At 46.3% G+C, this 282,096-nt stretch overlaps 9 protein-coding genes across 20 annotated transcripts in view; 5 read left to right on the top strand and 4 right to left on the bottom strand.

The window, feature by feature from the left end:
* The first annotated feature begins 3,288 nt into the window (after positions 1-3,288).
* Positions 3,289-31,709, top strand: LOC135452303 (galactosylgalactosylxylosylprotein 3-beta-glucuronosyltransferase 1-like). 3 transcript variants are annotated; one of them, XM_064722289.1, is made up of 6 exons: positions 3,289-3,915; positions 22,280-22,428; positions 22,771-23,306; positions 24,524-24,820; positions 25,318-25,425; positions 28,465-31,709. In XM_064722289.1, the coding sequence occupies exons 2-5, from the start codon at positions 22,317-22,319 to the stop codon at positions 25,402-25,404; spliced, it is 1,032 nt and encodes a 343-aa protein (XP_064578359.1). In that variant the 5' UTR covers positions 3,289-3,915; positions 22,280-22,316; the 3' UTR covers positions 25,405-25,425; positions 28,465-31,709. The 3 variants fall into 3 exon arrangements, with proteins under 3 accessions (XP_064578359.1, XP_064578352.1, XP_064578343.1); XM_064722282.1 differs by having other exon boundaries at positions 3,295-3,915; positions 22,284-22,428; positions 22,768-23,306; XM_064722273.1 differs by having other exon boundaries at positions 3,296-3,915; positions 22,768-23,306.
* Positions 31,710-35,455: 3,746 nt separating this feature from the next.
* Positions 35,456-49,827, top strand: LOC135452320 (beta-1,4-galactosyltransferase 3-like). The gene is made up of 6 exons (XM_064722299.1): positions 35,456-36,042; positions 42,733-42,968; positions 44,539-44,729; positions 45,335-45,457; positions 48,145-48,249; positions 49,172-49,827. Exons 1-6 carry the CDS (start codon positions 35,799-35,801, stop codon positions 49,311-49,313), a joined length of 1,041 nt encoding a protein of 346 aa, XP_064578369.1. The 5' UTR covers positions 35,456-35,798; the 3' UTR covers positions 49,314-49,827.
* An 867-nt stretch (positions 49,828-50,694) lies between these two features.
* B4GALT4 (beta-1,4-galactosyltransferase 4) lies at positions 50,695-78,955 on the bottom strand. 3 transcript variants are annotated; one of them, XM_064722319.1, is made up of 8 exons: positions 78,434-78,955; positions 78,121-78,202; positions 64,959-65,439; positions 63,136-63,368; positions 59,508-59,695; positions 54,252-54,374; positions 51,823-51,927; positions 50,695-51,380 (listed from the first exon to the last, which is right to left on the bottom strand). In XM_064722319.1, exons 3-8 carry the CDS (start codon positions 65,224-65,226, stop codon positions 51,215-51,217), a joined length of 1,083 nt encoding a protein of 360 aa, XP_064578389.1. In that variant the 5' UTR covers positions 65,227-65,439; positions 78,121-78,202; positions 78,434-78,955; the 3' UTR covers positions 50,695-51,214. The 3 variants fall into 3 exon arrangements, with proteins under 3 accessions (XP_064578389.1, XP_064578380.1, XP_064578398.1); XM_064722310.1 differs by lacking the exons at positions 78,121-78,202; positions 78,434-78,955 and adding an exon at positions 70,861-70,889 and having other exon boundaries at positions 64,959-65,302; positions 65,371-65,439; XM_064722328.1 differs by lacking the exon at positions 78,121-78,202.
* Positions 78,956-88,523: 9,568 nt separating this feature from the next.
* Positions 88,524-107,442, top strand: TMEM39A (transmembrane protein 39A). Of its 4 annotated transcripts, none has more exons than XM_064722368.1 (9): positions 88,524-88,858; positions 99,058-99,251; positions 100,781-101,003; positions 102,314-102,397; positions 103,778-103,920; positions 104,373-104,715; positions 105,526-105,713; positions 106,204-106,324; positions 106,854-107,442. In XM_064722368.1, exons 2-9 carry the CDS (start codon positions 99,139-99,141, stop codon positions 107,085-107,087), a joined length of 1,449 nt encoding a protein of 482 aa, XP_064578438.1. In that variant the 5' UTR covers positions 88,524-88,858; positions 99,058-99,138; the 3' UTR covers positions 107,088-107,442. The 4 variants fall into 4 exon arrangements, with proteins under 4 accessions (XP_064578438.1, XP_064578455.1, XP_064578448.1 ...); XM_064722385.1 differs by lacking the exon at positions 88,524-88,858 and adding an exon at positions 89,132-89,276; XM_064722378.1 differs by lacking the exon at positions 88,524-88,858 and adding an exon at positions 90,014-90,325.
* Positions 107,443-107,493: 51 nt separating this feature from the next.
* On the bottom strand, positions 107,494-124,160 carry LOC135452361 (uncharacterized). Its single transcript, XM_064722357.1, has 20 exons — positions 123,969-124,160; positions 123,835-123,891; positions 122,253-122,290; positions 120,870-121,010; positions 119,417-119,479; positions 118,141-118,261; positions 117,652-117,744; positions 116,488-116,648; positions 115,352-115,437; positions 115,069-115,152; positions 114,176-114,238; positions 113,951-114,028; positions 113,769-113,857; positions 113,082-113,118; positions 111,719-111,867; positions 111,438-111,500; positions 111,048-111,123; positions 110,586-110,670; positions 110,336-110,423; positions 107,494-109,813 (listed from the first exon to the last, which is right to left on the bottom strand). The coding sequence occupies exons 1-20, from the start codon at positions 124,119-124,121 to the stop codon at positions 109,703-109,705; spliced, it is 1,836 nt and encodes a 611-aa protein (XP_064578427.1). The 5' UTR covers positions 124,122-124,160; the 3' UTR covers positions 107,494-109,702.
* Positions 124,161-124,182: 22 nt separating this feature from the next.
* CHD1L (chromodomain helicase DNA binding protein 1 like) lies at positions 124,183-147,015 on the top strand. Of its 2 annotated transcripts, XM_064722338.1 has the most exons (23): positions 124,183-124,336; positions 125,944-126,056; positions 126,785-126,891; positions 128,164-128,278; positions 128,630-128,661; positions 130,703-130,784; positions 132,031-132,193; positions 132,608-132,763; positions 133,859-133,951; positions 134,393-134,489; positions 135,806-135,879; positions 136,974-137,084; positions 138,664-138,778; positions 139,196-139,349; positions 140,447-140,612; positions 141,924-142,069; positions 142,438-142,601; positions 143,204-143,412; positions 144,444-144,542; positions 145,249-145,319; positions 145,571-145,685; positions 145,859-145,967; positions 146,674-147,015. In XM_064722338.1, exons 1-23 carry the CDS (start codon positions 124,240-124,242, stop codon positions 146,750-146,752), a joined length of 2,667 nt encoding a protein of 888 aa, XP_064578408.1. In that variant the 5' UTR covers positions 124,183-124,239; the 3' UTR covers positions 146,753-147,015. The 2 variants fall into 2 exon arrangements, with proteins under 2 accessions (XP_064578408.1, XP_064578417.1); XM_064722347.1 differs by lacking the exons at positions 124,183-124,336; positions 125,944-126,056 and adding an exon at positions 127,024-127,261 and having other exon boundaries at positions 126,790-126,891.
* Positions 147,016-153,897: 6,882 nt separating this feature from the next.
* Positions 153,898-200,194, top strand: VANGL1 (VANGL planar cell polarity protein 1). 2 transcript variants are annotated; one of them, XM_064722411.1, is made up of 9 exons: positions 153,898-153,994; positions 161,811-162,102; positions 163,841-163,967; positions 167,176-167,783; positions 187,585-187,718; positions 190,636-190,674; positions 190,973-191,105; positions 192,965-193,199; positions 194,420-200,194. In XM_064722411.1, the coding sequence occupies exons 2-9, from the start codon at positions 162,020-162,022 to the stop codon at positions 194,678-194,680; spliced, it is 1,620 nt and encodes a 539-aa protein (XP_064578481.1). In that variant the 5' UTR covers positions 153,898-153,994; positions 161,811-162,019; the 3' UTR covers positions 194,681-200,194. The 2 variants fall into 2 exon arrangements, with proteins under 2 accessions (XP_064578481.1, XP_064578475.1); XM_064722405.1 differs by lacking the exon at positions 190,636-190,674.
* Positions 200,195-208,548: 8,354 nt separating this feature from the next.
* CASQ2 (calsequestrin 2) lies at positions 208,549-243,259 on the bottom strand. The gene is made up of 11 exons (XM_064702658.1): positions 242,837-243,259; positions 228,820-228,904; positions 227,269-227,369; positions 224,994-225,105; positions 223,245-223,318; positions 222,349-222,479; positions 218,132-218,177; positions 215,399-215,453; positions 214,664-214,764; positions 214,251-214,325; positions 208,549-210,184 (listed from the first exon to the last, which is right to left on the bottom strand). The coding sequence occupies exons 1-11, from the start codon at positions 243,068-243,070 to the stop codon at positions 209,975-209,977; spliced, it is 1,224 nt and encodes a 407-aa protein (XP_064558728.1). The 5' UTR covers positions 243,071-243,259; the 3' UTR covers positions 208,549-209,974.
* A 34,091-nt stretch (positions 243,260-277,350) lies between these two features.
* NHLH2 (nescient helix-loop-helix 2) overlaps positions 277,351-282,096 on the bottom strand; it is an 11,476-nt gene continuing 6,730 nt past the window's right edge. The window contains exons 1-3 of one of the 3 annotated variants that reach the window (XM_064722433.1): positions 281,138-282,096; positions 280,869-280,946; positions 277,351-278,944 (exon numbers count right to left, since the gene is read on the bottom strand). The exon at positions 281,138-282,096 is cut by the window's right edge and continues 214 nt beyond it. In XM_064722433.1, coding sequence (XP_064578503.1) covers positions 278,493-278,924 — 432 coding nt within the window. In that variant the 5' untranslated portion in view covers positions 278,925-278,944; positions 280,869-280,946; positions 281,138-282,096 and the 3' untranslated portion in view covers positions 277,351-278,492. Of the gene's footprint in view, positions 278,945-280,868 lie in introns of all 3 variants that reach the window. The other 2 variants (XM_064722442.1, XM_064722423.1) reach the window with 2 other exon arrangements.

Consider the following 282,096-nt stretch of genomic DNA (forward strand, 5'->3'; position numbering starts at 1 on the left):
GGGGCTTGGCAGGCAAGACCTCTGGTGTCTCATTGCATCCCTCAGATATGGATTTCAGGGGTGACTTTGAGGGAACAAGTTGTCTTCTCTCCAGGGCTTATCCTCCCTCTCAGCAGAAAGGGTGCCACCTTCCCAATTCAGAGGGAAGGTTTTACTCACTTTAGTCTGCAATGTTTTGAGATTTGTATTCACAGAGACAGTGTGATGCCACTACCTAGCAATGCTTCACAGGCCATGTCAGGTGTGGGCATGACTCTTGACTGACCTTTTCAGAAGGTTTCCCTCCCAAATCCACATCCCCTGTGTGCTGTCCTCCGGGGCTGCTGCCAGCTCCTCCTCACCTTTTGTTTGTGAAATACAGCATGCCAGCAGGGAATCAGCGATGGCTCCCCTGCCTTGAGGGCACTGAAGAGGCAAGTTCTCACTCAGCACAGCTGTGAACAGATGGTCCCAACAGCACAGCACCACACACATTCCCTCAGCAGAGGACACCAGCAAGGTCCCTGCTGCCCTGTAGCCAAATCCCCTGTCAAAAGGAGGGGTGGGAAGTGTGAACAACTGGCTCCCCCAATCCTGCAAGGTGCCTCAGACACACACGCTGCACCATGTATTGCTTTTGAGAGCTGCAACAGGAGAGGTGAGCTGGGAGAGTGGGGAGCAGCTGCAGCCACTCAGCCCAGATGGAGTAAGACCTCAGGAGGCTACAGTGCTGCAGCACGGCTTCCTCCTTTGCAGCACGAGTCAGTGAGCATTTTCCACAGTGTTTCCTCTGTGACTTACTGCTGCAAGATTCAGGGATGTGGTCTGTGGGTCTGCCTCAAGGCTGACACAGCATCAGGCCCCTTAGAGCATGGCAGTGAAAAAGCAAGAAAAGCACATTGCAGGAATAAATTGCACACAGATTGCACCTGTAAGCTACCCTCTCCAACAGCATCTCTCCCAGGATCTCGAAGCACTTATCACTTGAGAAGGAGCTTAGCTTAGTGGCAGCCTCAGGATGGAGGTTTCATGTTGTACTTTCAGTGGAGGAAGTGTGGGCAGAGACAGGGGCAGATGGCCTAGGGAAGTACAGCATGCCAGGGAAGAGCTGCCACCCAGAGCACTGCAGTGTGGATTGCTGCACATGTCTGTGCTGGACAGAGCTGGGGTGGCAGTGAAAGAGGAAGGTCTTACCAGGGCAGCAGCTCCACTGCCACGTGGCTAGGAACACAGACTGCCCCAGCCACTGCCTTCAGGAGGGGTAAAGAGGACTGTAGCACACTGGATACTCTACTGTCCCCTCCCATAAATCTACTGTGGATGCTTTATCTGAGAAAAATATCTCTGCACAGACCCACTTGCCCCAGAACACCAGCATTGCAGAATTGTGCAGCTTTTGCCAAAAGCCAGCTCTGACTGTGGTATGAGGGGAGGCATCTTCCTGCACTGCCAACTCTCAGCTCCCCCAGTCCAACCATAGGACAGAGTGTTTAAATTGTGGCTCTGTATGTGGCAGTGAAACAGCCATGTCAAAGCTTGTGGACATAAGAAGGGAGAGCCTGGAGCATGAGTAAGCAGAGCCTGAGTGGTTTGGTCTTCCAGAGTTTCCAGCAGCCTTGGACCTGCTCTCTTCCTCATGCTTTTCCACTCGAGAGAGAACCCCAGAAGTCAAAGTCCTTAACCACCCTCTCCTAGAGAGGTCCCAGAGTCAGGGTGTTCACCCAAGGAGTGCCTGCAGCTCACTAAACACCCAAGATGCCTGTGGTTAATTATCAGTTAATTAACTCCTCCTCAAGTTCTTCCCCCAGCCACAGGAGGATAAAGTCTCTGCCTTATCCCAGGGAATTCTGATTCAATGCCTTGCAGGCGTAGGCAATCAATTTCTTTGGTGCGGATTTTCCTAAAATCAAGGTGCTGCAGAGCTGGAACAACCCAGCTAACTCATCCTTGGAGCAGGGTAATGCTTCTGCCAGCAGTGCAAGAGGAATTCAGGCTTCTGTTGAGCCATCTGTGGGGAAGCATCTCTCCATTTCCTGACACCCACACGCTGGCTTTCATCCACAAGCACACAGAACCCTTCTGGGCTGACCGTGCAACCTGGGGACTTCATGCCTCCAACACGGATGGATGGATGGATGGATGGATGGATGGATGGCTTCCTACCATTAAGGGCAGTCTAGGATGCCAGGGCAGAATAAGAGCAGCCCTCAATACACTTGGTGAAGAGCAGCAGTCCATGCCCTGCTCTGGCTGGGGGAGAGGTGCAGAAGGATGCAGCCAGTGGCTCTGCACAGTCATAAGCATAGTAGAGGTGAGCATGGCCATAGTCCTTCTGAGCACCGAACACAACTGCTTGGAATGTGCCCTTGGCAAAGGAAGAAGCAGGTGAGCAAAGCCACTGGCCCTGGCCTTGCCTGTGTTGGGTTTGCATCTGTGTTCCACTTTGCAAATGTCATTTGGGCTGTAAAATGTCACTTGATGTCTTTCTTTTCAAGATGTTTTCAGAAATGCCTGCTCTAAAGAAACATGGCTAAGACCTGCCAGCTATTCTGAGAAGGCAGCCTTCTCTTGTTCTCCAAGAGCACTTGCCAGCCAAGGATCTCAAAATATTTTGCCCTGTTTACTGCATCCCATGGCAGGAGTTTTGTTACCTGAAGCCAAACGTGATCAACAAGTCCCCACCTGAGCCTGGGACTGTGCTACTTTGTGCGCCTCATGGTTTGCTGAGAGCTGAAACCTCTCCAGGAGAAACTCCTGGAATATGGCAGTCATAACCCTCGGTAGGGTAAGGGAGGGATCGATGTGTGCTGTGCAGCCCAGTGCAAGGAGAAGTCCCCTACAGCAGGGCTGAGGTGTGACAGCCCTCACCTCTGCCCTCTGTGCCTCCAGCCCCAGCTGAGGTGTGACAGCCCTCACCTCTGCCCTCTGCGCATCCAGCCCCAGCTGGGAGCCTGAGGGAAGAGCTGCTTGTCACACCCCCCTTCGAGCAGCATGGTGACTTTATCACGGCCGAGGGACAGCACCTAAGGGAGGTAGGTAGGGGAAAACAGAAACGGGCTGGTCTTCTGCTCCCATCTAACCTGCTCCGAGGCAGAGGCCGCCAGACAAGGCATTGGCTGTGGCTGTTCATGTGGCCAGAGCAAGGAATGGCCCAGCGGCTGCCGCAGTGGGAAGCGGTCGCACCGACATCACCATCATCCCACATCAGGGAAACTGAGGCACGCAGTGGGGATGCGCGCATCAAGCAGCAAGTGAGGGACCAAATTCCAGAAGCATTGTGGCCGCTGGGTTCGGGCTGTGACTGCCCTATAGATAGCCAACCCGCACGGGTTGTAGCTATCGCAGGTGGCTCTTTCTTGAAGCAGCCGGAGCGGGAAATCACCCCAGCACCAGTCAGCGGCAAAGAGAGATCCTCGGCACGGCAAAACCATCCCGCCCCTCGCCTTCGGCGGGAAGAGCAGCGGCCGGCCGGGGCAGGGAACCCTCCCCCTTCGAGGGCGGCGGGGGCAGCGCTGCGGCCGTGCCCGGCCCCGCTCGCCTTTCCCGCTGTTCCCGGTCCGGGTCGCCGCCTCGCCGCTCCTTCCCCCCTCGCTGACTCCGCGCTCGCCCCTTCCCCGCTTAAGGTGGCCCCGCGGGATGCGCGGCGCGCAGGAGCCGCTGCGGGCGGCCCTCGGCGCTCCCCCCACCCCCGGCACGGGGTGGCCTTAAATCGGCTCCGCGCCGCGCGTAGCCGCATCGCCGGCGCCGTCTGAAGGCGGGCGCCGCCATCCGCCGGCAGCGCCGACGGGCCGGTCCCGGTGCCGGTACCGCTCGCAGGGCGCAGGGAGGACGCGCCTCCGCCCGGCGGCGGGCGATGCTTCCCCGGCAGCCCCCGGTGCGCTGCCGCCCCGCGCCCGGCGCCCCGGCGTCTCCGCCGTGACCGGCCCATCTCGCCAGGTAAGCGGGAGACCCCGCGCTCGGGCACCGGGGCTTTGGGGGTGGGAGCAGCGGCGGGGATACAGCGGTGACCTTGCGGTCCGGCGGCGCTTGGGGCTGGAGGGGTGCTCTGCCCCGCGACCGGCAGCTGAATCCCCGAACTTCATCCCTGCTCAGTGCCAGGACCGATTCCGCTCCTGATGGGGAGCCCCTGTCCCTGCATCCCCCCACACCTTGGTCCGGACACCTTCCAGGGCAGCGACATCCCAATCCCAGGCTGGAATTTTCCAGCTGTGGGGAGATGCCTTCATTCCTGGTGTGTGTCCAGCCGGGAATCTCGCCGCCGGGATCTCCGAACAAGGGTACCCGGGCACGCCGCTGCTCCCGGAGAGGTTTCATTGCGCCTCTTGGTGACAAATAGCGGAGAAGCCAAACTACAGAAGGGCGACAAGGGGGATTGTGTGCAGGCACAGGTAGCCTCGCTGGAACCGAACCCAGGTGGGCGTCCCAGTGAGGGGCTCTGAAGATGTGGATTGGGAGAGGGCAAGAGTAGGAGGTTTGGGGAAGAGTTCTGCCCGGTTCTACCCCTGCCTCGCACACGGGTGTCTGCCGAGGGATGCAGCTGCTGGTTTTCTGGAGCAGCTTGGGGTGGATCTTGCTAGGCGAGTTGGAAAGTACTTTATTTCGGCCTCCCGCTCCAGCCACTGACCCATCCAGCCTCGGGCCAGGGGAGGAGAGGGAGAGGCTCAGCAGCTAATGCGTGACAGAGAGAAACCCCTCAAGGTGCTGCAAATCGGGAGAGAAGCAGCCAGTTCCTCAGTAACTCCTTAGGGAAGGCTGCCAAGGGGTAGTTTCTGTGCAGCTGGACAGAAGGGGTGTTGGAATCAGCAGGGCAGCTCCAAGCAGCACCACAGCAGAGCAATAATGACAAGCTATAAATACCCGTCCGATAACTTGAAGTCCACACAGCTCAGCAAGTGAGTGGGGGAGAGGGAGCGATGCAGGTGCTTTCAGCTCATTTTTTGGACTCAGAGGAGGCTTCCTTGTGCAAAGCACATATGTAGAGAGTGTAGCAAGGTACAGCAGCTTCACACATGAGTCTGATCACCCACTTCTGCTTGGGCTTAAATCTCATCAGGTGCAAAAAGGGGAAAATGGATGGGGAGGTTCACACCTTGTACCTCTGGACAGCCAGCAGAAGTGCAAGGCATTGACCTCAATAGCCTCAGACAGACTAGGAAAAGGGGCCATATAGCACTTCCACAAGCTGGGAGATAGGTGCACAGAGACAGCAGGATAGGATCCTCACAAAAGGGAGGCCATCAATATTCTAAAATGTGATTCCTCAGCAGGAGATTATGGGAACCTCTGTCTCAGGAAATAGAGAGGGTTACAGGGCAGGAGGAAGCCACTGGCAGAGCTGTATGTGACAGCCTGTGTCACATCTGTTTGCAGCCGTGCACGCTGCCAATCCCCTTTTCTCCATGCCCTGGAGCAGGATGTGGGGGCTCCATCACCTTTGCTTGGTGCCTGCTCCATGGTTTCCTGGAATCTCTCTGTGGGCAGGCACACCAGGGATACAGCACCAGTAGCTGAGCGCACGCTGTGCCTGCCCAGTGTGAGGCCAGGAGCTCCATGACTGTGATTCCTGCCCTGCCTCCCCCTGTCCCTCCCAGGAGGGACTTTGGTGTTGCTTTCAGGGCACTTCAGTCTGCATTGAATTAAGGCTCTGCAGAGCAGTTAAGGTACAGAGGTAGATGGGCAGCTAACTCATTGTATCTGGTGTTTCAGGAATCTGGTGAGATCAAATTAAAGCTCTTCTTTGACATTTTGATTGCAGTAAAAATAATAATAGTAATAATAATAATAATAATGATAATAATAGCAAAATCATCTAGGCAACCTTGCAATCCCAAAGCAATTCAACGAGCTGACACAGAGCACAGCTGAGATGCAGCCACCTTTACAACAAAGGGCCTCAGCCTGGCTTGCAAGACACTGGAACAGCCACGGGATGGAAAACAAAGCACTTGGGCTGAGGACACTTGCTCCCTCCACAAGGGTTTTAATGAGGCAAGCTCCCGCACCTTTGGGCTTTGTTACAGTGTCATCTGGGAAGACTGTTGCCTAGGGAGCTGTACAGAGCTATACAGCAGCTAAATGTACGCAAGAGAGAAAACACTTCCACAATGTACAGCCCTTAAATTCATATTCTTTCCATGGTTTGGGAATATTTTGGTGCCTAGTGCCTGTGTTCTCCAATGACATCTTCCCTGCAGTGTGTCCAAGGTTGTACTGGACAGCTCAAGGCTGTGTTACCTGTGTACCCAGCATCCTTTCTTCTTGCCTATGAAGCACTGGTAAAGGTGCTTTTTGGCAGGAAACTTTCCCCTGCTTCAGCAGCAGGCCAGGAGATGTCCTTAGTGTCTGAGACCAAAGTTGTCCTTAGCAGGCAGCTTGCTGGCAGGAGCCTGCATTGGATTGTCTCCAGCTGTACCCCTGGATGGCTTTCCTACCCTCTTCACCACGGCAGTCACCTGCCAGTGACAGTGCTCTACACATCCCTGTTTCTCAGTGCCTTCATAACTCCAGCCTCGGCTGCCCCTCTCTCCCAGGGTGCTGGTGCACAGTCACCTCCTGCTTTCCTCCAATGCCTCAGGAGGCAAAGTTCCTGTTCCAAACATAAGAAGCCACCCCACAGCTCCATCCACCTCCTGGAACCACTTCCAAGGCCTCTTATTCCTCGCCTTAAGCACTTTTGATGGTCTTTGCTGTTCACAATACTTGGGAGCAATAAAGATGTGTGTTGCAAGCCTTCATATGTATGCCTGCAAGGGATGAGATATTTGATAGGCTTCAAAGATGCCCTTTACTGAGCATGCAAAATTGCTCTGAGAAAGCTCTGCAATTATTCTCTGCAGGATGTACACAGGAAAGATGATATCTGTCCCCTTCCTCCTTGTATCTAATTGTTCCTAATAAAAGAAGAAGCCTAAAAAGGAGGTAATAAGCCAGACTGGAATCTGGGTCCCACACACCTCCAGGGCCCTGGAGGAGTCTAAAATCACTCTGCCCTTTTTGCTCCTGGTCTCTCTACCTAATAATAAGCATTAGGCTTTTCTGCACCGCTTCCCATCCCAAGATCTCCAAGCACTCTGCATGTGTGATTAAGAGCACTGCCTGCCCACATACAGAGCTGTTTGTCAGGATGACTACCCCCTCTTTCCAAGGGAGACACGGCAGCTCAGCGCGTCAGAGCTGAGACAGCCCCAGATCATCTGTCTCACAGGCGAGAGGCCCCTGCCTCTCTGGGAAGCACTTGCTGGGAAGCAGCTCAGCCTAACAGGACTGTGATTTCAAGCCGACCAGTACCAGAAAAGACTAATAAATATAGGGCATGGATAAGACCTGGGGCTGTCAGCACCCTCATCTCAGGTGCACACATGACTGCCTAAGAGCAGTTCTTCGAAAGGGACACTGGTCAGACCTCACTGATTCCTCCAGGCTGGGGTACCTCTCCAAACTGCATCTCAGCCCGTGGTCAGGACACTTAAGAAAACTTGGTCCTTTAATCTTTCATGCTGTTTTAGGCTGTGCAAGCTCATAATTAAGAGTTTGAAGTCTCTTCTAGCTTGCTATCATGTGACATTAGTGGTCCCAAAGGCCTTTCCTTAAAACCCAAATTTGTCTACTTTGCCAATGCTCCCAAGTGTTTGATCAGCTACCTTGCTGGCCTCCTCCACCACACAGTGTGGGGGGCTGTCTGACATCTTTCTGCCTGAGATGAAAACATTGCACTCTGCAAATTCCTGGGATTTATAAAACGTGATCTCAGTTTCCTCATGAGACACAGCTTCCCAGGGCTGAGACACAGCAATGGGATCCACAGCTCCAGCAAAGGGACCTTCAGATTTTGTTTGCTGTTCATCCCTACTCTGATCACGTAATCCCACTAATGCCTGGCACACATAGAGAGATTCCTTAAGATGGGGTTAGTTAGCTCAGGAAGACACATGAGGAGGGATATTGGGGTGAAAAACAAAGCAATCAACAACACAGAAGAGGGAGAATGAATGCTTCTCTAACTCTTCAGAGTTTTTCTCAGTAGAGGAACTGGACTGCATTCAGGAAAATAGGAAAGGTAGCAATTTGATGATAAAAGTAAGTATTTTCCCATGCTGTGCATTGTGACATAAGGAACTCTGCTACAAGATGCTGCTGGTGCTGAGTGTAGGATTCAGGAAGAGTAGGAATTGTGATGGATAGTGGGTAGTTCATGACTGGACAGGGCAGTCGACTTGAAAGATATTTAGATCTTCAGGGTTGAACCTCTCACATCCTCTGGCATAGGATTTTTTATACCTTCCAAAACCCCCAACAGTGATCAATGTAAGATGAAGGACAAAAGGACACAGACGTGTTTAAGTGAAAATCACTGGGGCATGTTTTAATTTCCAGGCAGAAGCAAAAAAAAAAGTATTTTCCAGCCTGTGTGCTGACACTTAGCTCTTGTAGGCTTGGGTTTTGTCAGCTGGAGCAGGTTCAGGTTAACTTCTGCTGAGATTTGAGCTGGTCCAGTGGTGCTTACGCTGCCACTTCCCCTGCCCATGTTGTGGATTTTAGCAGACTGCCAGCGTCCTGGCAACTTTATGTGGTGCTGGTCTATGAATAATGCTGCATTGCAAAAGAAAATGGTTTTCTTTGGATGTTACCTCTTGTCAATGAGAGCAAGGGCATTTATTCCCAGTACAGCCAGCCTCTAGCCAAGCAAAGTGCTGGGATTACTTGGAACTGAACAGGGTTAGCAGTCGGGCAATCTCAGCTCTGGATAAAAGATTTTAGAGCAGCAGTGTTGTCTTGTTCTGTAAGTTCACGGTGGGTCTGTGTGTGGGAGTACAGGGCACATGGGAACTGTGATTTGCTAAGCAAAGCAGGATTGCTCCTCGGCAATCCTTGTGTGGGAGAACTTGAAGGAAAAGCCAAAGGCCAGGCAGGCAGCAGTAACTTGCAGACCCTGAGGTGATGCTCCCCTGGGGCATTGCAGGGCAGCCTGGCTTCTAAAGACACTGTCCTTAAGGGCAGGGTTTTAGCAAGGTCCTCTGCTCCCAACAATAATCTCCCAGTGCCTCTTGATAGAAACAGCACAGTTGATCCTTGCCTGGCAGGAGTAGAGGTTGCTGGCTCCTCTCCCTCTTCATGCCCCAGTTATTAAAGTAGGATAGTTAACATTCATCTTGCCCTGATCCTCCCTCATTCCGAAAGCTAAAAACAGCTGTAAAGGGGTATTTCATCTATGACTGGCAGGTTCAATTTATTTTTATGGTTTGTCCATAGCTATGGGTTAGGCAACAGTGCTTGGCTTCATGAAAGCCCTGTGACGGCAGCAATGGGACTGGCGTTCATTGGGGTGACACTGCACAAAGTGCCACTTCAGAGACCAGTGCTGGGTGAGCCTGGCTGGCAGCAAGGGACCTTGTCCTCTCTGCTATGCTGGGCTGCCTTCCTCACGGTCCAGCCATTGTGTTCCTTGTGTCTCCCCTCCACTTTCTCCAGCACAAATGCCAGGGTGATCTTAACTTTCTCCCTGCTGATCCTTCATCCCCTGGATCCTTCTCTCCCGAGGCCCTTCCCCCAGCCCAGATCCACACAAAGGTGAAAAGGAAGGAGGAGATGATGACTTTCCTCTATCTGCCAGCTTCTCTCTCCACCTCTGACGTGAATGAGGCCCTTCATGGTTTTCTCTTGAGCAAACACAGATGCTTTTGTTTTATGGGCTTGTGGGATGGGATGGAATTAATAAATCAGAGCGCCAGTGCTGTGCCGCCACATTCCTGCAATTTTAAGGCAAGATCACACACAAAAAAAGGGCAGAAACAAAATAGGCAATCTCTTCAGAGAGCGCTCAGATGATTTGACTGTGCCTCCTGCTTGCTGTCCCACTTGGTCTCCTGCTCTCTCACCCTTGTTCATTCCTCCTCCTCCTCCTTTTGCATTCCCATTAACCTCATTTCTTCTGTTCCCCTTCCCTTCCTCAGGAATCACTTTCAGTCACACCTTAGTTTCTCACCTACACCTATTTTTCTTCCCTTGTTTTCCTGTCATTTATGTTTCCTTTACCCTTACCCCACACTAAGGTGTGACCACAGCTTGTGCATCCAGATATGAAGCTCAGTGCCCTGCATGTAAGCCAAAGAATCAGGAATGCCTCACCTTTTTCACTGTGGACTGAAATGTCTGCTCTTACACCTGCTTCGTCCACCCCACTTCTGTTTTTCCTCCTAAGAATGTTGCTGCCTGAGAGATTCAGTGAATGACTCTGGGAATAAAACACAAAGTATTACTTTGTTCTCCTCTCAGACATGGTATTTAACAGTGTTCCTTCGAGCAAAATTAGATCCTGCCCCAGCACTGGCAGACCCTTTCCTTCCATGAAGGATAACCAGAAATGCTTTGCCTAAAATGAATTCTTTTGAGCCAAATGACAAGTTTTAACATCTGTGCTTGGCTACCACCAGGTGGTAAGGAGCTAGGAGAAGATCTTTTTTCTCCCCTGTAATTAGCTAACTGTATGTGGGGCTTTAGGACAAAGTGAACCGTGTGGTTAGTACAAACTACCAGCAAGGGGCTGAGGCAGTTTTATTCACTGTGCTGGTTGTTTTTTCTCTAATGAGCTTAGGCACTTGAAAGTCATTTCCCCAGAGTGCTTATACATTGTTGTGCTTATCTCACCTGTGGGGGAACTGAGGCACTGAAGCAGGTGAAATGATTTGCCCAGATCCACATACTGACGCATAGTTGAAGCCAGAAAAAGAACCAAGAAATCTTGTTTCACACTTGACTGCTTTATCCTCTGGCCTCGCAGGAGGCCAGCAAAGGCCTTTATCTTGTTTAGATGAGTGGATAGTCATTCCAAGAGGGCGCTGGGGCAAGGATATCTTTCTGTACTAATACGTGTCTTAATGAGTCCTGTTGCTAAGCGGCTTCTATGATAGATCATGCATCTTCTTCACTAAGCATTGAAATAATTTTTTAATCATTAAAGCTAATACAGAATCCTCAGAAACATCCAAATCTCACAGCAGGGGCTGAAATTAGCAAGCAAACAGAAACCAAATCCTGATTATCCCTGTGCACCTCTACAAAGCCCACAGGCAGCGTGTGCTGAAGTCAAACACGAGCCCGGCTGAGCTGTAGCTCAGGGCTGGGTTGGGCAGTCAGAGGCAAGCTGGCAAATCCTGCTGCTCCACAGTCCACAGCAACCTTTTTCCTCCCTCAGACATGTGTGCCAGCTCCTCATCTCCATGGAGCAATAGAAAAGGAGGTAGGAGTGTTAATCATTGACCCCAGATAGCTGAGGCATCCCCTGGCAGATCTTTAGGAAGGAGAAATTATTTGCATTTTGTCAAGTGTTATTAAGTGGCAGATATCAGCCTGGCCAACATTATTCCCCCAGCCTATTTTTGTTTTCTTTTTGCCCTTGGAACCACCTCCTCCATCCTACTCCCACTAACCTCTTACATTTTCTGTTTTGTGAACAATTAGTTATTTCAGGTGTTCTCTCCAGTCAAGTCCCCTGCTCTGCCTTAACTCGTTATGTCTGCTCTCCAGCATGGGATGCCAGCACCTCTTGAACTCTAGCTGCCCACAGGCTTCTCCATAACTCCTCCAGTAATCCCAGTGTGTCTCCCGTTCTGGTTAGCAACTCTCATACTGTTTCCTATTTTCCTCAAACCTACAGTGCTCAGCAGCATGTCATCCAATTATAACAGGAGGGTTTTCTACAGCCAAAGTGAGGTTTCTAACTTCTGTGTTAGAATAGGGCTCTTGGAGCATTAAGGAAAACACAATAAATCTCTTATTACTCGATATGCATCAGCAGCTGCATTACAAGGGAACAGGACCATCACAAAGTCACAGGACACCAATAAGCATTTTGCTAAGATCATCACTGCTGACCTCTGTGCAGACTTTTAGGGGTGAATACAATTTACCCCAAAGGATTCTTTGGGAAAGGATAATTTAAATTTGCTCTTACCACCTCTAAGAGCCTCTCTTGTCACCCTCTTGAGAATAAATCCAAGTCTGTTCTTGTACCATGACCAGTCTCCCCACTTGTGCTCCTGGTCATGTCAGTCTCCTAAACAAACTCTGTAGACTTCTTCCCACCAAGCAGCCTCTTCTGGAGGTGCTGCAGAGGATGCTTGTGGCTCTTTTGTCAACACCAGCTCCTGCTCAGTGGTAGATAAGCTGCCATCTCAGCAAGTTTTAGTCACAGTCCATCAAGCCATGCCAAGCCATGCCAAGCCAAGCCACATTTGGATTGTAACTCTATTGAAGTCAAACCAAGTCCTGGAACTGTTAAACACTGGTGCAAAATAGTCACTAGGCAAGATTTCTGCTCTTGTGTACTCCCTTCTGCACTGCACTTACCAGACTGCTAAAATCTGATACCAAGTAATTCTTTCCTAACCCAAACATGGGTCCTAACCTGAGCACCAGAACAAACACAAATGGCCTAGAAATTAGTTACAGCAGCAGAAGCAAAAATCCAGTCTCTTCCTTCTTTCTTCCCAAGCAGTTTTTGGATGTTTCCTCTACCTAGAAGCTGTTGCTGGCCCTTCAGGGGTATTTTCTGTGGAGCTGGTAATAGATGGAGGTAGTTCACGTGTGCATGTGTGAAGCTAGAAATACCTAACCCGGCCTGTTGATCTCCACAAACATCCTCATAACTAGAGAGAATTTTCCTTCCCTGAGCACAAGGAGGGAGCCAGATTCATCATCAGAATCAGGAGAGATTCATATCCACCTCTCAGATTTACAGCAGCAGCAGCAGCGCGTTTCTACTTTTAACAAGAAACCACTCTTTTTCTGCCCTGATCTTCCAGGCCAACTTGGTCTGTCTTGGAAGCTCCAAGGGCTCTCAAACTGCAGAGAAGGGTTCAAAAAAAGTCTAGTTCATCTTCCCTCTCCAACCAGAAGTATCTATTCATCAGTTATTCTGTCCAAGGCCACCTGGCAGCCCATGAATGTGGAAGTGAGGTGGGCAGGACAGCACTGCCCAGCACACCCTGCAGAGGGCAGAGGTGTAAGAGCTGGGAGGACACATCTCCCAGGTTATCGTGGTTCTATTTGTGCAAAGATGATACTCCAATCTCAGGAAACAGATCCAGCCTGGGGGAATATCAAACCCCTTTTGCATCCAGGCCTAAGGCAGCCTGAAGCACACGATTTCACAGAGAGGCCCATGAGTACAATAGTGCGCAGGCTGACCTCCCTCCCAAGGGAAGCTTTATAAACACTACATGCAAAGACACTTTCAGACCAGGCTGCTTTCATGTGCAATTAAGGAGCATGGCAGAGAGCAATCCCTATACAAGCAGGCCCTATGGCAAGCTCCATGCACTCTAAGAGAGAGAGCAATTTGTTTCTCATGCTGTGAGCTCGTCTGCCCTCAATTTCCTCACTGCCTTCCCTGCCTTCCCAACAGACTCTTCCATTTTAACTGTGCAAGACACGGAAAAACAGAAACCAAAACCCACATCCTTTTTTTCTGGTAGGCTTGGATTGTTGTTAGAAAGGGGCATGTGAGTTTTGCTACTCCTCAGCTCCATCTGTTCACCCAAATGCACCCACTGCTAACTTTTTCTACAAAATAAAACTTACTCTGATCATGATGCAGGGATATATGCTGGCAGCTGCTGCCAGTGCCCAAGTTAGATATTGGTCCCCTGGCATTCCCAGATGGTGGGAATTGCATATGGGTTTGATCTCAACCACCTTGGTGCATTATTTGAATGTGGCCTGCCTGTAGTCCAGAGTCAACAGCTTCCCTGTTAGGACAGGGAGGGACAGCAGGACAGTCCTAGCAGGACACTGACCATCAGCTTCCTGTCCCTTCTTTCTTTTGCTCTCTTCTCTTTTTATTTCACAAGCAGAAGGCAGAAAAATAAACACTGTGTGCTGACTCTAATTTTCATTCTAGTGCTTCTCTTAATGAAGCCCAAGCTATACAGATCAGCTGTGGCATTTAAGGTACAAATCAAGCAGCGGACCATAACGTATATCAATTGCAAAAGACAATTCTCTAGGTGCCAATTTATCCATTCTGAGTTTGTTTCTAAAAGTGTCCACATGACACTTGGATGCTGCACAGCAAGTGGCAAATATAATGAGTGCTGATGATTTATTTGGAGGAAGAAATCAGAATTAGCATTTTGGACCATCTCAGCCAGTTACAAAGTGAGCGTATTTCACACAGCTCAGAGAGCTGCAACAGCAAAAATGTCCATCAAAGACACCAGAGAGGTGTTTCTCCTCTCTGTGATCCCACACAACTAACACCTGCATGATGTGGCATCAGTGCTGTCCAGTGCCCTCTCTGTCTTAATCTATATGGAGCAGCCACCCACAAGAACATTCCACACAAAGTTGCTGCTTGCACGATGCTTTTATTGATCACATCATTCAGCCAGCATTCCCAAATAAAAACTCAGGGGGATTCCTGCCTTTACTCTGCATTCATTCTCTGCCCACAGTTCTCTCCATACAATAACAGATGAGGGCTCTGATTCTTCAGAGGGCCGGCACGCACATGTAACCATTAAAATGCCAGTATTTTCACAGATTTTGGGAAGAGAGCAGACATATTTAGCTACACTGGTGTTATAAATGACGTAACTGCTGCCCCACTCATTTGCACTGTGATTTCAGCCAGAGAAGTTTCTCCTTTGCTTTCTTTTGCCCTCCCTAGGAGTAATGGGGAAGTCCAGCAGGGAAGAGCATTTCAACATTGCCTTTGAAAGCAGGAGGAAAACAAGCTGTCTAAATCAATCAAGAGTGTGCATTAGTGATAGCTTGTTCCTCTGGAGGTCTGCATTTGATGTCATATTGACACACAGCTGAGATCAAAGCTTGTCTCTGTATCCTGGCTGCTATCAGAGGAACAGCATTGGCCTTTGGGCCCCATATCTTTACAAGGAGCTCGTGATCAATGAGATTTCCCCTCCCCCCCCCCATAACAAGCACCTGCGAAATGTAGTTATCATCAAATAATGCCTAATGCCTTTTTCTCTGAAAAAGTAATTCCTCTCCATCTTTGAAAATGTTCTGGAAGGCAGTACTATGGGTTTTTCCTTTCTGCTTTTGTAAAAAAGCTGTAAAATGACAGCTCCCACTCCTGCTGAACAGGCATCAGCTGTTAACTCAGTAGGGAAAGCTCTGAATGAGATATACAGAAACTTTGGAACAATCCAGTATTGTTTTTGCTTCCTTAGAATTATTTTGCCTCCTTGGGAAAAAAAAAAGCTTCTTTTTCTTTTTTTGGCTAATGCAGATATTGGGCTGATTCATGCTGATACATTTGGAATTATTATTCTGTAATAGTCATCAGCATCTATAAAGGACCTCAGTTCTGCCAGAGCTCAGCAGCAGGGAAGAGGAGCTGACATCTGAATAGGCCCCTGAGTTCCCTTTCAAGACAGGATAACTCCAAGCTTAGAGGTCTTTCAGGAGAGAGCAAGCTTTCTCGGGAGATACCTGGTACCCCCTGCTTCTCTTTGGGCTTGAGCTGCTAATCTTTCTCCAGGTATTTCTGGCACCCCTGGATTATGTCTCTGCAGTGCAGGGAAGTTGTGCTGGGGCAGAGAGCTGTGTCCCTCTGAGTCACAGCCCACCCTGGCCTATGCTCAGGGGGCAGAATGTGGTGACAGGTTGTATGGATCAATTGTGAAGGACATTTGGGTCTGGGCTGATTAAAAATAGCCTGGCTTAGACCTCCTTTTTCAGGCTCCGGAAGGCTCCCTGCAAGGACGGGCTTTGCAGCCAAGTTCAAGGTCTAGTCTGTATTCAAACTGGGTTATCTCCATTCCTGCTGATAGCCCAGATAGGGCCTGGATACCCTTGATCTATCTGGGGATAGCAGGCTGAGCCACGTGCTGTCTCTAAAGTATTGGCTCCTGTGGGACCTAGCCAGCAGATTTAATTAGCTCTGTCAAATTTCTTTTTTTGTTTTCTGTTGTTTGTGGGTTTGGTTTTACTTTTTGCCTTGGAAGAAATCCCTGTATAAAGCACCACCCTCTTTCAGTCCATGCTCCCACACACAAGCCACATGTCTAGGACAAGGATGCTCTTCAGAAAGGTGCAGTGTCAAGCTATTTACAGACCAAGCTTTGAGGAATGCTCAGCTTGGCTTCATGTGGGCAGTGGAGGGATGGGCGTTGTGCATGGTGTATTCCTGAGGGACAAGCCTGGTTTCTGGGCTGAAGTAACTGTGCTCCCATATGGTGAAGGGATCAGAGCTGGCAGAGAGGATGAAGCCTTTCTTTGTTTCTGAGGAAGAGGTGCAGGAGTTGGGAAGGGGCAGCTGTTTCATTGGGAGTGACTCACTTCCTGGGGAAGTTGTCCCCACAGGAGCCTGCGCACCAAGGGACAGAGTGTTGATGGGGCTGAGCCTTGAAACTACACAGCTGCTGGTAGTTCTGCTCTTCCTGCTGTGGGGAAGAACCTGGCCATCCTTCCCTGTATTGTTTTATTATTTGTAGTTCCCTGGGTTTTGTCTCTCATTGGGACTCAGTTAATTTTCCTTTGCCCTCTCTCCCCATGAGCAGTAGGGGCGTGCTCATCTCATTCAGATTGCAGGTGTCACTTACCTGCAGCCCTTTGCCAGGTCTGCAGCAGAGGGATGATTAAAACACCCAGCAGAAGAGCCCTCTTACACTTTGGGACAGAACTGCAGTCTCCCACTATTGCCTGGGCTACTGGGAGGTCAAGATCCCAGTTTGGGATCAGAGCCTTTCTTTTCCCTGTTTTATCCACCTCCCCTATGGACAGGCTGAAAGAGTTGGGGCTGCTCAGCCTGGAGAAGAGAAGGCTCTGGAGAGACCTCAGAGCACCTTCAAATACCTAAAAGGGGCTACAATAGAGCTGGAGAGGGACTCTTTACAAAGGCATGTAGGGAAAGGATTAGGGAGAATGGGTTCAAACTGAAAGAGGGTAGGCTCAGGTTAAATATTAGGAAGGTGTTCTTCATTTTGAGGGTGGAGAGGTGCTGGCCCAGGTCGCCCAGAGCTGTGGATAGCCCATCCCTGGAAGCGTTCAAGGCCAGGTTGAATGGGGCTTTGAGAAACCTGGTCTAGTGGAAGGTGTCACTGCCCAGCAGAGGGGTTGGAATTAGATGATCTTTAAGGTCCCTTCCAATCCAAAACATTCCATGATTGTATGATTAACATTTTGCTTCCAAGAAAAAACACTTCTTTTTTTTTGCCCCCCTTTGTTTTTTAGCCACCCAGGTCCAGCAGAGTTTAGGGGAGAAATTGCTACTTTCTGAGCAGAAAACCAAACTGCCTTTTCCCTTCTCTTTCCCACCCCCTCAAGAAATACAGCTGGATGTGAACCCTCAGGCACTGTCTTTTAGATCTAGCCTATTCTTTCTGTCCTACAAGGATGCCATTCCTGAAGACCTGTCCAAGGGCTGGAGGAGTCTCACTACTGAGAAATGCCCTGTTTTGGCTGTGTTTGCACAGTAATTACCCGGGCTTATCCCAGAGCAACAACCCATTCCACCCACTTTTGTGGTTCCTTGAATCCATCCTCCCACTTTACCATGCACATCTCAAGCAGGGAGGCAGCTGCCTGGTGAGGGGAAGCCTGCAGCATCTCAGCCTGTCTCAATTTTTAGCACTATTGTAGTTTCGACTGAAGGCTCTGATGGGCCCAAGGGAATGGAGGGAGAGGGGACAGCGGCTTCCTGTGCATTTCAGCAAGGCAGGGACTGAGCCGGTGCTGCTCACCACAAATACCAGCGCTGCCATGAATTATGCATTCCTTGTTTAAAGAGAGGTCGCTCTCATCAATAATTGAAAGCTCCCTGCTCTGCCTTCAGCATCACATCTCCCACACCGGGAGTTAGGGAACTCATGAAATCTGCATGGACTTTCTCAAGGTGGCTAGGGGCTGGTGGAGAGAGGCAGCAAAACGCAGGAAAACAAACCAAAAACCCTGCTGGTGTGTGAAATTAAGAGTCATCTGCAGCTACCTGCAGGTCTGCTCCAGCCCTGCTCCTCACAGCCCTGTCTCCTCCCCCCTCCACCTGTCTCCTCCCAGGGTGCACACAGAACAGTAGGCTTGCAAACATGGCTCAAACCAAGATTAGGGAGCAGTTCTTGAAACTTTTGGCTCCGTTACCTGAGAGTAGTTTGCTTTGGGCGCTCGCCTAGAAAATCGTTACACTGGCTGGCAGGATGTTCCCAAAGGACAGTTTAAGCTGTGAAATTTGTCCCTCTGGGAAGATAAGGATCTTTAGAGTTCGTGTCTCTGACTAGAGCCATACAGTCCTGGGGCTGGGGTTGGTCCAGCATTCAGAGTCTTGTAAGCCTGGCTCAGACAGGCCAGCTGCCCTGGACCAGAGGCTCCTGCAGAGCAAACTTTTGGAAAAGTGTGGTTCTCATTCTGGATCAGGCAGGCAAAGGGCAGAACCAGAACCTCAGAGAGCTACCAAAGCCAATGTGATCCTAATCATTTCTGAGTTATCAAAAAGGATGTAAATTGAGCAGCTTCTCAACAGGACTGTAGGAAAATCAGAGGCACTGGAATGTGTCAGCCTTATAATCCCCAGTCAGCTGTATCTCTCCCTAACTTTCACCTTTCTCCCATTCACCCAGCATGTCCTTTCAAATACTCTGCAGCTCAGGGAGAATGTCACTCCCCGGGTCATTTTGCAGCCTGGAATCCTTATCCCTCTCTCAATATCTGGGTTGTCCTGCCTGTAACAAATTGTACCCTGCTGGTAATTAGTCAATAACAGATGAAAGATTGGTCACATGTGATGGTCTGCGCCTCAGCCAGATCTTGTTCCTCCTCAGCATCATTCTGGGGAATCCAGCTCTTCCCTCTGTGTGCTTCTCTCATTGTCTTCTCCTGAATCCTTTCAGAATTCTCAGAACAGGAGCTTAAATGGAGACTGAATGGTGTTGCATCCCAGGAGCTGAGAAGTCTGACAAAGCAGCGTGAAGCCAAAGTAGTATGAGAAACATTTTGTCCCTATCATACTCAGCTTTGTGCTCTGTGTGTTTGTTTATTTTTTAATGGAGAACAGAAGATTGATGGATGAAATTAAGAAGAGGGATGTGTAATTGGAAAACAGCTCAAGAAGGCTACAGGCAGCATATTGAAGGCATCCATCAAACATTCAGCTAATGTTGTTAAGGGTGTGTAACACAAACAAGGGCTTCAGGAGACACTAGGGAAAAAAAGAAAAGGAAAGAGAGCAGGGAATAGGCAGGACGGAAGAAATAGCAAGGGAGGAGAAGAGCCAGCAAGAGAGTACAATCAATAATATTTGTATTACAATCACATCCAAAGGCTCCCGTTGGGATCAGTGCTGGACTGTACAAGCACATTAAGAGATGGTCCCTGCCCTCTACAGCTTAAATCCAGGAATTACGAGATGAACGCAGGAGATGGGTTTAGTTGATCACAAAATTTTCTTCTGATCTTGAATCTCATTTAACAGGATCTACTCTGAGAGGGGTTAAAGGCAGAAGGAAGGTAGCTGGTTGTGCCAAGAATACACACTGCAATGTTTGCCAGCAGGCATGCAATTAATCCGAGCCACTTAGGAGACTTTGGTTTTAATTATAAAAAGTAGGTAAAAATATGTGCAGTAAGCCCCACTGGGGCCATCAGCAGGCTACCCAGAGGCATCGATATGTGACTGGATTTTGATGCTGTGTTTTCAAAAGGATGGACTGATGCTTTAATGGACCACTTTGTGGGAAATATTCCATGAGGGGTGGACATTAAGAGAATGCAAAGGGCCTTTGTGTGGGTAAGGACAGAAGACAAAGGCTAAAATTATTAGTAAGCCAGGGGATTTCTGTAGTCCTGGAAACAGGGAAGAAAAGAGACTCTGAAGGACTGAGAAAAGGCAGGTGAAAGATATAAAGCAACAGAGAAGAGTACACATGATGGATTCAGGGGGAGACAGTGGGGGAGACAAGGTAACATTTTAAAGAGAAAATAAAGTATTCCAATAGAGATTTTTTTTTAAATGGGGTTGAAGTCAGCTCCTCTGTGAGGTTCACAATTTACCTGGGGCTTTATGCGGGGTTTAACTTGTTCAGCCTTGCTTGCTTTGGAAAAGCAATAGAAAGAAGGTGCATGCAGAAATAAATGAGCACGGAGCACCAGGGGAGTTGCACACACAGGCAGCATCTCCACTTGTTTGCTGTGTTTGGGAAGCATGAACAGGGCTGGCTGGAAGAGGGAGGAGGAGAAAACTAGAAAAGGAATTCGTTAGAAATTCTTCCAACTCTGATCCACTCTCTTCTGTGCTCTATTGGTAACATGGCTGCCACGGCTGCCTCCTCCTCTCTTTCCCTCCAGAAGCAACCTGAGTTTGCAGCAGTAGCAGGTCTGCTGCATAGAAACTGTGTCTGTATAATTAAGGCCTTTAATAGAAGGGAAGAAGCGGTGGCTGCCTGACTCTGGTGCAGGGACATTTGTAATTGCAAGCATACCAAAGGAAGCAAGGAACTGTGATGACCCTGAGCAAGGGCTTGGGTGGGCCTAGGTATCTGCAGTTGTTAATAGCAATCCTTGGATTTCTTTTGTGGCTCTGCCTGTTCTCACAGCCACGAGTGATGGGAGGCTTTACTCTGCGCTGCTACACTGGTAAGGGAAAAGATTTCCTGTGGGGAAAGCAGTACCTGGTGTGGGTAACCTCATCCTGCCCTGTGTCTGGCCTGGATCTGTAGCTTACCAAATACCTCTGCCTTTGGCACTAAAGCTTGAGGGACACTCCTGTACCTGCCCCAGAGCCAGTGATCAATGCAGTTAAGCAGAACCAGCATGTTTTCTGCACAAGGCTCCTGCTCACACCACCAAAACACTCCAGTGTGCCCTGGCCATGCAGCTTCCTTGGTCCACTACTTCATCAGCTTTTTGTAGCTTGAAAGTAGTGAAATGGGGCACCACGGTGTTTCCTGAGTGAGGAGGTAAGAAACATTAGACATTAATACCATTAATGGTTGGCTTGGGGAGCAGTCAGTGGGAATATGTTTCCCAAAGGGACTGCTCCATCACTGGTACCATTGGTGCTAGCAAGGAATGAGCTTGTGTTGCAGTAACTTCCTTAATAGGGCCTATGAACATCCACTTGCCCACCAGAGGAGTTGCTGAGGCATGCTATCTTCTGTCAGATGTGGCTGAAACAGGATTGACAGTTATTGGTGGTAGGGCACTGATGAGCCCTGCAATTGCATATTCCTTGGTTTTTTCAGGACACCAAGGCAAAATGTCAGAGAAACAATTAAAGACAGATTCTAAGAGGTCCCAGAGGATGAATTTAGATTAGCATCTCCTAATATCTTTCAGTACCCTGTGGCTGCTGTCACTTTTAGACCAGTTGTCATATTTCTTCTGCCACAACTCTCTAAGGCTGAAGCAAGACAATCCTTCCACTCTGGACAGATGAGGAGCTGCTGGACCCAAATCCTAGGCAAAGAGTTGCTTTAGAGCAAAATGTGCCTGTGTCCCTTTGAGGACCTTGGTTTTAGCTGACTGGCCTTTGGTACACTTAAAAATCCCTGGCAGAGCTGGAATTGAAAGCCAATCAATTTGAATCTCCTTTCAATCTTTTGTATCAGCATGATGCCATCACTCTCTTCCCTCAAAATGCCATCAGCCTAGGAGTGCAAGAGAACCTGGTAGGGCCTGGTGGGTACTCCAAACTCGGTGATTTCAACAAAATGCTGCAATGGCCAAACACTGCAAACCAGAAGTAGAAAGGCATGTGGGATAATTAAACATTCAGCAGGCATCACCAGCACTGTGGAATGACCATGGCAGAGATTTCATGGAATGCTTGGTACATGATAGCATGCCCAATTGCCTCAATGCATCTGCCTAAGGAAGATGAATTAACATTGCAAAAGTGTTAAGAGGTGCTGGCTATCTGGAGTATGCCTGACATCTGTTTTGTCCAGTTGCATATTCAGGCATACAAATATGCACACAGCTCTAAAAAGTTGTACGAAAGAAGCAAATTAAATGGCCACAACAAAGCTCAGGAATGAGTACAAGTCTCAAAGAGGAGGCAAGTGGAAGTCCTCTCTGACTTCAGAATCAGCAACATGAACAGCCCTAACTCAAGGACAATGGTTTCATCATGGAAAATTGGGAGGTTCTTTAGAGCAACAGAAATAGCTAAAACCTTCTATTGGTACCAGAGTTGGCCAAGTTGGATAATGGTTTGGACCTCAAGTGTTAATAGAGCTCCTTGTAAACTTAAACAGCACTTTGCTGGATCAGGGCCAAACATTTGTCATACCTCCCTGCATTTTTTGTAACTTATATTTTGGAGGCCTTACTCTTTTTTCTTTTCTGAAAGGTAGAGAGATGCCTGGGTATTGGAAGCTCCCTGCAGCATGCTGAGGAGACGTAACCTTCTTACCACGCTCCTGATTGCCTTGCCATGGGCTCTTCTCCTAACCTTGTGGCACCAGTACCCCACCACCCACTACCTCAGCCTGCTGAGAAGTAAGTGCAAAAGTTCTGCTCTCAGTGTGTTGATGGCTGTGATGACTTCTGTTGCAAACCCTCAGCAGGGATGCCCTCTCATGGGAAGGGTTAAACAAAGACAGACTTGCCTGAAGGCCCCCTCTGGGTTTGCTGACAGCAGAAACATAAACTGTTCTTAAGAGCATGTTAAACATGCACCTTAGGCTGGCTTTGTAGAGAGGCTGGCTTTGTAGAGAGGATGCAGCACTAACTCCAGATAGATGTGTGCCTCCCTGAACATGAGGCAGCCTGTTGGTTATTAGTCCTCTGACATGTTTTTGGGTTTTTTCCCCTCTTTCTTCCTTTGTTTTGTCCCAGAAGAGACAGATGAGAACGTAACCTCTAAAGCTCTCCTTAATGGTACATCTGCACTGAGAGAAGAAGTCTTCCCATCATGCACTCGGCAGCAGCAAAGCATAGGAGCAACGCCTAAAATCATCCAGAATTATGTGTACTCCAGGCCTCCCCCATGGTCAGACACCCTGCCAACCATCTTTGTTATCACCCCGACCTACACCCGGCCCGTGCAGAAAGCTGAGCTGACCCGACTGGCCAACACCTTCCTCCACGTACAGAACCTGCACTGGGTGGTGGTGGAGGACTCTCCACGGAGGACCAACCTTGTGTCCAACCTGCTGGAGAAGGCTGGGCTCAACTTCACCCACCTCAACGTGGAGACACCCAAGAGCCTGAAGCTGGGTCTGTCCTGGATCCCATCCCACACCCCGAGGGGGACACTGCAGAGGAACCTGGGGCTGCACTGGCTGAGGGACAGCTTCAGCAACACCGCACCACCAGAAGGCGTAGTCTATTTTGCTGATGATGATAACACCTATAGCCTGGAGCTCTTTGAGGAGGTAAGAGACATCAAATTACATGGGACAGAAAAGCAGGATAGATCTGCAGAGCCTCTTAAGCCCAGTTGCACTTGCAAAGACCTTGCCACTCTGCCATGCAGTGGCAGCTGGGGGTATAGGGCAGATGCAAGCTGAAAGGGTAAGGAACATATTTGCCATGCTATAGGCTGTGGATGTGAACAGCCACTCACTCATCATTGCACCAGCTAGAGTTCCTCTTGCCAGGGACCACAGGATGTGTACCTCAGAATTTATACCTCTCCTCAGGGAGAGCTGACCCAATTTAAATAAGCACCAAAGACAACTTCTGGCAAGGTGTAAATCTGCACCGTTGTAGGGGTGTGATGGTTAGGGGATGATAGAAGAGTTGTCTGACTTTCTATCCACCTTTACTCCTTGGCTGCCCTTCAGTTCTCCAAGTTCCAGCCACAACAAGAGAGCTGTGCCTCTGGGATCACTGGAGCTTGCCCAGACTTCTGCTGGAGACCTGGCTTTTGTGAGATGCCAAGCCTATTGTGAACTTGCAAAAATCCAGTAAACTCTCTTGTCACCGATTTAAGCCAAATTGTACTAGGCCACTTGAAGAGCAGAATTATGCATCACAACACATTTCCAGTTTTCAGAGTTGTTAGGTCTCTGTTGAGCTCTTCCTTTTTACTTACTTCCAGGTCCTTTCTGACAATTTCAATAAACCCCCACACTTCTAGGCAGTAGCCGTGGATGGAAAAACAAGGCAGGAGGTGCGGGGAGAAATTGGAATAGATGAGGACAAAAATGAATCAGTCAGGGAGATTACTTGCATGAGTGTGAAGCTGGAGTGAGTGGAGTTGGTAAGACAGAGCTAGAGGCCTGGTAACAGTAGTATTTGGCATTTACAAAAACGATAAAATTCTGCCATAACAAAAAGGTAAAAGTTCAAATGGGATGAGAAAAGCAGAGGTTTTCATTCTTCTGCGGGACAGAATGTGGGCACAGAACAGCAGTGAGTTGTTGTTCAGAGAATAACGTGCTAAGAATTTGCCTTTTGGCTGTGGAAGCTGTAGCTCCTCAAGCAGCAGCAAGGTGAACTAGAGCCTGGCTGCCGAGAGCGATGTGATTGCGTGGGAAGTCCGTGGGGGAGGACAGGTGCCAATGAAAGCAGAGGATGGTGCACTGACGGGTTGGGACAGACATGGCAGGGTTGCATTCTCACAGCACTGTCTCTTTCTGGCACACAGATGCGCTACACAAGGCGGGTCTCAGTCTGGCCAGTGGCTTTCGTTGGGGGGCTGCGATATGAATCCCCAAAAGTGAGCCCAGCGGGGAAGGTGGTGGGCTGGAAAACCGTCTTCGACCCTAATCGTCCCTTTGCTATTGACATGGCCGGATTTGCTATCAGCATCAAGTTGATTTTGGAGAAGCCTCATGCCAGTTTCAAGCTGGAGGGAGTTAAAGGAGGGTACCAGGAAACAAGTCTGCTGAAGGATTTAGTGACTATGGACGGGCTGGAGCCCAAAGCAGCCAACTGCACAAAGGTGAGTACAAGAAATCTCAAAGATACAGTCTCCTCACTGGGTCCTGGCTGCTTTTACAGCCTCCTGCCACACTCTTTCACCTTCCATTGTGCCTTCCCTGTGCTGGCACATGTCAGTGCCAAATGATGCTGGGACAGACAGATGGACAAAGCCTGCTAAACTCTTCACAGACGTGAAGCTCAGAGAGAGCTAAGGAGCAGTGCTAAGTATGCTTCATTAATAAAGAAGCTCAGATGTACAATTTGTGCCCAGATTGCTTCTCCAAAGTACAGGAGGATTGGCAGAGGGTTGAGTCTGTAATTTTGCTCTAGAATGATCCCTCCTCCTTGTCATTTTTTCATGTGCCCATAAAGTATCTCCCAGGATCAACCGCTTTCAATCACATTCTTCAAACAGCTCTGAGCCTCACTTTTCTGAGGATCCCACCCAATGGGTGAAGTACTTTCATAGTTTCCATGCTATTCAGAATGCCCTGAACTCTTTGTTCTTCCCTCTAGGTGTTGGTGTGGCACACAAGAACTGAAAGGCCCACTCTGGTTAATGAAGGCAAGCGTGGGTTTACAGATCCCAGAGTAGAGGTGTAAGCAGAGAGCCAGCTCCAGGGTGTGAGTATCTTTGTCTTTATTGTTTTTAGCAAGGCAAATAATCTATACCTGATTCCTTATTTCTGCTACTATTTCCTCAAAAACTGCATATGTGACTGCTCTGGTAATTCACCATGCCACCCTTTGGACAAGAAGTAGATTCTCATCTTTACCCATGTATGCTCTGTATTTCTTGCTCATTCAAGCCTCCTTGCAGACCATATGGGAGTTTTGTCTGACAGAGAGAAAAGAAGCAGCAGAATCCCCCAGTTTAATTCAGTATTGATGACATGCCAAATTCTTGCCCCTGGACTCTTTCATCCAGCTGTAAACTCTCTTTGGTGTGGGAGTTGTTCTACAGCATAGAACAAGATCACACTGCTGCAGGCAACCTTTTGTCCTGGCAGCCCTGCCACCTGTGCAGTGCTTCATGCATCCCCCTTCAGCTTTTATCCTGCATTTCATGCATCCCCCTTCAGCTTTTATCCTGCATGAACAGCTGGGGTGTGGGTGCAGCAGGGAAAGACTGATGGAATGCTCAGAGCACCTCAGAACAAGAACCAGCAAAGCACAACCTACACAGAGTCTCTCAGTTTGAGGTGCTGGGTACCAATGCTCCCAGAGCTAGGAGTACATCTGCTGCTGAGGAGCAGTATTTCTGAATGCACTAGGAAGTGCCTTTGCAGTTCACAGAGCGGGGTTCAGCAGCAGGATGGGGAATTATGGCAACCACCACAGGTGAGGCAGGAACATATCAGATATCATTGACATGTTCTTAGAAAGAGAGTGACGATGAAGAAGTGTCCAGATGCCATGCCCTGTGATCTCAATGGGAGATTCCTGCTCCAAAAGTCCAAAAAGAATAAAAATATCCCAATTTCGGAGTACCCAGCTTTTTCTGAAATCAGTCATAACTGTGTCAGGACACAGGATGCTGAATGATTTAGTCCTACTTTGGAAGATATTCCAGGAGTGCTTTTAGTTTTGACCCCAATATACACCTCAGCTCAGCTCTACCAGTGGAAATAAAACTGACAGCTTTTATATAGGCAGTCATGAGTATTTCAACTCCTGCACTGATCTCTGTGTGCATCACTAGAAGCTGCACTCAGCATTGTCACAGCACCTCATCATCTCTGAGTGACACCACACAAATAGTGCAAAGCAATCCCAGTGCCTGCACACCCAGCAGCAGATGGAAGGGACTGGAGTCAGTTATCTAAACACACACCTGGTGCCACCACAGGGACCCTGGGGTAGCCTGCCTGTCCCTCCTACAGGGCACAAACCCTGTACCATTTCTGACAGCTTTTTATTGATATTACACATATCCTAGAAACCCATAAATTATGCCTGTGCTTAGGCAGCAGCTCCTCTTTTCACCAGTGCTTTTGTGAGATCCACTACAACAGGCACATTTTGCACACTCACCTGTGCTGAGTCTGCAGTTGCCTAAAGCTATGATTGCCCAAGCTCATCTCAAAAGGACTCACAGTCCAGTTAACTGCTCTGCAGGAGTCACTTACTTTATACAGGGTGAGCAGGCCTATAAAAACTCAGATGGATTAGACCCTACTTGCCAGAGGAGAGGCTGCTCCATTGGAAATGCACAGTGCAGATGTAATGTTCCACAAATGTGCCATTTTTGGATGGGCTCTTTTGTCCTCACCTCTCTCCCTGGCCAAACACTCCACCATCCTCCATAAGAAATGTAATGCACCAGCTATGGAGTCTCATGAGAGTGGCTTCCCATGAGTGATTTGTTGTGGGAAAGGAAAGCAACCACTACAAGATCAAGACACAGCCACTGATTCACCACCAGGACTTGCACCTTAATCCAAGCCATCCTCTCCAATGGTTTCAATCAGATTGTTGGCTGGATCAACTCTGCAGATTTTTAAGGATCTTTGTACTTGCATTAGCAGTTATTTTGACCACAATCCCTTCTGCACCACTGTCTGTCATGTGGGGCAGCTGCTCTGACACATCAGGCTGGCAGGTGGCATCTACTCCAGGAGACACATGCAAGGTAAATTGCTTGACTATCAATAGCAATCAAGCAAAATCTTCAGATTGCATGTCTTAAAATTTTAAATTGAGATCTCTGCTGAAGGCTTCAGTGTATTGGAAGTTCATACTATCAAGGCTGCTGAGCTTCAGAACATTGATAGGCATGATCTAGATAAGCCAGTGCTGAGAACAAAAAGAGGCAAAATTGCTCCCCTGAGGATCTTCTGTTCTTAGACACAATAGGAAGAATGTTTCCATCTTTCCCTCCTGGCAATTAGTCCTCCTTGAGGATCAGATCAAGCCAGTTAAGTCCAAGACCTCCCAGAGCCCTCCTTTCCTTTAAATCCTGCAGATGTGAGTCAGGCAGACATTGCTTGGTGTGGGATTTGGTACTCCCCTAATCTCTAATTGGACCACTTGCATGGCTGCTTGCCACAGAGCAGCCCAAAGCTATCACAGCACACATCCCTGCTGACTGTATTGAAACACCTTTGAAACACAGGCTTTGCCTTCTGAGAACAGGAGATGAAGATTAATTTCACCTGATATTTTTCTTTCTTAAAGTCCTGAAAACTATCACAGAAGACTGGTGTTATAAAAACTACCTATTATTATTGCTAATTTTTATTTACAAGCATCCAAAACAGAAGAGTGTGCTTAGGTTAGCACAGGACACCTGCTATTGCAAAATTTGGAAAGAGAGAAGGTTCATCTGCATTTCACAGCTTCCAGACAGACTGAATAGATCCTCAGATCTCATCCTCCTACTCTTTCTTTAAAAAAAAATTTATCAGAGAAGTTAAAATAATGACTTTAAGTGCAGACAAAAAAATCTGTCAGAAACTTTCTCTAATTAGTAAATAAAATCTCCCAGCTAAGACACTAGTGCAGAGAGAGTCCCTGCAGCTCTTCAGCCATATCCCAGCCCAAAGCCATGCACAATTCAGGAGGAACCTGTTCACTGATGCCTGCAAGGTGTTTGCCTGAGCCAGCGGGGATAACCATGTTGTATTTACACCTTCTTACCTCACCTTGTGTTTGTTTTGACAGAGGCAGAGCTGTGATTGTTCCTGAAGTTCATCAGCAACCATAGCAACTGTGCACCCTGCCTGTCCTGCCCAGCGCTCTGAAGAATGACAAACACCCCAAATGTCACCACCCCAAACAGCTCCCATTGCCCAGAGGTGTAATAAGGAGGGACAGAGCTGAGGTGATGCCCTGAGATCCTCCCCACCTTGGAGAGGAGTACTGCCCTTCCCCACTGGGCACTGTACTTTTAACCATTTCTTAAAACTTACTAGATATGATCTTCAGTCTCCACTGTGCCAGCACAGAGGCTGAAATCCAGGATGGGTGCAGGTGCCTCCAAAGGTCTCTCCTGGCATCTTGCAAAACCTTAGCTTCAGTACAGCAACTGTGAACTGCAGTAGTTCAAGGACAGGAGTCGTCACTAAAGCACAACATGGACTTGTTGGCCTGAGGCTGGTGTGCTCTCAAAACAGCTTTAAAGCAAAGCTGGCATGAGAGTTTTCCCTCTGAGGGATGCACTCTGAAATGTACACAGATCAGCCTTCAGTGTTGGAGAGGAACCTGTGCTGATGAACCTCATTTGGGGTTTGGGAGTTCAGAAGGGATGTAGTGCCTATCCCTCAGCTCAGATCTTGAACTGTCCCTGCTTAAGGTTGTTTTAGAAAACTCCATCTGAGATCCCCAGGCACAGACACCTCTGGAAGAAGTTTCTCTCCTGCACTGGGAGACATGGCAGGTACTGTACATCAGAGGCCATGTCTCCATGTGCTGCTGCAGAGAGCAGAAAGCAGGGGCAAAGATGGGTGGACCTGAACGTGCTCAAGGCCTGGAAGCCTGCTGCAGCACCATCAGGTGCTTCAGGAGCCTCACATCATGTGCATGGACTTGCTTCCTAGACCTCCAGAGAGGAAGACAACTCTCTGAGAGGGAGGTGGGTGAGAAGTGCTCAGAGAAGAGTAACCCTCAGCTTGCACTCATCTGCTGTGAGAACATCAAGGAATGTGGAGACATCGGAAAACCTATCTTGAGCACATACATGACAACTGAAATAACAAATGTGGCAAGGTTTTCCGGCTGAACTTTGAAAGGAGTGTGTGGTGCTGTGAAGAGAGAGGAATCAGTGTCATGTGGAAGGGTTTCCCTTTCCCTCAATAAAACAGGAAGACAGCCAGGTGGGAGGCAGCCTACAAAACAGGAGGTGCAAATGAGGACCGAAGGAAGGATGCACTGGATTAAAAGCACAAGTGTTGGTACCATATGTGTGCGTGGGGAGTGGTGTCGCTGTGACTTTTCCAGGAAGATTCCCTGAATGACCCAGAAACCCCTCTGAGCAGATCTCAAAAACCTTCACTCAGGCCGTGAGAAACAAGGCTTAAGGCATTCAAAACACATCAAGGATTTCACAGCTGGGAGAAAGTTATAAGCAACTGAGTCATCCCTTGCCCAAGGAATTCAGGGCTAGCAGGAAACTTATTTATTTGTTGATTTATTTATACTAGAATTCTTCTCTGCCTATTCCTTGTTTAGCTTTGGTTTTTAGCTTAGGTCACATGACATATTCATGAAGAAAGAATATTTTCCCCCTTGCCTCAGAACAGTGGAGCTTGGTGTTCACCGATGAATGTCATATGTTCTGTGCTCCCTGGGGTTTCTTTACAATGGTATCTTAAACTGGCAAAATAATCAGAAACACAGCAAGGGGGGCAGTACAGCGAAGGAAATTACAGTCCTTTTATGCAACAAACGTGGGTGGCACTAAGTTTCTGGCTCCCAAGCAATCACACTGAGGTAAAAACATGAGCAAAGGACTGCCTCACTCAGCAGACAGTCCCCACAGGCTCTCAGGAAGCCTCAATGAAGGGGGCTCTTTGAAGGGTATCTAAGAGGGGGAGTTGGTCCATATTCCCTGAGTGGAGAAAGAGCAGCCATGCATCCTGCTGTAGGAGGGGACCAAAGTATGGGAGAAGCACAGGGGATGAGATGCCTCCTTTGAGAGAGAGATGGGAGAAATCAAATAATAGGCAACAACTACAGAAATGGAGACTGCATTTAGTGAGGCTCAGGCCAGGGCCTGTCTGGATAAACACACCAGAATACAAGGCCACCCTGCCAGCTGTCTCAGCATGAAGGAAATACTGAATGGGGTGAGAAAGCAATGTACTCTTTGGACTGTAGAAAGGTCCTTACAGAGCTTACTGGCACCTGATAGCATGAAGGAAGTCCAGCATCCACAGAATGCTTTTCACTCTGCATTTGTCAGAGCTTTTTGTCCTGCCCTCTGCAGAAGGTAGCAGGGCTTGCACTCCAGTGGGCTTCACCAGCCCACCCTGCCAGAGGCAGGTGGGCTCAGTGCTTCTAGCCAGCATTAACCCAAGATTAAGTCCCCTTCTTTGTGGTTTCAATGAATGAGCAAGGGTGAGGGAATAAAGGAGTTGATTTATGATCCTCCATTTTCTCCTCTGAGATGGGCAAAGGTTCTGCCCGTATGAACAGGAGGAGATGTGGTGATTAATTCTCTGGCCTTTAACCTCACACAGCTCCTACATAGGGTTTAGGCACTGACAGTGAGTGTCTGTAGCAAGGATTTATTCCCATTGCAACAGATCCCACTACACACATATTTTTAGAGAGCTGTTCTCTCTACATCCTTACAAGAAAGTAAAATTACTCTTTCTGTATGTACTACACTGTCAGTTCAGTCTTGGTCCGAGTTGGCTCTCAAGACCAGCCAGTGACCAGTCAGTCACTACATTGTGCAGAACCAAAACCTCATCTGGACAGCTGGCATTCCAGGCCAGCAGACAGATGGACCTGTTCAGCACAAAGACTCTGTTCTCTGTAGAGCAGCCTGAGGATAGCAAGGGCTGCTGCTGGCCATGGTGTATCAGCCAAGGGTGGTGAGTAACAGGCACCACAAGTTAAGATGGTTGTTTGCCAGCAGAGCAGGGTGGGACAGCCCAGGACAGAAGCAGCTGCCAGGGTTACAGACTTCAGGGGAAGTGAGTGCAGTAAGGAGGGAAGCCACAGATCAAGCCTGAGGTGTTTAAACAAGAGAAGGCAGCACCTGGTTTTTACTAGCATCTTAGTACCTGATATTCATGTTCTCTGAGATTCATCCAACTCACCAACCAATGAATATTACTAACCTTTCCTGTTGCAGAAAATACTATTGATGAACAAAAGAGAATGTCGAGAAAGTACTTTTTAATGGTTATTTATTTATATTGAATGGTACTAGAGCATTATTAAATATGATGTGAATAGTATGATATTGCATTGTCTTGTCTGCAGCCTAAGTCCTTACTCCTTTTCCAGGAAAACACAACGGAATATATAATGGGAAAAGTATCTATTTTAAGTGTTCTCATTTCAAGGCCACTCATTTCACTCCCCCTCTGACCTAAATGTTACAAGTGAAAGTCAAGCAAAACATTTCAGGTCCCTGAGACTGCTGCCTGCATTATGGAGATAAAGGAAATAGGAGACAGGAGAAAATAGGCTAAACTCCAGAGTCTCATGGCATCTCTAGCAGTCATTTTGGGCATGGTGTCCATCCCAAATGAGATTGCTCTGTAAAGGTGCTGACCATGACTCAGAAGTGAGTGGTGGTCAAAAGACAGGGCAGGCAGTCAGTTCTCCATCCCAAGGGGAAGGGTGCCTATTAGTGAAATGTCTGTTTGACAGGAGGCCACTGTTGGCTCTTCCACAAGCCTAGGAGAAGCTTGGATATCCAGGTTCTTTTTCTAAAGCTCTCACTAATTTACTCTATCACTGGTTCAAGGCACATGACATCAGCTATCTGGGTTTTTTAACAGCAGGGCATCCACCTCTCAGAAACATGGAAGCAGTTTTAAAACTCCTCTGAGGAAGTCTTGCTGAAAATTTAGCATACTAGAGAACAAGCCAAATTCATACCTATGTAATAAAAAAAAATCACATTCACAAAAATGTTGCTAGAAGAACAATGTGAAGTTTACAAGCCAAGGTACTTGAAACATGCACCTCAATAGGAGGCACAGTGTCATGGTCACTCCCCAAAAATGAGGGACAGCTCTGCTTGGCTGAAAGCATCCAGCTGTAGAAGGATTAATGCTACCTTCCTCTTGCCTTAATGGAAACCCTGGGGACTGAGAGGGCACTGGATAATGCACATTGACCAGCACTGCATGAGCACCCAGCCTGGTATCAACCACTCTGCTACACCAGCTGCTCCTTCCCTCCTCGGGCCCTGCATCTTCAAGGCAAAGCTTCCCAAAGCCACTTTGCTGCACTTTCAGTAGGGATCTAGTGCAGCCCCCAGAGGACAGGGCACAGAGGAAAAATGGAGAGAAAAGGGAGAGAAAAAGAGCAAGCAAGAATGAATCTCATTAAACAGAGAGAGGCACCCCTCTCAGTCTCTCATCATGTTCAGGCCTGATTGGAAGTAAAACTGCACTTGGAGGGAGGGAAAGCCCCCCTCCCTTGGGACAATCCAGAGGCTCTTGCACAAGCTTAATTTCAAGCTCTGTTGAAGATAGTGTTTGGTTTGGTTTGGGTGTTTTTTGGTTTAGGTTTGGTTTTTTGTTGTTTTTTTTTTTTTTATGCATTCAACTTAATTTCCCAGGGAGCTGTGTGAAAATGAGAAAGGCAGACCTTTGACTGTGAATCCAGCCCAGTGCCTGGTTCTTACAGATCCAGTCTCACATTGTTTTCCTCCATCATTGCCCTCAATAAATCTCTGCACAAAGGTTGCTAAAATTCCTCCCACCTCCCTTCCACACTTCAATGGAGACAGTTACATTATTTTTTTTTTTGCATTTAAGCAATCCAATTCATTTTTAATTCAAAACACACCCTAGTTTCCACAGCTCTGTTTAAAACAGGAGCACTGTGACCTTGAAAAGGCTCAGACCTGCTGGCACCATGAAGTTCTGACCTGTACTTTGCTCTTCCTGGTCTGCTTGCTTTCTGGTGAGGAAAAGACTCGTGATTGGGTTTATGATCCACTCATTCCAGTGCTGATAGTTGAAGGGGAAAGAGAAGAACTGTATTTGGTTTGGAAGGCTCCTGAGGGAGACATACCTGGAGATTCAGTTCCCAGAGCTCACACAGAAACACGTGCTGGCTGGTTCCTCTGCAGACAGCTGATCTGCCTGTATTTAGTTTTCCAGTCTGGAGACCAAATATACACACAGGTGAAAATACAGATTAGGGTAGGCTGTTTCCATCTGACCTCATTCCTCTGCCCAAGAACTGGCACAGGGTGGCAATTTTTACAACTACGCCCTGACTGCAAGGAAGTTGCAGAGCCACTGAAGTGGGGCAGCTCTAATGGTCCAGCTGCTCCCTTCTCCAAGACAGAGGGATGCAGACATGTTTGTTTGCCAAATTCTTCCTACATTGAGATTTCCTATTGTGACCCAAGGAGGGATTGCAAGAGAAACATAAAGCACTACTGGCCCTGAAACAATTGCCAGCTGCAGCCCCAGGTCATACCATGAAAATCTGATTCCTTTCTTTGTTTCTCAGCTGATGCAGAGATTAATACTTTCCTGTCCTTGGCATTGTACTTGCTGGAGCTATCAGCAGAACAGCGAGCGTTGCTTTGTTTTATGGAGGAGAAGGCAAGCAGGGTGGGTTTGTCATTGTAGAGGGAATGGCACAAGGAGAATGTAAACAATAGATGTAGGTGTACAAAAAAAGCAACCTTGTGGCAGCAGCATTGCATGGATTTCAGTAAAGCAAGACTTTGCCCGAGGAAAAGAAAAGTTCTCTACATTTTTTGTTTAAAAACCCAATTAAGTTAAAATTAAATGTGAAATGATGACAATTTGCATCCAGGCCTTAAGCAATCCACTTTAATTGAATAATGGGTTGTTCTGCACAGGAGAATGACTGAGATCAAGTTTCCCATAAATGTGTCTCATGCATCTCAGTCCAACTCTGAAGCAAGAGTACTCCCAGCTCCTCATAAAAGTGATATCGCTCTCTCCCAACATCTTCTTACCATGCCATCCCATTTGGAAGGCAAACAGCAGCACATGAATCACAGAACAGGTAAGACTGGAAGGGACCACTGGCGACCATCTGGTCCAACCCTCTCGCTCAAGCATGGTCCCCTAGAGCACGCTCTTCAGGACTGTGTCCAGACAGCTTTAGAATCTCTCCAGGGAAAGAGGCTGGCAGTCTGTCTGCTTAGTGCTCAGTGCTGTGCCTGGTCTGGGCCAGCACTCATGGGCTGGCTGCTGGGCCAGTGGCTATGCCTTGGAGTGGGATGCTGAGCTCAGGGAGCCTGCTCCCCCTCACAGATTTCCTTCTAACCCTCTCCCCACCACAAACACGGCCAATGCCAACTCTTCTTTGAAGCCGTGGAGGAATTTAATGTCTGTAAAATGTCTTTTCCTCTCCTGCATTTAAGCAAAAGCAAACACGTGAGAGCACAAAAATGACTGACAGCACAATCTAAGCCCCATCTGTTTTCAAAATCAGCCAGAGAAGAGAGGGGCATAAAAGCTGAATTTTTTCAGGGCAGCATGCCCATGGCAGGCCTCTCACAGCAGCCAGGCTGCTGTGGTCCCTTTAGGCACTGGCTGAGGTGTATCCATTCCACAGAATCACCCAATCAATCAGTTTGGAAAAGACTTCTGAGATTATTGTGTCCAGCCTATGACCGAACATGACCATGGCAACCAGCCCATGGCACTGAGGGCCACGCCCAGTCTTTCCTTACACACCTCCAGGGACGGAGACTCCACCACCTCCCTGGGCAGTCCATTGCAACGTCTAAATTTCCATTCATCTCTCCCTGACCAGTTTAATAGCCAATTTAAAGTGGAGACAGCAGTAGGGTTTTCACCGACGAGACGACACGGGGTGCAGTTTAGCAACCACCCCCATCCTTCTCTCTCCTCGCCCACAGCGGCGGCAGCTGACGGAGGGGGGAAGATGACTACATCTCCCAGCATGCTGAGCGGCAGCACCGCCCGGCCAGGGGCCCGCCCTGCCCCGCCGTGCATTCTGGGAGCTGTAGTCTCGCCGGAAGGCGGGCGGGGGAGGGCGGGCGCTGCGCCTGTGCCACAGCGAGCCCGTGCCGTTGCCCCGGGGCTCCGAGCGGGCTGACTCTGGCTCGGCCGGCTCGTCCCTTCCTCCAGCCCGCCTGGCTCAGCTCGCACCGGGAAGGGGAGGTCTGGCTCTCGGCGTCCTGATGAAGCCCAGCTAGGCGAGCACGCTGCCGCCTCAGAAAGTTGGAGGAGAAGGAGGGGGAGGAGGAGGAGGAGACGGTCTGCACAGCGATGTAGCCCAGAGCGTGGAACGGCAGCCCCTGGAAGGCACTTCAGCTCCTCGCCGCCCTGATCCTGGAGCATGGGCTAAAAACTATGTTCCTCTCCCGTATGGAAAATCATTGTTTCCTTCTGTTTGTGTTTGTCTTCCAAGCAATATTTATCCTGATCCTCTACCGAAGCGGACCTTCGCGTGTGTTCCGCGGGTTTGTAGAGGCGCCTCAGGTGGTGGTGGTGGATTACTCGAAGCCCCACGATGTGTACACAAACCTCAGCTTGTTCACCCGGGCTCCCAGTGAGGACACCATGCCCTACTGCTCAGCGCAGTCCCCAGTCCTGGGTAGGTATGAACCTCCAAAAGCCCTGGAAAGGTGGTTTGAAAGAACCTCCTTCGTAACCCTGAAGGTGTCATAAATGTAAGTTGTATCTTCTACAAACTTTGAAACAGGTGTGCTGGTGTACTTACGCTGCCAAAATTCTCTCCTGTTAACAACCCGTGTTGTTTTATTGCTTGTGCGGGGAAAAGTGTTTTACTGGCCTACAAATTTCCAATATTGAGAGTTTGGTTACACAGATGTCAAGATTGTAGAGCAAGAGTGAAAACAGTGCATGGTGATAATATCAAGTTAGTAATGCTTTTTTGGTTTTTTTTTCTGGGCAGTCTAGTGTAAAATGACCCAACAATTTAGAAACTGCATAATATTGACCTCTGACTTTAATTGCTTGGTTCTTTGTCTTAAGCCTTATATCAAATCTGTAGTTCAATATAAATTGATTAAGTTGACTTGAAATCAGCTTAATTGGAGGATGTGTGAGGATGGCACCTTGTTCTTCATGGTGATCTTCTAGTCTATGATTGTCACACACCTTTAGGCTTGGAAACTTCTGTGTTAGACTTAAAAGTCTGGTCACAGGTTAATTTGTATTCACAGTAGGACCAAACCAGAGCTGATCTAGGAAGCAGCATTCATCCAGCTGTTGCAGTACTAAAACAGTTGAGAAATTTTAAGTCATTACAAAGTCAAACCAGGTGTATAAAGCAGGTGTGTTTCCAGTAAAGTGGTGGTGCTGCTCAGGCAATAGTGAATCCCTTTGACTCAGCCAGCCATGAATGGATTCAATTCCGTCAGCATGCACTTACAGCTGGTTTGGGGCCATGTTGTCTACACCTAGCCCTTAGCCTTGGACTGCTGTTCTAGGAAAGCTGATCACTGCACTTGGAGCCCGTTAGGAGCAAATGGTTGACCTTGGATCACGTGGAAGCTCTGTGGGGAGCCAGTGCCCTTGTGTCAGGTTGCTTACTTAGGTTGGAGAGCTCTGCTGGGACCCTTTGGATGAGCCTGCTCGGGCTGCAACCTTTGCAATGATGCTTGTTCTTTTGAGATGTTTTCTTCCTTCCCCTGTTGCTTGCAGTTAAATTAAGTACACACAGTGTGTATGATGAAAGTCTAAGATAGCTTTGGGTGTGTGTTTCAGCATTTCCCATAGAAATGGCTCTACCAACTCCTGAAATCCTGGTAGCACAGAGCCTTTTTGCACAGGTGCTGGTGTCATGGTCTCAGTGCACTGCAGCCCATTCAGTTCTGGGGAGCTACAATTCCTTTTTTTCAGGCTGAATTGTTTTATTTGAAAAAACACAGCAGAAATGTGACTGCACCTAGTTTTTGTCCGCTACTGATGAAAATCCTCTCTCCTAAAGAGTCAAATGAGACAGCTTTAGTGTCAAAAAGAAAGAACCAAACAATTCTGCAGCTTGCCTGCAAACCATCAGATAAGTAAAAGTAGTGACGTATATGGAGGAGGCGGACACAGAGTATAATTACACTAACCTGTGCTCTTAGAGCTGGGAAGTCTTTTTAAGAACTCCTCCTCTGCCCATCACTGAGAGTGCTGAGAGCAGGGGATGGTCCTGCAGGCGGTACTTCAGAGCTAAAATGGAAACATGATGTTAGTCACAGACAGAAACAAACAGCAAGCTGTCTGGGAGGAAAAAAAGCCAGCCATGAGGCAAAGTAACTGTGTAAGCTTTGCTGTGTGAAAATACTGAGCTGAGCATATGAACCATATCGAAGTGAAACAAGTAATTTGGAGCACTGATACAAATTCAGCTTCAGAAAAATGAGGTCTCTGCTACTGCTTAACTTTTACTCAGTGGCATTTCCCTGTAAATATAGGATGTAAATTATTGCTTCTATCACTGCATGCCAGCCTCTTCTGGGTGTTTTGCTTTTTTCTTAGCTGAGAAGCATGCTGTTTTGTGAGGGAGTTGTCCCTTGTTTTATATGTGATGGGCACATTGAGATAAATACTTTATAAATGTCTTGAATAGTTTTTGCCATCATCTCTCATGAGACTGATGTTTCTTGGAAGCATTATATTGCAGAGAGCAATGCCTTTTAATATTAATTTCATAAACTCTATTAAATGAGATTTCAAATCAATTCTTGAGGACTCAGCCTCCTGCTCAGAGCTAGTAATAAGTCACAGTGCCCACTCTAAAGTGTGTTAAAGTACCTGGAAGGATGCCAAATGGCTTAAATGGTTTCTGCATCAGGGCTTTTATGAAGTGCAGCAATTTTTCCATTTATATATGTAGTAGATCATTTTGATAACTGTTTGAATGTTAATCAGCTTGCAGCTCATCTGTCTGTTTCCTGTCTCCTGAATCTGCAGCAACTTGGTTCTTCCAGGGCTGTGAAGTAAGAATTGAAGTGTAATTGCTAATCATCTCTGCCTTGGAGAAACTAGACTCCTGACTAAGCTGACTAGTGGTGCTTTTAAACACCTAGTGGTGTCCACTGAACATTTTGTGACCAAGAACTTGAAAAGCATTGCAGGTATTCAGTGTCTTCACTAATATAGTGAACAAATTACTTGAGTTCCCTCAGAAGTTAAAAGTTTCTACACAAATAACCCATTGCCTGTTTCTTCCTCCTCTGTTTTTAGAAAAAGTGAAGTGCTTATATGCCAGGGTTATACTTCGTTAAACATAACTAAATAGCTTTTAAGTTCAAAATCTGACTTTCTCACATTGCATGCAAGGTACCTTGCTTCAGTTCATCTTTTCCTCTCACGAAGAAAAAGTTTAGTGCTAGAAGATTTGGTTTACTGTACTATTTCTGGTTTGGTTTAAAGGGGTACCTTCCTTCGTGCATGGTACATGCTGAACGAGTTGGTGTGGCCCTCGAGGACTTCAATAGTTGAAAGTTCTGTCTGTGAGTTTGCTGTTTATAATTTGCTCATGCTATGGAAGGATTTTTTCCAAGCCCTTCTTATAGTAGTTTTCACTCCCATCTGTCATAACCTTTTCATGAGCAGGACCATCTGTTGTATTAAGTAGCTCCTGCTATGTTTTCTAATGCTGCCAGAGTTTCTTCTCTTGGATTGAAAGAGCAATAAAGAAGTGGCAGTGCTAATGCTGAGATTTATTTTCAGGTGCCATTGAGACAGCCTTGTATTCTATCATTAGAAACTGATGCTTAAATGAAAGCTGTTGGTCTGAGTTTTTATTTTTTTTTCCCCAAGCACTGGTAGAATTACAGAAATATGACTCTGTTAATGTAGTGTGTGGTGCTGCAGTATCTGAGTGCAGCATGCACCCATGCTACTGTTCCTGTCTGTTCCTCTTGGGTAAGTTCTGGTTGTTCTCATTGGGCTTGGTAGTTACAGCTGCAAACTCTGAGCTCAGAAGTCCTGGAGTTCCTTTGGTAAGGTGGGAGAGATGTGGCCAAGGTCCATAGGTCCCCTCACAGGTAAATGTGTTGCCTGGGGAGTGAAGCAAGCAGGGAGTGTGCTGTCACTGGCACCAGCTAACACAGACAGGGAATTGTGAGACCTAACTGTACACTGAAGTTTCATATTCATTAAACACCGTCTGTGTGATGGTACAGGCACAGAAACATCTTTGGAACCATGACAAAATTGGCCATGGAAAAATTGCTTGGACACTTCAGGGTGTTGATTCTGTACCCTGCCTCAACAGGGATCCTGTGCTTCCTAGTGTGTGTAAGATGTTTTTTTCCTCCTTTTCCAAGGCTATGCTTTGGCAGTTTTATTTATCCCTCTTTGGTCCAGCCTGCAAGTGCTCTGTTCACATTTGGGAATTAATTGGATTAGATTGCATTAGCCTTTTGTTAGTTGGACGGCAGGGAGACATGAGAGCCAGAATGTAGCTTGTAGCCAAGGAGTGTAGGGCAGCCAGAGGTTTTGGGGATGTAAGTCACACTCTTTTTTTTTTCTTCCTTCCCTTGGCATATTCCAGATTGAGTTTCTGAGCTGATTTGTTTGAGGTTTGGAGCCAGGCAGCATAGGAGAACACAGTATCTTGAAAAACCTGGAAAATACAAATGTTATACTCCTGGAATGCTTGGGTATGGAAGGAGAGAACAGGAGTGAAACTATTCACATTGTTCTACTCATACCTTTACATTCAAATTAGAATCTTATTTTTTCTGGAATTTAAAGATTGCTGCTGCAGAATCTTACTCTGCAATACAGAGTACCAATTGTTTTACAGAAAACAAAACCTTGCCTTTGTGGGAGAATAAAAGGGATTAATTCCCTTTCTTATTTTTTATTTAGAGCAATAATCTATAGTTTAAATCCTTGAATATAATACTTTTTTAGCAAGCTCCAGTTGTCATCAAATCAGTGGTTAATGGTGCTTTAGGATGAAAGATCTGATAATCAGGGAGTCCATTAATCTAAACAGCAACATAAACTACAGGTTGACAACATTGTTGGACTGAAACATGGGAGTGTTAAGGGTGGAAAGGGAAACTGCCTGCACAGAGGTAGGAAATACCCTCATGAAATGTTCACTGTAAATGTGACCTAGGTCCATAGCCCTCACAATGATTCTCTGAAGAACCACTCTTCTGGTTTGGGTACAAATATATGGCAGTGTACTCTGCTTTCCTGCTGCGGGTAATGCAGTGAAAATCAAACTCTCATGTATTTTAAGTAGTTGGAGAAGGACTGAAAAGTGATGTTTAAGAGTCAGCTATTGCAAAATCTTGCTGACAAGCAGAAGTCAGGCTTTCTTTTTAAAAACAAACCAACAAACAGAGACCAATGAACAAAACCCACAGAGCAGGATTCAGACCAGACATTTTTGACAGCATGAGAAATGGGATCAGTGGCTCTTCAGACTGACCTTCAGGAAATGCCATTTGTGTGTTCCCTGAGGAAGGAAAGGAGACACTTATCAAATACAGGTTTGCCCATCAGAAATGTGAGGTGTACCAGCTCCCTCATAGTAGCAAAATGTTCCCTGGTTCAGAATGGACACTGAATTTTATGGCAAATTTACTCATTAAGCCTTGTTACTGCTCTAAAAATCCTGCAACCAACCCAAAACCAATGAACCAAGCAAACCCCAAAAACCCAAACCCCCAAAAGCAGTGGAGGGATGTTGCTTCTTTTTGTGTCAGTTAAACAGGATGTGGGTGTGGGCAGGCTCAATTTTTTGTGTTTTTGTTAGAATTGTACCAGAGATTTGAATATAGGATGGGCTGAAAGAAACATATTCTGGACTCACTTGCTTATTTAGTCGTAAAACACACCTGTACCTTCTCCTGCTCAAATGAAAGCTCCTAAACACCAGACCTAAATATTTGCTTTCTCTCTCTCATGCTTCATTATCAGAAGATTTTTGAGAGAATTATTTATTGCAGTGTTTTAAGAGGGAGTCTCACTTAGAAGATACTAAAAACTTGATTTAGGACAGCCATCGTGTTAATTATCAGCTTGGAAAGAAAAGAAAATCTTGTTTATAGATATTAAAGAAAAAAAAAAAACACCACCAGCTTCAAACTTGCCTTGCAAACTTTTGGTGAAAAAAACATTTTGCCTTTGTAACATTGCCTGCAAAGAATTTTTGAATAGAACTGTCATTTGAAATTGCCAGCTTCTAATTATGATTTGGGTGAAAGTTTTTTCCTAGTTCATTTAAGCATTGGATGGTAATCTTGTTCTGCATCTGTGTATTATTTTCTTAAAAGTTCACAGTTACAGAAAACCATTAAGACACACTGATTTGTGTATAAATACAAGTTTTCTGCTACTTCTGGAAGCTTTTCTCACAACCCAGGAGTACAGGCATTTAAATAATTGTAGAATTTGTTTATTTATATTGTAACAATTAGGTTTGTGTTAAAATGGGTATTGACACTTTATATGGATTCTTTTTCACTTATGACTTGTCAGTATTTTTCCATCTGAAGAATGGAAGAATTCATGTAAAAATGTAGATTTTTTTATAATTAGGCAATAACTCTTGAAGATATCCAGTATATTTTGTATTTTAAAAAGAGGTGCCGAGTAGAACAACAACCATGTATAGTTTCTTTTGCTATCCTGTGCCTGTTCCTGAAAATATAATATCTTTCTTCTTTCTCAGGTCTGTCTTCTGCTTCTCCAAGATTTTGAAGTACTGCCTGCTTATCAAAGTGTATAAAATGAAATAATAGAGCAAATTCAGCTATTGTGGCATGTGATTGTAACATCAAATTGAACTTGAAATGCTTTTAAAGGTAGAACTGACATTTTCTAAGCATTTATATTTATCCAGGCTTCAAACTGTTTCTCCCCTGACCTGCTGAATATCCACTTGCGCATCTTTGTCCTTGAATCTCTTCTGAACGAGGCTTAGAGAAATTTTCCAAATGGATAGCAAAAGCAGATGTGTCTGTTCATCTTGAATAATTTCCAGCGCTGTTTCTTTCAGCGAATCCATTTGCTCAAGGATCTCATCTCAGCAGCAGCGGGCTGTGGCAGGCAGGCAGTCCCGGGGAGCAGCAGCTGTGCCGCAGCCCGGCGGGCCGTGCTGGCCGTGCTAGGGCTCGGCGTGCCTGGCAGGTGGTGTGTGTGAAATTCATCACAGAGCCACGTCTGCATGGGTGCTGTTAACTCTCCTCTGGTGGGGCTGCTGTCTGAAGGAGCAGACATGGGGAGCTGATCTCATAGCTCTGGAAAAAGATAGATCACTGATGTTTCTCGTGCTGATTCTTTTTTCTGTCTCTCTTTACAGTTGGTCCATTAACCATCACCTTCAAGGCGCTCCCTAGTGAAAGGATGATCATTAAAAGAAATCCTTTTGTTCAGTCTGGTGGCCACTACAAGCCACCTCACTGCTTTGCCCGCTACAAATCCGCCATCCTCGTGGCCTACAGGAACCAGGAGAAGAAACTCCGCCACCTCCTCTACTACATCCATCCCTTCCTGCAGCGCCAGCAGCTCAGCTACACCATCTACCTGATCCAGCAGGTAAACCCAAGTCCAATGTGCCTGCTGGGAGCTCAGCTACTCCGCTTACGGGCTGGGTTCTGAAGAAGAAATGTGACTCTTCTGGTGTGGAAATAGTGTTTTATGCATGGGCTGAGAGGAGGTCAGATAGCTGTCCTGCCTCCATGACTGCTAATGATTGAAATAATGTACCACTTGTCAAGATCATCCTTCTGCTATTATTTGGTTCTGTTGTGATTTTGTTGGTTTTTTTGGTTTTTTTTTTCCTGGGGGTATAAGTTTGTCACTAAGTGGTTGTGCTGGTTTGAAAGTAAACCAGCAGGAGTAATGAACTCCCATACAATCACCTTGAGAAAGATTTCATATCGGAATTACAACTTAATAGAAAGAATTATAATAAATGCATTAATACAAAAACACTGGCTTTAAGTGACAGCCTGTGTCCCTGTTGATCAGGATGGTGGTCACAGCCTGATTAAGTGATGGCTGCAGTGTTGAAAACAATGGTCCTGTGGAAGGTCTGTTCCTTCTCTGGGTACCTGATGTCCCAAGTCCCCAAATCAAGATGATATGTGGTCAGGTTCAGGTGGTACCTCCCAGGGCAGGGAGTTTCACAATGGAGTGATGTAGTCCTATGAGGGACAGAATATTTTTGGAGTCCTTGGTGGTTGTTGCCAGGTGTTCTGCTGGTGCCAGTCAGTTCATGATGGCCCCTTATCAGAGACCCTTCAGGATGGGCGGGACTGCTGCTTTACCTGAGGGAGGTACCACAGCTGAGTGTGAAGAGAAAGAAACACTACTCTGCCTCACAGGGCTGCCTCTTTTTTCCTTATGTAACACCCAGCTGTATCCTGAGGGGTGGCTGTGCACTGGGCAGCTGCTGCAAACGACCCTTCTTTAAGAGCTTGTCCAAAAATGATGTAGAGGAAAGTAGAATACAGAGTTTGGTTACACCCCACGGTAGCGCTTCCCTTTTGTAACCCAGGGCAGTTGTAACTTTTGTTTTCCTCTTTCTGAGATTTGCATGTGGTTTGTCTGTAGCTTCAGTGTGACTACTGAGCAAAACGTGGAGACTGAATGCTGGAGTGAAGCTGGATATTTTTAGTCTATGTCAAATGCAAACATGTGGCTTGGCAGGGCAGGCTGTGCAGGTCAAGCAGCCTTTTGTACCTGACATGGACTGGTGTTGCAAAAGATCAGTGGCAAGGGAGCAAGTTTTGGATTCATCAGTTAAAACCAATAGTTTATTGGGAGGGCAAAGAAGCTTTTTGTTTGACCAAGATCTTATTCTGATTTGTAAGTTTTAGTAAACAGTAGTCAGGGCAAAAGTGTTGCTGTGCAACTGTTTACCTGAGGATTGGCTTATGGATGGATCTCTTGAAAGTACATAGGCCCTGACACAGCAAAGCTGACAATTGTTAAGAGTGTTGTGAAAAGGGTAGGTGACATTTTCAAAGCTGGGAGCGTGGAATTTGCAGCCAGTATGGATTCATTCATTTGAATAAGGCTTTTTGACTAAAGCAAATTTTAACTGAGCTATCTAACAACATCTGTGTTGTTTTGGTGAAGAAATGTAGGTTTTCTTTTCCAGGTAGGGACTGGTTCATTTAACCGAGCAAAGCTGCTCAATGTTGGTGTCCGGGAGGCCATGAAGGATGAAGAGTGGGACTGCCTTGTCCTGCATGACATTGACCTGGTGCCTGAGAATGATTATAACCTGTACATTTGTGATGAATATTATCCCAAGCACATGGCCAGTGCCATAGATAAGTTTCAGTACACGTAAGTGCCTCCATTTGCTTTCTGTGGATATATTCCAGTTGCTTCACTTCCTGTTAGAAAGTATGGGTGGGAACAGTGAAAGACAACCTTAATGAGGTTTTCTGTGTGTTAGTTTTGCAGCAGTTACTTCCCAGAAAAGGATATTTTTGACCCAGGCATGCAATCTTGAATGTTTCCTTGCCTGTAGTTCCCTGTTCCACAGTTAGCTCAGCTTGGCAAATGACTGGCAGGTTTCTGTTTGACTTTCCTTTAAGAAAAAAAGTATAAAGTGGGAATATTGGATCAGGTGGAATATGATGTGGTAGGATACAAGTACTTGAAACTGATCCAATATATGAATTTTGAAACCAGCTTTACTTTGGTCAGTTTTGGGGGGAGGTGTTGGGAAACGATGAGGGGAATGGAACATGATGGGAATTACACTGGGTTTACTGTTTTGGGGTTTGGCATTGTCATGAGAGTGCCTGCAATTAATGTATGTGTGACTTGGATCACACTGTTAGTTGTGGAGGACAGGCATTAGCCTTCAATAGTGAACTCTGGTTTTTGGTGGTTGGGTTTCTTTGGAGGGTGCTGTTTGTTTGCCTGTTTGTTTTCTCTTTTAGTCTGCCATACAAGTCCTTTTTTGGGGGCGTGTCTGCTCTGACTCCAGACCATTACATGAAGATGAATGGGTTTCCCAACACCTACTGGGGCGATGGTGGTGAAAATGATGACATTGCTACAAGGTACCAATGCACAGGACAGGCTTGAAGTGGATCTAAGCTGGCAAGTGAAGCATAACAGCACCCTAGGAAAGGAACCAATGACATTGTTACTTAGTGTGCTTGCAGTACCATTATAGTCCCAAATGCTGTTGCTATTGGGAATCCTTTATGTCAGGAAATGGTCAGAACCTATGAATCCAATCACTATGTGCTGGGAAAATGAAGCTTTCTCATTTCTGGGGAGCAGAATGTTATTTCACATCCTTGTGCCTTCAGTGCAAGGGTTATAACCACTTGTAGTTGACAAGTGCCTCCACTGATGTTGACAGCCCCAAGGGAGGGAAGGAATCTGCAAGCTTGAGGAATAAGAAGGTGCTTAACTAATTCTCAGACAGTTGGGAATTTAAGTTGAGTGCATTTAGGCTGCTCCAAGTGTTACCTAATCACTGACACTAGGGATTAAGGAGCACAAGGAATTCTATCTTTTGTCTGCAGTGCTGGGTGATGGAGCAGCCTGTGTACCAGTGTGAGTCAGTGACAGCAAGAGTTGATGGTTTTTCTTGTACTTTGGTTGCCATGGCAGCAGCATTCTATAGATGAGTTTAGTTCCAGGTGCTCTGCCTAATGTGAATTCTTCAAGTACAGAATCATGGCTGCAGCTTCTTTATTCAGCTTTGGAATTGCACTGTGCACCTTTATGATCCAGCACTGAGGCAGGCTCATGGGGAGTTTATAAAACTAAACTGGCCATGGAAGCCATTGTTATTTTTGTCTTGCATAACATGACAAGTTACAGGGTTTTTTTCAAAGCAGTATTCATCTGGGAATTGAAAGCCAGATTTTCTAATATAGAATTCCTCCTTTGCCTTTCAGAGAAAGCCAACTAAAAGGTTGTATGGTTGTTTAGAGAGTCAGCATTTATGAAAGGAATAGAATGCCAGGAAAATAGATCTTGATATCAAGTACTACAATGCTGGGTCTATTCAGCTGCTCTTAGTATAGCTCAGGCATCTAATTTGGTTTTTGGTACCCAGGGTAGAGTCATGCCAGTTATGCATAGGAGTGCACTTCTTTGAAGAGAATCCTGGAAGGCAAGTGAATTCTATAGCTCCCAAAATAGCCCTTTCTGGAAGGGAATTAGAGCCTATGTTTTCAGAGAAAACTTACGCTAATGATTAGCAATGTTTTGGCCCAGAGATACATGGGGGCTGTGGACAATGCCTGTTAATGATTTATTCACGTTCTGAAGTCTCAGCCTGCAGAAGTTAGGAATGAGCTGGCTGTTCTTCAGTGACCAGCTGGGATCTGGATTTTGGGAGGTGCTCAAGCACTTCTTACCATGTAGCAAAAAAATTAATGAATTTTTTTTTGACATTTCAGTGTCTGGCTTTCAAAAATTCTGTGCAAAGATGAATTTTTTTGGGGGGATATTGCTTATTAAAAAGCAGAGTTAATGAAAGAAACTGCCAGCTGCCCTTATAGTTGCCAGACTGCAGTACTCTCTAGTACAAGTTGTAGCAAATACCAGAACAAAACACTATTCTAATTGGAGCCACTCATGTGTTAACATTTTCAACTACAGGAAGGTCTCTTGGACTCTTCTTACCAGTAAATGAATGTATTAACAATTCAGTTTCAGTCTTATTTGCAATGCAAAAAACTGTGACAGCAAAGCTAGTTTAGTGTTCTTGCTTTTTTGTCTCTTTATGGTTGAATGTGCCATAAGCTTATGTTCAGAAAAAAAGAAACTGTCTAAAACTCCATGTGAAATAATGGAACTATAACACTGTCAGTGAAGTGTTATAATCGTCTGATGACTCTAGCCTGACAAATATTTTCAATTCTGTAGCCTTTCAGCTTCATAACATTCCTGCTGTATCAGATCCCAATGGAACGCAGTCAAATGCTGCAAACATGCCAGTTAGATAACCTCAACTGAGCAAACATTCATTCTTCCATTCACAGGAATTTTCTCTGCCTAAGGGCTGTCCTGTGATAACAGAGGTGTGGTAGCACTAGTAGAGGTTTAGCTAGCACTGTTGAAGCCACTTTTTATTGGCTAAGTAACATAGGTGCTATCAGCAGTGGGCTGTGAGTTGCTTGAAAGTCACCCAGAATGCTGGGCTTAGAAGCTCTGTTCTGGAATTCTGAGCCTTCTGTTCCTCTTCTCTTATCTAACTGTACTGCAGCTGAGTTTACATATGTTTGTCTGGTGCCTGTATTTATCCCTAATCTTTTATGAACCAGTCTAATCAGGCCATCTGAATGAATGGCACTTCTCAAAGAACACAGAGGCTTAATCTGGTTTTGAAACTCAGGACTGGCTTCCTTTCAGAAACTGCAAGTTTGGGGTCTTTTTCTTTTCCCTTAAAGTTTAGGTGATGGACCTCTAGGCAGCAAAAGCTGCGCTCTTAGGAGGAAGTGGAATAATGCTCATTTTTCAGAGGCAGGGGAACTGCTCTTGAATGCTCTGTATGTTGTAGTTCATTCCCTGCTTGCTCTAATCCCCTTGTGCCCTGTCAAAGTGCACTGCAGCTGGGAGCTTTCTAGCCCAAGCCTGGCCTAGAGCCCGCTAGAGAAGATCATGTGGCCCTGTGCTGCTTCTGCACTTTGTTTTTATTGCATTAGCACTGAAAATCATCTCTGACCATAAGCCTGGAAGTGGCATGTCTATGCCTAGACAAACACTTTTGTATGTTGTTTTACAGGATTCACTTGGCAGGAATGAAAATAGTCCGGACATCCCCTCACCTTGGCCGCTACCGAGTGATGGACTACAAGGAAGAGACAGAGATCCCAGATCCTTGGAGGAGGTACCTGGTGGGGCTGGGGGCTGCTCTGGGCCTTGGGGCAGCTTGGCTCTTGCTGTCACCTTCCCCAGCATGGGCTACATATGCCCCATGTCACTGCTGCTTTTTCTGCTTTAGGAAGGCTATTTAAAAGCAGCCCCCAGTCAGTTTCAACTGAATCATTCAGCTCCTGTCTTCACACTTGAAGGGTTTCTCCTAGTTTCCTGCCTTTTCTTCCTATTGTGAAGGACAGATGCCAGCTAGGAAGCTAACACATAGACTTAAACATGAAATTATATAGGGAGTAAAACTTAAAGAAAAAAATACTGCCTGTCTTATAAATAGGGAGATTTCAGTTTGAAGGGGCACTGTGTTACAAGTTCCCAATATTAAAAGCTTGCTGTTCAGTCTGTGTGGAGTTACAACGTGCCATTAAAATAGTGGAAAGCAATATTCTAGTTTGAAGACATGAGAAAGGTGCTATGAGAGACTTTATCAAAGACTGTTTTATATAGAAGAGCTGGAGGAGGGTGTTGGGTCAAGTGTGGTGGAGGCTTCTCATACCAGCAGTGCAGATCTCTCTGTATCATCTCAAAACTCAGGTTTCCATAACAACCCTGTCAAAAACCTACCTACAGCAGCCTATGTACACCATGGCTGCAAACTTCTGCCTTGCACTCCCAGGTCTCTCTAAGCTGCTGACAGCTCCTTGGTTTTTGGAGACTCTAGCTGCCACCTCACTGGTCTCCCTCTATGATCAGGGTCCAGTCTGAATTGTCCTCCTTGTTTGGAATACTCAGTGTGAACTCACTCTAATCTGTTCAGTCTGTATCATGGGAAGAATTGTCTCAGGGCTTTTCTGCCCTGTGGAAGACTCTTTCTTCTGCAGCTTCAACTGCCAGTGTTACCTTCTTTCTTCTAACTGCGGGTCTTCTTTCTCCCTCAGGCCTCCTTCCCAACACAACACCAGAAAAACATGGAAAGCTGATGGAATGAATACATTACAGTTCAGGCTCCTTTCCAGGACTAAGCATCCTCTTTATACCAAGATCACTGTGGACATTGGATATGTTCCCCCATTTTCTTAAGAGACTGGAAACAAAAGCAGAGGTTGGGTGCCACATGGGCGTTCAGCCAATCTCTCCCATTTTCCTGTGGCATCTGCCCCACCTGAGATCAACCCTCTTGCCTTTCCCTTTTCTTCTAACTGTTTCAGATTTAGAAGAGGCTCCAGGAACAGGATATGACAGCTACTAAACAGTCTGTGGCTTACTGTAAAAATAGTCCAAGTCACTGTAAAACTGATCCCTGAGCCATGTCTGTGACAGTAAGCCAATCCAAGCTTTCTGGAACCTTTGTTCAGTAGCTGGAGAGCTCTGTCCTGCTTTGTACTTGAGTGTTAATTGGGATGCAAGCCATTCTGTCAGATTGGCCTCTGACAGGTTGTATTTTGAGAAGGTGTTGAAGCCATTTACAGTTCTATAAATATCTTTTGTGAATTTGAGTAAAATAAATGAAGTTATGTGTTTGGCTTAAGAGTTTTATAGAATACTGAATGAGAGTGTAATAAAAGAAAGTTGCCCTGAAACCAGGCAAAGCAGAGTTTAAATCTCTGATTTTTTTTCTCTGACCTGAACCACAACTGTTGAAATTGTTTTATTGTAGCTGCAAGTAATGCAGACTGAGTGGGACCTGAGGCTGTCACCTAGTCTAACCTCCTGCTCAGAGCAGGGAAATTAATCTACTGCTACAGCTGTTGCTCAGACATTAAGTATCATTGAAGGCTGAGCTGTCTTCAATATAAAATACTTGTGAGAAATTAAATATTAGTCTTTTCTTGAGGTCAAACATGTCAACAGTGGAGCTGTGACGCTGCAGGAAAGCATTTGTACTTACCTGACTGTGAGACTGACAGTCAACCCAAACCCTTGCCCTTGCTGTAAACTTACTTTCTCTGCCAACTCAGTCTGTAGCACTGCCTGCCAGGTCCAGTTATTTTGAGAGTGTGACACAGGGGAATTTTGGCTTGTTCCTTGAAGATACAAAAACTCCTTCATCACTGAAAAGCTGCATCCATGCCACTATACTTACAAACATTTAGTTTCACTCTTCTCCACAACTGGAATCATGTCCTAAAAGAAACTCTCCAGAGCCTGCCTTCACATCAGCATGTAAAGACAGTTAAATACAGTGCAGAAGGTCCAGTGCTCTAATCAAGACTTCTGCTCAAATCCAGCAGCACAGTGGAACAGCTGGTTACCCAGAGCCTTTCACCTGTTTCTTAAGCAAGACTCACAGGTGACAATGGCCCGGGTCACACTCTGCTGACAGCCTGGCCCAAAGCATTAAAATCTGTGGAGTGGAATTTCTCCCCCTCCAGCAGAGCTGGCCACTGCCTTTCCTTCCCCATCCCTGCAGAGTAACAGGGATCCTGCTGCAGAATGAGACTGATCACTGCCACAGGACATGGCAGCAGCCCCTCAGCAGGGGACACTGTGGTGTGAAGGATGAGACACTCTCAAGTTCAATGGACTGCATTTATTGAGAAATTTGTAACATCTCTTTACCCATTACCATTACTGCTCTTCTCTCACACATAAGCAGTTTTTCCTTAGGCCAAAAAAAATTAACTTTTCTCATCAAGTTTGTAGTTCTTGAAGAATTACTGTGCTTTTAATGAGACCAAAAATAACTTTAGAAAGAGTTGCAAAACCAAATATTTTTTCAGGGACTTGGTTCAAGTCCTTGGACCAGCCCAAACAAGGACACGTTTTGTAATGTCCCAGCAAAAAGTGCATAGAAGAACACGAGGACCTGTCCCTTGGGTCAGTGTGTAACTCCAGTCCTCACAAAAGGAAACTCTCAACCACCCAATGAGATGCTGTGAAGGAGCACTTTACTTGCTCCTGTGCTACTGAAGGACTCTCCCAGGCAGGTGCTGGAAGTCATCTGCTCTAACAGCAGCCACAAAGGAGATCTGTTGCCATTCCTATAACCTGGGAGGTGCTGGCCCCTGTGAGACCTTGGGCTGCACACTGAAGTCCACCGTGATGTTGATGTACAGTGGGTTGTGTTCCACAGAGAGCAGTTGATAGGAACAGGAATTCAGCCCGTCTGTGTTCCATGTTCTAGAGACCTGACGGAGGAGCTTCATCCTGAGGACAAAGAGGAGAAAAAACTTCACTGACATGCACAGGAGAGGAGTTTTGATCTCTTTCCCAATGGCAGTAAATTTGGAAGCAAAGCTACTGCTATTTTTTATCTACTGGAAATACAAAGTCCTGTTGTTCCTGTTTTCAGCACAATCACATATGGGGAGAAAAATCCTTTGGCTCAGTCTCTGAAATCTTGCTATAATCATACCTATGGAAGTGTTTTTTTGGAAGTTTCTATGGAACACCACCCAGTCAGTTCTAGGAAGATCCCATGTAGAGAAAACAGCTGCCAGCTGTGAACGGTGTTGTCACAGGGGTGTCCCCCAGAGCCTCTGGGTACCACAAGAAGCCTGTTTGGCCTGGAGCAGAGACCTTGTCCCCCAGGTGCCTGGCTCAGCCACAGACCATGAGAATGCAAGGCAGAAACCTGTTCCTGACCCACCTCTCTCGATTCTCCTCGTTACCATGGTCACGGTTGTGGAAGATCATGGTGTACCTGGCCACATCAGCGGGCGGCCTCACCACTTTCATCTTCTGCATCTCAACCCTGCAAGAAGCAATAAGAAGTGTTGTGAGGGAGACAACACCTCTAACCCAGTTGTTAATGAAAAAAACCCAACAGTTGGAGACTTCATCTCTTGTAGATGCTGTGGAAGCAAATACAGAGTTGTAAGAGCTAATCTGCATCTCTTCCACAACCCATTTTGCCAGAGAAATGAGACTCAGAGTTGCATTCCTGGAGAAGAGGTCTGGGGGTTGACAGATACACCTTTCTTTTGAACAGAAGCAGGTAACTACTTACAATAGAGATGTAGAGCTTTAAGAAGACATTATAAACCAGAGTACATTTATATCAATATTGACTGGACTACTCTGCACTGCCCTGTAGCAAGTTTCCACATATTCTGCAACAAGTTCATCTTAACCCCTGCAATAAAACCCTTATACTTGATAGTTCTCCAAAAAGAAATTAAAAGCTTGTTTTCTTTTTTAGTAGCTGTCAGACAGCTGCAAAACTTTTATTTGTTCACATTAAGCAAATTTCTCTGAGAACAATGCCAGAAGCAATGAGCCCTATGCACAGATTTAAATATCTGACATTAAGTTGGAGCTTCTGACCTTACATGTATCTGTGGAGCACAGCTTTGCCCTGACAGCAGAAAGAGAAAAAAACTTTATGACAAGGGAATTAAGGAATAGTCCATCTTTTTGCTACTCACTCATCAGCTGAAAGAAAAGTAGGTAACCAAGATTTGAAAAAACTGAGCCCCTTACAGATTTCCATGACTTTGTAGAACTAAATTATCAAACAACTACAACAAATGATCTGAAGAATCTCTCTGAGATACATGCCTTAGGAGGGGGCCCACAAGAGACCATCACCTTTGTTCCAGAGGCAGATCAGCAGAATGTGAGAGTCCCGAGCACCGAAGGGATGCTGCCATCTGCTGACTTCCCTCGGGAAGGCTCCAAGGATCTCTGCACAGCAGCCCACCAGACATCAAGCTTGCCATTACCTACCCCTGCAAACTCGGTCACCAGGCCAGCCCAAGGCACAAGCAAAGTCCAGCTGCAGAGCACACACTGGGTCGGGACTTGGTTTCCCCACCAAGACCTCAATAGTGCAGAGTTACAATGTGCCACACAAAAACATCACTTGTTTCCAACCCCTTGCAAACATCAGAGACCCTCAGCAAATCCTGCTGCTTCTCTGCTGCCCAAGGGAATATCTGAAAGAACTATTACCCATGGGAAGCCAGGAAATAAAATAGCACCAAGCCACCCCCTGAACTATAAAAGTCAGCTCCCAGGAGGTCACAGAGAAGTTGGTGCATCTAGCCAGGAGTAAGAAAGAAAAAACAGTTGTGGTTAAGGGACAGAAGCCCATACCCGCAGCAGACCTTTCCAATTTCTTCAGGTAGAGCTGACCAATCTGCTGAACTGACACCGAGAAACACTTTTCATTTGCAAGTTCCTAACTTCTAACATACTTATATATTTACATAACATCACCAGGGATATAAATTTTATGTCCCTAAAATGTTTGCAAATTTAAGCAACTGAAAAGGATAAGAACTTAAAAATGACAGAGTATAAACCGAGTTACAAACTGATAGGCTCTGCCAGCAGAGCTTGTAGAGTTGTGGGTTCTTATCTTCTGTTTGCTTGTGGTTTTTTCTCCATTTACTAATAGCAGTGCAGGATTAGAGGTTTATTCCTAGGCAAAGAGCAAAAGTTCAACATAAAAGTTTGGTAGACTTCTTTGTCCCACTAAACCTCTCCAGCCAACAGGTTTCTCCTACTTTGACAGGCACATCTGCAAAATGAGTTTTCACAAGAGCAAAGGGCATATGCATGTATATGTAGCCTTTCTAAAATTCAAGTTATTTGCTGTCTTCACTATAACCAACACTACACAAATACAAACTAAGCCCTACTTGGATTAAATCCAGTAGTCAATGAATGCAAAACACCCAGTCCCACCAAAACACTCCCACATTCTAGCAAAGCACTGGAACTCCATACATTTGTGCATCTCTGGCAAACCACACTCCAGACTTCAATTATAACCAATTTCCAAGCAAGAATACAAATACTGCGTTTCTGAGACAAAACCAAACCAGACCAACCAAAGAACTTAACCCACGCGCAGCCAAAAGTGCCGTGAGGAAGATGATTAGGCATCAGACACACCTAACCCTTGCAAAGAGGAAATGCTCACAGAGCTGCATCTTGGACTTCACATCTCCACTGCAATACTGTTCAGTGCTGTTCGGAATTAACGCCCCTGGGGTGTTTTGCTCTTGGAGGCTTAGTGCAAAGTTGGGCCAATTTCTAAAATTTCTTAAAAACTAGTTCCTCATTGTTTACCTGATTCGAAGGTCATCATCTTCTCCACCCCAACCCCAGTAGTTGTTAGAGAATCCATTCACTTTGGAAAACTGATCTCTTGTAAGAGCAGTTACGCCTCCAAAATATCCCCGGTACCGTAACCTAGACGTACAAGAAGAGAGGATGAAAAATTAAAAGTCAAATTCTATCAACAATGAAAACATCACCCTGATAACTCCAGATCTAGACTTGTCTTTCACAGAGTTAAGGGTGCACAGATCCTTAAAAGCTGGTCCTGTTCTCTTTCTCTTTTCACAAAAAGATGATGATTTGCTTTAGGCCAGAAAAAATTATCTCTCCAACTGAGAGAACAGAGTCTTATTCAGAAGCTTCTCTCTCTTTACTATTCCCCTGCCAGCCAAGCAGGTACTTCATTTCAGGGACTCTCAGGTATAGAACAGCAACACAGCTATGCACTAATGTAGTGGGAGCTCTACAATGACAACAGTGAGCCACTGATTATCTTAGAGCTGAATCTGAAAAACTTTATTTTGGAAAGAAATCAGCTCACAGGCAAGGGCATATGTACTACTGTGCCTTAAAAATTCCAAGATAAGGTACAGTGCAAGTTACTTAGTAACCCAATGAAATGGAGCTCAGCTCTAAAGGAGATTAATTTCTAACTTTTACATTCCTCATCCTGAAAAATGCATCTACTTTTACAAGATGTTTACATATCATGTTTATTTGCCTTCTTAGGCCATTCTGCTAATTGCTTTCTATGATGCTCTCTGTCTTGGCCCTTAAGGGAACATTACAACACAGTCTCTGTTATCCTGCCCCAGCCCATTCAGAGGTGATGGGCACATGGCTACAGATCGCATTTGTACATGTATGTGAATCTAAACATATGAACAAATTGCCAGGGCTGGAAAGTACACATTATGGCATTGGACATGCTAGACAATGCTTATGTAATTTAAAAAACACCAAAGGAGAAAATAAATCAACACAAGACCCTAGCAACACAACCTCCCTCAAGACTACTTTTCCTGGCTGATTTATGCTCACAGCATCACAGAGGAACTGTGTACATCACAGAGAAATTGTAAATTTGTGTACAAAGGGACCCCCTGGAGATCCCATAATCCAACCCCTCTGCTCAGAGCAGGGTTTACTAGAGCAACTTGCTGAGGAACATGTTCAGTCAGATTCTGAGCATCTCCAAGGATGGAGACTCCACAGTTTGTCTGGGAAACCTGTTCCAAGTATTTGACAATCCTCACAGTAAAAAAAAACTTTTTCATATGTTTAAGTGGAATTTCCTGTTTATGCCCATTACCACTTGCCTTTCACTGAGAAGGATCTGGCTCCAGAGTCTGCCTTTACTCCCTTCCATCAGGTATGTATACACATTTCCAAGATCTGCCTTCTCTCTCAGCCCCAGCACTCTCAGCTTCCCTCATATGTCAGATGCTGCATTCCCTTAATCGCATTCTCAGGCTCTCCTCTGGACTTGCTCCAGTGTGTCCCAGAACTGGGCACAGTACTCCAGGTATCATCTCCATGGTGCTGAGGTAGAAAGGAACAATCACCTCCCCAAAACCTGCTGATAACTCCCCCCCAAGATGCCACTGACCTTTGTCACAAGGGCACCCTGCTGGCCCAAGGTCCTTTATGGTAAAGCTGCTTTCCAGACAGTTGGCCCCCAGCAGCTGCTGGTGCACAGAGTTACTTCTCTCCATGTGCAGCACACTGCATTTCCCTTTGTTGAACTTCTCTGTTCAGATTCCTGCTGGCCACATTCTCCAGCCTGACAAAGGCCCTGCCACACAAACCAGCCCTGTGAGATTTCTGTCCTCTGAAAACCTGCTGAGGGTGCAATCTGCTGCATCTTCCAGGTTATGATGAAGACTCTAACTAATACCAGCCCCACTATAAAGGTCTGCTGTAAAACCCTAGTGACTGGCCTCCAGCTGGACTTTGCTCTATTGATGAGAACCCTTTGAGCCCAGCAGTTCTGGCAGTTTTAGCCCCTCTCACTGTCCACTTACCAGTCCATAGTTCATCACTTGGTTACTGGGGCCATTATGGGAGACAGTACTGAAAGCCTGCCTAAGATAAACATTATCCAGTACTGCACCCTCATCCAAGCTAGTCAAATCAGAGAAGGCTATCAGGTTGGTCAGGCCTGACTTGTGAACAGATTTGTTCTCTTTCCTTTATCACCTCCCCAGAAGAGAGAAGCCACAGCAGAGGAAGTTCCATCAAGTTTTAATTACACATTACTACTTTGAGACTTCTGCTATGGATACTCCAGAGGAATGCAGTAAACAAATGGAATGTACAGCAAGGAGGACCCAAAAAACAGGAACAGCAGGCAGAGCCCTCCCCAGCCTTGCTTTCAGGACAGTCACCAACAAGGCCATATCCCATTCCAGCAGCCTGACCGTTTGGGAACTGCTTTTCAGGCACACATCCATATACACACCCCAGGGCTCGCTTATTCACCCCGTAATTCCCCTGCACCACTGCAGAGGTGTCACAGACACATTTTATGAAAATCCTTTCCTTAGGATTTTTTCTCCTGAGAAGCTGAGAGGGCTCAGGAACAAAATGTAAACAATAATTATCTGCTGCTGTGGAATGCAACCGGTGCATCTGTGATTGGTCTCATGTGATTGTTTCTAATTAATGGCCAATCACAGTCCAGCTGTCTCAGACTGTCTGACAGTAACAAGATTTTATTATCATTCCAGTCTTATTCTAATCCTTGCTAGCCTTCTGATGAAATCCTTTCTTCTATTCTTTTAGTATAGTTTTAATATCATACATATCATAAAATAATAAATCAAGCCTTCTGAACCATGGAGTCAGATCCTTGTCTCTTCCCTCTTCCTGGGACCCCTATGAACAGCACCACACAGAGGCAGACACCAAAGGAGCCAGAGCTGGGGTGCACTGGCAGAAGCGGGGCCAGCAGGACGAGGGGAGGATTCTCCTCCCCTGCTCAGCCCTAGAGAGGCCACATCTGGAGTGCTGTGTTCAGTTCTGGGCTCCACAGCTCAAGAAAGACAAGGAACTGCTGGAGAGGGTGCAGCAGAGCCTCTTATAAGAAGAGGCTACAGGAGCTGGGCCTGTTTAATCTGGAGAAGAGAAGACTGAGAGGGGATTTCATCAATGCAAATAAATATCTGCAAAGTGAGTGCCAAGGGGACGGTGCCAGACCCTTGAATGGTTTCCACTGACAGGATGAAAAGCAAGGCCATAAACTAAAACACAGAAAGTTTCACCTCAACATGAGGAAGAACTTCTTTCCATGGAGGGTGGCAGAGCACTAGAACAGGCTGCTTAGGGAGGTTGTGGACTCTCCCTCTCTGGAGACATTCCAAACCCACCTGGGTGAGTTCTTGTGTCACCTGCTCTAGCTGACCCTGCCTTGGCAGAGGGTCAGACTGGATGATTCCCAGAGGTCTCTCCCAACCCCGTCCATTCTGTGATTTGTAACCAGGACAATGCTGCCCACCCAACCCTCCTCAGGCAGCACACATCCGGCAGAGCCCAGGCATAGCTTGCTCCCAGCTGAGGTCACCTGCAAAAATGCATCTCTGTAACAGCCCCCATAACTACCCTTCCCTGAGGACAAGAGAACATCAGCTCCTTTGGAATTCTTAAAATTGGACTGAAGAACACAAATAATAGGAATGGTCAGGAGGAAAAGATGTTCTAATCTCAAGGAAAAACTTTAATTAAAATAGAAGAGTTTTCCCAACCTTATCTTCAAAACTTTTATATATATAAGTCTTCTGTCTAAAAGAATCCAAAACTGAGCTGTAGTTTATGTAGCTAAAGATAAAGCACTGGATCTCCAAAGGCACATGGCTGCTGAGATTACTGCACACTGCATCACAATAGAATATAGCCCCCTGGAAGAAAAATAATTCCCCCCACCCCAGACCAGGAAATGAATAAAACGCCAAAACCAAAAAACAGACAAACACACACAAAAAAAAGAACCCACTACCTCCCCTAAAAAACACCCCAAAACCAACATAAAGAAGTCCCACAAAACACAAACCAACCCACATTTTTGCCCAGGCCATTTTGTGTTAATATAGAACATGGATGGGTTCAGTTTTCTCTACCTTATCTGGGCAATGTCTCAGTATGCCCACTCCAGCTGCAGCAAAACACTGAGGTCACCCAACTAGGATTGGTATCAACCTGTGGTATCAGCTCAGTTCAAGTACCATTCTTGAGCTCAGAATCTGAATTCCTTCAGACATGCCTTGGAAGCAGAGCATTATTAACCCTACTTCATGGATGCATAAACACAGGCAGTGACACAGAAGAAGCATTACTTATCAATTCAAGTTGAATTATCAAATTCAAGCCACCAGCATTCCAGTGGAGTACTCTGCAAGGCTCTGCAAGTGCTCCAAAAGCCTGTCACAAGCCTAATACGTATGTACTTGTTCCAGTTTTCACTATATGACTGGAACATGAATATTATTCTGTGTCAGTATTGGCACATCCCACCTCTTTCTCATATATTTAACAAAGGAAATGCAGAAGCAAAGCAGAGCTTTACTTCAAAGTACTTTGAGATCAGCTTTTGAAAATCCACTTCTAATCAATATTTAGAGTGACGTGACATGAACTGAATCTTGAAAGAAACAAGTTCAATGAAAACATGTTTAGTCATTAAATTCACCAAGCTCAGGAACCTTTTCTCTCTGAGGTGGACTGAACTTGACTTTTCACCTTGAACTATTTTTATCACATGAGCACCTAGGGGACTCAGATCAGAATGATCTGAATCAGAATGATCCTGTGTTATACACTGTTCAGTCAAATTATTAAAGGACAGCCCTATGCCTTGGCAAATTCCCCCGCTTGAGCTCTCAGTATCAGACATTACCTCTTCAACAGCAGAAGTGAGTGGCGAGTTCTGTTACAGTACGATCACACCTTCAAATCACAGGATCAGGAAACTTGCAAGTGTGTATCTAGTTTTGCAAGAAGGTCTCTGCACAACCTCTGGCACATTGCTTTCCTCTCAAAATGCCCCTTAATTCAACTCCAGAAACCAAACAATGACAATCATGATTTGTGCAGGGCTGACTGCAGAGGTGTCTGTCCAGTTCTGTACCCCAGAGAGGTGAAGTGTTGCCACCAGAAACCTCATGTCATGAGGAAGGGTAGATACCAGCACACAGCTCCATCAGAAGAGGAACATTATCAGTAACATGGCATTTCCCTGTTGGTATTCTTTCCATATTCCTGGTTTCCTACCTGTATCCAGTATTGTTCCTGCCAACTACAAGGTGCTTTGGTTGTGTGTCACACATGTAAATGTTAAAGTCATTTTCTGGCACCAGATCCACATCATGGAAAATGAAACAGTCCCAGTTTGCTTCCTTTAGGGCCTCTAGGTATCCTACATTCAGCAGTTTGGCTCGATTAAATTTGGTGTTGCCAGCCTGTGGAAAAGAATGGGAAAAAACAACTCTGAAGAAGGTGCCACAGCTTTTGAACCAGAGCTGCTCCTGGGCACTTGTTCTGATTGCACGGTTGCAACCACACCCGTGTGGCTTTCCCAGCACCTCGGGAGCAGTAACTGCACAGGTGCCCCTTCACACTGGGCACAGCACTGGAGTGGCCAACAGTGCAAAGTTTCTCCAGCCTCCAGCCATCACAAGCACACCCAGCCAGGGCCAGGAAAGCCTGTGCTTAGCTGGGTGCCACAAGTGTGATTGCTCCATGGCTCAACCACCCTTCAGTCCTGGAGTTACCCTCAGGCTCCAGAACAGAAGAGGTACCAGTACAGTCTAGGAACTGGTGTGCCATACTGTGTCAGTAAGGCTCATGGAAGTTCTTTTTAAGAAAAGCAAAACCAAACCAAACCAAACCCCCATGTTAATCCCATGCTAATTAGTCTCTAGATGTCAGAGCCCTTGCCATGAACTATTAATGCCTGTCCCCTCAGCTTGGAGGACAGCAATGCTGAAAGAGCTCCCTGTATTTCCTCAGCTCACACGTAAGTGGCAGAGTGGGAGTGAAAAGCAGGTCTCTTCATTTTTACCTCCCACCTATAACCTGATGATGCTGTAGCAGGGGGTGTGCTCCTAGCACAGAGCTTCACCTTTTAACTTCTCTTCATCGTTTGCTTTTGCTGTAAGTTATTTAGTATTCACTTTTCAAAAATCTAATTCTTCACTTCTGAGGTGCAAGTATATCCACACACACCTGGCAGCTTTGTAAGCTTATCATGTCAACATTCAGTTTGGAGCAAGACATGTGCTTATCTTGCTATTTTTGGTTGTGTGTCACAATTTTTTACCTGGCTGCACACTGTACCAGTCTGCAGAAGGCTTTCTGCTCTTGAGGACAAAGTGGGGATTTACCTCAAGTTCCCACTTGGGAGCCAGAGGGCCAACCCCAGCCCTCCCAGACACAGACAGGACAGTCATTTTCCTGAGCAAGGAACCTGTGTACTTGAAAGAATAATAAAAAAACGTTTTCAAGAGAAACTGCTTGGAATTCTAGCAAATTTTCTCCAAGGTGCCTGGACAGAAAGAGGGCCAATGGAAAATGAGAAAGAAGCTGGCCTCCCCAGGCTGAGAAAAGGTGAGCTGTAGAGAAAAGCTGTTGCATACAAAGCATGTTTTATTGTTCTAAAAAGTAACACTTTGCTCTAAAGTAGAATTTGTTCACTATAACAACCATCTGCCCCAGAATGAAGATGATTTATGACTCCATACCTGCAGTCTGAAAAATACAATACAGTGCCCATTCTGAGAAATTACAAGATGGATAATCAATTGCATCCATCCTCTGGAGGGAAATTTTCCAGTAAAAAGTTTAGATACAATTCACCCAAAATCAAGATGTCAAATTTCTGAATGGGGGCTTTTTGGGTGTGTGGGTTTTTTTCTTAAAAAGTCTCATATATAAAAATACCCATGAGACAGCCTCCTCCTGAGGATGAAAACATAGGTTATTGAGTGAACAGAACAAACAAGATGTCTGGTAAGGTACATTTGGAGAACATCACTTGGGTCCAGCTTAGCTCAGGACAGCCTCTTCCATCTGCTTAAGTGCTGTTCTTATCAATGCAAGCCACCACAACAGCCAAATGCCAGCTGACATGGCTTTCCAGGAAGGGCAGTTTGCCATGTCAGACCATATACTGAACAAAGAGCAAAACTGACTCATCTTTTGTCGAGGACAGAATTGTTTCCCTTTGTTTCTATGGAAGAATAACACTGACCACAGGACAAACTTATGTTGGGAAAGAAATTATTCACCCTCAAGGGATTACAAACTCACATTGTTTGGAGTGCAGCACTCATGTATACACACATTTAGAGAAGCACAACTTTAGAGATGTTAAAAGCAGCCCATAAAGAAGAAATCTGGAGTAAGCCCTTCAGTGGCTCACAGAAAAAAACTACAAAAGGCCCATTTAATCTACCTCCAAAGTAGAGTGTGAATTGTCTTTCCTCAAAAGAGACCTAGAACAACTTCTGACATCACAAATTGAGAGAGAAAATGGATTTGCCCCAGAAAAGTTTTGTTAGACCCACTTTCCAGTGTTTGGGCATGCCTATCTACAATGGAAGAACTATGTGAAAGCTTCCAACCTTCCAAGCACAATCTCTGATAGAACAAGTTCAGACTTGACACTGCTGTGCTCATCAGACAAAACTTCCATACTGTTGTATTACTTACTGGTAACAGGACAACAGCAGATCTCCACTTCACATATTTCAATAAATTAAAAAGATATGCCCATTCTCCCAGTAATTTATTGCTAACCACTGCTTCCTGCTAGAATGAGCCAGTAAATGTATGATTATAGTACATACTAATGCAGAAAAAAAGCCCTCATTTTTCTACTCTAGAGGGCACATGATGACTCTAAACAATGAAAGAACAATTCATTCCAAGTAAAAATATTATGCCACGACTTTTATTGCTCTTCTGCTAAGACATTCAGCTGAGCAGAAGTGTAAGAGTGGAAGCTTTCACCTAGAAAGCACCGTCTCATACTGATTAATTGACTCTAGGCTCTTTAATCAGGAGGGAAGAGAAACTATTAATTTATGATCCCCTTTTTCTTCAACTGTCTCAAATGACTTTTTGGAGCCAAAGCCAAAGAACATGCAAGTAAACAACAGTAAAAGAAAGCAAACATAACAGATGATCAAGAAAAAGACAACATATTACAAAAGAGAAATATATAATGCTTTTAGCACATGCAATTAGAACATAAGCACCTTGATGAAAGACAATGTGGCACAGGTCTGCTTAACTTTAGCCACTGGGACAGCCTTGCTAGAAAAAATGTAAATCAAGAAATTAGTAAATCTTTCAGGAACCAAGTGCTCTTCCATGACAACTACTTCCCACTGCACTTGCTGGGCCAACAAAGCAGCTACAAGCAGGAGCTGTCATGTTTAGTTTGAGAAAGCAAAAATAAAACCACAATACACACAACTTACTAAGCACAAGAGCCTGACGGGAGAGAAGGGCTACAGACAAACTGGGGCCTTCTATCCAAATGACTCCAAATGTGAAGACAGACAGGCCAGCCTAGTTACATGAGTGGATACTGCAAGAGAAGTCACTTGCATTAGCAGTGCAAAAGATGCTTACCCTGCATGCTAACTCAGAAACACCAAGTTACTCAGACTGAGAAATTAACACCAGTTAGAGACACTGCCAATACTCCCCAGCCCTGAGATCCAGGAATGCCACCATCAGTGGCTGCAGGCAGTGTTGCATCCCTCAGCAAGCAGAATTGTTGGAAGCAGGCTTGGAGGACTGATGTCAGACAGCAGAGGCAGCAGAAGCCCCTCCTCAGGCTGCAGGGCACAGCCATGACCCTCACCCAACGAGCTCTGCACAGCTGCCTCACCTGGTGGATGACATAGATGCCATAATCCAGCTGCTGCCTTTGCAGGAAGGGGTGCAGGTGCTGCAGGAGGTACAGCAGATGCTTCTCCCGGTTGCGGTGAGGGATAAGGATGGCCACGTGCTGCAGGGCTGAGCACTCCACAGGGTGGTACCTGCCCTTGGCTACCTGAGGGTTCTCCTTTTGCACCTCCTCCAGTGTAACAGATGGTTTGAAGGAGAGTTTGCTGGCACCTCCTGTAAGAGAAGCACAAGAACCTTTCCTGAGTCGTTTCAGGCTGTGGCTGGCCCAATCACGTTATGAGGCACTGTGTAACCAGTGTAAGAAATCCAGGTTCAAGCCCCAACTGGCTTCCCCACCCTTCCAAGAGAAAAGTAGCACTACAAGGATTCTAGGCAGGCAGTGGAAGGAGAGGATGTCAAGCATGTTAGTTGCTTAAAGTGACTGTGAAGTAGTGGCAATAAAATAAAAATATTTTTTAAAAACCCAAGAGAAGATCTAAGCTACTGCAGAAGAATTGGGCAGGAATGACTGCCAGGGCAAAGCAAAGGAGAAGAAAGTGGAAAGAGACACAGGACTGTGGCTGTAACAAGTCATCGGTACCTAAAGCACAAAAAAAGCACAACAGGCTTAAGGCTATAAATTAATAAGATAAAACATACCAAGGCTTTCTGCAGCCAAATGAAATTTTTATCCCTTCTCTTGCACTGAGCTATAATCCCAGCTCCTCTGAACTCAGCAAGCCCATGAAAAAGTATGATACAGGCAACTGTGATGGCTGCAGTCATTGCTGCGTTTGCTGAATCAAATGTGTCTTGGGGTTAGGGTGTGCAGGGAGACAAAGGTTTATGTACTACACCAGGGAAGAAGGAAGAATCTAGCTTCCCAAACAAATCCCTAATCAGGTTCACAATAAGGAAGAGAAAGAGGATAATGACATAATACTGATAATGAAGCTAATGACACGATAATGATGCAAAGCAGGAGCCTGGTGTTGCTGGCAGTACCAAGCCAAGAAAAAAGTAGAATAATAAAAATGCCCAAACCAGGAAAGCAGTCACCCATTTGAACCTTCATCATAATTAGCACCAACTCTAACAGAGCTGGAAAGTCCTTCAATTGTTAATACAGAGACACAAAAGTATATTTAAAAAATAAGGCAAAAAAATGAGGAAAGATGAAAACACTTGTGGTTAAGACAAAAATAATTTAATTTTTTAAAAAATAATAATTTAATTTTTAAAAAAATTAAAAGATGCATGTGTAAGCAAGGGAAAAAGAAAAATTTCTTTGTTAATCCCCATTGGCAGGCAGCATTGGCCACATCCAGGGAAGGGCTTCAGCACATACAGCAGCTGTTGGGAAGACAAATGCTGCCACCATGAACACCCCTCCTTCCTCCTTTCCCCAAGCTTTTACTGCTGAGCATGATGAATGGCACAGTCACAGGCTATGGAATACCCCTGCAGTCAGCTGGGGCCAGCAGTCTGAGCTGTGTTCACTCCCAGCCTCCTGCCCATCCCACTGGATTTTAGGGGGCCAGGACTGACAGAGACAAAGCCTCACCAGAGTGCAAACACTGTTCACAGTCAGCAAGTTACTGGTGGGTCACCAAAGCTGTTTTACCAACAAATGCAGAGCCCAGCACCAGCTGCTCTCCCAGGCAGACCCAGCAAGGGCACTGGGTGCCACAAGACAGCCCCTCACCCAGCAGTGCTTCCTGCAGCTGGTTGTATTGGTTTCACAGGAAAGGAACCCAGCTGGAATATGGCTGGGAAGTCAGCAGCACTACCTGTCAGAGAGGAGAGGAAAACAGCATCACTTACGCAGGTATGGAGACAGAGCTGGGCAGGAATCCTGAAATGACTCCACCATGGGAGCATCTGCAGTGGATTCAATCTTCTCTTCCTTTTGACTGTGCTCCAGGTGAGTTACCTTCCAGAAAAACTCCACCATGCTCTTAGCTTTAGGAATTTCCTGTCTGGTGTCCACTAAGTAACCAAATGTGGTCCATAGCACCATCACAAATAAAGTGACAAGCACCAATACTTTGAACTTATAGAAGAAGTTAAAAACATTCCAGCCCAAGGCCATGGCTTTCCCCGATCCACAAACAGCTTCCTCTCCTCTGATGATGAAGCAGGTCACTGCATATCCAGCAGGGATGAAACTGCAGCTCCCAGTAAGAACCTCACAGTAGGGAAGTAAAGCTGGAGGTAGGGAGGGCTGCCACACTTCCTGCAGTTTTGAAATTCATGGAGCCGTAGTATTGTTTGCTCTTCAAATGTCACAAAATATGACTTTAACCTGGACCACAAAAAAAGAAAAAAGGAAGAAGAAAATTAGTTTCTACCACCTCCACTGCTACACCCTCACAGATTCCATGAACATAGGTTATGACAATACACAAAAGGAACAGCAAGTACGATCAACTGGTCAGAAACCAAGACCATGATCTCATTTCAGCCATAAACCAGCTGCATCATTTTATGCAAATCACTTTCCTGTTTTGTTCTTCTCTCTCAATCTTTCTTTTTTTTCAGATCAGAAAGTGCAACCACTATCCCATGTTATGTGTGTGTACAGTGCCTGGCAATACACAGGTTTTATTACTTCTGTTCCTACCAAAATTAACAACAGCTGCAAAGCAAGAGATTCTGCTGGCTGTGAGTAAAGCCCATCCAAAATGAAAAGCACATGAATCTCTGCAGAAATGAACTGTTTTCTTCTGAAAGACAGTATTATTGATGTTACATTGCTCTGCACAATGCAGTGCGAAACAACACTGAGTGGTATCAGAAATCATTGGTCTTTATCTGCTGCCTGTCAGTACCACCTTTTGGATCTTTGTTCAGTATTCCTCCTCTCACACAGATGAAGGATGAAAGTCTTCCTGCTTTTTAAGGGAAAGGTTCAGTTTTTCAAAGGTGTTATGTCTGTGAGGAGCCAATCCTTTATTCCCCCTCCTGCCCTCTTTCAAGAGCTCCATTTTCATACAGCCTTTCACTGCCATCATACTATAGCTACCACTCTACTTCTTTTGGCTGCTATTATCATTTCATAGCAAAGAAAGAATGAAATTTTAGTGAAAGAGAGCTCTGATATAGAAAACACACAAGAAAACTGCGGCCTCTGAGAAGAACAAGGATTGAGGCTAAGTGAAGCAAAGGCAATGATTAAAGACAATGCACATGAAACAGGTTGGATCAAAGAGAAGAAACATAAAAACATGGAAAAGGTTATTTTATACCAGCCTCTAAAGTACATGAGACCCTGGAGAGATATCCACAGGCAAAAGGAGTGCAGTAACTCCACATTTCCACTAGTTTAGGCCTGGTGTCTTCTGGAGAATTTTGCTGATCAGTGGGACCCTGACCCAGGATGACCAAGATGAACTCCCAAGCTTTTTGGGTTCACTGGGAATTACCAGCTGCTGTCCTTCCTGGCAGGCACTTCATGGAACAGCCAACCTGCTCTCCCCATTCACATGCAACACATAGCAATGCTGTAAGTAAAGGGACTCCCATAAAAGACAAAATGTCCACTCTTCCTCACCAGTTTACACCCTGCAATAGTTGCTCACAGGAAATCAGTGATAAGCTCAATGAATCATCTGAGAGCAGTGTGGACCACATGGGTGATAATAGCCTGTAATTATTAAATCAAAGACCTTAGAATTTCCTTATCTAAACTCTACAAGTTTCTATGGAATAATCTAAATTGCTGCCTTTCAGCTACTATGCAGTATTTGTCAGGTGAAGCACTTCCTCCAAAGGGTGTAGTTTCCTCCAAAATAAACCACAGGTTTCACAAGGAGAGAATTTCCTTCTCCATCACCCAATCCAAGTGCACCCCAGATTAATCATTAATTAATTAAAGATGAGCATGGAAGTTAAAAAACTGAACTTTACATGCAGTGAACAACTATCCAAAGGTGTTCATTATATTCAAAGCTTCCCACTTTCCCAGAAATGGACTACAATCTTTAAAAAGAGTTAAAACAGTTGCTCACCACTGGTACTCAGATTAGTGCAAACGGGCTGTCCGCCACAAGAAATTATTTTGTCCATAAATAAAGTTAAAAATTAACTATCTGTGGGAAAACACATAAGGAAAAACAGGAGGCAGTCAGTATAAATCAGAAGAAGTAGATTCTGAAATATTTCGTTGGTTTTGCTAAAATATCAGGAAGAACATGCAGGTGTAAAATTGTCAGGGTACTAGGCTGTTAAAATTATGGACATAAACTATGAACTTACTGCACTAACCTTATTTCTACTCACCTCCACTCCTATTCCAAATCTCTCACATATGAATTTCCTTTGTCAGCTCTGCAAGATTCTATAAGTAGTTGCTACTAAAAGTTCATGTTACTTGTCTCTGACAAATCTTCACACTATTCTACTGTCAGTGTGAATAATTTCCCATAGTAACTAAACTCACATCTCCACTGGCTTCTATGGCAGCAACAGAATGCTGCTCCTGCTCAAAATACACTTGAGCAGGGCAGCATAAATATGCACACACGATCACAACCATTAGTCACCTTCAGCTCATCACACCTCTCATGCAGAGGGGCAATAATTCACGTTTCAGAAACCTACCGTTTGATTTTTTTGTGTTATCTACAGAGAATACAGAGCTTATTTCAAAATGCAGACACACAAAGGATTTTGGTATTTTAAATGGAAAAACACAGTTGAATCAATTGACACACCAATTTACCTTCCATCATTACTTCAGAGGTTAAAAGGTTGTTTGCCTGGCTTTTTTCCCCTGAAACATGAGAATGGCATGTGCGCAGAAAGGCAAACCTGATTCTATCAACAGAGAAGGAAGAACTGTGGAAGAACTGTACTCTTATGAATGAAGAAGTGAAGAGCTGTCACTTGTATGACTCCTGCCAAAGACTGAGAACTTGGGAACTTAAGCAGACAATGAGAATAAAAGGACAAGCAAGAAGTTAAGCCTTAATAAGAACATGCCTGTCAGAGAAACAAAAAAAAAGACCTTGGCCATTGCACCTCTGGAGGGTGTTGTGTTACCATTTCACACTAAGGACTTTTCAGTTAAAAAGGTCATTTTTCACCAGCAAGGCTAAAGTACCTTGGTTGTCAAGTCACGCAGCTAACCCAGAGTCAAAAAGACCAGAGCTTGGACCTTGTTAAAGTTAGGCTCAGGGCCTGCTGCTAAAAAGCCATACTTGGAGAAGTAGTAAAAAGGCAGAGTTATAATACATAACATGAAATCATTATTAATGGAATAGTCTTAATCAAATACTGATTAGAATAGTCATGCAAAACCTACTCCAGCCTTAGTAGTCTCGACAGTAACAACTCAGTAACAACTAAGGCAGAAGGAATATCCAGTAGCTAAGTCCTTCCCACATCCTGAACAACCAAGTCCCCCATCCCACTGATCAACTTCCCATCTTTCTTTTGTTCCCTATGTAGTTAATGAAGCACATCTTTTCATCTTTGATATCCCTGGATTATGGCTGATACATTGGTTAGGGGTGGTGGTGAGAAAAGGCCACCTAGTCATACATTATACCATGTGCAAACAAAAATTCAATACTAAACAAATCTTGCTAGAAACAATAGTATCTCAGAAACTGGAAACATGGTTCTTTTTTCTCCTGCACTTCATAATTCAGGGTGACCAGCCCTTAAACATGGGTGGGAGTACACTTGTGGTGCAGCTAAACTTCTCATAGCTCTGAAACCTGACTCTAGTTGTGTGTGACCTTCATAAAACAGACCAAAGAAACTTTCATAGGAAACAAAGTGCAACTTTCTTGAAAAAAAAATCTCAGTGAAGCATAACCAAACCTAGCTTAGAAAGTTACAGCTGGCTAGAAGGGAATGGCCCTTCAGACCACAAGGTCAAAACCACCACAGTACCCATTTCAAAATGCATAAAAAGCCACAGTTATGCAAATGTGGCATAAGTCAGAATTCTAAAATTGATGGAAAAGGTGAAGGGTCTCCATCTACATGCAGCTATACTTGTATCTAGACAGATGCTGTAACACAATTCCAAATAGCTCCCTAATCATGTTGAGGCACAAAATTAGTGAGTGTTCTGCCTTCCCCAAACCACATCTGTACCAACAACTGTCCCTGTGCTCTGCAGCTTGTCTGACAAGCCAAGTTCTATAGGCTGCAATGTTTTGAATCACACTCCAAGCCCTGCTTCCTTGTTGGAAGGTTGCTGGCACTGCTCATAAGATATTTATCTGCAGGAACCCACCCAGGACACGGAGCTGTGTGACTCCTCCAGGAACAGGGGTGTTCAGTTCTCATCTTTGAGTGTGATGGCACAAACACAAAGCCCTAACTTGCCCTTTTCCATCAGGTAGTACAAAACAGCAAGCAAGGTTCCAGCATGGACAAGACTTCTGAAGCAAACTAGGATGATCAGAACCCATCCATGCTCACCCAGGGTTTTCCCAGCAGAAACACACATGCATTGGAGTATGACACACTGTGTAAGCACAGAATGAGCAAGCAACACATGTACAAGCTGGTTCCCCATGTAAGGGCTGCAGGGTCAGCCTGTGCATTTGCCTCCTGATTGGAGGCAGTAGCACTACCAAGCTCAGAAGTGCCCAGGAATACTGGACTAAAGGCTGTTCTTTTTCACCAATGCAGAATTCCTAGACAAAGTCAGTATCAGCCAGAAGACTGAGAACTGATAGCCCTGATCTAGATACATGTGAAGGAAAATAACCTTATGAACAAAATTTGGTAAGTAACTGGAGTTGATAAAAACTCATTATGTTCCAAACCGTGATTTTTCCCTGATACATTTTTAGATTAAAACTGTCATTATGGTGATTATGCTAAAGCCTAGATTACTTATCCAAAAAAGTTATGCTTAACAGTATAAACAATCAGTGAGAACATGATGCCTAAATTTTACTTTTCATATGTTCACATTTAAAACTATTCACCCTGTAGGAGTGAAAGATATTTTCATCTGACAAAAGGAAAATTAATTTTTAATTTACACAAACCAACTTTGACTACCTGTTTCACATGGTCGAGTAAGGACAGATTTCCCACAGAGGATTTTCTAGAAGCCCCTGCAAGCTCCTCAAGCTCACGCACAAATTCCAAAGGCAGCAGAACAGGTTCAGCAGCAACGAGCATTCACTTCAACCTAACTCTAAAAACTGTAATAAGTTCAAGCAGGAAATGAAGCATGAAAGAGTTCCCTGGGACTGCATTTAATCAGCCCTGCACTAAACAGACAATTATTTGTTATTTTATCTAGGCCAGAATCAAAAGCAGCAATGGGTTAGCTCCGGGTACATCAGGAAGTGTAGCAGTCTTCACGATATCCACCAAGAAGGAATTAAAATTCCTGACAACTGTCAAAGTAGAAAGATCACTGTACAGCATCAGCTCTTTTCTATGCAGGATAGTTCAAGTCTTCAAGTTTTACAAGAGTCTATACCTGCTCCTTTCACAGGCATATCCTTCTTTTCAACAGATTAGTTTCTTATTAGGGCAGTTAAACCAATAGCTTTTAACACCTCTTTTACGCAACACTTTCATAATCCTATTACCTCTTCCTATTTAAAACCCACCAACTGCACAGAGAAATGATGCTACTTCAAAAGAAAAACAAACAACAAAAAATATAAATCAAATCCTCAAACAAATTCTCTTTCCACGTCTCAGAATTTCAAGCCAAATAAAAAAAACACATTAAACCACTCACTGCTGCTGCCACATCGCTCCTTTCTGTCGAACACTCACTCCAAAAACTACGGAGAGCACTTCACAAGCATCAGATACTTTTTATCCAGGAAATCCCACACCATAAAGAGACTTCTGTTACCTCTCACAGGCTGCAGGAAAGAATCAGCTCAATATCACAGGATGGGAAAAAAAATTCGAAGGAAAAAGAAAAAAAAAAAGGAGCCAACACATCCCACTTTTCCTCAGGCCAAAGAGGCTCCGCGGTGCTGTCCCTCATGCTCCTCCCTCAGCTCACGAACGAGCCCGGGACAGCAGCCAGCCTCCCTCCTTTCCTCCTGGCACAGCAGAACCAGCACGCTGGCACTCAGGCATACCGGGACAGAAGCAATATTGCTCAGAAATAATTCCCACAACAAACCCTCCCATTAGAAACAAAGGCTCAAGCCTTTGCTCCTAAAAGCAAACCACAATCTACCAGTGCCCTTTTGGCATCTTTTCCATTTGGAGATTTCAGACATTAGAGATGTCATTCTTCTTACACACATCAAGCTGCCCATTCTCTTGTCCATATCTGAGGAGAAGTCCCAGTGCTCCCACTACACTCCTCTCTGTTATCACCTAAACAGACCCATTGATGGCAGTCCCTACTCTACTCTATGCAAGCATCTACTTTATGCAAACAGCCTGGCTCACTGACCCTTTTCATGGAAAGCAACTTCCTATTAGGTTGTCCTTCCCTGGTGCTTTTTCCACCACTCTGACCCGTAAAACTCCTCCAGCAACCCCACAGAATCAGCTGGATCAAAACAGAGGTGTCACTTTGCCATCTCACCCATCTGGGGCTCCCTCAGACTTCCAGGGATGCAACGACCTGAGTAGACACAGGGTACATGGGTAAGGTGGATTGCAGAAAAGGATGGGAGAGAAAGTGTAGGTACAGCCTCATGACAAGTGTTAGATTTCTTGTAACTCAAACCCGTTTGAACTCTTTGGGCAATACATGCATTCCAAGCAGGAAGGTATTTCAAGGCTTCCTCAGTCAGTGGCACCTCCTCTGTGCCACAAAGGTCTTCTCTATTTTCAGGACTGCACAAGAATTTCAGGGGAAAGCTTCCTCATTACAGACACTCAGTAGTGCAGAAAGAACCTTTAGCACTAGTGCATGTTTAAACTGATCAATCACAAAGCCAGACCAGTCTGGATCTCAAATCTCATCTTTCTCTCTGGTCCAGTCCCCAAACTAGAATTTCTCTGCACCAGCACAAGCTCCCATGAAAACACAGAGCTAGCTGGATTAGGAAGCAAGCAGAATTTCTAGCAACCTTCTGAAATCCTTTGTCTACACTTCCCACTGAAAAATGTCAGAAAACCTGATATGACAACCAGCAGAAAAACAGTAGTTCAGCTTTCAGTTGACTGGGAATGGTTATTTTAGGAGAATGATAACAGATATTTCCAGGCAACCACAGATAACATTCTACAAACTGCCTGGAACCAGGCAATTTTAAAGAGGAAACGTATGAGTTAAAAAGAAACAGACCAAGTTGCACTTGTGGGGCCTGATTACAGTAACAGCCACTGCCAGCTAAATACTCCAGTCATGTCAAGAAAACAAAGAGATACACAGATGTGCTGACTCCACACCCTTTATTCCTTGGTAACTGCTTGATACTCAATATAAAGAACAAAGGTACTGGCAGCTCCAGCTCCCTGAATTACAAACCAAAAAAAAAGATAAAAGAATACCTAACACACCAGGAAATAGCTGCTGTGGTTTAACCCCAGCTGGCAACTCAACACCACACAGCCACTCCCTCAACTCTGCACCAACAGTGGGAGGGGGGAGAGAATCAGAACAGTAGAAGTGAGAAAACTCACAGGCTGAGATAAAAACTGTTTAATAGGACATAAAATGAAGAAAATAATAATTAGAATAACTGTGGCAATAATGAGAATTAGAACATACAAGAGACATGATGCAGTTGCTCACCAATGCCCAGCCAGCCCCTGAGCAGCTGTCCCTGGCCTGCCCACCTCTCAGGTGATACACTGAGCATGATGTCCTTTGGTATGGAATATTCCTTTGGCCATTTTGGGTCAGCTGTGCCCTCACAAATTCTTGTGCCACTCCAGCATTTTCACTGGCAGAACATGGGAAACTAAGAAATCCATGACTTTGGAAAAACACTTCTCAGCAACAGCCAAAACATTCCTGTGTTATCAACTTAATTGTCATACTAAATAAAAACACACCCCTGTACCAGCTTCTAGGAAGAAAATTAACCCTATCCCTGCTGAAACCAGGGGAATAGCCTGGATATTTTAGCTTACACAACTTACTGTCTCCAGGGGTGTGGGCATCACCAAAGAAGCAATTGCAATGATGTAAATGAGGAAAGGTTTGGCAGATAAATACAACAAATCCAGTACATAAAAAGAGAACCTCACAGCAAAAGAGCACTGAGAAAGAACTTTCCATACATTTTTAACTCTGACATGCAGGACAGATAAGAAAATAGAAGTGTCTCATTATTTTCCATATCCCTAACAGGGACACCCTTGTGCTTCACTCAACATTACCTGAACAAGGAGTGCTATTCCCATGTTCCAGCCTGCTCTGGTTTATGATCAATAAGCTGAGCAACTGTCTCCACTGGGAATGCATCAGACAAATGCAGCAGTCCCTAAGCACTGGTATATGTGAAGTTCACTGTCCTTTGAACATGTGTTCCTGATTTTCTGCCTGCTAGACTCTCATTTTACCACTCTGGAACAGAAGAGGGGGAGGTAAAGACTCAGAGGTCATTACCAACTGACAAGGCAGACTCAACCTGGGGAAAATTAATTTGTTGTCAATTGAAAATTGAATAGGATGGTGAGAGGCAAAAAGTACACTTCCCCTCCACTTCCTTCTTCCCAGGTTCAACTTCAATCATTTATTCCTACCTTATCCACTTCTCCCAACCCACAACAGTGCAGGGGGACAAGGAATGCAGGTCACAGAATTATAGAATCATCTAGGTTGGAAAAAACCTCCATGATCATTGAGTTCACCTGCTAACCCAGCATTGCCAAGCCCACCACTAAACCATGTCCCTAAGCACCACATCTACAAGACTTGGGAATACTTCCAGAAACAGTGACTCAACCACTTCAAAAGGCAGCCTGCTCCAGGGCTTGACAATCCTTTCCATAAAGAAATGTTTCCCAATATCCAATCTGAGCCTCCCCTGCTGCAGCTTGAGGCTATTTCCTCTTGTCCTGTTGATTGCTCCTTGGGAGAAGAGACCGACCAAAGTCTCCTGAGTCTTCTTTTCTCCTGGCTAAACAACCCCAGCTCCCTCAGCTGCTCCTCACACTTTTGCTCCAGGCTCTTCACCACTTCGGCTGCCCTTGTCCAGACTTGTTTCAGCACCTCAATGTCCTTCTTGCAGTGAGGGGCTGAGAAATGGACACAGGACTCAAGGTGTGGCCTCACCAGTGCTGAGTACAGGGAGACAAGCACTACCCTAATCCTGCTGGACACACTGCTGCTGATCCAAGCCAGGATGCCCCAGGTTACAGCTGCTTTCAAGGCATCTCCTCCTACAACAACATGAGACTGACACCTGCACCCTCAGGTGAGAATTCTCCCCAGCCACAGCAAACGAGCGGGTGCTACTCCAATCCTGCAGCACAGTTTCACTTTCCTGAGGCACAGTGAATCTTGGTGCCAGGCTAGGAAATGCAATCTAGTGTCTCCAGGCCAAGAATCACATTTATGAATGGCCCCTCTTGTTGCACAAGTGCAGCTGAGGCACTGAGCTCACTGTAAGACACGGCACCGACAGAGTGAGGGATGCAGCAAAGAGCTCCGGCACAGCCCATCGCTCCCTAATGCTTCCCACAGAAACATTTAAGGAATACTGCGCTTTTTAAAAACACCTTCCCGTCCAAGATGAGTGGACTCTCCTGAAAAAAACACATGATCACACAGATCTCTGTGAACACAGGAACCTGATGTGTAATGGAATGCTCAGGTCACCACTCAAGTCAGCAATACTCTATCTTTTTCTGGCAGCTGTGGCCTTGCTGGAGTGGCATCAGTCAATATAGATGACAGATGTCAGAGGCCTTTACAAAAACACTTCAACACATTCCTGGTTAAATTTCTCACTCAATTCCCTCCTGCAGAGTAAAACAACATCTGAGAAAACCATTACATTACAATATCAAATATTCTTATTTCAGCTTCACAATACACTTTTTTAAATGATGGTGTCAACCACAGATAGCTAAAGCAATACAGAAGTAGTGTAGGCCTGTGGCTACTTAATACATTTATAATTTTTAGTCTGTGTGTATCTATGAACAAAGTTGTAAAGAAAAAAAACCAGACAATTAATAGAATTGAACATGTATTATGAAAGCATAACTAAGAAATTATTTTTTTCTCATGAAGAACATTTTTTGTTTCTCATGAAAGTGCTTCAGCATGAGAACTGTATCAAAGACATTCCAGGTAAAGCTTCCTTAGGCATGAACGGATTTACTTTTTTGTTATTTTCGCAGTCTTATCTGAATAAGGATTAGAAATTCTCAGGGCCTACTGCAAAAATATCCATCAAAAAGCTGTACAGACAGCATGACATTGTTGAGCTATTAAGTGTACAGGACTTCTTCCATGTTAAAACACAATTTACACCTATGCCAGTTTTCAACCAATCTGCTGATGGACTTCTACGCAGGAGAAAAGTTTCAAACATACAATTTAAGAGCTCTAACTCAAACCCCTTGGAAGTGATATGGCCTAGAACAACATTTTGCAGCTCAAAACTAGCACAACATTGCAACAAGAAATTTTACCCAAATGCTTGCTTGCAGAAGTAATTTGAAAAATATACTCCTGAGAGTCAGGATATTGTTAATCCTTTTGGACCTACTGTACCCTTCCCCTCTCACTGATGAACAAAATCAGATGCAAGAGTTCAGAAATCAACTACAGGACTGAAGACTGAGGGGAAGCACAAGATTAGTGCTGATGATGCCTCACCAACATCAGAGCCAAATACATTGCTATTACTTGTAAGTGCACACATTTATAATCACCACTGTATCTGTTTAAAGGGATTATCTGAATTATAATGCATGATAGCTTTATCCCACAATTCCCTGCCTGATAAATAAATATTTACACAGCTGTTGCTCTCAGGACACCAAGATGACACAGTTGTAGCTGTAAGGTATTTTACTTGTAGGCAGGCCAAAGTACTTCAAACAGAAGACAAAATCTTATAAAACAGTCTAAATACATTGAACCCATAAAGAAAAAAGGAAAGGAAGCACTCTCCCATCATTTTACAATATTTGCAAAGTCCCATTTGTATGCAGGGCAAAGCCTCCAGTCTCTGATGCAAAAAAACCCAGCTATCCCAGCAACAGACCTGCCAGGTGACTTCTGAACTACGTATTTGCAAAAAAGAAAAGAGTTTTTAACCAAATTCCTGTGTCATTCACCTGGGCTACAGAATCTCAAGGCACACCTCCTTCAAACTAACAAAAACCAAGTTCACCAAACTCATAAAGCTAACTTAGACTTAAGATCATATCACAGAAAGCCAGCAATCAAGCACCCTCCAATTTCTATTTTTCTCCTACATACTATTTAAAAGAGAAGGACATGCCAGCTCAAACGAAAGAGAAAAACAAAAACCCAAGCTTTCCAAAGTTGAAGTAGCAAATGTCTTATTTCTAACTGAAACATATTCGTGAAAATGAAACACAGCTTTTACAAAAATGACAAGGAAATACCCACATAAATCAAAGCAAGATCAATCATACCTAAAGGAAGTGTTTATCAAGAAAATTCAGTCACAGATACATTATCTTGGATGAAAGGTGATACTTCACACTGTTAAAGAAAGGTTCATGAAACATTATCCAAGTTGAGCAGTGAGAGAGAATAATACAAAACCCCGAAGTTGCGCTTCTACATAGTCTAAATTTAATCAGTGTTTGTAATTAACAACAGAAGACCTACAGAATCTCCACTGAGTTGGCAAAGAAAAAAAAAACTTAGAGAAAGAGCATCTCACATAGCTACCAACTTTACTGAAAAAACTGTAAATATTTGAGGACAGCAAACTGACCACAAAGTTTATTTGTCCGGGTTCTTTTAATATTAGCTATCTGAAAGATATCAAACTTTCACCTTCCTTTTCTCTAAACCTCTCTGTTGAAAACTGTCTTTTAGACTGCCTCAGCTGTCTCTTGGGAACTTCCACAGCTGTTAAATGAAGGGGTAGAAAAAATGTTAAATCCACGAGAGATATTCATTGTTAATTCTTTGAGACAAGCAAGCGTTAGTAACAACTGAATACACACTTTCTCCTTTTTGACTGTTACTACCAAAATGCTGTGAAAGTCTAAAGCCTGCAAAGTTTCAGATCTTATCAGAGCTCTACTTTAAAAGCATTTATATTATGATTCAGAGCTAAAACCTGATTAAACACTCATGCTAGTAGCCCCACTTCTGCTCCCCCTCAACACCTGCAAACACATTTCACAGAATCACAGAATTAGCTAGGTTGGAAAAGACGTTTGAGATCATCAAGTCCAATCTATGACCTAACACCACCTTATCAACTAAACCATGGCACTAAGTGCCACATCCAGTCTGTTTTTAAACATCTCCAGGGACAGTGACTCCATCACCTCCCCGGCAGCTCATTCCAATGCCCAATCACTCTTTCTATAAAGGATTTCTTCATAATGTCTAACCTAAACTTCCCCTGGCACAGCTTAAGACTGTGTCTTCTTGTCCTGTCACTGGTTTCCTGGGAGAAGAAACCGACCCCCACCTGGCTACAACCTCCTTTCAGGTAATTGCTTCCATCATCACCTGGAGTGTTTTTGTCAAATGACAGTTTCTGTGAACTTGTCCAAGTCTCCTTTCAAGCCCACTGATCACTATTCTGGCTCTTCCAAATTAACATCAGGAGAAGCAAGTGAAATCATTTATGTCCTGGCAGTGAGAAAATGTTTAGTGAAGAGCATCACTTGCCTGTTCTCCGGTCTCCACGTGTGAAATGGAGAAAATAACATTTATTTAAACACAAAACCATCCAAAGCTGTACTTAAATGCAAAAAACAGTGCACTGCAGACGTCCTCCTAACTTACAATCCCCGAGCCCGAGTACAGTAACTACTTCCACCGAGTACGTAATTTTAAATATATAACTACTGCCAATTATTTCAGTAAAGCTATGTTATGATGAACATTATGTCCCGGCAGACTTACTTGCACGATCAGCGCCTCAAGTCCCGCCTGTGATGCTCCATGAGGGGCTCCCCACACACACGGACTCCCTGGAAGTCCCGAGCTGCACAAGACGACCCAGTTTCGGCCATGGACCAGATGCTCCAAGTCCGAGGAGGTGCAATGAAACCAACACCCTTCGCCTTTCGCTAACGATCCCAACCCGAAGCGCCGGCCGGGCACTCGTTATCCCCAGCACTATTTCCACACCCGCCCCCGCCGTTCCGCCGCTCGCCCTCAGGGCGGGCAGCCCCTCAGCGCGCTCCCCTGCTCCCCAGGCGGAGCTCGTACTTACGGGGCCCGCGCCTCCCACTGCCCTCAGGGCCACAGGGGCACGGACACGCTCCCGGCGTGGTTCCCGGTGCCGCAGGGACAGGGACAGGGACAGGACACGCTCCCGGCACCACGGCCCCGCTCCCGCCGCGGCCCCCGGCCCGCCGCCCACCCGCCTGCTCGCGCAGGCGCCCTGGCTCCGCGCCGCCCCTCCCGCGCTCCCCTCAGCGCCCCTCCCGCTCCCGGGCCCGGGCCATCCCGGGAATAGCGGGCCGCCGGGCCGCAGCCGCCTGTTTGCTTTGGGCTTCCCGAGCAAACGCGCCAGGCGCGGCTCTGTCAGCGCCGCTCGGACGGTGCCAGCGTCTTGGCACGCCCGGGGCGTTGGTGGCGGTGACAGAACTCTGCCAGCTCGTGCTATTTACGGGAACGCTGAACCGCCTGGAGTTTGGTTTTTTTGGAGCTGCGGGGGAGCTCCGAGAGTTTGGGCATCACAGCATTTGCATGGCTGGTGCTTTTCAGCAGCCGAGTCTCACTTCCTCTCCAGACGTATCTATGGAAGATGTCCCTGCCCGTGGCGGGAGGTGGAGCCAGCGAATCCTTAAGGTCCTTTCGACCCGAACCCTTCTGTGCTTCTGCGGCTCTGTGGTATTCAGCACTTCTTTACAGTGAAAATTAACTGGGGCTCCGCAGGAGTTCGTAGTGAAAAGAACTTAAAATGCCTGCTTCGAAAACCCAGTTGCTCAGGAGCGGGAATGCTGTTCCCCTTCCTTAAGTGAAATCACAGCAGAGCTTTTGGTGTCGAGCTCTAAGAGTGCAGAAAACCCTTCAAGTTTGGTGCCCACATGCAGATGGCTGAAGGTGCTGTTGCTAGGAAGTTAATATTTGGAAAAAGCCTCAAAATCAAAGGTGTTTTTACCTGCACTATACATTAGATCACCGTATGGATTAACCAAAGTTCACATTGCTGTAACTTAGCATTGCTTGTTTAATCATGCAAACCTTTTCAACCTAACCATCCCTTCCTGCCAAAAAGGCCGATTATTTTAAACTATGTGATCAAATAACAAAGCAGCTTCACTGACCATAGCAAGGAAAGCAAAATGGGAGCAGTGTGGATGACCATGGTGCTGCCCTGCTCTAGAGGCTTGCTGCTCTATGGCCCTGCATATATGCCTGCCAGGAGCTGGAATATGCCACCCACATACAGCTGCACCCATGGGGCATCTGCTCTGAAGCACCACAAAAGTCCTTCAAGAATAGGGGAAAATTCATTCTCTTTTGTGGAGAAAGATTACTTCTGTTGAAAGAACCAGAGAGTAGAAAGTTTCTGTTTAAAAGTGTAAGAAATCAAAAAAAGGCAAAACAATAAAATTATCAAAAATTAGATCTGAGGGAGAATGAAGGATAGTATTACATTCCTTCTGTTTGTAAATAGTAAAGAATGCTGATAATCCAAAATTAAAAGGGATGTGAGTAGTTGTCCAGTATTGGCTGTATGAGTGGCCCCTTTCCTAGTGGCATCAGTCTCACCTGTTGGTAGTTTTAGTCAAGTTTAATGGTGTTCTGTATTTATCAGATCCAGATGCTACTTCCTGATTGTAAAGAAATCTGCCAGAATACATCAGTCTTAAATGTAGTATGTTTCTGTTAGTGCTGTGTCAGTCAGAACTGTAGATACAGAAGACACACTTCCAAGAGAGTGACCCACAGTGTTAGTCATTGTTTGACCCATCGAGAGTGCACTGGTATTATCACTTTGTCACTCCACCCTCATACCATAGATTTAACCTGCATGTATCTTAAATCCCCGTGCACACAGCAAATCACTCATCCTACAGACCAACAAAGAGAAGGAAGCCAATAATGAGACATGAAATTACCGTGGTGGTAGTCTCATAGGAGAGGGAAGGGAGAGATAAAATACAAAGGTATGTGTGAAGATGCTAGAAACAAGCTCAGTTATGCAGAGGATCTGAAAGCATTGTGTGGACTTGCAGCCATCAGGAATACTGTGCTGCAGGGGTCTAAAGGGTGTATGTAAAGGGAAACTTGGCCTATGGCAGTGATCACAGACAATGTGGGAAACATTCTGAGAACAGCAATTAACTCTGTTTATGGCCCATGGGACACTGCATTTCTATAAAATTCTCTCTTTGTGTTTTCCTCCACAAACATTCTTATCTTGTAAATTTAACATTTGTTTAGCTTTGTTTAACCAGGTTTCTTTTCTCTGGACTAAATGTTATGGTTGTTCCAAAAAATAAAACCTTGTGGATCTCATGGGAACAGCCTTGAGAAAGACCCTGAATCTGGGGTCTCCTTCAGTGATCTATCTTTATTCTTTCATTAAGCAAACATTTTCCCCTACCTCAAATATTCAGGTTGTCTTAGGTGTGCTCTTTATCTGCTGATTTTATTCTCACTTGTAGAATATGATAGGGACTGAACCCAGCCAGAATATTAACCATTGCTGAGCACCACATCACATGCAAATGTAGTACAAGATGGGTTTTCCCCAAATTTCCCCATGCCTCAAGGTTTTCAAGGTGTAAAATGAAATTCTTTAAATGTTTGAAAAGGAGCAAAGATCATTAGTTGTGGAAATAATGCCATCCAATACATAATTATCTGTAAACTTAGCAGTATGTATTTCAGTGGAATGCTACATCTCCAACTGGGAGAAGGTCACACAGTACATGACATGCTGAGCAACATTATTACATTGAAGTGATGAAAAGAATTTTTTTTCCAGTCCAGAAGCAGCAATGATATTAACAGCAAACCTGATACCTCATCAACTTGCCTAGCACAACATAAAAGGTTTCCCTAAGAAATCAAATCCCTCTCAGCAGGTTGTTAATGCTACTAGTTTATCTCAATACTGTGCCATAGAAATGGCAGAATTTCTGAGCAAACAGAATCAGATCATGGGTCATTTGGGTCTGATTATGTTAATGCTGCTATTTGTTGAGCTGCAGTAGATTTTGAAGCCCTGCAGGTTGGTTTCCTACTCCCATAGACATCAGTGACTTGAAATAAACTTGTTTATAACACATACTTTTAGAAGATGCTTAGAAGACCTGTCTTCTTGGACACAAAGTCCACATTGGGTGCTCCCAGGGTAAATTTAAAGGATTGTTCCTGTTCAGAATCACCTGTTTATGTCCCAGAGTTTGTGGAACAATAGCCCTGGAGTGAAAGGATAGAGGAGGTGTTTGATGAAATGAAAAATTGATGAGCCAGTCAGACAGGAAAAGGATTTGAAACAGGAAGGAGAGTGAGCAGTAAAAAGGATCTATGTTTTCTCAGGTACAGCAGAAAACAGACACAAAACATAGCAGGAGTGAAAAGTACATGAAAAGGGCATTAACCTAAATAACAGAAAGGAAATGAGAGTTGGAAGGAACAGATAGGAAAATCAAATATGCTTACAGCATAAAAGGTTTTATACTGTTAGTGTTTGCTGGGGGCAAACTGGTGTTGCATGACTCAGTAGGAGTGTTTCATCTAAGATCCTGCAGCAGTTACACATTTAATCAAAGAAGGGTCTTTTGGAGCCTGGGCCTGTGTACTTTGATGGTCTTCCCACACATGTAACCCAATGATTTATGGTAAAGTCCCAAGAAGGGTAAGTTAGAAGACTGATAACTAAGTGGGGTTTCACAAAACCTAGCAAGGAGGGTCTCACCTTTCCCATTCTGCCTGACCTGATCCTTGTTCCTCAGTACTAGTTTCCTTGGCTCAATCTGGATTACAGTTTCCTTGCGAGTATGAGGAAAGCAAGGTCTCAAACATCCATGCAGCTCTTTGATAAATTCAGTGATCAAAATACAACATGCCGTGGATTGCATACAAGGACCCTGACAGACAAATCCAAGTTATTTCTGAAATATTATATCAAGGCTAAAAGGGTATAAATTGTCACACCATGATAGCTCTGGCCACATTAACATTGCCATGTGAAAATGAGAAAGGGAAAGATGAGACACCTAAGTCTCCATACCATTTTATTGAATTCTGTAGGCATAACAATTAATACATAATATGCTAGGGAGGAGGGTGTGTAAACCCTTAAAGCATCCAACCAAAGCTGTACTCAAGTTGTAAACCTAACTTTTATAAATAGCACAAAGTTACTCCTTCTAGTCAAAATGCACAGCAGCTGTAAAGTCCATCTGCATGTATCTGGACTTGAACTGCTGTTCAGATTTGTGATTGAGAAGGAATTTCACCCCTGTTGAATTAGCACAGATCTGTCTCCTACTGTACTGTGGTTTGTTGCACAGTTCCATCAGTTAAGATCTCCTGGGCATATTTCACACAAAGATCAGGTTTCTCTTGGAGCAGGCCTCTCAGGCCTCAGAGACACCTGGACTGAGGATAAGAACAATTTGTCTTCTTAAATATTTCATTGTTTTGTTTGGATATTTCTGCAGCTGATCTGGAGCAATGGAATGCTTTGGCAGATTTCCTAGTACAAGGTGTGCATTACAGAGGTTCAGACACAGAACTACAGACAGAGTCTGTTGGTACAGCTGGGCTGTCACTGGTCATTTCTGTGGCTAAAGGGGAAGGATCAGCAAGGCTGAGGTGTGAGGGCAGTGAGGCAGACACAATCAGTCTGTTCACTGAGCAGCATCTGTGATCCAGTTTGTAGACATGGAAATTATGTGAGGATGCTGCTGAGGCAGAAGCAAGGAAAGTGAATGATGCATGAGGCACAGACCCTGATCTACTGGCAGGGAATGAAGAGGGAGAATTCTCTGTCAGAAACAAGCCCAATCACATTGATAAGCCAAAAAGACTTTACCAGAGCCCCTTCCAGACATTTGTTTTAAAAGTAAACAGAACAGCTGTCCTGGTTTTGGCTGGAATAGAGTCAATTTTCTTCCTAGTAGCTGGTACGGCGCCGTGTTTTGAATTCAGTATGAGAATAATGTTGATTATACAATGATATTGTCGTTGTTGCTAAGTACTGCTTACCGTAAGTGAAGAATTTTTCAACTTCCCATGCTCTGCCAGGGAGCAGGTGCACAAGAAACTGGGAGGGAGCATGGCCAGGACAGCTGTCCCAGGCGGGCCAACGGGGTATTCCATACCATAGAATGTCATGCTCAGTGTACAAACTGGAAGAAGCTGGCCAGGAGTCACTGCTGGCTTCTAGGGGATAGGCTGGACATCAGTCAGTGGGTGGTGAGCAACTGTATTGTGCATGACTGTTGGCTTGTTGACTTTTCTTACATTGACTTTTATTTCTCTCTCTCTCTTTCCATTATCTCTGTTTTCATTACAATTATTACTTGTTGCATTAATGTTTTACTTTATGTCAATTATTAAGTTGCTCTTATCCCAGCCCACAGATTTGATCTTTTTCCAGTTCTCCTCCCCATCCCTCTGTGGGGTGGGTGGGGCAGCGAGTCCAGGTGTTACTTAGTTGCCAGCTGGTGTTACACTGTGTCAATATCCTTTTTGGCATCCAACATGAAACACTGAGGGTTGAGATAAGTACAGATCTGACCAGAGCACGTTAAAACAAATTTGTTATAAGCATTCACTGCATTGGTTTAACGATCACTGGTCACAACATTGATTTACTTGCTCTCAGAGTCATTGCACTTGTTCTCAGGGCTGTATTATGCAGCACTTTGCTTGCAGCACACGTTCCCTCTCTTGGCTTTATCGCCTTTGAGGTCTGGGCTGAGGTTATCATTTTATTGTACTTTGTAATGCTGGCTTGTGATATGATAGAATTACTGGTTGCAAGACTAATCTGGTGTGTGTACTCAGCATTGCTCACCTCTGTTCTTCGAGAGCCATCTGTTGGGAACTACCAATAATCACACCTTTTGTCTTTCCTCCTCCAGGAGACAAACTATGGAGGAGATATCTTTCCACACTTTCCCCTTTCCTGCCAGGCTAATTACAGTAGTGTTTGAGGATTTTGAAAATTATGAATGTCCTTGTGATGTTGAAACCAGCACAGTCCTACTTCCAGGAATGTTGAATGTGTTCCAGGTCTTGTTTACAGTTAAAGAACTATTTAAGAATAAGAGAATTCCCTGAGTTTGGATAGTCAAAAGTAGCAGGATGTGTGGGATAGCATGTGGCAAGTACCTAGGACAGTGGGCACCTCCAGTGTCTTGGAGCCTCCTCCCTGAACAAGTGCAGAATAAATATTCGGGAAAAGAATGCTGTTACCCTGTCAATTCCAGACAGACACAAGTCACTGACATGTGCTGTGGCCTGGCCCACACCTACTGATCCCTGTTCAACACTCTTCAGTACTTCAAGGGGACAAGATGGTCTGGATCTGATGGCAAAGCGTTAGGCACTGCAACTACTCCAACCCCAGTGACAGAGACTGCAGCTGAACCAGAGACCCAACCCACGTCAGTGTCAGTCACTCCTATAAACAAAAAGAAATGGACACAAAAGTCTGCTAATTTAGAAAAGGGGGACAAAGCAGGGCCACCCCAAGAAAAGGAGGAAGAAGCAGAACAAAAGGTAATCACCACTCAGTGCCTATCACTGAGTGAGTTATGCATTGTAGGAAAAGATTTCATCTATTGTCCAGGTGAACACATTATCACTTGGCTGCTAAAATGCTGGGATAGTGGGACTAGCAGCCTGGAATTGGAAAGTAGGGAAGCCAATCATTTGGGGTTATTCGCTAGGGAAAGGGGCACTGACAAGCTTATTAGGAAAGGGATACAAGTCCTCAGCCTTTGAAGCAGGCTTCTGTCAAAGCATCCCTTCAAGGAAGATGTTATATGTCACCCAGACAAGATGGACATCATTAGATCCCAGTAGGTGTGATCAGCGAAACAACAGCCACATGTCCAGCATCTAGCAAGAAAGACAAGATTTCTTAGGTGTTCTGGGTTTTTGGAGAATGCACATTCCAAATTACAGTCCTCTCTATCAAGTGACCCAGCAGAAGGGTGGTACCAAATGGGACCTGGAGCAACAAGAAGTCTTTGAACAAATTAAACAGGAGATAGTTCATGCAATAGCCCTTGGGCCAGTCTGGGCAGGGCAAGATGTTAGAAATGCTCTGCTGCAGCCAGGGCAGGGTAAGATGTTAGAAATGCTCTGCTGCAGCCAGGGCAGGGCAAGATGTTAGAAATGTGCTCTCTGCTGCAGCCAGGGAGATTGACCTGACATGGAACCTTTGGCAGAAAGCACCATGGGCAGCTTGAAGTCAACCCATGGCTTTTGGAGACAGGGATACAGAGGATCTAAGGCTTGCTACATTCCAGCTGAAAAAGAGATAATTGCACCTTACGAAGGGGTTTGAGTTGCTTTGGAAGTGACTGGTACTGAAGCAGAGCTGCTCCTGGCACCCTGGCTACCTCTGCTGGACTGGATGCTCAAAGGGCAGGTGTCCTCTGCACTTCAGACAACTGAGGTTACATGGAATAAATGGGATACCACTGACCACTCAACGAGCTCAAATAGGAAAACCCAGGCACGCAGGAATCTTGAAAGTGATCATGAACTGGCCAGAAGGTAAAGATTTCAGAATATGGTCATAGGAGAAGGTGACATGTGCCAAAGAGGCTGCACTGTATGACAAATTATCAGAAATTGAGAAGCAATACGCCCTGTTTATTGATGGGTCCTGATGTGTTGTAGGAAAGCATTGGAGGTGGAAGGCAACTGTAAGGGGTGCCCTGTGACAAGCTGCAGAAACTGCTGAAGGAGAAAGTAAGTCCAGTCAGTTTGCAGAGGTGAAAGCCATGCAGCTGGCTTTAGACATTGTTGAATGGGGAAAATGGCCAATACTTTACCACTCTACTGACTCAGGGATGATGGCAAATGCCCTGTGGAGGGGGTTGCAGTGATGGAAGCAGAGGAACTGGCAGTGCAGAGGTAAACTCACCTGGGCTGCTGCACTGTGGCAGGATATTGCTGCCTGGGTGGAGAACCTCCTTGGGAAGGAGCATCACATAAATGCTCATGTGCTCGAGTCAGGCCACTGCAGAACACTAAAACAACCAATAGGTGGCTCAGGCGGATCTGGATTGGCAACATAAAGGTGAATTATTTATAGCTCAGTGGGCCCATGACACCTCAGGCCATCAAGAAAGCGATGCAATTATAGACAGATTAGAGAGTGATTGAGGGGTAGATTTGACCATGGACACTGTCACCCAGGCTATCCATGAATGTGCAGCATGCTGCAATTAAGCAAGTCAAGTGGTTAAAGATTCTCCAGTATGAAGGACAGGGGCTGAAATATAAATACAAGGAGACCTGGCAGAGTGGATTAATCACACTCCCACAGATCATCCATGGGCTTACTGGAGGGCTGGAAACATATTCTGGGCCCCATACCACCACCCAGAAAACTATCCTGGGCCTTGAAAAGCAAGTTTTGTGGGGACCTGGTAGGCCATAAACAACTGTCTTACACAATGAGACTCTTCCAAAACAGCCTTGTAGACAATTGGGCTAAAAACATAGTATTGAGTGGATATTACACACCCTATTGCACACCAGCCTCCAGGAAAAATTCAGCAGTGCAATGAACTATTAAAGACTGCACTGAGAGCAATGGGTGGTGGAATCTTCAAACATTTAGCAAAAGCCACCTGGTTAGTCAGCACTAGGGAATCTGTCAGTCAGGCTGGCACTGTTCAGTCAAAACTTTTACATACTGGACAATGGGGTAAATATCCAGTGGTGCACATGAAAAATATGTCAAGGGAAAACGTCTGGGTTATTCCTGCCTCAGGCAAAGACCAAGCAATCCATGGGATTGCTTTTGTTCAAGGACTTGGGTACTTGATGGGTAATTCCGGAGGATGGGAAAGTCCGGTGTGTGCCTCAGGAGTATTTGATTATGGGTGGGAACTACAATTTATTAATCTGTTTGATGTAATTGCTATGTAAGACTGTATGCTATCACATATACACTCATCAGTGCATTGGGCACTTTACAGCACCTGACTCCACAAACTCTGGATTTGGGGATCTGAACCCAACTCCCTTTTGATTACCACATAATTAGAGAATGAACTTTGATAAATATGGGTAAGTGCAATGGTGATGTAATCAGAACTGGCTTCACCATGCAACAGTCCAACAACACACACCATCTTCTCTGCCCTGGAAGTCGGTAATGGCAAATGGAGCTCAAGGTCATGGACAAAATGAACTCAATTCACATTTTATAGAGACAGGGAATGGTATCTGTGTGCATACACCAAAGGACGGGAAGGGTGATGGGATATTTGAAAGCATGGGAGCTGGCATGATGTAAATGATGTAGAATAAGGTGTGGATACTGTGCTGGTTTCAAATGGGAGCACGAGCCTTCTCCACCTTGGCTGAGGGTGGCAATGGCAGAAGGGCTTTTCAGCTGCTGATGTTCAGCCATGGGATAAATAGATGTGCTGGCTGTAATGAAGCAGTTAAGTATGATGTTATGATTGTTTTAAATGGCATCTCATGATGCAAAACATGGCAACACCTTGAGTCCTGTGTCCAGTTCTGGGCCCCCCACTACAAGGAAGGCATTGAGATGCTGGAGCGAGTCCAGAGAAGGGCAACGGAGCTGGTGAAGGGTCTGGAGCACAAGTCCTCTGAGGAGCAGCTGAGGGAGCTGGGGTTTAGCCCGGAGAAGAGAAAGCTTGGGGGGACCTTATATCACTCTCTTGGTCTCCTCCCAGGCAACAAGCAACAGGATAAAAGGACACAGTCTTAAACTGTGCCAGAGGAGGTTTGTATTGGCCTTTAGGAGGAATTTCTTCGACTAAAAGGATGATTAGACATTGGAATGGGCTGTCGAGGGAGCTGGTGGAGTCACGGATCCTGGAGGTGTTTAAGGAAAAGATTGGACGTGGCTCTCAGTGCCATGGCCTGGTTGTCAAGGTAGTGGTTAGCCATAGGTTGGTCTCCACGATCTCAGAGGTCTTTTCCGACCTGATCGATTACGTGGTTCGGTGTGGATCTGAGGAGCCCCAGCAGCGAGGCCTAACCGGCGGCAGCACCTGCCTGCCACCCCCAAGATGGCGGCGCGGCGCGGCCGCGGCCCCGCCCTCCCCGCGGCTCCTGCCCTCCCTGGGCCGGCCGCTGCCGCCGCGGGCCGCCGCCGCTGTCGCCGCGTGATGAGAGCATCAGCCCTCACTGCCACGTCTCCCGGGTAGCCGGCGCTGTGCAGGGCCGCGCCGGGGCGCCGAGGCCGGACCCGCCCGCCTGCCTCCTCTTCTCCTCCTATCCCTTCCCCTGCTCCTGCCCCGCCGCGGGGCAGCGGCGAGGTGGGCCTGCCCGGCGGGAGGAGGGACGCTCCGCGGGGCTCCCACCGCCGCCGCCGCCGCAGCCTCGTTCTCCCCGGGCGGGCCGGGGGTTGCCGGGGCCGGGTCTCGCCGCCGGGCCGCTGCCGCCGGAGGGGACCCCGCTGCCGGCTGATGTCCGAGCCGCGCCGCCGCCCGCGCTTGGATGTGTGAGTACGGCCCCGCCGCTCCCGTGGGCAGAGCCACGGCGACCCAGGCGGGCGGCGGGCTGCGGCCGCCGGAGCCCCCTCGGAAACCTGGGTGTGTGCGTCTGGCTGTGGGGGAGTGAGTGGTAGGGAGGGTTCCGCCGGGTCTGTTCCGTCCGGCTGGTAAGTTACGGCATTTGGTCCCGGGCTTCTCCTTCGAGACTTTTCCTGCTGTGTTTGGGTTAAAGCAGGAGGTCCGCGCACGCTGCTGGCAGCCGGGTGCTCTTGGGGAGGAGGGTTGAGGATTAAACACGAGGAAGTCGGCCTGGGGTCACGGCAGAGTGCGCTTTGGGCTTCTAAAGCGCTGTCCCTACGTAACCAGTCCTGCAAGGACACTGTCCTGTGGAAGATGAAGAGCTGAGGCAATCTTCTGTAAGTCCAGGTAAATCCAACCCGCCGTAAGGTACCGTTTCCAGAATGGATGTGGGTGCACATTTCTCTCGCTGTTCTTTTTTGTACCGCAGTGAAAACATTGTATCACTCATTCTCTCTTATATAGGGTAGCAGTTGGGTGCATGATTTTCCCTATTACGTGAGGCAGCTCCTTCCCTACTCCAGCATCATTTTAACATGTGAATGTACAGCAGAAACAGAGGCAGCTTTGTTTGCAATCTCTGATTGCTCTCATGCATGCTTTTCATTGTGAGTAAGGGGCCCCTCGTGTCCCTGTCATCTGTTACGACTGTAAGTGGAGAAATGAGATGTCTGTGTTACAAAGGGGTGAGTTACAAAATTTTTGGAGACAAGGCATCCCTTCTGTAACCATCCCTTCTATCTGTTAACTCACTGTAACCAGAAGAGATTTCTGGCAGAGGGATACACTAGTACAGGGGTGGGACTGGAATGGCTCAGCTCCAATTTTACAGGATGCTGAAGGCAGAGAACATCAGCCCTTTTTAACCCACAGTCTGCTCCATGGCTCACCTCCTGGCACTCCTGCTGTTGGACTGTTTCTGACGCTCATTCCTCCTTCCAGCTGCAGCTCTTGGAGTGCAGACTCCTTCAGCCAAGGTGCTTGGATGATACTCTGCTGGTAAAGTCTGGGCTCACTGGTGTGCAGCCAGGCAATGCTGACCCCTCTGGGGTTTGGGCTGAAACTTCATGTGCTCCTTGTTGTCCCTTATGTGACTGGAAGTTCTTCAGGTGTAGATGCAGCTACTCCTTGTTCCTGTTCTTGAGCTTCTTTGCCTGAGGTTTTGCTGTACAAACCAGCACAGCAGGTGGTAATGTCTTCCAGGTTTGATTTATTTGGAGCAACAAGAAGCTCAGGTGATATCAGTGACACACTGACCCGTGCTCAGTGTGTACTCCTGATCTCAAGACCAAAGAACACCTGCGTGCCTCCTGTACAGCTCATTCCTGGCTGTCTCTTTGCAGCATTTGAGACCTGACTTTCAGAAGCTCTGGGTGTCCATGTTCCTACTAATAGAGGTGTCTATACTGCCTTAACCAGAGCATTCAAAATCATTAATAATTATGAAAATGCAAGACTTTTATTTCTTACTCTTATATTTAGTCTTTCTGATTGTAAAATGGGAATGAAACATTTTGCTTCCTACTTTGCAGTGCATGTTTCTATTCTGCTTGTAAGATGATGAATTCTTATAAAAATTTTTGCATTATACAGATAAGCAAGAGAAAAACAAGTAGCCTTGCTGAAGTTACTTGTTTTTCAGAGACACTAATGGCATTTACCACAGTAGATTCAGTGGAAGCTAAGGAAATAGAGCAATTCTCATCTTACTGGCCTGCCTGTATTAGCAACATTTGTGCTGATGTAACATTGCCAATGTAGGTGTACTGTTATTAGTACTCAAAAGCAGACAGGCATAATTGCTTTTTTGTCTATTCTTCTAAGACATTCCTCTTAGTTCTGAAATTTTGGATTAAAAAAATTACTTCTGTATGCAGTGTTTTAAGTTGAAGTCCCAGACCTTTCTGCTGGTTTTGAAACTGAGTAACACTGAACACAAATCTTTCTCTGAAAGGATATGTAATGCAGATTGACTCCAACCTGGTTTTCATAAAACTCAACACTTTCTTTCTTTCTATAGGCACACAATCTGGATGTTTGAGAATACAGCCAAGAGCAAATGTGCTAGAAATGTTTGTTAAGGTGGCTTCCAGTTTCCATCAGCATTCAGGTCAGAAACCAGTTGGGCCACTCAGTACTCCTCAGTAGAGTTACAGTTGCTGAAGATGGATGTGGAGGAAAGCAACAAGATAGTAGCAATTCAGAGATCATCCTGCTCCTTAGTCTCAGTGTTTTCCCTGTGCCACAGAGTCATGAAATCCTGGAAGAAGTTTTCTTCTGGCAGTTAAAATTGGAACTTTAGTCCATTTGTTTCTAACCCTATCACAGTTAGGTAAGTTGCAGTTAGGTAGGAATAGCTGTTAGCAGGTGGATTTTTAATGTCAGAGGTAAATCTATAGTAGCTGTCTGATTTGGGAAAATAGCTCGTAAGCTTTCACAAACTGTCCTGGAAGATTTCATGCTGTTCTTTGGGGGCTGTTGTCATTGGTGAGTTATTTCCAACCTTTTCTTGATTTTTTTGGGTATTGCAAGCAAAAATGAGACTTCTGGTGAGAGATGGGTATAATGCAGCCTGGTCAGGAGAGCTGTCCTGAGAGACAGGGTGCAGTGGCATCCTTTGGAGGTTTGGAAATGTTGGTTTAAAGCAAAATTATCAGTAGACATCTGCAGCCCAGAAATACATATAAGGGAGCATGGATGCAGATTCAGACAGCTGGATTAGTCTCAGTATAATTAATTATACAAGGGATTAATGTATCCTATTGCATTTTCTCAATCTGCTGGATTAGTTGCTCTGTAAACAGTCATACAAAGTTCTGAGTCCTGCCTACCAAAGTCATGGAGGTTGAATTGAAGACTTACTGTTTTGTGGGGAATATTTATGTCACCTGAACCTGTTGCTTAAGAGGCAAATAGAGGAGAATCGGTGCATTCTCATATGTGGTTTATATTTTAATGCAAATTTATGATTTATACAAATTACAATGTGTTTAAAATCCCCTGCAATATTGTTGCTTTTCTGCAGCATCAGGGATGTGCAAAGCATTGTCTCACTGATACTTTCTGCTGTGACTCCCAGTGTGATGACTTGGTGAAAGGCTCAAGGAAGTGGTTTTTAACTTGTGTGCTTCTTCATGCGCTCAAGCTCATTGCTACAGATGGCAGATGCCTGCCTTATTTTTAGCTATTTGAGGGCAAAATAGAAAAATCCTAGTGACTCCCCATGATTTGTCATCATGGCTGATCTCCATTAAATTAAACATAGGGATTGGCAGAGGAACAAAACCAGCAGGAAAGCTGCTTCTGTTTGTTTTAAAAAAAGCTTGTCTAAAGCGCTAAAATAATACTGTAAAAAATATCCACTACTACATACAGAGACCCTTGGGAGGAGAAGTACTTTTGAACAGTTTATCATGTTTTGGATAAGGAAACTGAGGTCTGTATTGGTAAAACAAGTTCCCTGGAAGTCAGTTGAAGAGGAAAGATTAAAAAGCAGAAGATATCCTGGCCTGTGCTCAGGCCATTAGACTGTGGGTTTGTGTTCAAGGTTGGGAGGAGAATGCCTATTTTGGTGGCTTGCTTGATGGAAAATTTTAAGATGGGCTCTTAAAGCGTGAGCATCTTCCATTTTTTCCCTGTCAGGAGTGATCTGTTTTGTTGTGCATTTGCCTTGATATCTTGGAAAAAAACCAATTTCAGTGGCCATACCTAAAATTCACTGACTTTGCCAGTTACTGCACATGGCATGGTATAATGGAGAGTGATCTGTAGATGTGTTTTAGCAGGGCTGTGGCTGTGCGTAATGTTTACTGAAGAGCTCTGGTGCAAGATGTTCTTAGGAGTGAGTGCGTGTTGATAAATTGTATTAGCAGCCAGCTTTGATAGCTTTGCCTGTGTTGTGGCTGCTGAAACGCTGCCCTTGTGTTTCACTTCCCAACCAGTGTCCCCTTCTAAACAGAACTTCAGTTTCTATCAGTAATGTGGAGTTGGAGTTAAAACTTCTGTGTTGTTACACACTCAGAGACCTGTCTGGCTCAGTAATTCCCTGCAGCTCTTTAGTTTGGGCCTCTCACTCTGGATGAGGCTGGGCTGGATCTCCCTTTCCCCAGACAATTCAGAAGCATGGGAACTCGAGGACCAAAATAGACTGTGAGCCAACTAGTCAGGCCTGCATTTCCCTCTGCTGCTGGAAAAGCTTGGCTTTGCAGTTCTGTCTTGTTCTCACACAAGAATAAGCCAATGCTTTCTTTATTCCTGGATCCACTATTTGGCTGGGAGTGTTGCTGTATACATCAGAAGAAGCCAAAGAAAATGTTAATGTCTTGCTGCTAGCTGTGTAATACTTGTTGGCTTGGTGAGGAGTGTTATTGGCCACTTGGAGCTGCTGAGCCTTGAGGGTCTTGCATTGTGGCTTTGGTTTTTTTTTTTTATGTTTTTTTTTTTTAACTTCCTTTTGGAATAAAAATTCTCTTCTTCATTCATAAAATTACTACAGTCATTCATTGAAGTGTTCCTAAGCTGTTTGTTTTGACCTGCTGCAGCAGTTAGTTGCACAAGGTAATTATATGGCAATATAAGGTAATACTGTTTTATTACACCAGGAATTGTGGCTTTGTTCTTGTACTCTCCAGAGGTTTGTTTGGAGTGCTTAGTGTGTGTCTCAACTTTCCTCCGATTCACAAAACCTGAACTCGCCTATCTTCTGAAGGGGACACAATTGCCTGCATACCTCTGGAGACTTCTTCTTGCACCCCTAAAGTAAGGTCTTTGAGGGGATTTTTAGGGAATTTATAGGATTTCTCTGTGTTTAAAGATGGCTTTTTTAGATAATTTTGTTTATCTGGAGTATTAAGAACTTAAATCTATGTCTTATACTTTAACATGTCTGCAAAATGAGCTGACTGAGCTCACTGCACTTTAACTTTGAGAGGCTTTTCCTGAAAAACTTTTCTTTCCCATTCCCATTTTTGTACGTGGGTATTTGAAATACTGTGGCAGCTGCAAATGGCAGGCTCTGCCTTCCCCTTGTCTTAAGCTAAAACTTCTATTTTTCCCACTTACCCTTCTGCTTAGCTCTACACTTCCTTGCTGAAAACACTAGAAATAAGTCATACAGTACATATCCTGTTTGTTAATGCTTGCCATAATCTTGCTACTTCGACCCTTTGGTTTTGGCATCTGTGTAGAGGACTGATAGATGGAACCTCTTCAGCCAGAGTTGTGCTGTATCAGAAAAGCCTACACTGACGCGGTCTTGATGGGTTGGTTTTGTTTTTACAGAGGAGGTTATTAGTCACTGAGCAAAAATTAGTCTTGCTGGTGCACCACCTGACAGTGGTGATTCCCCACCCAGCTCTCCTGTTTGGGCTGCACTTCAGGGGGTTTCTATCTCTCTCTGTGCCAAATCCCCATATTAATCCATCTCTCTGTATGGCATGAGGGCTTGGAAAATGTGCTGACTTGGAGACCTCCCTCCTAACCGGTTTAGCCTCCCAGCTCTGGGCCAGGTGGCGGGTGTGTGCCTTTGGATCCAGCCGGAGTTGAAAGGTTGTGTTGACTTAGCACCGGGGCAGCTCTGTGCAAGCCAAATATTTAGCTTTCCATCTGATAACCTGTCGGTTGTTTCCTCCCTTGCAACAACTAAATGCTTATTTTATTCCCAGACCACTTGGGGCTTTCACAGAAATTTTGTGTCTTTGTGGCTTCCGTTGTGGCAGATGTGAGGGTACTGACAAGGTGGCCTTGTGACCAAGGCTTGGGTGCAGCCATCTCTGTTCCTTGGCTCTCTGGTGATTTTTTTTTTTCTTTTTGGTGTTATATTGGGTGAGTCAATTATTAGCTTTGTGTCTGTTTTTCCAGCTGTCAGAATGGGGGTTTGGATTTGTTTTGGTTGTTTTTTATTTTAATTTAAATAAATAAATAAGAAGTTCACACTAAAAGGAAGTTAAAATATAGTATAGTAACTAGAACTCTCAAAAGTTCAAAGTTCAAAGGAAAACTTGTGTGATAATTTGCAAAGATACTAGGAGTGCTGGAAAACTGCAAGTTTAGGATTAGGCTGACCAGCTGCAGTGAGTTGAGTTGAGGACATTAGCAACCAAGAGAGCATTTTCGGTTTCAGAAACTAATTGTGCTTTGTGGCAGTGGCATAGGTCTGCAGCCGTGTCGTGGGGGTGGCTGCGCCTCCCTGCCAGGGAGCTCTGCACACGTGGCAGGTGTGTTTCCATAGAGCATGGGCACCCTGAATGGAAAGTCTTGCCAGGAGTGTCTGTGTTGCTGTGGAGGCTGAGAGAGTCCCTCACCACAGAGGCCATGTGTTGCTTCACCCCCAGCTGTCACATGCTTCCTCAGCAGGAAGAAGGATGCTGTAATTGAGATGGTGAGTTGCAGTGAGAGACCTGTGGTCTTCTTGAGCCGCATTGCACCAAGTGAGGATGGCCATGTTTCACTTTCTGCTCTTGTGAGTAACTGGTGCTAGGACTTGTGGAGCCAAGGAAAGCCACCTGAATGTCTCCCACACTCTGGGAGTTCTCATGTCTCGGTGCAGCAAGCTTCCCAACAAGACTGGAGAGGCTTGGAGTTTTCTCCAATTAAAAAATGTTAACACCATCAAAATAACTGACTGAGCTTTGTAGCGTTTCCAGCAAAGAGATGGGAAACAGGCACACTTGCCATTCTGATGAGTCACTGACTCTCTCCTGATTGCCTCTTGAAAGAGCTGTTTGGGCAGCTGCTGATGCAGAAACATGATTCTGAGTGATGGGCCTTGGTGAGCAGGACAGGGCTGCACACTGTTTCACCTCTGAATTGGTGAGTAATCCATCTGCCTAGCTTTTTATCAGTAAAGTCGTGCGCACAGCTGTGGTTCTTGCCTGCCTTGATCCTGCCACGATCCTGCCTCGTCAGGATACCTGGGGAGCTGATGGGCAGGAAGGGTATTGTGGCACAGAAATAAAAAATTACCAAGTGCTTTCTGTGGTCCTAAAAGCAGGAACTGGAAATCAGAGCATCTGATACCTTCTGTTTCTGGATTTTCTTGTAACTGTGTCACAAATGAAAGTTTTGTTTCTGTCCTGAAGCATGGTCTGCCCTTGAACCCAAGAGCTGTCCGTACCCACATCCATTCGCTGTGCCTGGGCAGCACCACTGTCTGCTCTTCGTAGCTGCTCTCCAGATTCTGCCTGTGTGTTTTTATGATGCCCACATCTGCCTCAGAGAGGATATCTTGGAGGCTAGGTAATACTGGTTCTGAGGATTTGAGGATGAAGGGACTACAAGCATGTTGCTTATTTTTTGAGGGAAATTGTAAGTGAACTGGAAAGAACAGCATGGAATCACGTTAATGGACTGAAGAGTCTTGTCAGGAAAAGCTTTTATCTTTCATTACTCACTTTTTCTGCATGACTCTATAAAATATGATCACTGATGGGGTGGGGAATGCAAACAAGGAAGGGAGCAGGGTGGACTCTTCATTAATACTTAATATGATTTGGAATATTATCTGTTGGAGTAAGGGTTTATGGACACCTTTTTTTCTTGTTTTCAAAGTAGAATCATGCCTTTGTTTATTAATTGAAAGCTATAAAAATGCTTTTCCCCATGTCTTTCTCCTCAAAAAGGAGGGCTGTTGATTGGTTCAAGGCCAAAACAAAGCAGACTTAGAGACAATCTGATGTGTAATCTCACTGCTTTGTTTAGCTTTATCTCTGGAGCCTCAGTTTTGTGTGGCTAGTTTTACAAAATAAAAGCCAACAAAAAAAGGGATGGTTCTTAGGCAGATTTTGCTCCAACAAATGCCTACCTAATTTGATCTGACTCCAGTATTTAAAGTTATTTAAAGCTTGGCTTGAGGAACTGCCCAGTCTATATGTTCATGAATCACTGTGAAAGGGCTTATTCAAGTGCATGTAAAATATGTGCACTGACGTTAAGGATGGCTTCTTTCCACAGGCAGTTGTTTTTACTGGTAGAAACCTGCATTTTACTGGTTTGTAAAACCAGGGGCTGCAATTGCAATTGCTCTGTGTCCAAGTGTCTGTATTGGCGAGCGTGTGAGGCATACTAATGGGGTGATACTAATGAGACCTGTTAAATTATTTACATGAATTATTGAATGTGCTATAAAATACCGTCCACTGTTAATAGCACTAATTAGACCACCAACATATTGCATCCATTATCATAAATATCCTGTAGGTCGAATCAGACCAATTGTTTCAGCTACCACAGGCCCTGTGGTAGCTAAATTTGGCTTAAAATGGCTTTCAAGTTTGTTCTTTTCGGGGGTTTTTCCTCATTTTTTTTCCTTCACTTTAGCTGTTTATCAAAAGTGTGTGAATGCCCTAAGTGAATTCTGCATTGTTTGTTGCTGCCCCTGCTCATCTTGCACATGCAGGAGAATTTTCTTGTTTGTATTTAATTCCTGAAATAGAAATAATTCCAAATAAAACTCTAGAACATCCTAGGGAAAATGTCTGAAAATTCTTGCTTGACAAGAAAGGTAAGGAAGGCTTCAATCTCTGTTGTGTTGCTATTGGAGATATAAGAGTATTAAGATCTGCCAAAACACACTATTTACCTCAAAACAAAAATTCTCCAATGTTTGCTTGCCTTTCATGCATTTTCCTATCTCCTTTTTATTGTTTTTTCTCTCTCCCTCCTGGATCTCTGGTTTTTGGTGTGTTTATTTTGGGTTTGGTTTGGTTTGATTTTTCCAACTGACTTTTGTGTGAGTATGCAGAAAGCATTCATCCTTTGAAACATCTTGATTTTTGTTGAAAGTTTGAAAATTGCTATCCTGGTTTCATTAATGACAATTGTTTATCGGAGTAGAGATGAAGGATGGGAAATTTTAATACAAAGGGCAATTCTTTGAGGGAATTTTTTAGAGAAGTACTCCTGCACACTGTATTCATGGTGACAGTCCTGTGACTCACTGACAAAACTTCTGGCATTTCTGCCAGCTGTGATTTCTCTGGATTTTAAAGGAGGTGATGACTGAATTATAAATAGACCATAGGTTCCATCTGTACATTTCAGAGCTGCATCTAGAGTTTCCCAGAAGGTGGATGTGCTTTTTTGGCCCCTGGGTTGGTTCTGGCTGTGATATTTTTCCAAAAGGGCAGCTGATTCAGACTCCAGGCACACAGACACACCAAAGTCCTTGTAGTGGGATGCTCACTTGGTGTCTTGTTCCTGTACAGCATAGGTGCACTCCAGTTCAATCCTTCACTCCCTTATGTCTGCTGTGTTTGCATTGGAAACTTTCCTGACTGCCAAAATCCTTGCAGTGTCTTGTCGGAGACCAGTGAAATAGAAGAAAAATTGTATGGGAAGTGATAAACTCTATGCTAGAAATGACACTATTGTTTCTGATATTCTGAGATGCCCAGCCTCTCTCATAGTAGTTTATTTTAAGGAATTGATAGATTTAAGTGTGTCATTAAAAATAAATAGGTAAATAAATATGTACAAGTTTACTTCTGAATTATTTTTCTTTTCAGGTCTGGGTTATGGCATTGCCCATATGTGCCTTTGAAGTACATGCATACATGTGTGTTTTGCTGCACTTTTCTGCTAGCTAAACCCATTTTTAAATGGATGTATTACCTTGGTGTCATTTGGGCATTAGCACAGAAGGGAGCCAGACCATGCAATTTCCTTCAAGGACACCAGTGTGTCTGTTCAGAGCTCTGCCAGAGGGTGTCTGAATTGCCTACCAGCATCAGAGCCTGGCCAGTAACATGCTGAGTGCCTAGAAAGAGCTGTGAAGCTCTAGTAGCTCAACCACAACATGGAGAAGGCTCTTCCCAGGTTTGCTTTTGAAATAAAGCACACATTTGTCATCTCCAGCTCTGGAGATGCTCAGTGGTGCTTTCTAGCCAGCAATAGGTGCTGTCAGTCGTTGATGGCTAATGCAAGCAGCCCCTTTTTAGAGACACAGTGGTGTTCCTTCTGGATGTGCAAGCAGACACTGACCTGCTGCCATTGAAGTGGCACAGTGCTGATGGCTGTCCCACAGGGCTCTGAGTGTGTGAGAGTGACTTCCTTCTGCATGAATTTGCCTGGCTGGAACTGGGTGAGTGTGACCAGAGTTAAAGCTTAAGTGATGTTTCTGCCTCCTTTGCAGATTTGGGAAGGCTTTTGGATCGTTGTGTGGGTGTGAGGGCACAGCCTGCTGGAGGCACTGGAAGTGGACTGGTTCCTGGTCATGCCCGGTGGAAGGAGGGGACCCAGCCGGCAGCAGCTAAGCCGTTCCGCTTTGCCTTCTCTCCAGACTCTGGTTGGCGGCAGCTGTGGGAACGGGACTGGTCTGAGGAACAGGTGAGGACAGAGGCAGGGCTGTTGGGACAGCACTGAAAGCAAGGAGCCTTGATCCTCCCTGAACCCTCTGTGGGAGCGTGGCTTTGTGGTGAAAGTGAGGGGCTGGGAGAGGGGAACCTTGAGCCCTCCACTCATTATGAGACGGCTCATCCAAGAGGGAACAAGGCCTGCGTGACAAACCTCTTCCAGCTTCTCTTCTCAGCTCTGCTGTGGTACATGCTTCCCTCTGCAGCCCCTCTTTTGACTTCATGCATTAAAACCAGCCCCGTGGAGGGGATTGTGGCAGTGGTCTCTGCTCCCCTTCACCACTCTCTTGTGGTCATAACAGCCACAGCAGAGATCACACAGGGCTGGAAATGCTTCATTTGTCTTTCCTGCAGCAGTTTCCAGAGCAGTGAGTCCTAGCAAATGATGAGTCCTTGTCTTGCTCACCTACCTTCACTGCCCTGGGGAATTAATGTGACACGTCAGAGTACAGCTGTGACTCCTCCTCCTACATAATAGAAATACAAGGCAGGAGGATGCCCGTATTCTGTTTTAGACCTGCAGGTTGATGAAACTAATTCTCATAGTTGGTAAAGATGACCTGCATTTTCTGGGGAAGTTGAGGGCTGAAACAGGAACAGACATGCAGTGACATTGAGATTACCACATTTGGTATAAAAACTGAAAGGGCCCAGCATTACTTCTTTCCATAAAAAGTTGGCAGACCAGAGAAACTATTTGCTGCATGCTGGGGCCCTGGTATAGGTTCATTCTTACAGAGTAGAGCAATCCAAGCCATTTAGCTTTGGCCTTTACAGACTTCTCTGTCAGGGACAGAGGGACAGATAGCACAGTTTGAGGTTCTTTGGAAGCAAGTGACGTCAAGACTGTGGAGTCAGGGCCCCAGGGTCTTGGGAGAGCATTGCTTATCTGGTTTCAGTCAGACATAGCATAGTTCCTCTACCAGTTCAGGATGCCAGAGCTTTTAGTTGTCCTATCCTCCTCTGAAAGCTTGAAAAGAAGGAAGTGTGAGAACACTTGAGAGGTTAGCCTTTAGGAAGTGGCTGAACTACTCCATTCCATTTTTAGTTACTCATCTTTTTAAAAGAGGAACTATGAACAGAAAGACAATGGGCACTTTGCTGTGCTGGAGAAGGAGGCTGGGTGCTACTGTAGTGTCCTGGTGATGGGTGGAAAGCCAATATTGACTGTTGGGTGTAATACAGAATCCTTAATGATTTTAGCTCTGTATGTCTGCTCCTCAGTCTGCAAGTTTACTGAAATGTTGCTGGGCATGTCACAGCACTTCTGACAGATCAAGCTGTCATCCAGGGAAAATTCTGGATAAGGGTTTTGTCTGAGCTAAGATGATGGAGGTCACCACCAGCCTCATGTCTCATGTCAGAAATAGGAATGCAAAAACTGCTGTCACCTCTCCCCTGGTAATACCCAGTCTCATATTTACAACCTCAAGCACTCTATCCTGGAAAGTGTCAGAGATGATGGAGAATGTTTACCAAGTAAGTGATGTCCATCTGCTTCAGGAATGGTAGTGCCATCAGCCTGTCGGCGCCTCCGATCACAGCGCTGATTACTCCAGAGCCTGTGCGTCACTGCCGGATCCCTGACCTGCCGTTGGATGGGAGCCTTCTCTTTGAATTCCTCTTCTTCATCTACCTTCTGGTAGCCCTCTTCATTCAGTACATCAACATCTACAAGACTGTCTGGTGGTACCCATACAATCACCCTGCTTCCTGCACCTCACTGGTGAGTTCCCCAGCAAGTGCCATCACTCAGGCTTTTTCATTACACAGCTCCTTTCATGCTTCTTCAATCCAGGAATCACCAAGCATTTGACATTAAGGGAGTGAATAAGAGTTCACATGCACCCCCATCAGTCAGGGCCATGTCATCCCCCATTTTACAGGGGAGAAAATCATGGCAGGAGAGAGAGAGAAGTCAGCAGGACTCCTTCAGGAGATACTTCTTGCACATGTTTGCATGATCTAGCTAGTCCCTAGGGTTTGACACAGAGTTGAGACTCCAGGAGCTGTCTCCTGCTGTGAGTGCCCCAACCGAACCCAGGCTCGGTTGAAACAACAGTCTGTGAGAAGGAAGATGTGCAGATTTTTGTTAGGATCTCAGAGCAGGTGAGCAGCACAGCTGGGGAGGGAGTCAGATCCTCAGCTTATGTAAAGCTCTCGACCTCCTCGGTTTCAGTGTTCTTGCTGTCCCAATGGAACGGTGTCCTAAAGGCTGCTTGGAAGCACGAGGTGGTCCCTCAGTTGCCTGTACCGACAGGTGGTGCTGGTGTTCCAGTCACCAGCCTCCTGCTCAGCTCTGCCGTGCTGGACACAACGGGCTTAGAAGTAAAAGCATTCTCTCTGGGGCTCCCTACCCACCAGGACTTAAAGGTCGTTTGTTTATTCCCATCACAATTCAAGCATTCTTTTTTCCCAAAATGTCCCTGAAGTACCAAAAGCAGCAGTATTCAGAGTCTACTGACTCTTCTGGCCAGAATATATTGGATGGCTTCACTGAAAAGCTGTAAGAGCTGTGTCTAACTTGATGCAGCTAGGGAACTTCTTCATGGCCAAAGAAGAAGAGGTTTCTCAGGTCAGCTTGGCTTCATCAGGAAGCACTGGTTGCTACAGACCATTTTTGAGACCAAGAGGGAAAGTGAGCTGGTGTGCTCACTCTGGACTCCAGTTTGGCTGCCCTTTGTCTGATTGTTCAGGGCCTTTTCTGTGGAGAACCTGCAACCTGTTCTCCATGGTAGGATTCTGGTTCTAGATGTCCCTTTGACCCCAAGAATACCTGCCTGAAGGGTGGGTTTGTTTTGTTTTCTGTGGAAACCTCTCCATGGGAAGGAATCTCCCTGTGGAGATCTTGCTTCTGGAGATGTTCCTGTGTTACTAATGTTAATTGATTTCCCTTCATCCCTAATAGAGAGATTTGGGGAATGCTTATGTGAGGTGCTAAGGTGCTCTCTACCAGCCAGCTTTCTAGTCCCACCCCATCTGGGTGGTTTCAGAGTCCCTTTTCCTGGTGAAGATCTTTTTTCTTTCCTCCTTCAGAATTTTCACCTCATTGACTACCACCTGGCGGCGTTCATCACAGTGATGCTGGCACGGAGGCTGGTGTGGGCCATTATCTCTGAGGTAACATTCCCACTGTTCCCTCTCCTGCCTGTAGAACTTGCTGCAGAACATGGTCATCTGTGGCCTAGGAAAATTCTGCAGGTTGGAAGGTTTCTTCTCTCAGAAGAGTCTGAGTGTGAAGGACTAAGATTTTGAGGATGCTCTTCTGCCTTGGAGTTTTCTTCTTGAGACCAGTCATGTCCTGTAGCTTTGTTGGCTCTTCATCTAGGAGGAGATTAAGTGGTCCCACTTGCTTATTTTTCTCTGCAGGTACAATACTGTACCCCACTGTCTCGTGCTAGAGAAGTGGCTGAGAGAATTGCAAGTCAAGTAGCAATAAGGCAAATAAGGAGGCTGGCCAAGACAAGAAGAATGAACAGGAGCTCAGAGGGGGAAGAGTCAGGTGGAGAATGTCTGACTACACTGAAGTGACATAGGAATACTGGTAGAACTGCTTTTCCAGTCCTGGTTACTCAGTAACTCAGACTCTGGTCATGTCGCCACACACTTCTCTGTGTTTGTGGGAGCAGAACCAGGCCAAATTAAGTCTCTGATAAAGGTCATTTTCAGAAGTTTTGTCCACTGAAATAGCTAATACAGCTCTAGGCTAAGCAACTAAGCAGTGTTTAAAAATAAGTAAATTAAATAAAGGAATAGTTATGTCCTGTTTAATAGATAAGTGGAGAAGGTGGGAACTCTGAAGGGCTCTTTTCAACTGATTTCTTCCATTTTCATTTAAGTTCACATCCTCCGTAAGAATTGCCATAGACTGAAATTTCTGCATTGAAATCTTCCATGCAGGTTCTTGTGCATCCCATGTATTGGCTCTAACCCTTAAGAATCTTTTCATAGCTCAGTTTCCTTCTCTCCTCTGGAGATTGGATCAGGCTTTCTTGCTGTGGTGCCTCCTCACTACACTGCAGCCTGCACATCCAATAGAGCTAAATTATGGAAATCTGGGTTTGGAATCGAGAAGGTGCACATCTTCTTTTCCCTCAGCTGCAAATTTTCACAGTGCTGAGACCTGATCCTTCTAAAGAACAGAGAAAGAGGAAATGGGTTTCAGGCTATCCTGGGCTATCATCGGAGCAGTAAGGGACTTGAGCAAAAAATATTTTTCTGCTTTGCAGCTCTGAATTTTTCTTCAAAGGCCCTATTTTAGTGATGCCCCACAACTCGTGATTATTTGAATCTTTTGGATCCTGTCAATCATTAGTAAAATTAAAGGCATTTATGTTTGTAAGAGAATCAGTTTCCTGCTTCTGAGAGGAAGAGGGCACCTATCCCTCTTCTAGTACCTCCTGGCACCCTCTCCCTGCTCCTCCTCTGCAAGCACCCCTTGTGCTCATCTTCTAGCACTGGTTGTTATAGGGCTGCTGAGTGTTTCCTCTCCATTTGCAGGCCTCTCAGGTGGGTGCAACATCACTGATGTGCTACATGGTGCGCCTGGTGCTGCTCACCCTCTGTGGATGGGTGCTCTGCTGGACTCTGGTCAACCTCTTCCGCAGCCATTCTGTTCTCAACCTTCTCTTCCTGGGCTACCCGTGAGTGACACCACTTTGAACCTTCTGGGCAAGGGGCACAGCTGCTTGGGGGTGCCATGAGCCACCGTGGGAAGCAGAGTGATGGCTGTAATGTCTCCTTGATTTAGGATTAAAAAGGAAGCAGGAGTGGCTGGGGGAAGGTGTGAGGAGGTGGCACAGAGTTGATGAAGTGAATTGCCTCAGCTGCTGTTGATGTGAGGGGCCTTTACTGCCACTTGAAAACTGAGCCTTTGGGACTGCTGGTTTTGCAAATGGGATTTAAAAAAACATCTCTGCACAGGTGTTGAAGCTGCAGCCTCTGGCCTTTTAGTGGGGAGAAGAGTTGGCAGCTAGCTTCTGGAGTGGGGGGTTTCTATGTGCTGTCACTCTTGTCAGGGCCAGTACCTGTTGGGGAGGTGCCCCCCATTAGGATCACTGTTATTTCAGCCATTTTTTTCTTTCCTTCACGGCAGGTTTGGTGTCTACGTCCCTCTGTGCTGCTTCCACCAGGACAGCAGAGCACAGCCTCTACCTGCAGACTGTGGTTACTTGGTACAGGACCAGGTGGCGGATGATGGGGCTTCAGCTGTCAGCAGCCTGGTCAAAGACTTCTTCTCGCTCCTGTGGGAATCCCTGAGAGAACAGTTCAATAATCCTACATCTATCCCCACCCACAGCTGCCCCCTTTCCCCAGATCTCATCCGCAATGAGGTGGAGTGTCTAAAAGCAGACTTCAACCGCAGGATCAAGGAAGTTCTCTTCAACTCTCTCTTCAGTGCCTACTACGTGGCATTCCTGCCACTGTGCTTTGTGAAGGTAGCTGTTGTCTGGCTCTCTCTGTGCCCCTGCCCACTGTCTCCTTCTGAATGTTGTGTGAACTGCTGCCAGGCCAGATTCCTGGTTAATTCCCCTTTTCTCTGTCTCCCCTTTGGCAGCCCGGATAGCGGAGCATGGCTGCATCCGGAGTGCACTAGTACTGCTCCTGGTTGGCAGATAGGTATTGCCATAAATGTGATGCACCTCTAGTCCCATCACCCCACTTACTAACTCCCCTTCTCCCACCCCCTGTCCTAGGCAGATGGATAGCTGTGTTCTTCCTAGAAAAGAGAACCTGTTGTTACCTGTCTCAGATCCAACATCGTGGCTTTTGAGTGCTTGGATCAGAGGCTTTGGTGGCCAGCCTGTTAGAGCCAACTAGGATGCTTGGCAAACTAAATCCAAGAACCTCTTGTCAGTGTGGGGGTTATATTTTTTCATCTGTCATTTCTCTAACTTGAATAAGCTCCAGTTCGTGCAGAGAAATGGGCAGGGCTCCACAATCCATGTAGCAGTCTTGGTGCAATTGGTGCTCCTGGGGCAGTTCTGTGGCAAGCAAGCTGCCTTGTTACCTGCTGCTGGAGGAGGAGATGCACCAGCTGCAGCATCATCCCCTGCCCTTTCTCCTGCAGCTCAAGGAGAAGGGAGCCTTGAGCGCCTCCTAAGCCGTAACCCTCCGAAATCACCAGTCCAAAAGCGCATGCCTGTAACGTGTGGTGTGGGTCTGCTGGATGCACATGCAGTATGTCCCTGTCATCCTCCTTCTGCTTTGTGACAGCGGTGCCAAGTTCTTGTCTGGTCTCTTTGCAGAGCACCCAGTACTATGACATGCGCTGGTCCTGCGAGCACCTCATCATGGTGTGGATCAATGCCTTTGTCATGCTCACCACGCAGCTGCTGCCCCCCAAGTACTGTGACCTGCTCCACAGGTCTGCCGCCCACCTCGGCAAGTGGCAGAAACTAGAACATGGCTCCTACAGCAATGCTCCACAGCACATGTGAGTGTGGGGATGGAAGGGCTTGGCATGCCTAGCAAGGGGCTGAGATGTTATGGTGGATGAGCAAATACCAGCAGTGTTTACCTACTGAGGATGTGTCTGCACTCCCCATGCAACTCCACTGGCCTTGTTCACTGAAAACAGATATGGCTGCTCTAGAGAGCTGAGGTCCTCCAGTCACTGCTGGTTCCCTCACAGAAAGGAATGTTGAGATTCTTCTTGGCCACTTGAGAGCATCTTGAGCAGAGGCAGGGGGTGGCTCCTTCCACTGCAGTGGACAAGGTTCCAGCACTGGGAGCCATTTGTTCATACTACTTAAGAGTCCATTGAATGGGCTTGTGATCAACCCTCTGTGCTTTTCCAGTGGGAGCTAAGACATGTCCTTGTGGCAGAGGCTTTGGTATTTTTCAAGATGCAGTCCATTCCTGTGAACCCTTGTTCAGGGGTTTGGGAGCACAGATGTTGACACTCTGGCATTGTTTCCCCACAGCTGGTCAGAAAACACAATATGGCCACAGGGAGTTCTGGTGCGACGGAGCCGGTGCCTGTATAAAGCAGTTGGGCCTTACAACGTAGCAGTGCCTTCAGACGTGTCCCATGCCCGCTTTTATGCAAGTATCTCTTTTCTTGCTTGGTGCCTTACCACTGTGGGAGGGAGGAGAGGCTCAAACCCAGCTGCAGCACAAGAGAGTTCAGTGTTCCGTGACAGCCTGGGGCTGTTGATCAAAATACATTTTGGCAGCAGTGGGGCTTACCCATTCTGTCAAACAGCGACCTCTGGGCAAGGTGGGAGCCACGGCTGCCTTGTCAGTGCTTTCTCATTGAGGTGACACAGCTCTCCACAGCTCTATCAGCCAGTGGCATTCCCCTGAGAGGGTTCTAGTTAACACCTTTCAGGGAAATGGGAAAGTGTGTCAGCAGGCCAATAGGTTTATTTCACCCACTTCCCCTTCTCGAGCAAAATGCCACTTCTACATGCCTTGTTCCTTACTGTTTTCCCTAAGTGGCAGCTAGTGGTGGCTGGAGCACAAGCACTGCTTCTGCCCTGCAGTGGTCCCTGACAGCATTATGTCCATAGTCCTCCTCACTTCAACCCAGCAACAAATGACAAATCTCTCCTTCTTTACTCTTCCCCTGCAGTTCCTCTTTCACCGTCCCTTACGGCTGCTCAACCTGCTGATTCTCATCGAAGGCAGCGTGGTGTGCTACCAGCTCTACTCCCTGCTGCGCTCAGAGAAGTGGAACCACACGCTCTCCATGGCCCTCATCCTTTTCTGCAATTATTATGTCTTATTTAAGCTCCTCCGGGACCGCATAGTATTAGGCAGGGCATACTCGTACCCACTTAACAACTATGGACTCAAGGCACACTAGGCCGGCCAGACGTGTCCCCCTTCTCTTCCTCATCCCACAGGGCAGGAGGGAACCTCAGAAAAAAAATATTTTCGTACAGTTCTATTTTTTTCTTGCAACGTTTATAAATATTTAAAATATTTTATATTTTGTATACTATTGTTTTTGTGGGGCGGGAAGGGAACCAGTGGCAATTAAATGTCGCTTTATAAACAAGGTGTTATTTTATATATATATATATATATTAAAAAAAAAAATCCATGTGTATATACAGTATATCTATACCCATACATATATCTATGTGAAGCAACAGGATTGTGTGTGTGGTCACTGTGTCTGCTTTGCTCACACAACTGCTGGTAACTAGGAACTGGTCTGCTGTAGAATTTGGATAAACAGGCAGGGGAAAAAAGGAAACACAGGGGCCTTTCACCAGGATGAGTAAAGTTTATTTTAGTGACCTCAGACCTAGGAAATTCTTGCACTGGAAATGTGCATTGATGAAACATGTTTAGGCAAAGGGAGGAAACAGTGTTACTGTCAGCCAGTAAAAACTCAGTTCTTTCTTCTTCCCACTGTTAGGAGGATGCAGGTATTTTTAAAAACTAACTGTTTACTTTAGCCTCTCTCCTCCTAGCAACCTGAGCTCCCTCACCATGTCTCAGAATGAACTAAATATTGAAATTAGAATTTTATGGTAGTGTGGCATTTAGGAAGGGATTTAAAATAAATAGGTTTATCTAGCAGGATCATAACTGAATATTTTAGACACTTATCTCTTAATTCCTTGAGTAATACCATTGTATTAGGAAATATTCAGTTATTTCCTTCAAGCAGAAATGTTCCTAGCTGAAATTTATTCTTGTGAAACTTACCAACTCCCTTATTGCTAAGCAGTACATATCATCAGTTTCAATTTAATTTATGTTGGTAGTGTTAATAACTTATCATTAATAATATAGGAAATACCTTGCTTTGAGACTGTTCTTCCTAAAGCTGAGCTATACTAAACTCCAGTGAAAAAACAGTTGTGGCAGTATCCCATTCAAGATAAAAAGCATTATCAGCCATACAATTAACTGTGCATGCTGGTGATAGCTGATGGTGGGAGCTGATGTTTTAACTCAGGTAATTAAGCAGGGGACAGCAATGCAATGTTCTTGGATTCAGATGCCATCTGACAACTTCAGCCATTAGTAAAGTGCTAGCTCTGGTTAAGAAGTATGTAGGTATGGGAAAAAGAAATTCCAAAACAGTACTGAGTTTAAGAGAAACTGCAACTACTTTGTGTTTCTTCTTTCCTTCCAAGCTACATAACAATACAGTGATCTCTGCTGTTTGTAGGACAGCTGCTCCAGCAGCCTGATCACAATCTCAGGATGCCTGATAAGGTAGACAACAGAAGATGCCTCTGAGCATTCACCCCAAAATGAACACAAATGCTTAGGTTTAGTTACTCCTAAGTCTCTTCTTTCATATGGCCCTAATGTTGCTGGCAGGACAAAGGTACTAGGGAATTTACACTTTGAAGCCTTTCAATAAAACAACATGGTGGCTTACAGTCATGTCACACTGTATGTAGTTATCCATGTCTACCTTGATTACTTTAGGAAGTAATTTAAAGATAAGAGAAGGTTGGCTTCTTATCTAGAGCAGGCTCGTTGCTGCATACGCTCTTTTGCTCTTTGTGCAACACCCTTCTTGCATCCAGCTTCAATTCTGCAGTTGCTCAGTAGCATTTCCTAGAAATTCCACCTGTTTCTCATACCTGGCTCAGCACCTCTTGAACAGTATTTCATAGCATTATCCAGTGGTTTCTTCCATTTGATATTAGGCTTATATATAAGCAACCAGCAGGAGAAAAGGCTTAGCTTGGGAAATGGAGATGTGAAAAGAAAGCCAAAACACTGCACCAGGGCTTTGGGGTGGAGTCAGGGAGGGTTCATGGTGTGGCTTTTCCTTCCCTTGCATGCCAGGCTTTAAGAGAGGCAGGACTCTGGGGCAGTGAGCACTCCCAGACACCGTGCAGCCGTTGGGCTGACCTTGCACTGTTGGCAGCACCTCCTTAGCTACAGGCTTTATGGTTTGCTGGGTTTTTGTACCCAGTGCCTGAGTACAGGGCCAAAACAAACACTGCCTAAGTGCAGGTGAGTTAAGATTCTCCTCATTCCAAGGTGCTAGGCAGTGTTTGCTGCCTTTCCCCTTCAGAAACAGTACCTTTGCTCTGTCCTGGAAGAGGAGGAGTACCATGAGAAGGTTAAGGTTCTACCTTGCCATCTACAGTAGTATGAGCTGCCTGCATGCAGTCCTGCAGATGCAACTGCCTTCCACCCATACACAGCACTCCTACATGGGAAGAAATTGTAGAAGATAGTTGCAGCTTCCCCTGTTGGCAAAACCCCAACTAGCTAGCACAGTTAGTCTCCCTAGTATAATCTGGACCATCCACCAAGCAGGGAGCAGAAATTATGTCTGCTCAGCCTCAGTGCCTGATTAGATCAGTGGTTTGTCCCCATTCCTCAGATGGGCCTGCTGCTATGCCTTATTCTGATGATCACTGAAAACAAGTTCACTCTAATACTTGGTCAGGTCAGACTAGGAAAAAACCAGACTTGCTCCCCATCTTGGTTGCTCCATCACGCCAGGATGTCATAATAAATGGATGGTTTTTTGGTCTGGTCACGGAACTGCTCTAGCTTTAGGCCAATCCTCAGAAGAACAGCTTCATCCCACCATTTTGCCATGACCTGGAAGAAGATGAGAGGCAGAACGAGAAGGATGAATGAAAAAAAGTAGCATCATACAGATGCTCTTGAAAGTTTTGGAAACAATTTCCCCCCACCTCAACATCCTCAAAAGATGTTTTCTCCTTTTACCCCAGTAAGTATGGCATCACTGTATTTGGGATAAAGGCAGCTGTGTGACTTTCAATTGCAAGACATAGATCCTTCCTTTACATGAGACTTGTTTCAAGGGGAAAGGATTTAAAAGAAGTTACAGAAATGAGACATAAGAGAGGAAAGGGTAGCGATGAATACTGGGTATTGATGCAAGTCGACAGGGAGACAGAGAAATCTTTCTCAAAGATATCCAGAGACCTCTGCCATTTAGGAGTGAGGCAAATCACCCTCAAATTAAAGCTTTTACTTCCAGTAACTGCTGGCTCCTCAAGTGAGCTGTGTGGAACAGCAGAGACCTGGCTGTGATGCTTCAGGACAAAGCCAGCTGGGGATTTTGTGCCTCAGCATTCACAAAGAGCAAATACTCACCTGGAGGCTAATTGGGAGCCCAGCAGTAGAATATCCAATGGGGACCACAAGGCCTGGAATCCCAGTGAAGTTACCAAGCTGCATGAACCTAGAGGGAAAAAGCTGTCATCAATATTCCTGGGGACAGCAGCAAATTCATCCTTTTTTGGTAGAGGCAGCTATGATTAATCTCTCCCACCTTCCAGTCTGAGTTTTTTTGACAGCTGTTCCCAAACGTTTGTTTCTGTAGTGCAAGTAGCATTTTCCTTACCTCATGCACCGGACTGTGCAGGTCATATCGCTGCTCCCAGTCAAGAGGTCAGATTCATAAATTCTTGGAGCAGTGCAAGGAACACCTGTGGAGGAATCACAAAATGACTGAACTTGAAAGGGACTTCAGGAAGTCATCTTGTCTAACCTTCTGGCTCAGGAATGGTTGGCAAGTGCAGGGTGCCCATGACCATGTCCAAATAGCTTTTGAATATTCCCAGGGATGAAGATCCTGCATGCTCTCTGGGCAACCTGATGCAGTGCCATGGATATAACCACTAAGTCTAGAAATTCACAGTGGTCTCTCTAATCAGGCTGCATTATCCTCTAAGGATGCAAGTCACAGCAAAGTGCACAAAAGTCATACTCTCAGAATTGAGGAGGGGAAGTTAATGAAGTGACTGCTCCTAAAAGGCACCACACAGCTGTTGAGGACTGTCTCTGTAGCCAAGAGTGCCAATACCTGGTGTAAGGATACAGTTCACAGTGCTGAAGATCTCTTGCAAAAATCTCATGCTCCGAGTTCTCTGTCGATTTGCCTGCAAGCAGAGAGAATACTGTCTGATGGGCCCTCCTGGCTCACAAAATTCATGTTTGATGCTGGCAGACTCTGCCCATCAGCGTCTCTGCCTTTGCAGAAGAACACACCATTCCCACAATTTGGAATCAGGGCACAGGACAGGTGGCATGTCCTCTGTGGTGCCCTACCATGCAGCATGCTCTCACAGCAGAGGACAGATAAAGCTGGGTGACATCTTCCCATGCATGTGGGGAGGCTAAGAGAAGTCCCTACCCCACCTTTACAGTTTCACTAAGTGTCTCCCTTCAGCCTTCATCTCAGTATGTTCCTTACCTTAATATAATCCAGAGCTGTGAACTGGCAAGCCAAGGCCAGGCTAGCCCGAGTTTCCAAATTCTGAAATAGAAAAAAACTGATCAAGGCTCTGCTTGCAGAAAACTGAACTGTGACAGCCCAAGAGTTCTCTTCCAGGTCTGCTCTTCTATACCAGTAGCTCTCCAGCAGATAGTTTGTCATAGAAGAAGCAGGAGCACCTCAGGTTTCTTACTGACATGACATTTGATCTGTATCAGTCAGAACAACTACTGACACTGCTCCAAGCTGCTGCTACTTACCATTTCATGGAAATGTTTATTGAAGTCAGGTTGCAGGAAGTCCCTCATCTCACTGAGAATGCAGATCACATGTGCCACTCGGGCTTCTTCCATCTCTGGAAGAGAGACTTCAACCACACTGGCTCCCAAACTCTGCAGGTGCTTCACCGCTGTGTACAGGACAGGTAAAGCACAGACAGCATCCCTAAGTTCTCCAGACTTCACAGAAAGGCTGCAAATCCCCAACCCCTGCAGAGTGAGAGACCCCATATGCCACTGCAGGGCAAGCATTTTCAGTGCACTGTGTGGCAGGCACAGCTGCAGCTGCTTCCCCTAGGGAAATACTTTCAACCTACCTACATCTCAGTATTCCAACAGGGCAGGGGCTGCAGACAGGTTCCTAACTTACCTGCTCTATTTCAGGCAAATTCTCCTCACCCCTCCAGCCTCCCAGTCAAGCCAAAGAGTAGAAGGACTGACAATGTTTCCCTGAGCACTTCACATGACCAGTGTTCTATCAGCATGAAGTGATTATTTAGCATCAAGAGATCCTATTCAAAGCCTCTTCTGAACCATAATGGAAAGGAATCAGGGAATACTCAGGAGACCAGGTAAACAATACAGAGCCACTAAATCACGATGCATTTTAACAAGGCTGAACACCAAGACTTTGGAGAAAAGTGAATCTTTTGCAGTCTGAAAAGAATCCTCTCCTTTCTGTGACCCTAGCTTCTTCATAAATACCCAAGCTTGCTTACGGATCCATCTCTCCTAAGAAAACTCTATAAATGTAGGACTGTGTTGTGGAAATAAGGAGGGTGAAGAAAATCCAGGCAAAGCCTGAATACTCAGCTCCAATGCAACTACTATACCAGGCATTGTAGAGGCTTTCTCCTCCACCCCCAAGTACTCACCAGGGTCAATTTTGCTTAGTCTAAACTCTGACAAAGGCACCCTAGAGGCACCATTTGGCAGATTTCAAGGAAATACCAGAGGACTGGATATAGCACAAAGACCCAGTACTCTATTACTACTGAGCATTATGTTGTGAAACAAGGCCTTCTCTTAAAAGTCTTTTACCATTAAAGCTTGCAGAGTAAGTATTACCAAGCACAGATCTGTCTTTATACACACAGAGGCTGAGCACACTGGACTGCATTATTCTATTGTAATCTGACAGGCCTACAACTGCTGAGCTTTTTAACCCTCAGCAGTCAAGGGGGCTTCCCCAATACAAAGTTACTGCTGTTCATCCAGCAGATTCCTTTAAGCAACTGCCTTTAAGGACTTCAGGCAAGAGCTGTTTAATGCATACACAAGAGGAGCACGAAGTGACACCATAGTATCTGGCACAATAAGAGACTTACAGACTTTCCCTCTTTACCTTTCTCACAGGCAGACAGGACTTCAGCATCACATGCCTAAAGAATAAGAGGAAAGAACTTTAGTAACTGCTCATCTTGGTGAGCACACTCACCAGGACTTCAGTCCTCGTGGTGCTCTCCTTGTTCCTATCCCTAACAGCAGTGAAACACAGTCCTACAGGTCTTAGGTCACATGTTGCAAGAGAACAGCTTGCAGGTCACACCCCTAATAAAAAGGAAAGGTCACTTTTTCCAGAGCAGAGAATATTCCTCATCTGCACTGTGCCAGAGCCAGTAAGAGTATTTTTTTACCTTCAGGAAGAAATCCTGAGTACATTTGTGGGGCTGTATTACAATTTTCAAGCAGCACTAGCTTGCAAGCCCCATTTCTACATTGGAATAATGAAATAACATACAGCAGCTACAGCACTGTCACCGAGTGGATACACTGCTTTTCCTCATTTGTTTTTAAACTAACTGCCTTTTGTTATCAGTTCAGAAACATTGCTTCTAGTAGAATAAGCAGCAGTCATGACCTTTCCTCATGCCTCCAACAGACTCTTACTCAAAAACTCTGCCTTAGAAAAAAATATGTCCATGTTGATGTTTTCACACAGGCTGTATTATCTTCCAGTTAATGAATGCACTGGGCTCCTTTAAAATCTTATTTTGCAAAGCAGCAGAAAGATAAGAGATAAACCAGGCACCTTAAAAAATGTCCAGTCCACTCCCAGTTTTAAGCCTTTCAGGTCAGGAGCACACATGTCAGATAGGGTTGCTTTGGGCTGTTTTAGTCCTGCAGGGAACAAAGAAGAGTTCCTCCTTTTATTCTAAGATGCCTCTAGGAAGGGAGAGCATCTGGGCTCAGGGAGGGAGAGGGCTCACCTACCATATGGATAGAGCAGATCTGGCTCAGCAAGGATACTGTAAACAATGGCTGCATCTGCCACTGATGTACAGATAGGGCCTGTAAAAGAGACCAGTTATAAATAAAAAAGTGACAAGAGATAAATAGTACCTTCCTCCCCACGTCTTTTCTAGGCAGAGATTGCCTCCCCTGTGACAGAGAGCAGCACACAGCAAGGTCCCTGAAGTGGAGCACAAGTCCTCTTACCTACGCTGACTGTGGAGTAGGAGAGTGGCAAGCTGCCATGACCACTGATGCGCCCAAATGTACCTGGAGAACAAGAAATGGGACTTAGCTGGGTATCAGCAGCCACTGGGAAGAGCCACCTACATGGCTCTGGTGCACCCAGGGTAAACAGCAAACCCCCTGCCAGTCACTTTTATGTCTGCCGTTTCAGAGCCCAGTCTCTCATCCTTCAGTACCCTGTTCTGCTGACCCCTGTCTGTCTCATCAGTGAAACATGTGAGTAGTGAAACTGGTTTCCCCCCATAGAAATTATTTAGTTGAGGGGAAATATGTGCAGGGACATTTTGGAATAGTTATATTTAAATATGCAGAAGCAGAATTTGTGGTGTGGAGGATGGGGAGACAGGAACAGGATTATCAATAGCAGGAGAGAGCACCCCATGGGAGGTCTCACCCACTTCACTGGTGAAACTTCATGCCTAACACCAGCTGTATTCTGCAAGTACTCATATCACCTTTCTGACCACTAGCATTTTGTTATCATCATCATCATCTTCCTCAGATGAATCAAGATTCGTCAAGTTGACCACATGTGAAAGATGGAAAGAGAGTAATGGCTGAGTATCTGGTCTCAGATTAAAGGCAGAAAGGGTAGAAAGGAAGAGCAGCATGCATATTTTGTTTAGTATTTGATGTAAGTAAGTTAGGTTTTTTGAGCACGTGTTCAACAGAGAGTAGAGAACACTTCCATGCTGCCATGCTAACCCTCATGACTCTCAGGGTGCTATATTTCAGAGTTTCTCTGGTCAAATTTTACTCCACAGGAATTAATAAGTGTCTGACTTGTTTGTGGCATTCTATCTGGAACAGAAAACAAGACAAACACACACCCCTCCATGATTAAAGGGCCCTACCTTTCAGCCCCACCACACCACAGAAGGAAGCAGGAATCCTCACAGAGCCTCCTCCATCTGTGCCAATAGCCACGGGGCAGAGACCTACAAAAAACCCACACATTGGCCTGTGATCAGAGACACAAGATGTTGCCCTGTCCATTCTACCAGCAGCTGTATCCAAGACAGCACACAGAGCTCTCTGTTCAGCTACAAGTTCCCTCCAGCTGCTAAACCCAAACCCCCCATAAAAACTAAATGCCTGAGGTACTCTGGTACACCAACTCCACTTAGGACCACCTACCTGCTGCTACAGCTGCTGCTGACCCACTGGAGCTCCCACCTGTGAAGTGGTTAGGATTGTAGGGATTCCTAGGGATCTTGTGGTACCTGAAGCAGACAAAGATTGTTTAACCTTTTCTTAGGAGGACTGTGTGCACTATAGGGCAGGAAAAGATCCAGAAACACAGCTCAGGGATTCTGATCTCTTGGTAAAGAGAAGCCATTTAATCTCAGAAAGTGCCTGTCCCTAGAAAACAGGATGCATAAAAGACTTCTGCCTCAGAGTCCAATCTCCTGTGAGCATAAGCAGCCCACTCAAAAGAGGCCCAAAGCAAGAGAAAAGATGCTACTTCAGCTCTTCTCTTGGCAATGGCACCATGCCATTACTGCCTGCCACAGTGCATGATGCAATTCCAAAAGGTGGAGCAGTTGGTGGCCAGCAACCCTCACAGACAAGTAAGTCAGCTCTGCCCTTTATCCCTGAGCAGCAGCTCCCCACGTCTCCAGCCTGACCACAGCCCCAGCCAGCAGAGCCCAGCCAAGCACTGGGTATCCAGCCGCCCTCCCACGGTGAGGAAATGCTGGAAATGCTGGCACGCTGCTGCAGCTGAGGGGGAGCCCTTGCTCCCCCCAGCTGCACATGCACCAAGTGTGCCTCTACACAAGGCTCATCGAGGCTGTGAGCACTACTGCTCTGGAGCTGAGCTCTCAGCTTGGTTATAGCTGGAGAATTCACCACAGTAATGCAAATTCAGTGAACCTGTTTTAGCTAAGAAGTAAAGCCACTGTTCTCCTGAGATGACTGTACCTTTCTCTCAATGTTCTAAGCCTTCAGCCATCACTGAGGCTGAGTATTATATGACTATTTATTTATTTTCTGTCACAGCTTTTGTGTACCACTCATACTATAAACATTCACACCTCCAGGCCTATAAGGCCTGACAAGTTCCTTACTCAGCAGACAACACTTAGAGCCTCTCCTTCCTTTGGTTTTAGGAGCCTTCAGGCTTCCACACCTACTCTAACCCTCAAATGTACAGTACTGGGTTTTCATACCCTCAGGGTTCGGTCATGCTTATTTTTGCAGCCTTCCCTGTGAGTTCTGGACAGTAATAGGTATTTCTACAATGGGAGAAGAGAGAAGACAGGGATTTTTACCTATTAGGGTTGCATCCAGTTGTTCCAGTCCCTAGTTCATGCATGTTTGAGACCCCAATAATGATAGCCCCAGCCTCTCGCAGCTTCCTGGCCACTGTAGCATCTTCTGTTTCTGGCTGTGTCCCAAGATACACTGTTCCCACTCGGTGATGGTAAGGTACCTTAGCAACAAGACACTCAATTATTCATTCTAAAGCCCTGGCAAAGGAGCACATGCACGCTTCAACATCACAACAGATCCCAGACATTAGGACAAGGAGGTAAGCAAGGGCTAGGGAGGACCACTCTTCAACTTGTCCTGCGCTGGTGTATGTCAGGACTTGACCCTTCAATATTTGGTCCTTCTCCCTCAGAGAGATGTCCTTTTCACACCGTGATACAGAAGAGCAGAAACATGCAGATGATCAAAGGCTGCCTCCTTGCAGCAATGCAGCTGCCATGCCCAGAGGCTGAAGATCACCTTGGCCCCATGGCACACAGCTCTGTGTTCCATCTGTCAATGGACAGAGCTACAACATTTCAGATCTGCATGCTCTGAAGCCTGGCATCAAGATTAGCTGAATGCCAAAATAACAGATGGGCTATTTTCAGGATATGCTAAGTACTCTACTTTGAGGCAGCAACAGAAGAATCTGTACATAAACAGGACTCCCACCACAGGGGTAGGTCTCTGCAGAGCCTACAACAGCCTGATGGCACTGCCACAAGTATTTACTGTTAGCTCTTGTTAGGCCACAGGTAAAAATCTTCGTCAGTAGGAATTTTTAAAGGAACTAATGTATTTCTGGCACATGTATTTTAAGGTGAAAGAGATGTTTTGCCAGTAGAGCAGAATCAGTGCCTGAGAAATACAGACAGTTACACCCACTGTACAGATGCTTTTATACATTCTCATTTCATCATAAGACTGTTTCCCACACCCACCTTCTACTCCCTGTGGATTAAAAAGATCAGCACAAGATATGGAGCACGTCTGCTGTATGCAAGATCTCTTTTCCCCTTGCAAAACTTGTTAATCCTACTCACTACAAACCCACATACAACCCCTCATTACTAACATACTCTCAGGCTTCTGCTGAGAAGCTGGTCTCAAAACCTTGTCACAGGGAGTTGTCCAGGTTAACCGCCTGCAGCAGGAACTGGCAGCTAGACAAGGAAACTCACCACTTTGAACTCTTCTTTCAGGCACACTGGGATGCCATCCAGACAAGACAGGGTACACTTATTCCTGTAACGAGTAGTGGAGGCCTCAGCCATCTGCACAGAGAAAAAGAAAAAGCATAAAGCATATGCTATATATATATTTAGCTGAGCTGAAGGTCATCATCAGTATTGGAATGGATATAAAAAATGGCTTTCTTGGCCAGTCTATTGAAGTTTCCTTCTTCCACCATATGCTGGTGGGAAACTACAACTTGGAACCATCTACACTAATGGATGCCACATAAGCACAGAAGTCCTATTAGAAACAGTCATCCAGCAGGAAACAGATTGCTTTAATGCTACCTCTCTTGACAGGAAGGAAAGCAAACCTGTTTGTAGTCCTCTACACAGAGAGTAAGGAAAAATGTACCTATTTTTCTGTGCATATTGGCCCTTCTAATGGATGTTTGGGGTGGCAGAGGCCTCTTTCCTACCAGAAGGAGACATTACCAGCATTATTTGCTCCTGGTCCCATTGCACTATGGCTCTGAGCGGTGGCGTGGATTTGTCACAGTCCTCCAACATGGCAATGATGTTCTTGGCCACCTGGGTTGGTGTCAGCTTCCCACTCCTACAGGACAGGAGAAGTTGGAACTTTGTTACAAGACTTTCCCTCACAGGATTCGTCTCCCATGCAGCAAGATGGCAGCAGTCACAGCTTTAAGCAAGAATCAGGTAAGAAACTCTGTGTGGTGATGATTTGAACACTGTTGATACCATCAAGACAGGAAATTCTTTTCCATAAGGGGAGAATTTGCCTACACTGAATGCTCTTTAGAAGAGAGGCAAAAGCTAGGAGAGTTACCCAAATGCTTCTGAACCACCAGACAGATAAACAGAGAGAAACAGCTGACAGGTATACTTAAGAGTCCTCAAGCTCCTGAAAGCTTGGAAGCTATGAAACTCCCAGTATGTTGAGTTAAGACCAAGAGGTCACACCCCTTTATGCAGGCCTCTCATTACAGAGAAGGGGCTGCCAGCAGTACTGTCATAACCCACCTTTAATAAACCTTCCCTCCCTCCTGGCAAAGGCTGTGTGAAACACAAACACACCATCTCTGGCTGACACAAAAGCTTTGTGGCCAAGATGCACCTGTAACACCAGACTGCAGTGTCAGCCCTCTGCTCCAATGCCACAGCCTGCAGGCAGAGGTGGCCCTTGAGAAACAAGTTCTAGGGTGCAAGAATATTTTTTCAAGGGCTCCACTTCTGGCACATGACCCAGAGGCAACGAGGATTACCAGGCAGCCAACAGCTCATGGAGCCCCAGAGTCAGGAGGGTGTTTTCAGCTCTTTCCAAGCTGGACATGTCTACTGGGTGAAAGCAGGTGTCATGCTCAGAGAAGCACAAGGAGCTGGGGAACCAAGGGATTCATCAGAGACCCACAGTATGCACAACTTGCATAATCCAGATCAACCTTCATCTACTTCTCACTCATGTTTGAGAAAACAAGATATGTAGAAATCTCTCTCAGACAAGACTGACAATAAGCCAAAGAAAATGGCATTTAAATATCCTTGTGGGGCTTGTAAAGTTGTGCCAGCTCTCCCAGCTGACTTTCCTTTGTTATTCTACTACAGGGAAAGAACATCAGGAAGTGGTGATAGACAATGGCACCTCAAGGACAATGCTAACAAAGAGATGCCTGAGAGCCTGTGGAACAGTGGCAGCCCACAGCAGAGGAACATGTGGGACAGGTTGTTTCCAGACCATAACTTCACCTACCGGTAGCACTCCAGGTAGTCTTTGATCCCTTTGAAGCTAAACCCGCTCCTAGCAGAATCAGACCTGCAAAAGAAAGGATTAAAAGGTGCAACTGTGAGCTACCACAGCCAGGTTTGTTCAGACCTGTACATTTCATCATCACTGCCCAATGCAGATTTGGGCATCGCTCACAGCAAACCATGTGGATTGCCAGCCCCTGCATTGCAGCTCACACTCTGTCACACTCCTTGCACACAAGCCAGGCAACAGGCACACTAGGGATGCCACAGGGATCAGTTCTGCCTGGTGCAGGTGTAGCTGCAGCTCTCTTATAGAGAACAAGCAGACACAACTCCCCAAGGATATTTCCTGGGAATTGCGGCGAGGAGCCTCAGAGAAAGAAAAAACAATTCTTATCTCTATTTGCTGCTTCTGGTATTTTGCACATGTGGAATGTGTTGGGAAGGTTGTTTACCTGAAGGAATTTGGTAATTGGATTCTGGTGGAATTGTTTATGTTAATTAGCCTATCAGGTCCAAGCTGTGTGGACTGTCGGTCTGGAGACAGTTACAAGTGTTTCAGTAGCAGTTAGAAGTATGATATAGTATAGTATGTATATCTTTAATATAGATGTCATGTAATATAATATAGCTTTAATAAAGCAAGTTTTCAGCATTCTGAAGCCTTGGAGTCAGATGCCAATCATTTCCCAGATGTTGGGGTCGCTTGCAAATACTATTAAGTATGTTCTGGTTTCTTTATACTCCTACTGAATACAGCAGTTATTAAACTGTTCAAAATGTATTCCAGATTTACATTTGCTACTCACCACTACAACATTATAGCCTAGATAGAATATACTTGTGAATCTACTCCCAGGACCGCTGTCAAAAGTTCAACCCAGAGACAGCCAGCAGCACATCTGGGTGTGTTGTGAAAGAGTACTCCACGATGCAGCTCACACAAGGGTACACACAAGCAAACTGCTTCAACACCAAATCAATGGCTCTAGCACATAAGCAGCAGACCATTTCTCATCACTAACAAAGCCAATTTCTTGTGCACCATTTTCTTTAGAACCTGTGTTCCTCCCCTCCTCCAAGCAAACCTGGTGCTCTCTTTGAGATTCTCTGCAGGCTAGAAACAGCACTCCTGTAAAGTCATTAGAGGAATCTATATACTGACTAGCCAAACACTAAGTGTACCTGCTCTAATACTGCAACCAGAGCCTTGGTAAGGGCAGAATTTGGTCTCTCCCCAATAAGCAGACTTTTCCCTTTCACATTGCTCGTAATTAGTGGTGATTTGTAAATTACAAAAGGCAAGATGACTGACAGCACTATTTGTTTTGTCAAGTGGCTGGGCATGGAAACAAGAATTCAATCTAAATTGCTGACAATGGACAGCTTCCCACTAACATAACAGTGCCAGCACGTGTATTCTTCCACTTCTCTCTTACACATCACATACTGACCTTGCATCTGTCAGCTGCTTGATAACATCTGAAGGGCTTTCAGCCTCAGACTTGTCTTCTGTAACCCCCGCAGCAACCTCCGGGATAAACGTGGGATCTTCGTGAATGTCAAGGGAACGCATAAGCGAGAAGTTGTTCATTCTGAACAAGAGAAAGTCACTGCTGGAGTTTTCAACCTCAACTATGACTAATTTTTCAGACTGTTAGAAGGAACCTTTACCCAAGAACATTTTGTCTTAGCAGTCTGCTTTCACAGCAGGGAGTTGCAACAGTTACAAGCTAATCTCTCTTACATATTCACATATTTCCTAAAGGCAGCATCAAATCTATTCTGCCTAACAAAGCATCCTACCCCTTAAAATAAGGCCAGCCTCTGTAAACTCGAGCTGGGAAAGAAATGGTGGAAGTTCTTGATTCGCTTTAATTAGACCTCTCATTCATAGACCAAACAAGACAGGAGTGGAGAGGAAAATAAAAGGAGAATGTAGTGTAAGCCATACATTCAACCACTAATCCTGTTAAAACAAGCACCTCTTCAGACTTTTCCATGACCTGCTTGAACACAGTTTGTTTGCAATCAAATACAATGGAGATTGCAGCATAAATCCATAGCTTGGACCACACAAAGCAAGGAGATCAAAACCCTGTCACAGATATCCAGGAATGATCTGCAGTTTAACAGCAATAACACTTGCCTGGATTTGATTTGCTCAAAAAGCCCACATCCCAAGTCAAATTCAGGGGCAACTGAGTTCCTAGTGTCCTGGAATCTGCACAGATGACCCTTCAAATCATGAGCAAACTATATGAAAAAAGCACGAAGAGGTTCCTGAACCTCTTGCCCAAGTGTCCTCTTACTCCTTGTGCCAAGTATTCTTGAAATCAGTTTCTGAACAAAAACACATATGAGAGAAAGAAGAAAGGCTGACCTAAAATAGAGAACATCATTAAAAAGAACTTACCAAAACCTCTGAACTTTATGTCTGGCCTCACTTCCCCACTACTACTATTCTTTTAACCCTATCAGTGATAAGAACAGCATATTTGCACAGCCACCAGCTTTGAAAAAAAGACTGTCCTTTAACAAAAGAGCAAAGACAAAGAGACATAAAGGCAAACAAAAAGCAGAAAGAAAAGCTGGCGAATACAGTTTCTATGCACCTGCACGAGTGTGAAAAAGGTTAATTTCTTCTTGTAGAGAGCCACTTCAATGACAGTAGCTAAAAAAAACAATCTAGCAAACAACTATGAAGTAATCTTATTCTCCAATCAAATTATGCAGCTTTCTTTTTAATAAATACAAGCAGTGTGCAATGCAAGTACCTTAAACCTAAAAGAAGAAATAAAAGAAACCCAGAGCAGGAGAAAAGTCCCCATGCTTACCTCATTAAGAACGGCAGTAAGCAGATCTGCCCAAAAGCCTAAGAAAAAAGCAAGAAAAAAATGTTGGTTTGCAGCAACTTTGACCTGAACACCTTTCACTAGACAAGGAATGCTTAATATGCTCACGATTGCTGCAGGCTCAGAGCACCCTAGAGAGCATACAATACTATGCAGTAAAGAAACAGCACAAACACTTGTATTTTATACTACAAAAATGGCCTGAAATGCTTTCCCCCCACGTTTCATATTTATATAATTATAAAAAGAGTATTCTGATTCTTCTGCCTTTGTCTTTCCCCGACTCACACAGAAAGCCTGCATCTGCAGCTGCAACACTGTTAAGAAGCATCTATATAACTCCCATCTGTTATTTCCTTCGTGTTCCACAGATTATGCAAACACTGGATAAGGCAGGAGCTTATTATTTTATATACTACTAGGACCTTGCCCATCTCTCAACCAGCTCCCACAGTAACATGAGTCAACTTGGAAACGTGTGAGAAATTTAGAGACTGTGGTAGCAGACAGCAGAAAATAGTCTTTCAATACCCTGGCTCCAAGAGTAGCAGCATCAACGGTCCCAATGAGACCAGCCTTGTTCTGGCCTGTCTTAATACCTTAACAATGGACTTCAGAAACACGTTGTGAGATGTACAAATACAGTACAAGTCTGAGGCAAGGCTCACACTGCCAGCCCCACAAAGCAGCATGTTACCTCACACATTGCATAAGAATTACAGCACCGTTTTCAAAACACACGGCTCCTAATCTACATCAAATCTAACACAGCACAATCCCGTAGGAGATTGAGAAATCTCACATCGCCCTTCCAAGGGAGGTATCAGAAAGGAAAGAAGCCCTTCGCCATGCACCAGAAGCGGCCACAAAGCAAAAGATAACAAAGTACTCTGGTTGTTACATCTTGACAGAAAGCCACTCCTAAGGAATTCTCACAAATAAACACAGCCCATCAAGCTGTCTCACTCCAGGCCCAGCCGGACACCAAGCTTTGTAACAGGCGACACGGCTGAAAGGAAACTTTTGTGCCTACTTCGCTCAAAAGGAAAGGCCAGGCAACAGCAGCAGCAGCAGCAATCAGACCCAGCTGCTCCAGCAGAAGCAGGTGCGAGGTGGGCAGTGCAGGGGATAGAGGCTTTTGTCCCTCTGCACCCCGACACCGAGCGGTCCCAGTGCCACAGCGGGATCGGCCCGCAGGCTCCAAACACGCCCGAGCCCAGCCGAGGGGAGCCCCGGCGGCACAGCTGCCTCAGCACCCCGCTGGAACCCCCCTCACAGGGCTGCTGAGGGACCCGAGCCCTTTAACGCCCAGGGAAAGCTGCTGGCAGTTTATTTCGAGTTTGGCGTCAGCTTTGGGCTCCCACACCCGAAGACAGACAGAACCCCCTCAGCCAGAGGCCGGCGCTCTCAGTGCCCGCGGCATCACACCTGTGGGGCCGGGAGAACCCGAGAGCTCGCAGAGAGCCACAACCTCCCCGCCGAGCCCCGCTCCCTCCGGACCCCCCGCCCGGTTTTCCCCGCGCAGCCCCGGGTTTCACTGCCCCGTCTGCCGGCCCGCACTCACCGTGTTAGCCACATGGACGAAGAGGCGCAGCCCGGCGCCGCATAGCCTCGGAGCCCACTGCGGAGAGAAGGCGAGAAGTGAGGTGAGCGCCGGCCCCGCCACCCCGCGCCCGTCGCCCCCGGCCCGGCGCTCACCAAGTCCCTGGGCGGGCCCGTTGGCCCGGCCGGGCGCTGCCCCCGGCGGTGCATCACGGCGGCCGCGCTGCCCGTGTACCGCCGCCCGCAGCACAGGTAGGCGGCGGCGGCCACGGACAGCAGCGGCAGGAGCAGCAGTAGCAGCGGCGCCATCGCGGTGCTCCCTCCCGGCTAGCCCTCCCGCTGCCGGGGCGGTGCTGGGGCTGGCCCCGCCCGCAGCGGCCTCAGGCAGCGGGAACGGAGCGGCGGCGGGGGTGACTGACGACCCGCCATGTCCCGCTTCTTCCAAGCGCTCCGCCGCACTGGCGGCGCCCGGGGCGGGGGTCCGGGCGTGCAGGAGGCGGACGTGCAGCAGTGGGGGCTGACAGGTCAGCGGGGAGCCCGGGGAAATGGTCGGCAGGGAGCCTCAGGGCTGTGGGTGCTGTCCGAGATGGCGGGAGGCGGCGGAGGGGCCCAGCGCTGCCTGGCGCTGCCCAGCTCATAGAATGGCTTGCGTTGGAAGGGGACTTTGAAAATTATCCAGTTCCAACCCCCCCGCCATGGGCAGGCACGTCTCCCTCTAGACCAGCTTGCCCAAAGCCCCATCCGACTTGGCCTTGAGCACCTTGTGGGATGGGACATCCACAACTTCCCTGGGCCACCTGTTCCAGTGGCTCACCATCCTCACAGTAAAGATTTTTTCCCTAATATCTAATCTAAATATACTCTCTTTTAATTTGAACACATTCTCTCTTGTCCTGTCTCTGCAGGCTCCTTTAAATAGTCTTGCCCCATGTTTCCTGTAAGTTCCCTTCGGGTACTGAAAGGCCTCAATTAGGTCAGCCGGATGCCTTCACTTTTCCCGCCTGGACAACCCCAGTTCTCTCAGCTGTAGTTGTCTGAGATCTGTACCAACAGCCCTCAGGCCGGAAATAAATAAATAAAAGTGCAAATAAAGTGAAAGTCAAAGTGAGCTGCAGCTGCTGCAGAGATGGCATTGCTGCCATGCTCTCCGCTCTGTGTGAGCCTTCCCCGGATGCCGCAGTCCCTGGCCTGGGCTCTGTGGGTAGGTGGGTGTTTGGGCCAGGGCTGAGCTCGGCTTTAACCCCCGCAGTGCCTCCGCACAGCCTCAGGCAGCTCTGTGCTTCGGGACAACACGAACAGGGGTTGGCCTGTTCAGTGGCCTCGAAATGGGCCTGAGTTAAAGTGCTTTCCACTGCCTGGAGGGTGATGTTAAAGGGGAGTGCCAGGGCAATCCATCCTGCCCACACATTTTCCTTAGCGTGCTGGAAATCCTCACTTCAGTCCGTGGGCTGGTTTGGGTTTGTGTATTCTGTGGGCTGGTGAGTTACTTTATGCACTCAGTGTGTACATTTTCCCTGAGAGGAGAGGGCAGCAATGCCACAATACACAGCACTTGAGTCCAAGCACAAGGAAAGGTCTTGCCAACTCCTATGTGACTTGTTTTGTATTCATTTTGACATATTGTGCCCCATAATAAGGAGTATGATGGTGGTAGTAGTCACAGGTGGCCTGTAGTGGAGGTCTGCCTTAGCTTTAAGTACAGAAAATCTAGAAAACATCTCGTTGAGAAATTATTATTATACAATAATAGATTGTGACAAACATTTCTGGTAGCCTAAAGCATGTCCCTGGCTCTAGTACTTATATATTTTAAAAAGTGATTCAGGCTGAAAATCAAGCTATCTTTTAGGAATTCAAAGTACCAGCCTAATTATTAGATCAGGTTCCTTGTACAGTCTGTTGCAATGGCTCAGGGCATTTTTGTTTAAGTTTCTGAATGTGCTTTAATTTAATTGCTATAACACTGGGGTCTTTGCTGTCTGGGAGGGTAAACCAGCTTCTGCTGAAGGCTGCTGTGCTTTTCCTGTAAGGCAGATGTTTGGGAAGGCCTGTTGTGAGCAGGACCTGTTTCTAATGTGTGTATGGAGTGCATTGGGTGACTGTAAGTGTAACACATCACTTTTATTGCCAGGCATTAAACTTCGTCCCTATCAACTGGAAGGTGTGAACTGGCTCGTGCAATGCTATGAAGTCCAGCATGGCTGTATCCTGGGTGATGAGATGGGCCTTGGAAAGACTTGTCAGGTGTGTCTTCTTCTTCTGGAAAATGATCTTTGCTTAAATTTTTGGGTTTTCAGCCTAGTGTTTCTGCAGAACGAAAACGTACCCTAATTATTCTCCCCCACCCCTTCAGAATTCCTTAGTCAAGTGAGAGCTCATTGTCTTTTTTGTCACTCAAGTTCTGAGTTAAGTCCTCTGTAACTCTAAATAGGTTTCAGGGTTTTGTAAAAAGATGAGTGGCCATTTTATCCAAATACCTTAATGCATAATTCATAGTGTGCAGAGTTGAAGGCACAATACACAGCCAGTGCAGGGAAAATAATGTCCTTTTGATGCCCTTGCACCCAGGGGATTTTTGTGTTTATCCACACATGGATTAAAATTTATACATCTCATTTTTTCAGAGGTTTGTTGGATTTTTTTTCAAGTATTTCAGTGGGTTTAAGTTTTGTTGGAAAATGACTGTTTGTGCTTTGGATCAGCTGATTTTATTCAGTAGGTCTTAAATTACAAATAGTTTTAGAAAGTGATGCATGGTAGACCTAGTTTGTGACCATGCAAGAAAGGGGCTTCATATATTGAGGTCATGTTTTAGGATCTAAGCCTTTTTGTCTGTATCCCACTTGATCTTCTGTTAACTCTGATTTGTGGTAACCTATGGAAGCTAGCTGCAAAGCTCAACAAGGAGACAGCAGCTTATGTAGGATCAGGCTATTGGGTTGATATAAACAAATATTTTTCTTGCCTTTTAGACCATTTCTCTACTTCTTTATTTGACAAAAAAGTTATCCAACAAAGAGAGATTTCTGATACTTTGTCCTCTGTCAGTTCTGAGCAACTGGAAGGAAGAGCTGGAGAGGTAAGTTTCAACAGTTGTCTGGCTTACTACATTATTGCTCAGACTTGCAATTGCAAAGTTTGCAAGTTGCAAGATTGCAAAGATTGGTTTCAAATGTGCTCACTCCAACACTTTCTTTTTATCCTTTCAAAGGGATAGAAAGTAAAAAGGGAAGCTGCTACTAAACCAACAAATCAATGCAGACTATGCAGTTAAGGCATAGTCTTTACATGCTGTGGTATACATGAATCCATCCATCCTGTATTATTGGCTGACTTTCAGTCGAAATGCCTCCACTAGCTCCTTGCTTTTTATTGATTTGTAACCCTCCCTGCTCAGCCTCTCTTAGGCAAAATCTGCTGAAGACAGCCAGGAATCTTCATAGTAAAAGGTAAGACCCAAGCTGGAGGGCATGCTCACATGTGCACATAAAATACATCCCACCTGTGCATGCAGCCCATCCTCACTGGGGTGACAGTGCTGATGTGTATCAGGGTGACAGGCTGCTGTGCTGAAATATGTACATCTGTGCTCTCTAGCCCACAGACTCCTTTGAAGAGGAAAGGCTAGAAGTTAAAGGTTAGAACAGAAGTCTGTCTGTGTGGCCGTTGGCTGATGCTGTCTCTCAGCATCTGAAGTCATCCAGGTTACATTCTGAAGTGAGCTGGCCTGATTTGGATAGATTTTGGGTTGGAATAGTTGGGAGAAAGTGCATTGCTTCATAGATCAACAGTGCAGCTTTCCAGAAGGAATATTAGGTAAATAACTGTGGTGGGAATAAATGAGGAGGAATTTTATGGTTCCAACAATTGGAACTGGCTTTATCTGCTTTTTGACTGAGAGAATATATTTTTGAGACCCTGACTTTGACCTCTTTGCTGCAGACATTTTTGTCTTTATTTCAGTATGATTCAGGCCAATTCTTTGGCCTCATCTGGGCCAAGTGTATTCATTCACCTGCTTCTTATGAACTTTTTTCAGTTCAGAATAGCAGTTAGGTCATGAGACTGGTTTTCAGTCATCTGCCTTGGACTCTTACATCCAAAGGAATGCTGGTTTATTTAGGACTTGTCCAAACCAGAGCCAACAGCTGAGGTGCCAGCCTGATGTGAAAATTATGAAGGAGTGGGATTCAAAAGCTGAGAGCCAGACACATCTCACAGGAGTGTAGGATGTTTGGATAGGAATTCTCATCATTGTGCAGTGGCTGTGTTTGGTAATGAGGTCCAGGGTCATAAACACATGAAAAGACTTAGCTTGGCTCACTGTTTCTGCTCTTTCTCTTACCAACAGGTTTGCTCCAGGTCTTTCTTTCATAACATATGTAGGCAGCAAGGAAGAGCGACCCAAACTGCAGGAGAATCTGAAAGGAGGCTCTCACTTCCATGCACTCCTGACAACATACGAGGTACGTGATGTCTTTGTCACTTGAAAGGGGGGCACAAGTTTTCCTTGCCTTTTTGATTCCTCTGTACCTCCCGGTTCATGCCTTGTCAGCCCACTAGTGCTCTCACTTTTATCCTTCTAGTTCTCTTCCCCCCTCTCCCTGGGTGCAGTGTGAGTGAGAGGGTGTGTGATGTTAAACCATGACATGCTGAAGGTGTCGTGTAGCTGTCATTTTTTTTCCTCAGGTAGTAAGTGCCTTTATTCCACTCTGCTCCATTTCACCATAGTTTGCAAGCAGACAGAAAAGTGCTCTGTTTCTTAATTGATGTATTTACTTAAACCATAAATCACAGTTCATTTTCTTTCATTGCAGATTTGCCTGAAAGATGCAGCATTTCTAAAGTCGTGAGTCTGGTTTTAATTTCTTCAAATTTAAGTCTGGATATCTGTCAACGATTTCTTAAGTGGAAATTTGTATGTGCAAGATTCTGTGTTGTTTCACAAGAGACAGGGATGTTTTTGGCTTTTGATTAGAACTTTGCCTTTTCCAACTTTCAGTCTTTAATGTCAGCTAAAATATATGTGAACTTCCCCCAAGGACAGTTTTCAAGCCAGTTAACTCAAAGCAATATGACACATAGTGACTTAGAGCAGTACATTAAATATCAGTCCAGCAGAGGACATCCTCAAGAGCTTCAGGTTATAAAGGTATTAGTTTCAAAATTCACTGAAACTGACCTGCATTAATAACAGTGATAATGTGCTATCATATCCTGAAGTTTATTCCCTCCAGTCACAACTGTAGAGGGCTTATGAAATGTTATGTCTTCTACAAAGACTGATTATTCTGCTGAAATTCAGCCTGTAGGAGGTACTGTCACAGTCATGCAGAATTCCACAGCCATCTGCACTTGAAATGGGGAGGAATTTTCCTTTTTTCTTAGCAGTAGTGCCAGTGCCTTGCAGTGGTTTCATGACAAATGCTGGGGGCAGCTATACATAATGAATGGCTCTGTATCTTTGTAGAAGCACAAATCCAGTGGCCCCTGCTGGCACAGTTTTGTGTCAGCCAGGCCCACAATGGGCACCCTCCTGTCTTTCAGCAAAGCACCTGTCCTTGGCCACTGCTGGAAGTAGCAGACTGCTGCACATTATGGTAGAAAGCAGGTCTAATGAAAGGTAGTCATGACTGTATTGTCCTTACAGTTTCATATCATGCTCTGCATTCTGCATATTATTCTATTTATTTTAAAGTGCAGCATGCAGGGAGAGCAAGTGGCCAGCCCTAGTATCACAGAAATGTCATCTCCAGAGTAATTTCCTACTTCTAAAGCTAACAACCTCAAAGCCACGTCACTCAAATTTAAGGTTTTGCCCTTTAGTCTTCCTTCTGAAAAAAAGTGGCTGCTAATCATTTGTACCTTGCTCTGTGTGGGAGCATTTGGAGCACTTTGTAAGGGAGGGTCAGAGTTATCAGATGTGTCCCCACCACTACTCCTTCCAAGCAAGTGTAACAGCACAAATGAGTTGGGCAAGAGCCATGCAGTAATGGAATAAATGAGGGATCAGACTACTCTGCACATGAGCTTCTGCAGTGCTGCACAGTGCAGAGTCCCTTGGCAATTCAGCTCCTGAGCTCATTGAATAAGAGTAATGACACTTGATTGTTCTGGCAATGGAGAACCTCTCTGATACAGCAGAGAGGGAAATCAAGGCAAATAAAAAGGCTGTTTAGGAAGAATGTAGGTCAGTGTGATTTCAGATGTTGTCTTCCACTGGGAAGAGAAGTGTGTGGGTGAGAAAAGATGGAGCTTCATGCTTTCCCTCCCCTGGAAATGACTCTGATGAGGAAATTGTAACCCTAGTGATAGGGAGGCACAAACACTGAGGATTCAGAAGATGTGAAGTTTCAAGTAAGCCTAGTGGATCTACTGGATCACCAGTGATTCTGCAGCCTGCTAGAAGACACTACATAGAGCTGTATGAACACAGAATAAGTTGAAGCTCCTGTCTTGGGTGTTTTGCAAAAGCCTTGGGATCACTCTTACATCACTGCCTCATGATTGTTGCTGCGTTTTTGCACAGGTGCTAGGGCCTAGTTTCATGTCTCTTTTTCTAAATCAGAGACCTCGTTGAATATTCAACAAACCTGTGTTTATGTCCTTTTCCTGATAGTAACAGAGGTGGAGAGAGAATCAAGAAATTCAAGTGAATTTTGTTAGTCTTAATTTCTGAAAAAAACTCACCCAGACTATACTTACAAACCTCTGTTGTCTCTTCAAAAACAGTACCTGTGAATTGCACCCCACTTTTGGTGTTTGCTTGTTGTTCATGGGGTGAGACCCACCTCAAGTTGAGCCAAGCAGAGCCACCACTTCAGTCTTTTTGTACTTACAAGAATGAATTGTCAGCTCCTAACTGAAGATGCTATTTTTTGCTTGTTCAGCTTTAACTGGGCTGCCTTGGTTGTAGATGAAGCTCACAGACTGAAAAATCAAAATTCTCTGCTTTACAAGACACTTTCTGAGGTAAAGTAACTCGTCTTTCTTCTAGGGTCTTAAGACTTTTCGCTTTTCAGATTCTCTGTGAATCAATGTGAATCATCACTCATTTCCATCAGAGCTGGTGAAAGGATTCCCATATTTAGTGGCAGAGAGATAAAGGCCTTGTTGGCTTTGCATGGCAGTGGGCAGTATTTGGAGCTTCCCTTTCATTCTGCTTCATGTTTGGGCTTGCCATGTTGGAGCAGTTTGAAAGACTTGCAAAAGTAAAGCAGCCAGACATGGTGCTGAGCCACAGCTGTGCTGCTGCAGGAGTAGATGTCTGGCTGACCTAAGCAACAAGAGGCCATCTCCAGCTCTGGCAGGGTGAAGGAGCCCTTGCCTTGCTCATGAAACCTCAAGTCTTGAACTACTGATTTCCACTGTCCCATTTAATGGAGCCCCCCTTGTTTACAGAAATTAGGAGAATTGCTCCAGCTTCCAAAGCACCTGGCCAGAGCAGCCCAAATGCCTGAGTGAAGGCTGCACTTCTTGTCATGGCAGTGAAACATCAGCCTTTGTGTGTGCTGGCATCAGCAACAGTGTACTACAATACACCTTGGAAAATAGGGGGTTTTATTGAATTCCTGAAAGTCTTACATATTCTGAACACATTGTCCATGATGTCTATAATTCAGGAGCTTTGGTTATAATCACAAAAAAATTGACGTGATTCACCCCATCTCTCCTCCTAACCTATTTTCTATTACCAAACTTGAGAGAAATTTGTATGTTTCCAAAGGTAAACATATTTCGCAAGTCTCCTTGTGGGGATTACTGTGAGCAACATGGACCCGATAATGTTCCTGTGTTTGTCAGTTACTCAGCAAACAGAAATGGAACTTAGTCTGATGCAGTTTCATTTCACTGTCCTATTCCAGCCGCATTTTCCAGTTATCCCTCCTTATCTAACATCTAGTGTGTGGTATTAGACTGCAGACTGCATGGACCTGAGCATTTTAATGGAGTCGGTTTTGTACTTTGTTCTTATTTTGCTTACACTGAATTCCCTGCACTGGTGCCAGCCCAGTCAGTTTGGAGCTCTTTGACTGTCACACCATACCTCGTGTTTGGATGGTTTTGGCAAATCTGCAGCATTCTGTGAGCGGTTCTGTGCTGCCACTCTTCTTCTAAGTTAAGCCTAAGAGTGGTGTAGGTGGACTTGTATATTAACTAACTTTTCATTACAGATACTTTTTCCTAGTAACTTTGTATTATTGCTGGTTTTTTTCAGTTCTCAGTAGGCTTCAGCCTGCTACTCACAGGCACTCCAATCCAGAACAGCCTCCAGGAGCTGTACTCCTTACTCAGCCTTATTGAACCTGACATCTTTCCCCAGGAAAAAGTGAAAGAGTTTGTTGACTATTACCAAGTCATTGAAAAGGAGAATGAGCCAGGTCAGTAATAAGCAACATTGTGTTTCAGTCAGAACAGCTTTTATCTTGACTAGGAAACAACCACGTTGTGTCCTCTTTATTTGCTTTCTTTTAATGGTGACAAGCTCTAAAACAAGGCCACAAAAACTAATGACTACTTTTAAGGCAAGAGCTTTCTTAATGTAGCTTCCAAGTGTTGCAGGTATGCAGCTGTGTTTGGTTTCTCTGTAAAACGTGGCTTGAATGGTTTCACCAATAGATGTGAGATTCCTTTTACATTTATTTTGAAAGTGTACTTCGGAAGGTATTGTATAAATTCCTCACCTTTAACACAGTATTCTCCTCTGGTTTTGTTGGTTTTGGATGGGATTTTTTTCGTGGTTTTTTTGATAGTTTTTTGTTTGTTTGTTTTAATTTTTCCCTGCCTCTGCATAGCTAAAGAATTGCACAGTCTTCTGCAGCCATTTCTACTTCGGAGAGTCAAATCTGAGGTGGCTGCAGAGCTGCCAAAGAAGGTGGAAGTGGTTCTGTACCATGGAATGTCAGCTCTGCAGAAGAAGTACTACAAGGCCATTTTGACAAAAGATCTAGGTAACTGGGCATTTTGAAGTCTCTTAATTATTTTTAAAGGCAAAACTAGTTCCTGTTGTACATGCAAACAAATTCCTATTGTACATGCATCCTCTGTTGTAAACAAGCAGAAGTTACTTTGGTCTGCAGAGTATGTACAGAATAAATATGCCAAATTTGTGTTGCTTAATTTTTGATTTTAGCTTGTGGCAAAATAAGAGGCATATGTGTTGATCTGTTGCTCAGGTATTGTGAGCTAGGAAGGGTCAGCTTGAGGATCTGCTTTGGGCAGTCTCAAAGTAATTAAAATAATTAAAGATACTTATCACAAGGTAAGCCTGCTCCTATTTCATGTTTTTGTATTCAAACAAAAGGGTGGTACAAGAAATTTTGGATCTGTGGTTCTCTATAAATTTTCTAATAGTAGCACAGATGCCATAAAGCAAATTTCAACCTACTGGATGCAGATAGGAGTTTTATAGGAAACTGCAGGGTTATGTAGACAATGCAACTACTACCATCGTGTGGCTTGTGAGTGCTTATTTGTTCTAGGGAAATTAAAACTGGGGAGTTGCAGATGCTTTGTTCTTCTAAGGCATTCTAGCACTTTGCATGAACATCACCTGGAAATCTGAAACTTCCATCTTCTACTCTAGTCAGCATATGTGCATGCATTTTTTTTGCTCCTCACAAAAATGCAACAAGGAGATCTCATTGCCCAGGAGATCTTGACTGTGCTGTATATTTTTTTCTGAAAATGCAAATTACCTGCAGCAAATTTCTTTTGCTTATTTTGATGATTTCACTCAGAAAAATTACAGTGACCTTTTCCAGGGAGTCCAGAAAGTTCAGTGAGTCTGACAAGGCAAAGTAGTGCTTACCAGGGTCTTATTTCTAAAAGCTTGTCCAAAAAGTCAGGGAAATTTTTTTTGACCCATGAAAACACATGTATTAGTCTTGAGATGGGAAATACAAATCCGGATGTGATTCACAGAGAGAAATACTTCAGTGCTGAAGCACTTCAGAGCAGTGCTTAGTAGCAAGACATTCCCAGTCACAGCCATTTATGGAGCATGGGCTTCCCTGCTCTGTTTTTTTCTCTGCTCTGTGTTCCAGATGTGTTTGAAAATGAAACGGGAAGGAAGGTTACACTCCAGAATGTCTTAGTTCAGCTTCGGAAGTGTGTTGCCCACCCATACCTCTTCAATGGTAGGAAAGCACTGTTCTCTTTTGGAACAGAAAAAATCACTTTCTTGATTTATACAGTTGTTTTCTATTATTAGTGTAATGCTTAGAAGAAGCAAGTAATAAACACTCTTGTACTTGAATCAGTAGCAGCTGTGAGTTTGTGACCAGTTCCAACACATGACAGTTCATCAATAATGACAAATAAAGTAGGAGACTGTGTGAAGTCTGAGTTTCTGACTGCAGCTTTCTATTTTTATGTCTTCTGTCATCTAAGCAAAGAAATCACAATGCTTAGTGAACTACTGAGGGTGTCATTTGGAGATAGAGAAAGACCATCACTTCTCAAGCAAGCATTGTGTGGCTCCGCTCAGCAAAAGCGACAGTGCAGACACACTGAGGCTTGCCACAGACTTGTTATTTCTGTGGTATTAACTGTGCTTTTGAAACTCCTTTCTGTTCCAGGGGTTGAGCCAGAACCCTTTGAGATTGGAGACCATATTGTTGAAGCCAGTGGCAAGATGTGTTTGTTGGATAAACTCCTTTCATTCTTGTACGCTGGGTATGTCATGTGGGGATGGGGTTGACATAGGGAGAAAGAGTTAACTAGGAAAGCAAGCTACATTATTTAGCCATAGACTGAGCAGTTGTTCTTCACCACACAAGCACTGATTTATTTATTCCACATTACTCACTACCTGAAAGAAGTAAAACAAGCTGTATTGGAGATGGTAGAGGAACCTTGAGGATTACTGCACACTGCTATGTCTGGCCAAAGCATCTTGTATTCAGCTGGGAGCAGGTGTGCTAACAGCATTGCTATTGTTGTTATATTATGGACACAGATTTTCAGGTGCATTTTCACCAGCATTTCTCAAAGCACTTGACTAATTCTCTCACATGCTCTCATATTTGCCATAGTTGAGAACCTGGGACAATCACCATGTGACTTGGTATTCAGCATATCTGCTTTGATTGTGAGTTTCCTATGCCTCAGTTAGTTCCTTTGTGCTAGCGTGTATGTGTTAGCCTGGGAGGCACAATCCATGGCAAATGGGAAAAAGAAAAACCCAAGGATAAACTGAAACTTCAGAAGTTTTGGGATTGATGTTCACAACCCCTTGTGTTGTGCTCTGGTGAGGTCAGAACCTGGAATTCAAAGACCAAAGGACAGAGCTTCAGCAGCCCTTGTGAAGTTCTGATGTGGCTTTGTTACCTTTGTCCTGCTGTGGAGCACGTTGTGAGTGACAACCTCTCCACTGAATGTGTTTGCTGCAGGACCAGCCCTGTGCAAATTCTGCACTTGAAAATGTCTGTGTTCTGCTCTAGGGTGAAGTCTGATTTAAATACAGCACTGTCTGAGGCCTAGGGCTGGGAGGGAGGAGAGTTGATTTCTTAACACACCTTTGTAGGTAGAGCTTGATCTTTGAAGGTTATTTGCTGGAGAAGGAGATGTTCTGCTGTTACAGAGATGCTGATATTACATTTTCCCAGAATTTCAGATATGCTTTGCAGTGTGTGATTTGAGAGCAGTCACGTGGTGAAGAAAACCACATCATAGGCTAAAGCTGGGGTCCTTTTAGACAGGCTCCTCACCAGCCTGTATCCAGCCAGCAGCAGAGCTGTGCCAGAGCCCTGTTACTTCTCTGACTCCACACTCTGGACAGGGCAAATGATGATGGCAGATGGAGCTTAACTGATTGCATTTAGATGTGCAGCTGAAAATGTGTGATAAGGGAATGGGCTATGATTCTGGGAGGCCTTGCTTTGTAACAGGGACTAATAATGACTGGTTAAGCCATTATTGTGACCCCCAGCAGGCTGTGAAATGCTGTCACAGTGTGCTGATGATCACAGGGTTTCATGTTCTTCTTGCAGAGGCCACCGTGTGTTGCTCTTTTCTCAGATGACTCAACTCCTTGATATCCTGCAGGACTACATGGACTATAGAGGTATGTTCTGCACACTCTGATAGGAGAGGGCTTATCCTAATGATCTCTGCCAGATATTGTTCCTGTGATTTTGGTTGATCCGCCTGGGATGGGGAAAGAAATGTGATGAAGGTTTATAAGATAGATTCTTATAAGATAGGGACCATATTCCTGCAGCAGCTCTGTGAGTTGGAGGGTCTTGAGTTCAGCTCTTTGCTGTTACCAGCTTCCTGAAATGAGCTGGCAGTTGTGTTCTTCACAGTAGCTTTTGTGCCTTGATGAAATGGAGCTGACAAATGGCAGGGTAGCAATGTTTCATTATATGCCTGTGTTCAGTTGTGTACCTGTGTCCTGAAGTAATTGCAGTAAAGGCAGTAGGCTTGCTCTAGATTCACTTTGTCCGGCACAAAACACAAACTGAGCCACAGTTATACCAGGAAATTAATTTTTGATTAAAACAGTTGTTGACAGTGGGGCCCCAACATGTCTGAGGGCAGGTTGGATCAGACCATTTTTGGCAAGGTTAGCAATGTATTCTTGGGACGTTTTCTTTTGTTTCAATCCACGTGGCTCCATGCCTACTTAGGATTTCCCATGAAAGAGGCTTTTGTTTGGTGTTTATGGTTTTGGACGACTAATAATGTAGGATAAAGCCAAATGTAGTGCCATATCCCATATTGCATGCTCACAGCAAAGCACACTGAAGGCCGTGGGAGTTTGGATAAGGAGGATCTGATGGTTCTTGGCCTGCTTTGTAGGGCCAACGGCCAGCACAGCATAGTCTGAAATGGGACTGTGTGCTAATGTTCTTTTACTTGGGCTCTGAATTTTCCTGTTGTGTTTCCAAGCAGTAAATTAAATGTTAGGAGTCTCTGCTTCAGAGTCAGCTAAATTACTCTTTACCAACAGTCAGTCTGGAAGTCAGGGTCATTACCTCAGTTTGTACGAGGTTTAACTGGGAAAAAATGAAGGAATTGAAGGCAATTATATGAGAACCAAGCCAGAAGGATATGACACAAAAAGATTCAGGACAGCAATGAGACAATAGAGAATGAGGTAAGAGGGTAAGAGCAAAGGCAAAGTTTCAGAAACATTCATGCTGTTTGTTTGGAAAGGCTACAGCTATGAGCGGCTGGATGGCTCTGTTAGGGGTGAGGAGAGACACCTTGCCATCAAGAACTTTGGTCAACAGCCCATCTTTATCTTCCTGCTGAGCACCAGAGCAGGTAAGTAAGGAGAGACAAACAAACCATCTTGCTTCTGCACTCTTATTTTATTCCCACTGGCAAGGTTTCAGGGAATTCTGAATCCCCCAGAGCCTGCTTGTGTGGGGGATTTTTGAAGGAGACAGGACACATCCTGAACTTGGGTCTTTCATCTAGGACATCTGGTTTCTGTGCTTTCCTTTTGGCAGTTGATGCCAAGATCCTTTTCATATTGCAGCCTCTTGAGTTTATTTTATTCCAAGTTCCATAATGCCTGTCTCTGTGCCAGTTTGAGCTTAAGGAATCTCACTACCATTTTATTTCTGCAAGCATCAGTCTTTAGGCAGGAGCAGACTTCCTTTAAGTAAGCTGGTGGAATTGCTTCTCAAGTTTGCTGAACATGGACATGCTCTTTAGCTGGCAGACAGACTGAAACGAGAGTCTTTTACTGTCCCAAGGCTGCAGAGAACTCCATGGGACTGCCATCTGTGCTGCTTCCCCTCTTTGCTCCCTGGGCAGATCTGTGTCTTCTACACAGTTTCAAACCTCCCTGTCTTTCTGTTCAAACAAGCACAGAGCCAGGCTTCTGCTTGTCTCCAGAGGAAGAAACCACCCTGCTTGGTCTCAAACATCAAACTGGAACCAGCTCTTCCTTTGGGCTTGTGGTTAAACTTGCGTTGATGAGCCTACACCACAGGGCACAGAGGAGAGCACGCGGTGAAGGGAAGACCCTAAAGCTGGATGTGTGTCAGGAGTCTGTGTGTCTGTCACCACAGTGCCTGAGCTCTCCCTCCCATGCCAGCCACACTTAGGGTTGTTTTTTACTGCACACTGCTGTGTCTGGCCAAAGCATCTTGAATTCATCTGGGAGCAGGTGTGCTAACAGTATTGCCATTGTTGTTATATTATGGACATGGATTTTCAGGTGCATGACTGTCTCCACTTGCAGGGAAATTCTGATTACAGGGAAGGTGTCTTGTCATGAGCTGGGGGAAATGTAAGGCAGCAGACTGTCCCCTGTTAACTACACAATGTGGCCACAGTAGAGTTATTTTAAAATGTAAAATTAACTGGGTTTTAAATTTTTCTTTTATTTCATGAAAGCCCAAGTTCTAACCTCAAAACCTTTAGGTCTCATAAACGCCTGGTCTCTGATTATTGTATAGTTTGGCTTGGTGTTTTCCACTGTTTCAGTGGTGTATTTACAGCTGGTTCTGTGCTTCAGCCAAGTCATGACTTGGGCAGTTCCTTAGGGGTTTCAGGGAAGCCCATCCTTGCAGGGATGACCTGCCTGCCAGCAGAAGAATTATGTCTATGTTCATCAGTCTTGACAATCAGTCCCTTTTGCATTGGTTCACTCACACCCTATGGTTTTTGATTACATTGCATTGTACAGCTTCTTTTTTGGACTGTTGCAGAAACCTGGAAGCTGGAAATGGAAGGCTTACCCATCTGTCTAGATCCTTATGAGACTTAGATTTGAGTTTGAGAGATGGGTTGGATTAGATACAGTTGATCAGATCTGACAGAACTTTGCACAGCGTAAATTCTCCAGCTCCTCCTTTATTTTCTGTTGGTGACCTTCTTCTTTTGTTTGTAGGTGGAGTTGGCATGAATCTGACAGCAGCAGATACAGTTATTTTTACTGATAGTGATTTTAACCCACAAAATGACTTGCAAGCAATAGCAAGAGCTCACCGGATTGGGCAGCACAGGTGAGAAATGTCACTATTTGTGGTTGGTTGCTAACTTTGGCCTCTCAGTATTACTTTCCCTTTCCATAGGCAGTGGAAGGTTAAAGTATGAGGATAGATTGAAGATCAAAGGGGAGCAGAGAGGATTTTGTGTCTTCATTTTCCAACCTCATACAGTCTTGTCCTTGTCATGTGTCCAGGGTGGGAACTTTGTAAATTTGGAGTAGGAGATGGAGGGTGGAGGTTTGCCTGCACTTTTGCAGTGAGCATTTCTCTTGTGTCAAGCAGAATTGTATCAGCATCACATTGCTGCTGATTATTTTTGCTCATTTTGTTCTTGCCTTCTTGACCTACCAAAGGAGTGGGTGAGGGGATAGTAAATACCTTAGTGCACCCTAAAACAAAGTAAGTAATAAGAATTTTCTTAAACTTTTCAAGGCCTGTAAAAATTATCCGTTTGATTGGGCGAGATACAGTTGAAGAAATCATCTACCGAAGAGCGGCCTCGAAGCTCCGGCTGACCAATGCCGTTGTTGAAGGGGGGCAGTTTGCTCTGGGAGCACCCAAGCCTCAGGCAACAGCAGAGTTGCAGGTAAACCAGAGTTGTATCCTCAATTTGACTCCAGTAACCACCTTAGAAATGTGCCAGAATGTTTCTGTGTTTACGTTGGATTTGAACTTCTGCAAACAGCTGTGCATTGACATGACAACTTTTGTATGTAGGAACCAAAATGACATCCCAAGTCCAGGCAGCATCTGATGTTTGAAGACAGTTTTTGCAATTTTGAAGTGTATTAATTGTGGAAAAAGGATGTGTTGTCTTGGAGAAGAGGGGAAGACAGAACCTTTCTTTGTCTTACTTGCTTTTTAATTATAATTAGTGGAAATTATAAAATGTGGAAGCTGGGCTCATTTTTTCTCGAACTGATCTGTCTCTGGTGCTTTTCTCTCACAAAGAGAGCTGATAAGAGGTCAGGTGACAACCTAGTCAGCTTTTGGTTTTTAGTCTGAAACTCGGTCAACTTTCTTTTGGCCTCTTGGCAAACACAGTGTCTCAGGAGTCAGGGCATGATTTATAATTCTGACCTGAAAGCTGAGGATTGTGTTGAGAACTTAGCTTCAAAACATCAAGTGAAGTGACATTTAAGGGTACATATCCCCTGCATGCAGCTAAACCTGGGAGAGGTTTGGATTTAGTGTATCCTTTCCCCCTCTGCCTGCCCTTCCTGCCCTGTTTGTGTGTATCTCAGCAATTAAAGCTTCTGTGGGAGAAGTGGAACGGAGCCCATAGGAAATTCCATGCTGTTATTTTTCTCCCCTTGGATTTTTATGGCATTTAGGCTTTTGTTTTAAACAGGTTGAGGGCAAAAGCAAGCCTGGCCTTTCTGGCTGTGAAGAAAGCTGCTTGAATGCAGTCAGTACACTGCTATTTTGTCATTTAGCCCTGAAGAAAAACGACTGCTCAAGTCTGGATGAGTTATGATTATGGGAGATATGTTGTTGGGGCTTGTCCTGTCAGGTGCTGGGAGAATGGGGCATATTAAAAAATAAGTATTTTGACAGGCAGCCTTAAAGCTTAGGTTCCACCACTCATACATCCTTTGCTTTTAAGCCTGAGAAGCTTGAGACATGGGATTGACATGGAATTAGAGGATAATAATGCTGAACTTCCTCTTCTCTTTGTTAAAGCTGAGTGAAATCTTGAAATTTGGCCTGGATAAATTGCTCTCCTCTGAGGGAAGTACTGTACAGGATGTGGAGCTAGAAAACATCCTTGGAGAGACAAAAGGAGGGCAGTGGCTAATGGACACTGTGCTGCCACAAAAGGAAGAGAATGAAGAGGAAGATACAGAGAGTAAGTTAAGAATCCGAATAGCTGTGTCACTTGAGTGCTGGTAAAGAATGCATCCCAGGAAGAGGTGGCATTTTTCAGGCAATAAGTAGAAAAGCAGAGTTGTAATGAAGTTACTTGCATTTTGTTTGTGGCCTATTCACAAACTTTACTTCTGAGTCTTTATGGGTATTTGTTCTTTTTTTCTGTTCTTATTTGGCTGTTTGTAGGATAATGTTAACGAGTTTTGGTGGCTGAGAGTTGAATTCCTTTTCATATTTTAATACCTTAGTTAGAAATTCCTGAGAAATGGGGAAATATTAATATTGTAGCTACTGCTTTTCCCACAGAGAACCATTAATATAGATCTATAGTTTTGGAGATGTTATAGTAAGTTAGGGAAAGGCTGTGTAGCAGGTGTTTAGTTTTTTATCTCCAAATAAAGGATTATTGGCTATGAAAATCTAAAAGGTGAGATAAGAAACACAGTCATGGTGTCTATAGAACTGAAACAAACCTACTCTGTCTTCAAAACTCTACTTTCCAGCCCAAATGTCACCCAGTTGTGGTTAATTTTTCATGAAGCAGCCCTGTACTACCTGAAAATAAATTCTAAGGATATTTCCCTCTTTCAGTGCCTTCTTTCCCCAAGAAAGACTGAATTTTTGTCTGGGTACAGAGCAGCACTTAAATATAAATTTGTGACTGAAGCTGAAATGTGGCTCTGCAGGACAGTTATTGTCCATCCAGGAGCAGTTCCTAGCAATGAGTAATTATTTGCTGAGAGTTAGCAAAGAGTGGTATTTTCTGGTGGTGACTTAAAAGAGGGGCAGTGGTACCACACTGTGTGATAAGTATAGGGAAAATAACTCACGTGGTGAGCAGCAACCCTGGGCTGCCAGAGTTCTGTGCTTTCATTTCATTTGGGAAGTCAAAAGCAAAAATTTGCTTTCCCTTTTCAAGAGCTGCCTGTAACTACATAGCAGAGCTGAATGAATTCTCTACTGGCAGAGATGGAATGACCAAAGAGAACAGCGATGGAACCACAATTTAAAATAATTAATTAAATGAAATAGGAAGAAAGCTTCCTTGCCAGTCTAAACATGTTAAATTATCTTAAATTAAAAGCTTTTGTCAGAGGAAGCAAATCTTGATTCTCCTGTTTCTACATGATACTGACTCTGGTCATACCAAAAAGTTGTGAGAGTGAAGATCTTTCTCTGCTAAGGGTAGAAAAATGTCACAGAAGAGTCAGATTTGTTTTTGATCTCACAGTTCATTTTGGGTGTTAGTAGGTTTCAATTCATTTTCACACTTTTTAATTATTTTTTAAAGATCACATGTACGTGTATGAAGGCAAAGATTATTCAAAAGAGCCCAGCAAAGAAGACAAAAAAGCATTTGATCAGCTTTTGGATCTTCAGAAAGCATTGATTGAAGAGACCAGTAAGGAAGGGAGAGCTCTCCGGAACAAAGCAAACGTAAGGCAGATGTGACAAGGAACATGATGCTCTTTCATTTGCTTGTGGAAAATGAAACTTGGCAGTTTTCTCTCTTTACCTACAGCTTGCAGAAGGCATGTTAAAAGATTTGGATGTCAGTGTACTAAAGTTGGCTCTGGAATCAGGGCTTGACAATTCAGCAGTTCTGCTAACAGATCTGAGATATGCTGTTGAGGGCACTTCTATAAACTCGGGTCACAAAACCACATATTATGTGATAATTGAATTCTGATGATAAAGACTTGTGGGCAAGTAAACAAATGGGAAAGGAATGTAGGTTAAGGAGGGCATCACGCATGGCTTTCAGATGAGCAGTTTGTTTCTGTGGTACCTCTTTCTTTCTCCAGGCCCTTCTCACAGGCCTTCGGGAGCAGTCGGCCAGGAGGAAGCACTTGCTGAGTGAAGAGGAGCTGGAGGCTCGGAGGAAGAAGCGCCAAGAAGCAGCAGCAAAGAGAGCAAGGCTCATGGAGGAAAAGAAGGCAGCAAAAGCAGAGGCAGAGCACAAGAAAAAGTATGGTTTGTATTGCATCTGCCACTTGTAAATCGATGTCTGTTGCACTGTACTCTTGGAATGTGTCTGATTGATGGAAATAATATGCTCAAACTGGATAACATGGGGATGTGAAGGTGGAAAAATGGCTTGAGTCCCTAGCTGGGTTCTTTCCTCCTGAATACCCTGTCTGACATTACTTTAATTCATAGAGGATGTCCTGAATAAGAGCCCCATGTCTGACTGTACAATCAAGGAGTGTTTGGGAGAAGCTTTCTGAATGTCACAGTTGGCCCCTACAGATTGCTCTGACATCTGTGACTCTCTGGCACATCTTAACTTTCTCCTTCTTGTTTCCCAGGTGTTCTTCCTTTTCACCACTACAAGTAGCTCCTTGCCCTTTACTATGTGCTCACTTTTTCCATGCCTGCAATTGGCTTATCACATTGGCATGTGGCTCCTAATATTATAAAGAAGAACTTTGGTAACCATTGTTCTGGCCTAAAATGGGGAGGGAGCAGAGGGAATGCAGGTCTGTGTCTCCTGTGTTTCACTGCAATGATTTAAACCAAGCTGTGTGCCCCAATTTTCATTGAACATCCTCTTTCTTCTCTTGGTTTCAGGATGGCCTGGTGGGAGGCCAATCATTACACATCTACCTGCCTTCCTTCAGAGGAAAGTGGCTCCGAGGAGGAGTTTGTGGAGGATGAGTTGGAGCAGAATGTGGATTTAGATTACAAAGATGGAGACCAGAACCATATTAAATATGTCATGGGAGATGTAACCCACCCCCAAGCAGGAGAGGAAGATGCCATCATTGTCCATTGCCTAGGTGAGACTTGTGAACAACAAGGAGTATTGTTGGGTGGGGTGAGCAAGGGAGCTGAATTGTCCCTAATTGTTCCACAGTTTCTATTATGAAATAATTTGAATTTGAGTCTGACTTAATCTCAACTGGTGCAGAGGCAATACAGCTTTTATTCCAGCATGTATAACCCACATAAGTCCTAGCAAGATGTGCAAGGGTTTTTGCATGCTTGCTCTGGATTTATGGGTAAACCTCTTCAAAATTTCAACCCCTGTAGGGCTTGAAATTTTATATCTGTGGCTAAATAGTGACAGTTCCTGAGAGCAGGGCCTTTTGTTTATCCTGTGGAAGCTGTAGGAATCAAACTGAGATACTGAAGTTCATCTTCTTTTTCCAGTCAGCAGAGAGAGACAGACACTTCCAGAGGCTGAGGTCAGAGTTTCTTGGTGGTTGTCTCTCAACACTGACAGTACAGAGGCTCTAGGCTAGTCTCCCAAGTTAAGGCCCTCTTTTAAGGCATTAAAGACATTAAAAGGAGTTCCTCCTGAAGCAGTGTTGGAGCTGCTCTCTCTCCAGGGCCACAGCAAAACATCAACATCTGCTTTGGCTTATGTTACACTATGCATGAAAGCTCATTTTTGAAGTGCAAATGCCAAGTATTAGTGAAAAAACTGCAAATATCAAGTACCTGGTGTGGGAAGCCCTAAGCACCAATGTGGGGACATACTACATGCATGCTCTCTGTACCTATATATATGTATGTGAGGATACTGTCAGGTTTATATGCTCAGTGCTATGGCTAGTGCTTGTTTCAGCAAGAGTAAGGAATTTTTCTGTGGAGTTTTTCAGGAAACTATGATAAGTTTGTTTTTCTCCAGGGCTGAGGTTTATCCTTTAGGATAGTCCCTTGAATAGTGGTTGACTTAAGTCTGTATGTAGTTCCCATATCTGGTTTTGATAATCATTCATTGCCTGTGTACAGACCAGGTGCCTTTCCTGCAGGGGTGGTCTCAGCCTCACTTCTGAAAGGAGTCTAACTTGTTATTCCATTCTAGATGACTCCGGCCGCTGGGGAAGGGGTGGTTTATTCACTGCTCTAGAGGCTCGTTCTGATCAGCCCAGGAAAATATATGAGATGGCAGGAAAGATGAAAGGTAAGAGATCAAAATATGACCTGAGGCCAAGACACTTAAAACCCCAGTGACACTGCAGGAGTGAAGTGCCTGGATACCTTGATACTCATGTGTTTTACTCTTTCTGTGGACGTGTGCATCCCTAGCTCTCAAAGCAGTACTTCAGCAGGTGCTATGACATGGCTTGTTTGGAGTCTGAGAACTCTGTGTAGGGGCTGATCATTCCAATCCATCCTGCAAGTCATAAAAAAAGGGGAAAAACTTGTACATTATTCACAGAGTGTTTTGCACTAAATAAGACAGAGCACTGCATCTTCTATCAAAGTGCTTTCAAGAAGGATGAAAGCCACCTCAGGCACCATTCAGTTGAGCCTTTGCTTCCCTCCAAGCACTAATCTTTTCCTGAGCATATATTAACAGTTTTGAGATACCTGCAGCTGGTTAGGAATTAAGATCTTGCTATAAGATGGAGCTGTTGATCTTTCTAATTTCCTGCAAGATGCTTTCTTCTCATTTCAGTGTCTCTCTTTCCATTTGTTGTCTTTAATTGGGATGTGTGTGTGATTGTGTGGCTTGGGGGAAAATGTTTATCTGCTGAAACCATCATGAGGAGATACAGTCTCAGAGAATAATACAGAATGTGACAGTGAAATCACTGTTTCATTGACTGCTTGTTTACTCTTCAGGACTGATTTTTTATTGTTGTCCTGTTCTTTTCTCTGGACAGACCTGGAGTTAGGAGGAACCCTGCTATTCCCTATTGATGATAAAAAATCCAGGAAAAAAGGACGAGATTTGGTGAGAATGAGAAGCTCTTTTCTGTTTTGCTCTATCCATATGTTTTTGAAGCTGTGTGAAATGAACCTTATGTCTTTTTCACAATAATGGCACTGATTACTGAATATGGCTAAGTTGCAGTTAAATATTAGACATAATGAGTTCTTCATTTATGAAAGGTAGAAGTTAGTAATGCAGTTTTCCAGCACTGTCACTGTGTCTCTTAGTACTGTATATAGATTGTATTTCAAATTATTGTGTTTTTGCCTTAGCTGGCCTTGATTGTAGCTCAGCACCGAGATCAGTCCAACAACTTGTCTGGCATTAAGCTGTCAGCTTTGGAAAAGGGCCTGAAGAAGATTTATTTAGCAGCCAAGAAAAGGAATGGTAAGTGTCTGTGCAGTAGAACAGCAAATCTGTACATGTGTAGTTGTACCTAAAGATGATGACCAATTTCCACCTCTCTACTGTTTTTTTCTGAAGTGAAGTGAGATCTCCATTGCAGATAGGCTGCTCAGAAGTATTTCTTCTGTTCTTTATTGTCTCTGTTCCCTCCTCAGCAACAGTGCATCTCCCACGGATCGGGTATGCAACCAAAGGCTTCAACTGGTACGGCACCGAGCGGCTCATCCGAAAGCACCTGGCAGCTCGGGGTGTGCCCACTCTTGTGTATCCTTTTGGAGCGTGTCTCGTTCTGTTCACCATCTAGTACTGAAAGGATCCTGTAAATATCTTGGTAAATGCAAAGCAAGGAAGTGAGGTGAGGCACAGATGCCACAGTCCAGCTAAAAAAATTGGTTTCTCTCACTTTGCTGTCAGTATCCAGTATTTCTGACAGCATCCAGGTACTCAAAGCCTTAGCATTTTGGGTGATAATGACAGATGAGTGTGATTCAGCGTGCCTGTCAGGATTTGTTAGAACCAGGTGCTAGTCTTCTGTTGACAGCATGGACTTACCTGTATATGCCACATCTGTGGGGGGACATGACTGGAATTTCAGATTAATAGAAGTGACTCAGAAAGCAGCAAAAGTGAGAATATAAAAAAACATTACAATGTTTTTTATATCACCAAACAGGTGATAGCCTGCTTCCTTGGCTGAATGTGATGAAAATTGGTGTGTTAGGACAGGCTTAGGAAGGCTTTCATCTTCCAGGAAAGGAAGCAGGTTTACAAGGAGGCTCTGTTTTGTCACTTCTTTTGGAAGATGTGCATTTGCTATACAAACACTGTCAGCAATTCCATGAAACCAAAAACCTGAAACAAAGACAAAAGTATTCAGAGTATTCTGGCTCTCTTCCTTGGTAAATCTGTTAGTGGACACGTTGTCTGGTACTTGTTGACACTTGACAGCATTTCCTTGACATTCTATTAGATACTACTTCTCTAGGAATAAAGGTTCTTCTTCTGCTTCACAGCCATATTCATCTTCAACAACAGTCTCAAAGCCATGAAGATGGAGTAATTTCACCAAGAACATGCACAAGAAGTGACCATCACTCAGGCAGTCCATGTGCATTCATGTCAGAAACTTGGGTTGCACAGCCATTATTCACACCTGTGCCTCTCTGCTGTGACTGGCCCCAACATTTGCATGTTGTCAGTGGCTCTGGAGTGGAATGAGATTCTCCCTGGCTTCAGAGTCCAAAGAGGAAAGATCTTGGCTGAATCCCAGACCTCTTTCAGAGATGGAAAATTAAACTTTTAACTGATGGTCCATTGTTATCCCTTACATTAAGTTATTGTTAGGGCTTGGAATACAGTATTGTTTAGCTGTATTTCCCTGCCCCCTCACTCCCTCTCAAATTTCATACCTTATCTCACTCTACCTCTTTTCAATCAGCTTTTTAGTGGTTACCTGGCATTCAGTCTACACATCCACACAGAGCTCAGCAGAAAGGAACCTGTCAACTGTATGATAACCACACAGGATAAATTGTTAATACTTTTCTCATTTCTCAGAAATCCATTTCACTTGCATATGTTCAAATATAAAATTGAGCTACCTAATCATGTGGTTATAGTCTAGCAAAATGCTGACCAGTATGCTTGGCGAAGGTGTGCAAGGCTGCCAGAATTTGAGACTGGCTATAAATGATACCTTTCCTTCACCCACAACTCTTATTTCATTACACAGCTTTTTGTGGCAGCTGTAGGGCAAAACCGGTTCCTTAGTGCTGTCTAAAAAACTGTGTGAAAGGTTCCATGACCCTTTGATTTACTTTTTAGGGTAAAGTTTTTGATGTTGGCTTTGCACTTTTGGGGTAAAGTTTTTGATGTTGGCTTTGCTCTACTGCAGGAGAACTTTCCTGTTTTTCACACTGTTGACACTATTATTAGCCAATGTATTTTTAGGGTGTTTTTGTACAACCAGGCAATTAGTAGCTCTCCTAATAAGTGCTGTGACCAGGGAGACTTTGAGGTGCCAAACTTAATTGAATTTGAAGCTCATCTTCCAATAGGAAATCACCCCACAAGCAGTGGAAAGGATGTCCCTAAATGTCTCATGGCCAACATACATCTCACTGGCTGTGTTTACACTGCCCCTGTGGCCCCATCTGCTTGTTTAATAATTCCAGGCGTGCCATGGCTCATCATGCTGCCTGGTGTGCTCCACACGAGGAGAAGCCCTCCTGAGCTGGATACTCTGTCCTTCACTCTTGGCTGTACCAAAGAAGCCCATGGGATTCATTACCTCCTCTGACCCTGCTGGAGCTGAGGGCAGCCAGTGCTGCACAGCACCTCTCTGGGTAGGACCTTTCTTGCAGCTGTTCCCACGAACAGCCCCCTCTGCATTTGGCAGAGTGCCTGCAGGATCAGAGTCCGACTGTGAGGGCTTGGAGGGGTGAGAGGTGGTGGGTGGATGGACCTTGTTTTCCCCAGTCTCTCAAACTGGCCCTCTTCCAGCAGGCCGGCTGGTGGCACTGTTAATCAGCTGCAGCAGCTCACAGTGCTTCTCCAGCCTGGAAAAAACGCTCCCTCTTTCCCAGAATTAAAACACCAATTACGCTTTTTTCTTTGGCAGCTTGACTGAACACATCATTTCAGTCTGCAGACTCAAGGCTCTGTTCCTCCACCTCTTCTTTTCCCTGCTTGTTTATTGCCCTTTGTTAAAAGCTTTAGTTCCCAAGTAGTCCAGTGTGTGCAGTCTTGTTCCTCAGCTTCAAGCACACCTACAGGTTCTCTGGCCAGCAGTTGCACATGAACAGAGGATTTGTCCTGTGGCTGGGTCCCCCAGAGCAGACTGAAGTAGTGTGTCTGCCCCCACTATGGCCAGCCATTCCTTTTGGAGGCCTCATGCCTTCCTTTGTTTCAGCCCATGTGCTGTGCCCCCACCCTGCTATGACTAACTGGAGTTACAGGGGAGAGGAGGGCTGACTGATAATGTCCCTTACCCCTTAAGGTCTACAGGGAGCTGAGGGGTACCTGCAACACACAGGAAAAGGCATGGTATGTAACAGATTCTAGCCCTCTAACTCAGGGGCAAGTAAATAAATCAGGTTCTTGTCCTCTCTTGTCCTTTTCAACTGTACAGATGAAATTACCTCATTTTGTTCCCTTTAAATATACTTAGGAAGTGCTTCTGGAGTGTGGGGACTTTGTTGTGGGTTTTTTGCTTTCTTTTATTTTTAAACAATGTTCTCTAGTGTTCTTTAAATCTACTGAACCCAAAGAAAACATCTACCTGTCTGTTTTGAAATGGAAGTGAGATTTCAATTGAATCCTGAATTGGGTTTTGCAGAATCTCAGTAAAGGGAAGTTTTTCTAGTGTTGTTATCCACCACCATTTCTCTTTATTTGGGCAGAAATCATGTATTTCAGATAATTAATTCCATAAAGGGCTTAGCAGCTTTTATACAAATTTCTATACAAAATAAATGTGTCATGCTGCTTCTTCAGCTGTGCAGTACTATGCATTTTCCTTTTCTAAATAGCAACCACTCCAAAAGGGAAGGAAGGAGTTCTTTTGTAGTCATGTCCCTCTGACCTCTCTCTCTCTGTTCTTCCAAACAAGATTTTTTGCAGCAGAAGAGCTGAAAAGTGGGATCTTGTGCATTTCTGCCATTGCACGTTTACTTAAACTTTGGATGTAAGCTGCTGGAGTGAGGTCAGCAGCTGAGAGCACGATCTTGCACAGCTCAGATTGGCTGTACATGCAGTTTCATCAGATAGGACCTCTGAAGTGACATCCACTCTCAGGAAAAAAAGTTTGCACCCTGTGCTGGAGGCTCCAGCTGATGCTATATAAAAGCAGGCTGTAATTCAGAGTGACATTCATACTTGTGCTGGCTCAGCTCACGCTTGTCTTTCTTGACAAAGCATTGCCTCTGATTCTCAGGGCATTATGCACACAAATTTTCTCTTTAGTGGCCTGTAACTTGAGAATCATCTTTCCCTTCTATTCAGGAAGAAAGCAATACCAAGCACAGAAATCAATCAGGTTTTATGGACAAATGTAGACACATGATTTTGTCACTGAATTTTGTCAGAGACAAAAATTATCTGGATATGTCACTGTGTGTTGGGGAAGGTGGAGCCTGGATTTTGTGGAAAGAAGACGACTGGTTTCCAAGGTGGTAGAAAAAATCTACACTGAATCCAACCTCAGTATCTTAAAAAAAATGGTGTTTGTGTGTATCACCAAACAGAGCAGAATCTGACCCACAAAACCAGAAAAATATAAGGATAAGGAGGTTGATTAATTTAAAAATAAGTGAAACCAAGGTCCTGGAGGAAAAAGAAAAGCAAACTTTTGAGCTGAGAGATGACTTAAAAATGTAACATACATGTCAAGTTGTGTGGAAACTCCCATTGCTTTACAGTATATGATCCTGGAAGAGAGAATGTAGACCTTTATCCAGATGATTTCAGTGAATAGCAGGTTGTTGATGCACTGTGATCAGCAAATCAAAGTGTAAGACAGAATGATTCAAAACCCTAAAGGATTTGCCAAAAGAATGGATAATATCCCCATTTTAGAAAGTGCCTCATCTCTCTGTGTTTTTTTGTCCAACTCATTCTTTTCACAGTGAAAAGTCCAAGCCTGAGGAATGCAGTAGATGGATTAATAGAATTACATATGAGTGTCTTCTCTAGAATGCAGATGTCTATATCATTTTGAATTTCCTGCAAGTGTGTGTATTTCATGTTGTACCACACCATTAACCCATCTTGGCCCTGGTTAGAGGGTACTGCATTGGTGGGAAGGCACGTAGAACCTTCAGAAAATGTGATGAAGACAGGAACTGTCTGGATCCTCACGTTTCAGGCAGGAAGAGAATGTTCCTGCTTGCACTTGTAACATTTTCCTGTGTGTTTCTTCAAAGCTAAGGATAGAAACAACCCCCTCAAGGAGCTGTATGAAATGAGAATGCTAATCATGTTGCTGTTGAAAAAAGCAAATCAACAGAGAGTAAAGGAAAGAGAGAAGTTGCTTTTTGTAAAATCTGAAAAAGGCTTTGGTTTTGGTGGCTTAAGCAGAAAATAATTATTTAATTAACTTGCTGAAATAAGTGCAGGGTATCTACTGTCCTTTCTCTGCTGCTTCCAGTGAATTTGAGGTTGCAGCATTGACATTCACATTATAAGGATTGCTTTTTTTTCCATAGAAGAGAGACAAATTTGGAGCAAATCAAAGGTATTTATGATCTCATAAAATATCTCAAGTCTGCTGTGGAAACAGATGAAGAATCTGAAATCATCTCCCTTTCTTGTGTGCCACTTCATGAAACAATTTAGGCCTGGCTTCATATGTGTGCCCTAGCTCCTCACCTAGCTGTGTGTGCATCTGAGGATCATGCTGTAAAGCAGGGCCAAACCATATACTTGACCACTTACAAATCCTTCCTAAAATATCTCCTGGCCACTGTTCCAGCAGCAACAGGAAAAGACCAAAGCAGAGGAGAATGGAACAGTGTAAGTATTTTGCATTACAAGCACGCTCTGGACCGGAGACCAACTTTGTTTGACATGGACATACTGGAGTCCACTAACATGATTCAGGGATTGGCACGTCTGACACACCAGGAGCTGGGATTTCTTAGCTTTGAGAAGAGGCTTCAGAATGTAGTTGATGTGTGTAAATGTGTATCAATATGTATAAATATGAGTTGGAAGGGAATAAAAAAGTGGAGCCAGACTCTTCTCAGTGGGACCTGGTGAAAGGAAAGGAGGGAACAGGTGCCAACTGAGAAGCATGAAATTACATTTAAATGTGAGAAAAACCCAATTTTTACTATTCATGTGTTAAACACTGGAACAGGTTGCCCAGGGAGCTTGTGGACTCTTTGTCTTTGGAGATGTTCAAAACCCTGCCTGGCACAGCCCGAGCAACCTGCTCTAGCTGACCCTGTTCTGACTGGAAAGACTGGACCTCCAGAGGTCCACTGCAACTGAAACAATTCTCCTGTGAATCTATAAGACCCATTCAGGTACCTTAAAGAAAACCCTAATCAACTCTAAATTTACCTATTCAGTAGCGTACAGGAGCAGAGCACTTCATACATTTCTGAACTATGACCCTTCTACACAGGTAGCTTGACTCAGATGAAACATTTCCTCGTGTCTCAGAGGTTTAAACAGACGATGAGAGATAAACATGTAACAATATCTCAGAATCTGCCCCTGAGCCCATCTTCAGTGTACTCCTCCTTTGCCAGTCTTCTGTGTAACACCTTGACCTTGTTAGGAGTGAGGGGCTTCACTGCTAGGTCCAAGAGGTATCTGCACCAGGTCTGGGCAGGGCATGGGTGCTGCTTCTCACTGAGGTTTGTGTACATCCCTAGCTTATTTCTCTTAGCAGTCTCCTTTCTGTGGGGTACTCCAACAAGTCCTGCTGCTCTAAACCATGAAATGAGCATTGAGAAATCCTCTAAACCTTCTTGAGCAGCTGCTGGGGCAACATGGTAGGAAAAGAAATAGATTTAGCACAGTTTCTTTGTTGCTTTTAAAGATGTCTAGTTAAAGACCTTTGGTAAAGGTCTCTTTCCCTTGCTGATGTTTTCCCCTGAGTTTCCGTAGCCTTTCAGGCAGGGCAGTATCTCCCCCACATGGCACAGGTAAAACCTTGCTCCTTGGATCGAGTCTCGCCCCTGCTCAGATGGGTATCCTGCTTAAGCTCCAGCCTGTTGTCTTTTGTCACGTTTCACCCACCTCTGAGCAGGGTGAAATGTGACAAAATGAGCAAGCCCATGAGCCGTGGAGAGCCCTCAGCAGGCAGTGAGACTGAGGCAGGCTTTCAGCAGGGTGTCAGATGCTTTTCAGGGCAGAGACAGTCCCTGGAATGCAGCAGAGTACTCAGGCCTTGGGCAAGTTCAGACACATGTTGATGCATAATACAAGATGGAGCCTATCAGTTGATATCAGACTCTTCCAGTCAGTCACAGGGTTGGCTAGGCAGGTATGCCATGCAAAACAGGAGGTAATGTAACTACCAAATCAGAGTGGTATGGAAAGGTTTCTTGTCATTCCTGGCTGACTGTTTCATTGTGAAGTCATTCTGTGGGTTATGGGTGTTTGAGTAGGGGGCAAGCACCACAAATAAAACTGTGGCATTCTTTTGGGAAAAGGGAGGGAAGGCAAAGTGGAGGGAAAAAATAAAGGATGTCATTACAGAAGCCACAATAAGGCAAAACATACATTCTCTAATAAGAATAACTTCAGTTTCTTCTGCATTTGTTCCATTTATTGCCTGGGTCATACCTGAGCAGTTCAAAGTGTAGGACTGGAATCTAGGAGGTCTAGATTTTCTTCATACATTTCCAGTTGCTAGCTTGTTGTATGTCCTGAAAACTTAAATATTTTTAAAGGGTAAAAAAACCCAAAGGTAAAATGAAATAGGAGCAACATTTACATGTAGAAAAAAATGACTTGTGCTAACACAGGATTCCTGTTTCCTTCCCACCTGCCCGGAGCAAGTGGTGCCAGGAATTTGGTGCCCTAGGCAGGCTTCAGGCAAAGCAGGCCCTTCTCCCTGGGCGGCAGGCGGCCCTTCCTCATGGCAGTCCTCTGGTGACCAGGGGCAAAGGGCGCCGCGGCTGCAGGCTTTGGGTGGAGGAACAGACCGAGCCGTCCCCAAAGCGAGGCATTAGAGTCCTGGGAATACACTCAGTCTTAGAGGAAACCCAAGGACACCGTAGTCTGGGATGGGTAGCTCCAAGGGACCGATCTTTCTCTTGGAGGAGAAGGTGACAGCATAGGACAGGCGAAGAGCTTGGCTGGGGGGAGGAGAGCTGCAGAGCCTTGGAAGAGCTGCGGGGCTCATGGGCCGGGCACCGGGAGCAAGGAGGGCGGCGATGGGGAAAGCAGCGGCAGGAGATGTGAAGGAGCGTGTGTACGCCCGAGGTGCGGAGGAGGCTGAACTACGGGGAGAGGTTCAAGCGTCAAATGAGGCCTCGGGGCTGAGTAGCGGGTCCCACACAGCCCCACCAGGTGCGGCTGCAGCAGGACCCGGCTCCGAGGAATTCGCTGCCGGAGCCTCAGGTACCGTGAGGGCGGCCGCTGCCAGGGCAGGCGAGCCTCGCCCGGGGGCGGTGGCTCCGGCGGGGGAGGGACGGACTGCGGGGCGGTGCCGGGCACAGGAAGCGGAAAGCGGCAGCAGCGACGGCGGCCGCCGCCGGGGAAGGTGGCGGGGAGCGGCGCGGCGGCGGAGGGTCGGGTCGGTGCCGGCAGCAGCATGGGACGGCCGCGGGAGGGAGGTGAGTCCGTCCATCCGCCCGTCTGTCTGTGCGGGGCCGGCCGCGGTGCGGGGGGGGCGATGCCGCTGCCCCCACCACGCCCTCCCGCCGCCGGGACCCCGGTGCTGGGGCGGCGGGAGCGGCGGTGTGGCAGCCTCCGGCTCCCGCGCCCGGCCGCAGGGTCCCTGCCCGGCCCGGCGGTGCTGCTGAGGGCCCCGGCGGTGCCCGCTGCGGGGCCAGCCCGCCGCGTCCCGCTGCGCTGCCCTGCCCGGCGCTTTCCGCGCTGCGCGCTCGTTCCCGTGCCTGGGCGATGGTGGAAGGCGGGCGGGGGCCTCCCTCCTGCCGGCCAGGGCTCAGGCTGCCCGCCGCGAGGCTGCGGGGGCGGCGGGTCCGCGGTCTCGGCATCCCGGGAGAAGGCGCCCGGTGCCGGCGAGGGCCGTGGGCGCAGCAGCGCTTTGCTGCCGAGCCTCGCCCTGCAAGGAGCCGTGCGCTGTGGGTGCGAGAGGCTCCGCGCTGCTGTGAATGCTCTGCCGGTGGTGCCTTGCCTGCCCACGGCATGTGGAACAAACTGCTCTGTGTTTGGGCTCATCCCGCTGGGCAGCGCGGGAGGGGGAGCAGGAGTGATGGGAACGAGAGCTGCTGCGGAATAACACAGGGGGTTTGGTTTTTTATTCAGAAGGTTGTCAAGGTGGTGAACTGACTCTCTTATGCCGAGGGTTGAACTCTTTGAATTGCAGAGTTGGTGAAAGCATAAGTGACTTGATGGCAGGGTTTTCGATCTGAGGAGGCAGCTGGGCGATTCTGTGGCTCTTTGGAGCAGTGGGATTTTTTTGACCCCGAGTTCGTCAGTAATGAACTGCCCACAAGATCTATAAAGAGTTAAGAAATGGAGTCACGCTGGCTGGAAGTGCAAATTAGGATGTTATGAAGTATGTTCTGTGATATCATTGCCTGTGAGCTCAGCCTGACTTCAAGGAGGAGAGTTGTGGAGAAGGGAGCTTCAGCAGTGCTTTGCCACCTTTGAAAAGCTTCGTTCTGACCATGCTTGGCTCTTTTCCCCCACTGGGGTTTGGCTGTTTAGCTGGCCACAGCTACGAGGCCAGTGTTGGCTCAGTGATCACTACAGTTGTTAATTTTGAAAAATAAATGTGAATGGAGTCTTGTAGAAAACCTCCTTTAAAAATGTTCCCTATAGCTGAAATTTTGGAACAATCCCAGGCTGTACTGGAACCAGCCAGGCAAATATCTAACTGCTCCCAGCCACTGACCAGCAGCTCCCAGTGGTTGCTTCTGGCCTTTTGGTTTTGGTTAGCAGTGGCAGTTGTTCCTGGTGGCTGTTGTCTTATGGATATGTGCACCTGGAGAGGGCTTCCTGTCATTGTGAGACTGGGATACAGTGCTAGGACAATACAGTACTAGGACAACACTACCACAACGCTGCAGTTGTACTAGCAGAACTGCGTGTTGTGTTGCTGTAGCCTGCCTTGCTTACACCCCCACCTCTTGCAACCAAAGCAAGGGATGGTGTCAGAAATGTGACTTTGCTGCTGCAGGGCTTGTGCTGCTGTGTGGGGAGCTGGGAGGCAGACCTGAGTGGAGATATGTGATGTCCAATTCTGCCGGTGGGAAATAGTGAGCTCCTGTTTCTCCATGTCTGGTACCGTTGCTTGGAAGAAGAAAATGAACCCATGTAAAAACAATCTTAGTACTTCCTCATTAGCCTGTATGTCAGGATTTTCTGACTTGGGTCAAATTAAAAATCAATGGTTATTTCCTCTGGGGTCAACACCTTTGCCCTCTCTCCTTGCAAGGGCAGAATGGCATTGGACTTGTACAGATTTGAGCATGAGGGAGATATAGAGAGACTCCATTCTGTGGAGTCCCACTGTGCTGTGTCCTGGGAATTTTCTCAGGGTCTGTAGACTTCTTTTTTGTTCTAAATTTAAATAGAAAATGCTGGCAGATATGAAGTGTGTTAAAGAAGGGAATGCTCTTTCAGTAGAGAAACCTTTTCCAGTTCATACTTTTAATGCTAACTCAGGATCTAAGTGCTATGGCTAAAAGCAAGTACTGAAAATGAGGTATAGGTACTGCCTGTTGGGATAGGCAGAGTCAGTGTTGTCTTGTAAGACACTTTTCCCTGTTTTGTTTTAAATGTCAGTATGGAAAACTGAATTCCTGTGCACAGTCCCAGGTGCCCTGGTGTCCTTAGTTGAGGCCACACTGCCTTGTGCCCCACTGCATGGCTCTGGGGTTAAGGGGAGCACTGGAAGATCTGGCAGCATGGAACAGACCCATGAGTGAGGAAGCACAAGCTTTCACCAGTCTGACAGGATGGCACTGAGGTGTACTTTGCATGATTGAGTCTCAAATGCTCATCGTGCTTCAGAAGCCTGGATAGCCCAGATGTGCCTCTTGGAGTGGGCAGAGGACATCCTCCAGGGAAGTGCTTCACAGATGGGCCCCATGTAGAGAACTTCCAGCTGTGTAACAGGGAGACAAGAGGCTGAGGGTCACTGCTTGGAAACTCTGTGCTCACTTGAATGGTGGTTTTGCCTGGGTATTTCTCTTGTCAGTTGCTGTGTTTTCAGACCTGTGTTGCTGCATGTTCTGATTAAACAGTGGATTGCTTCAATGAACCAAGTGGCTTTTCCTTCTGAAATACCCATGTCATGGACTAATGGTTTTCAGCTTTGGGGCTGGAAATTCCAGGGGATCTGTGAAATCATTCTGAGGAGCCTCTGAGAAGCAAAAGAAAAGAGAACCTATTGCTAAAGGGCTTGAATTTGTTGATTACTAAACGGAGTTTTTTAGAATGAGGGGCTTGCAAATCAAGAGCCTCCACCATACAGTAAAAGCCATGGTTTAGTTAGTTATATAAAATATATACGGCCAAAATTGACCTTATTTAATGACATGCAAAACTAAATACAAATATTTTAGAAAAACCTTGTTTCCCAAAGCTCACTGCCCGTTAAATCTGGAAGTCTTGGCTCTGCGAGTAGATGAACATGGATGAACTTATGTGCTTCCAGATCAAGTTGCTGGACTGGGGCCTGCTCAGGAAATTCAAAAGCAAGAGGTTCCTGTGGCATTGCTCATAGGTCTTACTATGTCTGCAGTTGAAGTTACGCAACTTGTCGTTTTCCTGAAGTGAATAATGGGAATGTGCTGCAGCAGTGCTGTGCAGCCGGGCCAATGCTGGAGTTGGAAAAGCTTCCTCACTGCTTAGCCGTCTTAATTGTTTTTACTTTTGAACCCTCAGCGCTTGAGGTTCGGTGTGTTTGATTTGCAAAGCTCTTCGTTTCACTAAGTGAAGGGAAAAAAAGATTTCTCAGTGCAATAGCTCGTGGGCATCCATTACCCCGCAGACAGCTGGTGCTGTTTAACAAGTGAGGCTGGCGGCGTTTTGAGCTGCATTCTGCGCACATCCTCACGGACACTTGTGGCTGCTTTGCGCTCCAGATGGCACTTCCAAATACACACAACTTCATGAACTGACTGGTAAACCAACTCTAATTGATTGCAAGTTTTAAACAGAGCAAGATTCAAACTGTGCAAAGATTTCAAAGATGAGCTGCTCTGGAGTTATTTGCCTCAACTTCACAGGGGAAAATCCATTGGGAAAGCATGGGATGTAAAGGGAGCTGTTGTTTGCGTTTGCCCTCTTTGATTTAAAGATGTAACTCGCTCTTTTAAATTTCTCTTGGGCTGGGAGCCAAACTGCTCTCCCTTGAAGACGATCACAAAGCAAACTTCATTGGAAATAGGATTGGGCTTCCAGTGTGGAAAACAGCAATTCAAAAGAACTCTTTTTGAGATTTATGAGCGTATGAAAAGAGGGAGTTACAATGAGTTGTGTAGCTGCGTAGAAACTGTAATTACAGTGATCTCTGGGGTATTCAGGGGTAGCTACATTTCTTCACTGTCATGCGGGGTGTGGCAGTCCTCCTTGCCAGCACAGGGTCCCAAAATTTACTTCGTGTGCCCTTACCATTGTTTTCCATCTAGTACTTGGCTTCTTTCTGTCATCATTGAATAGGGGAAAGGCAGAGTGAGAGTGCTGGCCCTACTGGGAGCAAAGTTCTGGGTGTACAGTTTATACAACTGTCGTGGTGGAGCAGAGGAGGCATTCCCACCTCCCCTCTAGCTGTTCGCTTGTGCTGCTATTCACCCTGATGTTGGTTTTGATGTTTTGAGCTGTGCTGTGAACTAGGTCACAGAAAGGATCCAAGACAAAAGCGTGGCAGGGGGGCAAAAAGGGATTTTTTGTTTTGTTTTCCAGCAGTGCTGTTTGCTTGCTGAGAATTGTGTTGACACAACCGAGAGTGGTGAACCGTGGTGCGGAGGTGGAAGCTACTTACACCAGCTTTCTTGTCAACGCTGAAATACAGTGCAACTGTACCCTCAGGCCAACAGGGCTTTGTTTCATGCAGGGCCAGAAGCTCTGCAAACAGACCATGCCTTCAGCAGAGTCCTGCAAGATGTAATGATCATTTGTGAAGCCATTTCAATTGGCTGTGTTGTACTCTGAATTCAGGCTCTTTTGTGAAGGGATGAGGCCCCAGATGATGGGGCTGCTGCTTTAAGCAGAACACTTGTCCTTGCCCAGAGGGGTAGGGTAGGAATCATCATTAGCAGTGATTTAGTAGTGGAGGTGCGTGCAGACTGTGCTCAGTTTGGATATGATTGTGTTATGAAGGACACGGGGACAGCTTGTCTTCTCTAGGTCTCCTCAGGCTCTGGTAGTGGCCACTCTTGGGTTGATGGCTAGTCCAGTGTTGACTTCAGTCTATGCTATTGGAAGAACTCCAACCCAGAGGTGTAGTTTAGCTTGTTAACTGTATTTTGGTCCCTTCCTTACCTCCTCCACAGTAGTTTCAGAAGCTTTTGTGGTGTCAGGCTGCCCTGCCTTCCTGCTGTGAGGCAGACCAGGAGGTGGGTAAGTGGCTTGGCATGGCTATGGGGAGTGCGTGTTTGGGCTGTGCCCCTCCCTCCTTGGCTGGGAGTGGTGTCTATCTAGCAATCCAGGCTACCCTCTGTTGGACAGGTCTAGGAAGCCTTCTTGACAATCATTCTCAGTTGGGCACCAGGCAAAGCCAGTGGTCTTCTGCTTTTTGCAGCTGAGGTCAGGCAGATGTACTTTGTTCTTGGCTGGCCTGTGAGTGCCTTGACAGGAAGATTATTTAGCCACTGGTGTGTCCTGCAGTTGGGGCAAGGAGGAGGTGCAGAGTCCCTGAGTTCATCCTAGAGTCCTTTAGGTTGGGAAATACCTCTGAGATTACTGCTTTTGACGGTGATCCAGGAGACTTGATGGTTTTTGGGGGCCGCCTTGTTGACTTTTCACAGAGCTGTGTCAAAACCGTTGCTCTTGCTTACACAGAAAGGGAAAGTTGGCATGATCCAGCCTGCCCTGATGTTCCTGTGTTGGTCTTTTCTGCCTGGTGCCCAAACACTGCTTTGCTTCACTCACCATCAAATGGGCATTGCTTGTTATGGTACCTGCCCAGGCAGCCTGTGCATTTCCACAGCAGCCTCTGCCTGCAGAAATGTTCCCAGAGGCCTGCAGAGAAGTATGGTCCTGTGCTGATGGGGTGAGAGGGGCCTAAATAGGAGCTCTATTCCCAGTCCCTGCCTCAGCTCTGGTTCTTTTACCTGGGATATGGGGGAAAATTCTTCTATGTGGTTAGAGGAAAAGGGTGAGAGTTTATACTTTCCTAGAGGGCTAGAAAAATACGTAACCTTTACTGATATATGCCAGCAGCTCTTCTTGCCTTTCCTTTTCCTATAATGCAGTGATATGTATCTGTAAAGGTAATGGCTGTTCTCAAAGGGATTCCAGTAACATCACAGTGGTTCAGGACTACAATAACTTGTCACCTTTTGTTCAACTGAGGGTGTTTCTGGTCCGTGGTGCCTAATGACTGTAAAGTCCTGTGTAGCCATCTCCTCATCGTGCTTTTTGAACGTAGGGGGTCGTGGCCTCATCTCCATTTATCAGAGGAAGACAGACAGAGAAAGGATTTTTCTGTGTTGCCTAGCAGGACAGTAGAGGTAAAAATCAGCTTTAATGAGCCTATTGCTGGAGCAGTAAGGTACAGGCTGTGTGCAAATCCAGGGAGTTAACGAGTGTTAACATCACATCCTGGGCTGGGGGATTTTTTTTCTTGTTACAGTAATGATGCCATTTTCCAAACTGTGCTGTGCCTTGGCTTTGTTTAACTGTATTTAAATCCATCCTCATTCCTTTCCTCCTGAAACCGGGCCTTATGGTCCCATCCTTAATTTGTCCTTTTCGTATTCTCTGAGTTACAATGTGCTCTTAGAGCTTGGGAATCCTGTACACAGGAGGTCCCCCTGCCCTTCTGCTTTCCAGGAGCCCTGGAAAGCCCAAGTGTTTTGCAAATACCTGCAGCTCTGGATGCAGTGGGGGTGCTGCTTTACTGTGTTGCAGATTGCACCTCCAGCCAAGGAACCCTGTGGGGAAGAGGCTTGGTTCTTTGGCAGCGCTTGCTTGTGGCAGAGCTCTGCTCTGCTGCGAGCCTCTGTGGAGGTGTTAGTGGAGGAATCTTACGGCTCGCAAGAATAGTTGGCCAAAGCAGGATTTCTGTTGTTGTCCCTCTGTCTTTGGGGAAGGAGAGGGATGAAAGCAGTGGTTGCCTTTTTTTATTGCTAACCGCTTCAAAAACTGCTGTGAGCAGAAAATTACAGAGGAATCTAATTTAAAGTGCTCTTTTGCCCACTCTGAAAGCATGGCATGGCTTCAGTGCTGTGTTGGCTGGAGGCAGCATTTGCCTGGGCAGAAGGCGTGTGAGAGTGCTCCTGTGTGCCACAGGAGTGCTGGGCTGTGCCAAGGTTCCTCTGGCCATAGCTGCAACCCTTCCCTCTTCCCTATTTGCATGTGTTTCCCCAAACCGGCGATCAGCTCCTTAACGCCCCTCCTTTCCATGTCTCTTCTCACCTAAGGCAGGATGTGGATTTGGAAAGTGGGATGATGTCTACCCTTCCTTCCCACAGGGCTGGGGGTTTTGACATGTTGCTGTTGGGAATTGTTCTAATGTTGCCCTGCTCCAAAAAGCATGACCCTCTTCTGCCCTTTAAAGATGTGATTTCAGCTACTGTTTCAAGTGGAAGTACATTGTAAAAGTGTGGCCCATATAAGCTAGATGTGATCTCTAATCGACTCTCCCCAGTGTTATTAGTATGTGTATATATAGAGATGATTTTTAATAAAATGGAATTCTTCAAGGCCCGAATTAGCTTCTGGAGACAAAGGTTACAAAGAGAGGGAGGTGTTCACAGTGCCATTGATTGTACAGTAACTAATGCCTGTATAATGGGCACACCTTGCAGTTAAGAAAACAAAGCAGGCTCAGACATGGTGGGCTGATTCTCTCCAGCATTTCTCCTAGGGAAGTTGCCCTCACCCCCACCCCTTCCCCCTGTAAATAGTCTGTAATGCTGCTGTTCTGAAGGGGGGATTTGGCCTGTGTCACGCAGGACAAGAGATGTGGTGTCGAAGCCAAGCCCGGCCATTTTTCTGTGGGTGAATTTTGGTATGTAAGGCTGCTGTGCCTTCTCCAAGTCACTGTCCCTACCAGGTGACCTAGACTGTCTCTTCCAGCTTTTTAGATGAATGGGCTAAACTCTGCAAAACAGATGCACTGAATTCATTTAAAGCTCTTCAAATGCATATATTTCACTAGATCAGAAAGAGAGGCTGAGCAGGACAGGCTTGATGAGTGTGATATGTGGCCAGACTGAGGGAATTCCTGCTGCAGGGATGATGTCTTGCTTTGCTTAGAGTGCACTTCCATGCCTGTTTCTCGTTTCTTAGGTCAATCGTGAGAAGCCAAGCACCCTCCCTCCCCTCCCCTCTGATCAGATTCCTTTTAAGTGAAGCTCACTCAGTCTCTGAGGACCAGATCTCACCGATGACTGGGAAGCAAAGAGTACCCAGGAAAGCACTTTTACCACGGACTCCACCTCAGGAGCACCAGGAACTCATCTTCTGAATAAAATCTGTGCCCCTTCCGTGCACACCCGATGTCTGCTGCGATGGATACAGAATCAACATATTCGGGATACTCCCACTACTCAGGTCACTCCAAAAAAGCTCACAGACAAGGGTAAGGAAATCTTTGTTTTTAATTACTTACTGCCCTAAGTTAGGATATGTCCTATGGGGAAAAAAAACTGTAAGCCAGGGTAAAATTGGTGAACCCAGATGTCTGGAGAAGATAGATGTGGAAAGTCCTCGTGGGGAACAAACACAGTGAGGAGACTTGAAGCTGCTAATTCATTGATATTCAACCTGTTGGGTGCATGCTGGGGTTATGTGTGGCCAAAAAGATTGGGATAGTGCCAGCAGAAAGAAAAGATTACCTAACTCCCCTCTTAAAGGTGAGGGATGAGTACAGTATCTGAGGAGAAGACATGTTAGACTTCCTAAACTGATAATTGCTAGTTGTCTTCTGATGCCATTTCTTTATTCTGTAATAATAAGGTTTCCTGCCTCTCCCCACCCTCCTCCAGCCTACTCTGTTAATGGTGTGTTGAGGTTTTTTTAAATAGAATTTGAGTGGTACTTGAGTCGGCAACAAGTCCTTTATCAGCGTTGATTGGATTAGAAGTCAGGCTTTTCTGAACTTGAATAGCAAGTCCTTTCTGTTGTGGTAGTTCAACAGCCTGAAAACCCATCTGCTCTGAAACTTTTGGAAGCGTTTTCTTTTCTTTTTTTTCCCCTACACTATACTTAGTTTTACATGTAAAATATGTGCCACTTACTGTTTGCAACTTATTACTGAGCTGGTCCAAAATAATTTTGCAATTCAGAAGCAATTACCCTGTGTGGTTGGAAGAAGAATTCTTCCATGAAGTCTCTTTGCTCACAGTCCAGTTACTGAGTAAAACATGTCTTGTTTGCCTTTTTTCCCTTCTTTAGCATCCAACCCCCAATACAGATTGCCCTTTTAAACTTAGAATGCTATGTGGAAAGATGCCTTCAGAGTTCCAAAAACAACATAAAAATCCCAGAGCCCTTAAACTGGAAAAAGTGTCATTCCCCTGAAACCTTTGGGCTTTGGTAATTGCAAGAGAGAGGCAGAGCTGGGATCCTCATGTGTTAAGCCAGTCCCTGAGCACAGTAAGGGTTTCCAGTGCAAAGGCTGCTTTCCTGTCCATGTGGGAACGGGGAGGAAAGCATTGGTGGGCAGATTGGTGGGGCTTAATTCATCTTGAGATTTTCTCAGATGAGAAGCTGTGAGGTCTGCAAGGGTGCTCTGGAAATAAAGACTGGCCTTGTACCCTTGATGTTCTTGCTTTCTTTGTGAGAGGTTAACTTGAGGTTATTAACCAGTGGAAATAAACTTCACCAATTGTCCTACAGTGTTAAGGTCACAGATGACAAGACTCTGCTTTGCAGGAACTAAAGCTCTATTGATTAATTCCTTGTGTTAACTGGGCATGTCCCTGCAAGACACTTTCTTGTAGGTGGAGAACTGTGTAGACCAGTAAATTCCAAATGGAATTGCCAGTTGTTTGGAGCATGCAGGCTTTCCTTTCAAGCACAACACTGATGGAAGATGTTTTAAGGTGGTGGGCATGGATCCCTGTCCTCCCCTCTGCTGTCACTGAGGGGGTGGTCTGTCCCAGCCCCTAGGCTGTCAGCTTCTTTGGGCAAAGTCCCTTTCCACCTCCTCCAGAGCTTGTATTGTCGCAGCCTGAGTCTGTGTTGATCGAGAGAAGGACAAGCTTGTCCAATCTAATGCTTGGGGCACCTGTTGCAAGTAGAGGTGCAGCGCCTTTCGGGCCCTGCTCCATGGAGTAACTGGTAACATTGTTCTCCTCCTCCTCTGTTTGAAAAAGGAGCCGGGACAGACACAAATCTCCCCGAAGCAAAGACGGCAGTCGGTCAGAGAAGTCCGTCACTATCCAGACGCCTCCTGCGGAGCCGCTGCTCGGGAATGACGCCTCCCGGGCAGAGGAGGGCCAGGTAAGGAGGGCTGCGAACAAACCTGCAGGGTGTGTGGTGGGACAGGGCCGGGGGCTCGCTGCCGCATGAGAAGGAAGAGTTGAGAATTCTTTCTTTCTTAGGAGAAGAAGGAATTGCTTGCAAGCTGTTTAGTAAAGAGTCATGGCTTATGGGTGCCCTTTGCTCATGCATACAGCCAAGGTCTCAGTCTGTCTTGTTCTGAGGGTGCTGTTTCTGACAGCACCAGTGCTGATGTGACAACTTCTTGGGCGCTACTTTGACTCTCTCTCCAGAGTGTCATCGTCCAGGCTCTACACAAACATCTGTTTCCATCGTCTCACTGTGCATTATTCAGGTCAGCCCTTTCAGTTGTGTATGTATTTCAGTTTTTATCCAGGATTTGCTACAGGTAATCTTGTAAAGTGCATTACAACCAGGATTCCAACCGGGAAAGGAATCGAGATGTGAAACTAGTGTGAAATAGCTGTGAAGGAGGGTGGACTCAGAAAAGCTAGTACATTAACAATGGGTTTGGTAAAAACTAGAGTAATGCTGCATTTGGATTGTACCTAGGATGGATCCAGTGCTCTGCTCTAGCAGGTGATGTAAAGGTGCATATTCATTTTCAAGCAATGCCTGGCGCTGCAAGGCCTAGAATGCAGGATGCTTCAGTACCTCCTGGGCTGGATTTGGGGTTTGTTAATCCTTGGCTGTGGGGTTCCACTTCTGTCTTTACCAAAAAAAAAATCAGTATGCAGCTTCCAGCCAAACTGTGTAACAGTATTTGTGTACCTAGGGGTGTGCTCATTTCATGTCCTGTAATTTGGTATTTTGTAATCAGTTGCTTCTTTTCATGAGTCCCAGCTGTTTCTAAAGGCGCTGGTGAATTCCTAAGTACTTGTTTTCATGCAGCCCTCCTCAATTAAAACCAAAGCTAAATAAGTTGATGTGTGAGCCAGACCTTTCTCCTAGGGAGCAGAGTGACCTCAGTTAGATCCAAAAGCCATGTACCACTAAAGATTTAGCCTCGTATTTCCTCTCCTGTGAGGAGAGGCTGTGACAGGTGGGGTTGTTCAGCCTGGAGAAGAGAAGGCTCTGAGGTGACCTTATTTTGTGGCCTTTCAGTATCTGAAAGGAGCCTACAGGAGAGCCAGAGAGGGACTTTTTACAAGGGCATGCAGTGATAGGACAAGGGGGAATGGCTTTAAACTGAAAGGGGGTAGATGTAGATTGGATATTAGGAAGAAGTTATTTGCTGTGAGGGTGGTGAGGCACTGGAACAGATTGCACAGAGAGGTTGTGGCTGCCCCATCCCTGGAAATGTTCCAAGGCTGCATTAGATGGGGCTTTGAGCAACCTGGTCTAGTGGAAGATGACCCTGCCTGTGGCAGAAGGGTTGGAACTGGATGATCTTTAAAGTCCCTTTCAACCCAAAGCATTTTCTAGGTCTCTGGTTCCAAATAAATGTGCAATTTTTTGCATTAGGCTGTAGTCCACTCGTTCAAGTGGCAAGAGTTGTAAGGGCTAAACTGTGACTAGGGTTGCCTGTTGTCTTCTGGGATGTAGCCTTAAGCTGCCCTGGTGTTCCTGTCCCTTCTCTTTTCTGCACAATTTTGCAGCTCATCAAATGGAGGAAACTATGCAGAGCTACTTAATGCATAAACATAAAATAGTTGAAATGCTTGAATTGCAGAGGTGCTGTTAAAGAGTACAATGTGGCAGGAATGTGCTGCTTTTCAGGACATGCTACAATGCAGATCTCTTCCGGGGCCTCTGCTATGGTGAGAAGTGACTCAAACCCCCCTCATATTAATTCAAGATGCTGACTATTTGTGGTTGGTCTGTCTCAAAACCCTACTGCTCTAGGCATGGGAGGTATTCATGTCTTGGAGTGCTTTAGAAGTTAAATCCATGAAGTTGGGAGTTGTTCCAAGTAGTTCTGCTGCTTCAGTCTAGTCCTTTCCCAAAGACTCTTTCCTTTAGCACTTAAAAAGAAGTGAATAAAGGTTTAATATTATGCCTGTCTCTTTCAAATAAGTTGTTTTGGTCAGCGTGTGCAGTTGGAGAAGTCTGAGGGAAGTTGTAAATCCTATTAATGCCACGGGCTGCAGGAAGATATTCTTAGGAAGAAAAGCAAAAATGTGGTTCTGAATGAGTATTGTGGCTATAAAGGTGCCAGGTGCCAAGCAGCAGAGCCACATGCATTGCCACTCTTTGGCATGCATTTGTGGGAAGCATCAGGAGCCTCCATGTGCATGAGTCACCCCAGCAGCAGCTGTGAGTCAAATCCATACATGTCAGTGTAGCTCTTTGGCTGTGCCAGCAGCTGGAGGGAGCAATTGGAGGCATTGTAGCATGGGAAAACCAATGCAGACTTTGTCTGATGTTAGCTAGGGAAGAAATGAGACTTTCAGAGCACGTAATGTAATCTGAAACTTGCCAGCATGGTGACTGTATTTCAGGTAAGCCTCTTTGTGAGTAAGTGGCTTCTGACAATGGCCTGGATTGTAGTACCAGAGCTACTTGGCAGTCCAAGATCCTCTAAACTTAAAAGCCCCATACCTGAAAATATCCTCTGTGATCACCTGTCATGTGTTGGTTTAACTAAAGTTTTATTAGATTGCCAGCTACTGAGGGCAGTGCTACTCTAGAGGAGAATAAAAGACAGTGAAGTGGAGGAACTTGCTGGAGGTGTGGTGGTTGCTTCTATTACGGATGGAAAAATAATGTGTGAACATGTTTTTGATTGTGTAACAACAACAACTGGCTTGAAACGCTGAAATGAAAATTTCCCTTCCAGGTGCTTTTGTGGTGCACTTGCACTGCAGAATTTGTGGGCTGGAAGAATACTAGTCCTTGCCCTGGACATGGGAACTGGTGATTACTACAGTTTCCAAGACTTATGTCATGTAACTCGTTAAACGTGCTGGAAGAAGAACCTCTAGGGATACAGTGAGTGGCACAGCAAGCAGAGCTACCTGCTCTGCAGTTATGGGCTTTTAGCACCTAATGTTTATAGTCACTGGTTTGGACAAGTTGCTGTTGTTCCCAAACCTTTACTAATTGTCAGGGTTGATTATTCTCTACGTTTAAGGTGTTGATTTTGCTGTATATTTTTTCTGGAACTTAAGACTGTCATAGCAATCTTTCCAGGCAAGAAAAACAGAGCATCTGGAAGGAGTAGCCTGATTGTTTCAGTGTTATTTCTATTTATCTCTCCCTCCTTCAGGATGACAACTGGGGTGAGACCACGACGGCAATCACAGGCACCTCTGAGCACAGTATTTCCCAGGAGGACATTGCCCGGATCAGTAAGGATCTGGAAGACAGCGTTGGGTTGGACTGCAAACGTTACCTGGGCTTAACAGTGGCAGCTGTTCTCGGACTCCTAGTCTTCCTTACCCCCATTGCCTTCATTCTGTTACCCCAGATCCTGTGGCGAGATGATCTGGAGCCGTGTGGCACTGTGTGTGAGGGACTGTTCATCTCTGTGGCGTTCAAACTCCTCATTCTCCTGATCGGGACCTGGGCTCTTTTCTTCCGCCAGCCCAAGGCAGACCTACCCAGGGTGTTTGTGTTCCGGGCCCTTCTGCTGGTCCTCATCTTCCTCTTTGTGTTCTCCTACTGGCTCTTCTACGGCGTTCGCATCTTGGACTCGAAGGACACCAACTACCAAGGGATAGTGCAGTACGCCGTGTCCCTGGTGGATGCCCTGCTCTTCATCCACTACCTGGCCATCGTGCTGCTGGAGCTGCGGCAGCTGCAGCCCATGTTCACCGTCAAGGTGGTGCGCTCCACGGACGGAGAGTCGCGATACTACAGCTTGGGACACCTCAGGTGGGTGCACGCCCTTGGGGTCTGCGGGTGCAGATAAGTGTGGCTCAGCTGCTGCGTTTGAGTCTGTGTCGTTGCTGGTTCCTGAATCTTCCCCCAGAATTCCAGAGTCCCTCTGAAGTTACCAAACTGAATCTCTCTGCCTCCTCTCTGAGTGTGGGAGAGGCTGTATCTGCCTCGGAGGAGTCCTGTGCATTTCAGTAAATCAGAAAAGCTGATGTCATAACTTTGGGATGGTCAATAGCCTGATGAGGTCTTTAGGATCCTTGTCTGGGCTTTTTTCCTTCTCTCCTTACTGGAGAGCTCTCCTTGTGTAGTTGGGGCTGCCTTGTGCATTTTGATTGTAGGGGCCAGCCACTGCTTGGAGAGCTGCCCTTCAGGCTGTGCAGAGCATTACTGCTCAGAGAGCCCTGACAGCAGGCCAGGCCATGTGGCAGGAGCTGAAGGTTTTATGGCACGATGCTCTTTTTGCCATTAGGTATGGATCAGTTTGCTGGGTTGGATGTACCTGGGAGTGTTTGGGAGCCATAGGTATGACACAAACATGCTGCTTCCACCCTCCTGCTGGCATTAGTGCTTCCCTCAGCAATGGTACAAAAAAGGACAGGTGTCTGAATTGCCTTAGTTCCTGTGTCCTGCAAAGCTCTCCAGAAATCCCTTAGTTCCTGTGTCCTGTGAAGCTGGCAGCTGAGCTCTGGAGATGATTCCCCAGGCTGAATGTGCACTTAAACATCTGTTCAGTTTATCCTGTCCAGACCCCAATGGCATGTGTATCTGTGGCAGATGAAGAGATTAGCATCTGCTGGTTTAAGTGGATGTAGGAGCAGTCTCCTGCAGCCATTAGCTTAGCAGTGGAATTGCTTTGAAGCAGATTTAGTGGCTGAAGCTGAAGTCAGGGAGTTTGCTCCTGGGTAAAGAAGAACTTGAGGCCTGTTGGGTGACGTAGGTCTGGACTCTGCTTTGTTTTCCTTCTCTATAAAATATGAAGGTGAGAGCCCTTGGAAGTGCACCAATTGACTTAATTAAATGTCTCTTTCAGATTTCAAAAATCTGTTGGTTTTCTTGTGAAATCATTTTTTTTGAGCTTAATTGCTCTGTGGTCAGTGATCCAGCATAACCTATATGATGAGAGAGATGGAAAGATGACTACCAAGGTTTCCCTGTGCTACAATACTGTACTGTGCCTTGTGGTGTGATAAGGCAGTTCAATCATAAGTGAATTCAGCAGAGAAAGTTTGGTATGTGTCTGTATTTACCCATATGTACACACACAGCAGATTTGGTATGAGAGAGTTTGCTTGGTGGTAGATTGTTGGTTTGTGCTCAGAGAAATGGAGATCCTACACCTGCCAAAGTCTGCATGTCTAAAACTTGCCATTGGAGGAAAGAATTTGCTTGAGAATCAAGGCCTGAATATTTAAAAGTGCATGTGTTAGAAGCAGTGTTTTCTCCCAGCTCTTTCTTTGCAGCAGGGTTTTGAAATGTATTGGGTGATGCTAAGGCAGTAAAGAGTTGTAAAACTTAGGATAAAATCTGAGATGTATGAAAACTTGTGACTTCTTGTTTGTTGGCAAGCTGATTTCAGTTTTGTTTGGTACATTGAATGCAGGCTGTGCAGCACGTGGATGCTCCAGTGTCTTGTGTTACAGAAGAGACTCATCAAGCGTGTCTGATAGTGCTAAACTAGTGTTGCTTTTTCCTTTGTTTGACAGATGAGCATAATGTGTACTGACATGTGTTTTGAAAGCTGTGTGTCTTTCCATATTTACTGCTACAAAGGTAAAGCTGTAGGTTTGATCAGGGGCCAGGTGTCTCCCAGCTAAGGAAGAGTTTGTCCTCTCTGTGTGTTACTTGTGTGTAAGAGCTTCTGATCTCCAAAAAGAGTGTGGCTCCAATGTGACAAACTGTGTAAAAAGTGAATATAGATAATATCTCCTTCAGCTTCTAAGGGCCTAGGATTGTGAGATGTTTGTGAAAAATGAAAAAAAAAAAGAGAACTTGATCATCTTCATGGCATAATTTTCCAGAGTTTTCATTAAGGTCTTGTCATGCTTGTTGATGAAATGTAGGTCGGGTTCACAAGGTGCTGCCTTCTGCCCCTGATTCTCTGGCTGAGGTGTGAGGCTGGAGTGGGAGGTTGGTTGATGGCAGAATGTGAAGGCATGCAAGGACAGTGTGGATTTTGGGAAGGCTGGAGCAGCAGCCTTGTGGGTGTGCTGGGGAGGTGTTCTAACTGTGCTGCAGTAGGCATGTACCACTGGCTGCTGCCTTTGGATTCCTTTTGCCACCATGCATGCTTGCCTCATCCTAACACTTTTAAAGGGGTCTTGGAGAGGTTTTGAGCTGCCACCTGGAAGGAAGCAGCTTGCTTTTACAGATATAGCAATCTGACTGTCTCCTGAAATCAAAACCTTTGGTCTCTTTATTATCTCAGATATCTTAAAAGTTTTGATGACAAACAATCCATGGAGTCTATCTTTCTCTGCAGTCTAGTGTGCTCTGGAGAAACGTGGTGAGAAGGGACTTGAGACATCTTAGATTGTTCAGTGTTGCTTCTTGGAGTGGTTCTGGATGTTTTTATTCACAGCAAAATTGTTGATATCACCCTTTTTAATCCAAGATAGAATCTTTCCAATTCTAGGTCTTTTCTGGTGAGGCAAAGGGAGCTGCTATGTAAGTATGAGAGCAGCTTGTTTTCTGGGGGAGAAGGGAAGAAAACAATAGCTCAGCTGCCCTTCTGGCTAGCTATGTTTTTGCAAGGCAGGGTACAGACAGGATTTTCCACCCTCCTTGGCTGCAGATGCAGTAAAGAAGCTGGAAGTGCTGAGTTAGGTATTCCACTCCACCCCTGAGAGCCCTAGGTCCAGGAGGGTAAGCATATTTGGGACTAGTTCCCCAAATTCATATTATAATCAGCCTATTAATAGGCTGTCTTGGTCCCACCCCCAGCACTTTGGCTTTAACTTTTCTTCTGGGAGACTTGACTGCCAAAACGAACGTTCCCTTTGGCGTTGATTCAGGAGCTTGGAGGGGGGAGGTAAAAATTAAAGAGGAGTCTTGATGAGTGTGGTGCCAAGTCTCAGCTCACTGACTGCTCTGCTGCTCCTGGTAGGAAGGGTTGCCACTCTGGGAAAATGCTTTCTGGTGGTGTGTGTGGATAAAGAGCAGGGAGCATCAGAGATGCAGGAAAGGTCAAGCCTAGGAAAATGCAAGAGGTTGGGTGGGAATGGTGCTGAGACTCTGAAAGCAACAACAAAGGGAAACAAAGGTGGGGGAGCACAACAGTAGATAACTTCTCAGTTGAAAGGCCAATACTTTTTCAAGTGGAGGCTAGGAATTGCAGCTTTGGTTTTTGCCTATAAATTGGGATGCTGATGACACTTGTCATCCAGCCTTGGGTGCTGTCTTTATGGCTCAGAAACTGTGCAGGAAGAATCTTGCTGGAGAAACCCCTCCTTTCCTGTAGTTAGGGTGCTAACCATATTGCCTTCCTATCCAGTGAATGCTCTTTCCCACCCTAGAGCTTTGCTAGTCTAGACAGCTCAAGAAAATTAATGTCTTGTAATACACGTGGTAATTACTGATCTTTCATATAGACTGGATGTTGGGCTGCACTGTAGTTAGTTTGGGTTTTCTGACGCTAGAAATGTTTGAGAATGGGTCCTTCTCCTCTCTTTTGCTCATCCTTGCAGCAGGTATGTGAGGAGCAGGGCTGTGATAGTTCATCTTGTGTTGGGCTGTTTAAAGGAGCTGGAGTTTCAGTCTTCTTTTCTGTCTGTGGTGGTTTTCCCCAGCTGGCAGGTAAGTACCACACAGCCCCTCACTCACACCTCGCTCTGTAGGATCGGGGTGAGAGTCAGCAAAAAGGTAAAATCTGTGGGTTAAAAACAGTTGAATATTTTAATTAATGTATAATATAATACTAATTATAATGACATTGATAATAGTTACTGTAATGAGGCGGGGGGGGGAGGGAACTAAAACCTGAGGAATGCAAGTGATACTCAATACAGTTTCTCTCCACCCACTGACTGATGCCCAGCCTGTTCCCAGGCAGCGATTGGTGGCTCCTGGCCAGCTGTCCTCACCTCAGTTGATACACCCAGCATGATGGTCTGTGGTATGGAATATCCCCTTGGCCAGTTTGGGCCAGCTGTCCTGGCTGTGCTCCCTCCCAGCTTCTTGTGCAACTGCTCACTGGATGGCAGAGCATGGGAAAATGAAAAGTCCTTGACTCAGAGTAAGCAGTGCTTAGCAACAACCCAAACATCAGTTTACTAGGAAGAAAAGTAATGCAATCCTGGAGAAACCCAGGACACTGTCCTCTCTGGTGTGGCCTTGCCGTTGTGAACCAGGTGGCTAGGAAGCTGACGGGGAAGCCTGTAACATAAGGTTTTGGGTTTTGCAGATAGCTGTGAGCTGGTCAGTGTTCTGTTGTAAACTTGGTACTCAGAAGTAGCAGTTCTGCATGGTAAAAGTGTGCTTGAACATTCCCTGTACCCTTGTTACCCATCTCCATTTGCATGGGTGTTTGCTGAACTGTGGTTTAAAAATTAAATTAAACTGTGGTTTAAAAATAAAGGGAAAAGCTGTTTCCTCAAAACAAGTACCTGTCTCTGAAAACCCAGTACCTTCCCTGCAGGAATTATCCATACCTTACTGAGAGACCTGGTGGCTTGCACACACACACAAGAGAAAGGAGGTGCAGACATGCTCTGTGGAAGGGGATCACATTCAGTCTGTCTCCCAGCTGCTCTGGGTGTTTGTTGGACCTGTTGCTTATAAAGCTGGTCTGTAGGTTGCCAGTATTTACTGATTAATCTGGTGAGTGCTCTCTTGTCAGGCATTCCTTGGTGCCACTGGTACTTTGTTCACTACTGAGGGAGTGTGTGGAAGGCTAAGGAGTGGGAATAGGCTTCTCCATCTTCCAGCCTGCATTTGTAAACCGTGACATCTGATCTTGTTGCTCAAATATACCTCCCCATATCAAGGGTTCTAATGAAGAGCAAGAGGTCAGCATTTGAACTGTACAGTGTCCTCTTGTCTGGAGTTGTGTCAACTCTTATGCTGTTTTAAAATCTTTTTACTCCTCACAAGGAAAGCTTCTATGGAATATAGATACCTTGGTTTCTGTTTCTAGCATGGCTGTAACCATGGGATTAGGCAGTTGGATCTCTTCCCTGAGCAAGAGCTGCTGGAATCTTGCTCCTTTCTGACCAAGGACTGAGCCTACACATACACTTCTGGGATATTCCTGTTTCCAGCAGGGCAGTCAGAAGGGACTGCAGGACAAGCATTGGTGCACCACAGTGCAGTGCTCTCCCTGCCGAGCTAAATCCTGCTGGAGACACTCCAGTCTTTTCCTTCTCCCTGTGTGCATTTTGTTTGGTCTGTGTTCCCAGGGACCTGAGGAATTACACTGACCCTGCTTTCTCCTTGGGGTTCCTTCAACCTCACCATCTTCTGTAGTGGTGCATGCTGATGAAACAGATTCAGCTGATGAGATTTTACCTTGTTCTGTAGCAAAACGTATTATTAACTGTCCTGCTGCTTTGATTGCAGGAACTTGCTGGAACAGCTTGTTACACAGACTTTGCAGACCAGCTCTGTTGCCAGAGCCTCCAGCCTGTGTGAAATTAGCCTTGTTCTTGAATTTGTTTTCCCTGTCCTGAAGTCTGTACAGGGTGTCCTGGTACCCATTTGTGTGATTTTCTCCTGCCCATCACCAAACGGGATGAGCACAAGCATTGATGAGTCTCCCCTCCCAAGAAGTTTTGGGATAGCCGGCTAAATGAGTGTTAATTGCATCTGCAAGTATGAAGCTCCTGGGGAGACTGAGGGGTCTCCTCTAGAGCAGCTTCTTTAGCACCGAGAGGTGTCAGACTTGTGACTCCCCCCAGTCCAGTGTCTCTGCAGCAGTGCTTCACAAAACTGCTTTTACCACCACCTTTTTGCAACTCATCATCTCTGCAACTTCTTGCAGCTCATCTGGGCTGCTTTTCCATGCTCCCAGTTCTGAAAGTGCTGAACTTTGTTCTCAGTGGGCAGCTGAGCATTAGCACCTTTCAAACACCCCATACCATGAAGTAGTCATGGAGTAGGGAAGAAAGCTCTGACTTGTGGATGAACTGTTAATGACCTATGTAGGAAGAGATTTTCAGCCACATTCTTAACCATTTTTAGTCACAGGCCATACTTTCCCCCTCTGCCTGTATCTGCTGCCTCGCCTCTGGAGGATGGTGCTGCAGAGATATGATTGCTCTAGCCAGGAGGGTACGCTTGGAATTGCAGAAGGAAATTTTCCAGTAGCCTCTGGGAAAAAAAAAAAAAGTTGTGTTCCCTGCTGAGTAGGGAGCAGTCTCCTTTGATGTTCCAGATGAGTTATGGGAATGGTTCCTTGTTCTGTTTTACAAGGGTCTGTTTGGTGGTGCAAGGGCTGTGCTGCCCGCAGTGTTCAGCTGGGACTTATGGCATGGGTCACAGCAACACCTCATTAAGAGGCTGCTTGTTTGTGACAGAAGTAAACAGCAAGCTCCAGGTACTCCTCATTAGAGGTTAGGGGAAGTCTAGGATGGACAGTAAGTATTGACAACTGCACAACTTGTCTGGGAGTTTCTGATGTGGTAAAGTCTGTCTCTGAAGCTGTGGAGGGTGTGCTTTTCTGAAAGGAGCATGTTTTCCTAGCCTCTTACCTCTCTGCATACAGTTGCCAGATTTCACATATGGCTTTTCATATGGAACAGCTTCTCATTTTGATAAAGGGGAGAGACCTGGGTGAACTGAAGTGCCCACATCTTTCCAGCCTTCTCTCCTCCCTGCCTTGATCTTGATCCCTGATCACCCCCAGCACCCTCTGTGCACACACCATTGAGTGTGAGCTGACTGCCCCAGACACCAGGCCAGGTACCAGTCTTATCTGTGCTTCTGCAGATGCACCAGCAGCTTGGGCAAGTGGTGCAGGCTGATTGTTATACCCTGGAGCAGTCTTGCATTTTTGGAATACTTAATACTTTAAAAGTTTACGAGCCCACTTGCAGGTGAAGTGCCTGCTGTCAATTATTAACCCACATGGCCAGTACAATGTTACTTGCTCCCTGGTGAGGAGCTGCTCGTCTTTCTCAAAGAGAAGGTGTGGAGGAAATGCCATTGGGTTCATCTGCAGGGATTTCCTTTCTTGTTGGCTTGTCTTTCAAAACCAACACTGCCCAGAAGTCCAAGAACAGTATGCACTCCAGCCTACCCTGTACTTAGGGGGTTTGTTGTGGAATTTGTGTCCCACCGCAGTCCGTGCCCTCTGAAGTGTCTGTGTGTACCACCCACAGAGACAGATGGCCTGCCTAAGCTGCTGAACAAATTCTGTGGCCATGAAGGTACTTTTATCTTCGAATGCTGCAAAAAAAAAAAAAATCCACCCCCTCAACCCTTGACGGTCTGTTTCTTGTGGTGAATGATGAAATACAAACATTCTGCAAAGAAGTGAGCTGTGTGCCCTTTGGGGGAAAAGAGGAGGCTCACGTTTTGCAAAGACAACAAGGAATTGTGAATTTACAGTTCTCATACAGCACAAGTAAAGTCCAATAAATATGGAAGCTAATTCCTGACTCTACCCTGAAGAAAAAGGAAAAGTTAGCAGGGAGCTCTGTGGTAGTAATAGAATTAAAAAAAAAATTTATATATTCATGGCTATAAAATTGAGAGCACTATTTTCACTTGTAACTTGATTGCCCCTCCAGTACAAGCTTAAATGAACTTCAGTGCTTAAATTTCTTTTGTTCAGTGTAGGTCAAGTGGGGACATCAGCTGACAATGTGGGGAGAGCTATTCTCTGGCTGACAGGAAAACAGATTCCTGGCACAGCAGTAAGGACCTTGGCTGTGGTTTGGAGCTTCAGGCTGCTGACTCTGGCTTGTGTTCCTCTAGTCCTGGTGGAAGGTTATCTGCATCCTTGCTGGGGCTGGATTTTTTCTCTCAGCTTGGAGCTGCAGGTCATGTCCCTGTGGCCCCAGTGTTGTTTGTAGGGTTGCTGAGTGCTGGTTATAAAATCAGGTGGCCCTTGCTTGTGCAAAGCGTGCTGGGGTGGAGCTTTGATGGATGCTGTGTGGTGGAGGGATGCTGTGCAGGGCAGACTGGGCTGTGGTCTGAGAGCTGAAACCCCTTTGTGTGCAAAGGTCTGTTAGTGGCTCTAACATGGATGCTGCCTCTTCAGGCCTGTCTGTGTGGCTTGCAGGAGAACAACATTCCCAGGTGTTTTTAGAGGAGCCCTAGAGCAAGTTAAAGCTGCTCTTTTGACTCAAAAGACACCCTCATTCAAGGTCCTGACACGTTAATCCCATCCCTACCTGGGAATGAAAGAAGAGATGGTTCTCTTTCCTGAGAGAGCATCTGACCAGGCAGCTGTAGGATCAAGAGCTGAGCGCTGATGTTTCATGGCTGCAGCATCTAAATGTAAAGTCCTATTACAGCACTGGAGTTTCACTGCCAGTAGAAGCTTTGAACACTTTGTTATTTCCTTGGAATTAAAGCTGTACTTCTTAGCTTTGACTTAAAAGAAACACCCTAAATCAGCAACTAACCCCTTCTCCCACCCTCAAAAAAGCTACTAACAAAAAGCCCCACCCTTAGTTACTTCATCACTATTCATGTAGCTTGCAGAGTTTCTTGGCTAAAGACTGGCCTTATTTGAAGGATGAACAGGCTTTAAATTATCTTGTTTAAATGCAGACTCTTACAAACTTCTTGCCATACCTGCCAGTTCCTGCATATACTTTTTTTCATTTGAAGCTCAGACTAATCAGAGACATAGCGTGTGTGTGCTGGGAGGAGGAGATGCATCACTGTCGTGGATGATACTGGTACCAGGAACTGGAAATGGTAACCCAGGTACCATATGTTCCCAACTTGTCCAGGGTTCCTGGGTGCTTGAGCAGGACACAGGCTGGAAGCTGATGGGTGCCCTGTTGCTCAGGGCTTGGGGGTGTCTGGTATTTTATTCCTTGTGTCTGCACTAAGTGCCTGTCTCAGCCCACCCTTGCATGCAGGGTGATCTCATGATCTTGCTCCTAACTCCTGTGTTCACAAGGTAAAGCACACCTTGGTATTGTTCTGTCCCCCTGACGTGTTTGAAACTCCCTAAATCCTAAATACAATCTCAAGTGTGTAGAAACTTTTGAAAGAGGTTACACCTCCCTCAGAAATACTCAGTATATCCCTCAATTACATAAATGTTTGATCATAGCTCTGCATCACTTCTTAAGCTAATGCTGCTGCACAAAAAAATCCTGTCAACAGCCTGATCCTTCCTCACCCCTCCCAAAGAAATATTGTCTAGTTGCACAGCAATGCACTGGTGGAATTGGGGAACTGGTAATTGATATCTCTGTTGTCCATGTAGCTTCGCAGTTTGTGTGTGTATTTTTCTGCTTGGGTTATTTTGCTCAGCCTAATTTCTGCAGTCTTCTTAACCACCCTTGTGGTGTTTAATGGTTGTAAAGGCTTGTGGTGGCAGAGGAAAGGTTTAGTGGAGCTGAGGGAAAGATGCAGGATAGAATTCTCTCATGGCTGCAGACTGACATTCAACTTATCATTGACCACAACCTCCAGGTCCCTTTCTGTGGCACTGCTGTCCAGCACCTCATTCCCCAGTCTGTCTGTACATCCAGAATTGCCCCATCCCACGTGCAGAATCTGTCACTTTCCCTTGTGGAACTTCACATTGGTTGGTAGCTGCCCAGCCCTGTAATTTGCCCAGATCTCTCTGCAGGGCCTAACTGCCTTCAAGGGCATCAGCTGTTCCTCCCAGTTTTGTATCATCTGCAGAACTGCTTAGTATCCCTTCCATAAATGTCCAAGGCACTTAGGAAGATGTTGAAGATCATGGGGCTGAGGATGGAGCCCTGTAACCCCACTAGTGACAGGTCTCCAGTCTGGTGTCACCCCATTGACTGTAACCCTTTGTGCCTGACCCAGTTGCTCACCTATCCCATTATGTGTTTATCCAGCTGAATGCTGGACATCTTGTCCAGTGGGATCCTGTGAGAGACAATCTCAAAGCTTTACTGAAGTCCAAAAAGATGACACCAACTGGCTTCCCTTGATCAACTAGCTGGGCTACCTTGTCATGAAAGGAAATGAAGTTTGATAAGCAGGACTCTCCTCTCATGAAGCTGTGCTGGCTGTGAGTGGTGACTGTGTTGTCATCACACTTTCAGTTTTTTTTCAATACCTCATGGAATAATCTTCTCCCTCACCTTACCGGGCACTGAAGTGACGCTGAGTGGCCTGTAGTATCTGGGATCTTCCTTCCTGCCTTTCTTGAAAATTAGGGGAGTGACTGCTCAAAAATCCTCAGGAGAGGCTTTGCAATGACTTCAGCCAGCTCTTTGAGGAGTATTGCATGAAACCCATCAGGCCCCATAGATTCCTGCAGTCTGTGGGAGCCCTTCTTGGTGGGGCACAGCTCTGTCTGCAGGTTTGCTCCTCTGCTGAGCCTTGGGGAAAGGAGAGTCTCCGAGTCCTTGCTTCTCCTCCCCAGTCCATCTGACCTACAGGAGACCAGCCTTGGGCCAAGCATGAGGGATTGGTCTGGAGCACCTCAGGTCATGTCCTTGAAGATTCAGAGCTGGACATGGTGCACAAATGGATGGCAGCTTACTTCTGTGGATTTGGTTTGTAGTCATATCTCCAGCTGTGAGACTGGACTTTGTAAATTATTATCTTGGGTCATGCAGGTCTCCTTCCACAGGGCTCATTGGCCTCAATAATCTGCTCAGCTATGCAAATGTTAGCTGTGAGACTGGCTTCAGCAGTGTCCCTGACTCTCTCAAATTGGTCATGGGTCTGTGTCGAATTGGGTGTGGACAAGTGGATCCCTTTGGACTCCTGGCAGCTGGATGCAACACCTACAGTGCCTGAGGAAGCCAGCTTCTCCCTTCTTTGTCAACACCCGTGTATTTCTGAGGTGCCTGTGTCTACCATGCTGTGCAGGTTTGTGGGAAAGCTCAGCAGCATTTCTTCCCATCACCTTTTCGCTGAAGTTGTCCCCTTTGTGTTCTTCTCTCACTGCTTTCCTTCCCAAGCTGCCCATTTGCTCAATAGATGAAGAAAGCCTTTCACAGTTTTGGCTCTACTTTAGCGTGAGCAGACAATTGCTGGTGGTTTGTTTGTGGTTTTTTTCTCACGAATAAGCAGGATAGTACTCTCATTAGCTCCTGGAGGATACCCTCACCACCTGGCAAAACCATATCATGGAGACAAATGTTTGGTGTGCTAGCAGCACTCTTGGAAAACCCCTTTCCAAGCTCTAGCTCCTGGATGCAGTAGCTGCTGCTCTCCAGGTCCAGTTAAACTGCTAGTGGCTCCTGAGGGTGCTGGGTGGGGCTTGAGGTGTGGATGTCTGGCCAGGTGTTGTTTTGGTTCGCTGCAGGTGTCTGGGACATGGCAGATACATGGCAGGGCACGGGCAAATCCTTTGCCTCTCAAGTTTCTTGTCTGTGTTGCAGCAGACCCTGGAGCAATGAGATGCTGGTGGCAAGTGTTCTCTTTCTGTTTGATGAGAAGGTGGTGCCTTCTCCTGTTTGAAGGTGTTGCATGGCATCAAAGGGAAGTGGGTGTCTAGTTTGAGAGCTGTTGGGGCATCTGCATGTGGTTATTTGGTGTCTGAGGAGCTGGCTGAAATGCAGCCCAAGCTGTGAGTGCCTGAAAGCTGCTGTTGTGCCCTGGCTAATCCATGAACTGTACCATTTGGGTTTAGTGGTTCTGCTAGGTATCTGCATGGTAAGTGCTTGACAACACCTCCCCACACATGCTGCTCCCCTTGGAGAGGTGGTCTTGGCTTAAGAGGATGTGGGCAGTTTGCTTTGGAGCCTGCTCTCCTGGCATCTGGGTTCCTCAGCTTTCTGAGGGAGAAGTTTGTTGCACCACATCTTCAGGCTTTCACAAGCTGCTCTTTCAGCTGCAGCTCCTGAGGCTGCTCTTGTACACTCACCCATCCCCGTGGACGGGCTGAGGCAACTGGGGCCACGTGAATTTGCCACATGTTAAACTCCCTTTGCCATTCTGTGGGGGACTGGAAGGCAACCTTTCCACTTACCTAGGCTGCAATAAAGCTTCCTAGAATTATGTGCAGATTAAATCTTGTTTTTTTTTCCAAAGAGAGTCCTCTGCCTTGCATAGGAAGGTGCTTTTCTGGTGCTCCAGAACCTCCATTGTTTATAAAACTCAGGTTAGACTTTTACAGCTTGTTTCATTTTCTGTCTGTTGAATATGGTGTTGGAGGTAGCAAGTGTCTTTATGATCTTTGTGTCCCTTGAAACTGCCTACCATGAAACGAGATGTTCACAGTGTTACTGAGGGAGAGAAGTGTGGTGCTGTCACAGCATCTCACCTCAACACAGGGATTGTTCTTTCCTGGCAAGTCATATTATTGGACCTTTTGGACCACTCCTTGAGTGAGAGGACTGTGCCTTCTTCCTCTTCTCCTCCTCACTACATTTTACCAATAGTTTTCTGGGTTTTTCCTAGGCTATTATACTAGCTGCCATCTTCAGATGTTGGAAGTGGAAGGAAGGGCAGTGCAGCTGTTGGGAAAGCATTCATCAAGTTTTGAGGTTCTACCAATAAAGGTGACTGGGGAAAACATTCAGGCAGTGTGCTGGTACCCTGAAGACCAGTTAACTTCCTGAGGTGAAAGGATTGGAAGTTTCTCAGAAGGAGAACTGCAGTGGGAGCATGCCATTGGGTTTGCTGGGGTTTTATAGCTGCTGGCTAAAACTTTGTGCTCTGTACTTCTGTAGCAGCATCTTTTTAGTGCTGGCCTGGGAGTGCCTTTATAGGATTCCTCAGGAAGGCTTAAGTAAGTAGCCTGTTTGGTTTGTATGAGGTAAAGGAGTTATTTCCCTCCAGCCCCCAAGTTTGATCATACCCTCCTGTAAAATCCTGGGTTTTAAAAATACTCAGTTTCCCTTCAAAATAAAAACATTCAAATGTAACAGCAGAGTTAGTAGTAGACTTGCAGAGATCCTTATCTTTTTCACCTGTACTGGAGCGTTTTGACTAGGCTGCTTTTGGGGTTTGGGGAAAACAAACTAAAAACCCAACCTGAAAATGAATTCTACTCCTCTCTCTCTCTCATTCAGAAAATTTCTATGTTGAAATCCCTTCTACATCAGCAGTGAACTATTGTACTGCTCAGCTGGTGTGTTGATTCTGATTTTTGTCTTGCAAAAGATGAAACTTAAAATGTCTGTTGGAGAGCAATGTGTCTTGGACCGCACCGGGCAGAAAAGGGGAGATCTGTGGTTAGAAACTCAGCTGGTGCTTTCCTTAAATTTACAGCAGCCATGTGTTGTTCAGATGGATTGGATCAGCCATGTGTTGGATATAGATGGGGACACACTTTAAATTCCTGTCCTTTTCCTTCCATGTAGTTAAAAAAGGCTGTGAGGGGAGAGAAAAGATGGAGATGGGTCACTGCAAAACTGGGGCAAACCTTGTGTGTGTTTGGGTTCCATATTAAGGGGGATGGATGTTCGCTTCCTTGGGGGCAGCAGGCTGACAACCTGCTACTATGATGAGGTTTTCTTCCCTTCCCTGATAAAGGTTTGACCTTGCAAATTCTTTTCCCTGTCTCACCAAATGCCAGAAGTTGGGTATCTAAAACAAACCTGCTGTCCTGGTTGCCTGATGCCTGTTCCAGGGAGGGCAAGGATTGTGCTTGCCTGCCTTAGCCAAGTGGAGATCTCAGTTGTGGTTGTCTGACAGGAAAATGTGGTTTTCCTATTCCTAGGAGCTGCAGTCCTGTTCTCTTGACTATACCAAACTGAAATGCTCTTGTAGTTATGACGATCAAAAGGCATTTTTCTGCTCTGCTTGTTTGGCCCCAGCTGCTGGAGAAGTTCTTGTCTTGGCATCTCTGCTGAGATCTGATTCAGGCTCTGTTTACTGGAGGGGACAAAACTGTAGCCAAGGCATTTGTGCTTCTGCCAGCACTGCAAAGTGCTTCTGCATAACTTTGATTTTCTTGGGACCCCTGCTCCAAGGTGTTGCTTGGGAAGGACAGAGAGTACCAAATCCCTTGCATCTTGCCAGCTCATGGCCCCTGGTGTGGGTCACCTATCTGGGCAGCCTGTGCTGGCCTCACCTGTAGCTATGACAGGCAGAGCAGGGAGGCAAGTCTGTATTGAGGATGGTGGCAATCCCTTCTGTAATCATCTTCAACTGGGATGTTGGTGTGCGAAGCATTTTGACTTCAATTGTCTGTTTCCAGTTTTATTTCTCACTCTGTTGACTTTGCTCTGGGAAAACAGTCCAAGAGGGTGAAGGGTCAGGAACTTGAGCCCTAGCTCTGTGCTCTGGCAAAAGTGTATGAGAAAGAAAAAAAAAAAAGGAGTTTTCTGGGAGGGAGATGGGGTTGTCCTGCAAGGGAAGGCGGAGCAGTGCTCTGAGCTTGTTGGGTGTGAGCGGACAGCACTGCTACGGAGTACCAAGTGCTGTGGATGGGCAGTGCCCCGGGAGAGCTCAGTATCTCGTGCAGTAGGCAAGCTCGATGCAGTTGTAGGCTGGAGACATCTGGTAAGGCAAAGCTGGCTCTCCTTTGTAAGGCTGTGTTGTGGAATCCTTTCTCAGCTTTTCTTTGCGGTGCTCAACTTCCCAATTGGCTGTGGCAGATGTTTAATGTGCCCAAAGACCTTGGCCTGTTTTGATACTGTGCCTGTTTTGAGGAATGTTAAAAAAATATTGTTTGGAGGAGAGGAGTCTGTGCTGGGAACCATTTGATTAAATAACCCCAGGCTTCCTCAGCCCTCAATTAGCACAGCAGTCATCAAACCTCTGACTGTCCCTGTGTATTTTAGGTGTGTGTGGCTCACTCTAAACCCTGATGCTGCAAGATCTGCATCCATAGCAAGAATGCTCTGGTAGAACAGCTCAGCTCATTCTGGATGTGTACGCAGATCTATTGCAAAAGAGTGGGGCACTCCTCTGCCCTCAATGATTCTCAGTGTCTCCTGTTGTTTGGTATAGTACCATGAAAGGCTACATTTCTAGCTTAGCAGGAAAGCACAAAACAGCTAAAACCATGTGAGTGGCAGGTGCATAGAGGCATGGCTTCAGTTTTTAATCTTTTTTCCTCTCCTTATTTTTTATTTTCACCAACTCTTTCCCACCGCTTCATAAAACTCAAACCCATTTTCCTAGAAACCACCAGCGTCCAAAGCCAGTATTTTGATGATATAAACAGGTTTCTTTCCTTGTGCTTTGCTTCAGTATAGTATTGGATTGTTTTCCTAGAAATCTACTAAGAAAAGCCAATTTCAGTGTTGGTGTAGTTGTGTCACAGAAGGCAAACACTAAGTGGCCTCTGATGTGCAACTACAAATATTCAAATCTTTTGTAGCAGCAAGTACTCAGGCAAAACTGCTTAGAGAGAAAAAAATACCTTTGTGTCACATAGTCCCCTCCTCCACTTCCTTGGATGCTCTGTAAAAGTTAATTCATTACTGTTAGTAAGGGGCTCTGCATTTCTCTGCTGCCAAACGCCGCTGGGATACCGTGTGCTTGTGCTGGGCCTGCCTGTTTGCTTTCCCTCCTGGCAGCATGCTGTGACACGGCCTTCTCCAGGGCAGTGAAACTAATCACGAGAAACAAGCAACCCTCCAACTGCACAAAACGCAGAGCCCCAGAGCCTCACTGACACTGCCTGCCAGGAAAACTCTGTTTCCAGTCGGCTGCTGGGTCGTGCAAAAGGTTTTCCTCTTGTGCCATAAGCTTTGAATCTGAAGTATTCCATGGAAACGCTTTTTGTGTCCTGATTTTTGTACTCTGCCCATGGCGGGGGTGGGGTTAGAACTAGATGATCTTGAAGGTCCCTTCCAACCCAAGCCTTTCTGTGATGATTTCTGTGTTTCTGTGATATGCTTTCCCTGCGTTCTGGTAGTTTGCTACAATGCTGAAATATGCTGTGCTGCCAGACCCTCTCGATGGGACGTGAGAACAATCCTCACTCTGACCTCTTTCATACGGGCGATTAAATATCGAAACTTTCTGTTTGTTCTCTTCCTGCCCCTCCCCATTCTTTCCAAGCGCGGAACAAAAGGGAAGCCCCGGCGCGGCCGGCTGAAGCGCGGGTGAATGAATGCAGTGACCGACATGGTGCTGAACTCCTCCCGAGGCGGCGGGCGAGCAAGCCGCCTCTCCAGACGAGGCCTCCAGGATGGCTGCCAGCTCCCATTCCCGCCGGAGCGGCCGTGTGGGCGGGGAGGCGGCTTCCTGCGGCCGCTCCACCTTGCTCACAGGGCAGCGGAGGGTCTGCCCTGCTTGGGGAGCCCCAAGAGCCTGGATTGCTCTTGGAGGCAGCAGATTTCCTTGCAAGGTGCTTGCTGTGCTGCTCTGGCTTCTCTGGGCGCTGCCGTGCCCGTGGTTGCCCTCCTGCTGGCGTGGTGCTGCACCAGAGCCCTGCTGTGCTGGGGTGGGCACAGGTGTCGGAATTCGGGACATCCCTCTGGCTGTCCTGGACTGCCAAGACCCCTGCCAGGGGGCTCAGAGACCCTGGCACAGAGCCCAAGACACTTGTGGTTTTGATTATGACCCATGGAGCAAATTACCAACCTTAGAGGAAGATCTGCAAGCCACAACGGTTTAAGCAGAATGATAGTGAATTTATCACGGGGTGAAAAACAGATTTTTGGGGTTTTTAGAATGGGGGTTCAAGAGGCAAGATGGAGGAATCGTGGCATGTCCAGCCTTTCTCCTTCTTCTTCCTCTTCTTGGCCTCCATCTTCTGCTGTGATGTTGGCACTTTTAGATTGGTTTAGAGTAGAAGCTCTCTGTCTAACATAGGTAGTAGATATTGGAAAGTAATTGTAAATAATGTACACGTAGTATTTAGTATAAAAAGATAACTGCCCTGGGGGCAGGCAGAGTGCCTCTGACTGTCTTGCTGAGCAGACCTCAGCTGGACAGGAGAAAAAATTTTATGGATAAGAAACAATAAACAATCTTGAGACCGAGAACTGAAGAGCTCCAACTCCTCCTTCAACCACCAGGCTGGGAAAAGAGACTTTCTAACGTATCTCAGGGTCACTCTGACCAGCTGAAGTCCCGAGATACAGGTTCTTGTGGCTTTGCAGCACCATGTGGGGCAGGGCTGGCTGTCCTGCGCCGGCCAGGGTGAGGCTTCCCCTTGATGTGGGGGAAGAGGTTGAGCAACACAGCCCAGGAGGTTCTGATTCAGACTTTTCCTTGCTCTTGCAAATCATTGTGGCCCTTTTAATTTACTTGTCGGCAGCTTCTAATTATTTTTTTTTCCTGTAACAGAATTGGAAGAGTTGTAGTTGTAGCTGTCTTCCTAACCTGCCACGCTTAGGATGGACTACACGGGAGACAGAAATGGGCTGGTAGAAATTCAGGAAACTGATGTTTATTACATTTCTCTTCCAGAAAACAGCCTCCTCTGTGTGACTGGGCTATCTCATGTGTGGGATTGAGCCTCTACTGGATTTGCATCAGCAACGAATACCTGGGATTTAATTTTCAGAACAATAATCATTGCTTGCTGCAATGTAAAAGCTTTGTTATGTTTGGATTTTGACTGCACGTGCCAATGAATTGGTGGGGAGGGTTATTTAATGAGGGGATGGGAAGGGATGTTGGGTGGGGTTAGCTGGCATCCTGATGATAATGCTGTCGGTGGGGTCCAGGGAAAATGTGTATGTATAAAAATAAATGATTCTCTGCTGTGAGGCATTGTGTTTTGTCCTAATAGAGCAAGTTGGTCAGTGAAGCTCCAAAACATTTCCCACTGGTGGGATGGAAGTTCCAGCGCTGTTTGAAATGAATACAGTGTATTAACAGAGAACAACTCTTGTTCATTTTTGTCTTCCTGTTTTGAGTTGGTGTTTTGTGATGAAACTCTGTGGAGTTTTATCTTCCTGGGAAGCGGAGACGGAAAAACTTGATCATGGTTTGAATGCAGTCAGAAGGGGGAATATGTGCTTCTGCCACATTATTACTTTTATGAAATTTTGTTTATAGGCTGCAGCAAATTCAGCTGTAGAAATCAGAACTTCGCAGAATTAAAACTGCTTTCACCTGTTCTGTGTCAGCATCTATGTGTGTCTGGCAGTGGGTCAGTCTGTACTTCTTTATCAAAGGAAGATTGTTTCCTTCGTTAACTAGTGGCCCTTTATCACAAATCAGTAGCTGAGTGCATTAGTGGAGTTGCTTTTACCAAATGTAAGCTGAGGAAATATGAAGGAGTGGCACCTGAAAGGTAAAGCTTCTTTAATACATTCTAGCTGGATCCTTCCAAACAATCCTAAGGATGGAATTTGCTTCAAAAGCTAAATTCATCATCTCAAAGGTACACAGCAAGTGAATGATTATGTACCATAATACTGACTGATGAAGCTACTCAGTGAACAGGTCTGGGTTTGTTCTTCTTTCTCAGAATCTCTTGAATGGGCCAGCATCTGTGCCTAATTCACTGATCAGTGGGAGTGTGGCAGCTGTAGAGTGAGGATGGCGGGATGAGTATGTGTGTTTAAATTACTTGGGTGTGATGCAGAAGTTTAATATTAGCACAAGGAGCAGAAAAATGTAAATTGCTCCTCCGGGAGCACACACGGAATCTGTGGCAGTGCAGAGCATTGAATTTAGGGCTTAATTTGTTAATGTCTTATTTTCCCACGTTACCATTCTTGTAATGATTTCTTCCTGTAACATGTGTGAGAGTACCTTTTTTGCTTTCCTTCGGAGAGGCTTTGTTGGTGAGTGTGACCTCTCCAATTAACTGGCAACAAATGTGTTGGCAGTTACACTTCAGTTTTGAGCGCACAAAAATTACTTTCAGTGCGGTCCTTGGCAAACTCCCTTTGGCTGAATGGGTGATCCTGGTGATTTGCCGAGAGTGCCGGTGCCACGCTGAGGCACAGAGCCAGAGCAGCATGGAGAGAGCTGTGTCCTGTGTTCCTGCATCCTTAAACACCAGAGCCCGGGCTTGTTTTGAAGTGCTGCCCTGTTTGTTGGTAACAGTGCCTACAGACATCTCTCTCCGATGTCAAAATGATCGCAAAGCAAGATACCTCTGGGATGAGCCTTTCCTGCTGCTGGCGCGTGTGTTTGTTTTTCTCCCCTGTGTCGTCATTTTATGTGGAGGCATCCCTTCAAAGGGATGGAGGGAGTGTCACTGCTCCTCACGCTGTCCCTAGCCAGGGATTTAACAAGGAATACTGAGTAATCCCGTCTCTGGCAGCCGTGCTCCTCCGGCAGTGATCTTATCTTGCTGTGAAAGCTCGAGAGATCGCACTCTTGTCGGTGCTGGGATGGAGGAGGTCCGGGAGCTGCGAGGTGCGGCTGGAGGTGACTCACAGGGAAAAGCATCCAGCCGGAGCTGGTCCCTCCATCCAGGCTGGCCAGCTGCAGCAAAACCCCTGTGGTGTTGTGTCTTCAGCCTGAGCAAGGGCTCTGCAGCTCGGGGGTTGTACTGAGCTCTTGTTCTGTCATTTCCCGTGCTGCAGGCAGCCTAGTGCTTCACTTTATGTGCTGCCCTTGTTTAGGGATTTCCTGACATCCTCCCATTGAGCTGAGGGCAGAGATACTTATCTTGCATCTCAAATGAAATTTCGGGTCCTAAAGAGAGTAATTAATATTCTGTGTATTGCACGGTCCTGTAGGTATGACAGCTCTGTTCCATGCAATATCACTATTCTCCCTTCCTTTTTTTTTTTTTTTTTTAATATTTTATGGAAACAAGAGAGCTTATTTCTATCTGAGGGATTTTATCTTACTTTGTTTTTTCTTCTTTCCCCAGCATCCAACGAGCTGCACTGGTGGTTCTGGAAAATTACTACCGAGATTTCACAGTCTACAACCCAGCCTTGTTAACAGCCTCCAAATCCCGAGCAGCCAAGCACATGGCTGGCCTGAAAGTCTACAATGTTGATGGTAGGTGAGGTAAAATGTGATCTCTGAGACTGAGTGGGACGGGGAAGGGCTGGATTTGCTTTATGCTTTGTTATGCATGCATTCTCACCTTTTTGCTTTGCCAAGTCCTTGTCTCTTGCTGGAAATCTTCCTAGCAGTGCTGAGTTTGCCAGTTCCAGATGACTTTACAGATGTGTTTAGCCCACAATAAGGCTTTTGTCTTTGCCAGGTGAAATGGTCAGGTTTTGGGTCGGGTTTAATTGTCATGTGGCTTGACACTTTTCAGCGCCACTGCTTGTTTCAAGTAGCCTCTGCTTTTTGTCACCCTTGGGTCGTCTCTTTAGTTGTGATAGGACAATAAACACAGCTTTTAACTTAATGAGTTCCCCAGTCGTTGACTGTGCTGCTTTCACATGCAGCCTTCAGGAAGGTGAAGGAGCCGCGGTATAAGCAGTAGTTGCTGATGAAAGCGATGCTCATCAGCCGCAGCCTCAGCACTAAATGAGCCTGGCTCACCCGTGGCCATGGAAATTCAAACGCAGATAACGATCCCCATTGAGCTTTGCCTGCTCTACAAACCGTTTTCAAGCTTTGGGGCTTTAGAAAATGGGATGGATGGGTGGATATGTGGATGCTCTAAGCAGTGAAAACTGGACTTAATAATTTGACACTCTTAAACCCTATCGGTGAAAGCCATGCTTTTTAAGCAGGGTGTGCCCAGCAGCCTTTATACAGGTGCACATTCCTTTGGAGGAGTCAGGGTTGAGTAGCAAAGCTTTTATGGTGAAGGATGGCTGAAGTCGTGTGACAATATGGGGTAAAGGCACGTCCTGCCCTTGAATTTGTTAGCATTGAAAGGCTTTGAGAGCTGGGAAGAGGAGACTGAAGGGACTTACCTGGGCAAGGTGGCTCTGTGTGCATGGTATGGAGACTGAAATGTGAAGAATATCTGTCATATTGAAAAACATGAGACATGGTTCTTTTGCTTTTAGCAAAGTTTCAGTACCTTATGGGTATGGAATATTTTGTTTTCATTTTCCTTTTTGATTTGTTTGGATTTTTTTCATTTTTGGTGAGTTTCAAAGACCTTATCCTAAAGGCTTCTCCAACCTCACGCAGCACTCCTGGGTCCATAACATTAATTGGAGGTTTAGATCCTTGCAGTGAGATATTCCCATCCTGCCAGAGGAAGGGGAAGGACAGGTTGCCCATCATGTGTCCTTTGCTGCCTGGAGTGCTGCCCTGGTTGTGTTGGAGAGGGGAAGGAATCAGACGTGCAAACAGAAATGCTGTGTTTTTCTAGAGGTGCAGTCATTCATTCCAGCTGCTTGCTCTCAGTGAGGCCTGCTGTAGGGAGGGTGAGGGCCTTCTGATGCCCTGGGTGTCTGCACGCTATTGAGACCCCACAGCCTGCCTGGCTGGCTGCAGGGTGTGCCATTCTGGGCTGGCTGGTCTTCTCCTGCACTGCAGTATCTCTTCAGGAGTTGGTGTGCTCTCTTTTCCTGCAGCTCCTGCTGGGACAGGCTCAGAGGAAGGCTGTCAGTCTGGTAGAGTGAGAGGCTCAGAAGCTGCTAGGTCATGAGGCTTTGTTAGAAGAGAAGGAACCAGAAGCAAGCTGCAGATGTGGCTGGCAGCCTTTCCAAGTGTCAAGCTTGTGAGCCTGTCAGGGCCTGGAAACTCCTGCCTTCCCTTCTGGGGCAGTACTGGTTGCCTGGGCTGTTCTGTTTGCAATGCTGCTGCCTTTGTGGACATGGAAATCTCAGGCTTAGAAGCATGTCCTTAAGAAGATTCCATCCATCTTACAAAGCAGAGTGTAGTCCTGGCTGCAGCTTATACCCTGGCAGCCTGACAGTCTCTTATACCCTTCTTGTAAAGAGACAGTAATGCTATTAAGGCAGCCTAATTTGTTGACAGCTTTTGTATTTGATACTGCAGCAGCCAGGTAAGAAAAACATATTGCTGTAATCTCTCTTATGCAGAGTGGGGAGGTTCACCTTCAAAACCAGGATTTTCATTGCCAGGTATAGTAAATAAGGCAAATTACAGATGTAACCCAAATTTGGGAGCTAGTGTCTCCCTTGAGTCATATCCTCCATTTCAGGGCTGTCAAACAAAGTTTGAAATGTTTAGACTCTTAAGAAGCTATTTGTGCTTGTTCTTCCCACTGCTGAGTTTCAGGCTTCTGTCTTGGAATCTGGTTTGGGCTTTTTAGGAAAAAAATTAAAAAGAGTTGCCCTTGCTTGAGCAGAATAATTTTGAGCGTGTCTGTGCAATTGATTTGCCTTAACCACTGCCAGCCGGGGATGTGGGCCACAGCAGTTTGGCACAAATCAGCTCTTGGTGGCTTGGAGTTAGTCCTAAACTACCACTTAGCTTTGGGTAGACCCACCTCTGCCCTCTGTCTGGAAAGAAGAGCTTGTAAACTCGTTTGGGACAACCTTTTTCTTCTCCCTACCTGAAAAGCCAGAGCTGAGGGCTTCATGGGAGAGTTGAAGAAGCTACTACTATATTTTAAGGTCACTAGTTAAGGTCTTGTGGTAGACAGCTCTGTGGACTGACTGGGTGTTACAGAGCAGATTGCAGCTTCCCTGTTCCTGTGGCTCTGTAGGATCTGTTAACAGCAGCAGAAGCTCTGAGGGCAGGTGCTGCTCAGAGTGCCATGAGAAGCCACTACACATATAAACCCCATCTTACCCTGTTGTGGGACTGCTGCTCTGCCAGCATCTGCCCTTCTGGGAAACCCTATGCTTTGCCTGAAGGTGACCCTGCTGTCCCTTGCATCCTGTTTCCCCTTCTTGTGAATAACTGTCTGGAGTTTGGCTTTCATTTATTCATCTCCATGTCTCATTATATTCTTGTGTTTGTCTCTCTCCTCTTTCCAACTTCTCACTTTTTGTGCTCTCACACTGTCTTGATGCTGAAATGTGATATGCTCCAGCTGCCCTTGCCTTCAAACTGAAAGCATATATAATGGGGGGTAAGTTTGCATCCTTGGCATGCTCACCTCACTCTGCCTTTGTGTATATTGTGTGAGACCCTCCATCCCAACTAACTTCCCTTGTCCAAGTGCCAGAACGCCCTCTCCAAGCCTGTGCTGCCTTGCAGGGATTCTGCCGGAGCTCCTGAGGACCGGGGAAGGGTTTGTAGCGTTGGCTGGGCAGGCTGGAGCCCCAGAGCACAGCGACAGCTGCCCTGGGGTGCTGGTGTGTCCCAGCCCCAGCCCTGTGGCACTGACACCTCCTTTGTCTCCTGTGTGCCCGTCCTTGTCCCCACAGGCCCGGGTAACAACGCGTCGGGGCAGTCGCGGGCCATGATCGCGGCGGCCGCGCGGCGCAGGGACTCCAGCCACAACGAGCTCTACTACGAGGAGGCCGACCACGAGCGCCGCGTCAGGAAACGCCGCGCCAGGTAAGGCACCTGCCCCTGCTGCTGCTCTGGGGCTGGGCCACGGGGGTGCCCCCAGCCCAGCATGGGGGGCTGGCTGGGAATCCGTCACAGGGAGGGAGCTTGTGACACACACATGCATGAGGGAGGGTGGCAGCTTGCAGCTGGAATTATAGGAAGAACGGGCATGCAGCTGAGCTCAGGTATACAAGGTGGATAAGCTAATGCAGTGTCTTGGGTTTGGGCGCGCCCAGTGCTTGACAAGTTTGTAGTTACTTGCTGGAGGAAATCCCATTATTTTTGCTCATGCCCAAGTTTTCAGCTGAAGTAGTGCAGGGACAGGATCAGTGGAGTGCTTGGTGTTGCCTTTTCATAGGTGAGGAGAATATTTGTGTTTTGAGGCGGAAAGACTTGACCACAAGCAGTTACATTTTATTTCGAAACATAGGTATGTCTTCTGCCAGTCATGCTTAGGCTGCTTTGTTGAGGTGATCTGAGACAGTGCCCCTGTTTGCTCAGGAGCCTAATTGCAGTCTGTAGTTAGCATGCCTAACAGCTTGAGGCAAGTTGCTTATGGGCAGGCTTGCAACTGAGCTGTGTTTGGAAGGAATGTGTCATAACTGGAAGGAGCTGACTTGTTCTGATTTCTCTTTTGGCAGTTTGTTCCACTAGGAAAGTGGTGGCACTGCGTCCCCTCCTTGCCTGCTTCAATCTGACCTGTGCTCTATAGCCTCTGTCTTTTAGGCCCTCTTCCAGCCTCAGAGCAATAGGAAGTTTTAAACTTGCCCTTCTGTGAAGTGTAGCATCCTAACTTGGGCACATCTCCTGTGCTTGCTGAGCTTGGTTAGAGCAACTGCTTAGTCAGAGGGGAAACCATCAGTCACTAGATAAGGCCAGATGTTTCAGGCCAGGAGTTTAAAACTGATTTCCACTTCCCCCATGTCAAATTAAACAAAATGGACAAAGGTCAGGACTTCTCGTGCTGTTCCTCATGTACAGCCTGAATGCAGTATGCTGTACCTCTGCTTGTGGTGAGGCAGCTGCCCCTGGCTTTAAGATGCTTTGGATTTTGAGATCATTGTGGACAGTCATTGGTGGCTTGAGAGGAAATTAAGTATAAAACAAGTCCTGTCTGAAGGGGCCGAAGAGTTCTGTTGGGTGGCTCTTCCATTATTGTTTTTTCCTCACTAGCTGCAGTGTAGCCCCTCACTTGCAAGTTAGCCCAAAGGAATGAGTGTCATAAGACACCTGTTCCCCTTTTATGGTGTGGGCTTTGTGTTTGCTCACCTGTGCTAACACAGGAGTGGTTTGCAGAGGATGCCTTAAGCTACAGTGTTAGGAGTGAAGATGGAGGAGTGTTTTCACCCTTGCTGTTCAGTGGAGGGATGCAGGGCAGTCCAGCTGTGCCCAGCTGGTGGAAATGAGAGCAGACTGCACTTGTGAGCGCAGAGTGTCTCGGAGCTGGCTGTGTCCTGGGTGACACTGGGGTGTGGGCAGCCTCCCCCTGGGTGCCTGCCTGTCCTGTGTGCTGGGACTGCTGTACTCAGAGCCACGTTAAAGTTCAGGGCAGCTGTGTCTTGTTTGAGTCACATTGCTTGTGTTCATGCTGCGCTGGCAGAACCAAGTGCAGTGCTCAGGGCTTTACAACTTTAATCCTGGTTTATGGCCCTCAGTTGCTGGATGGCTTGGGCAAGGAAGGAAGAGCTGCTCTCTACCCCTCAGACTGTCAGTAGAGAAGATTTTGTGTAAATTGGTGGCAGGCAGTGACTTGATGGCAGGTGGGAATAGGAGCCTTGTAAATCCTGACTCCCAGGCTCTGCCTTAACCACAGGCCCATCCTACTTCTTGTTATGACTCTTGCTGCCCTGATTATTTTGCTGCAGGCTCGTGGTTGCAGTAGAAGAGGCTTTCACTCACATTAAACGCCTCCAGGCAGAGGAGCAGCAGAAGGCTCCAGGAGAGATGATGGACCCCCGAGAAGCAGCGCAGGCCATCTTCCCCTCCATGGCAAGGGCCCTGCAGAAGTACCTTCGCACCACCCGCCAGCAGCAGTACCACAGCATGGAGAGCATCCTGCAACACCTGTCCTTCTGCATCACCAACAACATGACACCAAAGGTAGTGAATGCTTTCCCTAATGCTGCTGCAGGAGGCAGGGAGAAGGGGGTGGCACATCTGTATGTGCAGGCAGAACAGAAGGTTGTCAAGGCAGGTGAGTGAAGGCTTTCGTAGTTGCTCCCTGTGAATTGACCAGTGTGGTGTAGGTTGCACCAGGTCTTGAGGGGAAGTAATGTTTCCTCTGCAGCATCTTCTGTCTCCTTTTTTCTGAAAGTGCCTATGAGGTATTTGTTCTTGAATCCATTTCAGCAAAGGGAATGCTTAATAAATGTGTGAAAGGGTGGCTTTGAGTCACAGGAGTTTTCCCACCTGGCTTCTGGTAGCAGGATGATGCAGGTGGCAACCTGCAAAGGATCTTTTCCTTGTTTTCTGCCCCCTCTGCCTTGCTGCATTTTGCACTGCTAATGATTGCCTAAATCTCCGTCTCTCTGACAGTGTTTCTAATTCATGAGCTGCTTGATCAAACATAGTTTGCTGCTTCATGCCTAGGCTGTGACTGTTGACTTGCAGGCACGGGGAAGGACTGAATGATAAGAGGAAAGGGTTACACAGGTCCCTTCCCACGCTCTACCTTCCTTTCTAAGAACACCCCCAGTCCTAGAGAAGGGTTTATTCCTGGGCATTCACCCAGGACTTACTGCAGTAAGAGCAGAAATGCTGTCAAGAGATGGGGCTTAGCACCCTCTCACTGTGAGCCACCTGGGACCTTGCCCAGGTATGCAAGGGGATTTCTGCTGCCATTAGGATTGCAGAGGGACTTCAAAATACAAGCAAGGTCAAATGGCATTTTGCATTCTGTTTTCAGTTTTGCACCCTTGGGCTGAAAACACGGAGACATCTGTTTACCACCTTAGCTTGGCCTGAAGGAGAGAGCCACTATCCTGTCTGGGACTGTAGTTTTGGGATTGGTTATGGGGCTGGTAGGGGAGAAATGACCTCTGCTCTACTGAACTGCTGCCAGATGGCTGTGCTGATGGCAGAAGTCAGGGCTATAACTTTGCAAACTTGCTGGGATGAACTGAAAGAGGATCTCCTGATGTTTGTGTCTTCTCCTGGGCCTGAAAAGCTGAGAGGGACCAGGGAGAAGATGTCTTCTGAAGTGTTAAAGCTGAAACAATTTGCAGCATGGCAAGCCCGTGCTCGCGGCGCCGTATTTGGGGCTGGGAGGAGAGCAGGGCGAGTTGTGGGGCTGGTGCTAACGCGTGTCCCGCTCTTGGCAGGCATTCCTGGAGCGTTACCTCAACCCAGGCCCAACCCTCCAGTACGACAGGGATCGCTGGTTCTCCAAGCAGTGGACGCTGGTCAGCGAGGAAGCGGTCACAAGCGGCTTGCAAGACGGCGTCGTGTTTGTCCTCAAGTGCTTGGACTTCAGCCTTGTTGTTAATGTGAAAAAAATCCCCTTCATCAAACTCTCAGAAGAGTTCATAGACCCTAAATCTCATAAATTTGTCCTCCGCTTACAGTCTGAGACTTCAGTCTAAGGGATTTTGAGGGTGGGTTGTTGGGAGATTTTTATTTTTGTTTTTTTTTTCAATATCGTGCTTTTGGGTTTAATTTCCCCAATGCTGACTGAAACTGGCAGATGATGGACCAGTAATATTTGACCATCTGCACTTTATTTGGAAAGGGGAGGGGGGAGTTGGGATATCTTATCTAGGAAGAAGTATCTTAAGAGGCAACAGGGCGACTTGGCTCAGTTAGCTCAGCCTCGGAGACAGAACAGATTTTTTTCTTTGCCCCTCTTTCCAGGCATCCTGTAAATGTCACGCTCTCTTTCTCTGCCCGGCTGCAGTGTCAGAGTTGTTGCTGGAGCGCTGCCTTACGCCGTGCACGCCTGCACCCTTGTGTCTCTGCTTTTGCCGCCTGTGGCTGCTCCTGGGGGCTCATTGCTCACCTGTCCCTCACAGAAATCTCCTGGCACAGGGGGCCACAGTCCCTGCTCACCTGGGGAGGAGGGGATATCAAAGGGTGGGGGTGTGAGGGGACTTTTATTCTTTATTCTTCTTATCCTCCTTGCCACGTGCCTCTTCTGTCAGTGCCAGACCTGTATGGGCATAATGGGATGGTTTCACCCTCTGTGAAATTGCTTGTCTTGAACTGGATCAGCCCATTTGCATCTCTTCAATTTATCTTTTTTTCCTTATTCAGTGCTTGTTAGTTAAGTTGTTCTTCATGTCACGGCTCCCTGCTACCTCTCCCCTGCTTCTCTCTGTCCTGCTTGTCAGCATCTCTCTCAGGCAGGCCCAAGGCTTCCTTTCTCTGTCTCCTCTGTCTGGCTTTCTGAATGTTTCTCCAGGCACTGCTGCTTCCTTTTGCACCTGCAAAGGCTGTGTATTTGCACTGGGACAGGGTCAGTAAGTAGCTGGCTGCTCCTTAGATAAATCACAGACCCTCCCTACGTCTGACAGCCTCTTTGAGGGGAAGGGGGTGCAGGCAGGAATGTGCCCCTCCCTCTCTAGCCAGCTTCAAGTGTGTCTGGAGAAAAGAGGGGCAAAAACACTTCCTTCAGGAGAGCAGCCAGGGAAAGGCTGACCTCTGCCCCATTCACTTGCTTTGGAGAACTGTTGTGCTCTGAAAACACTGCAGTGAGTCCTTCCCCACCGTACGCCTTTAGCTGTAGCTAAGAAATACCAAACAATGCCTAAATGTTGAAAATCTGCCTGCCTTTCTTGGCCTTGCTGTGCTGTGGGAGTTTCTGCTCAGCGTTGGGATCAGCTTCTGAGGATGCAGTTTTGTCTGTGAGGCTGCCTTTGCCCACCAGTGCAGCTTTCATGTGTGAATTTAGTCACACCTGAGTTTGGAAGGTTTGTTTTTAATGGCGAGCCCAAATCGGTGTCTGAAGTGTGATTGCCAGCACAGAGCATGGAGTGACTGGAGCCAGCTGCAAGGCTGGCAGTGACCTGAAGGTCCCTTGAGATCCATGTGAATGTAAATGATCAATTTATTCTGCTCAGTCTTTTGCCATGCAAATATTCCTTATCGGGCAGGATCTAGCCTGCCCTCCATATGGATGTCTTAACCAAGAAGGCCCTAATTCCAGCAGTGTGTCAGTCAGTGCCTTTCATTGTCAGCCTGCACAGTCTTCTGAGAGGGCTGTGACAGCCCCTCCTGTCCCTTTTGGCCTTTCCCAGCCCTTCCCATGGCAGGCATGGGCTGGCTGGTGTCCATGGGCAGCAGCCACCTTAAACAGGGATGCTGGGAACAGGGCAGGAGGGTCCATCCTCTTCCAGCTTCAGCAGCAGTGGAGAGGCATGTGCAACAGTTCTCTTGGGATCAAGGGAGAACCTGGGTGAGTGAGGGTCCAAAGTGCTGATTGCCCATCCAAGTGACACCTGCAGTTTCCTGCACCTTTCTTACAAGCACGTGGTTGTCTCCTGGGTCCTTTTTTAGTCCGTGTATTGTGCCAGATGTGGTTGTAAAGAAATTGGATGGCACAGCCCATGATGGGATGAGGCCCTTTGCCCTTAAAGGATGGGAAGTAGGTAGTGTTTTCCCCTCTTTAAGCTCAGTGTTTGGATTTTTTGGCAGATCAGGCTTTCTGGTAGTCTGTGTGAGGACTCCTTTATTGACTGTGGCCTTTGCAGTGTTTTACTTTGAAAAAATAGGCTGGTTTATTACATTGAAAGAAACAAAAAAAGGAAGGTGAACTTACAGTATCTTACACTTGGCTCTCCTGAAGATGCCTACACCTGGCTTTTATGATGTGCATAACCAGCAGGGTGGGAGAGACTGGGAGTAGCTTGGGAGACTGTGGAACGCTTAATACCTGTGTGGAGGCTACTGCCTGTGGCTGAGTTGGCTCATTTCTGTGGAGCCAGAACAAGAACCACCTTGCCAAGGGCTTGGGTGTGCCCTGTATATGAGAGCACCTTGTCACAGGCACATCTGCAAAACTTTTTTACTTTCCCAGGATTTCCTTCCCCTTTCCTTTTCCCTGCCCTGTGAGGAGGGGTTGTCTGACAGTATCTGCTCAGGAAACTCATGTCTTAATTTTGTTAAATCCTTTAACACATGGAGAACCAGACGGAAGCAGTGTATGCTCAGTCTGGGCCTGCTTCTTCATCTTTGTGCTGTGGTTCAACCCTGCCTTTTCTGCCTGCTGCCAAAAAGGACACTGTCAGCAGGGGCCAACTCCTACATTGAATGCTCTTCCTTGTATCAGCAGCATGAGTGCTTTGCCTGATGAAATCTGAAGGAGAGGACTCTCTCAGAGGTCTCTTTAGAGGTGAGGACAGACTGAAAGGGGAATCATGATTCCTGCATAGTCCCTGTTCTGGTATTTTTAGTGACATTTTTCGGGGTCTCTCTTGCTTCCCTTCTCCATGCAAAATCAGGGGACCACTGTCATACCTACCTCACTGGGGTGTTGTGAGGCTAAACTCAACTTGCTTTCAAGTGCTTTGAGATGCACGGTTGGATCTGTGGCATCTGTAGGAATTCAAACTCTGTGAAAAATACTGAGCGGTGAGTGCGGACTGGTTTGTTTAATTCTGTTTATAGCCAGCTAATGAGTAAGAATGGAGTCATAGGGAATGAAGCTCTGATCCAATTCCTGCAGCCCTTACTTCTGCCAAGCTTGCCAAGAGCTGAGCATAAATACAACTTGGAGGGTTTGCCAGCCAAGTGCAGGCTGTTCCTCCAAATGCCTCTCCTGTCCTGCACTGTCTCCTTGCACATATTTTCCTTCCTCTCTCCCAGTCTGGATGTTTGTACCTGGTTGGGAATTGTGGGGGGGTTTATTAGATTTCAGATGGTTTTTTTAACTTTTTTAACATCGTCCTGTTGGTGATGGAGTGGTCAGTGTCCCCTTTGGAGATGATCCTTGTGCTGGACGTCCTTCACTGGGAGCTGAACCATTTGATAGGGTGCTGTGCTGCCCAGCCAGGAGTGGTGGCGCCCCACTCCTCTCTTCCATGTTGGCACGTTTCCTGTAACTCAAGTATGCTGTAACTTAAGTGCTACTTTAAAGGCTTTGGGTTTTTTTCCTCTCGGATTTGTTACAGCCTAAATCCAAAGCCATGCTGAGATCTTGCAAAACCAGATGCAGCTGAGACTTTCAAGTGTTCTAGAGCAGATGGAAATGGCTGTGGGTTTCCATGAAGGCTGGCTTTCTCTTTCCTGGCTATAAATTGAAATATTTGAATTTCTTGCAGCTTCCAGGAGTGTAGGGGCAGATACTACTCTTAATACTTTGCCAGCCCTGTAACTGGGCATGGGCAGGTGTTGTTGTCACGTCTGTTGGCCTCTCACTGCCGTGTGACTTCAGCTGTGGGTGGGTGCAGACTCTGTGAGGCTGCCCTGGGTCTCAGTGTCCTTTCCCACACCTGGAAGCTGAGCAGGCAGCACTCTTGGAAGTGTGAGCATTTTAGCACTCCCCTCCAAAGTGTATCTGCAGGGTTGGAAGGTGTTGAGGCTGCACTTGGAGGCTTGGAGGCAGTGCACAGTAAGGCTCAAGTTTGGAGATCTGAACAAATCCCAACCCTTATGAAGCATCCAGACCTTTTCCTTTGGGATGGGGCTCTCTGTGCAACACCTTGGGAATCTGCAGTTGCTGAGTTGAGCCAAAAGCTGTAGGGAAGCAGTAGCTGGAGCTGGTCCTGCCCTACATAAGTAACTTTGAAAGGTCTTGTTTGAGATGTGCTCACTTCCAACACTTGCTGCTGAAGAAACTGAAAAGATCCATAACTTGGTAAACATGGAAACCTATTCAAGCCAATTTCATCTTGCATACCCGAACTTGTAATTCCGCCCTTTTCAAAGGGTAAACAAAAGTCTTGCAGTCTTCTGCAACAGTGCTGTAGTCTGGTCCCAGGCTGGCTCCTCACATGGGCTCAGTGCTGCCCAGCTGCTCATGAGGTGTGTGTGCAGGTGTTTTCTCATTCAGCTTGTGTGTGTCTGTGTGCTTTTTCCCTCTGGTGTGCACATTATATGTGTTTAAAGCCTCAAGCCAGACTTGGTGGCTCAGTGTTTTAGCTGTCCTTAAGAAGGAAGTGCTCTTGGAATTGAGCTGGTTTTAGAAAACAAACAAGAAAAAAAAAGAAAAAGGAAACTCCCCAAATTTCTGTTCTGAAAGAGATGGCTTTGGGCCATGATGTCTCCTGCAGGAGTGTGCATCCTCCTGCCTTCAGGCTGCTGCCTCCCATCAATGATCACCAAAAGTTGCCATTTCTGACAGCTGTGAGTGGTCGGGATCGCTCTGGGCCTGTCCCCAGTGGGGTCCCTGCCGTGCCAGCAGTGCAGCTGGCATTGCCCACCCCTCTTGTGGCATTGCCCGCCCCTCTTGTGGCACTGCCTCCCTCCAGCACTGTTTTATCCCTGGTGCACACGGAGCCCTGTGGGCAGCAGGCAGCCGGCCCTGCCCTGGGTGTGCTCTGCCCAGGGAGGGAGGGAGGGGATCCTTCCTTTCTTCCCTCCTCCCTTCCCTCTGGCTGCTTCCTGGGCACCTCTCACCAGCACTGACGATGCTTGGGGGTATCTCCCGTGTGCACAGAGGGGAGATGCTGTGGCCACTGTACCTGAACAGGCATTACTGTGAAGGAATCTTACACTCTCCTGTGCCTGTTTCTTTGATTCAGCATTATTGCGTCTTGGGGAAGGGGTGGGAGCAAAATGCCCTTCCCTCATCCTCCTTTATCACTGTGTAATACTTTTTCTACACACACTGTGTATAGTAAGAAGGGTTTTGCCAAGGTTTTCTAATTAATAGACACTAACCAGCATTTCTTTCTCTTTTCTCTTCTTTGCACATGTGACTTTAACTGCAGTGGTACATGGTCTTTCTGTTCTTTTCTAATCGTGAACTTAAGTAAGCAAATTCCTGGTGTCTGTGACATTAATGCACTGTGGGTTTAGCCTTGTAAATTGTTCTGTTCCAAGCTGGGTTCTCTTAAGTTATAGCTGGATGGGGTTTTGTTGTTTTTTAAACTGAAACATAAAACCGTTTTACACTTTGCATATTTTGTACAGTAAAATTCTGGAAATAAACTGAAACCAGATTTGATTGTCCCACTCCTTTCTCTTACCCTTTCAGATGAAAAAGCTCTTCTGGTCTTCAAGCATTCCTTAGCTGTGGGCAGGAGGGGCCCTCCAAACACGTAGTTTAGCTGTTTTGAAGCTGACTTTTTGTCACCCTCATTTCTAGGCATTTCTGGTCTGCCCTGCCACAGTAAAATGCAAACTCATATATCACTCCTGAAGGAAGATTGCTGACTGCTTTGAACACCTGAAATCTCAAATGATGGGGAGCAAATGCAGCTGGGGAAGTGGGGTGGTGGGGGGGCATGACTGGAGTGGGAACAGGTTTTTCTGCCTCCTGTGTTCTCATAATTTGCACACAAATTATGAAGTGCAGAATTCACTGCCGAGTTCCTTATTTGGCTCTGGTGGGGAGGAGGAGTGGTGAGAGGCAGAAAAGCCAGTGCTCCTTGTTTGTGTTGATGCAAGCCTGTGCTCTGCTAAAAAAAGGTGCAGGGAATCTCACCTTAGCAGCATCTCTGGGTGTGGCTTTCCCCACCATCAGTTTCCATCTCCAGCACACCAAGAGCTCAGAAGGATCAAGCAGCTGTGCCCAATGAAATGTGGGAGCAGTTTTTTTGTCTAGATGTTCTTTGGTGCCCCCTCTTGAGGCCAGCCCAGCAGATCTCCTTGGTGGCTTCAGCTGCTGGGAAAATCCACAGGATTCTGCTCTTTGGTGAAAAAGAGTGCAGCAGTTGTGAAGATAAGCAGCACAGACATAAATGCCTGTGGAGAGAAGCAGCCACATGGGTAAATCTCTGCTGGTGTTTGGGCTGGAGAGAGCTGAACTAAGGCTGGGAGGAAGCAGGAAGGGTGGGATGGGGCTGTGCTCTGTTCTGCCTCCTGCCCTCCCTTGATCTTTGCTTTTGATCTGTCCCTCTCATCCGACTGGTGCTTTGGCAGTGCCCAGCCCTGCAGTGTTTGCAGGTCAGCTCCCAAAGATGCCAGGAAAGGGAAGGGCACTGCTGCTGCCCTGCAGAGACTGAGATGGGGCTGCAGCCCTGGCTGGTGCCCTCCTGCCCACCAGAGGAAGAGCTGACTTGTTGGACCCGAGCCCTGGAGGAAAGGCTCTGTGGGAGTTGGCCCCAGGTGTGTCATGGGAAGGTGAAAGCAGCAGGAATTTGGCATAAACAAGACACTGGGCTTGTCAGCCTCGTTCCAGGCTCTAAGCCTTGAGAGCTGTGTCTTTACATTTGAGTTCATCATGCTCTGTTTCATTTCTGGGGTAGTGCTGCTACCAAATCCACACCTGACTGCTGCCAGCAGTGGCACTTTCCATCCTGCTGTGGAAGCTGATGGAAGGAACAGGCTTTGCCAGAGGGACCAGTTCCCTTGGCCTTCTCCCAGAGCTCACATACCTGAATCATAAAGGGCTGTGGTATGTAGCTCAGCAGAAATTAGACCTGAGGGAGCTGATCTGGTTTGGTCAAGTCTTTTCACTGAAGTTGCTCAGACCTTTGAGGTGTGGTGGAGCCTCAGGTGCAACGTTGGGTTATGTATTACAGATCCAAACCTCTGGCAGAAAGGGGATGGAGGTTTTTACTGGGAAAAACCAACCACTTGGAGGGATCTGGCATCCTGAACCAGAGGTAAGCACCTTTTGCCTGAGGGACACACTGGACTTAAGGAGGACATGGCTCTCCTGCAGTGCCCTTCTTGACCATATGGGCAAAGGACCCTGGCTGCCCTGGGACAGCACCAACCACTGCTGTGGGTGTTTGGTGGCTGAGCTGTGTCTAAATTCATATGAAGATTGATTGATTCTGGTAGGTGATGGGACCAGGCCTCACAGCTGTGGACACCGATAAAACATCATCTGTGGAGCAAAGGGGCCATATCCAGTCAGGTCATAACAAATGGGGTAAGAAAGGTGTGGTGGTTTGACCAGGAAGAAGTGGGAATTCTGAGAAGCTGTAGTCAAACCAATGAATGTTCTGAGTTTGATACCAAACTCAAACCATGACAAAAGGGATTTGTGACCTGCAGCAATTGGCTCCAGAGCCTTACTTAAAGCACTAGCAGCACCTCACCATGTGATATTGTTAGCTGAATTAATAGTTCAGTGAGACACCTGGCTGTGGAGGTCAGCAGGGCTTCAGACCCCTAAACCCCTCCTGGTGCAATGAACTGGCTCTGCTGTCTCAGCCCCAGGTCTCAGCTCCTGGGAAGTACTGGAGGGGTTGAACTCAAGGGTTTCCAAGAGGTCCTGGAGCTCGGAACAGGTGGGGTAGGTGCAAGGGAAGCGGATCTCTCAGCAGGACATGGTGTCTCACAACAGCGTCCAGGAAGGGAAGGTATACTGGGAGTTGGCTGAGAAGAGTGCTTTGATTTGGCTTTCAACAGCTCTCCCGAGTTTATGTTGGACTGGGAAGGGGATGAGTTTAGGTTACAGTCCTTTCCGGCACTGACAGATAATCCACTGGGGCAAGGACATCCATTCCCTTTCCACATGTGCATCCATGGACTGCTGGGTCAGGAGGTGCTGAGAGAAAAGAGAGCACTGAGCACAAGGTGTCTGCAGAAGCAGGGATGGTGGGGTGATGGTGTATGCATAAATCATTAGCTGTGAACAAGGTTCCCCAGGTTGCTTTGAAAGCTGTAACAAGTTTTGCAGTCCTGCTGTGAGCTGGTGTGCTGACTTGGTGCTAGCAAAGTGGGGAGTACCTTAAACGGGAAGAAAGCTGTTTTCTTGTGTGTCCCCATCTCCCTGTCCCTCTCTATAATGAACTTGTAAGAAGTTGTGGGGTGTTTGGGTTTCTCCCCCACCTACTGCTCACATTGTAGTCTGTGTTCAGGTTGGGATGTGCTGCAAAACTGCTCCAAGCGCTGAGCTGATCTTCCCTTCCTCCAGAACCTGGGGACTGGAATTAGGACACTGGACAGGACCTGGGGCTTGCTCTGGTTCCAGCTCAGTTTATGTGAACAGCCTGGGGCCCCATGGTGGCACTGCTGCTTGGGGAACTCCCAGAGTCCGAGGGTGCTGCCTACAGGAGAAGGGGAACCGGTGCTTGCTGCAGAGAGCTCAGCCAGGACAGAGGGAACAGTCACTCTTTGGGCTCTGGGTGGGCAGCACTAAGTACACCTTAAAGAGGAAGAAAATTTTTACCTTGTGAATGTGCATTTGAGTTAGCTCAATGCATCCACCTTGATTATATATCAAAATATAGAGCAAGAAGCAAAGCCTCAAGAGACAGTGACACAAGGCAGTGTCAAGTCAGTAGCAGAGACTTTAGAGATTAGGGTGTGGGTTTTCCCTCCAGCATCCTTAGGAACATGAAGGCATAAAGATTAAAAAAAAAAACCTGAGACACCACAAATTGCTCTAGGCATGAAGCTACTCTGTAAATTAAAACATTTTAAGTCTCTTTCAAAGGCAAGAATTAGGTTTACAAGTGTTTAAGCATCTAGTCTTGCTTGTCTTTTTTTCCTTTTTTTTCCTTATTATTTAAAAAGGTAGCACAAATGAAAAGTGGATGTATGGGGAGAAGGGAGATGTGTTTGACAAAATACATTTGATTCAGCCTCCTTGAAAGTTTTAGGAGGCATTGAGAATGGTATGGCCCTTTGGACCTCTCTTCAGCACAAGTCAGATGCTGTGGGCCTGCTTTAGAACAGGGAACAAGAAGGAGCTGATTATATCTGGGCCACAGATGTGAAACAGATCTGCAAACCTTTTAGCTTCTATTTTGTAAAAGCTCATTCTTGAGTACTCATAATACCAGATCCTACAGTTGATTATAATTTTGCTTTGTAAGTGGTTGTGAGAAACTGGTTTAGTAATTCAGTAACTAGGCTGTGGGAAGCTGGGCAAATTCCTTTAGCAACTTCATCCTGTGGGGACTGAAATGTTCCTCAAACATTTAGCTACTTTTGTTGTTCAATAACCTCTCTCTTTGTCACTGGCAAGAGCAGTAAATTTGAACATTCTTCCAATGTTGAATTGAATTTTAAAGCAAAAATCGAAATCCAACACCAGGCAGATTTCAGGGCTGCTCTCTGGTCAAACATCACTTTATTTTCCAGCCATGCTACTGAGGGAGGGACCTGGTTCAAGCTGGGCTTTCTCCAAATCCAGAAGTACATGAGGTTGCCCGTGGCTGTGTAAGTGATTTCCCACCCACGGCCAAGGGAGGGCTCAGTCAGGACAGCCTCTGGGAGTCTCTGGCAGGGAGGTGCTCTCCAGCTGCTGTGGGATACCCCCTCCAGCAAACTCAGCTCGTTTAACCCTCCAGGCTTATTTCTTGTATGTGAAGCCATGACACTGTCTTCTGCCCAGGTGGTGTGGTGCTGTGATTGCTGGTGGCACTGGGTGTTACTGGTCTCTTCCCACAGTGACAGCACTCAGGGCTCGGTTGCAGGGTGGAAGTTCGTCTTCTAGATTTGGGATAATGGGAAAAGAGATCCACCAAAAGATCCTGCTACTTCTGCCCAGGCTGGTGAAATGGCTTTTCCCTGAGCATGTCCCACCTGTCCCCCTCAGAATAAAAGCCTTGTCCAGACATCTTTCTCCTCAGGAAATGTTGTCCCTTGTCATGCTGGGGATCCAGCACAGGCTGGTGGCAGTGGTATGAGGGAGGCTGCTTCTCCCCGAGCTGGGCAAGGGGCAGCAGGGCCAGGGAAGGGTTCTGTCCCTCAGTGACCCCCAGCACCATATGCTGTGGGGGTGGGTGAGAAGAAGGAAGGAAGGAAGATGGGCTACACAGAAATGGAGAGAGAAAATAAATTCGGGGAGCCAGGGAGGATCAGAAGAGTAGTATGTCAAGAGGCATGAAAAGAAGGTGAAAAAGCTGTTTTCTTGTTTTCCATAGCATTGTGGACAATGCCCTTTGAGTGCTTTGCTGATCCCCTTTATCACAGGGGCTTGGCAAGAGAAAGCAGGGAGCGAGGCACCGGAAGGATCTTTACTTCCATCCCAAAGGCAGTTTGTAATCTGATTCCTGAAATGGGTCTTCAAGCTGCAAGGAAGCTCTGTAGCTTTTTTTTTTCCCTTTAAATAGCTTAGCACCTTTTAAACCTGGCAGAGTGTTCTGGGACCTGGGCCAAGACGCTGCCCTGGGCCCTGCTTCATGGTCCCCATTGTCATTAGATGCCATTTTCTGCCAAAGAGCTGTGGGAGTCATCCCAGGCTGCTCCCCAGGAGTACTGGCCAGCCAAGGGCTGCTTTGCTGAGGTCAGGGTACAAGGGAGTGGGGAGAAGGCAGGGCATGCTGCAGTGCAGTGGCTGACCCAGAGCCTTGGGTCCAGGCAGGGCACAGTCCTGCTGGCACGGCCTCCTTACTGAGGTCAGGTATCTGTCCTAGCAGCTGCTCCTGCACTGTGTGGCATGGACGTACCTGGGGTGTGAAAGCAGCCAGGGGGCAGTGAGCTTTGCCTCAGAGCCCTGGGGTGCTTCTTGCCTGTTTTCCATCCTCCTCTTCAGCCCCTCAAGTCCAGGCATTGGTGTGCAACTGGCTGCTTGTGGGACTTCCCCAAAGCCAAAGCTGGGCTGCAGTGGAGAGGAATCCAGATGCAATCTTGGCCTCTTTTCACAAGATGTAAGTCAGTGGCAGCTGGGAAGTGGTAGGTTCCTGTCTAATTAATTCTTTTCCAGGGAATAAAAAGGAATGTTTTCTGTTTGGTGTCTGTGATGGATCCATCATTCCTTTAGGCAGATGTGCAGACAGACACGGAGAAGCAGCCGGTGTCCTGGGCTCTGTGTTGGTGTCTGGCTGAGCAGCTTCATTCTGGGATGGGAAGCAGCTGAGATCTCTGGTTTCACTACGGGGCTGTTCCTTTCCCAGGGGAGACAGGAGACTCATCACTCCTCAGAAACATCACAAAAGCTGCTGACCCTGAAAACATGGAGTAATCTGTGATTTCCAGAGTGCCTCCCTTGTCCTTTCCTCCTGCAGCTGTTTCCCAAATGGCTGACATAAACTCGGAGCACTTTTGGGTTCACACAGCCTCTGCATCAGTGACTGCTGCCAAGGCAGAAACTTTCTCCTCCATGCTGTGCATGAGAGCTGCAGTGTGCAGCTCCTGATGGGTTTCCTTCTCCCTTGATTGTTGTCCGTGAGCAGCACAGGGTGTGCTGTGGCACAGCACCCCAAACAAACCCCTCAGCTGTGCCCTCCAGCCCTGTGTCTGGGGCCTGGGAGGAGGTGCTGCATCACTTGGTGTTCTTGCCACATGTACTGTGTTAGGAGGGTCCTCACTGTCACTGGGGACAGATAAGACCACATGTTGGAATAGTTTAGGTAATACCTTGACAGTGGTGGGTTAATGGTCACCTTAGGGGTCTTTTCCAATCAAAATGATTGGATGATTCTGTGAAGAAACTGATCAGCTTGAAGCACTCGTGGTTGGATGAGGGCAAAATACAATTCCTGTCTTTATCTGTATAAAGACCTGTTTAATATGTCTAGTTAACATGCTGGAGCAAAAGAACTATTTGTGAAGAAAGACGTGCTTGTTAAGCACTCAGTGCTGCCCACATACACAAATTTGTATTTTTTAAATAAAGGGGTTTTTTGCAGGTTCCTCCTCCAAATGTGCTGACTGTTTCTTCTCAGTGTATAGTGGGCAGGGTTAGGCTGGCTTTGCTCCTCAGGGCCCCCAGTGCCTTTCAAATGCCAGGTGTTCCTACTTGTGACAGAGGAGCCCAGAGCACCTGGGCCTGTGATCCTGTGTGTCATCCCCACACCCCTGTCTTACCTGTCCCTGCAAGCAAAATGCTCAAATTCAAGCTGCCCTCTCCTTCACAAGGGGCATTGTGTCCTTCAGCTGTTTGGTCATTAGGATCTTGGGGCAGACAAGGTGTTAATGGAAAAAGCTTTGCTGCCCACCCATCCTCATTGCTGCCATGCTTCCTCTGTCGCAATGCTTTCCCAACTTTTTATGTAATTGTCCCAAAAGCTGGCAATAAACAGTTCCTGTTTGTGGGCAAAGGCAATGCTGAGAACTGTAACGGCAGACTGAGGGAAGAGAGAAAGGACAGCCCCATCCCTGGCACCATGAAGGAGTGGCAGCTGGAGGATCAGCTCTTTCCTGCGTAGCTCAAGGGAAACTTTCCACAAACAACTGGCACCACTCTCCAGTATGAGTTCAGCCTCTACACTTCTACATTATTTCTTTTCCCCCTAGAGGTCTCTTGCTCTGACACGTTCAAGTGCCTGTGGAACACCTGTGCACTTGAACATGTCCCTAGTGCTGTCTGCAGGGTCCACCTGGGCAATCTGTGCCTCTCAGAGCATCTAGAGGGGGCACTTCAGAGCAGAGGTGCATCCACAGGGGGAGAGGAGCACACAGAAAGCACTCAGGCGCTCGGCACATCTGGAGGTTGTGCCAGTAAGGAAAGGCAGTAGAGGAACTTTTCATTATTCTTTGTGTTTGGGGTGACTGATGAGGAGGCACATGGTCATTGCAGGCTGTTACCTTATGCAGGGTGAAACTGTGCATGTTGGGCTCCTGGGAATAGCCCAAAGGTAAAGGTAATCTAGTTCTTTCCTCAGGTCAGTAGTTGTCCCTTAATCACAGCCAGGAGCCACCAGAGAGCTACTTCTGCCTCCTTTTACTCCTTAGCAGTGTGGGTGAATGAGACCTTGAGTCCTGCTCGCTCCCTCTCTGAGCTGGGCTCCCCCAGCAAACCCTGAGGAAAAAGGAGAGTGCTGGGCACCCTGTCAGCCAGCAAACAGTAGGGTGTGAATGGAAGAGAGGAGGAAACCTCCACGCTGAGAGCACACTGAATTTCAAGACTTTTGAAAGTTATTCATCACCTCAGAGCAACCAGTTGATTGTTCTCCCTGAACAAACTTGGTTCATCTTCTAAGCAATCATAAGAAAGCATGGAAGAGCAAATAGTTGACCTGGGGGCTTTGCTGCCCTGTCTGTTCTTCTAACAGGCTGTGTCTGAAAAGCACATGTTGAGGGTTTGATGCTCAGCAAGGAGCTAACTTGGCCTACAGCCATCTACCATGTTAGCACAGTATTCATTCTAGCGCATAGAGACAGAGAGAAATCTAGCTATGTCTTGTTCATACTGGTATTTTCCAGCAAGGGGACATGGCACAAATGGGAACATAGCAATACTTCAGCTTTTTCATACCAGTAGTTGCAAATTTCTATTTCAGCTAATGTAGAGAGAGGGAGTCAAAGAAACTGATCAACAGGTAGGGGAAAAAAAATCTATAAAATCTTGCTTTGCAGTTCATCTGATAAAGGAAATATATAGTGTGTAAACCTTGTTTCTCACCAAGATTCACATTTGTGTAACTCTGATTTTTCTGTCCCTCACACTGTTATTTCCCCTCACATCACGTACCCCTGTCCTCAGCCAGCATAAGGATGGTCAGAACAATGTTTTTTTTTTGTAGCAAGAGAGGAGATGTGTACACTACCTATGCTAGCAACTCTGAACAAATGCAGAACATCTCTATAAATGTATTTATACATCTCTGAACTCTCCATACATTGCACTATTGCCAAACATAAGAAGCTGAGACAATTGAAATTTGCCAGCATGGGGAAGCAGGGAGACCTAATGCAGCCACAGTGCCTGGCACATGGATGGTGCTGCACTCACCAGGACCATGGAATGGACCCTGGGCTTTGTGAGTGACCCCCCTGACTGCAAACTGGCACCCTCAACTCCTTCTCAGCCTGCAGCCAAGAGAGGCTTCTCACGTGGGATGTCTGAGTCTCTAGGCAGGGAGTAGCTGTGCAACTAAATGCTCAAAAGCCAAACAGCTTGAATCCTCTTCACTGCTCACACCCCAACACACCTCATCCACTGTCTAATGTGTTTGGATGGATGTGTTCCCTCCTGACATCTTGATCATGGGAAAAGATGCTACATGGGCTTTGGGTGAAGAGTCAGCAAAAGCTGGAAGGTCATGGGGAATAGGAGTGCTTCAGGATGGGCCCCTGTGGATGTTTCCATTGGCTTGGCTCAGTGCCATGATCTTCAGGCTCAGTGGTTTGGACTCACACTGGGCTCAGAGCTGGACCAGCCTGTCCAGCAGTTCAGGAACTCATCTCATGAGCTTTGTGTCTCATATCAGTATCCCTGCACTGACCCCAGCTGTGGCCTGAGCTTTCAAGAAGAAAGAGGTTCAGACAGGGGACCCGGTGTTTGGTTTTGCATTGCGCTGCCAGACAAGAATATCCTGTCGTTATGTGGAATCACTGAAAACTTTAATAGCATCCCTAAAACCTCCCTCCCCTCCCAAAGCATTTTTCTGGCTCTTAGCATGTTAGGGAGTAGCTACAGACTCCCACAGCAGAACTTGCAGGATTGAGTGGTCTTGGCAGAGTAGCTGCAAAGGGCATTGTGTTTAATAAAAGGGCTAGACTTTACAGTTAGGGTTTTCCCTATGTCTTGAAGTGAGATTTGGTCTTTGGATGTTAAGTGCTGGGCTGATGAACACAGAAAATACAAACTGGCTCCCTGCGTCCCTCTGGCAGCAAGCAGGCAGGCACTTTTCTCCTGCCCTGGGACACTGGGGCAATTCCCTGCAGGTTCCTGCAGTCCTTGCTAAGGAGGCGTGATTCCCAGTGGTGCTGGGCGTCCGCAGGCGCTGCCCTCCGCAGGGGCAGTCCCGGGGCTCAGCACCGCTGGGAATCAGGCCAGGGGCTCCCGGCAAGGGCGAGGGCAGGGGAGCGGGGCCGGGGGAAGAGAGGAGCAGCGGTGCTTGCTGATGCTCAAACAAAGGTCTTCCGATGGAGGGACCTGCCGCAGGGCCGGGGCTCTCGGGCCCCACAAGTCAAACTGCACAGAGTCACGGTTAGTCGTCGTCGTCGTCATCATCGTCATCGTCGTCGTCATCATCGTCATCGTCGTCATCGTCGTCATCATCATCATCGTCGTCATCTTCATCGTCGTCATCATCCTCGGTGTTTATCTTCCCAGAAAGCACATCCTCTATCCAGTCCTCCAGCTCCTCGGCTGTGGGCAGGTCGTCATCATCTCTGATGTCCATCCAGACGCTGTCAGCCTGTGGGGACAGGTGATGAGGGTTAGCTGCCCCCAGGGACACAGGGTGGGACACAGCTGTTGTGGGGAGAGGGCAGGAGCACAGTGGGATGCGGGGCATTGGCTCCCTCTTTGTACAGCCTGTGGGCAGGCTCAGCAGAGCATCTCTGCCCATGCACTGGGATCCCCACCTCCCTCTGGGGTGCTGCTGTGTCTGACCAGGGCTGCTCAGCAGGTTTATGGGAGTGTCTGGTGTTGCAGACATTTTTTCATAGAAATCTTTTCTTTGAGATTTGTTCATCTTCTGGGAAGCTGAGGCCTCAGAAGAAGAATGTAAACAATTGTTATCAACTAGTGTAGAATGCAACAGGTACAGCAGTGATTAAGCTTCTGTGAGTGTTTGGATTTGCTGACCACTAACAAGAGAGTTTGTCCTTGCTTTCTGCTAGACACAGAACTTTGTTATACATTCTTTCCTATACTATTCTTAGGTTAGCAACCTCTGCAACTTCTCTCCTTATTCTTTTTAGTATAGTAATAATGTATTATATATCATATATCAATAAATCCAACCTTCTAATCATCAGCCAAGATTCTTATCCTTCTCTCACCCTGAAGACCTCATCAAGTCGCTGTAATAGTCTGCTGCTGTGTGCCCTGATGAGGTGTGTGCCTGCTGCCTATGGCTGTGAGCAGGAGCGTTGCCCACCCGATGCATTCCTCACTCCATCTGGACAGTTGTGTAGACTCCAGTCTAGGTAAAGAGATATCCAAGAGACCTCTGCCAGCACCTGCTGCATCACCCCAGTTTGCAGGACATCACAGTGGTTCCTTCCTTCCATCTAGAACCCTTCTGGGACCTCTTCCTTGGAGCCTTCACAACCCCCTGTCAGCACCCTTTCTCCCCAACCTCCTTTACAATCACCCTTGCCTCAGGACCTTGCTCTGGACTCTCCATGTGTGATAATGGCTCCTGCTCTTGGAAGAGCCTTCCCTTAGATCATCTCAGCCATGTTCCCATGCACACCACGGATCTCAGCTGAAGAGTGGTGAGAAACACCAATGCCCTGGACTGCAGGTGCCCCTGTCTTTCCCCCTGGCTGTCGGCATTGCTTCCATAAACAAAAAAAAGATGGGAGAATTCAGTAAGAAGACAATGACAAATTTGTGACTGCTACCCAGGGACAGCAAGATTATTTGGTCTCTGAGGTCTGGAAATGAAAGTTTTCCTCTCTGCTGTGCTATAGGTTCCTTGGGTAAATGCCTGGATAAGCCCCTTTCTGTTCACTGTCTCCCCTCCATAAAACAGGATCAGTCTCCTGTTTTGCAGAGGCACTGTGAGCTTATCTCATGCAGCATTTGATGTTGCAGAAGCAACTTCACATATCAGAAGCCAACTACCAGCTTTTGCAATGCAATCAACCTCTTTCCCTGTCTGTGGTATTTAATTCTCTTTGATTTACAGCTGGCTAAAAAGCCAAACCAATTTCTGCTCAAGGAAAGCTGTGTCTCCCATACAATATTTTCCTCCTAAATCACCAAAACTGCAATAAAAAAGAACCCTGGAGAGGCACGCAGTCCTTGCTCCACTCAAATGTTAATGTTCCCAACCTCAGGACTGTTCGTGCGGAAAAAAGTGACACTTTTAAATAATGGGAAGAGGAGTGGCTCCATTTCACCTCCAGAAGGTGCTGTGCAAATAAAGCAGTGATATTTTGCAGGGCATCATGGCCCTAGTCCTGAGCCACAGTCACCACAATGTGATGAGCCAGTTGGGGCTGCTGGGAGCTCTGCTGTTTGCATTGGCAGGTTTTTACAGAAGTGATGGGGTCACAGGGGTTATGTCCACTGAAGCCAGCAGCAGTGTTTATTTTCACTCTCTTGTGTAAGTCCCACTTTGTACCTGTGTAACTTGGCTGAATGCAGTGATGTAACACTGAAATAATAAAATGAGCTCAATGTTTGTTTTAGATATCACCTGCCAACCTAGAATTTTCTTAAATCTCTCTCGAGAAATAAAGAAAGGACTTAAGAGGAATGAAATAAAACCTGCAAATACTGTAATCAACAGCCTGAAACATTTACTATATCAAAGCCAGATAATGCAGGAGTTTTTACAGGTCTCTGAGTGACTGCTGAAAAATAAGGCATATGTTATTACCTAATTCTGCTTTCTATATGATTCTCATGCCACTGATAATCCCACTTCCATGAACTTCCATTGAGTGCTGTTTAATGTAGCTTTGACGTGACTTAAACGTGACCAGTCACAGTAAATATAATGAAGGGAGATACTGTGTTAAGGGCATAAGACTGGAAGACTTGGGCTCTCTTTCTGGCTTGTCCATTCATTTCTCTCATGGTCTTAGGTGACAGGTGCTATTTTGGCCCTTTTTCCTTTTGTCCCTCCCTTAACAATTCTGCTAAGGAGCATTAACTCACTGGGTCTCCACTCTCTGGGGGTCTGCCCCATGGTCTGGTGGAGTACTGCTCTATTGCAGGAAAAAAGCTCACGTGCACCAGGGCTGAAACTACACCCTGACTCCCAACTCAGCCTCTCAGCCACCTCAGTGGGATGAGCAAGATCCAAGGACTCTGCTTTCTTCATGACACCATCGCTTTGCCTTCCCCACCAGGTCTCCTGTGTTACAGCCTTGCAGCATCTGTTGTAACAGGAGGCACAACCATCCAGTACACCCTTGCTGTCCCTCTTTTTCTGGGGCAGTACAGGAGAGAGGATGTGGAGGCTGGAAGCAACATCAGTGTTGAGCCAAACCAGCACCCAGCCCCACACATTTGTCCCAATTTTAAGTCTCTCTCTGCTCTCTTCTGATGAAACGTCAAGTTCGCTTATGACTCACATTTTTTCAAACATGAAGTCAAGCATCAATTTACAAACACTTCTGCAATGGAGAGATTTCTGTTTCCAGAGACACTTACATACCCACACAGGTTCATTTTAAAGAGATTGAAACAAACACCCAGCACTTGAATGTTAAAAATAAACTAAGGTAACAGTTTGGGCAGGAGCATGCTGCATTACGGGCTCTCTGATCATCTGGACTGTTATTGTCAGAAAGAAGAATGGTTTCTCTCTGTGTCAGGGCTGTTCCATTGCACTCAGCAGCCCTGCTGAGATCCCTGCTGGTGTGGGTCAGACGGGTCCCTCTCCCACCTGCCTTAAAAGCTCACAGGGCATGGGCAACCTGAGATCAGTCCCATGATTTCTGGTTTGAAGGCCACCACAGTGAAAACACAGGCTGCTGGAAACTCGTCCCAATAGCACAGCTGTGGGTGCTGTGGGTACTGTTCTCCCTCAGCTGTGCCAAAGTAGTGCCTCTGCCTCTGCAGCTGCTCCTGTGGGATGGTGTGGGAACCTTCACCAGGCGTGGGGCAGGCAGGTCTCCTCTTCCCACCCAAATCCCACCAGCACTCCCTGCACAGCAGTGGCTGAAGGGCAGGAGGGCCTGGATGAACCACAGTGCACCCTCCTTAGGGCAGCAGGATTCCTTGATTACCAGTTTATGCTGTACTTCTGTTAAAGCTGTGTATTTATTTAGCTTTTTTCAAGCTGTGCAGTTTCTCCCTGTCATCTGCTAGGGATAATCTTTCCCTCCTACACTCAAGCTGTGCCCTTTTGCTTCTGTAGAAAACAACAACCTCCTGTTACTCCTCTTCTCCTCCCCTAAGCATGGCTTTCTTTTCCCCCTACACACACTTTTTCTACACAAAGCCACCCAAGCTGTCGGAGCAGGGAATGGATGATGGTGCATGCTGTGAGTCGGGGTGGAAATACAAGATCTTGAAACCAAACTGGGCAAAGCCCTGAATCCCAGGCCACAGAGGCTGGAGCTGTCCCCAGCAGATGTGGTTTGTGTGTGATTTGGCAGCAGAAACACACTCAGGCTAAAGCCCTAAGCCTGACATCAGAGGTGTTACAAACCCTGCGCCATGTGGGATGGGTGAGGCCTTCATATTTTTTCCCTGTTCTACCTGCACTTAACACTGATTCCAGTGTCCCTCAGGACCCAACCCTTCCAGCACCCTAATTTTGGGATCACTGGATTTTCTGGGCACGTGCTACTCACATCTGTGACGTTCACCACCCCGATCTGTGGTCTGAAGAGGTCGATCTTGAAGGTCTTCTCCCAGTAAGTGATGAGCTGCAGGAGTGAGACACAAGGCTGAGTCAGGGGTGTCTGGGGAGTGAGGAATGTGCATCCATGTGTGCACAGGAGAAAGGAGAGGCTGAACAGAAGCTTGGGCTGCCACACATGGCAAAGGAAAGCGCCGACTCCAGGGGTGCTCCCAAGACAATGCCCACTTGGGAGGCAGACCCAAACAAGCAGCTTTCAAAGGCCTGTGGTCCAGTTTCCCATCCTTCCCTGTCCCACATTCCCTGGGGCAATTCCTGCACTCGTGTGGGCACTCCCCCACACCCCCTCATGCCCATCCCATCCATTAATTAAAGCAAGAAAGGCAAACAGCCTCTGCCACTCACCAAAGGAAAGTCATCAGGGTCAATCCAGACAATGCTCAGGTCGGGATTATCGGTGTTGTCCCTGGCAACCTGCTTCAGGATTTCCAGGAACTCAAAACCATCTGAAATGATATATGAACCACTGCAACTCTCCTGCAAATGCACAGGCACTTTTTGCTTGTGGGGTTTCCAGCTTCCCTAGCTCCCCTATGCACACAGGAGTTGTTTATAGTTCTCATTAAAATGCTGTCTCCCAGCGCTTTCTTTTGATAATAAGGCTTTTAATTTCAAGCATCCTCCTCGGGTATTGAAATTAGTTACACATGAATTAAGCCCCATAATCCTTCCGTGGAGTGAAACAATGTCACTATTTTCTTGTGGTGAGGAGGAACTGAGCCCTCAAGAGGCCAAAGCTTTCCGATTTGCTGATGGCTCTGAGAAGCGCCGATGGCACGGCTTTTCAGGAGTCGGTGGCTTTGTGTTTCCCACATGCCTATCCCACAGCCAGCCCTCAGCACTCTCCCAGAGCTGCGCAGCAAGATGGATGCAGAGTTAGGGAGCAAATCCTGGTACTGGGGCAGAAGGAATGATTTTTTTTTTCCCAGGCAATCATCCATTTCTATCCAAAATTTGAGTCCTGGCTAGCACACCTGCTAGCATAAACACTCAGTAGGCGTCTACAATGCAAACAAAGCAGATGAAAATGCATTTTCTTGAAGGATGGAGAGTCACACAAGGAAGAAAATGGGCTCCTACCTGGGTCATCTTCTTCAGCAAAGGCTACGATGTGAATGCCCTCCATGTCATCCTCCTGGAAACAACACAACTATTACTGACGGGCCAGGGAGGGAGGACAGAGTCTGGGTGGTTGCTGGAGACAGGAACAGTGGGATGCCTTCAAAAAGGGCAATTACAGAGGGAGGCTTGACTGGAGGCCCAGAAAGAAACCAGAAATGGGAGCTGAGGTGAGGTTGCCTCATGAAGGTATTTAGTGCTGAAGGGAGTAGTTTAGGTAGTGCTGCTGAAATTCTTTGGATAAAAAATAGGTGGGCACCATGATGGCAATGGCAAGGGAGCTTCTGATGATGTGAGGCAAAAGCTTCTCTGCAGAAAAGGTCAAGGGCTCTCTAGGATGAGAATAGAGGCTCCCCCTTCATGCCTGAGACCACATATCCTCATTAATTTTCAGCTCCCAGGGGATGGTTTGCAAGGAAGCAAATATCTGCCACCATGCTCAGCTCCTTTGGGGCCAGCAAAGGAAGTTTTCTCACAATATGAGAGACAAGGTGGCTCATTTGGGCCCCTATTTGGAGGTGAAGGGTCTCTGCTTTAGGTGAGGGTCTCTGAGAGCAGTGAGGGAAATTGAGTGGGGGGCTCATTTCAGGGCTCCAGTGAGTGGAGGGCAGAAATTACAGCCTGGTGGATTACTTTTCTCCATGAAACACATGAGTAATGATATTGGCAAAGGCCAATGGATCTGCTGGCCGGTTCATCATCTGCCTGCTATGAATGTCATCTCTGAATTATCCCATGGATCGGTTTCGCCTTCCTCACCTACTGTCGGTCCCAGTTTCCATTTCAATTGGTTTTAATGCAAGCAAAAATTCCCATCTAAATGCTAATTTCTTTTCCCTTCTGAGCCCAGAGGTGAAAAAGCCACCATCAAATACTGAAAGGGAAAAAAACCCTGAAAGATTAAGTGGAAAACATTATCTTTAAAAACAATAATGGATGCTCAGCCTTTGTGGATGTCTTCAGGGAATACGTTTTCACCGGGACATTCCAGGCAGATTTACTTGGGATTCAGACCACTTACAGCTGGCAAAATTTACACTGTTGCTTTTTCTTCATATTCACCAGCAGCATTGTCAGACAGCAAAATAAAATTTATATCTCTATATGCTACATATAATTACATGTATGTACTGATATAATGCAGCTCTATTCTGGCCTGGAAGGCAGCAAACAAAACTGGACTAACTCCAGTGAAGGCACTGAGGATGTTGTGACCTGGCAGTGAGATCAGAATCCAGCCCCCTGACTTCTGTAGGTATGAGCCCACTGCTCATGGCAGAGGCAAGCTCTGTATTCCCAGGCTGCTGGTTGAGCAAGCATCCCACCATTGGGAATTCACACTTTTCATGAGGCTGTTTTAGAATATAGCCTGTATGAAAGTGAAACCACTGCTTGTGTAATTTGGGCTTGCTCAAGTGCCATTAGAAACCTTGGAGGGGCTTTGGTGGATCTTGAAAGCTGTGTTCTATACAGAATCTGTATTGCAAAACAAAATGAAAAGCTATTGCGCCTAAGTGACTCATAACTCCTGGTTCAGCTTTATTACCTCTTGCCTTGCTGTATTAAAGACTCCCAAGGATTTTGCCACTTTGGAGTCCCGTGGTGTTTCATGTTACACAGCCAAGAAGGGGACATCTAAATGCTGTTATAAATGTGTCAAGTCTTTTGGAAGAATGACTGCATCTTCCTTAGTGTCTGTAAAGCACCTGTTCAGCCTTGCTTTACTGCATTCATCTGGCACTTGAGAGCCCCTGACTAGCTTTTAACACCATATTCACTCACAGTGAAGGGATAATTTTGTTATACACAATTTTTCCTTCATTTTCATCCTTCTTTTCCCCACGCCTGCAGACCCCAAAAGTCCTCTGTGTGAGATAGAGGCCAAAATGCAAGTTAGTTCTTCACAATTGCTGATTTGCATCTTGGTTGCACTGTGAGAAGTGCAGTCAATACAGGATCTGCTTTGAAATCTGTACAATTAACTGTACTGCCTGCCTTCACTTCTATTTTGAATTGTTCAAGTGCTCTTGTACTTTTACAAGGACACATAGTGACAGGATGGGGGAGAATGGATTTAAACTGAAAGAGGGTAGATTTAGACTGGATGTAGGGAAGCAATTCCTCACTGTGAGGGTAGTGAGGCACTAGAACAGGTTATCCAGAGGAGTGCTGGATGCCCCAGTCTCTGGAAGTGTGCAGGGTCAGGTTGGATGGGGCTTTGAGCAACCTGCTCTAGTGGAAGGTGTCCCAGCCACAGCAGGGGATTGGAAACAGATGATCTTTAAGGTCCCTTTGAACCCAAACGAGTCTATGATTCTGTGAGTTTCCATGAGACATCTGCACAGTGAGCAGGCCACAGAAATCACCCCACCAGCAGTTCTGGTGCACTTAGCTGAGATGGAGCATCCTTGGGCAGGACCACTCACAGGCCCCACACCTGCCTGGCACACTGCTTATGTTTCCCTCCTCCTTCTCTCTGTGAAGCAAGCAGGAGCCAGCCCAGCTCGCCATTGCTGCTGTGCAAAGCCCTTGAGCGCCCTGTTTGAACTGAGGCACCAGGCAGCACAGACAAGGCTTTCCCTTTTTCCCAGAAGAGAGAGAGTAGCTTTGCAAGGCAGAGGCTGCAGCTCTTGAGCAGCAGTTCCTTGTTGGAAGCTGGCAGGGGACACGATGGTTCCCACCACAGGTGCTTACCCACGTCTCAAACATGTCCTCGGGGCGCAGCTTCCTCAAGGTGGCCCTGCAAGGGAGACAGAAATGCTCTTTGAGGACATATCCAGCACTGCCACACGTGACACTGTCAGCAGCACGGGAAAGCCACCATGGGCAGGTTTGGCTGGTGGCTGGAGTCAGCCACCACATTTTGAACGCAAGAATGGGGGCACTGTAGGTCAATTTATGCCTTTATTTTTGGTGATAAAACCCTGCCCATGGCCCCATTGGAGTCACTGCAGCCACTGTTTCTGCTTGGGAAGATGAGACACCTCTCTGTTCTGGGATGTGCTTGTGAATTTGTCCCACATGGCAGACTGGTCTGCCTGTCCTGAGAGCATGAGACAACAATCACTTTTGTTTTGGAGTCCCTGGGACATTCCTAATGGGCTCTGGCCCCCCTTTCTCCTGGTTTCACCCCATCAAAATTTCAGAACAGAAATCTTTCCCACCTCTGCGGAAGCAAAGAAGACAGAATTAACTCTGGGAAGAAAATTTGGACCCTAACAACTACTGACAAGAAAATTTAAATGCTAAGACTGGTCAAAGAATTTTTTTTTTTTGAGAAGTAGTACATAAAGGAAAAAAGATTAATTTTCAGACACATCTGTAGCAGGAAGCCTGGCAAGCTGAGAGCTGATTGGTGTTAGAGGGGCACTCAAAGAACACAAAGCCATAGAAGATAAACACAAAGCCATAGAAGACAAACACAAAGCTATAGAAGACAAACACAAATCATCCTTTACACATCTGCTTGCTGCGGTATCAGCTGTTTGGGGAGGGTCTCCCTGGCTGACCTGCCCCAGGACCTGCTGCAAAGAGAGGTGTCAGTCTGTGAGGTTTTAGAACAGATTGGTAGGAGTGGCAGCGTGTTGCCAGACCCAGGTGGAGTAAGTGAGATGTGTAACCTGTCACTTCAATTTGCCTAACAAACAGAGCAATGGAAACAAGGAAACATTTTGTAGAGGTTCCTAATGGACCTTAGGAGCCACAGAACTGAGCTCCAGTTAGATCAGAGAAAGACAATCTCCTGTGGATTAATAACGTTGAGGGGTGGAAATGAATGGTCAGTTTTCATGACAGAGGGAATTCACCAATTAAGATTCATAGCATATTCTTTGGCATGATCATATGCACAACATATCCTCACATAATCTGAAAAAGATGGGAAATAGGAATATGGCAACATTTGCTTATCATATCCAATTCTTTGGCAACCAACAAAGGCCTGACTACCAGTTGATACAGAAGATCTCCCGAGACCTGAGTGTCTGCATGATAGACAGACATACAGCAAGTAACACACTTGAAGAAAACCAGCCCTGAGTGTACAGGTGCAGCAATTGGTTCTAAATTAGTTGTAATTAATTTTTGCCTCTCAGGAAAGGAGCCCAGGTGTCACAAATTGAGAAAGAATCAGCTCCAAAGGAAAAAGGCCAAAAGAAGGTTGCAAACAGTTGGGAAATGGCCCAGGAGTAAAACAGACCATTATGGCAATGGACAGCTACAGTGTGAGCCATGACAGTGGAGTTATGTGCAGTTCTGGTCATGCCATCTCAGAAACTATATGGATAACTGAAAAAGGCACTTGGAAGCGTGGGAGTGAAGGTATGGAAGGACCTCTATTTGGTGAAGATTAAATAGATAAGAATTCTTTATCTCATGAAAGAGGAGACCAAAGAGGGTTTTGACAGGTATTCTAAAAACTGGGAACAGTAAAGAAAACGTGAATAGCTTAGAACATGGCCACGGCTCTAATGACATCAAGGTTGCAGATTTGATCCCTGCACAGGTCATTCACCTAAGAGTTGGACTTGATGATGCTTGTGGGTCCCCTCCAACTCAGAATATTCTGTGATTCTCTCTCTAGCTTAAGTATTAATCATTGTTCCTCTTAAAAAAGAGTTAGTAGGTGCCCAGAGAAATTATTAGGTAGCAGGTATAAATGAAACAAATAAGAAAGGTCTTTTGATACAATGCATATTTTAGCTGTTGAATTCATTACAATTTGGTACATTCAGCATCAAAACAGAAATAAGGTAAAAGGAGCTATAGAAATTGAAGAAATAGCCACTAAGCACAAGATCAGGGATACAGTTTTTGAACCAGCAAGTCCTTTCATGGTTGATGGTCCAAAACTAGAGATTAAATCAGGTGAATGAGTATTATGTATTTAAGTGTACTTGTACTTGGCTTTTAAGACACTTTCCCTAGCTGTTCTCTGGGGGAAGCTGTTGGAGAAAGGAAACTCAGTGGGAAGGATCTGGGCACACCCACGTGTGCTGATTGCTGTGTTGACTCCGGGTACTTCCCTGTGTTGGAGGAGTGAGGCAACGGGGGTTTCGGTTAGTAAGAGAGAGCGGAACTCAGCCCCCATGTGGCTACACCACAATGCAGACAAGTGGGGTTCCAACCCCAGCATTTGCATGTGAAAGAGGCACCAACCCAGAGACTGCACCTTGTAATTTGTGTTTGTGCCACTGAGAGTGAAATCTGGGCTGAGCCCTTGGAGTGGCAGTGACCACCGTGCTCAGATGGGCACCCACCTGTGCAGCCTTGCAGGGGTCACCCCATGGTGCTGAGCACCAGCTTCCTGACCTGCTGTGGAGAGCATGGACCTTCCCAGCCCAGCCTGCAGCTGCCAGCTGAGCTATCTGTAGGGAACCAGCACATGGCACCTGCTGAGGTTGCTTCATTTTAATCTACAGATCCTCTCCATGTCTGACCAATTCCAGCCTGTGGCTTTAGGCCCTTTACTGCTGGCAAGGCAGGATGAAGCACTTCTGCTCTGAGAAGCTCAGCATGAGCTACTGGGAACATATTGCTGTCACTCCAGGCTTCTTTCCCTGCCATGGCAGCACCTTGGCAGGTTTGAGATTTCAGACATAATGTTTTATGGACTCCTTTTAATTATTTTCTGAGCTTTGGCACTTGCAAAATACATGGCCATCCCCTTGCTTCTACCAAGCACTGCAAAACATCCTGAATTATCTAAGACTTGGAGAAATTCCACTGCAATTTTGTGCTGGTGAAGAGTTTGCCTTATTAGGATAGAATTTAGATGGCTGTGTCTAATCAGCCTTCTGATGCTGCTGCTTGACAGAAAGAGCTTGGGGAAAGGAAAATGGGAAGGACTAAGGCCAAGAAGCCTAGAAGGTCAGCAAAGTGAATTGTGGCTACATGGAAGATAGAGGAGCCCTTCATATTTCAGAAAAAGCAGAGAACTGTTTCTGGTGAGTCTCAGATTCTGGAGATGATCTCAACCTCCAGCTGAGCCTGATTTGAGATCCCCTTTTGGTATAGATGGTCCTGCTTTCCTCAAAGTCGTCTGGCCCCTTGATTGTCTGCTGAGAAGTGCAGTTGTAGGAGCAGCAGGCAGCCTGTGTCCCTCTCCTGAGGCATGGTTCTAAGGGTATAAAAATACAGCACCTCTGGGTAGCTGGGCCCAATACCTAACCCTGTGCTTTTACACATGATCAGCCTCTCCAGTGGCTTCCAGACTATTTTTGTAGCTGAGTCCCTAAGCAACTGTGCAATAAACCTGATTGCAAAAAGCATGAGCATCCACAGCTCCTGCTGAGTTGATCAAACACTGTAGGTGCTCAGCATGGTTCCCACAAGAGGCTCAACACAGCCATAACAGCTGTGGCTTCTTCTCTGTGCCTACGGTCAGCAGGAGCCTCTTATGCCATTGTGGTTCCTCTGAGCTTGGTCTGAGCTCAGAGACTGCCTCCAGACATATCTGACACCAGGAGAGGGATACACCCGTTAGTAAATCAGTAAATCTGCTTCTGGGAAGGAGGGGATTGGACAGGATTTGGATTTGGATTTGGCTTGAAAGGCCTTGGAGAGTGTCATCTTCTGTACAGACCTAAATTAAAAACATGGGCAATAGGGCAAGGATTTCACTCTCCACTGCTTTTTGAGTGAGGACTAACCAGGGAGGAGGAAGAGCAGGAGAAGGGAAGCTGTGTTATCCCAGCTCCCTTGTGGTGAACTATGACCGCTGCGCAGATACTTGCACCTCTGGGAGTAGGAAAAAACCAGCAATTTCACAATTTCAAAGCTGGGTCAGAAAATCATCAAAAGTAGTCATCATCCTAATGTTTTTTGAGAGTGATGTCCTAGAGAGGCAAGGTCACAATGACAGACACCTTAACCCACTTATTTTGTTCAGGAGCATCCTGCATGCTACTTACCTTCTGTGCTCTCTCACAAAATCAACCAGCTCCTCTTCTGAGTAAGGCTTATCAGGGATGTGGACAGGCTCATCCATAAAGGGTTCGTAGAAGTCCACCTCATTCATCTTTAGGCCCAGCTTCTTGGCAACCTGTGGCAGTGCAGAAGTCACAGGTGAGAGAGCCTGATGGGCCTCTTTGCCTACCCAGAGTCTTTGCTGCTGGCAGAGCTGAGATCAAGGTGCTTCTCCCAGAGCGTGCACTCCTAGGGGTGGCCCACAAAATAGGATGGATCCCTCCTTGTTTAAAAATCCATTGATGCCCCCTACACTACTGGTGTCAAGCACCGGGGCACAGCAAAGCCACAGCCCAGGGCCTGTGACCAAACCCACATCAGGACCTGTCTCCATGCTGCAGAAATTGCCTTCTGTCTTGCAACAGGGCCAAAATATCAATGCAGACACCAACACCACTGATGCTGTTGAGTCAGGGACAGAAAGAAGACTCCAGTCTTCAGGTGGATCAGAAGGCAAAAGTGTTTAATGAAAGTAGTGGGTCTTTTTATAATGTGACTTGTTAAGGTGATACTTGATCGGTCTCAAAGTAGAAATATCTCACACCATTGGTGAACTATGAATAGCACACTTTGGAAAACCATATCTATAAACAATGGTTACAGAAAGAGAGATAATTGTTTGAATTTTTTCACCTAAGTTTCTTACAGCTTCTACACAGCTTTCCAGGATTTTCCCGGGAAAATGATGTCTCTCTCTATTCCGAGGATATGTAATTGCTACACTCCACAAAATCCAGGAATGCTGAAGCTGAAACTAGACAGTAGATCTGGGAACATCCTGAGCTCTCAGCAAACAGGTGGTGGCAAATGTGAGCTACCATGAAGATGTGTGGATGCTTACCCCTTTGTCAAAGGTGGCAAAGAACTTGACATAGGGCTGGAATTGTTCAGCAGCTTCTTCAAATGCCTTGAAATCTGAAAGGAGAAAAGGGAAATGAAGAAGATATTTCACAGACTGCTGGCCACACTCTGATCAGCCCAGAAGGTATTGGGGGAAGAACAAATACAAATTACTGCAAACTCCATCAGATGATTGCCCAATGTTTCTTCCACCCTTCCAGGGTTTACAAAGAAGGATGATTTCATGTGCAGAAACATGCTGTGCAGTCCCACAGTGTTCAGTAAAGCTGCAGAGCCCTGCATGCCACACTTAACTGGGGCTGAAATCAGCAGTTCTGTGAAGCAGGTCAGGGGTAGTTCAGCCTGGGAAATACATCCTTAAGGATTGCTGCCATTCCCTAACAGTCACCAAGGGTGATCAGGCAGGCTTCCCCCACTGCAGGAGAATGGGCAGGAACCAGGTAAGTTTTTACTGTAACTGCTACCAGGTCTCTCTGAGCCTCAGGGTTCAGGAAAGATGCTCTCAGCCTACCCAGGGGATTTTACAACAGGCATTTCTCACCTTTCTTTCAGTCATTATTACTGAATAGTGTTAGGATCACAGCCCTGCCCAAGCTGCCCTGCAGCCCAGTTTGAGGAAGATGAAGGGAGAGGTGGGTGGGCTGTTGCATTGCAGACCTGGGGATATGTGGTTTGTTCACTTAGGAATACCTGTCTTTCTGCTAAAGGCAGGACATGCCAGCGTGGGGTGCACACTGCCAGCACTGCTCAGAAAGCAGGGAGAGCACTTGGGGCTGGCACAGGAGACTGCAGGGCTTGACAGGGAGATTCTAACATGAGGATTTTTCTAGGCTGGTGAAAGCTGGGTTTGCCCAGAGTGGTCCCTGTGTAGATGGGAGAGCCTGGCCAGAGAGTGAGAAAATGAGATTAGTTTACCCACAGTGGACTTGTGAGGCTTTTTAGGGAGTTGTAGAGAAATGATGATAGCTTGTCTTTATAAACAACTTGCAGGTGGTGTTTTCTTACTCTGTTTTTTTTTTGTTCTTCTTAAGGACTATTTGTGAGAAAGATGTTTTTGTTAATTAGCTAATCAAGCGGAATTTATCTAAACTGTTTATAAAAAGAGTTTTTCACATTAAAGCTGCTGTTGTGCAAACAAGCCTGCTTGGAGTCCGTGCTGCTTTCTTATTCAACAGCGACATCCCTGAGTTGCACATCCCTCAGGGCATGGGAGCAGCCTCTTCCCAGTCTTGGGGTCAGCAAGGAGGAACAGGCCAGTGCCTCTGCCAGGCTGCTCCAAAGGACCCTGCTCACTGCTGCTGATTGTTTGCGACGATGGTATTTAATGAGTCCCCCTTTCCCTTCCCTCCTCCCTCCTGTGATCCTTTGGGCTCACTGCTCACAGGGAGGGGCGCTTTGCTCCTTTTGGTTGCTCTCTCAGTGTAACTGTAACCTCAGCTGATTTTTGGGTGAGGCAAACTCACTTTTACTGCAAGAGCCCTGGATTATGGCCCTTTTCTCTTGCCAGCAGACACCTTGCAGAAGGGTCACCGTTGTTGGTGTAGGCCTGGGCTCACACATTACACCAGCAGAAACCTGCCTGCAAACACACTCATCCTCCAGCACTTTTCACTCTGTCACAGGCTGCCATGTACCACACCATCCTTCATGTTCACGCAGAACAACCAGAGCCCAGCCCCTGGAGCTCCCAGGCAGGCTCCAAAGCCCACGAGGAACACGTTTATCTTACGTTCTGAGTCTTCTCCCTTGAAGTAGCCAATGAGTTTGATTTCGTCGTCGATCTGGTCAAAGGCCTGAAGCTCCAGCTTGCTGTTGATGATCTCCACGGGGTCCTCCAGCAACTGCCATGACAAATGCATGTGGTAACGCAGTGATTTGCAGCACCAACCTATGCCTGGCAGGCTGTGCCACAAGCAGCCTAAGCAGGGAGAAAGAGGTCACCCAATTTCTCTGCTGTTGGAAGCCCTGCTTAGTGCTCTCTGCCTTATCGTGAGGAGCCGAGAGAAGCAGGTCACCTTCAAAGGGACATGTTAGTAGGTTCACTGCAGAGGTGGGAGCATCGAGAGGGAGGCCGATAGAGGACTGGGTAGCCCAAATGAATGCTGAGGGACCTATTTGGAGAGAGATAAGGAGTAGCAATTGCAGCTGGCTTTAAGGAGACCAAGTTGAAAGGAGCTGGTATGATCATTGTGACCACCTGTGAATGATACCTGCGTATCTAAATCTATATATACTTTTTTTCAGGTGTCATTTGCTGGAAGAGGTCATTGCAAAGATCTTGCTTTTGAAAAACATTAACATCAGCTTGCTAGAGGGTGACTAAACAGTGATTTGGAGCAGTAGAAAGTCTGGATGTGAAATTTCCTGGCTGATCCTCATCCTGTGCAAAATAGTTTAAACATATTCTTTGGTCCTATACACATCACCATGTTAATAAGGAAGTTGGAAGACCTGTCTGGCACTTTAGACAGTTATTGATGCAAATTTTGTTTCTCTTTTGTTAACTTTTTCTCTTTTTTTCTTAACTTTAGTCACTGCTGGTGAAAAGGCTCAGTCTGATTATTTTGCCCAGCAATAGTGGTATAAATCAAGTGTATTCTCACTAGAAGAAGAAAAAAAGCAGGCAACCCACTGCCTACAGAAGTGTAGAGAACCTCTGGGTTTCTTTTACTTTTCAGATGAGGCTGCAAAAGCACCACAGATATGTCTGGTTTTATTTTCTTGCTTTGCCAGGTATTTTCTGTGTGGAAAACGCAAAACCGGCAATCCTTGCTCTCTTTCTTTTTCAGTGACACATCACATGGCATAGCAAGCAAAACCTCATGAAGTGCCTTACAGCATCCTTGAGAGTGATGCTCCAGTGTGAGGCTGTGCCTTTGCATGTGCAATTTCCTGCTGCCAGCGTGGCCTGAGCCATGGGAACCTGGGATCCTCCTGCTGCAGGGGCATGGCAAAGCTCTGCCCTGTCTGTGACCCCTATGGGATTGCCCATTTCAGTCCCTGAAGCCACTTGCACGTGTTTTGGTCACAGCACCCAATGCACAGAGCCACAGACATTGCCATGGGAGAGCTGAGGTCCAAGGGATCTGTTTGAATTCCCTGGCCATGCAGCGCTGGAGCACAGGTGACCATGTAGGCAACCTGGCACCCTGGGAAACAAACCCTGCCAGCTCTGCTGCTCACCTTACCTCCCTTATCTGCATTACTGCACGGCCACTCATAAAGAAAGCCTCACTTCAAAGGAAAGCCAAGCCACTGCAAAATGTTCTCATTTATAAAGCAAAAAACCATGAGGGTTTTTTTGCAACAGAGGGTTTTGTTGCCTCTCCTAGGAATAAAATGTAAATAAAGAGAAGTGCAACATATAGTTGTGAGATTCAGCATCACTTTTGAATTTAGGCACAAAGGTGAGTACATCTTTGTGCCCATGCACAAAATGACCCAAGACCACGTAGTTCTAGGACTCTGACCATGGCAGTGCAATTTGGCAAGTACAGTGAAGAGATGCTATGTTGCTTGTGTCTAGAAATGGGCAGATTGTTTGCAACATAAGCCTTTTTCAAAGCACTGAGCTCTTTTTAGTTGCTCTAGGAGAACCTTACTTCTTGGATTTTTTTTTTTTTTGAAAATAGCTATTTTTTAAAAAAAGAAAAAGTGTGAAAGACTTTGCAAATGGCAAAGTGTTTGCACACAAATTTGCCAACTGAGATGGGTGAACAGCAGGCAGTTATAAGGATTGTAGCTGACTTCCATTCAAATACTCTATATAGGCAAGAGGAAAGGTTGTCTCTAAGATATAAAGTGTTTAGTGGCATATAAGGATACCACCTTTCTTGGGATCTCATGGTCAGACAGGTATTGGGGAAGATGTCAAATGCCATCTCTACCAGTGAATAGCAAGCAGGGATGAAATTTCAAACAAAGGTACACTTGTTTTTTTAGCAAACTATTTGCAAGGTCTTCTCTGAGAGGTTTTATCTAGCTCTGAGCTTATCTGTGCTTACATCCAAGAGGAATTCCACCAAGACATCTGCAGACAGTTCCCCATCAAATTCAACCAACCGCTCATCCTTAAAGACATAGAGACTTCCCTCTTCAAGCAAGCCTGAAAGAAGAAGAGAGGAAACAACAAGTGGTTAAGATGTTATTAAAAGCATGTTTAGTGCAGAATGTCTTTCTTGTTATCCCAGCAATTCCTCCTGGGAAAATGCAATTGCCAGTTTGCTGTGTTGGTCCAGTTAGAAACAACCTGAGTGATCTCCTCACTGATGTTTCATGACACAGGGGACTCACACAGAACTCGTCTTCAGCCAGAACTCGTGCTAACTTCTTCCCAAATGTTGAACTTTTCATTCAGGTCACAGTTTGGTCTCAGCTGGAAAAATTCTGCACCAGAAACCTGTTTTAGCTTGGCTGTCTATCTTGCAGTAAATACTGGGCTCTAACTGGCAGCTCAGATTTTAACAACCTGTCACTAGATGGAAATTGGATTTTGATTTGGGCTGTGCTCACTATCCAGAGAAGGCTGAACTATGTGAGCGTCACCAGTGACCTGAAAGTGAGCTTCAAACTGTCTGAGGCTTAGCTGGCCTTGGCAAAAGGGTTAGAAACCAATATAGAGATACCACAGACTGCAGGGTGACAGGTTTCAATGCTGTATCACTGGACTGAAGACTGAGTGCCACAGAACCTTGTTGGAGGCTCCAAAATCAACAGCACTGGTCTTCTGCAAGGCAGGATGGCAGGGTACCACTGGCCAAGGAGGCTGGTAGTTTGTTTCTTCTTGGAGAGGCAGAAGCTCTTGTCTTTAGTTTAGCTCCCATTAGCACTCACAGCCTCTAATTCAGGAAAGAAAATTACAGTCCAGTATGCTTAAACCTTAGGTCTAGTGGTATATTTGTGTACTGTTGTATTAATGTGACACAACATTTCCATATTGATTTGTGGGCTATAATATGAAGGGCCTGCCAGGCTCTGGAAGGCAGCTGTGTCCAAGGTGGGCAATGCAGCAGCCTCCCACCTGTAGAGCAGATTTCCTCTTTCACTCTGGGGAACGAGACAGAATGATTGGCACCTGACTGCCAAGCCATTGCAAGGCTGTGGCTGCCCCAGTGTTTAACAGGGTCACTGGGTCATGGGGCTGAGACATTTGGGGGACTAAGTGTTTTCCCTGAATGTTCTGGTTCTGCACTGCTGTGTCAGTCCTGTCTCCATGTAGTAAGAGCAGGAAGTTACTCCATGGCACCTATTTACTATTTCTGCACAGAAAGCTGTGAGCTTACACCCTGTCATCATTACAGCATGAATTGACTTTCTTTTTCACTTGGTTTGGTTTGGTTTGCTTTTTCTGGAAGGATCTTGGCTTGTCTCTCTCATCCTCACCCCCACCCTGATCCTGCCCCTGTTGGGGTGGGCAGGTGGTCAGTGTGCAAGTGCCACCATCATCCTCCCCATGCTGGTAACAAGGATTTGGCTGTCCTCTAAGGGACTCCCATAGGCACATCACTCCCACAGTTTCTCCAAGCTATTCCAGAGATGTCAGACCTGGGACTCACCTAACTTTTTGGCAAGCTTGGCATCCTTCTTGGAGTCCACCATCCCAAAGCCAATGCTCCTGGGCTCCAGGACCTGAGCTGCCAGCTGTGGGAAGAAGCAGAGCCCAACATTAGTAGTGTTAATACCACAGGGTAGCTAAAGGGCATCGTGCCCTGTTAGCATGGCATGACAGACACAAGTGACCCATATTCTGCTGCTGAACAGCACCAATGGTGGGATGTGTCACATGCTGCCTCTCTGCTGAGATAACCCAGAGGTCACAAGGGTTGGGTTTGTTCCCATTGTGTTGCAGCAGGGAGTTTGCTGGCACTTCTGTTTGACACTGCCCTCAGGAGAAGGCTCCTGAGTGAACTGGGGACACCAAAGCAGGGGGGTGGCTGGAAGGAAGTCCTGTGCCACCAACACAAAGCAAAACCTGTTTCCTCTGTGGTGCCTTGGTGGCCTCCTGAAGGGGAGTGTGGCAATGGCACCATGGACATTTTAACTCTGGAAGTGCACGGTGGCAGGCAGCAGTGCGTGCAGGACTCTGCAGCAGCATGTTTTCTTCATGCATGTGGTGGGGTGGCCAAAGCAGGCTCTTTTCCCTATGACGTGCCTGAAGTCATGCCTCCTGTCCAGGCTTCAGTAAGCCCCCAGATCCTGGTCCCCTGTTTTTACTAAAGAAATGCATCTAAGCCAGCCATGCTCTTGTTCACCTTCTCACAGCTTTGCAAAACCACTGCACCCTGCTCCCACCATCTTTGACCAAGGGGCCTCTTGAAGATATCGAGTTCCTGCCTGTTTTGTGAAAATAGATATGTGAGGAAAGGAGAGACGCTCTGCAAGGGCCTGGTGGTGAGAGCAACCCCGGGTGAGACCCTGTGAATTCCAAATTGGCTCCCAGAGATGCACTGACCCTGGTAAATGGATCCACTTATGTACTGCATGACTGACAGCCCCACCACAAGTATATTAGAGGCCCTACAAGGTAGTAATGATGCTCTGAGAACCACCAAGCAGCTGTAAGAGCCTTCTCCTCTTCCCTCTCCCTTCCTGCTGCACAAATGCCTGTGATGCTGATGGTCTTCTTGCTGCTCCTCCTCCCAGCGCTGCCGGATGGCGCGGGATGATGGAGATGAGGGTCAGGAGCCTCTGGGGCAGGAATGTCCCTATTAGGGCACAGCTGTCAGTGCTTGGCAGCACGAGGCTGGAGGGGGGCAGAAGAAAGCCATGGCCAGAGAGATGGTGGGTTGATTTATGAGGAAGCTCCCCCCCTGCCCTGGCTCATTTTGGCTCCCTCCCCCAGACTCAAAGCCAGCTTGAATGTCACCCAGCAGTGCTGCCACCATGGCCACGTGGCCCCTTGGCTCCCCTGCTATAAATAGCTCCTGCCTGTGCCAGGCCTCTGTGAGAGTGAGCAGTGATTAGAGGCTTTGGGGAGCAAAAGTGGCGGGGCAGCCACCTCTCCTGTGCAAGGGGGTGTCATGGGGCCAGCCAGCCCCCTGTGCTGTCAGCCTGCCCCTGAAATTCTGGGGGATGGTGGCAGGCACCCTGTGGATCAGGGCTCAGGGATCTCGCTTGAGCAAAAGGGAGAGATGGAGCATGTAGTTGTTTTCTCCCTTCCACCAAATGCACGTCCTCAGGGCTGTCCCAAAGCCCTCCAGGAGGAAAAAAGACTCCACTGACCACCACAGCATTGCTGCAGCTTTGATCCCCTGCAGCCACCTGGCCTGTTGTCTTTAGGGGCAAATGCCACCATGGGAGGCAAAAGGGGTGCCTGTGTCACACAGGAAACTGGGGTGTCAGTGCTCTTTCCCTGCTCTTTGCCAGTGCCTTGAAATTAAAGTAAGGCTGCAGATTCAGGGCTTGTGCATACAGTGGACACTGCCTGAAAGGGCAAGAGCACTGGTTTGTGTTTGCACATCCACTGATTAGGATGATAAAGCACTGGTCTGGTTTAGCATCCCATCTGGTGGCTCAGGTCACCTTAGAGCACCTGAGAGCAGCTGGAGCCCCATATTTGCAGTAAGAGCTCTCATGAGCTCTCTAGACATCTGCAAGTGAGCAGAGAAGATATTTTCTGTTTCCTGTTATGGGGATCTGCCCTGACTGGACAAAAGGATGGAGCCTGTAGGACCATCAGGGTTATGGGACATTGTCAGCACATCCCTGCTTGTTGGTGGTTGTGTACACCAGCAAGAGGCTCCTGAGAACCACCACTTGAGGCTCTGGCTGCTCTGTGACCAGAGGAAAACACAGAATGGCCAAGAGAAGCAGACTTGTTCAGTCATGTCCAGTCCAGGCCATATTGATTTAGTTACTTAGTTATGTCAACCACAGGCCAGACACAGTCAGGGCAGTTTAAGCCCAATGGTTCTTGACTCCTGCACACAGGAGATGGTTAGGGTTTCTTGTGAGTGTTTGAAGGTCAGAAATATGCAGAAAAGCTGCAACACCTGCTACAGACAAGTGGTTGGATGTGAGCAGGGATGTGTGCAAGGGAGGAGGCATTGATCTGAACTCATGTATGTCAGCATGCAGCACACACAAGGCTGCTCTTTGGAGGGGTGTGGGTGCAGTTCTGTAGCTGTGAGCATGGAAGTTTGCTGGAAAAGAGTAAAAGTGTCAAGAAAACGTGGGTGATGTGATGAAAGCCTCTTTGTGTGAGACTGTGGGAGTGCTCAGTCATCAAAAAGGGTCTCAGTAATGGTGGAGGTGTGGCTGTTTGTGTGGCAGGGCTTGTGTGACTGTGTCTAGCAAGACTGTCTGCTGGAGGTGTATGGATGGTGGGTGTGAGTGTTTGGAGGTGCTCCTCTGAACAGGCTCATCCCCAGAGATGTGCAGCAGTCTGGGCATGCAGGAGAGAGCTTGTGCATGGTGTGTGAGCGTGCCTGAGGGGCAGAGCTGGGAGCTCAGGGGCAGCCTGCCTCCTCTGCAGGGACCTGCATGCCAGTGAGACACTGAGGAGAACAGTACAGCCCTGAGCTCCTCTCCAGAGCAGGGTCTCGCAACAGGGAGGTCTTTGTGCAGCATGAGACTTTCAGGAGCCCTTCCTACTGTGGCAGAGCCTGGAGGCAGGAGGCTTTGCAGGGCGTTTGGGGTGGCATTTGCAAGTGCAAGCCATGCAGGGGCTGGGCATTTCTCCTGGCTTTGTTTCCTCTGCTTTCCACTGCAGCAGGAGAGTCTAACCCATGCATAGGTGACAATACACTCCCACACCTATATCTGAACGCCAAAAAGCAGCAAAATATGGGGCATGCCAGAGGCACAGCAGTTTAGCTAATTCCCCCTACTCATTACAGTATCAAGCATTTATATATCCCCTTACAGTATTTTCTGATTCCATAATGCTAGTGGGATTTGAATGCAGATAATGTTTCTAATCTTGACAATCCTCTTGGCTCAGGGCCTTGGGACAGAGGCATCTGTAATCTAAGAGCACAGCCCCTCCTCCTCCTGCCTTTAAATTCATATTGCTCGAAGTCTTGGCCAGCCAGAGCCCTTGCCTTTGTGTCAGCCTCTATCTCTATAGCACATAATTTAGCTTCAACAGCTGCACGGAGACATGGAGGGTAGAAAGTGCCCTGGAAGAACTGGACATAACAGATCATGCAGTCCCTGAGGTAGAGCAGGAGCTTTGGGCTGGCAGAGTTGGCCAAGAGCAAGAGCAAAGAGCCCAGTAGGTTCTAAGTTCACGTCCCATGCACATTTTGCAGCCTTATTCTCATGTTCATGAAGTCTTTGCAATGCATACTTTCTACCCATAGGATCCCAAGCTGTGTCCCCTGCAGCACTGGGAAAAGGAGGTGGAAGTTTGGCAGCACTACTCCATTCTCCCATATCCCTCAGGTAATAACTATACTTGAATTTGGGGGAGTGTGAGGGGGTGAATGGCCCTCTGGGATGTGTGGGAGGTCCAGCCCAAAGTAAAGCTTGAGTACTACCAAGTATGCAAGAACCCTCTCTCTCATGCTGGAGGGTGTCAGCAGTTCCAGGCACTCAGAATAAAGGATGTGGAAAGGCACAGCTCTCTGCCCAGCATCTCAGTTCCACACCCACTGTACCCACCTGAGCCTCACTGTGATGCTGGGAAGTTTTGGGAGATTTAAGCAGTCCCATAGGGTCATTCTGAAATCCTTGGTTATACAGCTGCAGAAATGTCACTCTCTGCCTGACCATGCTCCTATTCCAGCTGCAGGCAGCAATGACTGTGCCAAACCTTGCACTTGTCGGTTTTGCTGCTAAATGGCAGACAAAAATCCCTCAGAGAGGGTTAAAAATGGGAGTGGGAGGAGTGGCTGCCTCAGCATGGTCAGTTTTCATTGTGAAGTGACATTATGGCATTCTGGCCTGGATTTTCTTCCCACTTCTCTAGCACCTGCCCAGAGCTCCCACAGACAATAAGGCTCATCTTCCCTAGCTGACCAGGCTTGGGAGGAAGGGCTGGGGGCATTTGGGTGTCTCTGAAAGCCATCATGAGTACACTTCTTTTAACCATGGGAGCTTTCTCCTTTGCTATTTAGCAGTGCAGGAAGAACAAAACTCCAGCAATGCAGAGATAAGAGCAACAGGAGATGAGGAAATGTCCTTCAAGCAATCTACACTCCTCTGCTGCTTCTCTCCTACTCTCTTTAATGCTGTAGTTGATGCTGATGGTCAGAACCTGGTTGATGAAATGATGATGATTTTATATCCCAGAGTGTTAGGTTTTTATTTTCAGAAACAGCAAAAGGAGACAGCAAGTTTTTAGTGTATTCCCCCAGAAGTTTTGAATCCTTACACAGGACTCCAACCTACATACTATAGTTGGCTACTCTGAGACATTGGGCAGTTTCTTGGAGAACAGAGGCCATTATTTCTCTTTCCTAATGCTGTGCTGTCCCCACTAGCACCCCCTTGCATACCACACCAGTAATATCTTAGGCTTTTCCATAGTTCAGGCTGTGCTGAAGCACTGTGGTGATCAAAGAGCAGGGCCAGAAGCCTGCTGAGTACCTGCCACTAGAAAAGTCACTTTGCTGGCAGTGGGGACTGAAGGAGAGTACGTTGGTCCCACCTTACTACACTTTTTGGTCCCACCTTTTTACACCTGAGCTGCTTGGAGAGGATGAAGCCCCCTCCTAGAGATCACTACTCCTTGGACTAAAAGGCAAGTCCCCAAATATGGAACAGGCAAAGGTCATTCCCTCAGAGCTGGCTTTCACAGGTAATGCTTCAAAAACGCTGCCCTGGAGCTTTAATCGTTGTGCAGCCGCTCAGCGGGGTCAGCCATACGGCAGCGTGCTCTCTGCCTGCCTCTCTAAAGGTTTCACATAGCTGGGGCTGTATTTTTATCTGCTCCTGGCATCCCTAATTTTAGCCAGCTGCAAGCCAAAGCACAGCCTCCCCGGCCGTGAGCTACCCGAGGCTGGTGCCCATGCCACCGAGCACCCACGGGCGCAGGGGCCACCTGCCACCGCTCCCGGCTGGTCCCTGCTGGCACGGCATCAAAGGTGTGTTGGCAACTCAGCTGTGCCACTTGCATGTCAAGGGCAGGCAGGGACGTGTGTGTGTGTCTGTGTGTCTGTGTGTGTGTCTGTGTCTGTGTCTGTGTCTGTGTGTCTCTGTGTGTCTCTGTATGTGTGTGCTGCCCCAGGCGTCTGGGACTGGGCAGAGGCCACCCCGCCAAGCTGCCCTTTCCAAAACAGAGACTGACAGTGTAGTTTGGGGCTGTCCTTGTCCTTGACAAAAGTGAGGCTGTTGCTTCCTGGTTCTCCTTCTGGCCTCAGAAAAGCTGATTTGAAACTGAAGGCTGAAAGTTGCTATGAAGCCCATGCAGGGCAGAAAGCTGGGTGCTTTTAGTGGGTGCTGCAGGAGGGAGGCATGCTTGGTATTAAGCCCATTCACCTACACATGCCCATGTCAATCCTATGCCTCTGGCTCTCAGGAACAAGCCAGATTTCTCCAGTTTCTGACCCAAGTGAGTGTAAGCCAGCACCTCTGAAATCCCAGAGTCCAGGATGCTGTGGGCAAGAGCTGGGAGCTCCCATTCTGCATACACAGGAAGGATCAGTGAGGCAGGGCCCTTGGGAGAATAGAGTGGTCCTTGAGACAAGAAAGACCTTTTCCCCAAGAAGTGAGCAGAGAGAAATAAGAACTGAAGAAAGCTTTAAATATACCCAGCCCTCCTTGCACTGGGTTCGAGGTGTCAGAGGTCTGCTGGCTGATGGCAGTGTCTGCTGCCAGGGCCGGAGAGGGTTCCCAGAAAAAGAACATATCATGTACAGCAGCTGGCCTTCACCGGAGCTGTGTCAGAGAGCACGCAGGAATGAGCACCATCAGCACGGCTCAGAGGGAGCGCTGACCCTCGGGGTGCCGGGGAGGGAGGAGCCACTGCCTGGGAATTCAGCTCTCGCTCTGGTTGCTGCTCGCTCCATTTCCTTGGGCAAGATTTTTTTCTCATGTATGTAGGTAAATCCCAATGTGCAAAGGGGAAAAAAAATGGAAAGGAGAACTTGGACCTTGCTAAGTCACTTCTTTCCTAGGCCATGGATTTCGTGCCTGGTTGCCTGTTATTTAGGGACAGAGGCTGCAAAAGGACATCTTTGGTCATCAGACTCAGAATTGTGACATTCAGTCTCTGTCACAAAGCACCCAGTGTCCATTTAAGACTCACTGGACTGTTCTCCCCTTCCTCCTCTGGTGATTAGGGACTTTGTAGTTCCAGACTTGTTTTATTCATAGCCCATTTGTCCTTAGGCTTTGTGCTTAAATAGCTCCTCTCCCTCTCGGGTCTTTAAAAGGAATTATCATATCCCCTTTCCATCCTTCCCACAAATGAAGCTCAGGCACGAAGGAAGGGCAGTCACGGGCTTTGATTCGTTTGGTTTTGGATGAAGGGCACTGGCAGAGCAGGCTCTGGAGTAAGGTCAGGGTGGGCGAGCATGGCGTGGCCACCCCTACCCAGTCTCGACAGCTGCCCCAGCCTGCCGTCAGCTCCTGCAAAATGTCATGGTCCAGGGCAGGCAGCTCGAAATGGTAACCACAAACACCACACATGTCCTCTGAGTAGGTGAGTGTGAGCTCAAGCTAGCCCTTCTGGGGCCCCTCACTCAGGATAAGGCCAACAAAGAATGCTCCATTGTGAGCCTGGTGAGACAATGGAACAGGTTGCCCAGAGAAAACATGGATGCCCCATCCCTGGAAGTGTTCAAGGGGAGGGGCCTTTGAGCAACGTGGTGTGATGACCCACCCTGAAGAGGAAGTCACACCTCATTTAGTGGAAGGTGTGCCTGCCCATGGCAGGAGGGCTGCAACCAGGTAATCTCTAAAGTCCCTTCAGATCCAAACCATTTTGCATTTGTATGAAAGGCATCTCATTTTACAAAAGTGAGACCCTGCCTCCTGAGGACCAGCCCAGCAGAAAGACACCAGGAACACTTGCTTGGCACTTTTAGGGGAACCTGACTAGCATGGCAGGATGGCAAGACCAAAGTGGATGGACTTTGCCACATTTTTTCTCACTTGTATTTCTGAAGGGAGGAGTGGCTCAGAAATTCCTGAGTCTCTATGCAGCTCAAGGTCTTGCATAGAAATGGCCTCAAATTGCACCAGGGGAAGTTTAGATTGGAAATTAGGAGAAATCCCTTTGTTGAAAGGGTGGTCAAGGCCTGGGACAGCTGCTCTGGATAGTGGTGGAGTCACCATGCCTGGAAGTATTTAAAAGACATGTAGATCTGGCACTCAGATATGGTTTAATGGTGAGCTGTGCTGGGTTAATGGTTGCATTCAATGATCTTAGAGGTGTTTTCCAATATAAATTATTCCATGACTCTATCACAACCACCTACAGAGGTTGTCTGCAACAGCTGAACTGTGATAAGAGCTCCACACTTCAGGGCCAAGACTTGGCCTCGTACTCTGCCAGCAAAGCAAGCCCAAGCTCACAGGGGTCTGCCATGTCTCCAGGAGATATTTGCATTCTTTAGATCCCCTCTCCAGTCATAATTTAGCAGATGAGAAAGGTGCCTTTCAAAGCACATTTATGGCTGTGAAAGTGCAGTTTTAGGAGAGATGCTGCTCATGCAGCCTGTCCAAAGTCACTGCTTGGAACTGACAGAGGGACTTCAAAGAAAGAAACATGTCAATAATAGGTAATTCAGCCTTGGAAATTATTTTGGCCACACTTACACAGGAAGATCAAGGCACACAGTTGTTCCTAGATGTCAATGTGCCCATCTGTGAAACAGGGAGTTTTCTGCAACCTGTTTTTGTGACTGGCATGTCAGTGAGTGAAACCCCCTGGGTGCTACTGCTAAAAATCAGCTGGCTGTTGCTGAGTTGAGACCTACTTACATGGCCTCAAATGGGAAGTAATCAATGCACACTTTTTCTTTTTCTTCCTCTCTTCCTCATTTTCTACATTAACTTATCTGTTAATAACTAACTTACATTAGCTTCTTTTGTAGACATAGAAGCCCAAACACCCTCTTTTATTACAGGCTTTTGCACACTTTCCTATCCAGCCAAATGCCCCTCATCTCTCACCTTGAGACTTGTTCTGTAGGGACCCAGAGAACTGAGAATTTTTGTGACATTCATTGAACATATCTTCTATATCTGTATCTATACTCATACCTCAACACTAAATTTTGTTGAGGCACTGTCCCATAAACATGGCCATTTTCAAAGGAAATGTCTGAAATCTGAGTTTGTGAGGCAAACATAAAAGGGTGCTTAAAGAAAGGGCTCGGGTTTATATTTCTATTTTTACTGATATTTTATATATTTTTTAAGATTTTATATTTTTATACCTAGAGATGGAAAAACATGGAATCTCATCTCCTGGTTCCTATGGATTTTTGGGATAAAATATACAGACCTAAACTCATAAAACTTTTTTCTATGTTGCATCAGAAGCAGAGAGAGGCTTTTTGCTATGTATTACATGGCTCTGAACTCTTTTGGGAATATTTGCTCTCAAGAGAGTTCAAGACCATATGAGGGAAACTACCCCCAAACCAGCCCATCTTGTACTACTTTTTCCATCCTAAGCTGGAAGCTGCAATAGTTTCAGCACTTGGAAATAAATGAATTAGAATGTAGAGCTTACACACAGTTTAATCCTTGCCTTTTACTGGACTTTTACTGGACTAAAATCCTTCTTTCCCTTTCACACCACAGGGAGATACTGTGTGTATCCATGTGTTACAGAATTGGCCAAATATGTTCAGGAGTTTCATTTTGTTCGGCCATTTATTGCTAGAGGCTGGACTGATCTTCGGCCTCATCTGGAGAGGGGAGTACCACATCCCTCTTCTCTTTCCTCTTATCAGCCTGGCTTGTGCTAGGCAAGTTCTCCATGAACTTTCAGTCCAGGGGCACTGTTGCATTGAAGGGACTGAAATATCTGGGCTTGATGAGCCTCTCTTTTTTAAGGCTATTACACACGCACACAGATGGCAAGGGAAGAATGGCAGGAGAGCTGGGACTGAGGGAGTTTCAGCAGAAAGATGATAGCAGAGTGCATCACAGGCAGCCTGCTATGACAGTGAGAACCCCTCAGCTGCTGGAGAGAGCTTCTCAAGTGCAAAAGGAAAGCCCCTAACACTAATGCTTATTTATTCTTGCTACGTGATTCCTAGAGACAGAGGCTGGCCCACTGGAAGGCCAAACTCCCTATTTAGGGTATTCAGAGATGAGAAGGGAGAAGGTCTTAGAAGTGATGGTAGGAGACAGGGTGAAACATGGTAGAGGAGACAGAGAGGAGAAAAAGAGCAGAACAGGTATTTCTCAGGTTCACTGCTTTGATCTCTTCCCCTCTAAACCCTTCTTCATGAAAGTTGAGACCATTTAGGACAAGTAGCTTTTTCTTTTACTTGTCTGTTAAACAATTATTGTGACTTTTTGGCTTTTTTTCCTTCCTCACTGTGCTTACCTCATGGAGTGTGCAGAGCTCTTGCAAACATCACTACAGGGTAGGAATGGCTACTGTTATCTCTGGGACTTCTTGGATCAAACTGTGCATTTTCCTGTATGGAGGCTTTTCCCTACTCAAGGCGCTTTCCAGTAGCCAGTGGTGCAGAGTGGAGTCACAGGAGAAAGGTGCACAAAGGAAAGGAACCCTTTAACCTGAGCTGTGAAACAGCCTGTGCTCATGGTGTCTCTGCCCAGGGTTGTCTTAGGACAATTCTTCCCCAACTCTTTTCCATCCTAGCCAGAAAGCAGTAGGCATCTCAAATCAGTCCTTTGGCTATTTTTCCTGACAGACCAACCCAACAGCCTCCATCTTCCCAATCTGGACCTGAGGGGCTGGCACAGCCACCCCTGGAGCTGTTGTCATGAACTAACGATTGTCCAAAGAGCTGCTTTTGCTGCCAGAGGGGTTCAGTTGTCCCTGGAGCCTGTTGTGACCAGGTGGCACCCAGCAGTGTAGGTGGTAAGAGCTGTTAGGGCCACTTCATAATCATCATCATCTTCATTCCCCTTCTAAACTGGGAAGTGACCCTGGGCTGCGTGGGAATTTGTTGATCCAGTATACCTGGATACAGGGAGCTGAACACCCCATGTGCTGTGCCAAATGCAATATCAGCTTGATGACATCATCCCTTTTCTGGAGACAGTGGGTGTGCATCCTCAGCTTTCAACAGTGTCAGTCAGTCCTACATGCTTCTCTTGGACGGAAATTTTTCTTATTATATCACTTCTTGGTCTGCTGTACATAGTTATGGTTTAGTAAAGTCCTTAAATAAGTGCTTAACTTTACTTATGTGCTATCATGTTGTCAGCTTGATTTCCTAAGTAAATGAGAGCCTTGTGATTCTCTTCTCTCTCCCCTATCAGCTGCCTTCCCTAATAAGCCTTCTACCTGTTGGCCCTTTTAAACCAAATTTTCCAGAGTGAGTGATCTCAAACATAATGAAGCTGTTGCAAGTTTTATGAAGAGAAAAGACTTGGAAGAGAAAAGGCTGAAGTGCCCTGAAAGAAGGAAATATTGCCATATGAGCTGAGCCCCCATGGAATTTCAAAGGACCCAGTTAAGAGAGAGCTTCACGTGTTCTTCACTCCTGGGAGGGGCCCCAGTCAGAGCTTGTTACTGACGAGCTACATATTTCAAGGAAGCCATGGTGGATCTCTCTTGCTCTTTTCTTTGGTGTCTAATGTAATTCTTCATGCCTTTGATCTTTGGAATTGTACATTTCTTATAAGGCACATGTGAGAGAAGCAGAAAGGACTATTTGGGGGTCTTCTGGAATTAAATTCTTTAAGCCCATGTGCCCACCCACGCATGTCCATGAGGCAATCTGATGTAACAGACCTTAACCACCTGCTCAGACCTTTGCTTTGCTCCACACCTGCCTGTGTGTTGGATGGAGGCTCACTTTTATTCCTAAGGATGGGCACTGATGACATTGTATGGAAGGGGGCTAAAGACACACTGTATTGTCAGGCTGTGAAAGCAGCATGTCTCAGTGTGAAACAGCAGGAGAATTGTCAGTAAAGTTAGATGGAAAACCATGAGGTGCCCTAGAAAGGGGCATCTTATCAGAGGCAGCACCCTGTGCTGGGAACCTCCCAAGACAGCTGGCAGGGAATAGTGAGGGCTGGAGTATTTACCTCTTAGATACTCCATTTCAGGTGTAAAGGACCTTCAGCACTCCAAGTCCTGACCCCTCCACTGAAATTAGATATGTAAAACCTTCCTGAGTGAACTTTTCTCAGGTTTGGCTGGAAGGAGAGCCCTGTCACTGCTCCTGTGCCTACAGAGCAGCTTGCTACTCTAAGGCTTGCTCAAATTACAAGAGACCTGGGTTCAGATGCTGACTGCTTCCAGGAATAATGATCCCAGGCAGTTCATCTCACAGGCAAACAGCTCCACATCTCAGTCAAGGAGCCACTGCAGGCATTTCTTTCCTTCTCCCTGTGCTGGTGAACATGCAGTGAAGTCCAGCTGCTGAATGAGCTCTGACAGGGAAAATTAAGAGTGACCCCCTATGGTACAACACATTATGGCTTGAACTGAGAGAGTTGAATGCTCTCACAAGAAGGAGCAAATTACAACCTAGCTTGCCCATTCAGAGTGCTCCCATGGTTAAATTAGTCCAGAAATTGGGAACTGTAGCACCATTCTTGTCTGTGTCATATGCAGAATAGAACATATCTTTGTTGCATTCTGAGACCCTCTTCCCTTCTGATTCCCTCTGGGTGACAGAAGCAAAGAAGTGCTCAGTCTGCAGATTTCTCTTGTGCCTGGGCTGTCAGATTGCTGCTGCTGCAGTTCCCAGTCCAGGGAAGTGACCGATCTGAAACTGTGATACATGCACTGAATCAGCACTGCAAGTGCTTTGGAAATTTTGAGGTCAAAGCCACAAGTGCCAGTTGATGTGTGGCACCGTTAGCTGGAAGCTGAGCACCAGGGGACTGGAGCACTACAATTATGTAAAGGTCTAGCCCTCAGTCTCTTGCCCAAGGTCACATAAGAAGTCCACAGCAGAGAGCAATTGGAAACCAAATAAATCACCAGAATCCCAAGCTAATGTACTCATGGCTGAATCCAATCCTGAAAAATAAAAGCTTAAGGCCAGATTATATTGCAGCTGTTGCACCCTTGATAGCATGGGTAATGGTGTCATGAGGACTCAAACTGATGGTAGACATCAGACCATAGAGTCATGGAAACATGGAGTGGCCTGGTTGGAAGGGATCTTAAACATCATCTAATTCAAAGCCACTGCCATGGACAGGGACACCTTCCACTATTCCAGGTTGCCCAGTACTCCATTCAACGTGGCCTTGAACATTTCCAGGGATGGGACATGCTTCTGTCAGGTTTCTATAAATATGTATCTAGTAACTGTTTGACACCTATCAAGCACAAAATAGCTATCCTGTTAAACAACAATGTCATTATACAACCAACAATACTCATTTCAGCTGGAGTTCAAGCATTACTTTTTTCTTTTCTTTGCCAAATGTTATTTGATCACTCACCTGCAGAAAGTAACCCTTGCCTGACAGGTGAGTAAAATCTGGTTAGTTTTTGGACCTTTCTTTCTGGCAGTCATCAGGCTTGCTGAGGAGGTCAGCAGACCTTCAACTTGACACTGAACTTTTTTGGGTCCTATCCCTCAGCAAGCATATTTTCTTATTCACATTTCCTACACTCTCAGGGGTGCAATGCATTTTCTCTCTGGATCTGACAAATAAAGCTGAAGTGTTTCTTCTGCAATTCTGAATTTGCCTTCTTTTCAAATATGTCTTTTAGTTAAGAGGGAATATTTGCAAGCTCCTGGTAAGAAATATGCACCTAACAATCGAGGATTGCAGCTGTGTGATTCCCTGGATTACAGCTACAATACAAGAAAGAATTCTACAAATCTACATTGTCACTTTTGCCACGATTTATTTTACTGAGGATTAATGAATCATTCGTTCATGAAAGAATTAACAACACTCTTTTTCCAGCACAGAGGAGAATGGTTGCATTAACAAGCAGCTATAGACTGATTCCAAGCAGGCAACCAAGTGTCAAAAAACAAAAAAGGATTTAATGCTGCTGCACCAGCAGGGAGCTTTTGAGATGGGGAGCTAGGACGCCCATTTGCTGCACAGCTTGATAAGGTTTCTTGGCTGACTGCTGCTAGTGGGATAAAAAATGGGACTCAATCCAGAATACAAGTGGGATACTGGCTTGTACAGAATGAGAAAGGATCAAAAAATTTCAAGCTACGGATTGAAATCAGGTGCTGAGATTTGGGAAAGCTGAGCTGAGCTGAGTTCATGTTTCTGAGGTTTGCAAAGTTACTTGCTATTGCCTGAATTTCTGACAGACAATCCAGAAAAATTATTTCCCAGCAAACTGAGAAGAGCACAAAAGAGGCTTTTTCCTGGGCTTTGCAGAATTCAGGCAGGGGCTAACTGAAATCCAACCAAACAAACTTTTGGATGCCCAACCTCCCCTGCACGAGACCATTTGCCTCTCCTGTCCTGTGGCTCCTCTCCATGACTCTGAGCAGTGCTGTGGTCCTGACCCCGACTGGGACATGCAGCAGCACTTACCTCCAGCACCATCTCTGTCATCTGGAACTGCTTCTGGGAGACCTTGTCGGAGCTCACAGGCTCGTGGAAGAGCAGGCAGAGCATGTCATACTTCTTCAGTGCCTGCTTGTAATTCTTCTCGTTCAGGTCGATCACTCGGTCTTTCCCATCGTAAGTAGGGAAGTTCAGTCCCTCTTCTGCCTTGCAGCAGAAAAGCAGGTAAAAACCTGCCAGGATCCAGCAAATTGCCTTCATAGGGGCACCCTTGGAGTGCAGCAAAGGGTGGGTAAATGTCTCCCTCTTTCTTGATTTGAGAAGAGAAGGAGACCAAGGACTCCAGGTAAAGTTTGGACTAAGTTTCTCTAGTTTCTCTAAGTTTCTCTCTGCTGCTTTCCTAGAGTTGAGCCCAAACACTGCAAGGCTGGTGGGGAGCAGCAAACTTTGCTGTCCTGTACTCACAACAAAGAGAGAGACAGACGGGAGAAGCTGTCAGGCCAAGCCCTGGATACCTTACATAGCTGTGTCCAGCTCCCGTGTCATTAGGAACTCCATTTTTAGGAAGCAGTTGTTTCAGGCTAAAAATAAACCCTGCAATGAATAAAAAGGACAGATATGACACCATTGAGGGACTTGCTGGCACTCTGCATCATCTGAGACAGAGTGGGCAAGAGGGAGGGAGTGGAAGATGTCAGTCCTGGGAATATGCAGGCAGGGTTTGAGAAGGGACAGACTTCACTCACTCAGGGAGTCAAGGCACAGGCTGTCCTACTAGGAATTGACAAAAATAGAAGGTATTTACTGCAATTTATAATTAGGGTATCTCTCTTTACATCCCTTTGGGCATCACAGTGATTAAGCTTTTGATAACAGATCTCAGGTTAAACGGTTTCAGAGCCTCATCTGCACCACTAGAGGAAAAGTCCTGTTTCCTCAGCAGCAAAGGAGGTGAACACTCCTGGGACTTCTTTCTCCTGCCTGGAGCACCATTTGGAGCTGCTAGCTGACATTCAAGGTGCTCTCTGAAGCACATTTTCTGCTTGTGGGGCAGCAGGAGAATTGCTGGCCCTTGGACCTGCAGTCCAAAAGCAGAGGGAAGCTTATGTTGCAGCCTCCTGTTTTCACAGCGGTTCCCAAGCCACATGCATTGCTGCCAAGTGGTTCAACCTTATCGTGCTAAGGGGGCTGATGCTGGGAGGCGTGTGCCCAAGCCAGTGTCTTGGGGCAGGAGGCAGGGCTCTCCTCAAGAGGATGGTCAGATGGCACCATCACCGCCAGCCACTCCTTCTGGGGCCTGCTGTTGGACTGGAGCTGGTTTTTCACATAACCCTCTTGCATTTCCCAGCAAGCTGTCCTGCATATTCCACCTTCTTCATGTCCCAGGGATGGTGGCCAGTTCCTCCTGAGCGCCAGCTGCTGCTTTGCTGCATCACCTGCACAGCGCTGCTGGGAGAGAGCAGTTCAGAGGCACAGTCCCTCAGCTCTTCCCTGCTCTGACCACCGTGTCACCTCTGACCCATGACTGGCAGCAACAGGCAGGTGGAGGCAGGCCAGCTGGCCACAAGCCAGCCCCAAGGCTGGCATGGATCCACTGGAAAAGGCCTGCTGAAGGGCTGGCAGAGGAGAGCTTGACAGGGGGCACGGCTCCCTTCCCCCTGCCAAAATGATGTGCAGACAAGTGGCCTTATCAGGTCTTTTCCTTGCATGCTGCTCCATCACAGCTTTGCTCCATCCACACCAGGGAAGAGACAATATCCCTTCTTAATGCAGTTGTTTCCATTTAAGTGTATGTCTGGGATTGTTTCAACATTTGGGGTAAAAGGTGAGCATCACTTAGCAATTACAGAATCATAGAATCATTTAGGTTGTAAAAGACTCTGAACATCATTGAGTCCAGCCATTAACCAAATACTGCCAGGTCCACCCCTAAACCATGTCCCTAAGATTCACATCTACATGTCTTTTAAATATCCCCAGGGACAGGGACTAGAACACTTTCCTGGGCAGATTAAACACGTATCCTGGGTGACTTAGGACCACACATCCTTTCACTTCTATGTCAGCTTTCACCTCCCACCTGAACAGCCCACAACATATTGACTGAAACCCTCTGGGTAATGGCTTCCAAATCTGTCTGTTTCTGATCTGTTATTTCCAAAGCCTTTTCAGAAGTTCAACATTTGCTGTCAAATTAAAGTCCTAATGACAAAGCCTGAGGAATATGGATAAAAGACAAAGCAAGACAAGCCTCCAAAACACACTTCTTAGAGGCAGGCTTCAGGGGCAGTCATTTTTAGAGGGAGAGGTAAGTCTGAATTGCTTTTAGTGGGAGACACAAGTCTTGTGTCACCCACCAAAATGGCTGGTTAGGTTTATGCTGAGTGTTTAGGATGTAAAACACAAAACCAAGTTTGTGGGATGATTAGGCATACATTAGGCTGGTTGCTTGCCTTTGAAGGAGTCCCATGAATCTGGGGTGCAGGAGCAGGCTTCACTGGTGTCACAATGTGTTTTAAAGCAGGAACATATTAGACAGGGTGTGAAAATGAAATGTTCGCAGCTACTTCAAAAATTGGCTTCTGAGGCTCCTGACCTCTTTTATTCTTGTAGGTCTTCAGCAATTGCTCCACTTTGATATTGCTCAAGCTATTTTTGATGTGCTTTTTCTCTAGTCTAAATAACTTTTTAATCTGCCTAAAAATAGATACAATCCAATTTTCATTTTCTCCTCTTTTTGTTTTTTCCTACCAAAGAAGGGAAAAATGCTTCTTGTTCACAAAAATTGTTGTTTCATTAGCCCCACATGAATCTCATTTATCTGCTTGTGGCATTAGTAGCAAATATTTGTGAATTTTAGGCTTCACCTCTGCATCAAAGGGAATTCTTCCATCAGACCAGCCCTGGGTGCCACAGTCACCAGAGAGTCCAACTCTTTGTGTCTCCACCCAGAACCTCAGTGGGGCTGCTAGAACTAAATCTAATGGATATTTTCTGTGATCTTCTAGCTCTAGCTGCATCTATATGAAATTCAGGACACCTTGTTCACCAAGGCAGAAGTAATGGTGAATTCCTCAAAGTCAGAACAACTGCCTCAATCACCTGAAATTCTTAATTCCAATAAACTTTAGTCAAAGCAGATGTTCTTTTTGCAGTTCTGCCAATACAGGTCTAAAATCCTGTATTCATGTGTTTTGCGATGTTTAGAGCAGCAGTTAAACATTTGAATCTGAGCAGAACTGCTTTAGTTTTTTCCCCTGGGGAATAGCAGAGCTGGGACTGAAGCAGATGCTCCCACAACCTGACAAAGGCCATAAGTATTGTGCCTTTCTCTTCATCATCTCTCTTGGTGCTAACAGCAGCATACTGAGATGTGCTTATCTCAACCCCAGAAGCAAAACTCCTTGGAATTTCAAAGTGTGTCCATCCACTCTCAGATAATGTTTTAAATTTGGAATTTTGGGCCAGGCTCACTGTCAAGAAAAGTATAGTGTGCAGTCCCCATGCCTTTGGGCAACCTGAGTTTTGTTGAAGGCCCATTTCTACAGGACACTGGCATAAGTTTTCTGTGCATGTCAGATCTTCTTTCACAGGGTAGGAGAAAGAGCAGTTCTTCTCAGGAGGGAAGGATAAGAGGAGCAAAGACATTTCACAGGCTTCTCTGTGAAACTCCAGATTTTGCCCTCCTCTGTTCACTGGAGATATTTTGTGGTCTCTTCCTGCATAGCCTAGTGTCTTCCTGATCCCACTTAACTGCCGGTGGTTTCAGCACATGTGTTTCTGTGGGCAGTGTCACACGAGGGAAAGATGGTCTGAACTAAATCCTGGGACACTTGCCTTTCAGCTCAGATATCTCATTTCCTGGCAAAGCTGGCATCTGTTAGTCTCTGATATAAGCTGACTGCAAGGTTCAACCTCCCAGCTCTGATTACTTAGCCATTGACTCCTTCATCCATTCTGTTGCTGCTTCTCAGCCCTGCCTCAAGAAACCAGTACAATGTTTCCCCCAGCTAACTATCCCAGAGATGTTTCCCTGAAAGCTTTCTGAGGAATGAACTGGTAGGGCTCACTGCCTATCCACCCTGACAGGTGTTTATGTTGTTTAAACAACCTTCACAACTGGCCCAAGACTTGAGGCAAAGAAAGAGATAATTAAGTGGTAATATTTGCTGTTGGTTTATTCACTACTGTTGGCTTTCTGGGTCCATCCATCCAGCAAAATCCTAGCTCCGGGGATTTAGCTTGCAAACCTAACCCTGAAATTCACTGAAGTAGGATTTTACTTTATTTCTTCCAATTTTGTGAAGATAGGTAGTCAGTAATAGTGCTCAAAACAGTACAACTTCAGCCCTTCAATTCAGGCTTGCAGAAATGCAGGGTGGAGATGTAGGACAAATAAAAACCTCCTTCTTCATGATTTTTTTCCTGCTTGTACTATAAATTAGGGATATACACTTGCTGTTCCTCCCTCCTGGCCACTGCGGCTGCACTCCATGCTGCTGTTCTCACCTTCACTGTCCTTTCTATCTCACACAGTAAAAGATGTCCCTAGCCCCTTCTGATCCAAATGCTTCAGTGAGCCTTTTTTCCAGGGCTTCAGGATTTAGGGTTCTGCTTTAGCTAATCTCTTTTCAAGCTTCTAAGACCTTGTGTGTTTTGCAAGATAGGAGTATTCAGAAAATACGCCTTTTGCCGCCAGCTAGCCAAGCAAGGTCAGAGCGGGTAATAGCTTGCAGGGTACTGCTATGACCAGGGTGGGAGCCTCAGAGACACACTGAACTTTCCTAAAGAGACCAAGGGGAACACTGAGAATAGCTCTGCAGTGTAAAAAACATAGTTCTCTCCCTTCCCTTCAGCTCTGAAAGGTGGTAAATCCTTCATGGTGCTTTACATTGCTTGTGATCCAATGCAGTCATGCCAGTGATGGCAGGCAAGGGCAAGGCAGAGGAGCTGTATCATTGGCACTCCCTCCCTTTCTCACCTCTTACAAAAAGCCAGAGATCTTTGTAGTACCTGACACTACTTTTACTGAGGTGTCTTGAGACCTGCTGTGTGATAAGAAGATGCTATAAACCCTTTCTGACTCATGGACACAGGTTTTGATGAGGAAAACCAAATACAGGACAGTCAAAACCACTTCTATGAAATTATATAGAAGTTGTAAAGGGAAGGTCAAGAAGATAATCCAAGAGTCCTAACTCATTCTCAGACACACAGGCATTTCAAAAAATCTGGTGTTTCTTTAGGCATGTCCCCCAGAGCAAAGTTGGTCTGTGCCACATTAGGGGGATCATTGCACCTCTGCCTTTGGGACCTCGTCTGGCACCTGTGACTTGTACATGTCAAAAAGTAATTTAGAAGGTCAAAACTGGGACTGTCCCAGAAGGATGGGGATAGTCACCTCTTAATGAGCTAATAATCTCTACACAGCAAGAAAGGATTTAACTAAGGCATCACTGTGGCCAAATGGAAATGTGCCCATTGGCATATATGGAAATGGGAGGGAAAGAAAAAGAAACTAATTGAAAATGAAAAGCGTTAAGAGAAATTCTGGAAGGAGACAAGGCTGCTGCTTCATGCAGAGGTCTGACAAAGGACATCTGAGGGCAACCTGTTGTTGTGGTTGTGGAACCCATCAGGTGGACTGGAAAAGGTAGCAGATAGTTTGCAATGTGACACAGAGGCAGTGACCTGCCTACCCCTCCCAGCTGGGCTGGGAGCTCTGCCAGCCTGTGGCAGCAGGGTTGTATTTGTCCACATCCAACTCACCCTGGAAAGGGTAGAGGGGCTCCCTGGAGGACTTCCTGCACGTAGCACCAGGATGGGAGAATTTTGTGCATGTGACAGGCGTAGGCTGGTTAGTAAAATCTTTCCTTTGCTGGTAATCACAATGAGTTGGAGCCCTCCAGCTGTGACTCACAACTATTCCAGTCATGCTGCACAAAACAGCCCACACAGAGCCCTGGCCACACTGCTGCCTGCAGTGGGCTCCTGCCCATCTTCTCTTCTGCAGGACCTGGGAGCAAGAAGGGGTCTGGCATGCATCTGGTGCTGGCACCTTCAACCTTTGTTTGATGTATAAACTCCTAAAATATGCTGGTGTCAGTGAAGATCCCTGCGCAGCAATTTTAAGCTGACTGATGAGAGGTCCTTTTTTTTCACCAGATGCCTCTAATACACCCTACCATCAGAAAAACCACCACACTATTTCAGTCCACCCTGCCCTGTTTAATGCCCCTTTCTTCTGCTGAGATATCACAACTGAGGAGTTAAAGCAGTTGCCCCTGAGACAGTGGCATCATCTACCCTCGAGGGGAAAGGTGTGGGTGGGTGCTTCATGAGGGACAGGAAGGGGCTGTGGATAGGAGATGGATGTTCAAGTTTTCCACAGGGCTTTGGAAAAACATTTCCATGTGAATTATACCAGCAGGGTGCAGGGATGATATGATGCTGCAAGGTTAGACATCAGACTCACAGGGATTAGTGCTTTAGGTGAGCAGGGAGCCTGGGTCAGGTCTGGGCTCCTGAAGGTTTTGGCATTCTGAAGAGCTGGAGAAGGAGATGCATCTGCTGCTGACCATGTTTTCAGAAGAGCTGGCTCAGAAACCAGGCCAGGCATGTTCCTGTGAAAGGTGCTGAGATCTCAGTGAAAGCCCAGTGATCCACAGCCAAGCCATGAGCTAGTGTGAAAGTTTGGCCCAAAGATGGTGCCCCAAGAACTGGAGTGTGAATGGTGCAGACTGAGCTCTGACCCAGGGACCTCAGCAATTACAAATGATATCATAACAATTGAATTATTATTAATAAATAAAAGAAATAAACAACATGATCTGACACAGTATGTTCCCCTCTGAAAAATCTTTAGGGCATGTACAGCCCAGCCATTTCCATCAGGCCCCTGCCTTTTTCTTGGAGGTGGGATCACTGGACTCTTGCCCAGCCTTGGCCATGATCGGTATGTCCGAGCCTGTGTCCATGTGTCCGTCTGCACGCACCCATGCACGCACGCATTAACCACTGGCACTGCTTCCACCCAGCTCTGCCAGGCCAGACTCTAAAAGATGGAGCCCACATGGAGCACACTCATTTGGGGTGGACAGGTCTGGGGTGACACCTGCACCTCAGGTTTCTCCTAGCCATGAGGGCACCAGCATATTTAATAACATCTTGATGATTGGAGGGGTGTTTAATTTAGCGGTGTGGCGCCTGCTGCTGCTGACGGAGCTGTTCCCAGCAGATTTACACCTGTTTCTGTGGAGTGGCTGCTCAGCTCTCCTCTGCTCTCAGCCTCTTGTGCTGCCCCTCAGAACCTTCCTCCTCCCCTGCCTGGACAGTGACGCCTGTTGGGGCACAGCTGACAGGCTGGGAAGCGCTGGGGTGAGCTCACTGTGCCACTAGGATCCTCATTCCTTTTGAATGATGAGCCAGACAAGCTTAGCACGCTCCTTAATTTTGTAAGGAGACAGAGAGGATTTGCTGCTCTTGAATTTCTGCTCCATTTTTACCTTCTTCTTCTTCTCTAACTGAGTTTTATACTGTCTGGGATGGTCCTGAGTTACTCTAAAAAGTTACTTTATCAGGTACTTGCATTTCTGGGGTGAATGAGTTTCCAGGCAGTCTAGATGTCTTCCAGGCAGTCCATTATGCATCCTCTGGGTATGTTTTTTTTTTTAGTGCCAGGCAAATTTTGAAAATTTTTCAAATTCTTCCATGTGAATAAGTTCGACTGGCAGTAAATCCACCATGGTTATTGGTATGTAGCTGGGTACAGTTACACACTGCTCCCAAGAATTCACACATAATGACTCAAGTATCCCCTTCTCTTGGATCCTTAAGTCAGCTTAGAAATATGGAGATCTGAAAAGAGTCTTGCTTGAAACATCTTTGTCTGGCAACTTCAGGGTGCCTTTGCTCAAGTTTTTACCTGCAGTCACAGAAGAGAGAAAAGCTTCTCTATTAAAGTATCTCTGTTAAAAAATGAAAGTGGAAATATTTGGGTAATAGCATGAAACCTGTCATGAAAAGCCACAGAAGGATCTGAAAATCACAAACTGTAGGATGATATGGTGGAAGGTTAGCAGAAAGTTGGAGACCTCGCCTTCCTCCTTGGGATGCAAACTGTTGCTGCATCTGATGATGGGAAGAGGCCTGTAACAGAATCACGGAGTCATAGAACAGTTTGGGTTGGAAAGAACCTTAAAAACCATCTGGTTCCACCCCTCTGCCATGAGCAGGGGCACCTTCCACTAGACCAGGTTGCTCAGAGCCCCATCCAGCCTGGCTTTGAGCTCTCCCAGAGATGGGGCATCCACAGCTTCTCTGGGCAACCAGTTCAGTGTCTCACCATGCTCAGAGTAAAGTATTTCTTTCTAACAAGTAATTTAAACCTACTCTCCTTCAGTTTAAAGCCATTATCCCTTTTCCTATCAATACATGCCCTTGTAAAAAATCTCTGCCTTACTGAAAAGATGCCTCTGCCATACTGAAAATCAGCCATTACCCACATTTCATGCGGGTAACAGAAACATTTGGGCAGTGGAAAAAATTTTGCAGCTCCTTCTGAATCTTTTTTGCCCCCTCCATAGAAATGCCCCTTCACTCTTGAAGAAACAATGGCTTGCCTTGATGAAAAGTCTCTTCATCCTGGGACAAAGCACTGGCCCATTGGCTGTGTCTGCTGTGGGAAGCTGGGAAGCAGAGGCTGGGAAGCAGAGACTCTGCCTGGGTAAGCTGGTTGCTCAGAGGAGCCCTGCTGGAAAGAAGATACCTCAGCAGCAGCCTCCTGCACCAGCACTGTCCTGAGAAAGAAAGAAAAAAAGCCCAACATCCCCAGAAACATGCAGCCAATGCTTTCCTGGAGGAAAAAGCAGTAGCTGTGTCTCTCCAAGACTGGGGCTAGCAGATGTTATACCAGAGCATGGTTTGGCTTTTCTTTCTAACCTGAGGTTTCTAGTTAAGCACCACCTGGCAGCACCCCTGAGCTGCAGCCTGGCTCATGGTTTCCATAAAGGGCTGCTGGGTTCACTCATATTTATAACGCTTGCCCCGGCATGGCGTGTCAGCTTGCAGAGGTCAGCTCTCCCCTGGAGCAGGGAGTCATTCCACAGGCTGTGCTCCTGTTTCCATCCCTGCCTGCCAAGGGGCCTCCTACCCCTTGGCAGATGGCACCTGGGGGTGGCTGGCTGAGGGGCATGGCAGAACGGTCTGAGGGTGAAGGGCACGAGGAAACAGGGTGCACAGGAGATACAGTGCCTGGTTTCTCATGTAAACTCCATGAGGGAGGTGTGTGCCTTTCTTTAGTGCTCCAGGGAAAGTGGGAACCACTACATCCCTGTGGGAGACAGGCTGTCTGCGGGCAGGTGAAAAGTTTTCTTCTTCAGGTGCATTTTAATAGGTACTGTGGGTAAGGAGAATCACAAAAAAACTAAGGCATGGCTCCAGCTTGGTCCCTTCTGCTCTGAGTTCATCAAAGATGGCTTCAGACTGACTCTTAGAGCTGCCAGCTGTACCACATGGTGCACTCTCCAAATGGAGTTGTACCAAAGAAAAGATCAGACCTCCAAATGCCAGCCTGTGGCCAACATTCAGACATTCCTCATGGCTTGGCAGCAAACCATGACATTGCTCTCAACAGGTCCCTTGCTGGGTGCCGTGGTCCTAGTGAATGCTGAAGGTCCCTGACTGAGGGGTATTTTGATGGGCTGGAGACAAAAGCCAGCTTGGAGGATGTGACAGGCTTTAGAAGTCAGGCTGTGCACTGATGGTGTTCCTCATCCTCTTGTGTCTCAGAGCACGTGCGTGGGGTGAGGAACCAGCCCTGCCAGCTCGGCCCTTCCGCCTCTCAGGAGCCGCACATCACAGCTGTGTGTAGCGCCCGCACGCTCGTGGCTGCAACTAAGCTCCTACAAAGCTCCCTGGATTAGCAGGTGAGGATATACAGGGCAGGGATGCAGTAATTTGAGCTGGAGTAGTTAGTGCAGTCAGGCAAATGTCACATGTAAAAAGAGGACCTAAAATGATCTAGCACAGCAGTTTGTGCTCAGTCCTTACTGGACTGTAGATAACTTTATTTTAGTAAATATAACTGATACCTGTTCATCCCTGGTCAGTGTATTTTTCTTGTTGCCTTCCTTCCTTCCTTCCTTCCTTCCTTCCTTCCTTCCTTCCTTCCTTCCTTCCTTCCTTCCTTCCTTCCTTCCTTCCTTCCTTCCTTCCTTCCTTCCTTCCTTCCTTCCTTCCTTCCTTCCTTCCTTCCTTCCTTCCTTCCTTCCTTCCTTCCTTCCTTCCTTCCTTCCTTCCTTCCTTCCTTCCTTCCTTCCTTCCTTCCTTCCTTCCTTCCTTCCTTCCTTCCTTCCTTCCTTCCTTCCTTCCTTCCTTCCTTCCTTCCTTCCTTCCTTCCTTCCTTCCTTCCTCCCTCCCTCCCTCCCTCCCTCCCTCCCTTCCTTCCTCCCTTCCTCCCTCCCTCCCTCCCTCCCTCCCTCCCTCCGTCCCTCCCTTCCTCCCTTCCTCCCTTCCTCCCTTCCTCTTTCTTTCAGTACAGAGGGAAAGATTTTCAGGAGGATTACAGATCTTTCCTTATGCTGTCTGGTATGTTTCGACAAAGCCACTAATACCTACCTCACCATAAAGTGCTGTTTTCTGGACTACTTATATTACTGTTTTGCCAGAGTTAAAGCCTGCAGATTTATGACCAACTTTTTTAGCTTCTTTTAAAGACCAATTTCAAGCTGCAGTCATTTCAGGATCATTATTTCATTTGCAAGTAGCAGATTTTTGGGGTTTAAACAGCCAAGCAGGTACTTAAGGCCAGTTTTGTGAAGATGTGAAACCCTGATGTTTTTTCCTGCTCCTAGAGTTTGTTCTGATTGCTATTTGTCCAGATCAGACCCACAGAGGAGAGATTTAGGCAGCTAAATGAATCAGAAAAGGGCCTGAGTCACTGATGAATTTAAAATTTTTCAAATCTGATGAAGAGCCTGAGTGTTTAAGACTGATATTAGTCCTTTTGACTTCCACGTGTTGTGATCATATACAGAATTATGTGGCTGAACAAGATCATTTATCCTGACAATGTCAACCCAAATAACTGCACATGCTGAAAAGGAGACTACTCAGCAATCATCTCAGGCAGGCTTTCCACGACATTAATTGAAGTGCTAATTGAAAAAAAACACAGCTAAAACTCTCCAATGGCAGAAACCACAGATCCTGCAAGATAAAGTACTTTAAAAGTGGGTTTTAATTCGATAGAATGGTTTGAACTGAAAATATGTCTTTTGACAGGTTGAACTGCAATATTTTCATTTTTATCCAAAATTCCCTTCCTGTACCTAAACTGTGTCTCAGATGAGAGCTGGGACACCACTGCTTGAGGATCAGGTATGCATGCACACGCACATACACACACACACATTTACTGGAAACATTTGGAAGGAAACCTGGGGAGCCTGATACTCAGGAAGAGGTTGTAGGAGCAACCAAACCTGCCCAGAGTTATCCAGCCCTGAGAGATTTCACTTATTAAACTCTAGTGAACCAAACACTGTGACCAGCTGCTGTCTTATAGCTATCCAGTGTCAGTAGCTTGGCTTTTTTTTTGGCCCGTAAATTACTGTACACAGGTGGGGAATTTATTAGCATAAGTAAAATTAGGAAGCAGCACTCCATCTATCTCCCCACTGACACTGACAGGCTGTGAGATGTTGACCTTCTCTGAAGTGTTAGTCTGTATGGCCCTGAACCCAGCAAAAACACTTAGGCCTGCGCTTAATTTTGCATCCCATTAGGTCTGCCCTTGTGCTAGAAGTTAAGTATGTGGGTCACTGTTTTCCTGGATCAGAGCCCAACTCCTGAAGGTCCTTCAAGATTTAGCTAGATAGAGCTTCTTAAATGATATGATGCAATTAATGGAATGGGATTCTGCTCTCTTTTCTGCTAGTGGCTGCTTTGTGATGGGGAGGTTGGGCTGTGCAGAAGTATACAGCCAGCCATCAACAGTTTGTCACAAACTATCAACTGTAAACACATTAATAAGTTTAATTATCAAAGTCTCTGGGAGATCAGCCTTTTTGTAGCTGATAAAGGCTGTCCCTCCTTGCAGACCCAGAATCCACATGTTGAAGTCCAAATTAAGAGCCAAACTCTGAAGCTCAAAAGTGACTTTGCTTTAGCTAGGAGCTGTCAGAACACTGAGAGAAGCTACTGCAGGATTATCAGGTCTTCAGATTGAGCTGGTGGCTTTTGAGTATCCTTGGTGGGGGGATACAGCCCCCTGTATCACATGTATGGTGGTGAGCCTGGCATGGCAGGAGACAGGGACTGATCTTTCCCTCTCCTCCGACACAGGCAAAGGAGGTGACTGTGACCTCGAAGCACAGGATCACAGAATGTTTTGGGTTGGAAGAGACCTCAAAGATCATCTAGTTCTGGGGAATCTGAGAAGCGTCTTGCTCATGATATTTCTCCAGCATGGCATTTCAGGGTGCCTATGCTCAAGCTTTTACCTGCAGCCACAGAAGATAGAAAAACTTCTCTAAAAGCATCTCAGTTTGAAATTTGAAATGGAAATGTTTGGGTAATAGCACGAAACCTGTCATGAAGAGTGACAGAAGGATCTGAAAATCACAAACTGTAGGATGATAACAGTGGAAATTCAGCAAAAACTTGGAGACCTTGCCTCCCTCCCTAGGATGGCTGCAAACTGCTGCTGAATCTGATGGTGGGAAAAGGCGTCTAATCGAATCACGGAGTCTTAGAGCAGTTTGGGTTGGAAAGGACCTTAAAAACCATCTGGTTCCAAACCCCCTGCCATGAGCAGGGGCACCTTCCACTGGACCAGGCTGCTCAGAGTCCCATCCAGCCTGGCTTTGAGCTCTCCCAGAGATGGGGCATCCACATCTTCTCTGGGCAACCTGTTCCAGTGTCGCGTTTTTGAGACCCTCAGCTTTTCCTCAGCTTCAGATGCTTGTGTCCAGCCGGTCCCAGTTTTCCCCCCGCTCCTTTGCGGCCTCTGCCGTGCCCGCCTCACGTCCCCGGCCCGCGGCCGCCGCCTCACGGGGAACCGCCAGGTGGCGCTGCCGCCCCGCGCCTGGAGCCGCGCGGCCCGCCCGCCTGTCCCGGAGTGAGGGCCGGCCCGGGGGGACACGGGGACAGCTCGGAGGGGACGGCCCGAGTGACCAGGGACAGCCCGGCGGGGACAGCCCAGCGGGGACGGCCCGGGTGACCAGGGACAGCCCGCCATGGACAGCAGGGCAATCCGCGCCTGATGCCGCATGGGCCGGGCCGTGCCGTGCCGTGCCGTGGCCTGTCCCGCCCGCTCGGTGCTCCCTGGCCCCTCGGCAGCCGCGTTCAGAGAGCGGGTCCGGTTCTAGGGGCGCCTTCGCCGTGTTTCGCTGATGGTGCCCGCAGTGTGCGCCCGTGGCCAGGAAGTCCAGGAGTATCCAGGGGTACTTTAGGAAGAGAGCTGCCAGCAGGTCGAGGGGGTGATCCTGTCCCTCTGCTCAGCCCTGGTGAGGCACATCTGCAGTGCTGTGTCCAGTTCTGGGCTCCTAAGGACAAGAGAGACGTGGACATCCTGGAGCAGGTCCAGTGGAAAGTTGATTAGATGATTAAGGGACTGGGAGCACCTGCCTTGTAAAGAATGGCTGAGGGAGCTGCACCTGTTCAGCCTCGAGAAGAGAAGACAGAGAGAACCTTATCAATGTGTTCAAATATCAGAAGGGAGAATGCCAGGAGGATGGAGCCAAACTCCTGTCAGTAGTGCCCAGCAACAGGACAAAGGGCAACAGGCAGAAACTGGAACACAGGAAGCTCTGCCTGAACATGAGGAAGATGATCTTTACTGTACAGGTTACTGAGCACTGGACAGATTGCCCAGAGAGTATGAGGAATCTCCTTCCATGGAAATATTGAAGAACCATCTGGACGCGATTCTGTCCAGCGTGCTCCCCACCCTGCCTGAGTGGGGAGGTTGCACCAGATGATCTACAGAGATCTCTTCCAGCCTTACATATGATGAAATTCTGTGTTTTTACTAGGACCTATACAGAGGTCTGGGCTCCAGAGTGGTCCCCATGGACATTGTGCAGCTGACAGAGTGTCTGCAATGTACCAAGGAGTGGCAGGGAGTCATAGGACTTGGAGGTAACTGCTAGAGTGAAATCAGGTCTTAGCTTTCCACTTTCAAATTCTGAGGCTCCCCCTGGCCCCCAAAGTTGCAGAGGGCTCAGCTCATAGCTTGAAGCCATGACCTACGGCAGAGTTTTCAAGACTCAGAAACCAAACTGTAAAAAAGCTCACCCCTTCCCAACCAAACACGCACATAAAAGTCTATTTATGTAAATTAAATCTTATGATTTATAAATGGTCTTGTAATTTAGGCAGCTGCGATTTTTGAATAGGTAAAAATGGGGTCTGCTACATTTCAGGGGTGTGATAAACCCTTCCCCCAAGGCTGAATCCAGGGCCAAGGCACACCCCCACCTTCCCCACGGTGGGACGCTTTTTGTACGTTCTTCCAGCCCTGATGGAAACAAAGCTACACGGCCAGTTGGGCTCAGGTTTAGCCTTGTCTGCTGGGGCCCCTTTTCATACCAATTCAGACAGCCTGGCATCAGTCCCCCTCTTTGTGCGCGGGGGAGAGGGGCAGGTCGGGGCAGGAGGAGCGGCGGGGGCTGCAGGCAGCGCTGGCGGGCACAGATGGTGTTATTTCCCCCCAGGGCCGCGGGGTGCCCGCAGCGATGCTGGTGCTGGCTGAGCAGGGCGCTGGGATTTGCATGTGCCCTTTGCACGCCAGGCGCCGGCTATTTAAATGACAATGGGACGAGGGGCAGGTTAGGTGTATATATATAGACAGAGAGATATTTCTCTGTCTGCGCGGGCTGCTGCTGGCAGCTGCAGTCCAGCAGCCATCCTCGCCTCCCCTATCAATATCCTTTCCCCTGAGCTGGAAGGACTAAGGGATAATTTAGTCTTTATGCTAGTTTGGACTTTGTCTGATTACCAGCTGAGCCTGATTACACAGGCCTTGCTGTCCCTTCTGGGAAATAGTCCAGACAGCACAGAGGGGCCACTGCTCCTCTTGCCTGTTTTGCCACTGCCAATCCCTCAGATTTTATTTTGGATTGCAGGAGGGGTGGCTTGTTCTCTCTGCTGTCCTCCCTGTGCACCCACTGTCAGGGACCAAAGGACCCAAGTTTTTCTTGAGGTTTTCATAAATCACATTCACACACAGGGCTTGAATATCCCCATGTAGAGGCAGCTGGTGGGGAGCTGGGCTCTTGTGACTACTGAGGACATGGAGCTGGGTCCTGCAGCAAGGAGCAAAGTGGGGCCCATCTTCAAGTGAGCCTCCTTATTCACCCCAGTTTCCCTTTCCTTTGCTCTGGATATGTGAGTAACTGGGAGAAAGGGTGAGCTGTCAGGTAGAAACCAGTCCAAGCAGCAAAGCTGAAGATCTGTTCCAGCTGGGCATCCCAGCTCCAGCTATTTCCCTAGGAACAGAGCGAGTGGCAGGCCAGGCAGCATTGAAGTACTGGGAACTGACAGCAGCCAGCAGTTGCAGTCCAGCAGCCAGCCCATTCTCCCCCACCACTTGCCACTTAGGAGCACTTGGATCAGCCAGACACAAGATTCAGATCTCCATCCATATCTGCAGTTCTACAGAGTTCAGAGAAAGTGAAGTTTTGGCTTTGGGCTTATGCAATTTTCAAAGCTAATGAACAGATGGTGTTTTACTTGCTGTCTCCAGCCCCTTTGTATTAGCTGTGATCCAAGTCTAAACACCATAGATGAATTAGGATGGTCATGTTCCCACATTCACTTGGAGAGGAATTATGTGGGAAGATGGAGGGACATAATGCAAAAAGTCCTGGAGCCAGGACCAGTTTAAAAACACCTCTGCACAGTTGGAGCAGTGTGTGTTACACAGAGGAGTTGCCACAACTTCTGAAGCTCAATGAAATCACTTGACCCTTGACTTGAACTAAGACCTCTGGTTATTGATCCCAGGAAAACTTTAGAGAGAGGGCTGTTGCGTTCTGCCTGCAGCAGCTCTGGCTCCTGAATGGCTCCTCCTGTTTTTAGGAACTGTCACACTGAGCTCTCCCTTCAGCCTCTCTGCACTGTCTCACACCTTGTGGGTTATTAGGACTGTACAAGAGTTTGGCTCCATCATCTCTGGGGCTCCATTTGAAATAAGTGTAGGCTGCTCTTATATTGCCTGGTAGCTTCTCTTCACCAGAGTACAAGCCCAGCTCCTAAAACCTTTTCTCATAGGTTGTGTGCTTCAGGAGCCTCACATCTCAATTGATTCTTCCAGGTTTTTCAACATCCCTCTGGAACCTGGGAGGTCCAAACAGAACAGAATATCTAGGCACAGTCTCACCAGCACTTAGGAGCAGATTGGGATAATTTCTCTCAATCTGCTGGCCACTTTCCTCCTGATGTAGTCTAGAATGTGGATGGCATTATTTACAGTGACAACACTCTCCTTGGCCTCCGCTTGTAATCCCCTGGGCCTTTTCAGCAGAGTATAAACAGGTATATCTTCACTGACAGATCATACAGGCCCAAGGAATGCTCCTGGTAGCACTAGTCATAGGTCTAGGTGGCATTTGGGATTTGACCCCCTGAGTCCCATTGGTGGTGGCACCCTGGCCATTTTTCTGTGTCCTGTTCCATGAATCTGAGACAATATGAGAGCTTGGGGAGCAGCGGGGTGCACCAGCTGCTGAGAACTGATGCAAGCAAGTGTCAGAGAATGGAGCTCAAGCACTGGTTTGTATGGTGGCACCAGGGGTGCTGACCTCTCCTGTGACACTGCAGGCTCAGGTAGCACAGTGCTGTCCTGTGCTCTGAGGCACAGATGGTCTGAAAGAGACTCTCTAGTACATGGTGGAGCAAAACATCACACACAATGTTGTGACAACCCTATTGGACCAGGGAGCTGTCTGTCAGTATCCTGTTTCCAAGCATGACTAGCAGCAGCTGTGTAGGGAAAAGGTCTTGCTACCAGGAGGAGGATCACTGTCAGGCCTACCTTTGTAGCTTTGGGACATTTTGGAAATATCCACAGAGAGGAGAGGAGTTTGATAAATCTTTCCATGAGACAGACTGAATGAAGCTGGATAACTCACAGCCCAAAACATTTACTGATTTTGCAGTGGCACTCTGTGCCCCTTTTCATTGTACACAGATACTTGTGCCCTCATAGGTAATTTAAAGGTGGAACATCTCCAAGTTATTGAAATGTTCTGTATTAATAGTTCATTTTCAAGCATCTTTTTGCTTAGGCTTTATTTAAGGTGAAGCAAAATGTTTTCATTGCTCTGAAACTCACTTCTTTGAGTTTTTTCTAAATGTGTAATTTCAAATTCCAGGCTGCTTTTCTGGTATGGGTTGAACACAAGAGTTGAAGTTTTAAAATTGCTGCTGCTAAAGACACAGAGGAAAACTATGGAACCTCAATACTCCTAGACTTCATTTGATCTTTCTGTTAAGTTTGGGGGAGTGGGTTTGTTATTGTAATGGTCTGGGCGAAAGCATTGCTATTTTTTGCCAAGAAGAGTGCAAGCTGCTGAGCTGTGTCATGTTTGCCAAGCCCAAACTTCAAGTGTTTTGCTTTGAAGAGCTTGGGGGACTGTGTTCCTTGGTTGGCTAACTGGGATTTTAGGAATAGAATCTATTTTCGATAAATGATGCCATGTAGACATGCTAATGTGCAAAGTGTCAGCCTCCAGATAACAATATTGTTCTTACAGCCTGCTGAAAATGGTGGTTGGTGACTTGGTCTCTCCTGCTAACCTAAAGTGCAATTAAAGCTGAAGTGAAGTCCAGTTCTGGGCTGGGAGCACTGGGAGATGCGCTACTGAGATCTAGGGCTTTCTCCAGAACATTGCCTTGTTCCAAGTGATGTGTCCTGGCCCTGGCTCCCTTTGCCATGCTATTTGTGCTGCCATCACTGAGGAGAGCTGTGCTACACCTGTTTTCTGCTGCTGTGGGCCCCTCCAGGTTCATTAGCTGTGCTCTGCACCGTGCTGAAGTGGTGCTGCTGCAGGACACGAGCTGTCCTTCTCTGCTGAGAGCAGCTGTGCCTGAGGTGCTGACCATGGGGCTCGGTGCAGGGCCTCCACCTTCGTGGTGCAGCTCATGTGCAACCTGGACCCGCTGCCTGCAAGCCTTTGGCTTGCTCTGTGCCAGTCCATGGTTGGGTAGCAGGGGGCTGCAGTTGGGCTCTGCCCCCGGCTGCTGTTATTTATGGAAACTGGGCAACTGTTCATGGAAAAAGCTGGTTGGTGCCTTGCCAAGCACTCCTCTGCAGGCAGTAACCTGCCGAGCACGTGTGTGTGCAGTGGTGTTCAAAGGGGCTGGGCGGCTATGGAAACCTGCCTCTGCATGCCCAGAGAGCAGGTGAGAGCCTGCGAACAGAGGTACTAATGCTCCTCTGCCTTGGCTCCCCTGTGATCTTCTGCAAACAGCCCTGCGGGGAGAACCACTTCATTTTCTGCTCTGCATTCCCCGTGCTCACAATACCTGGGGAAAAAATGACAGCTCTCTTTTCTTGAGACTACATGTCAAATGCCCGGGGCTGTAATGAAATATAGATCTACCTGATGCTGGACATAATACACGGGTGTTTCATTCTACACTTGAGGAAAGAGCCTGCCATGTCTCCAGCTCACTGCAGCCTACTGCAGCTGGAGGAGAGCCATTCCCTAGCTTCACTCACTTTACTACCAGACACCTAAAGTGTCTGGTATATGGTGCTCTGTATGGTGTAGTGAGGCTCCCTGGGAAATATGATCAGCTACAAAGATCAGTGAGGGGCTTTAACCAAAGACCCTATTTGGGGAATTGGCTCCTGACTACTCATTTCACCAGTGCTTGTTCCAGGGCCACCTTGGTGTCTGTTATGCTTCTGGTCTGGAAGGTCCTTGTTAAGCAGTGCTGACGTCTGGCACATCTTCCTCTCAGGCCTGGCCCGTTTAATGGTGGGGAGGACGGATGAACAGAGCTGAGCCAGAGCTGATCTGGAGAGGAAGGAAGAGGCAGGGAGACCTGAGTTGCCCAGAAATGCTCACTGCACTGCAGTGACAGTCACCACCCAGAAAGGGGAGCAGAGGAAACTCTGTATCTGGAGGAACCTGCCATGCTCAGACAGAGACCCATTCTGCTGCAGCTCCAAGCGTGGCTTGAGCCCAGTGTGTGACTGCAGTACAGCAGCTTAATGAGTTGCCACATGTCAGCCACACTGCGGTAGCCATCTGTGTCTGATGGATGTGTGGTGTGCAGTGGGGTGCTGAGGAAGCTACCTCACCTCCCCATCTTTGCTATTTCAAGTGGCTTTGAGTTTGTCACAGGCTACAGGCATTGATCTCTGCTCAGCTGCCATGGGGCGGTGAGCCACCAGGCTGCAGAGCTTGGAGCTGCTTGCCCTTTTCCAAAGTGAGGAGTCAAGCTTTGCTGGAAGGAGACATTTCCTCACATACTGCCCACGAAGGCATTCACTGTGACAGGAGATCACTGAGGCCAATGACTATGTCCAATGCAAAAAAAAAGCATCAAATATTTATTTAAGTGGGCCTTCCAAGTGACTTATCAGTAAATATGCAAAAATATGCAAGAGCCATGAGGGAAATGGAAGAACCCAGCTTTGAAGTGTTACAGCCTACCCTGGCCACAGTGTTTATGAGATATTCTTGATGAACAGGTAGTGCATCATGGAGGACAGCAGGTTTTTGGGCACCTTTTCCAGACAAGACAGCCTTGGCCCATGCCAGGAGACCGAGCTACACAAACCTTGTCCTTAGTCTGGCAAGTTCAGCCTGAAACCTCTTTACACAGCTCATATCAGACCAAAACAAAACCATTGCTCCCAGATCAGGTGTTAGGCTGATTTAATGACAACCTTTTTTTAAAAAAAAATCTCAACACCACATCGGTGAAGGTTATTTTTTAAACTGGGCAGCTGAAAAAGAAGAAACAAAATGAATAACCTATAAGGACTTCTGTTAAAAGAAATAATTTTTAAATAGTTGCTGAGGAGTCATCTTTGGTAAATGCCTAGTAGCTGGCTCGACGTGGGTCTTCTGTCTGCCTTTGTGTGCGGGTACATATGGTCTCAGTGGATATGTGTGGAGTGGAAGCAGTCCTGTTCTGTAGGTCCCCTGTGCTCAGGTTTGTGTTTGTGTACTGGGAGCGTTAATGAGAACAGACTGCCTTTCTTTCCCTTCGTTCCCCAATCCCATCTGTTCAAACAAAAGGCTGAAAGGGAGAGAGAGCTGAGACCCTGCTGGTCAAGAGGGGATGGATAATAACACATATCCTTGGGCTACATTTCAGCACATGCAACCCTTTCAAGCTGTGCTAAAGCTTTTATTCAGGCAAGAGAAAGAACAACCAATATAAAATAAGGATTTTTTTCTTCTTTTTAGAAAAGCTGCATCAGGCCTGAAGGATGCTACATTCCGTTCTTTCCCTCTAACATTTTATAATGCTGGATTATCCAAAAAAAGGGTCCAAACCCGTACTGATTATATATTTGTGTGTGTATAGACAGAGTATGATATTGGGCTAGAGCGAGTGACATATGCAGAGGGGCCAGGGATGGCTTATAAAGTCAATTTTCACTCTGTTTGCACATGGTAACAGTTCCAGATTCGTGTAATTAACTATACATCAAAAGGGTGTGAAGGAAGATATATTCCTCTCCACCTTGGGGATTTGATAGGTACTTTGCAATTCATGGTTAACCCCCCATTCACATATTTGTCATTATGGTCGTGCCAAACAACTCATCTGAAGATCAAAACAGCTTTCTTGGGGGCTGTAACAGCGAGAGAAGCACAAGAGATGGCACCTCGAATCCCAGAGCGGGTACGGAGTGGCAGAGAGGGATGCAGCCCTGGATGGCGGCGCTGGTGTTCAGCCCTCTGCCAGCCGTTCCAGGGACGTCATAATGGTTTACGGGAGAAAAATGGTCTCAAATGCCATTAGTTTAATGCTTCATAATGTCGTTGTGTCTGTTTTAAATGCAATCACCGAGCTCAGGGGACACCCAGGACTAAAATAAAAGAAGAGGAAAAGCGCTTCCAGAAATGTAACGATGAAAAGGAGGCAGGGAAATCTTTGGCGAGCGAAGAAATGAGATTCAGTGGTTCTTTTCCACTGAGCAGGTAGCACATGAGTAATTGGTATTGGATGGCTAAAGGGATATTCATCATGAGAACTGATTGCACCCAGGTTGTAATAAATACACCGAAGTAACATAATCAGTCTGGAGGCAGAGGAGAGTTTTGCAAAATGCAAGACCTGATTCTGGCTGAGTTTTTCAGAAAGAGTCATTTCAAGTAAGATTTCTAGAGCTGTGTTACTGTCTTTGCCTTTTTTTCAGAAGTGGCGCACAACAAATCCCACCGAATGCATCCATCATCCCCTACCCATCCAGCAAGTTCATTGAAGTGTATGTGGGTGCCTAACTCCAGGGTGCACTGTCTCAAAGAGAGGCAGCCAGAAAAAATGAAACATAAGAAAAACAGTGAACAAGCTGTATCTGATCTGTTCACACTAATAGAAATGCAAATAGATAAATTGGAAAAGCAATGAGTACAAGCAGTAGTTGCGCTCATGCAAGCTTTAGAAATCTTTCTAAGTGTCTCATATCTTATTTCAATCACACAGGTGGAGCTGTTTCCTTAGGGATGAAATCCTCCCTTGGTTGACATCTCCCACTCCAAACAAGGCAGGGATATGTTCCTTTCAGACAGGAGCTGCTTGGTTCCAGCAGTCATCAGTTATTCTTCTCCAGGTAAGGATTAAACAAGGTGAAGGGATCATAGGACTATCTAGCACTGCTCCTTTGTGTCCTTTTTCTTTGGAATCCTAACAATTGGGAGCAACCTGCTTCTAGCATTGATGCTGGCAGCTAATCTAATGTAGAAAATTTACATGAGCAGCACATCCCCTCTCATCTCTACACCTCTTCTCACAGGGCATCCATCTCACACATGGGTTGCACACTGTGGCTGCCCTCATGTCTATCATTAGAAAGCAGACCCTTGTGCCTGCCCTAACTGTGCACCATTGATGTATTGCAGGACAGGCCTCTGCTGAATTCATCCATCAAGCAACCGCAAGAAGTGATTTCTGCGGATTAATGTGCTGGTGGGTGCATGCAGAGGTTGAAAGAGGAAAGGTTCATGGTAGTAGCTGGCTTACTGAAAAGACAGAGAAATGAGTGTGGCAGAAATAGGGTCCTTAGCATTGCAGATAGGTACAGATCAATAGGTTGTTGCTTTCAGCTCTTGTATTTGCTTTCTGCTACAGCTATTGGTAGAAAACAAGAAAAAGGAGTTTTTGACAATGCTTTCTACAAGGCTGGCTTTAAGAGTCTGTTCCCAGAGTATTGCAACCCAGATGAATATAACTGTGGAGGCTGAGATTCACCATGGTGGATGTCTCTGGTGGTTTGCGTTGAGGGAGCTGAGTTTAATCTTGGAAAGAGGTTAGAAAAAAAGAAACAGATGTATCTGTAGTTTAAAATTGACTAGCAGTGCCTTTATTTGAGAAGATCTAAAGTTTCTGTGGAGCAGAGATTAGAAATTTGGCTTGAAAGGAGCTCCACTGCAGGGGATATGACTTCTGTCATAGCCTGAAAAACTGTCCCAGTTTGGCCAGATTGTGAATCTCCAAAGAAAACCAGATTAAATCTCATCAGCACTTGGCAATAGAGTTTTGTCAGAGTTTAACAGCTGAACTGCCTGTCCATCCTTGACATGTATGACCAAAGTGCCTGACCCATCCCCTCCGAGCACAGCCCTGAGCTGTGTTTTCCTTGGAATGCACTTAACTATGTGGGATTGCCTTGGTGATGGGTACCACAAGTGCAGACTGTGGGAATACAGCGGAGAGGGACACACAGAAAAGTTTCTTTTGCATGTCACCAATGGCTAAAAGTGTAATCACATGGACTTAGAGCATCAGGAATCACTGAGAAAAGTCAATGAAGCTATTTGGTGTCATAGATGAAATAGATAAAATTCTTCCATTAGTTCCTGATGTGAAACAAATAAACTAAGGGAAATGTTTTTCACTGCAGGCCATCATTTTTTGTTATCCTCAAATATATTCCCTGAGTGTGATGTATCAGCAGGTTTCCGGCACAAGGCTTTAGAAAAACTGAGTGTTTGTTGGCAATGTGTTCAACACCCTTTCTAGGAAACATCCTTTCCTTCTTCTGACATCCAGGTTGTGTTTCATATCTTACCCTGCTTCCTAGGAAAATAACAGCACGATTGGTGATGTTAGGATATTAGGATATTACTTTGGTCTGCAGAGGTGGTATTTGGATATGGGAAAGATCATATGAATAGCATGACTGATGACTTGGAGTAACTTTGGAAAAAGCTGGAGGTTCCAGATGAATTAGCAAAACGGTCTGTATCTTATGATGGAAATGGTGTGCCTGGAAGAGAAGTTAATACAGCCAGGTAGGCAAGAATAAATATGTTCAAAGAATTACATCAAAGGTGTTCAGGAACTGAAAAAAATCAAAGAGAAGAGCCAAAGAAGTTTCATGCTGGCATCAGAAGGTCAGTAGCATCAAGGAAGTCAAGGAAGCCTGTCAAATACCTAGGGATAAGTAACAGAAATAGTAGGGTTACCATGACTGAAATAGTAAGATTACTGTAAATGAAACGTGAGCAAAAATATAAGTTTGTGTGATACCACAAGAAGCAAAAGATAGAGCAAAGGTTGTTAGGCTGGTTTGTATTGAGCATCAAGGGTATGACTTCAGCAATCTGGAGACTCTGAGGAAGATGCTGTTTATGTCAGGCCTGGACAGGACCCCAGCACAGACAATTCCTCAGCAGGTACCGGCTCTGATAAACAGGAGGATGGCAGCAAGGTTGCAGCACATTGAAAGTGTTCTTCCCATTATCCCTAAATGAAGTCAGGCAAGGAACCACGAGATGCTCAAAATGAGAATTCAGAGATGTTGTGTGCCAGCTGTGCCCAGGGTTTATGGAGACTGAAGTGAACAAGACTGTGAAGCAAAATCTGCTCCCGTAGATTCTGCTGACTCCAAAAAAGTATAAAGGACTCATTCCTAAACCAGGTAATTGTCAGCCAGCAAGGGGGCTCTAAAAGCATGAAAGCAATTTTTCCTGGATACAATATACCTGGTACCAAAATATCTGTACTCGACAATCTATCAGATTGGATACTTAAGTACTTACTGAGTATGGACCCAGACCCAAATTCAGACAGATGATTAGCACTGCTACAGTTTAAAGTAGTACCTCAACAGTGTAGGTTGTCACCTGGTCAGTAGGAAACTGAAGAACAAGAAAAATCCTGACAAGGACTCTGAGAATCAGAGTCCCTGGTGATTCTAACATAGAAAAAGCCAAGATAATAAAAGTAATATGTGATTCATGGACCCAGGAGTTGTTATTATGCATCCTTATGATCAGAGATAAAGTTGCAAATGGTGAGTTTAGTCCTGCTACTATGGAAGACAGGTGAATACATCCAGTACAGAAATAAGGAGCAGCTTCTCATAACATGAGTAAAAATGAAGCTGGATTGATGCACTCTCTGTTCTGGAAGGGCCTCAGACAAAGACAGCAGGATCACAAGGAGACAGTTGATGTGACGTGACCACAACAAGCAGGCTTACTGCTGCTTGCCAGCCGTGCCATTGCTCTCTCAAAGGAGACATTAAGGCACAATAGACTCAGCACTGTTGAATCAGCTAATCCAGAGGCTCACTGGATAGCTCTGCTTTTTGTAGAATTTTTTTCGAAGTTCTGTGCTGCAGGGATGTCAAGCAGGGATCCCATTATATGGTGAAGCACATCAGTAACTGGCTTTTGTGACAATCAGCTGTGGTGCAGCACATATGGAGACTGAGGTCATCCTGTACCAGTTCCTCCAGGAGAGAATGATGGTAACCTCCTTGCTTCTGAGTGCTTGCTGAAGGGTGCAACCTTTTACTCACACTCCATAATTAGAGACAGTTTCTGCTCTCATAAAGCAGTGGCCAGCAATAAAGCAAGGCTAACCCACAGCTTTGGATCAAAACAGCCTGGGATGTTGATCTGTTTGAAAGCTGGCTCCTAGTTTGGTGGATGAATTTAATGCCTTAACAAACTGGCTGACTGCAGATGGGCATACACAGGCTGCTCAGCTCCCTTTTTTATCTCTTTCAGATGTCACTGCTAGGAACAGTGATTAAATCCCCATGTGACTATTTTCAATCAGTAAGAGCAGGGCTTGTTTCTCCAGAGGCACGTACCAGAGTGGCTCTGTCACCTCATGGCACTGAGAGAGCACCTGTGTTAGCCAAGGATTTAGGCACTTCTCATGGTGGGATGAAGCTAGATGAGACTGGTCAGCTTCACAGACAGGGTGGGACTGGGCAGGTTGCAAATTCTCCTGCTGTGTGGGTCAGGTCCTTGTACTGCTGACAGAGCATTTGCAGTCTAAACACGTAAAGGGTGGAAAAGGGGAGCATATGTTGCCTCCCAGGAGGATGTGAGACACAGAGAAATACCAGACTGGCTGTGAGATTCAGAGATTTAGAGAAATGGCTTTGCTGGTGTCAGTCAAGCCAGAAGCTGCAACTCTTAGAGAAACTCAAGGAGCCACCATGCAAGTGAAGAAGGAGCCAATCTGGTGTGGACACTTCTCTTGAGTGTGACAGTAGTATAACTTCCACATGGCAGAAATTCCCCTGCTGAAGATGCTATTGTTTTGAACGCAATTATCTTTTACAAGGTTCTTCCAATCCACCTAATCATCTTTATCTTAATGTGCTTTTCCTTTCTACATTGTAACGTAAAATCCATTTCCTTTCAATTTACTTCAGATCTATCTGCATCCAGATTACTGTAACTTGGACGCACAGTAATTAAATGCAGTTTGTCTGACTAGACAGGCAGTGAATGCTATTACAGCCTGTTTATGCTAGCAAGCAATGCAGCTTTCTCTGTGCCATCCCACCAGCGTGGTTTAACCCTACCCTAGAGAGTCTGTGTGCTAGACCATGTGCAAGCTTCACCATGCATTCGGTCCTTGGTTCATGGAATGACATTGGTGATTAATGCTCCTTGGGTTTCAGATTCTGAGATTTCAAAATATTTATCCCACTAGGATCTACCTCAATAGTTCAACCTGTGTCAGCTCCCACCTGAACCTCTCTTTTTGGTGGGGGCATTTAAGAGGCTGCTGACAATACCTGCATGTTTAAAAAAGGATACAAGGGTTCTACCCTTTGGCTCTACAATGCAGCCTTGTGCTAGAATCCCTGTGAGACTGACAGGATTTGACCCTGGCCTTGGCTCCATACAACACTCTGTGTTCGGGGAGCTTGTTAAATATGCACTCTGAATCCCATTTCATGTTGTACTTTCACCTTTTGGATGCTACTGAGAAGCCAATTGTGTGGTAGCAAGAGTCCTGGATGTCTTGAAAGGATACAGGGGAGGTATTATGAATGTCTGTAGTTCAAGCACGCACTGTAAATGCACCATTGAGAGGTGCTTTAAGAATGATTCAAGAAAAGGTCAAGTGAGGTAAATTCACCTTTACAGCGTAAGGTTCAAATGGGTTCAAATCTTGGATACTGTTACAAGGCAAATGGAGTAGCAAAGTTTTGTGCTTATTTACTTTGGACACTGTTGGGAGATACTTCATGGGTCAAGAAAGTTGGGAGGTGTCCCTTAGAAATCCTTTGGCAGTGATGAGCCTTGTGTGGGGAACACTGAACTGCCAGAGACAAGGGGCCTGCTCTACAGTTTTTAAAGGCACTTTTCTTTGAAAGCAATGCTTTCTCTGATAGAGCCTGAACAAGAGAGGGTAGCCTTTGAGACAGTCATATGATTATGTACAGCTAAGTGACTTTAGCGTTTAAAGATAATTTCTGAATCTCTGGATCCTTTTTGTGTTCTGTGTCCCCATCAAGAAAACGGGGTGAGCGCCCCCAAACCACTTTCGAAGATTCCCTTCCTAGCTGGTCAGCAAGACATGGCTCATACAAGAGGTGGTCTCTGGCCACAAGATTTAAGCTGCTCTGTACTGGGATTTTCTGAATGACTGCATATGGGGTCTGAGACTGGTTTTTTGTCTGAGGCACCTTTGATCACCCAAAAAGTCCCTGGGGGATGAGCTTAGAAGATGATTGTCCACTACTCCCATAGTTCATGAAAAACACTACTTTTACTCCTCCTCTCTTTGTTATCATTTTAACTTTCCCTTCATTTTCCTTGTTTCTTCTTCATTTTTGGGGTTTGAATCTAAAGTATGTTAAAATTTGCTAGGTTTTGATGAACACAGTGGCTGAATCTAAACTCTTCAAGTCTCTCAGCAGTCCTTTCTTCTTTCAGAAGAATTCTTTGCTAGATCAATATTATTTAAGGTCTCCCGAGCTTTGATCTTCTTGGGACAATTTAAGCAAGATAAGAAGCTGTGACCCTGACTAATAGGACCTACGTGTTCAGAAGGCAGCCCTGTCAAAGTACAGTCCGAAAAATATGTCAGGACATGGAGATTGGGGCTGAATTCAAGGCAAGTCCCGTCCTACATTTGACCATCCTACCACACCATGATTATCTTTAGGATCCTTCTAGGACTGTTACTCTGGTGACAATCATAAGTAACTCCTTTGAGATTATGGAACTGCTGTAGGCTTTCCTTTATTTGTTTGATATCAAACTCCAACCTTTTGGCTTTCAGAAAAACCACATTTGTTATGCTTATTGCCCCAGGGAACAAGTCCTCCTCCCTCCCTGTCTAAAAGATTATATTTATCTTGTCACATTGGCCCACTGAGGACTTACCTTACAGACAGCTTTTGTAGACAGCTTTTGTGTTCAGGTCCAAAGCGACCAAGGCTTGAAAGATGTCGGCATCTGTCAAAGATCTATTTCCTTCAGATCATGAAGATGGAGACTGAGCTAGTCTGAAAATCCATCTATCCCAACATCCCAGTGCAAATGGGAGCCAAAGCAGATGCCTGGGGAATATCACAATAGCAGAGGTCTATATGATACTTCCTGCTAAAGGTCTGCTGCCCTTCAACCATTTGTGGTTTGAGGAGAGACTGAGTTGGGAGGAACTTCTACACATTTAAAAATCCTCAGCAGATTTCTATTTTGTGAACTTCTGGCCTTGAACTTGTATAATATTTTTGCTTTCACAACATCCTGAGGAAGGAGTTCCACGGTTTTACTGCACATGGTGTGACAAGACACCTCCTTTTGTTTGTTTTGAGCCTGGCATCCAACAGTTTCATTTGATGCCTCCTGTTATCAAATTATATTGGATGAGACAGGGAACAACTGATCCTCTCCACCATTCCCTTGTTAACTGGGATATGATGGCTTTCTGTAAAATCACTGTTGGCTCAGTCCTTTTCACTTAGCCATTTGCTGCATGGAAGCTATTCCATGCTTTGTATTACCCTTGCTGCCATTCTCAGATGCTTTTGGGCTTCTACTTTGCTCTTACTGAGACTGAACCAGAGCTGCACATAGAATTCGGGAAATAGACTTACTTTGGTTTTATGCACGGCATAATGATGCTCTCTGCCTTGCTCTCTACCTGTTCTGTTCTATTCTCTCAATGATGATAATAATAATATCTTACATTTCATTTTCTTTTTCTATGACACGAAGACCCAAGCTGATGTTATCATGAAGCAATATATCATAGCTACAAGATCTTGCTTCTGTGCTTGGCTCAGGACTGATCAGTTATATGTGAAGTTAGAAATGTTCTTCCCTGCATGCATCACCTTATCACTTTATTTAGATTGAATTTCTTGTGCTATTTTATCAGTCTCACACAGTCCTTCTGCAATTTTTCATGGTCAGTCCTTGTCTTTATTACCTTGAATAACAAAAGTCCAATACAGATTTGTGGCTCTATCCTGCAGGGATCATTTCTGGGATAGTCTTGAAGCCTGTCTTAAATCTCAAAACTGCTTAAATGGTCAGAAGACCCTTGATATTGGGAATATTGGGTCTTTCTTCTGCTCTGTTCTGCATTTCTCTTTCTTTCTTTCTTTCTTTCTTTCTTTCTTTCTTTCTTTCTTTCTTTCTTTCTTTCTTTCTTTCTTTCTTTCTTTCTTTCTTTCTTTCTTTCTTTCTTTCTTTCTTTCTTTTCTCTTTTCTTCTCTCTCTCTCTCTTTCTCTCTTTCTTTCTCTTTTTCTCTCTTTCTCTCTTTCTCTCTTTCTTTTCTTTCTCTTTCTTTCTCTTTTTCTCTCTTTCTCTCTTTCTCTCTTTCTTTTCTTTCTCTCTTTCTCTCTTTCTCTCTTTCTATCTCTCTCTCTTTCTTCTCTTTCTTCTCTTTCTTCTCTTTCTTTCTTCATTGCTGAGCTCTAGCCCTAGGGTTTGCAAATCTTTCTGCCACTTCTATGCACAGAATTGTTTTGAGCAAGGAGACAGAGAATTTCTCTGGAGGATAGATGTTATATGACAAACCCCTTGTCTTTTGGTCCTTGAAAAAATGTTACTGTGCCAGTCCATCCCTCTGGCCATGACTATAGTTGTGGTGATCTCTCCTGAGTAGTTTTGAATGTCTAGTTAACAACTCCTTCCAGTTCCCTTCCTGCCTGGTTCCTGTCTGTTCCTGGACTGAACTTGCTTTTAACCCCTGGGCAAGCTGCCCCTTCTGACTTTGCCGGAGCATCTTTCCCCATCCCCCCATAGCAGCAGCTCTGCCCAGCCATTCATATCCTTCTCCTTTCTCACACTTCCTGCTGCCATCCCTTCCTGTGTTTGCTGCCTACCTTTTCACATGCCTTTTGTTCCTCGTTATGCCCTGGTGTAGACCTCAGGTTCAGTGTACATCCCACCACCCTCATGGAAAATCCTTTATGTTATGCCCAGTTGCTGATTGATGAGGCCCCTCCACCTACCTATGTGACCTGGCTTCTTCTGTCAGTCATTCACTCCATGCTGCTTTTGCTTTGATTTAAGCACTCCTAATGGCACCTTTTTCATGCCTTCTTTCGAAGCTCCTCTGAATTCTCCACAAATTTCTCCTCTGAATTCTCCACAAATTTTTTCTCTGATTTTCTTCTTGTTTTAGTGAGGAACAGCAGAACAGCTGTCACCTGTTGCTTTTCAAGTGTCTCTGTGCCCAACCACTCTGAGAGCAATCGCTGCATACATCAGTGTGTGTGTGTGCACTGATGTCTAGGAAAGTTTGGGACAAAAAAAACCAGCAAAAACAAGGTGGGGGGTGGAGTGGGGTAGATGGGGGTCCTTTATTAATTTGCTAGGAATGCCTTAAGCAAATGAGTGGGTTTGAGAAGTGTAAGTCTGTAACACCACCTCTCTCAGATCAGTTGAGCAGAAATCTGCATGGATGAGAAGTGAGTCGGCAGCCCTGAGCTGGAGCACCAAGCAGCTCCCAGTGCGAGCAAGGACTGGCTGCACTGTGCAGCATGGGCTGAGGTGGCAGAGGAGCAGAGCCACCTCTGCACAGAATGCCTCTCTCGGGGACCTTGAAGGGCAGGGGGGCTGTGGGAGGGCCAGAAGGAGCAGCTGGAGGGAGGGGCGCAGGAGCTGCTGTGACACCTGGGCTGTGAGGACTTGGTGGAGAGCAGTGGTGGGCAAAGGAGCCTGCTCCGAAAGGACAGAGGAGGCGACATCAAAGAGCACAGCCGTAAGCTGAGAAAAACAGCAACTTTGTGCCTGCACTTGTGTCTGAAAGTGGACGGGGTCTGAATTCTCTTTCATTTTGAGCCTGAGTTATTCCAGCCCCGTGACTCAATTTATTTCTGTCTCTGCTCCTGACATTTCTCTTTCAGGTGGCTGCTGCATGGTTTTGGGTGGGGCTGTGGGCTGGGGTGACTCGTGTTTTCTAGCTCTTATCGGCATCAGTATGATGTTCTGCTTTTCTTTTCTGTCGTACGGCATCCCGCTCCCCTCCCCTTCCTCCCCTCCCTCTGCCGGCTCCCAGAGGAGGCGACAGACGGTCCTGTAATTTGGTTCCATTCGCTCGACTGGAGCAACACCTGCCCCCCTCTCTGGGGACAGGAGGGTCTCATCCCAAACCGTGCAAGGAGCCAAAGATGAATCTGAAGCTCACATGCAAATAGAGCTCAGGATAAAACAACACGGCCATTCTGGGCAGGAAAGGCAAAATCCGTCACCAGGGGAAGAGGCAGGAAAAACGAAATCGGCTCCGAAGAAATAAATAAGAAGCGCCAGGAGATTGCCTTTTCCTTTTGGGTCGGTTGCTATTGTGGTTATTGATCTGTCCCACCCTGGAGAATAAACTGAGAGTACTGAAAAATAATGGCTGATATTAGAACACATTTATTCACCCTAAAAGAACTGGGTTAATTGGGTTACAGGATGGCTAGATGGATAGATATGTGAAGAGATAGATAGAATGTCTCTGCTATTTCTTCACAGCTATATAATGGAAAAAATCCATTTCTTTGTTGGGTTTCATATACAACATCCTCTTTGGCTCCCCACCCCCCATCTCTTCCCAATCACACACAAATTCCCTTTGCTAGAAATGTAGCTAAGATATCAAATCACATCCAAGACCCTCAGAATTTATCTGCTGTAAGTATCAATGGTCATATCCTACCTGGCTCAAACACTTTTTATCACAAAGACATGACTTTGTGGCTGGGGAGTAATGTGATCCTGAATGCACAGTACCATGCACTTTGCTGGACAGTGATGGTCTATGCCTAGAAATTCTTCCTTTTCTATGTGCATATGTAATAGCAGCATAAATTCAAGTCTATAATTTGGAATATTTTCTGCTGGAGATCTTTTAATCTCTTAGGAAACTGTATGATACTGAGATACAGCTCCCCCTTAGCTGTACAGTCCTGTCAAAACCATTATGTTTATTCGGAGGAGTTACTTTTGGCTTGCTGTCTGTCCTCGTTTGCTGAATCAGGGTCAGGATCTGTTCCCAGGGTTCAGATGAATGCATTAGCTGTCGTGCTTCCTAATGATACCATGTGAGTGTGTATTGCACCGTGTCCCTGTGAGTCCATATAGGCCTGAAAATGTGTCTTAATAGGTGTTATAGGCTAATGTTAGCATGCATTGGATATCTCTTGTACGGGGATATTTTAGGTTTATCTATTAGAGCTACTTGCTCTCTGTGAATGCTGGAGGTTTCCATTCAATGTTTTATATGTTTTATATAATGTTTTAAATGTTTTATATATTGTATTCATTCAGGCCTAAAGTCCCTTTTAGAGTCAGCTAAAGGTCCGGAGGTAGTGCTCTGCCTTCTCTGTCTTTTAAGTGCACTTTCTTTCATGGTTTGTAGGATGAGCTCCTCTTCAGTTGTGCAAGAAAGGTATCTGAATGGAGCTAAAATGCCAGGGAATATTAACTGTGTCTCTTCCCTTCCAATTATTGTAATGACTGAGTTTGATATAAACTTCCATTCAGCAGTTCCAACCCCATTCCTCCTATAGTATTGTCATTCAAGGTCATTCATTCTTTTATTGCTGAGGGAACATAGACATAGGCAAACTTTGATTATATAATTAGACTTTATTGCTATCTAACCCAGACTTGCAATGAGATGGAGTTAAATTTGTTTACCCATTCTTCATAAATCCAGACTTCAGAGCACTTAGTCATGCAACCTTGTTTTTTTGCATGGGCCTTGTAGCTTGTGCATACTACTCAGCCCCTTAAGAATAAAAAAAAAAGGTGTGGAATGTGGGAGCAAACCCTACATTCTGTTTTCAACACTCATCAACTGCTAAATGGGAATGAGCTTCCTTCTTGGTGCCAGCATGAAAAATAGAAGTAGCTGGGGTGATGTTATGGTGGGGACAGGATTTAAACAAGGTGTTGAGTGTATGGAAGTGAGACAGGACTTGTAGGAAAAAGCAATTTCTTACATCAGATAACACTTGGGAAGAAAAGCACATCTCTTCAGGTCAAGTGCCCTGACACTTTTGCAGGTTAAATTTGAGATCTGACCCTTTGGATACCACCAAAAGCAAAGCCCTTGCTGCTCTGTGTCTGAGTGCAGTCAGGCTCTCAGTTGTCTCAGGGATGGTAAGAGTGGAATAACTCACAAGATTTTCTGACTTCCTGCGCCTGTTCCCCCACACATCCCCATGCTGTGCTCTTCTTTGCCCACAGCACAGCAGTCTTTCTGGCTTGTCACTTGGGCACAGGGTCACATGGCTGGGAACCTGGGACTCAGGCATTATCTCAGCCTGTGCCTCTGACACGTGTGTGAGACCCCCAGAAGGGGATGTGAGGCCAGGGGGAATGTGGGGTTGACACCTACAACTGCCAGTGGCTGCAGTCATCATACTTTACAGGCAGGTGTTGCAGAGCCCTCTCTCCCCCTGAAACATGCATTCCCAATGGTCAAGAAGGAGATAATATGTTTATCTTTTCAGTAACTAAGTCCTCCCAAATGCTGGTAGCATGAAGGCTTTTTGGATGGCAGGATTTATAATATCACTCAGGCAATTACATCAAACTCAACACAGCACCCTGATATTGAACCTAAGAAACAAACCTGTCCCAAAGGAAGCCAGCTCCAAAGTTGGTGGTTTTATTTCAGCCCTGAAATGTAGGATTTGAAACCTGTGCATTGAACTACCAAACCAGGGTGTGCTCCCTTGGGACATGGCAAGCATGTATTTGTAGGGAATGGAATTAACAGTCTCTCTGACAGGTTTTCTGCATGGAGCTTTTCAGCTGGTCAAGACCACACTTAATTAAATCGCTGTGCAAAGTGTCAGCCATAAAAATGGGGTAGAGGGAGGATTTTATCTCTCCAGCAAGTAAGAACGGGTGATGCAGCCACCAGAGTCAATGGCAGCATTCAAATTATAGGTATAATTAACCCCTTGTGGGAAACAAGGAAAGGCTTTAATGAATAAGACAGTCTCACATTACTCAGGTAATAACCTGTCTGCCATTGAATCTGTATCTGTTCCATGTTTCGAATGACAAGATTTGGCAATTGAAGCCTTGTATGAAAGATTATGGTTGAGGTTTTCTAAAGCAGGGAAAGGGCAAAAGATTTTTCCTTGGTTTCTGTAGAATAAGACCTGGTCTGAGAGGGATCAAAGCTGAAGTTAAACAAGAGAAAGAAAACCCAGTGTGCTCAGGCAGGACACAACACATACATTTGGGTGGCAAAGCCAGGCATTTCAAAGAGTGAGGCAGCAAAACAGGTGCTTGCAAGCATCAGATTGGATTGTACAGCTTGAACTTTGGAACATGTGACCAGATGCCAGTCATGATGAGACCGGGAGAAAGTGACAGCAAGGGTTCTGTGTCTCCTTTGCATTTGGGCAGGGCAGCCAGCTGAGAGTGGCTGGAGCAGGGGAGCTGTGCTGGAGGGACTGCAGTCCGAGTCTCCCTAGGAAGAGGCAGGTAACCTGTTGAAGCTTCCCAGGCACGACTTGAGAAGCCTCTGCAATCCTTATTCATAAGGACATCTCTTGTCTGTCTTACAGAAGGACCAACAGGGAAAAATAATTAGCAAAAAACAGCTTTTATTTGATACTTTTATTTATATGCAAAACAGCTCACCATTCATGAGAGATATGAAAAACGCATCAGATAGAAACCAGATTTATCTATTTTCACTACAAAATATTGCATTATATAAAGCAACATAGACACACAAAAAAACCCTGAAAAAGACTAAAATCTTTGGATAGCAGATGTGGTTTTTTTTCTTTTTCTTTTTTGTCCCTAAAATGCGCTTCTTGTTTTAAGAGATTCACAGCAAAGAACATGAAACATTTTCAGGTTATAGAATTTTTTTGGTTGTCACAAAGGAAAGCAGTCCTGGATTTACTTTTCTTTCTTTTTTTTTTTCTTTTTTTTTAGGAAAAAATGTCCTTTCCTAAAAATATACCACACACATACACACCCACGCTCACTCCCACACACATGCATGTGTACACACACGCACATATACACCCACAAAGAAACTACTTCCCTTATAAACGATTTGCAAAGTACTTTTCAGACGCAACTATAGATCAGAATAACAACAAGTTTTAAAAAAAAACCTCTCCTAGTTAAGTGCTAGTGGTTGTTGATCCCACACAAGGAAAGAAAGAAAAAAGGTCAAGAACAAATGCCTTGATATATATAAAATATACTTATAAACAGGGAGGGAGGGGAGGTTTGTGGTACACAAGTGCAATATAATTGGAGGGGGAAAATAAATTAAAAATAAAATAAAATGAACACTGTATTGATCCCAACAAACACTCATAAAGTCAAACATAATATTCCACAGGAGAAAGTGTAAACACCCGACTATAGAAACCAATTGGCACGAAGTATCCAAAGTAAAATTGCCACCACTCTGAAAAATAAATAAATTTTGAAAAAAATAAATTGTCAACTCCTTCTACCATAAATAAAAAATAGTTATTTTTAACTGCACCCATGGGTCACACGTTTAAGGTCACAAGTAGATGTTTTTGGATATATATAAAGGGGCACTTGACAGCCTGAAGAGACAATCCGGTTTTACACTTCTCTTCGAAAAGCGGGCTCTCGACCGGGCGGGAGCCGTCCGGGGCGGGGTGAGCACAGCAGCGGGGACCCCCCGCCAGCCGCCCGCCCCGGGAAGGCGCCGCGGCCGGACCCGGGCGGCGGGACTGGGGGTCCCGGGGCTCCGCGCGTCCGCCGGGCGCTACACGTCCAGCACGTGGTTGAGATACGAGATGTAGCAGATGGCGAGGCGCAGGATCTCGATCTTGGAGAGCTTCTTGTCGGGGGGCAGGGTGGGCAGCAGCTTGCGCAGCTCGGCGAAGGCCAGGTTGAAGGCCTCCACGCGGATCCGCTCACGCGTGGCGTGCGCCGAGCGGTACTTGGCCGTGGCGCGGCGCCGCCGGCGCTTCTCCTCGCGGCTCAGCGGCGGCGGGTGCAGCCCGGGCCGGCCCCCGCCGCGGCCCTCCCCGCCGCCGCCGCCGCCCCGGCCCTCGCCGCCGCCGCCCTCGGCGGGCTCCGGGTCGGAGACGCAGCAGCTGAGGGCCTGGGCGTCCGCGCCGCCCAGGGACTCCGGGTCGGAGGGCGCCGAGGAGGGGTGGTCGGAGTCGGCAGCTTGGTCCGGGCTAAGCATCATCTTGGAGGGGGCGGAGGAGCCTTCCCGAGACAGAGAAGCAAAGAGAGCGGGTCAGGGCCCCGGGATACAGGGGCAAGGCGGGGAGCAGGAACACGGGCAGGGACACGGGGGACATGCCGGTCCCCGCGCCCTGCCCCCGGCGCCGGTACCGCCCGACCGGGGCGGGGGGAGAGGCGGCTGGACGAGTTGCGGCTCCTTCAGAGAGTACTAATGAGAGCAGTACCGGGGATAAACGATACCCTCATTTATCCATCCCTTCTCTAGCTTTTGACTGCAGCTTCAGCGGAATATACTTCCTGCCGTTATTCCCTGCGCTTCCTTGGGTCTTGAAACAGGCCCAGAGAGCAATAGAGGATTCTTTTTTCCAAGCAAGCTAATATCCAGTGTTCCAATAATATGGTGATTCCCCGCCCCCCTCTCCGTCCAGGCCCCCAATTTTAATATAATCCTTTCTAGCCTGCCAGTTTCTGCTTAACTGTTTCTCTTTCGGAAACACTCTATGGGATCCAGGCTACAGACATGATACTTTTAAATACACAGCTCAAGGCTCCACAAATATAACAAGGCCAGTGGGGAGATTTATTTCCCCAATCCCTGGGGGATCCGATGTATCTGCTAGGCTCTCCCTCTCTGCTCTTTTCTCTGTGCTCTTTCTTTTTTTCTTTTTCTTTCTTTCCTTTCCTGATGCTAATCGTGCAGATAGCGATTTTCTAGCGATCAGATGGGAATGTTTGGAGAGTTTCCGTTTCCTAAGCGTAGGATTCAAAAAGAAACAAAACCTCAAAGCAGAGGCCGAACTTTTCCATCCCTTTAAATTTTCCCTCCTCTCCCCTCCCTGCGCGAAAAGAGGGGGAGGCTAAATAAATAAATAAATAAATGCGGACGTGCCTTTCAAAAGAAAATTGAATCGTATCTTCTTGCGGCCTCACAGAGCACCATCTGTCATGTAGACAGCAATACAAATCCGAGCGCGTCCGTGGACATGCCGGCATGTAATAAAACAATACATCAGGCAACTAGTGAATAACCTTGGACACAAATGTGTGTGTGTGTGTGTGTGTGTGTGTGTGTGTGCGTGCGTGTGTGCAGCTGGGGTGTCGAGCGAAGTGGGGAGCGAGCCTTATGGAGGAGGGAACATTGCATCCCCCCTTCCCCCGAATTAAGATTGCAAACTATTTCCACATAAAGTTTCCAGGGAAAGTCCCAGTCGGGCCTCAGACCTGGTTCGGAAAAATAAACTATTATTATTATTGTGGTAATAATAACAACAGCAACCACATGGGCAGGAGGAGTTCTCCCCAGGCAGGGATAGAGCCAAGCTGCCCCAACGGGGCGAGGCGCGGGGCACGCGTGGCGGGGCACAGGGGCTCCGCCGCGGGCCGAGGCTCAGCGCTCCCCGAGGTGCAGCCAGGGCTGGGGAGTGGGAGACGAGGGCTCTTCCTTCTCTGGGAAAGGGCCGTCTCTTGCCAGGGCCGTCGGAAACGCTTCCTCTTCGATTTTTAATAAGGAGCGTTAATCAGGCCCACAAGGCAGGGGTAGGGAAAAAACCCCATTAGCGCGCAAGTCAGGTATCAGTGATCTCGTGAGGCAAAAAGATACAGAGGAAAGGTTTAAAATCACCTTTCAACTAGCACCCAAGCGAGGGGGCTTATGCAAAAAGCAGGTTAGAGAGGCAGGATTTGCAGGCTGATTGTACGAATACGGGCAATTAAAGCGGTGATTCCTGAAGAAAGTTGCTTAAAGGTTTCTCTAACGGTGTGTGTTGAATTTTTCGCTTTGATTTGGATTTATCTGTACGGTGAGGTTTGGCGAGCTGATCTGGAAAGAGGCTCTTTTCCCCCTCCCCCCTCTCTATTAAAAAAAAAATTCAGTATTTTTATTATTACAGTAAACCCATGCCCTCTGCTACCTGCAAAAGGGAAAGATATTGTTAAGGCTGCTTACCTCGGCGGAGCTGTTTGGATAGCCTCTCTGTCCAGGTCCCCTCGCCCCCTCGGCGATTTCTTTACAGTTCAAATGACCCTTCGGGAGCGGAGCATGGAAAAATTAAAAAATCAAAATCAAATAAAATTAATTACGAGCGAAAAAGTGTCCTGCTCGAATGGGGAAAGGCAGATCTCATCCCTCGCCGCGGCCTCCAGCGCTCCAGAGATGGGAGATGTTATACTGTCGTGTTTGTTTGCGGAGTATAAATATCAACTTAAGTTACTTACGATGCATCAGGGGAGAAAAAGCGTTTCCCCATCAAAGTCCTCCTCCGCCCGCTTGTCCGGGGCAGCGGCTTCAGCGCACCGGCGGCTTCGGCCGGTCGGTTTTAGAGGAGGAAAGTGCCCTCTCCCCCGCTTTTCTTCCTCCTCTTCCCCGACCGCGATAAATAACAAAAGGGATGCGGCGACAGCACCGGCACCGTCCGGGATTATTCCCTCTCTCCCGCCCCCTGAGCCTCTCCTTCCCTGCGGCAGCCCCGCCGCTCCCGGGCCGGGCCGGTGGCGGGGCCCGGGGCGCGGAGCCCGGAGCGCGGGGCGCGGAGCCCGGCGCGGCGCTGCCGGCTTTGTTCCGCCGCGGCCCGGCGCGCAGGCACGCCGCGGGTCGGGGTAACAATGCGTCGCTCCCTCCTTTCTTCTCTATTTTTTTTTTTTTTTTGGGGGGGGGTGGGGGTTGTAACGTGAGGTTTTGTTAATTCACCGGTCCGGCGGAGAGGGGCAGGAGCTGGGGAGACGCCGTCGGAAAATGAATGTTTGGTTTAGTTCTTCTTCTGGTCCTTCAAGAACTGGCGAGGGGAGAAAAAAAAGGATAAACGAAACCCCCATCCGTCCCTGAGCTTCCTAACTCCTCCTGCATCTTTCGAGTGAAAAATAAAGGAAAATATGCGAACGCTGAAAAAGAAAAACAAAACGAAATAAACGAAAATCTCGGCGCGGGTTCGGAGCGGCTGTGAGAGATAACGGCGGTGCAGGACAAGGTACGCTCACATGCATAAAAAGAAAGTGCAGTTCCTCCTCCCACCCCTCCCGGAGCGGCAAAGAAGGCAAGGAGGGGTGCGGAAGGTGGCAGGGGCGAGACAGACAGACGGAGCAGAGATGCGTGTGGCTCCACTTCTGGTACCAAAGGGTTTCGCCTAGAGATGGTCGGAAGAGATAAAGGCTCGGAGAAAAGGGGGCGGCATTTTTTC

The sequence above is a fragment of the Zonotrichia leucophrys genome, chromosome 1, assembly GCF_028769735.1.
Source record: "Zonotrichia leucophrys gambelii isolate GWCS_2022_RI chromosome 1, RI_Zleu_2.0, whole genome shotgun sequence".
NCBI classification, from domain to species: domain Eukaryota; kingdom Metazoa; phylum Chordata; class Aves; order Passeriformes; family Passerellidae; genus Zonotrichia; species Zonotrichia leucophrys.

What these genes read in the sequence shown, in the direction of transcription:
- LOC135452303 (XM_064722282.1), top strand. Translation starts at nt 22,317, where the DNA reads ATGCTGAGGAGACGTAACCTTCTTACCACGCTCCTGATTGCCTTGCCA. An exon ending in GCCTGGAGCTCTTTGAGGAG is followed by an intron (nt 23,307 to 24,523) that starts GTAAGAGACATC and finishes TCTGGCACACAG; the next exon opens with ATGCGCTACACAAGGCGGGT. An exon ending in AAGCAGCCAACTGCACAAAG is followed by an intron (nt 24,821 to 25,317) that starts GTGAGTACAAGA and finishes TCTTCCCTCTAG; the next exon opens with GTGTTGGTGTGGCACACAAG.
- LOC135452320 (XM_064722299.1), top strand. Translation starts at nt 35,799, where the DNA reads ATGTTCCTCTCCCGTATGGAAAATCATTGTTTCCTTCTGTTTGTGTTT. An exon ending in ATAGATAAGTTTCAGTACAC is followed by an intron (nt 44,730 to 45,334) that starts GTAAGTGCCTCC and finishes TTTCTCTTTTAG; the next exon opens with TCTGCCATACAAGTCCTTTT. An exon ending in AATGATGACATTGCTACAAG is followed by an intron (nt 45,458 to 48,144) that starts GTACCAATGCAC and finishes GTTGTTTTACAG; the next exon opens with GATTCACTTGGCAGGAATGA.
- B4GALT4 (XM_064722310.1), bottom strand. An exon ending in AGCTCTGTCTCCATACCTGC is followed by an intron (nt 63,369 to 64,958) that starts GTAAGTGATGCT and finishes CTTCTCTTACAG; the next exon opens with GAGGTGCCAGCAAACTCTCC. An exon ending in AGGAACAATACTGGATACAG is followed by an intron (nt 54,375 to 59,507) that starts GTAGGAAACCAG and finishes TTGTACGTCTAG; the next exon opens with GTTACGGTACCGGGGATATT.
- TMEM39A (XM_064722368.1), top strand. Translation starts at nt 99,139, where the DNA reads ATGCCCGGTGGAAGGAGGGGACCCAGCCGGCAGCAGCTAAGCCGTTCC. An exon ending in TGTGGGCCATTATCTCTGAG is followed by an intron (nt 102,398 to 103,777) that starts GTAACATTCCCA and finishes CTCCATTTGCAG; the next exon opens with GCCTCTCAGGTGGGTGCAAC. An exon ending in TGCCACTGTGCTTTGTGAAG is followed by an intron (nt 104,716 to 105,525) that starts GTAGCTGTTGTC and finishes GTCTCTTTGCAG; the next exon opens with AGCACCCAGTACTATGACAT.
- LOC135452361 (XM_064722357.1), bottom strand. Translation starts at nt 124,121, where the DNA reads ATGGCGCCGCTGCTACTGCTGCTCCTGCCGCTGCTGTCCGTGGCCGCC. An exon ending in TGGTGTGGTGGGGCTGAAAG is followed by an intron (nt 114,239 to 115,068) that starts GTAGGGCCCTTT and finishes CTTGTTCTCCAG; the next exon opens with GTACATTTGGGCGCATCAGT. An exon ending in CAGCTCTGGATTATATTAAG is followed by an intron (nt 111,124 to 111,437) that starts GTAAGGAACATA and finishes CTCTGCTTGCAG; the next exon opens with GCAAATCGACAGAGAACTCG.
- CHD1L (XM_064722338.1), top strand. Translation starts at nt 124,240, where the DNA reads ATGTCCCGCTTCTTCCAAGCGCTCCGCCGCACTGGCGGCGCCCGGGGC. An exon ending in TGAAGAGGAAGATACAGAGA is followed by an intron (nt 140,613 to 141,923) that starts GTAAGTTAAGAA and finishes TATTTTTTAAAG; the next exon opens with ATCACATGTACGTGTATGAA. An exon ending in CATCATTGTCCATTGCCTAG is followed by an intron (nt 143,413 to 144,443) that starts GTGAGACTTGTG and finishes ATTCCATTCTAG; the next exon opens with ATGACTCCGGCCGCTGGGGA.
- VANGL1 (XM_064722411.1), top strand. Translation starts at nt 162,020, where the DNA reads ATGTCTGCTGCGATGGATACAGAATCAACATATTCGGGATACTCCCAC. An exon ending in AAAAAAGCTCACAGACAAGG is followed by an intron (nt 162,103 to 163,840) that starts GTAAGGAAATCT and finishes TGTTTGAAAAAG; the next exon opens with GAGCCGGGACAGACACAAAT. An exon ending in GAAAGCATATATAATGGGGG is followed by an intron (nt 190,675 to 190,972) that starts GTAAGTTTGCAT and finishes TTGTCCCCACAG; the next exon opens with GCCCGGGTAACAACGCGTCG.
- CASQ2 (XM_064702658.1), bottom strand. Translation starts at nt 243,070, where the DNA reads ATGAAGGCAATTTGCTGGATCCTGGCAGGTTTTTACCTGCTTTTCTGC. An exon ending in TTGCCACCTTTGACAAAGGG is followed by an intron (nt 222,480 to 223,244) that starts GTAAGCATCCAC and finishes GCACTGCCACAG; the next exon opens with GTTGCCAAGAAGCTGGGCCT. An exon ending in AGGACATGTTTGAGACGTGG is followed by an intron (nt 215,454 to 218,131) that starts GTAAGCACCTGT and finishes TGTTGTTTCCAG; the next exon opens with GAGGATGACATGGAGGGCAT.